Raw genomic sequence first — 288,358 nt, 5'->3', positions numbered from 1 at the left:
GGCAGATGGTGTCGCCGCTGAATGTCAGCAAGGCGAGCCATGGCCGTGTAAGATCTTCTGAAATGGGCCGAGATTTTCCTTGCCTGCCGCAAGATGTCCTGGACCCCAGGGTATTTGACAAGGAATCGCTGCACGACCAAGTTTAAGACGTGTGCCATGCACGGCACGTGCGTGATTTTGCCCTGTTTCAATGCGCTAAGCAGATTGGCACCGTTGTCACACACCACTTTACCAACTGTCAAATTGAGCGGTGTTAGCCACTCATCTGCCTGTGAACGCAAAGCTGAAAGGAGTGCCGGGCCAGTGTGGCTCTTTGCTTCCAGGCACAACAGACGCAGCACGGCATGGCAACGTCTCACCTGGCATGTGGAATAGGTTCTGGGGAGCTTGGGCGGTGCAGTGGAAGAGACGCTAGCAGCGGAAAAGGAGGAGGCAGCTGAGGAGGAGAGGGAGGAGGATGGAGTAGGAGGAGGAGAAGAAGAGTCAGGCCTGCATGCAATCCGTGGCGGTAAAACCAAATCTACACGGGTGCCACGGGTTACATGCTTGACGGCCGTCAGAAGGTTCACCCAGTGGGCAGTAAAACTGATATACCTTCCCTGCCCGTGTTTGCTAGACCACGTGTCTGTGGTCAGATGTATCTTGGCACCGACACTGTGTGCCAGAGATACATTCACTTGCCGCTGAACATGGCCATATAGCTCTGGGATGCCCTTCTCTGAGAAATACTTCCTTCCTGGGACCTTCCATTGTGGTGTTCCAATGGCCACAAATTTGCGAAAGGCCTCCGAGTCCACCAGTTTATATGGCAGTAGTTGGCGGGCTATGAGTTCTGACAAGCCAGCCGCCAACCGTTGGGCAAGAGGGTTATCCGGCGTCATCATTTTTTTACGCTCAAACATTAGGCCCACGGAAGCCTGCCTTTTTGCAGAAAAATGTGAGCTTGGCGTGATGGAAGGTGGAGTGGAGGACAATTGTGAGGAGAGAGGAGAAGGAGAAGTAGAAGACGAGGCTGGACGGTGAGAGCCTGCAGTGTGGCTTTGTGTGTTCCGTTGCTCCCACTGGGCTCGGTGATGGCTGCTCATGTGCCTTCTTAAGGCGGTCGTCCCTAGGTGAGTATTGGGCTTACCGCGACTAACGCGTTGACTGCAAAGATTGCAGATGGCAACGCTATTGTCAGCAGCGGACACGTTAAAAAAAGCCCACACTGCGGAGCCATGTGCCGGTGTCCTGGGAGCGCCAGATGTGACCGTACATGGTCGATGACTCGCTCCTGATACATTTGCAGTCTGCTTTGTCCCTGCTGTGCAATGTAAGTCATTGCTGCTTCTCCTCCCTATCTGCTGGTCCATATCTCCCTCTGAACTCCCCTCCTCTTCCTCTCTTGTGGGCACCCACGTGACATCACTAGACACGTCATCATCAACGTCACCTTCCCCACCGCTATAAGTAGAGTAGGCAGCAACACCGGGGACCAACCTCCTCCTTGGGCTGATCTGGGTACTGGCGTCAGACTGCTGAGTAGCGCTTGTTGCTACCTCCTCTTCCTGATCCAATACCAAGAGTGGCTGCGCATCAGAAATGTCCTCTTGATATGGATCGGAAAATAATTCCAGTGACTCAAGCGGAAGGTATGTGGTGGTGGTGGTGGTGGTCGTGTTGTTGGTGGTAGTGTCTTTGGGGGTGCACATAGCAGAGAGTGAAGAAGAGGGTGCAGATCGAGAGGATGAGGAGGGTGCAGAAGAGTAAGGCTGAGCGAGCCACTCAACCAAGTCTGGTGCATCCTTTAAAGTAATTGAACGCACCTTCTGCAACTTCCCACTTTGGCTCAAGCCTGTTGCTCCTGCCCTACCCCTACCACCCCTGCGGAAGGGCCTGCCTCTTCCTCTGCATGTCATTTTTTAAATGACCCTGTGACAAAACTCTTAGTCCCTATACCGCTGAAGGACTGCTGCAGTATAGGTGAGCGGTCAGCAGTGGTGCACGTCAACCCTATCTATTGTGGACCTATAGCGGTCCTTACAGAACAGCAGACTGTACCGCACTCAAGCCTATGTACCGTAGCACCCTATACCAAGTTACCAGTCCTTATAAGAACTTTTGTGGACCAAGCAGGTTGTGTATTAGTGTTTAGCAGACTGTACGTCAGTCCCTATACCGCTGAAGGACTGCTGCAGTATAGGGCAGCGGTCAGCAGTGGTGCACGTCAACCCTATCTATTGTGGACCGATAGCGGTCCTTACAGAACAGCAGACTGTACCGCACTCAAGCCTATGTACCGTAGCACCCTATACCAAGTTACCAGTCCTTATAAGAACTTTTGTGGACCAAGCAGGTTGTGTGTTAGTGTTTAGCAGACTGTGCGTCAGTCCCTATACCGCTGAAGGACTGCTGCAGTATAGGGCAGCGGTCAGCAGTAGTGCACGGCAACCCTATGTATTGTGGACCGATAGCGGTCCTTACAGAACAGCAGACTGTAACGCACTCAGGCCTATGTACCGTAGCACCCTATACCAAGTTACCAGTCCTTATAAGAACTTTTGTGGACCAAGCAGGTTGTGTGTTAGTGATTAGCAGACTGTACGTCAGTCCCTATACCAATGAAGGACTGCTGCAGTATAGGGCAGCGGTCAGCAGTAGTGCACGGCAACCCTATGTATTGTGGACCGATAGCGGTCCTTACAGAACAGCAGACTGTAACGCACTCAGGCCTATGTACCGTAGCACCCTATACCAAGTTACCAGTCCTTATAAAAACTTTTGTGGACCAAGCAGGTTGTGTGTTAGTGTTTAGCAGACTGTGCGTCAGTCCCTATACCGCTGAAGGACTGCTGCAGTATAGGGCAGCGGTCAGCAGTGGTGCACGTCAACCCTATCTATTGTGGACCGATAGCGGTCCTTACAGAACAGCAGACTGTACCGCACTCAAGCCTATGTACCGTAGCACCCTATACCAAGTTACCAGTCCTTATAAGAACTTTTGTGGAACAAGCAGGTTGTGTGTTAGTGATTAGCAGACTGTACGTCAGTCCCTATACCAATGAAGGACTGCTGCAGTATAGGGCAGCGGTCAGCAGTAGTGCACGGCAACCCTATGTATTGTGGACCGATAGCGGTCCTTACAGAACAGCAGACTGTACTGCACTCAGGCCTATGTACCGTAGCACCCTATACCAAGTTACCAGTCCTTATAAAAACTTTTGTGGACCAAGCAGGTTGTGTGTTAGTGTTTAGCAGACTGTGCGTCAGTCCCTATACCGCTGAAGGACTGCTGCAGTATAGGGCAGCGGTCAGCAGTAGTGCACGGCAACCCTATGTATTGTGGACCGATAGCGGTCCTTACAGAACAGCAGACTGTACTGCACTCAGGCCTATGTACCGTAGCACCCTATACCAAGTTACCAGTCCTTATAAGAACTTTTGTGGACCAAGCAGGTTGTGTGTTAGTGATTAGCAGACTGTACGTCAGTCCCTATACCAATGAAGGACTGCTGCAGTATAGGGCAGCGGTCAGCAGTAGTGCACGGCAACCCTATGTATTGTGGACCGATAGCGGTCCTTACAGAACAGCAGACTGTAACGCACTCAGGCCTATGTACCGTAGCACCCTATACCAAGTTACCAGTCCTTATAAAAACTTTTGTGGACCAAGCAGGTTGTGTGTTAGTGTTTAGCAGACTGTGCGTCAGTCCCTATACCGCTGAAGGACTGCTGCAGTATAGGGCAGCGGTCAGCAGTAGTGCACGGCAACCCTATGTATTGTGGACCGATAGCGGTCCTTACAGAACAGCAGACTGTAACGCACTCAGGCCTATGTACCGTAGCACCCTATACCAAGTTACCAGTCCTTATAAGAACTTTTGTGGACCAAGCAGGTTGTGTGTTAGTGATTAGCAGACTGTACGTCAGTCCCTATACCAATGAAGGACTGCTGCAGTATAGGGCAGCGGTCAGCAGTAGTGCACGGCAACCCTATGTATTGTGGACCGATAGCGGTCCTTACAGAACAGCAGACTGTAACGCACTCAGGCCTATGTACCGTAGCACCCTATACCAAGTTACCAGTCCTTATAAGAACTTTTGTGGAACAAGCAGGTTGTGTGTTAGTGATTAGCAGACTGTACGTCAGTCCCTATACCAATGAAGGACTGCTGCAGTATAGGGCAGCGGTCAGCAGTAGTGCACGGCAACCCTATGTATTGTGGACCGATAGCGGTCCTTACAGAACAGCAGACTGTAACGCACTCAGGCCTATGTACCGTAGCACCCTATACCAAGTTACCAGTCCTTATAAGAACTTTTGTGGACCAAGCAGGTTGTGTGTTAGTGATTAGCAGACTGTACGTCAGTCCCTATACCAATGAAGGACTGCTGCAGTATAGGGCAGCGGTCAGCAGTAGTGCACGGCAACCCTATGTATTGTGGACCGATAGCGGTCCTTACAGAACAGCAGACTGTACTGCACTCAGGCCTATGTACCGTAGCACCCTATACCAAGTTACCAGTCCTTATAAAAACTTTTGTGGACCAAGCAGGTTGTGTGTTAGTGTTTAGCAGACTGTGCGTCAGTCCCTATACCGCTGAAGGACTGCTGCAGTATAGGGCAGCGGTCAGCAGTAGTGCACGGCAACCCTATGTATTGTGGACCGATAGCGGTCCTTACAGAACAGCAGACTGTAACGCACTCAGGCCTATGTACCGTAGCACCCTATACCAAGTTACCAGTCCTTATAAGAACTTTTGTGGACCAAGCAGGTTGTGTGTTAGTGATTAGCAGACTGTACGTCAGTCCCTATACCAATGAAGGACTGCTGCAGTATAGGGCAGCGGTCAGCAGTAGTGCACGGCAACCCTATGTATTGTGGACCGATAGCGGTCCTTACAGAACAGCAGACTGTACCGCACCCAAGCCTATGTACCGTAGCACCCTAGACAGACCAAGTTACCAGTCCTGATAAAGAGCTTTGTGGAACAAGTGAGTTGTGAATGATTAGCAGACTGCAGCAGAAGGGCAGCAGTCAAGTATAATATTCTTTCTATATTTGGAAGAAAGAATATTATACGTGTACAAGCCTATTACCGTACCACTGATACCAGTCCTGAAAAGAACCTTTGTGGAACTAATAGTAACAGCAAGTCTTTAAAATTATCCTCACTGCCTGACACACTGCTTCCTGCCTGTCCCTATACAAATTGGCAAAAAAGAGTAGGCTGGAACGATTAGCTGGAACAGCTCTTTTGTGGACCTGATAGTAACAGCTAATGATGATGATGATGATGATGATGAAGAAAGACTAATCTGGCTGAGCTGTCCCTAAAATAGCAGCATACAGCGCTCTGTCCCTTTATCTAAACTGACAAAAGAAACTCAGGCTGCTGACCTAACACCTATACCAGTCCTGAAAAGAACTTTTGTGTACCAAATAGCTAGCGTTTTCTCTGTCCCTACTCCACACAGGATCCTTTCCCTACAGTGACAGAAGAAAGAATGTAAAATGGCCACCGGATCGGGTGTATTTATAGGTTAGGGGGAATGTCCAAGTGTCCATGAGCTGTCATGTCTCAATTGGTTGTCCTGTAACACATGATAAACGTGTCACGAAAGGTTAAAGTTCTTGTATACATTAAACACGTAAGTCCGCCGGGGCGAACGACGGAAAAAGGCGTTCGAACCCGCGGACGGCGAAAGTCGGAAATTCGCCGCGAAACGACCGCCGGGCGAACCGTTCGGCCATCACTACTGCCTGCTGCCACAATATATATATATATACACTAAAGGAAACATATAGGGTCCATAAACTACGGTATATATCTAAAAATCAATCAATCCTGATATACTGACGGCCTATCTCATTTTTTGAAGCCCAAAAATGCCAGGACAGTACAAATATCTTTATGGGTCTTGCTTTGTGCACTAGTCCAAATCCTTTGGACAGGGGATTATGGTGTGGGGTTGTTTTTCAGGGGTTGGACTTGGCCCCTTAGTTCCAGTGAAGGGAACTCTTAAGGTGCCAGCATACCAAGACATTTTGTACAATTTCATGCTCCCAAATTTGTGAGAACATTTTGGGGATGGCCCCTTCCTCTTCCAACATGACGGTGCACAAATCAAGGTCCATAAAGACATGGATGAGCGAGTTTGGGATGGAGGAACTTGGCTGGCCTGCACAGAGTCCTGATTTCAACTCAATAGAACACCTTTGGAATGAATTAGAACGGAGACTGCAAGCCAGGCCTTCTAGTGGAACATCAGTGCCTGACCTTACAAATGCGCTTCTGGAAGAATGGTCAAACATTCCCATAGACACACTCCTAAACCTTGTGGACAGCCTTCCCAGAAGAGTTGAAGCTGTTATAGATGCAAAGGGTGGGCCAACTCAATATTGAACCCTACAGACTAAAGCCTTGTGCAAACGTTCAGATATGTTGTAAAGGCATTGTCCCAATACTTTTGGTAATATTATATATGTGTGTGTATATTGTATATAAGGTTGTGCTCATAAGTTTACACTGATAAGGTTAAGAACTTCAATCGAGCTCAAGGTTATCTGCTGCTGTTTCTAGTTAAAAAGTGTGTACATGCATGCATTCTAGAAGCAAATACTCTGAGATATGTTCAGCTCGGTTACTTCTTACACTTCTAGTTTATTCCAGGGTGGTGCTAATTTTTTATACACAAAGATACGTCATTGCTATGTTAGTCTAATAGGTACATCTCATTGGTTTAAATATAAGAGAAATGTAGAGAGTTGATGCAGAGGCTTGGTTGAAGCTGGTTCTGTCTTCACTACTGCATTCTTGTGATGCGTGGGTAGCAGGGGATAGGTGCCATCTTCAGCTTCAAGGCAGAGCCTATCTGTATACTATATAATAAGTAAGGAGTTTCATAGAAACATGTATACACATAAGAAAATATACATTTTCTGATTATCATTCCTTCACAGTCTCCCCTAAAATGGCTATTTTCTTCTGTCCCTCATCTAAAGGTCCTACTCACCTAGCCCATTCTCCTCATCAAATCTTTTAGGCTGTATATAGAGACGGGCAGCAACTAGTTCACTACCCCCCTCGATACAGCTGGAGAACTGCAATCAGGTGCGGTCTATCCCTATAACCCTATAGGATTGTGAGATTATGGATGGGGAGTGACTGTAGAGGGGTGAAGGGTTTGTCCTCTTCCATCATAAGGGGTCCTCCTCTTCTTGGTGGAGAAATGTAGGTGTGCTGTTGTCTACAGCCTTGCTAATCAACTTCTCTACGAAAGGTAGAATACACCATACAATCAGGGCTAAAAGAACCAGGATTATTAATACCGTTCCCCTTATCTGGGCGAGCACTCATCCACCCACTCATCCAGCTAAAATATTGATCCCACAGGTCTGTGATACCTGAGTTCTTCTTCAACTCCAATGACAGATCCTCTAATTTCTTTATAGCTAGAGTAACCTTAGCATTTGAACCAGTATTATCAGGAATGAAGAAGTGGGGGCTAATTGGTCAGCAATTCCCTAAAGGGTATCTTTAGTGTAATTCACAAATCTTTGTTGGTTGTAGTATATGTAGTTGATCCAATCTACATTCTTGTTGAAAGTTATTATGGGGATCAAAGACTCGAAACCAGCTTTTACCTGATCTCTGGCTTTGAATTCATCAGGGACCCCCTTGGGACCCCTATAACATCTATGTACACATGAGGGTCAAAGCTTCTGGAGAGAGCTGCTCGCTTCCTCCTCTGACTAGGTGCTGGGTAAGGGTATGTATCAGGAGTATCTTCTTTTAGGATATGGAGGGGCATAATGTCCTTTGCAAGGGCACATTCCCCGTTCCAGGTTCCCTCTAATCTGGACCTGATTTTCAAATTCCCATAGATCCAATACACATCACCAAGTGACTGGACCTGGTTTTATACCTGTCCTCCGCAAAGTCATTCTGCTTATCAGGGGCTTTCCATTTTCATCTTTCTTGTCTAATGCACTCTGTGGTTGCCCAGTCTGGCCCTATGTTCCAACCCACCCCCCAGGAGCCACAATTCTGTTCTCAGTAACTATCTGTGATACACACATATATATCCTTACCGTCAGGGATGTCACTGTACCAATGGCATTGCCATAAAGGGTCAAACGGATAAGGTACTATATCGCAGTAATCAAAAGTCACATGTGTACCTGAAGAGTTATACCAAAATGTAATTATGTTATCATTTTTTTGTGATGGCCCCTCCCCCCCAGACCAAACAGAAAAATGATATGCAGCATGGTCATCATGAAGTGGGCGGGATCTTGCCCTCAGGGGTTGGAGCTTTCTTGCAGTGGGAAGCATGTATTCAGGTGTTCTTCTTGGCCAACTTGACTGAGGTGGCTGTGGTCAGCAAAACTTGGAATGAACCATTATATCTTGGCTCAAGGATCTCCAGGCAGTAGTGTTCCTGTACCTAATTTAGGATATGGAATGAGAGAAAACACCTGGGCATGCATTTGGGTTAATTCTCGTCATAATGCGGTTACATAATTAGTCAATACATCAGATTGCAACTGTAACTGTTGTGGAGAGTAAAAACCAAGTCTGGGAGGCTGAACCAAACAAAATTTCATAAGGGGATAGGGCATATTTCCCCCGGGGAGTGTGTCTGACACTGAACAAGGCAATGGGCAAGCTGCCTGGCCAACTCATGTTAGTCTCTTGGGCCATCTTTAACATACTGCTTTTTAGGGTCCCATTCGTCCTTTCTACATTCCCACTACTTTGAGGTTGGTATGGGGTGTGTAGAGTCAACTGAACCCCCAGTGCTGCCCAAATCTCTTTTGTAAGGGTTGCTGTGAAGGCTGGCCATGATCACTCTCTATGGCCTCTGGGACCCAAAATCGACATACTATCTCACGCAGTAGTTTCTTAGCCATAGTCCTGGCAGTCATGTCCACCTCCACTAGGGCGTATTTGAATCTGCCACCCCTTGGCATTTGGGAGTGATCAATTTGTATCCTCTGGAAGGGCTATAGGGCTTTTGCCAGGTGCTTCTTCTGTGCCTTTTCTGTGCATCCTGGGTTACATTTGGCGCAGATAGTGCATGATCTGCAGAAGTTGTTGGTCAATGGAGTAACTCCATGTGCCTATTGCACCACGACTGGGTACATACTCCTGGGTAGACAAGGCTTCTTGTTGCACTCGAATAGTCCATCTCTGAGAGTTGCTCCTCTCTGTTTCCAGCTTTCCTTCTCATCCGGACTTGCTGCTTCCTGTAATTCTTTCAGATAAACTCTGTCCACTGGGAGAGTCTGTAGGGTAAACACAGGTGGTCTTCTTCTACCACCCTGCTGTCCACTTCGAGTGGACAACCGGCTGTCTGTTTCGTAGCTGAATTGGCTAGATGATTGCCTTGAGCTTCCTTCCAGTTCAGTTTGTTGTGTGCTACTATTTTCATAATAGCCACTTGGGTTGGGAGAAGCAAAGCGCCCGTCAAGTCCTTGATGGCTGAGCTGTGTTTCACAGGTGTTCCTGCAGCCATCAGGAATACTCTGTCCTTCCAGATAACACCAAAATCATGGGCAGCGCTGAAAGCATATCTTGAGTCCGTATAACTCTTTTTCCCTCTGCTAATTTACTTATTTGCTGTAGTAATAATTTATTTGCTGTAGTAAGTACTTGCAGCTCTGCCACCTGTGCAGACATCACCGGTGGTAAGGCTTCAGCTGAACCGTGTTTTCAGTGGTGACCGCATATACTGTGTGGTATAGTATTTGCCTCGTTTATCAGCAAACAAAAATTGTTAGGTCTGGATTCTGAAGGGATATTTCACTCACGGTGGGGAGATGCATGGTTTCCAGCCTCATTAGTTCAAAGCAGTCATGGGGTGACAATTCAGGACTCAACTCCTCCTTCTTTCTCTCCTCGACAAGAGGAAGAAGGGTGGTAGGGTTCAGTGCTTGACAACGTAATAGAGTAATGCTGTCCAGTAGGAGGGAACACAGGAGTCTCAAGTGACTGGCAGTGGACAGGTGTTTCAGCTGGATCTTGGTTGAATATAGTAGCAATGTAATGGGAGCAAGCAGAACGAGGCAGTGTCCGAGGACCAAGTCCGAAGTTTTGTCAAACAAGGCTTGTGCAGCAAAGACAGCTCGTAGACACGATGGGCCTCCTCTTGCTACCGCATCCAGCCTACAAGAATAATATCTTATTGGGCATAGGCGGATGCCGTGTGATTGGTTGAGTACACCTGCAGCATGTCCCAGACATTCGGATACAAAGGGGTTGAACATTTTGTCGTAGTCTGGGACCCCTAGCACCAGGACGCGGGAGATGGCATGCTTGAGGGCCTCAAAGTTGAATATTGCTTCAGGAGACATCTGGAAGGGGTCTGATTGCAGAGTTGTATCAATAGGGAGGCTTCTGGAATCCATGATCTGCAATAGGAAATTAGTCACAAGTTTTGGAAAATTTTGAAAGAAAATTCAAATAAATTTTTGCACAAAGTTGTTGGTTTTGTAGGATATTTTTCACACACAAGGATAAAATGAGAATTACACCCCAAAACACATCCTGCTACTCCTCCTGAGTATGGGGTTATCACATTTGTGAAACTTTTTCAATGCTTGTACTGATTATGTACCAGATATTGCATCTTGTGTATCACAGAAATCAACCAATTGTATCAAAAACTGTGTACTATAATGGTCACCTCTGTAAAGGCCCATACACACGATCAGACTTTTTGACAACAAACATGCAAATTAGCTGTTTTGGAGCAACATCCAACCGTGTGTACGCTCCATCGGACAAACTTTTTTGGGTTTTCTTCAGACTTTTGTTGGCTGTGCGAACGGACAAACTTTCTGGCAACAAAAGTCCAATGGAGCAAAGTCTGATCGTGTGTACAGAAAACCATAGGACTTTTGTACAAAGTACATACAGGCATGCTCAGAACCAATGCAAAAGATCAGGCAACAATACAGAAGATGAGCAAAGGTGACGGTAAAGAGCAGAAAAACCACATGATTTGGTGAAAGTTGGCTGAAAAAGTCCTGCCGTGTGTATGCAATACAAGTTCAGGGCCGACGCCCTTTGTACAAAAATCCAAGGGAAAGTTTGTACAAAGTCCTATCGTGTGTATGAGGCTTTAGAGTGGTCAGGAAATATAACGTAAATCTTAATCCTTTAACCTCTATAGGATTTTGCAGGCAACCAAACCAACAAAAACATAATTTATTTTATTTAAAATGTTTTCATTTAATACACAATTATTTAAAAATACAAATTTCTCTTTTTTTAAAAACCAAAAGCAGCCACAATTGGCTTGAGAAACATTTTGTTAACATATACAGATTGAAGTGGTACTCCCCAAAATCATATGTATTGTGAAGCTTTGATATTCCACAAGTTGCTTGTTTTATAGCATTGTAAACCAACACATTTCGAGATTCATTTAGTCTCTTCCTCAGGGATAGAGAGATGCCAACAAACATCACAAACTCACTTCACTTTCCAATTGGGACAGGGATAATCCCCTACAAGGATCACTAGTATCTATATTGGACAGGGCTATCATATACTATGACTATACTATGACTATAAACTATGCCCACATTCCGCTTTTGCTTCCACCATCTGTTTTTTTACACTGTCTGTCCTTTAAGTAGTTATGCCTGGGAATATTGTTTAGAGTAGCATCACCCATAGCAGTTCCCATTCCTATATGCCAGACAAGCCTAGCCTACTAGTATGTGGCTGCCCCAGAAATGCCATGTTCACTAACCAGAAGGTACAGAAAGTTGAACAAAAGTTCCTGTGATTCCAGTGGTGCAGTTATCCACATTTGGGTGGGGCTTAGGCGTTTGCATGGGGGACAAGGGGAGCCGCGTTTGTTAATGCCTGAACTTCAGGCTGGGAGCTCTGGTCATGTGACAGTCATCATAAAGGCAAGTCTCCCGGGCTTAGAAGCTAGCTGCAACGACACCGGGGACACCACTTCCTAGGTGTGTAGCATTTTGAGGCTGGTACCGCTGAGCTTGTACCAGGCTCCATCAATCCAGCAATGCATGTCACTTTTCTCTCAGTGACCCATCCCATGGTTGCTATGGGATATAGGAGATAGCTCTCTCTCCTTCTTCACCCCCCCCCCCCCGTACTTGCCCTTATTCTCCCGAGATACCTCATAAATCAGACCCGTGACTCCAGGCTGGGTCCCTGGTTGCTCTGCGCCATGGTCCGGTCCCAAAGAATGGGGGACTGTCAAGCACTTAGCCCAGATAAACAGTCACCCCTGCCAGTCACCCATCTCCTGGCAGATTGGTTCCCTTGCATATTGCAAAAATGCCGTAGTCCTTAGCAACAACACATTCAACTTCCTTTGAACAGTACTTTGTGTGTTAGACCCATGTATTGCATCTTCCTCTAGCTCAGTTCCCTTGTTGCCCTATTCTTTTGATGCACTGTGCATGCACCCCTTTAAGAGACTTCAGTCCAGGCAAAAGAAAGTAAACAAACAAGATTCTTTATGGAGGCACTTGTTGATCACAGTACAGTTCTCACAAAGTGATTTCAACACAGTTCTTGTACACAGCTGTTCTAACATCCCATAATACCGTCTACAGAAGGTATTACGGTGACAATGGTGTAGTGGGTTAGCACTCTCACCTTTCTTGTTGGTTGATCTGTAGGGGGTATTAACCTTGCTGACAATAGCAGGAAAATATTAACCCTTACAGCCTGGTTACCCTGGTTACCCCCAGCTCTCGCGTCAATTTGAGGACACAGGAAAACATACCATTGTACCATTGTAACATTTCACACTCGGCTGGCTCAACTAACTGGATGAAATGAGCAAAGCCAGGGGAAATAAGTGCTTAACATGAGCAGACATATAAACCCCTTGTAGGGACCTGTCTACATGCAGAAGATGACTGGGACTGGTGTCTCCTGAGAATGTAGTCAGCAGTATGTACAGATGGGTCAGTTCAGGCAGCAGGCAGAGACATAGTCAATAAACAGGCAAAGAATCAGTTTGGATAAAAGGCAGAAACATGGTTAAGAAACAGGAAAGGATCAGTACAGGCGGTAGGCAGAGGCACTGGTGGAATGCTGTTGCTGGCTGCTATGGCTCTGGTGGCACTGTACTTATGTGGCAGAAGTCAGGGACACTGTTGATGGGTGCACTGGCTCTGGTTAGAGTGGCACTGGTGTGGCTAGCAATCAGGAACAATGTTGCTGGCTACACTGGTCTGGCAACACTGTGACTAGTGTGCACACAAAGAGCCAGGGCGAGGATCAATGAAAAAGTCAAAGTTCATTAAAAATTCCGCTGGAAGTCTTACATTGCAGTCTCTGAAAACCACTTCTCAAGTATCTGCTTTGGGGTAATTTATTTTACTGTGACTAGTGCGTTGATGATCGGGGACATTGTGACTGGTTGGTCACACTGTCTGCATTTGGGGCCTCGCAGGGCACCTGCATGGAAGTTAAATTGAAAGCAGAAACTGTGTGGTTGCAGCTGCTGCATCCCCATAGATAGAGACTGGGCTGCCTGCACAGGGATGCACAGAATTGCATTGCATCGATATGCCCTGTATGAAGGAGGCCTTATGGTGACACTGGGATTGGCATGACAACAATGATCAGGGACAATATGGCAGGCTGTTCTATTACGCCTCATTCATGGAGGGTGTAACAATGTGTACCTGTGCAAAGACTGTGTTTACCCACTTGGGAATTAACAGGTGTTCCTGGCAGGCAGTGCCACTGATGTATATTGGCACACGGTGGCTGCGCGGCCACAACTGCTGTTCCCAATCCAACATCCGTGTAGGTACACATCCCCAAACTCAGACTGTCTGTGTTCAGGCCTTACATATGCACAAATGTCAGACTGGGAGCAATGGCTGTATCAGTTAAACACTTACTGGATTCGGGTCATCGCTCTCACGCTGTCTCTGTCTTCAGCACCACTCCCTTCACTTCCTGCTTTCATGGCAGAAACAGAGCAGCTGAGCCATAGGCTCCTGCTGCTGTCAGTCAAACTCCTGTGAGGAGGGAGCAGGAGTGTGGCTTACTGGACTGTGTGTGTCTACAGACATACACAGCCCAGCTGAGGACCCAATAGGATTGCATACACTTGGTTGCCTCCTTAGCATCCAACTTGCTACAACAGGCACCCAAAGGAGAGAGGAGTCAATAGCTTCGGCAGGAACAGAGAGAAGGGGAGGAAAACAACCTTCAAACAATATTGCACAAAGGTAAGTATAACCTCTTTTTTCATTTAAAGGTTTAGTTTACATTTACCAAAAAACTGCCTATGCAGGTAAGGGTCGCTTTAGATAAAAGCAGACTATGCAACTTTGACCAAAGTTAAGTAATACCCTTGCTGGAGGTGTAGGCCATTTATGTACCTGCTAAAGCCGGATGGAAAAACTTCCAGAGATTACATTATCCTTTTCTGCCTTGTTGCTAGGACATTGCAAAGATTTTCGGAGCCAATTCAAATCCCCTTGCATGTGTTCTCTCTCCCCTGTCACTGTAGCAGAGTAGCCCTAAGGCCACATTCACACCTGAGCGTAGCGTTTTCAGGCAGAAAATTGTGCAATTTTACCGTGATTTTGCGGCGTGTTTTACCGCAATTTTGCTGCGTTGTTTATGGCATTTTGCTGAGATTTTGTGCAGGGCAAAAGGTCAGCAAGAAAAATGCCCAAATCTGCCTATAAAAAAGTTCCAGAACTTGTATGCGCTTCAGGCCGCGTACACACGCGGGGACTGTTCGCCCAACTTTGTCCGCTGAACAGTGTTTCGGCGGACAGTCCGCCCGTGTGTGGGCTTTCAGCGGACAGTTTCAGCGAACAGTCTGCTGAACAAAGTTTTTCGGAAATTCCGAAAAACTGTCCGCTGAAACTTGGTTTCAGCGAACAGTCCCCTCGTGTGTAGGCTTGTTCGTCAAACTAAGTTCCGCGCATGCTCAGAAAGGATTTATACACCGAAAGTTGTAATGCAGTGTATAGGACGTCGTATTTTCCGTCCCGTCGTACGTGCCGTTCACGTCATCGCGCACGGTTTCAGCAAACTGTTCGTTCGTCGTGTGTGGGCAAGTCCGTCCATGCTAATTTTGAGCGGACTGTTTGCTGAAACTGTTTGACGGACAAAGTTGAGCGAACAGTCCCCGCGTGTGTACGCGGCCTCAGACGTTTTTGAGCTTCTGGCTTCAGGCGTTTTGGAGTGGAGATGTGAACTATCTCCATAGAGAATAGAGGCTTCAAGCTACAAAACGCTCAGGTGTGAATGGGGCCTTAGATCAGTGATGCTGAGATAGAAGAGATGGTGGACCACACATGTGCAAGGTTTGAGAGTAGGTGCAATAACATTATTGAACAAGTTGAACGCAATATATTTATAGACAAAGCTGTATACAATCTATTTATAAAACAAGCTTGGTGTAATCTGTTTATAGAACAAGAAGGTGCAATCTAATTATAGAAAAAGCAGGTGCAAACTTTTTTCTTTATCGAACAAGCTGCAATCTATTTATAGGACAACCTGGGTGTAATCTATTTTTAGAACAAGCTGGAGGCAAACTATTTACAGAACAAGAAAGTGCAAACTATTGTTATAACAAGCTGGGTGCAATCTATTTATGGAGGTGGCATCATTCCATCATAAGTTGTTGCTAGGACATTGCTAAGAAACTCCCTGCTGTTTTTGATAAGAAAAAAGCAGACAATCTTCCACCCCATCAAGCATATGACTGTCCAATTGAACTGCTACCAGGAACTGATATTCCATTTGGCCGGATATTCCATCTATCAGAAATCGAGTTGGAGGCCTTACGAGAACATATCAATGAAAACCTTGAAAAAGGGTTCATCTGCCCATCTTCTTCCCCAGCTGGAGCTGGTATATTCTTCGTTAAGAAGAAAGATGGTACTCTCAGACCTTGTGTGGATTATAGAGGTCTTAATAAGATCACCATAAAAAAAATCGTTACCCGCTCCCTCTTGTCCCAGAACTCTTCCAGAGATTCTGAAGTGCTCGGATCTTTACTAAGCTGGATCTACAAGGAGCCTACAATCTTGTTCGAATTCGAGAGGGAGATGAGTGGAAGACAGCTTTCAGATCACGATTTGGTCATTTTGAATACATTGTTATGTCATTCGGACTATGCAACGTTCCAGCTACCTTCTAACACCTGGTAAATTCCATCTTTCGAGAATTCATTGACAACTTTGTCATTGTCTATCTAGACGACATCCTCTTTTTTTCTGCCACATTGGAACTCCACCAAACCCATGTAAAGAAAGTACTTGCAACTCTCAGGGAACACAGACTTTACGCCAAGGCAGAAAAGTGCGACTTTGAGAAAACAGTCATACAGTTTTTGGGACTTGTTATATCCACTGAAGGAATCACAATGGACCCACAAAAGTAAAGGCAATTTTGGAATGGCCAGCCCCTGTAGACAAAAAAGGTGTTTTTGATAAGAAAAAAGCAGACAATCTTCCACCCCATCAAGCGTATGACTGTCCAATTGAACTGCTACCAGGAACTGATATTCCATTTGGCCGGATATTCCATCTATCAGAAATCGAGTTGGAGGCCTTACGAGAACATATCAATGAAAACCTTGAAAAAGGGTTCATCTGCCCATCTTCTTCCCCAGCTGGAGCTGGTATATTCTTCGTTAAGAAGAAAGATGGTACTCTCAGACCTTGTGTGGATTATAGAGGTCTTAATAAGATCACCATAAAAAAAATCGTTACCCGCTCCCTCTTGTCCCAGAACTCTTCCAGAGATTCTGAAGTGCTCGGATCTTTACTAAGCTGGATCTACAAGGAGCCTACAATCTTGTTCGAATTCGAGAGGGAGATGAGTGGAAGACAGCTTTCAGATCACGATTTGGTCATTTTGAATACATTGTTATGTCATTCGGACTATGCAAAGTTCCAGCTACCTTCTAACACCTGGTAAATTCCATCTTTCGAGAATTCCTTGACAACTTTTTTTTTTTTATCAAATTCTGTTTATTCATTTTATGCAAAACATACAAGACATTGGACGCGCCTATGACACATCCACAGGCCAACGGCCAATACTAATTCCTTGAAAACTTTGTCATTGTCTATCTAGACGACATCCTCTTTTTTTCTGCCACATTGGAACTCCACCAAACCCATGTAAAGAAAGTACTTGCAACTCTCAGGGAACACAGACTTTACGCCAAGGCAGAAAAGTGCGACTTTGAGAAAACAGTCATACAGTTTTTGGGACTTGTTATATCCACTGAAGGAATCACAATGGACCCACAAAAGTAAAGGCAATTTTGGAATGGCCAGCCCCTGTAGACAAAAAAGGTGTTCAGCGCCTGGTGGGCTTCGCTAATTGTTATCAGAGGTTCATGAAGGGGTTTTCCACTATCATTTCGCCCATTACCCAGTTGACTCGCCAGCAGTTCCGGTTTCAGTGGTCTCAAGATGGGAAAATAGCCTTTGAAAAATCCATTCACCTCTGCTCCAATACTACAGCACTCAGATCCGGCCTCGCCCTTTGTATTGGAGGTAGATGCCTCGGAGATAACTACAGGAGCAATCTTGTCCCAATGCCAAGAACCTAAGGCTCTCCTGCACCCCTTAGCCTTTGCCTCTCGGAAGATGACTCCTCCAGAGAGGAATTATGATGTGGGCGACCGGGAATTATTGCCCATCAAATTCGCTTTGGAGGAATTTGCTAGAGGAGGCTTCTCACTCTATCATGCTTTTCACGAATCATAAGAATCTGGAGTACCTCAGAACAGTAAAACATCTAAGGACAAGCTCGATGGGTGCTATATTTCTCCAGGTTCAACTTTCATATTTCTTACCGAATAGGCTCCAAGAATGGGAAAGCTGACGCCCTTTCCCGAATGTTTCCAGATGCCCCGAGACAACTGAGCCCAGTAACATTTTATCTGCTTTTTGCTTATCCAACCTGATCAGAAGACAGTAATTAGTCAAGCCTCCAGCCAGTGCACTGAACCTGAAGTCTCCGCCCTGAAGAATCAAGATGGGTTGCTATGGTTTCAGGACAAGATTTTCATTCCTCAACAAGTGAGACTCCAAGTCTTAAGAACCTTCCATGACCACAAGCTTTCAGGTCATTTTGAGGTACAGAAAACAATGGACCTTATACAGCACTGGCTTTTGGTGGCCCAGTTAGAAGCAGGATTGTAAGAATTATGTCAGTTCCTGTACCACGTGCCAAGGCAACAAAGGGTCCAATGCCAGGTCCTGGGGTCTATTACGGCCTTTACCCATTCCAGAACAGCCCTGGAGGAAGATCTCCATGGACTTTATTGTTGACTTACCTCCTTCCGAGGGATTCACTACCACCCTTGTGGACCGCCTCTCAAAGATGGCAGATTTTTTACCAATGGTTGAGACACCCTCTGCCTCAGACACAGCAAATATTTTTATCAAATAGACTGTTAGATTGCATGGGGTTCCCGACAACATTGTTTCCAAACAGAGGAGTACAATTTACTTCCAGATTTTGGAGAGATCTTTGCAAATCCCTGGCATTAGAAGTATCCCTGTCATCAGCATACCACCCACAGAGCAATGGCCGGACAGAAAGGACAAATAAAACCTTGAAGCAATATCTAAGGTGTTCTTTGTACCTGTTTGCCTATAATAATTCCTTGCATACTGCCACCAATCAATGCCCCTTTTGAACAAATTATGAGTTCCATCCCTCCTTTTACCCAAGTCCATACCAGGAGCTTCTGTACCTGTGGTCCAGGATCGGATAAACTTTATCCAGACCAATTACCAGCAACTCCGGAAAGCCATGCAACAGTCCCAATAAAATTATAAAAAAAATACCATGACAAAAAAAGAAGGGACAACCCTGTTTTCAAGGTAGGAGATGAAGTATGGCTGTCTGCTGTAAATCTTAAAATCTCCTGCCCATCACAGAAATTAGGACCAAAATGAATTGGGCCTTTCAAGATCATGAGAATGATAAATCCGATAGCCTTTGAATTATCACTACCTGCCTCTTACAAGTGTCAAGCAGTTTTTCATGTCTCGTTTCTAAAACTGCTGGTCCCAAGTCCCTTTCCCAGAACTACCACCACCTCCAGTTCTGGTAGAAGGCAAGGTGGAGTTTGAAGTGGAAGTCATTATGGACTGCAGAAAAAGAGGGAGGCAAGTACAAAACCTCATCAAATGGAAGGGATATCCCCCAGAAGATTCTGGGGGGATACCCCTTGGCAGTCCTCTACCAATGTGCATGCTCCACGTCTTATACAAACCTTCCACAACAGACATCCAAGAAACATGGCTAGTTTGGGCATCCGGAGGCTGCCCCTTGGGGGAGGGGGCACTGTCAGAGAAATTGTGTTCAGAGAAAAGGCTGTAGAAGTACTGGCAATCTTGCCAGTAGAAGAAATGGGCACCATAGGCGCATCATGTGATAGATGGTTCCCCCTGCTGGCCTAGAAAAGGCTGCCTCTGTCTGACTCAAGTTGCTGGATTGTCTTCAGCTCTTCCCTGTCCCTGTGTTATACTTTCAAGTGATTCCTGTTGTGACCTCGGCTTACCTCCTGACCTGCTCTGATCTCCTTTCCAGTGTTTGACCCCGGGTTGGCTCACAAACATTCCTATATTTTCACCTGCCTGATTACCAGTGTTTGACCCCCAGCTTGGCTCACGGACTTTCTATACTTGCACCTGCCTGATTACCAGTGTTTGATACCCGGCTTGGTTTATCACTCACCTGTGATTGACCTTCAGCTGGCCTCACCACAGCCTCCAATCTGCTCTCCTGTGTTCTACCCTCAGCCAGGCTTTTACTAGTGTCTAGATTACTCCTTGTTGTCTTCTCAAGCAAACTCTCCAAGTGATCATCAGCTCAAACCTTCTCAACCTGCTGGCAACCCATGCTTCTTTGAGCCCTATACCTTCTGTACCACCTTCCGGGGTATACTGTGCTTAGCCACAAGGGGAGCCTCTCTCAGCATCTTGGCCTTGGAAAAGGTACCTGACAGTTGTCGCATTAGGGCTTCTCTGCCACAGAGGTTTCCTGTGTTCTTGTCATCACTCCTGATTGCCTGTCTGAGTACCACTTACCTGGACACTTCTTCAAGCCTTTCTCAGTGGATCTACCTAAATGGCACCCATACTTTTTTGAGCCTTGCAATTCTTGTCCTTACCTCCAAGGATGCTTGGAGCTTAAAGGCACAAAACAATCTCCCTGCGTTTGGGTGCTAGGTCTACAGGTGTGTGATGCAGTCAGCCCTTTAGTATGGAATGTCAAAGGTCTTGCTGCCCTCCTCAGAACAATGGGTGTCATTGGAACTGAAACATAAAAAGAAGGGAGGGTAAAGGAGGGGAGGGTAAAGAAATCAGGAGGAGCAGACAGAAGAGCGGTCAGAAAGCAAGCCATAGTCATATACCGATGGTCAGAAGAGGTAAAGTCCTTTACACAAGCCAGGGTCTGAATAAGGAGTCATGCAGCAGGAATCAAAAGAACACAGGAACAAGGAGCATGGGTCAACTGAAGATCATCCAGCAAGTCACTGCTTCCTTCCCTAAATAGGGCTTTTGGCACCAGTTCTGGAAGTGGGCTTATGTGGGCATGCTCCATTGCATGTACGTGTGTCATCAAGCACCAGTGCATGTGACTATTTACTTCTGTTACTATTTATTTATTTGCCTCATTAGGTGTGTAGCCTGAATTTTCCTTCTTCGGCCTTGATGTGTCAGAGCATGTGGCATTGGAAGGGGTTGTTGCCATCTGGAATTGGGAAACCCGTACATTAGCAGCTCCTTCAGCGGTAAGCATTATACCTGTAAAATGAGTGTACAGGCAAGGTAAGGACTGTTAAAGAAATAGTGGTTCCTTTGTATATTTCACTTAAAAAGCACTTTAAAAATTACTTGAATCGGTACAGATTCAATTGGTACAGATGTGGCTGCACCACTAGCATGTTGGCAAAAAAAAAATCACATTACTAGGCACTTGTTTCTGTGTTTCCTGTCCACAAAAACAAAGAGAGTAGACAAGCTACCTAATAAGGTAGAAGGGGAAAGGGCAAAAGAGTCCAAGTGGTTGAAAAACAGTCATCAAATGACCATGGTTTCAGGCAAGTAAAATTAGCATTTGAATGGTTTTGTTTTTTTCATACCAGCCGTTAGTTGAAGAGGGGAATTGGTCTTTATTATATTTATTTTTTATTACTTTATATTTTTTCAATACACTGCAATACAATGTACAGCTTAAAAAATAATGCTTGTCTAAACAAAATTATGGATATACAAAAAAATAATAATATTGATTTTCAGAGATCACAAAAATTGAGGGTGTTAGGTCACTGGGAATCTTTCAAGTCTTTTGATTTTTATGTGTACTGGTTCCCCCTTCCAATTGGCTCCCAGTAGTCATATGGGCTGCTATGGTTGTTCTGAAGCCTTTGAGAAGGACTGAATGAACACATGAAAGTACATCCATCTGTCACACAATGTAAATGTTGCCACGTGCAATGTCCATGAGGGTGTGTACTACACAATTCAAAGAAGCTTTGTTTAAAACAAAATAATAAAAAGAAGTACCAAAGAACAGATGGTCGAAATGCTGTCTATAATGAAGACGGCTAAAGATCCCCTGGGGCACAGGGCAAGAGTTACCGAAGCTATCAAGCCAGTGTGTTTCTTTCCCTATAGTATTGACAGATTCAGACTTCTATAAAAAAAAATAATGTACTACAATGCCCCAGAAGGAAAAATCCATATTTTTAGAACTCTAAGATTATATGAAATTACAAACAGACAATAATGATTAAAATTTAAACCCCAGCATATTATCTCTGATCAAGAACACAAAGAATTATAAAGAACTCTCACAACTTCCTTTGGATAAAAAGAAAAAACAAGTCCCAAAGATGTTAACTATACAATACACAAGAGCTCAACAAACATCACTTTGCTTCTGTATATTAGATTATTTCATTTGATTGCGCTGTAAAAGCAGAATTTTAATTTCCTAGTAATAAATAAAGGTTACTTAAGAATATAAAAATACCAAATAAATTGTATGGAATTTAGGAACATTATTTCTACAGGTCAAAGACAAACAGAACTCTGTGAGCCTTAAAAAGGCTTCTATTTGCTAGTATTACAGCTGATCCTCCATTGGGCCTCTTGCTAGGTTAAAGTGAAGGGTACAAGAACAAGTACATGCAGCAATCAGGTTTTCAGGTTGTCATTCATCATAAATGAGACCCGTCTTAAACACTGACCTGTATGTAAAGAGGTGCACCAGTTGTTTTTTCTTGTGTGTTTATAAATAAGTCAGCAGCTACAAAATCTGTAGCTGCTGACTTTTAATAAACACACACCCACCTGTCCTAGGATCCAGCGATGTGCTCACCCGAGCTGTCTCTTCTCTCCCCGGCACCAGCATCTCAACTGTGAGCACCTGGCTGTGACAGCTTGCGACTTCACAATTGCGTGTCCATTGCGAATGGAGGAGGACAACTTCCATTCGGATCACCTAGACAAATTGGGAGCAGGTACCTGTGAAAACTAGGTAACTGCACCGCCCCCCTTAAAAAAAAAAAGAAGAAAAATGCATGCCAAATGTGGCAGGGGAGGAGTACTTAAAGTGGAACTTCCCCTAATGGGTGGAGCTCTGCTTTAAGGTTTATAGTTTTATAATACAAAATTATGTAGATCTACTTCTTTTAGAATTAACTCTTTCTTCTTCAGCTTCTGAGCCAAGATCATTTTTCTATATCAGTATGTTACGTTGTATTCCGCCTTACTTTCTAAATGTCTCTTTTGCCGCGTACACACGAGCGGACTGTATGGCCTACTTAGTCCGTCATACAATCCGACGGACAGTCCGTCATACTTTCCACTGAACGGACTTGACCACACACGGATAGCCAAACAGTCCGACGAAAGCTTGCGCGATGACGTACAGCACGTGACCAATTCTCGCATATGCCTTTACTCCGTGAGATCCATGAGAATAATCCTGATGATTTCAGGAATTATCTCAGGATAACAGACCCCGTTTTTCACCGTCTGCTGGCTTTGCTGACCCCTTATATCAGCAGGCAGGATACCTGCATGCGGCAAGCCATCACTCCGGAGCAGAGGCTCATCGCCACGTTGCGCTACTTGGCGACAAGGAGAAGCCTTCAGGACCTCAAGTTCTCTACAGGCATCTCCCCCCAGGCTCTGGGGATCATTATTCCAGAGACCTGTTCTGCCATTATTCGGGTCCTGCAGAAGGAATATATGAAGGTAAGTTTGTTCTTTTAATATTGCATTATATGCATTGTATGTTTGTATTAATTTCATCATGACTTTTAATATCCATGACAGGAATATGCTGTGAATGTCCCCTTTATATGAATGCATGCAATTTTTTTTTTTTTATGTATTTTTTTTTTTTGTGTCATTTTTTTTATAGCTTTTACCTTTTTGTGTCCCACGTGCATATTTGCTTTCACTAACATCCCCAGCATGCAATCCTGGGCCCCTATAAACCCACAGCCGAGACTGTTTTTCTCTAATTCATATTGTCAGCTCCATTGTACTGTTTTACTGCCCCCCACCCTTTGTATACTCTTTGTATACACCCTTTGTGTGTATGTATATATATATATATATATATATATATATATATATATATATATGGATTGTATACTCATTAATTAGTCCCCCACCCCACTCAAATTGGTTGCAGGGATTGTATACTCATTAATTAGTCCCCCACTCAAATTGGTTGCAGGGATTGTATACTCATTAATTAGGCCCCCACCCCACTCAAATTGGTTGCAGGGATTGTATACTCATTAATTAGGCCCCCACCCCACTCAAATTGGTTGCAGGGATTGTATACTCATTAATTAGGCCCCCACCCCACTCAAATTGTTTGCAGGGATTGTATACTCATTAATTAGGCCCCCACCCCACTCAAATTGGTTGCAGGGATTGTATACTCATTAATTAGGCCCCCACCCCACTCACCCACCTAATTTATGTCCCCTGGTCCATCAGAGGGCTGAGTAATCTGTGAATTGGGCCATCTATTTTTTTTGCAGAAAAACATTTTCAATATTTCAGTTTAACTGTTGTTCCAAAATGTTTTTGAGTTTTATTTGTTATGAATTGTTTTGATTTAATGACAAATTTTTTTTTTCCTGTGTTTGACTCCCCAGTTTCCTTCCACGCCGCAGGAATGGCAGACTGTGGCTTCCCAATTCGCTGCCCGTTGGGACTTTCCCAACTGTGGAGGGGCGATCGACGGGAAACATGTAAGGATTGTGCCCCCACCCCATTCGGGGTCCTACTATTGGAATTATAAGGGGTTCCATAGTGTGGTGTTAATGGCGGTGGTGTCAGCACAATGTGACTTTCTGAATGTGGATGTGGGGAAGAACGGCCGGATGTCTGACGAAGGAGTGTTTAGGCAGACCGAGTTCTGCCACCGTCTCATCACTGGTGGCCTGGACTTGCCACCAGATGCCGATAATGTGGAGGGTCTACCTTTTGTTTTTATTGCTGATGAAGCGTTCGGTCTGAGTGACATTTGATGAAACCCTTCCCCCAAAGGACCCTCACCCCGGAGAGGAGTGTTTTTTTTTTTTCAAATAACGTTTTATTCACCATCAGTGAAAACATAGGCATAGAAACAGTACAGTAGTGCAATAAGAGACAATCACATATAGGGCTATACAGAAGTAAATATAGGTATGTGACAGGCAGCAGCGGAGCACAAACATGTGCCATAGAGTCCAGTGTTTCGGGCGATGGAGTGTCACGGGGCGGGGGGCACCAAAAATCAGCCATCCGCCCCATAGCCCCCATGACCCAGTACGTGCTGCCCAGTGGCCTAAACCAAACATAAAATGCATAGCAAGTGAGAATCGCTATAAAAACTATAGAGATGAGAAAGAAAAACAGAGAAAGGGGAAAGAAAAGAAAGAAAAGAAAGAGGAGAAAGTGCCAGAAATCCAGGTCGTCATGCCTCACCCATTTCGCCCCTAGTCTTCCCGCAGTCGCCATCTCTCCCATATTCGGTCGAATTCCTCCAGCCTGTCCCTCAATCTGGCCGTCATCTTCTCCATTAATTCTACGTCCTTAATCCTGGAGTAGAGGGCCTCCATAGATGGGGCCAGTCTACTCTTCCAGTTAAGGGCTATTAGACAACGAGCTGCAGTAAGGATATGCCGCAGAAGCTGCCGAGACGGCTTAGCCATCCGCGGTTGGGACAGGCCAAAAAGATAGAACTTGGGCGTAAACGGGATAGGCACCTCAAATACCCGGCCAAGGAGCTGTTGGGTTGATGTCCAGAATGGGGCTATCAAAGGGCAGGCCCAATATATGTGAAGTAGGGTGCCTCTGTCCTGAAGGCAGCGCCAGCATCGATCAGAGGCAGAGGGGTAGCTTTTGTGGAGCACGGCTGGGGTCTGGTACCAGTGATAGAGAATTTTGTAAAAATTTTCCTTGTAAAGTGTGCACAAGGAGGATTTGGCCGCTTGCCTCCACACCCCCTGCCAAGCTTCGAGGGGGAGTTCCTCTCCCAGCTCTCTTTCCCATCTCAGCATATACTTGTGCTTGCCCTTTGTGGGAAAGTGGTGCGCGTTAAGGATGCGGTATATGTCTGATATCATGCCCCGACGGTTCCGCCCCTCAAGTATGAGCAGTTCAAAGGGGGTGGGCGGGGAAAATTGGAGTCTCGGAGCTATTGTTTGCGCAAAATGTCTGATCTGTAGGTAACTGTAGAACGTCCGGTGGGGGAGGTCGTGTTTAGTCTGCAGGTCCGAGAAAGACAGCAGTTTTCTCGATCTGGGGTCCACTAGGTGTCCCAGATGAAATAGCCCCCGGGACGCCCAGGGCCGAGACATCTGGTGAGTAAGGCCGTCCGGGAGTTTGGGGTTACAAAGAAACGAGGTTAGCAAGGATGCCTCCGAGTGGAGCCTGTGTTCCCGGGAGATTTTCCTCCAGAGCTGATTAAGCTGGACCATCGGCCCCAGTAGGCGATTCGTATAAACCTGTGTGTCCGTGCCCCAGAGGAGGCTATTCGGGTGCATCGGGGCTAACCATAGCCTCTCTATCTCCGACCATTTGTTGTATGACCACTGCGTGTACCATGAAACTATAGCCCGTAATTGCGTTGCTTGGTAGTACCTAACCAGGTCGGGGAACGCCAGACCCCCATCCGAGCGCGAGGCAATCATGACAGAGGCGGGAACCCGATGTTTTTTATAGTTCCATAGGAACTTCAGTAAGTCCCTCTGGAGCATACGGAGGTGCGCGTAGGGGATCGGGATTGGGAGCGTCTGGAATAAGTAAAGAAGCTTTGGGAGGATCACCATTTTAATAGAGGCGAGCCGCCCTAAGAGCGATATTTGGTGAGCCTTCCATTTATGGAGAAGTGCCCTGATCTCCCTATAGAGGGGGGGGGAAGTTGGCCTGGTAGAGGGTGTGAAAGGAGGGGGTAATGAGAACCCCCAGGTATTTTAGAGAGGATTTCTCCCATCTGTAGGGAAACACCGCTCGTAGGTGAGCCTCTTCCGTCGCTGGCATATTAATCGGGAGGGCCACTGATTTGGAGGCATTGATTTTGTATCCCGAGATCTCCCCGTATCGCTGCAGCTCCGCACTCAAGATGGGCAGGGATGTCCTAGGCTGAGTCAGGGTGAGGATGACATCGTCAGCGAATAAAGATATTTTAAATTCCCTATCCCGAACTAAAATGCCCCTGATATCTGGATTGCTTCTAATGGCCTCCGCCAGGGGCTCTACACAGAGAGCAAACAGCAAAGGAGAAAGGGGGCAGCCCTGGCGGGTGCCATTGGCAATAGAGAAGGTTGGAGACGTAGCGTACGGCGTTTTAATTTGCGAGGTGGGGGTGGTATAGAGGTGCTGTATTGCTTGCAGGAAAGGACCCTGAAATCCCATGTGGCGTAAAGTCGTCGTCATGAAAGGCCAGCTCAGACGATCAAATGCCTTTTCTGCGTCTAAACTCAGGGCCAGGGAGGGGAGAGCAGTCTTATTAGCTACATCTATTAGGTCGATGACTTTCCTAGTGTTATCACCCGCCTGTCTGCCAGGTACGAAGCCCACCTGATCCTTATGGATCAGAGCCGGAAGAATCGCGTTAAGGCGATTCGCTAAAATTTTTGTAAAAATTTTCAAATCTGAATTCAATAGAGCAATAGGCCTGTAGCTGGCACAGAGAGTCGGGTCCTTGTCTGGCTTCGGAATGACAGAGATAAAGGAGGCCAGCATCTCAGTTGGGGCCGGGGTGCGCGCTAGGAAGGAGTTGAACAACTTGGTCATATAGGGACTCAGGATAGGTAGGAATGTCTTATAATACTCGTATGGGAATCCGTCAGGGCCTGGGGATTTGTGAGCCGGGAGCGCTTTTACAGTCTCCAGCAGTTCCTCATCTGTAATTTGGGCGTTAAGGTCGTGAAGGTCCGAGTCCTTCAGTCGGGGCAGTGTCAAGTTTTCCAGGTAACTGTTAATGCGGGCAGTCAATGCGGGGGAGGGTGGATTATGGGGTATATCCTGTTTATTATAGAGATCAGTGTAGAAGGCCGCAAATGTGTCCGCGATGGCCTGTGGATGAGACAAAAGGTCCCCTTTATTGGTTTTGATTTGGGAAGGCGTAGAGGCTTGTGTTTGATCAGCCAGTTTCCTAGCCAGCAGGGTATGTGCTTTGTTCCCCTTATCATAATAGAGCTGTCGCAGACGGACAAGCGCCTTCTCCACTGATCCCAGAGCAAGATCCCTTAGAGTCATTCTCGTCTGTACGATTTTCTTAATCAGTGTCAGGGAAGGGGCTCCTTGGAGCTTAGCCTCGAGGGTCTTCAATTGACCTTCAGCCAGCAGCCTGGCGGCCTGTGCGTCTCTCTTCAGTGCCGAGGAGAGGGCAAGGCAGCGACCCCGTATAACGGCTTTGTGGGCTGCCCACAAGGTGGGGGGGGTCACGTCTGGAGTGTCATTTTCAGCAAAGTATAGTTGGAGTGAAGACTCCAGCTCCGCTTTGGACGGGAGATGCTGCAATAGGTAATTATTCAGTCGCCAGTTGCAAGGCTTGCGAAGCGGGACCCCAATGTCTAGCGTCATGGTTATCGGGGCGTGGTCAGACCAGGAAATAGGTAGGATGTGTGCGGAGCTGACAGCCCTCAACGTGTGATTGTTTACGAAAAAGTGGTCAATGCGTGAATGAGTGCGGTGGGGGGCCGAGTAGAACGTATATTGGCGGGCTTGGGGGTGCAGGGTTCGCCAAACGTCAAACAAGGCTCGTCTTCTGGTGATCTGGCGGAACAACTTGGAGTCCCTCAGGACTCTGGGCTGAGGCGCCTGTGGGTTTCCCACATGGCGGTCCTGTGGGACTGACTGAGCAAGGTTGAAGTCCCCCCCTATCACCAGAAGCTCGGAGTGTGTTTTAAAAAGGCGGGACAAAACTCCTGACAGAAAACGGTGCTGGCGTGCATTAGGGGCATAAAGGGCACACAGGGTGAGGGCCTGCGTGTGCCAGGTACCTCGGAGTATGACATAGTGGCCCTTTGGGTCTAGGTATGTCGACGTGCATGTAAAGGGGGAACCCTTCCGGATAAGTATAGCCACCCCCGCCCGCTTGCGTGTACTGAAGGCCTGAAAGGCCTGGGGGAAATGTCTAGAGGCAAACTTAAAGGAATCGCCCTGGTTAAAGTGAGTTTCCTGGACCATCACTATGTCCGCCCCAGATTGCCGGAATTCCCGAAGCGCAAGATGGCGTTTCTTGTTGGAGTTTAACCCATGGACATTGAGCGACAGTATCTTAGCCATAGTCAGGGGGGTGGTCGGGGGTAGTCATACTTAGCTGAGACCGATGAAGTGACGAATGTCCCGGGGAGAGAGGCGACCGTCGGGGAAGGACTGGCGACCAAGACGACTTCTGAGCGATATCCACACAGAGGGCGGGGTAGAGAGAAGACCTGGAAAAGAAAGGAAAGAGAGAAACACAGACAAAGAACATAACCAGCGTTTAGCTGTAACGTATACTAGGTCCGGGTGCCCTACAGGGACACCGAGCCTAAGCGGTTCCAATAGGTCTCCTGGCCCGGAAACACCAAAAAAAAAAAGGGGGGGGGGGGTCCGGGCAGGTAGACGCCAACAGTTAATAGTCTCTGGAGGAACCAAAGGGTGGAATGAACCACGGGGGGGATCAGTAACCTGGGAGTCGAACTGCTCTCGGACTCTTCCTAGGCCAGCCCTAGGTAAAAGACAGTTCCAAGTAGAAACCTTGTAAAGCTCAGGCCCTCGGGGGAGGGAGTGGGGAGCAAACCCTATTTGGGGGGAAAAAAGTGAGAGAGAGCACTCTGGGGAGGACAAAAAAGAGAAAAAAAGGAGGAAAGCGGGTCAAAAATAAGCTGCAGGGAGTTCCCCCGGCGGGGGATTCCATGTCATTTGTGCGTAGGTGATCTGCGATCCGGGTCCGGTCCTCTGTGTCTCTTGGACGAGGGTACCTTCTGCCAGAGCACTGGCGGGGGTGGCGGGGAGGCTATCAAGTCCCAGGCCGGGAGTTTAGGGACCGGTATGCCCAGGGTGTCACAAAAGGAGTCGAGGTCCTCCGGGTAGCGAAGAGAGGCCGATTTCCCTTGATGTCTGGCCGTGAGGCAGAAGGGGAAACCCCATCTGTATGGCATGTTCCTGTCTTGCAAGGTGCGGAGGAGAGGCTGCAGCATCCTACGTTTTTGGAGGGTTATCCAGGAGAGGTCCGGGTACACCTGGATCGGGGCGTTATCAAACATGAGGTTGCGAATTGATCGGGATTTGGACATAATGTCTTCCTTGAGGGGGAAGGAGTGTATCCTGCAAACAACATCTCTTGGTTTGGAAGCAGGGCCTTTAGGACGTAGGGCCCGGTGTGCTCTGTCCATCTCAATATGTTTGGCCGGGTCCTCTCCCAGCATTTCGTTAAATAGCGTTTGCAGGGAAGTCTGTAGGTCCTCGGGTCCATCCGACTCCGGGAGTCCCCGAACACGTATGTTGTTCCTGCGACCTCTATTATCTAGGTCCTCTACATGGCGCTGCATGTCCCGCAGGAGGAGGCGGTGATCCGAGTTCTCCAGTTGGGTGCGGTGTACAGCCATCTTAGTCTCCTGAATTTCTTCCTCCGCCATCTCGACCCTTTCAGCTAGGTGTTTAAGGCCAGCGTGCAGAGTCTGGATTTCAGCTCGGCAGGTGGCTTTCACGTCTGCCACCAGTTGTTTGAAGTCGTCCTTAGTTGGGATAGCGGTCAAATATGCGTGCCAGGGGGGGTGTCCGTCCCCCTGTCGCTCCGTGGGGAAGCAGGGACTCGCAGGACAGTGGGGGGGACGGTGGGGGGAGCCTCCCTGTGGGGGACCCGAGGCCGTGGAGGGGGGCCAGGGGGACAAAGGGTGTCCGTGGTCCGGCCAGGATGTAGCGTGGGGAGAGAGAGTCATAGGGTCCGGAGAGGCCCCTTGGGACCGTGGGGAGCGGGGGTGGGCTACTTGGGCATAAGAAAGGCGGGCAGTGTCCTGGCCTCTGACTGCGCTGGAGTCCCGGGAGCGGGGCTGTCTCTGGGCCTTGGGGGGGGCGAGTGGCCTCAGGGCATCTTGGGGCCCCACATCAGAGAGGGGGAGAGCTGCTGCTACCGCTCGGCTGGGGAGGCCTTGGGGATCTCCTGTGGCTCCTGAAGAAACGGGGGTAAAGGACCCTCTCATCTCTGGGTCCGAGGCCGTTCGCAGCAGACGGGGGAATGCTTCTGAGCATTGTGTGAAGGGCAGATGGGGCTGCAGGATGGCAGTATGAGTCCCTGGAGAGGTGGGGGAGGAGGCGTGGGGGGGATGCTGCTGACTCACCCCTTGTGCTGATGCATCGTGCAGAGGCTCCTGTTGGGCCCTCCGGCCATCCCAGGATCCCGTGTGGTCAGGAGGGTAGAGAGGCTCTGTGTGCCTGCGCTGGGCCTCCAGGCTTGCAGGCTCCACGCCGTCCGTGCGGCCTAGGCCGGATCGCGGCCTGCTCACCCCCGCGGCCTGGATACGGCCGGAATCACACGGGGGGTGTCCCATGTCTTCTATCTCCCATGGGGGGTCCACTGCAGACGGGTGCAGGTGCACCTCTCGGCGTTCGCCCATCAGCGGCGGCGGCGGTGGGAGGTCCCGCGGCATCGCGGTCGGGTCGTCCGGCGCCATCTTGCGGCCTTCGCCCGGCGGGAGCACGGGCGGCTGGAAGTATGACTTCAGGGAGGATGGCGGGCCCGGGGGTGGCTGGGATGATCCCCGGGCAGACGAGGACCTGGTGGCTCGTGATCTCCCCATCGTGCTGTGCTATAAAACCCCCGAGATAGGCCGTTGTAGCGCTGGGCTGGAGGAGAGCTCTCACTCACAGCGTCCTTCCAGCTCGGCTTCCGGTCACGCCCCCCGAGAGGAGTGTTTTTAATTACCGGCTGGCCAGAGCAAGAAGGGTTGTGGAGAATGCCTTTGGTATTATGGCCAGCCGGTTCCGTCTGTTTATGACAGCAATAAACTTGGCAGAGTACAAACTGAACTATGTAATTCTTTGCTGCTGCATTTTGCACAATTTTTTATGCAAACTTTCTGGAAACCAGTACCTGCAACCAATTGGGCATGAGGCCGGACTAATATTACCTGAACTCACAGGGCTGGATCATGCCCATCCTGGCTTAGCCCCCCAAACAGCACGTGAGGTGCGTGACCGGTATGTCACCTATTTTAATGGTAGGATGGCTATTCCAATGCCAGCTGACCAATAAAAATTTCTTTTTGTTTAAATATGTATTGTCTGATCAAATTTTTAAGTTTGGTTCTTGTTTACTTTTCACGGTGCTTGTCTCCTACATTCTCCTAATTCAGGGATATGCAATTGGCCGACCTCCAGCTGGTGCAAAACTACAAGTCAATCATGCCTCTGGGTCTCATGCTTGTGGCTGTCAGTCTTGCTATGCTTCATGGGACTTGTAGTTCTGCAACAGATGGATTTCCACTAATTGCATATTCCTGTCCTAGTGCATTTGTATTGCAAAGTGGTTTTTGCCAATAGTAAAGAAGGCCCTATGTGACAGACAACACAAAATTACTTCCCAAACTGGTATTGAGTATTGAAAGAAGTAGACACACACACACACACTATTTTTTTATTTTTAGTGCACATTCCAACCAGTGCCTCTTTTTTTAAATATTTTTCTTTTTGTTTTGTTTTGTTTTTGTAAACATTTTTTTTTGTAAACATATAAATATATATATATATATCTATATATATAGATATATATATAATAAAATAAAACAAAATACATAAAATCAAATTTTTAACTATTTGCAGAAAACAAGGGGTAAAGCCAAATTTTGAAGATGCACACCAAAAATTGGTAATGTCAACATGTGCTATCTACCATCATGAGTGATCAATGGAGGTGTTTGATGTGTGCAATCCCTTCCTCTCACATACTAGAATGAGGAAGGGTTTGCAAACACAAAATGCGTACATTGCGATCCTCTGATGGCACATAGCACATGTTGACACACCGTGTGCATCTTCAAAATTTGGCCTCTAAAAACAATGTTATAAAAACATTAAAAACTTTTTTACAAGGAAATGAAGAACATGATCTTTCGTTTTAGGGAAAAGGGGCTTAGATTCTCCCTAAAACATCGATCATGTTCTTCATTTCCTGCCCAGTTCTCGTTGCATGTTTTGCATCTTGTTCTGCATTTCATCAATCTTGCCATTCCAGGCCATGATCTGACCAATCAGTCTCTGGGCACTGTCAGAGGAAAATGGCTCCGCAGCTTGCCCTTCCACAACCAGATCATCACCTAAAAACATGTGTAGATAAAAAAATTTGTTAAAATATACAGCCATTAATTGTTTACCTTAAGCTGGGTTGTCAGACACTCACTTTGTGGGGTGCATATCTCCACCACCTCTTCCTCCTCCACATCTAGCCCTGGGCTGGGCTGCTCCATCTCTGACACTGGGCTGGGCTGCTCCATCTCTGACACTGGGCTGGGCTGCTCCATCTCTGACACTGGGCTGGGCTGCTCCAGCTCGGACACTGGGCTGGGCTGCTCCAGCTCGGACACTGGGCTGGGCTGCTCCAGCTCGGACACTGGGCTTGGGCTAACTGCCCAATCAGGCTGGTGAGGTCGGGGGGTCCTGGGCTGCTCCGCCTCTTGTCTGAGTCTTTGTTCCCCTATGAGAATGAAAAAAACAAAAAAAAAGGTATACTTTTAAGCATACTGATATTTGAGTTCAGAAATTGGAATATGAAACATTGGTTTGAAGTGGTGTACAATTATTAGCTGGTTATTACAAGATCCTAGTTTAATACATCATTAAAATGACATTTTTTTAGTTAGGCTGTGTTCAGACTGCTGCGATGTGCGAACGCTGCAAATCTACTGTGGTTTCACGCATCGCATGCCTCCCGGAGGCAGTTCACACTGCCCTATGTGACCTGCTTGGAGTGTCAGTGTAAAGTTTTATTGACACCTCCAAATTATTTCTCATATCACAGTGCAATCTTTAAACTTGGACAGGAATCGGACCACATGGTGTGAACACCCATGTGATCCGATTCTGCTGTGGACTAAAAAAAGGGCCATGTACAAGTTTGGGCCGGATGCAATGTGAATTCAGCCATACTATATGTATGGCTGAAATCACATCACACAGAGATCACATGTGATTTGCACTGCAGTGCGGTGCAAATCACATTCGATCTCGTACATTGCAGCAATGTGAACCTAGCCTTTAACCAAACTGCGATACTTTATATCTTTTGTCCAAGTTTCACAGACGGACACACTCGAATCATCCCCTGGAGTACCTGTGTGTGATTATGTCAAAAAATGTTCTATGATGTCCCAAACTACACTAAATGATTCCCAGTCCAGATGTTGAACCAGCATTTTATCTACCTATCTATCTATCTATCTATCTATCTTTTTTTTTTATTTAGACTACATTACACTGAATAAGTTTATGAAACAGCTGCAGCTATAAAGACATGTACACAAAGATATCCTAAACTGAGTGTGACAATTCAGTTTATCAGTTTATCAGTTTATCAGTATTATATGAACAATACAAAAAAAATTAATAACTAATTAAAATCTAATCCAACACCAGATAAATTTACACCATACACAAATTCATGCTATTTACGTCCACATATACGAACGAGCATATTCGCTCATTACATGAACTATTAACCACACGAACTATCAAATTCGCCAGATTTACAAATATATCGTATACACCTATACGAACGATTATGTCCGACCGTCACGATAAGCGCAGAGTACTCACTTTTTTTCAGGGCCTTTTTGATTCTCCTGTATTGGTCCGGCTCCCTGGATTTGATGTCGGACCATCGTTTCCGGAGCTGATCTTTGGCTCTTCGGACCCCAAATTTGCTTTCCAAAATGCTCACAACTATATTCATGATGCCATTTTTTCTGATATTGGGTTTGGGATACGGGCCATTTTCCCCATCGTAATCCTCCCTTCTCAGTATATCCACCATCTCCACCATCTCTTCAAAGGCCATGTTTGTGGCCTTATACCTCTTCCTTGCTCCGGAAGCATGGGGTTCAGGGCTTTCCTCCGCGCTGCTCACTGAAAATCCGTCCGCCATTTTCATCTATTCAATCTCCCACAGCGGAACGAGGGTAAAAGGGGCAGGGAAATACGGTCACACGGAACGTCAGGGGCGGGCAACGTGGGCGACGCAGGCGGAGCTTGAACGCATGCGCTGTATATAAACCGTTACCGCGAGGCCGTACGTTTGTCCGAACGGAAGCAGCGAGTGATACACGCGACGGTAAGATGGTTATCTTTTTATTTCTAGGGTTTTAGGCCTGCGTTAGGAATGTATATAGTGGGATTTCACCTTGTGGATGGTTAGTTGATTTTTATGTGGGTTGGTGGTTGAGTGGGGTTGGTGTTTTGTGTGGTAGTGTGGGGGTGGGGGTGGGTGTATGGGGGGGTAGTGTGTGTGGGGGTGGGTGTGTGGGGGGGGGTAGTGTGTGTCTGGGGGGGGTAGTGTGTGTGTGGGGGGTAATGTGTGTGGTAGTGTGTGTGGGGGGGGTAGTGTGTGTGTGGGGGGGTAGTGTGTGTGTGGGGGTAGTGTGGGTGTAGTGTGTGTCTCGCCTACATTGTCACAATATAAATAGTGTGCATTTGGTCTGACATTAGTATTTATGTTTATTTTTTTTATTTTTATTTTTTTCAGAAATCAAAATGCAAAAGTACACTCCGGACCCCTTTAAGGAGGAGGCATTCCTCTCAACATTTATAGATATGTTTGAGATGCACAGGAGCCTGTGGGATTCCAAGCACCCACTATATCCAAGCCGTCCTGGCCGGAGGAAGACACTGGGGACAATTTTGACATTTGTGAAAACCCGACTCCCCCAGGCAGACCTTAACTTTGTGAGCTCCAAAATTCAGAGCCTGCGTAACATGTATAGGCGGGAGCGCAACAAGATCCTAGAGTCCCAAACATCAGGAGCAGCAGCAGATCAGATATATGTACCTAAGCTGTGGTATTACGACAGGCTGCGTTTTCTGGATGACACGTCAGAAGCCAGGCAGTCACTTTCCACTCTTCCGTCTACCCTTCCCTGCACCCTTCCCTCCACCTCAGGTGAGCCACCCCAGGAAGATCCAGACCCTTCCTTGCTGGACGAAGTTGATGCGCCCAGCTGGAGCCAGGTATATTTAAGTTTCTAAAGTTAGGATTGCTCAAATATTAATGATGTAAAGTTCAATGTTTGAATTGCTTCCAAATCTAGGATTTCATCACAAATTAAATTAGATATAAGGATACAGTAGTTTCCACAAATGTGGCTCAAATCTTGGTGAACTGATGGAAAAATGATGGTGTCAAAATGATAGCCTTTTGTATTTCAAGACAAATGTATTTGCAAGTGAGAACTGTAAAATTGACAGTGACTGATGATTTCAAAATATAGACATATTTTATTTATATATTTCTTTATTTTTTACACAGGATGAGCTCACCCAGGAGGAGGCCGGGACCAGCCACACGCAGGAGCTAGCTGGGCCCAGCAGGAGTCGGACCGAAAGTCAGATCCCTCCCCTCCGCCTAGCCAGCAAAAGGCCCAGGAGGATGACGCAGACAGAGGAGGAGTCATTGGCGCTTATACGCCAAGCCACCCAAGTGCTGAGTAAACCCCCCAATCCTGAGGAGGCCTACGCTACATATTCGGCAAGCAAGTTGCTTGAAATGGAGAAGGGACAGCGCAACTTGTGTGAAGCGATTTTTTTTTACACTATTCAACGGGGTCTGAAGGGTGAGCTAACACCAACCACCAGACTGTACAACACAGACCCTACTGCTCCTCCTCCTCCTCCTCCTACCACAAGTCCACCACCAGAGGCACAGCCTCCAGCGAAGCGTGGAGGGAAGGCTAGACGGAAGAGTCGGAAGTGACTGCCTGGCTTCAGTCTGCTCTGACAGAAGACGCAGGCTATTGTAGTACCACAGTCTGGGGACATAGATGTCATCTGCTGCTGTTCCTGGTCTGTGGGATTCTAGGACCATGTTGTGCTCCCTATTTTCATGTTACACAGGATCTGAATTTTGGTGGCCACTGACTTGATGTGTGCCTGGGGGACAAAAGGCTTCACAAACTTCAAAATTGTCTCCAGTGTTGCCTCCCTCTTGATTTTGTTTTGTACAGACTAAAAATAAATATTTATTATTTCCAAAAATATTGTAATTTTTTTTTTTTTTTTGGCTTAAAAAAACAGAGTTTATTTGTGAGTAGGCAGGTACATGTCATAAGACTATGGGGGTTATTTACAAAACACACGTTCATGTTAATATAAATATGCTAACTTCAAGTGCAATTTTTAAAGCACTGCAAGTGCACTTGGAAGTGCAGTCGCTGTAAATTTGAGGCTAACATTTGAAATGAGGGGAAGCTCTGCTGATTTTGAACATTCAATCATGTGTAAGCTAAAATGCTGGTTTGGGTATCTATCTATCTATCTATCTATCTATCTATCTATCTATCTATCTATCTATCTATCTATCTATCTATCTCTACTTACATAGTCTGCTTGGCCAAAAAAAACGCAAGTCCATCTTGTTTAAACCCCCCCCCCCACAAAAAAATAATAATAATAATTTTAAACTAACAATAGTAGTTCCAAAAATATATAGTAATAGATAAATTATAAAATTTTATATATATATATATATATATATATATATATATATATAATATTTTTATTTTTTTCTCAAATTGGAATATTAATCATAGGATGAGGATGAATAAAAACATTTGTGATAACTCTGTGTGAATATAAGCAGCAAAGCTACTTCACTTTTCTTGCATTATGAAGAAAAGAAAAGAATGGGCTATATTAAAAAAACACAAAATTAGCAGCATGACGAATATGCTAGCTTCAATACGAACACTAGTTTTACAAGACCGAGAGCTTCCGCCCTGTAAATCCTTTCTGGGCATGCGTCATTCTTAGTCCGTCCGACTAGCCTACTGATGAGCGGATTGTCCGCTGAAACCAAAGTATGACGGACAGAATTTCGAAAAATCCGAAATACTACGAAATAAGTACGCCAGACTGCACGCTGAAAAAGTCAGCTGAAGCCCACACACGAGCGGACTGTCCGCTGAAATGTGTTTCGACGGACTAAGTAGGCCATACAGTCCGCCCGTGTGTACGCGGCTTTTCAGGGACTTTACCCTTTCAAATGTCCCATGCTGTTACTGTTTTTCCTCTGAGCTGCTTGTTGGGAAGATAGAGGAGACAGTTAGACAGAAGAGAAAGTTAGGCTGTTAAGAACCTTCACTCAAAAATTATGTATAAATTTACATTACCCACTAACAGTGTACTTACTTACAACCTAGTTGTACAATGTATGGGATTGTTTTCACATTTTTTACTTTTTTCTGCACATGATTTATGATGATTGTGTAAATTTATGAGCTTTGTTGTTTATACAGTGCACCCAGAAAGTATTCACAGTGTTCCACATTTTTTATTTACAGCAGTGTTTCTCAACTCCAGTCCTCTAGGCGCCCCAACAGGTCATGTTTTCAGGATTTCCCTCAGATGAAACTGTTGTAATAATTACTAATGCAGTGAAACTGATCAAATCACCTGTGAAAAATAATGGAGAGCCTGAAAACATGACCTGCTGGGGCGCCTTGAGGACTGGAGTTTAGAAACACTGTGTTACAGACTTTTTCCAAAATGGAATAAATTCATTATTTTTCTCAAAATTCTACAAACAATACCCCATAATGACAATTGTAAAGTTTGTTTGAAATCTTTGAAAATGTATTAAAAATAAAAAATGAGAAAAATCACATGTTCATAAGTATTCATAGCCTTTGCTCAATACTTTGTTGAAGCACCTTTGGCACCTATTACAGCCTCAAGTCTTTTTGAGTATGATGCTACAAGCTTGGCAGACCTCCAGAGATGTTCAATTGGGTTCAAGTCTGGGCTCTGGCTGGGCCACTCAAGGACATTTACAGAGTTGTCCCATAGGCACTCCTTTGTTATCTTGGCTGTGTGCTTAGGGTCGTTGTCCTGTTGGAAGATGAACCTTTGCTGCAGTCTGAGGTCCAGAGCGCTCTGGAGCAGGTTTTCATCAAGGATGTCCCTGTACATTGCTGCATTCATCTTTCCCTTGATACTGACTAGTCTCTCAGTTCCTGCTACTGAATAACATCCCCACAGCATGATTCTGGCACCACCATTCTTCACTGTAGGGATGGTATAGGCCAAGTGATGAGCGGTTCTTGGTTTACTCCAAACATGACGCTTGCCATTCAGGCCAAACAGTTCAATCTTTGTTTAATCAGACCAGAGAATTTTGTTTCTAATGGTGAGTCCCTCAGGTCCCATTTGGCAAACTCCAGGTGGGCTGTCACGTGCCTTTTACTGAGGAGTGGCTTCCGTCTGGCCACTCTACCATACAGGCCTGATTGGTGAAGTTCTGCAGAGATGGTTTTACTTCTACAAAGTTCTCCTCTCTCCACAGAGAAATGCTGGAGTGACCATTGGGTCCAAAACGTCTGCCATTTACGGATGATGGATGCCACTGTGCTCATTGGGACAGAAAATTTTCTGTACCCTTCCAAAGATCTGTGCCTTAATACAGACAACTCTTTGGACTTCATGGCTTGGTTTGTGCTTATATTTGCACTGTTAACTGTGGGACCTTACATAGACAGCTGTATGCTTTTGAAAATCATGTCCAATGAACTCAATTTAACACAGGTGGACCCAATCAAGTTGTAGAAATATCTCAAGGATGATCAGTGAACACAGGATGCACCTGAGCTCAATTTTGAGATCTCATGGCAAATGTTGTAAATACTTATGTACAGTACATGTGAATTTTTCATTTTTTATGTTTAATAAATTTGCAAAAATTTCAAACAAACTTCTTTCACATTGTCATTATGGGGTATTGTTTGTATAATTTTGAGGAAAATAATTAATTTAATCCATTTTGGAATAAGGCTGTAACATAACAAAATGTAAGGCTGTGAATACTTTCCGGGTTGCACTGTATGCATATTTGAGTCCACATTTGATAATTTTATTAAAGCGGAGTTCCACCCAATATACAACTAGGTCTTAAACTTGGGTATTAAAAGCGAACAGGATTTTGCTTTCCATAAATGGATAATTTAAGTGAATATTCATACTGTTTTTGATTAAAGATTCTCAACACATTTAGTTAACCAGTCTCTTCCTGCGAGCTGGTCACAAACGCTATCTTCTATAAGCTCAATTTACTAAGACTGGTGAGTTATTTAAACCCCATTCTTTCTTTCTTTCTTTAGTTCTTTATTTATTTTTTCACATATTCATTTTCACAAACAAATATTGGTTGTGTAGAATTTTACACATGAAATGGCCCTTATTTATTCATGACTATATTTTATCTCACAAAATATAATTTTTCCACCACCTCATACAGCTCATTTTCCTACCCTCTTCAATAGATAGCTAATAAAAGCTGAATAAAATCACTGATCTTAAACTAGCAACTCTATGCTGAAAAATAATTTTTGTGATTTGACTTTAACAGTCAAAAGATCTAAAACATTATCCTACATTAAACTGTATGTGCAGTAAATTCATCTAAACCATGTGGTTGTGCCTTTACAGTATCTATTTCTGATCTTAAAGTGAAAAAGTAAATAATACAAGGTGGAGCAGGCATTGCGTCTGTTATGCTCTTTTGAACTGAGCCTTTATGTAGAAAAAAGTAAAGAATCTGATTCTGCTATTAATAACAAGAGAGTATTGCAGCTGTTCCAAGCACTTCTGCAAATAATGTGTATACTATACCTGCTCATCTATGACTAACCTTATGTATGGAAAGCAACATCACAATCTGTGCTGACACAAGCCATTTGGATGTGTCTGGAGTACAAATTCAGCCAGGTTTAGCCAACATCCAAACTACATTGGTGAGCAGCTGAATCGGACCTCTGGCAGCAGCAGGAAGTGATGTTTAGTGAGACTATTACTACTGTTCTTAAATGTGACAGTTTAACTTACTTCCATTCCTGGAGGAGGGTAAGGACAAATTGAAGGCATGGAGCAATCTCCCTCTCTCCTTGATAGGTCTTATTAATTTGCTTAAAATTAAAGTCCTCCCAATATTCACCTATCTTTTCTGTAACACAACCCAATGGCTTCCAAATTCATTTTTCACCCAACTTAACCAGCTCTTTATGCCATTTCAGTGGGGTTCTAAACCACCTGAATACAAGTTGTCTACCCTCACCACATGTCCCCTCACAGGGCGGCCTGGCCATGCCTGATTGTTATAAATATTATTTGGCTTCACAAATGGTCACAGTACATTGATGGGTGGAAACTGACTGTACTAATTCTGCCACCTTGTTGGAGGCTGCCATTTTCAGCTCAGTGGAGGCCCTTCAATGTTTGCTATTTAGAGGTCTGAAAGCCCCTTACAAATTAACTCCATCTATGTGCACCACCCTAAAAGCCTGGACAATTTCTCTATGAGTCTAGCCCTCTGAATTCCATATCTCCCCATACTCCTTTATGGCTCAACCCTTGCCTTGCTCATACCTAGGCTTGTGCAATTAGTTTCGTAACGATTCAAAATTCAGCCAAATTTTGCATCTTTTCTAAATTCGGATGTATCCGAATAAAAAAATAAAAAAGGTAAAGCACCATCCACACTATCAGATTTTCTGCTGATTTTTTCCTTCAGATTTACCAAAACCATATAATATGAAGTCAAACCTTAGGAGTTTCAATTTATATGCAATCAGGCAGGTCCTTGCACTACATGGTTTTGGTAAATCTGAAGACAAAAATCAGCAGAAAATCTTATAGTGTGTATGGGGCTATATTCGTTAAAGATTAAGAATCAGCTGATTAATTTTGTGCTGGATGTTGGATTACTGGCAAAGTGCATTCCTGAGAACTGAATGAGAAGGGTGTTGTATTGTATTTGAGCAGAGGAGAAGAGATATTTTCATTGTGTGTGTTAAAAGATTCAATAAGCAAATGACTTTCCAAACTATAAATCATTATCACGAATATATATACATACATAAATATCAAATTTCAACGAATACAAACAAAATTATAGCGCATATAACGAATGAATTCGACATGATTTGAGATTCAGTATAATGAATATCGACAGTCTACAGAAATAACAAATTATCCGAAAATGTATTAACGTAGCATAATGAATATAACAGAACGAAATTATGTATTTTACGAATGACAAGGAACCGAAACTAAACAAAATTTCCGTTGTGCACAAGTCTACTCATTTCTATACTCTTCCAGATCCCTCTGCATGGGCCAAGTTTAAAATTAAAACATTGGAGCATATTGTTGCAAACCATAGATTGTTGACCTTTTCCTCTCTTTGCACTAAATGTAATCTCCCTCCCCAGTATGAGTTTAGATACCTTCAAGTTGCCCAAGCCTTCAATGCTCAATTTCCTGGTCATTAGCTAGTACTCTCCTATTTAGAGCTGGAGTCTATCTTGTGAGTGCCTGCATCGGAGAAGCCCACCTCAGAGCTCTATAGCTATCTTGTAATGCCAGCTTTACCTAAATCGTCTTCATTTAACCACTTCAATACAGGGCTCTATCACGCCCTTCCTGCACAGGCCAATTTTCAGCTTTCAGGATGGGTTCACACCTATGTGAATTGGATGCGGGTTTCCTCGCATCCAGTTGACATGAAAGCAGATTGTCACCGGCTCTCTATCTCTGTTGTGGCTGTGGAGCGGTTTTCACAGGAACGCTGTGCGTCTTTGGCTCAGTTTCAGGGCCGAATTCAGGTAAAAATTTGTCCCTAAAATGGAGAACAGGGACGCACTGGATCCCTGCTGCGAGCCGCATCTGATTTAGGTGTGAACCCAGGCTCAGTGCTCTCACACTTTGAATGACAATTGCACAGTCATGCAACACTGTACCCAATTGACATTTTTATTATTTTTTTTGGTGGTATTTAATTGGCATCCCTGAAATGGGAACTGATTGCCATCCCTGGTGGGCATGGGTTGCCAACCCTGGTGGGCACAGGTTGGCACTAATAATCAATGTACTGATTATCAGCGCAGACTCCCCCTGTCAGGAAAGCCACAAATCGGCTCTCCTCTACTCGTGCCTTGTCAGCGCGAATAGAGGAAAAGCTGATAAAAGCCACTTCCTGGTTACCATGTGATCAGCTGTGATTGGACACCGCTGATCATATGGTAAAGAGTCTACGTCATAGGCTCTTTATGAAGATTGGAGATGGAGTGTGTCACAGCGACATACCACAGTACCGATCATGACACTGTGCGCCCTCGTGGGCGCATGTGAGCAGCTTAACCTGCTGGATGTCACATGACACCCAGTCAGGATAACTGTTTCCTGCTGTGGCCATCATTTACAATATAGGGGGTGGGAAGTGGTTAAGCAGAAGTGGGGAATGGATGTCCCTGAAATGGATGCTGAAGACTGGTCTAAGATAGGGGAATTTCCCTTCACTCATCTGGTGTACGTCAGGGATAAACTGATTAAATTTAAAATGATTCACAGAACTACTTTACCCCATACAGACTCCATAAGATGGATTCTACAATTTCTTCATCTTGCAGGAGATGTTCACAGCCAGTGGGGGATTTCATACATGTATTCTGGTCATGCCTTACAATAGTTGTGTATTGGCAGAAGGCTCTTGATGTCTGTGGTACGCAGATGCCGCATACAGAGGATCGGAAATTCTAACAAATGTTCAATGTGAGCTTGTTGTTGGAAATTCCGACCATGTGTATGCTCCATCGGAACTTTTGCTGTCGCAAGTTCTGACAACTGTTGCTGGCTCTCAAATTTTCCGTCAAAAAATAATTCCAAGCGTGTGTACATAATTCCTACGCATAAATTTCCACGCATGCTCTGAATCAAGTACGAGGTGGAAGCGCTCGGTCTGCTAAAACTAGCATTCGTAATGGAGATAGCACATTCGTCACGCTACAAGGTTTTTAATCTTAATGCAGCACATTCTCTTCTTCTTTATAATGCTAGAATAATGAAGTAGTTTTGCTGTTGACATTCAGACAGTTCTGACAAAATGATTTCTTTATTATTTCTCGTGATCTTCTGAATAATCTTTTTTTTTTTTTTGCCATATCTCCATAATAATGTTTATAATTTTTTTCTAGTGAGCTCCTTTTTTTTTATTTATCAAGATCTCCTGATTTATTTTTTCTAGTGATCTCCATAATATTTTTTTGTTCTTTTGTGTGTCAAATTACCACAACACCACATTATTATCTTTTATTTTTTAACCTCAAACAGGTTGGTTGGTGTTGGTTTCCCTTGTTAATTTAAAATTGTACTTTTGAAATGTACCTGCCTACTCACAAACAAACTGTCCTTTTTGAAGTAAAACACCTAGCCAAGGATTTTTTTATTTTATTTATTTAATAAATTTATTTGGGGTCATAACAAAATAAAGAGGAAGGCAACGCTGGATAAACTATTGAAATTGGCAAAGCCTTTGTACCCCAGGGCAGACTTCAAATATTTGACAGGCAAAATTGGTAGCCTGAGGAGTCCATTTAATAGGGAGCATAATCCAGTCTAGAAAAGATTGTGAGCAGCAGCAGATGACATATGTCCCAAGGCTGTGGTCTTACAACAGCCTGCGTCTTTTGCCAGACCAGACCAAACCCAGGCTATCACTCTCTAATTCCTTGCATGCTTCCTTCCAGGCTGTGGCTGTGGTGTTGGAGTTGTGGCAGGAGGTGCAGGAGGAGTATGGTCCAACTCACATACGTGACTTTTCTTGGGGAGTTCGCCCATCACCCCCTTATTTAGGACCTGAAATATGGGATCCTCGCTGATGATGCGTTGGCTCACCTTTTCATGCATCTTATTGGCCGTCATACCTGCAAAGGCCTCTTGAACACTGGGGGTTGCTGTGAGGACCGCAGTAGCCTACCGAATCAAACCAAGTGCTGACTCCTCCACAGTTCTCCCCTTTCTGGGCCTTTTTGTTGGAAGGCGGAGGGGAGGAACCTGAGATTCGGTCAGGCAACTGGGCATGGCAACCTCCTTGCTGCCACTATCCAAGGCCACCTCCTGGCTGCCACTTTCCAAGGCCTCCTCCTGGTTGAGACTTTCCTGTGTATGAAAATGGGACATCGTTTTAGTTTTTTGGTCATCAATTACACACAATCTTGAGCTCATGACTGTTGCAAATTGAATGTTAACAAATAAAAAAGACTATCCTTCTGACCCCATTTTTCATTCTTGTCCCAATCATTTTTGGCTACTACTGTCTATTGATATGTAAACGACTTTGTTAAATCTGAAATTAGTGATCAATAAGATCTAGTTAACATTATTCATTTTTTGTCAAGAAATATATTGAACAATGCTATACTTGGCTCAAGCTCGGCTCCTCCACATCTTTCTCGGTGGAAGGCCAACAATGTACATCTGAAGCCTCATCTGAGGTGGAAGGAAGAATTGAAGGAAGAGTTGAGAGTAATGGCCTGATTTCAGTCTGGTCTGACAAAAACTGCAGTCTGTTGTAGTACCAGAGCCTGGGGACATAAATGTCATCTGCTGCTGCTCCTGATCACATCCTAGACCTTTTTGCGCTCCCTATTAAATGTGCTCCTCAGGCCACCAATTTTGCACTTCAAATAGTTGATGTCTGCCGTGGGAATCACCAGCTTCACCAATTCCAACAGTTGAACCAGGGCTGCCTTCCTCTTTACTTTGTTATTATAAAATGGGTGTTTCACCTGCCACGGACAAGGCAGCTCTCTGTATTTATCAATGAAGTTGGGGAGGAAATCATGGTCATTGAATTTATCCATATTCTCTGCAAGACACAACACAAGACAAACCCTAATGTCAGGCTAAACTCTCCTAATCTTCTCCCAATATAGGCCTCAATCTATAAGCAGTATAGGCCACTGATTCTCCAAGTTAAAATTGTACCTTCGTTAGTACGATCGGCGCTTATGCTACTCCGCCCTCCACTCACAGATTGTACGTATGACCCACGAATGTTATGTTATGCTTTATATACACTGTTCATGCGTGAAACTCTGCCCCTGACCTTCTTTCTAGTATATTCCCTGCCCCTTCTCTTTCGGCTCGGTGGAGAGCACATAGTGGAGACAGAGCAGGTGCATGCAGAGGAGAGCAGCAATGATGAGGAAACCCAGAGCCAGAAACATCCCGATCCAGGAGGAGATTTAAGGCCTCAAATATGGCCTTTGTTGAGATGCTGGAGATGGTGGACATCTTGAAGAGGGCCGACTATGATGGGAAATATAGACTGTACAGAAACCCAAATGTGAGAAAGGCCAAAATCATGACTAAATTTGTGAAAAGTCTGCAGAAGAATTTTGGGGTACGACGATCCAAGGAGCAACTGAGGAAAAACGCTGGTCAGACCTCAAATTTAGGGAGCAGGATCAATACAGAAGGATCAAGAAAGTGCTGCAAAAAAGTATGCATTTTGTCCTGTGTTCCTATTATTATCATTACTTGCATGCTGCTCCATGTGCTTTTCTTTACTGTTGTACAGTTTAAAATGGCATTTAAAGGGGGTGTGGCCTGACGCAGCATGTAGTAGGACGTGTGTGCCTTGAGCTTTGTCCAATACTCCTATTATAATTGATCATGCACTCCGCATTATACGCAATCCACATTGGAAACCCTCCCTGGGACACCTAATACGCCCCGGAATAAACTCTACAGGTGTTTGGATGAACGGCGGACTGAACGGAGTTGTGATCCTCCATATGGCCACACTTATTCAGGCCGCGGCTTCGGCCTACTCCCGGAGGTCCGCGGCCATCTTGGTACACCCAAATCCCCGGCCTACAGCACATCCTCACCCTGCTGCCTTGTGGATTCAATCTAGAAACCTTCCTGGGGACCCATAACACACGCCACCTTAACCTTACAGGCCCCCAGCCACACGGTGCCCCAAACAGATCGGTGATTCCTCAAGCGGCGGCCGCATCTAAGAAAGTCCACGGCTTTGGCCTACTTCTGGAGGTACACGGCCATCTTGGCAATCCTGAGGCCAGAGCCGATGCTGTTTCCTGCCCTGCGGTCTACTAGGTCTACGCATGCAAGATTGCGGACACACAAAGTGACACCCCAGTCCTCCCAGCTTGTCACCATCAAAATCACGGAAAGCAGCGGCGGCAAAACTTGAGCAGTACCGCTGCCATGACAAAGAGGACATGGCAGAAGATGGTGCCACTGAGAAAGCGGGAGGGGGAGAACAAATGACAGGCGATACTGAGATTTTTCGAAGCGATCACTCGCTGCAGAACTTACAGCACAAATTGCGGAGGTAAAGATGGATATTTCCCTTATAAGGCAGGACTTCCAAAAGCTCAGGGACCGGGTGAAGGGAGCTGAGACCAGGCTGAGCACAGTGGAGGACGCCATTCCACCCCACCCATCCTCAGACCACATACAACAGCAAATACACCAACTCCTCACCAAACAAGATGATATGGAGAACAGGCTGAAAAGATGTAATTTACGGCTCATAGGGCTGGCAGAGGGGATGGAAGGCAAAGACACTACCACATTCTTGGAACAACTCCTAATCAACACCTATGGGAGAGAAGCCTTCTCCCCTATGTTTGCGGTGGAGCGAGTACACCGCATGCCAGCCAGACACCCCCCCCCCTGCACATTTATAGCTTATCTCCTCAACTACAAAGACCAAGATGCAGCTCTGAGAATCACGAGGAAGAAAGGAAGCATCACAGTGGGGAATGTTAAAGTAGCTATTTTCACAGACTTTTCAGCAGAGGTACAACGCCATCGTCAGATCTTTATGGAGGCCAAGCGCAGACTAATGCCGTGTACACACGACTGGACTTTGACAGCAAAGTTCTGACAGAACGAATCCATCAGACAATTCGATCGTGTGTGGGCTTCATTGGGCCTTTTCTGTCGAAAAATCTGGTGGAAATAGAACATGTTTCAAATCTTTCCGCCGGAACTCCGCCGTAACCATTTCCTATCGAGAAAACCGCTCATCTGTATGCAGGTCCAACGGACCAACAATGACGCAAGGGCAGCTATTGGCTACTGGCTATTGAACTTCATTTTTCTAGTCCCATTGTATGTCATTGCGTTAAACGATAGGACTTTGGTGTGATCGTGTGTAGACAAGTCCATTTCAGTGGAACTTTGTCGGAAATCCATCGAAAAGTTTGTCAGAGTTCATTCCGGCAGAAGGTCCGGTCGTGTGTACACGGCATAAGGAACCTACATTACAAATATTCCATGCTCTTCCATGCCCGCCTCAGAATAGAACATGACGGCCATGCAACCTTTTTTGAGGATCCGGAAGAAGTGATTTCCTGGTTGAAGAGCTGTGTTATCCCTGAAAGAGCCGATTAACCAAGTCCCACATATACAGCTATAACCACTATGCTCAAAATCATTTATAGTGCAACTTTTATCCAGAGTCGCATGGTCGCACTGACCCCTGACGCTGCATGAAACTTTAATTGAAACCATCGACTTCTGGATGTGGAACGTCTCGTGCCACACACACGAGCTCCTGCGCGCAACATGGAACTGACTATACACCAACGTGAGTACAAAACGCAAACACTAGACATTTACCATATAGGAGTCCAATTACTCTCCGGAGCTCCGGAGATGCAGAAGTCCTACCACCCACATGCACTGTGCAGCGAGACTTTTCCCCACACACCACTGGGAAACATTATCATGTTAATTGGAGTGTCCTCTGGAGCACGATTGATGCCTTTTACAGAAAGCAAGGGGATCGAAAAACTGTGACCTACCCTGATCTACTGATATGGATAATATCCTTTGACCTACCCAGACCCCAGAGACTCAACCAGTTGTACTAAATCTTCTACGCAACCTGGAGTGTGATATGGTTCCCAATTGGAAGGCACAAGTTAAGGGAATACGCCCACACCAGTTCAGGAAGGTGCAGGGCAGGGAGGGAGGTGAGAGTTAATTCGTTTACAGTTTTGTTGAACTTGATTGTGCATACTAACTTCAGAAAACAGGTAACATTCCGAAAGCTATATCCATGTGAGTGTCCATATATGTTCTGTGATAACATGTTGATACATCCATGTCTGATTGTTGGGAACCTAAGTGGTTCATGCACAGAGGGAAAATTGCCTAACATAACTGTCATTTGATTCTAAAAAGTTATACCCATGGCATTGTTAAAATTTCTTATGTGAAATGTGAAGGGCAAGCGCAAGAAAATTAAGCATGCAGCAGTCTTCACATTCCTCAAGAAACAGCATGCCGATGTGATAGCCTCAGTGGAGACGCATGTTAAGGGGAGCATCCAGATCCGCCCATGGGTTGGATAGGCGTTTCATTCTACCACATCTCATGCCAGGGGAGTCTCAATCTTGATAGCTAAAGCTGTACATTTTGAGTTATGTGAACTATCCACTGATCCACAGGGGCAATAAGTATTTCTCCTAGCTAAACTATACGGTGAACTCCTCCTCATACTGGCTTTCTATATGCCACCTCGGTTTAACATCACCATAATCAAAGAGGGACTGTCATTCATGGCCCACCATCCTGCAATATCTGCAGTATGGCTGGGCGATTTTAATACCACACTAAATCCAACCTTAGACAAGTACCAACTGACTTCACCCACCCCAAACGCTCCCAACAAAACTAGGTTTTATAAGTTCATTTGACCTTTCATTTAACAGACACTTGGCGTCATAAGTTCCCACATACAAAATCGTACTCTTGTTTCTCATCCTCTCATAATTCCAGGTCCCGCATAGACTTTATATTAATTTCTCACAGACTGATACTGCGACTACTAGAGGCTGCATTCTGTCCCAGAATACTTTCAGACCATAGTTCCCACTGGATCACACTAAGCGTCCCCATCACCAAACCACCAAGATCATGGCATTTAAATCCATTTTGGCTCTCATTCCTACCAGAGGATGATGAGCATGTGAATAAGTGAAGACTATACTTTGCGGAGAATGACAGCTCAGCATCACCCTCTGCAGTATGGGACTCCTTTAATCTATTCGCTTGCTCAGCGCTAACTATTGGTATCAATAAAATTAAAGCAGACTCCGCCGCTGCCTTTGATAAGGTGATGGCAGACCTGTTAACTTCTGAGAGAGACTTTGCCACCACCCGACTCCCGCAAATGCAAACCAGCTTAAACTATAAACTAGAGTAGTCACCCAGTTACAATTTCAAAAAGCAAGGCAAAAACTTTTTCTTTAAACAAAAAACATTTGAATATGGGGAAAAAGCAGGCAACTTATTGGCGTACTTGGTGCAGAGTGGAGATAGACTCCCGGTGGTTATCACACTACAGGGCCCTGGAGGACAACAAATAACAGACCCACTTACGGTAACCTCCATGTTTAGAGACTTCTTTGTTGACCTGTACAAAACGACAGCTCCCACTGAGGTGCAATTGATGTCCCTCTTTCTGGAGGGGGTGACTTTTCCGCAGCTGACAAAGGAACATGTAGACCTTCTAGAGGCACCCCTCACTACAGACGAAATCACAACTGCCATAGCCAGTTTCGCCAGGTCTAAATCCCCAGGATCATATTGGCTCCCAATTGAATTCTATTCCCAATTTAGCAAAATACTCACCCCCAAATTATTAGCTTTATACAACCATCTCTTTGAATCTGGTACATTACCTCCATCCATGAAAGATGCAACAATAGTCCTCATCCCCAAACTAGGAAAAGATCCAGGATATCCAGAATCTTATCACTCAATATCCCTATTGCAGATTGTTATCAAAATACCGACCAAAGTATAAGGCTCAATCAGGTCATCTTATCCCTAATACACGTAGACCAGGCAGGCTTCATGCCTGGTCGCAATACCTCGTTTAATCTGAGGAAATTATACATAAATATACAGGCCACACATGAGGAGGTTGGTTCACGAACGGTAGTAACGCTGGACACAGTAAAAGCCTTCGACTCGGTGGAGTGGAGGTATCTCTGGAGATATTTGGAGGGATATGGCTTCGGTCCCAAATATATTAAGTGGGTTCAACTACTATACCAGGCACCCAAGGCCAAAGTGGTTGCCAACAGGTGGCCGTCTTGAATGTTTGACCTCAGTAGAGGCACGAGACAGGGCTGCCCTCTATCCCCTATATGTTATACGCCCTTGCGGCAGAACCCTTTGCGATGTCCATCCAAGCAAATCCAGAGATTAAAGGATTGAGGATGGGTTCCTTATTTGAAAAAATCTGTATGTATGCAGATGACACGTTGTTATATTTAACAGACTCAGGCCCATCTTTACATACCACACTCCACACAATTGAACAATTTAGAATATTTTCAGGACTGAAAATCAATTGGGATAAGTTCCAAATCCTCCCAATCAACAGCTTCCCACCCCCAGAATCCCAAGCAGGACTACCATTACAGAGAGTTGATGTCATTAAAGAGGAAGTAAACCCTGGTGGGTGTTACTTCATCTTTGTTTCCCTGCAAAGGTAAAGCATAATGGGCTACTATTCACCCCTCTTCCTTCCGGGGCCACGAACTCCAGCTCTGTGACTGGCCGGAGTCGCGTGACGTCGGGAGCCACCTTTAACGGCATGACTCGAGCTAGAAACGGCACAGCGTGCCCTTTCTAACTCTGGCGGGGTCTGGGAGATATTTCAAGCGCCTGCAGGTAAGCCTTAATCTAGGCTTACCTGTAGGTTAAAGTAGTTGTAAAGGGTTTACAACCACTTTAAATACCTAGGGATTCATATATCCAGATCCCCTACAGACTACACATCCCTTAACATAGAACCTCTCCTTTCCCTGGTTAAAACTAAAAAAGTATGGGTCTGGTCCAGACTCCCAGTTGGGATCTGGGGTCGCATTAATAAATTTAATTTAAATGGTCCTACTCCCTAAAATATTGTATGTTCTTTGGCATACCCCAGTTTACTTACCCCTGAAACATTTCATATCTCTGGAGGCCTTTCTTAAGCCCTTTGTGTGGGAAACCAACAGACACAAACTAGCGTGGCACACTCTCAAGAACCCAACTGACCTCGGAGGCACGGCTCTCGATGGCTTCAATCTATATTATATTGCATCACAATTGTCACAGCTCTTTCACATAGATAAAATGGATAGTGAGAGATTCCTCACGCTCTTATCTCCAAAATGGGCACAACGCACCAAGGATGCAATATATGCAATAACTTCAGGCTCAGGAGGGACGGAACCTGGGGAAAATAGACAAAGCATGCTATATCTCTATAGGAAAATATGGGACTTAGCCTCTTCCAAACTTGAAATTAAGCAATACAACAACTACACGCCGATATGGCACAACAAGAAACTCCCCAAATGCACTAAAATACATGACACAAACATATGGTTCAAGCAGGTAATATTTTACTTACATCACCTACTAAAAGTCAGATGCCTTAAAACTTTTGATTCACTTAAAGAAGAATTTATAATTCAAAACCGAATGTTTTTTAGATTCCTACAACTCTGCCATGCAGCACAATCACAATTTCCTGACTCTACCACACACCGTACACCCAATGTTATCATGGCAGTAATTAAGAACATAGACCCCCACAAACTAATTTCAGCATTCTATAATATGCTCTCCACCCCCATCTCTACTAAAATAGCATACAATCTGAAACCCAGAGGGGAGAGAGAGGTGAGACCAATAGAGGACGGGGAGTGGGTGGAGGCACTAGAGTCCTGTAAGGCTGTATCCCCTAAACTATCGGATCGACTATCACAACTCTACATTTTACATAGGGCATACCTCACCCCCCTTAGAGTGGCAAGATACAAACACACCCAATCTACAACATGCCTGATGTGTGGGCAAGAGACGGGCCCCAAGATACAAGGCTTGTGGAAGCAAATTGTGACATTTCTACATGATATAATAGGTTCACCCCTAGCATTAGACCCAAAACAATGTCTTCTTGGAATACTACCAGACACGATTGATAAATATGCAAAAACATTTCTTCATGAGATGCTGTTCGCAGCAAAGAAAACTATACCTAAAAAATGGATGGGACAAACACCACCCAAGATAGTAGAATAGAAAATTGAAGGGAACAATACCATGCCATATAAGAGATACATATTTAACAGAGGTTGCTCCAACAAATATAACAAGATATGGGACCGCTGGCTCCAGGAGTCTGATACCTGTGTATAATAAAACCAAATCAGCTTGGAATAAATACTCAGACACATGTCTCAATATGTAGTTTTTATATACTAAATGTATACTCACAGAATGTACCCACATGGCAAAACAATGTACCTGTTATCTTAATTACAGAATGTATATCATTCATTGTATAAGTTACCAAGTTTATATGCAAAGCAAACATAACATGTATGCACCAGTTGATTAATAAAAACCTTTGTTCAACGTAAAAAAAAATGGCGTTTAAAATGGCAAGTTTCCGGTTCTTGGGGACAGTAATCGTTTGTAGTAAACATCGTTCATTTGCCCACTAATACGATCTTTTTGACAGATGCAAGCTAACTACATTTGTTCAGGCCTATTTGTATTAAAATAAGTTTATTACAATGTTGTCTAGATGTGTTTTAACTAGAATGAAAGGCAAACTTGATTCAGTGTAAGGAGAGGGTGGGACACCAGAACACCCTTTTTAGGTTGTCCCACACAGGTGCTCCAGTGGATACTAGGGGTGTCTCCATGTGTGAAACTTTACCAAAAAAAGTAAGTATTCCAGCTTGAAGAAAGGGAAAAAAATCATGTCTTCAGCTTGGAACTCTGCCAAAACAGACAATTGTACGACACTTCTAAGCAATGTTTCATATTACTATTTCTTGCCTCAAATATCTGTGTGCCAAGTATACCTTTTTTTTTTATTCGCATAGAACAAGAGACTCGGGACATCAGAGGACACCAAGAACACCACACCTCCTAAAGAAGGGAAAATCCTCACACCACAACCTGAAGATGTGCATTCCGAGGTACATGAATTGGGTGAAATAGTGACCACAACAGGTGAGTGTCTGAGACCGGTAATCAGATCAGGTAATAGATTTATGCCTACATATTTCTAATACACAGTGTTTTTTTTTGTTTTTTTTTAGGTGATGTGGATGTTGTGGAAGAGGAAACTCATTTCACCACTGCAAGTGCACACGTCCTCATTGGGGAGATCATGGTGTGCAATCGTGATTTAGGAAAGATAAAGGAAAACATCAATGATGTTCAAGGAAAAATGAAGAACATTATTAATGTTTTAGGCAGAATCTAAAACACACAAAAATTGTACCATTTTGTCATGGAATTTGTTCTTTTAAATTAAGTTTTAAAGTAATTAGAAAGCCAAATTTTGAAGATGCACACAGTGTGTCAACACGTGCTATCGGCCATCACGGGATATCAATGTACGTGTTTTGTGGGTGCAACCCCTTCCTCGCAACTCAAGTAGGTGAAAGGAAGGGGTTGCACCCTGAAACATGTCCATTGATCCCCCATGATGGGAGCTAGCACATGTTGACATTAGGTATGGGATCAGGAGAGAAATCCACATTTTGACTCCTAATTTGTGTGCATCTTCAAAATGTGGCTTTTACAGGGGTAACATCACCCCATCTGATGAAGGCAAGATCAACACAGTTTGGGCATACTAATGTCTGATATTGCCTTAAATTTTTCAAAGTTAAACTTTGTAATTCCTGAGTTGTGTATGTTATGGTTTTAAACATGCCTGTTTAATCAAAAAAAGGCTATTTCTAATGTCAACCATAAAAATGTTATACATCAAAGATATTGGTTTGTTCAAAACTAACTTTCAGTGCACTTATAGTGCAAAGTGGATTTGCCTTAAGTAAATACCCACACAGTACTCTAAAATTGGCCCCAATCAGGCCATTTTAGGGACTCCAAACAATTAATTCAAGAAAGGTATGAATATTTTAATCATTAATGCATTACATGCATTAACAACAAAAACAATGTGTGTGTGTGTAGCAGACCCACAACATAATAGGTAGCTTAAGAAGAGATTGTTACATCATGTATCAAAAAAATTAAGTTTGCACTATTGAAGAAAATGGCCAAAAAAGAAAAGCCCATTGGAGAACCTAGGCGACGGCTAAAAGAAACACAAGCAGTAAATCAAATGAAATATCAGTTCAGTTTAAAATAAATATGTATCTTAAAAATGTTTCACACATTTGCTGGCATAACAATGCCCCCCTACCCGCAAAGTACTTCAGATATTTTTGTCTCACTTCGCGGGTGCTATGGGGGGGCAAGCAAGTACGGCCAGCTTCAAGTGTCATCAGGGTTGAAGGATCAGGAAAGCTGGCCTCAGTCCCGACTGAGGTCACATATTTCGTTGCATTTTTTCGTAGATAATTGTGCAGAATGCAGCATGCAAGCACAATATGGTTCCGTTTATATTCCGTCGTATGGATTGGTGTCAGAAATAGGCGGAACCGACTGGCCATTATGCCAAAAGCATTCTCCACCACTCTTCTGGTTCTGACCAGCCGGTAGTTAAAAACCCTCTGGTCCGAGGTGAGGGTCCTCATGGGAAATGGCCTCATCAGATTTTCCCCTAGCCCAAACGCTTCATCAGCGATGAACACAAACGGAAGACCAGCCACTTTGTCTTCTGCAGGTGGAAAGCCCAAACCACCATTCTGGAGCCATCTGTAGAACTGGTGTGGGTGATGACTCCACCATCCGGCTATTCCCCATGTCCACATACAAAACTTTGTATGCCGCCGACCCCACCACCAACAACACAGTACTATTAAACCCAGTTTGACCCAGGAGACAAACATGTCTCCGAAGCCGAACTTGCCCAAAACTGCCCATAGGTATTGCCACTCTATGCTGTCGAATGCTTTATGGGTATCCACCGACAGTAGCGCCTTGTCCCCCGTATTATTTGGTTGGACTTGAAGGTTAAGAAAGAGTTTGTGGAGGTTTATGGCAGTGGATTTTTGGGGGATAAAGCCTGATTGGTCCGGGTGTATTATGGAGGAGATCACCTTATTGAGTCTTAGGGGATTTTGATGTCACTTTGTAGTAGCGATATTGGTCCATATGAGCCCGGGTCTAGTGGGTCCTTCCCCGATTTCAATACAAGGACAATATTCACTCTTCTCATGGATACTGGTAGTCTTAGACTGGTCCTAGCAGAGTTAAGCACTCTAAGAAGGTGGGGAAGGATAGCCCCACCTTATTGCTTATATATTTCAGTCTGGAGGCCGCCATCCCCAGGGGCTTTAGAATTGGGGGAGAGGGCTATTGCCTCTTGTAAGTCATCTATAGTGAACGGGTCATCCAACAGCGCCCTCTGGGAAGCAGAGAGGCATGGCATATCAGTGGTCTGCAGGTATGGCTCTAGTTCTGACGCCGTATACTCGGCTCCGAACCTATAGAGGTCTGAATAGTATTCAACCATTTTTTGCTTGATTAGGTTAGCAGTGTTCACCATTCTCCCCTGTCTGGTGCAAAGAGCACCAATTAATGGGGAGTGGTCAGAGATGCCTCTGCCCAGGTATTGGATGTCCTGTATAAAGTGGGACGTTTGGGCTGTGCAAAGGGACAGATCTATCCTCCATAGGGACATATGTGTCTTTGAAAAACATGAGAATTGTTTCTGCAGTGAGTTATGGTCCCCCCATGGATCCAACCATCCCACCTTGTCAGCAAACTTCCGCAGTGCCATTTGGGCGATTTTGCGGCTGCTCCCTGGGGGCAGGTGCTTGTCCAGGATGGGGCCCATGTAGCAGTTCAGGTCCCCCACCACTATCAGCGGTAGGTCAGGGTGGGTCAGTTGGAAGGCCAGGAGTGTTCTCAATGCCTCTGAGTCAAAGGGGGGTGGGGTATACAGAGGAGCTAAAATACATTTCATTTGGTATACTTTACATTCTAGGATAACATATCCCCCTTCAGTGTCAACAAGTTGGTCATATACCTGAAAGTAGACCGAACTGTGCACTAGTACGCTCATCCCCCTAGAGAAGGAAGTGTGCGTAGAGTGATATCCCCCACCCAGCCATACATAGTTAATACAAGATACCGTTTCGGGAACCAAATCAGTCTCCTGAAGACAATAAATTGCTGGGGCATGTTTCCGGAGAACTGTGGAAACCATGGTGCGTTTTAGTTGGTCCTGGAGACCTCTAATGTTGCAGGACAACATGAGGACAGTAGTCATCTGTAAAGGTGAGAGTCAGAAATAGAATGGTGTGGGGAGGCCTGAGCCTCTCGTTCTCTGGGTGTTGCTAGTTCTTTCTTGGGCACTAATAGAGCAGCTGGGTAGTAACTGACAAGCCTGCATAGCATTGTGGTAATGGTGCGATGAGCGGTGTTGAGGTAGCTAGTTCTGGAACTATAACTACAGATTATTTCAATCTTGAACATGTTGCTCAGACAAAAAGCTTTAGAGTCTTCCTTACAAATGTGACTGGACAAACTTACACCTGCCTACGATTTGCAAGAAAATCTGGCGGCTTGAACTGCATTGAAACATAAGGCAGAAACCCAAACAACAAAATGAGGGTTTCCATGATTGGCATAGCCTGCATCCCTCATGGGGGCCGAATGGTGCTTTCCAATTAAGTTTGCGATAATCGCACAATTCACATTGCTCTCAACGCTGGAAGGAAAGAATGTTGAGGCTCCCAGCTGAGTCATCAGCATCTTATGCAGGAAACCAAATAAAAAAAATGGAGATCATGTTGCTCACCATTCCTTGAAGGGTCTCAAGTATGGCAGTCAGTCTCCCTCCGCTACAGCTCTTCTGATCTGGTGAATGGCATGTTCATTAGCATCTATCCAGGAGGAGGCATCTGTGGCCAATTCAAAAAAGTGTGCTTGACCTCTTGCTGTAATGTGAAGTCGTGCCGGGAACAGCATGGCGTACGGTGCTTGCAGCTGCTGTAGTCATCTCTTTACTTTTGCGAATCTCGCTCTGCGTCTCTGCACTTCCACTGAGTAGTCAGGGTAAAAAGAGATGCGTACCCCATTAAATGTGATATTACCTTTTTCTTTTGCTTTCTCTTGCTTTTCATACGTGGAGTATGATTTCCTTGTCCTTATAGTTGACGACCTTGGCCAGTAGTGTACGGAGTGGATGGCCAGGTGGGAGAGGTCTAGACAGTACTCTGTGGACTCTTTCCACTGAAAAAAGTGAGGTGAAGGCTTCCCTCCCCAAAATGTCTAGCAGCCATTTTTCCACAAATTCTGTGGGGGTCCCTGCCCTCTGTTTTCTCCGGCAACCCCATGATGCACACAATGTTTCTCCTCATGCGATTTTCAAAATTGTAAGATTTGATCTCATTGGCCCTGTCCATTCGAGCTGTATTTTGGGAGTCTCTTTGAAGTGGGGCTATTTTATCCTCTATCATGGCGGATGAAACCCAGTTCCTCCTTCATGCCTCCAAATTGCTCCTGTAATGTGTACACAGAGGCTGTGCAATTGTGCACTGCTCTCAGGATGTCTGCCAGCGTGGGCTGCAGGGGCACCTCCCCCCCCCCCCTTCCTCCATATCCATGTCAGGAGTGCCAGAGTCCCTGGATTCAGCTTGGGTCTGTGAGCTCCGCTCCCCTGCTAGGGCTGCATGCAGTATGGCTGGGGTGGCATCCATGTCTCCCCCCCTGTGTAGATTGCCCCGCCATTTTCTGTGTGTAGTATCTCGTGTCTTTAGGGGGGTCTTTCCCGGTCTGTTTGGGGGTTTTGGGAGGTTTACTCACTTCCTTCAGCTTGTCAGCTTCTCGTGAGGTCCTGGGGAACGGCGGGACGGCTCCATCTTGGATTTTGGACAGGCCTCCGTTCTCCGTCTGTTTACAGGTCAGCATTGCTGTCTGTGAGCCTAGGAAAGGTACCATCTGGGGTGAGTCCTGCAGTTTTTTATGCCAACAGACCGGCGTTTTAGCCAGCCAGGAGAAGGATCTGTGAAGGATTCTGTGCGGGAGCGCTGTGAGACACGTCCTCTCACATGCCGCTCTTGGCCACACCCCACAAAAGTTTATTGATACAAGATTAATAACACATAACAAAATCAGTTACAGGTTAAAAGTATTGGTAACAATCCAATTGTATCACCAAGATAATAATCCCCAACCGGGGAAGATCACAGTGGGATAGTTGATCACGGATAACATCTCAACTAGTTTTGCGGACTAATGCCGCTCCATCAGGAGAATATCTGTAATTTTATTGACAAATGATCAATGACAATATAATTGACCAAACACATAAAAGGTAACAGTGTTTAATACAATATTTCAGTTAAACAATGTATTTATATGTACATATGCTTACCCATATCCCAGCAGGCACAAGGCATCACCAATAAGGGGAATCTACCGGGACTTAGGGGGGACTAACAGAACAATGGGCTGGAATCTGAATGGAATAAGGCAGATGAAATGGGTGAACTATGTACTTGAAGAAAACTGCAGGTGAGGTGATGTTAGGATGTAACTGGGGTGATTAAGTTTCAAGTGAAAGGATCTGACTGTGAAGGTTTGATTAGGTGGAAGACAGTGGGTGATAAGTGGATAAAAGTGTGAAAATGTATTGATTAATTGTGGAAAATTGAAGAACATTATAATTAAAATATAAAAAATATATATGAAAAATATAAAGAAATAAAAGTGAAATTAGGATTTAAGGTTGTGTGTAGTGTGGTGAAGGGAACTGCTGGACGAGATAGGGGGAAAGGGGGGAAGAGAGAGGGTTTTTTTGTTGAAAAGGGAGAAATAGGAGGGGGGAGGACCGGAAAACAAGGGGGAGAGGGTGGGAAGAGTAAGGGGGGGGGGAGAGGGAAGGATTGGGTTGTAGGGAAAAGAAGGAAAGGAAGAGGAAAGGTGGGAGGAGAGGAAGGGGGGGGGGACAAAACAGGGAGCAGGAGGGGGGAGGAATACAATAATCTCATGATCAACACAAGCATTAGCATCCAGATGTCAGGCATAGAAAAAAAGATGAATATCAAAAAACAAAACAAACACATAGTAGTACAATTCATAATATATCATAATTCTATAAAAAAAAATGTGCATAGTATATATCATAAAGTCATGCAATCAGGGGCATTGCTAGGTTTGTGAAAGACTTTGAGCATGCCACAGACTGATGTTCTTTTCCCCTGAGAGACAGTCCGGGGGATACAGGAGTGGGCCTGTGGCTGCAGGTATCACAAAGGTGCTCAGGGGGCACTGGAGCCATAGGATGACATAGGGTGTTTTAGGGTGGGTGAATGACACAACATGCTTTGTGGTCACTGCGTAACATAGGATGCTCCAGGGTCACTGGGTAAGATGTTCTGGGGTCACTGGGTGACACATGATGTTCTGGGGACACTGGGTGAAACACTATACTGCTCTAGAAATACTAGGTGACACAGGACACTCTGAAGTTACTGAGGGATGCAGGAAGCTCTGGTAAATGGCAGTTACAGGGTGTCCCTGGATGCTCTAGGGTCAATAGGGTAAGGCAGGGTGCTCTGGGCTAAATGAAAGTCAATGGGGAGCCTATGGTCACTGGTTGTCACAAGATGCTTTGGGGTCATTGGTTGATACAGGGTGCTGCAGGGTCACTGGGTGCCACGGATGCTCTGGGGTCACTGCATGAATGGCACCAAGCCATGCATCCTTTCGCAATTTAAATCTCTGCACAAAAAGACATCAGATACACAGAATATTTCTTCAGGAGTAAAACCCTTCCAGACAGTTTTGGTGAACATTTTCGCCCCTGACACCCTTTACTCATCAGCACAGTTAGTACTCCAGCTTTTCTCTGCAACTGTGCCACAAGGAGTAAACTGTTCCAAACTCTCTGGGTTGAAAACTGATCCCAGAACAGTATCCTGTACCAATTTTTTGACAGCCTAACAGCTAGGACTACAATGGGTACACTTTTGTCTGTGCAATCTGGTTTGGTTCTTCGAGCTCCCTGTGGGAGTACTCGCTTGTGGGATTACTCGCTTCCTGCCTGCTCAGGGGAATTGCCACAAAGATCCTCTGACTACAGCAATTCAGGACCTCTGCAGCTGAAAGCCTGAGAGCTCACAACACTCTAGCTGGTATCTCATCCCACACCATTATCCCATGACACTTAAGTCCCAGAGCTTGCCTCTCTTCGGTACTGCCTCAAACAGGAACACTTTGCAGGCCCCACACTGTGCTTACCCCATACCTGCATTGTACCAGTCCCGTCCTGGGCATAAACCTTAGTCCTGTATTCAGGTCAATGACTTGCACTAATGATAATCTTCTGCAAAGCTTCACTTCCTCTTCGCTTGGTTTCTTCCAAGGTAGGCAAAAAATGCTTGCAGCTAAAAATTTGCAATCAATTTCACTGGCAGATCAGTGCATGTGGTTATCCAAGCAGGCTGCTCACCATATTTATTCAGTTCTGCTTCCCTGTAAGTAGCCATTAGGCAAGTTGGATACATTCCTTCCAACCAGAGATCAGGTAACCTGATTCTGCCAGCTGCACCAAATCTTTAGAGCTCTCTAGTGGCAGTTGATAAGCCAGTGAGTTCCCATACCAGGGAGCCTACAGTAGACCATGAACGGAAGAGGCTGAGTTACCTTATTTCTTACATCTGGAGGCTGATCACCAATATGCACATTCTGGGGCCTGCCAGGTTAGAGATGGCCACATGGCCCTAAACAACAGCAACCTCACAGTCCATGGGCAGTTTACCTGGTTAACCTATATGTTTTCAGAGACTTAATTTGTACAGAGCTTTAAAATCACAGCCCCTCTCTCTCTCTCTCTGTCTCGCTCTCTCTCTCTCTTACACTCCAGAACAGCTTTGGAATCTTCAATGCTCTGCCTGACACCCTGAGAGCTAAAAGGAAGGATATCAGTATCACCATGCACAGGGCCACACAAGGTTTTAGAGACATCATACACTGCATTAAACTCATGCCAGCTTGCTCAGTAACAAAATGTCTAGTCAAGAAACTTTTATGGTTATTTTGCTGAATGGTTAAAACTGATCTACAGATTAATGGATTCAAAGGGGGTACAAACTTTCAGCATCTTTTCCACTGCATCCAACAATCCCCCTGAGGTATATGGCAAAGACTGACCTACGAGTGTTCAATGAACCATTGGCTACACTCACAGGTATCTGCCTGGTATCAAAATAATTAGGCCCAAGGCAGGGACCAATTGAATGGAGGCACATGGCCTGCTTACCACTATCTATTGGAGCTCTCCATGGTCCTCATTCCCATGCCCCAAACTAGTAGCCCCAGCCCCAATATATATATATCCTGAAGGGGGAAAGTAAGTCAAGCCCAATCTGCCTGGAGACATGGTGGAGCCCCACCCTAAAAAGGATACTTACTTTCTCTTACATTCCCCCCCCCTTCACTTTTTCCATGGCACCTCCTCCCATGCCATGCCTAACCACACATATTTACCAGCGTAAAGATGATTTTTGTGAGCAAATTTTTTACAAGTCGGAATGGAAACTCAATCATCATCACAAGAAGACACAAGGACACAAAGGTATTGTTCCAAATATTGACTGACCCTTGCATTTTGTCCATTCATTTCTGGATGATATCCAACCACTTACAGAGTCCTTTCCATTAGCGGGATGTAAACTGCATCCCATGGTCTGAGATAATGTGGGTTAGTATTTTATAATGTCTGAAGATTTCCTGAATGAAGACAGGCATTGGAACTACTGCAGAGGGCAGTGAGGGAATGGAAAGTGCCAACTTTGATAGGCACTCTATCACTACCCAAAAAAAACTACAGTCATTGGAAAGAAGGTTAGTAAAAAGGTCTATAGAAATGTGGTGCCAAGAGGAATGGGCAGTGGGAGAAGAGAACATGCAGGTGCATGTGGCTTATCTTAAGCACAGCAGTTTGTTGTTTGAACACTGAGCTATGTGTTTCTTTGCAAATTAAAGCCACACCAGTTAGGCAAAATGTCCCCTAGTCACCAGTACTGACCAGAAGAGCTGTCTCCTGATTTTCTCTGACACTTGCATTCCAGGTGAAACACGGCACAAGATCAGGGAAGAGATGAGTGTGGCAGAGCACCCTGAGGAGGGTAGGGATGTGGTGCATGAAGTGTGCCAGAGGGAACTGTGGGTGTGGCCATATTGCAATAAAAATGGAAGGGGTTTAAAGGGGTATGGTAACAAAAACCTAAGACTTCCCACTGAGCACACGGATCACATATGACATAATTCTTTTATACATAAAATATGATTTTTGCCATAAATATCAGTTTCAGTCATGATTAAACCACAGCACATTTATAAAAAAAAGAAAAAGAAATCTTTCATTGTATATGGTTTTCTGTACACAGATCATAGAGCTAATACTTTGTCAGAGCTCACCTTAAAGAAGTGTTTCATTACACAAGTCAGGCACTTCTTAACTATCAGCAACTTCTGAAAAAATGACTACAGTATAGTCAGAAGTGTGTAGTGTAAAATATAGTACAGAAGCCAGCTGTGTTTAACAGAGTTCAAGGGTCAAGAGTATATAATGTATAGAATAGAGGGGTCAGGAGCAGTGATGTAAGTAACTCAGTTAAAATAAACTGAGTTACTTAACGTAGTTACTTTAGAGGGTAATGAGTAATCTAACTGATTACTCTTCCCCTCATGGTAACTCAGTTCCCATTACTTGGGCGGCGTTACCGCAATTACATCTACCACCTGGGAGGCCCGCCGTGGCCGCGCTGCCTGTCCGTTCGTTGCGCCGCAGGGAGGGGGGCTTCCGTCCGCTGAGCTGAGAAGAGGCTGAGACTCAGAGAGACTGTCTGGACTATCCAGAGAGAGAGAATGTAGGGAGGCGGGGCAGACACTGAAAAATTAAGTCAGCTGACCAGCTGACACCAATCGAGTGAAGGGGAGGGTCTCTCTCTCTCTCCCCATGAGGAAAGGCATCCCTGGAGGCATTCAAGTAAGTGACTGTCTGATGATTCGAATTGCAGTGAAATCGATCCATCCCAAGTCCTCCACCACCTCTGCTTCTTACTGATCCCATTCTTACCCACCCACCATCACTTCTACAACAGAGGTGATGGGGGATATGGTAGGGATGACATCAGTGGTGGTGGGAGATGGGATCAGTAAGAGGCAGAGGTGGTGGTGGGAGAGGATGGCACCACCACCGCTGCCACCCCCCCAAGTACCACCACTGCTTGCCACCCCCCAGTACACCACCACTGCCACTCCCTCAAGTACCACCGCTTCCACCCCCCCAAGTACTGTACACCACCACCACTGCCACCCCCCAAGTACCACCGCTGCCACCCCTAAAGTATAACCGCTGCCACCCCCTCAAGTACCACCGCTGCCACCCCTGTCACAGTTACTTTGCTGAGTAACTAATTACTTTTCCAATGTAGTAACCGAGTTACTAACGCAATTACTTTTTGGGAGAAGTAATGTGTAACTTAACTAATTACTTTTTTAAAGTAAGAGGACCAACACTGGTCAGGAGTATGTAACACACACTGTGCAGACATTTAGAGTATGCAATGCCCAGTGTGCTGGGGTCAGGAGTACGTAACACCTCCCTCTCGCACCAAAAACTCCCCCTTACCAATCAAACTTTTCCCCTCAGTACAAATTTCACAAAGTCCACCTCCAACAGTCCCTCTCCCCTCCAAGACACAACAGTCCCCATCAACACTAACATTTCTCCTAACTATGCCTCCAGCAATACCCCCCCTCCCCACTTCCCAGCATATCAAACAACTTCAACCATAAACTTACATCCAGTATAAACATTTCACGTCCTCCTTACCAGTGGACCTAAGAGCGGAGGTAAGTCCTTCCAGAATTTCCCTTACCTGTTCAAAAGACATATCAAGAGCTGATGTGGAGCATATCAGAAAAAACAGGCGTCTGTGACCTTGGGCATGGGTCCCTAGTACCCAGCACTATCGATACCCATACATACAATTAAAGATGGAAATTAATTGTTCATAGGACAAAGAGACAGAACATTACACTGCATAGCATTCTGGATGCAGCGGTAAGCTAATAGCAAAACACAAACTTGTGAAAGGAAAAATAAGGGCTACCCTAAGTCTTTCAACACCCTTCCACTACATGCCTCCTTATTAGACCTCCAATAGAGGCTGAAACTGACTTGAGTGCCCCTCTTTCGTTCCTGTGGGAGCATTTCCTTGCCATTTTTCAATGATTGTATGACTAAATGGTGTTATAGTGAACGTGTAAGCACGGAAATATGGGAACTGTGACTGCTGACTGTTTTTTAAGTTGCTGGCTCCATGACTGTATTGTCATCCTGGTTTCACTAGTTAATGAAACAGTGGTCAGAGCAGAAGTTCAGCATTTTCTGACTTTACTGGCTGCATGCCAACTCTGGGTCTATGGTTGTCTGTGTGGTAAGGCCAAGGTTTAAGATGACAAACCCACATTTTAATACCAAGACAGTTTTGGATATAGTTGCCACAGTCAGGAGTCAGGCTTGAAGTCTAGTAGCTATAGCAGTATAGAGGCTCCCACTGACCAGTTGGATAAGTGCAAGAGTAGGTTACCCTGGAGGACAACACAGGCACACCCAAGGAGCAGATTCTAATCGCTAACTGGTGTTCACCAGAGCTTCTGATGGTGCAGATGGGTTTTGCTACATGTTAGTACCACAGTCCTCAGGATTGCCCCACCAGGAGGTGAGCAAGCCGGGGTCCAGTAGCTGATATAGCAGGCAAGAATCAAGCAGCAGCTTAGTCAGTAAACAAGCCAAAAGTCTGTAACAAGTGGTCGCAATAGGCAGAAACGTAGTTGAGGAACAATCCAAAAGTTGGTAACCAATGGTAGTGGAGATACGGACGGCAGCAAGAGCGTCAAGTGTGGCAGGCGCAGCACTATGAAGTGCCTTATGCGCTGTGGCATTAGAAGAATTTTAATCTCTGACCTTTTAGTCCAAAGAGGACTATCTCTTACTCTATAATTCCTCTAGCACTGTTCTATGGAAGCAGTAGGTTTAAAGAGCATGATATCTTCTTTATTAACTTCAGCTTTTCTTCATATATAACACTGGCAATTTAGCAGCAGGCAGTGCACGTACAAACATGTGTTGAATAAAGTATAACAAACAGCGGTTCAACTGTTCAATCTTGTCATTCTACATAAAATGGTAGATATATTTCTCTCTTCAGTATCTGTACTTTCACTTTAAATACTTTAGACACTTTATGATCTCTCTGAGAGGTATATCTGAGGCTCAAGAAATAGTTTAGTTTGCTTGAACGCTTGCTATGATGTCTGTTTGCTTGCTTGTTTGTCTCTCTCTCTCTCTCTCTCTCTCTCTCTCTCTCTCTCTCTCTCTCTCTCTCTCTCTCTCTCTCTCTCTCTCTCTCTCTCTCTCTCTCTCTCTCTCTCTCTCTCTCTCTCTCTCTCTCTCTCTCTCTCTCTCTCTCTCTCTCTCTCTCTCTCTCTATATATATATATATATATATATATATATATATATATATATATATATATATATTGTAAGGGATCTTCCCGGGGTAGGGTGTGTTTGGACACAGTTCACAGCAGACTTGGAATTTATAAAGCAGATCTTGGCGTTTATTCGTGGTACAAACAGTCCAGCAAACAAAATATACAGCAACACCGTGCTTTCTAAGTACAACAAAAATAAAAGTCCTAGCCCGGCTGGGCGCTTACTAACAGGTTCTGCTCACCTATCTGACACTTACAAACACAGCGTCTTTCACCTGGATATCGCAGGGTGAGTTTTAGCTCCAGCAGTGGCTGTGCTTGCAGCTTCCTTCAACACACAGATTGTTCATTCCCTGGCTGAGAGCAATCACCTGCAGACCCTGCAGTGCCTTTAGCTTCCCAGGCTAATTAGGATCAAAGCTCACCTGATCCCAAACCCAGAACTGGATCGGGGGATGTGGAATGACAGGTCCCTCTACCAAACCTACCTGCCATTCCATATAAACCCAGGCCCGGCAAAATTAAATAACAACTCAGCAGCATATCGCTGCTGAGAAACTGATCCATCCTGGACTTACCATCTCACACTGTGTAGCAACCTAGGTGAGATGTACACCCCCTCGATCACTTCTCCAGTGACATGTCTACATATCCCCCCCCTCTTTTTCAGACCGGAGGGCTGAGCCTTTTGTCCCCACAGACAACTTACCCTTGACAATGCATCAGCATTTGCCTGTAATTTCCCTGGCCTGTGTTCCACAGTGAAATTAAAGTTTTGTAGGGAGAGAAACCATCTAGTCACTCTTGCATTTCTCTCCTTGTTTAACTTCATCCATGTTAGGGGGGCATGGTCTGTCACCAACTTGAATTTCCTGCCTAGCAAGTAATACTTTAACGATTCTAGGGCCCACTTTACTGCTAAACATTCTCGCTCCACAATGGCATAATTTTTCTCGGCCGGGGTTAGTTTTCTACTCAAGTACGTCACTGGATGCTCCTCACCATTCACTACTTGTGAGAGTACTGCACCTAAGCCTGTGTTAGAGGCATCTGTCTGGACCAGAAATTCTCGCCTGAAATCGGGGGTAACTAAGACAGGTGGTTGGCACAAGGCCGACTTAAGGCTTTGGAAAGCCTTCTCGGCCTCTGGGGTCCACGTGACCATTGCTGTCTTTCCGCCCTTTGTCAAGTCAGTTAGTGGAGCAGCAACTGAGGCAAAGTTCGGCACAAATCTACGGTAATACCCCGTAATACCCAGGAAAGCTCTAACCTGTTTCTTTGTCAGGGGTCTAGGCCAATTCTGTATTGCCTCAATTTTATTTAGCTGTGGCTTAATCAACCCTCTCCCAATAATGTAGCCTAGATATTTGGCCTCTTCTAGGGCTAGAGCACACTTCTCGGCATTTATGGTCAACCCCGCATCACTTATGGCATCCAACACGGCCTGTACCTTACAGAGGTGACTTTCCCAATCAGGGCTAAAAATGACCACATCATCGAGGTAGGCAGCTGAGTAATCACGATGTGGTCGCAGAATCAAGTCCATCAACCTCTGGAAAGTTGCAGGCGCTCCATGTAACCCGAATGGCATCACTACATACTGGAATAGCCCATCAGGGGTGGAGAATGCAGTTTTCTCTTTAGCCTCACGAGAAAGTGGAATCTGCCAGTAGCCCTTTGTGAGATCGAGGGTGGTTATGTACCTGGCGTTACCCAACTTCTCAATCAACTCATCTACCCTGGGCATAGGATACGCATCGAACTTGGAGATCTCATTCAACTTTCTGAAATCGTTACAGAACCTCCAAGTTCCATTGGGCTTTGGGATTAGCACAATTGGGCTGGACCATTCACTCTGTGACACCTCAATTACCCCCAGAGCAAGCATACGTTTTACCTCGGCAGATACGGCTTCCCTACGTGCCTCCGGTATCCTATAGGGCTTAAGGTTTACTCTGCTTCTAGGCTCAGTTTCAATGTGATGATGGATGAGGTGTGTACGCCCTGGGAGGTCAGAGAACTTGTTTTTGTTTTTCTGTAAAAATTCCTGAGCCTCCTGTTTCTGTGACACTGATAGAGTATCACCTACCTTGACTGGAGGGATTGGTGGTGACAAATTATTAACAGTATTTGTCGCCACCAAGGATTCCCTGTCTTTCCAGGGCTTGATCAAGTTTATGTGATAAACTTGGAAAGGCTTCCTTCTACCTGGTTGGTGCACCTTGTAGTTCACCTCACTGACCTTTTCAACAATTTCATAGGGACCTTGCCACTTCGCCAAGAATTTACTCTCAACAGTGGGGACTAGTATAAGGACCCTATCGCCTGGGTTGAATGTCCTGATTCTTGCGGACCGGTTGTAAATTCTACTTTGGGCCTCTTGAGCCCTCTGGAGGTGTTCCCTTACCAGGGGCATTACAGTGGCTATACGGTCCTGCATTTGTGCTACATGCTCAATAACACTCTTGTATGGGGTGGACTCATTCTCCCATGTCTCTTTTGCAATGTCTAGTAGACCCCTAGGGTGATGACCATAGACCAACTCGAATGGTGAGAACCCTGTGGACGCTTGGGGCACCTCCCTAATAGCAAACATGAGGTAGGGTAATAAATGATCCCAGTCACGCCCATCTTTTGCCACCACTTTCTTCAACATATGTTTCAAAGTTTTATTAAATCTCTCCACCAATCCGTCCGTCTGGGGGTGGTATACAGAGGTACGGATGTGTGAGATTTTAAATAGTCTGCATAATTCCTTCATTACTTTTGACATAAATGGCGTACCTTGGTCAGTTAGGATTTCTTTGGGGATCCCAGTCCTAGAGAACATATAAAACAACTCACGTGCAATTGTTTTAGATGCAGTGTTTCTTAAGGGTACAGCCTCAGGATAGCGGGTCGCATAATCCAGGACTACCAAAATATACTGGTGTCCTCTAGCTGACTTTACAATGGGACCCACTAAATCCATGGCAATACGCTCAAAAGGCACCTCTATAATAGGGAGCGAAACCAAAGGACTGCGAAAATGTGACACTGGGGCACTAACCTGACATGTGGGGCACGACTCACAGTATTTTTTAATGTCATCATATATGGCCGGCCAAAAAAACCTCTGGAGAACCCTCTCTCGCGTTTTGTCAGTCCCCAAGTGTCCCCCAAGAACATGGTTATGTGCCATGTCAAGCACCTGACGCCGGTACGGCTTAGGTACCAGAAGCTGTTCCACAATCTCATCCTTAACCTTATTGACTCTATAGAAAAGATCATTAGTCACCGAAAAATGTGGAAATCTTTTTTCAGCATCTGGTTCCTGAGGTACCCCGTTCATAACAGCAACCTGCTCTCTCGCATTTTTGAGAGTGGGGTCCTGTAATTGTGCAGCCCCAAAATTATCGCTAGACACCTCTAAGTCTAGTATATTTTGCTCAGTGGGAGGAGCCTCCTCCTCCCCAGCCAGGACCTGCAAAGGAAAACAATCATTTTCATCCTGTACAGTTTTATCATTCACAGTGGACAAGGCAACCACCTTAGAGGTATCCTCACTCCTTTTGGGGATTTTTCTTTTTTCCCAGAGAGCCCAGAATAAAGGAAAATCGCGCCCCAATATTACATTATGCATGAGGTTTTTAACCACACCCACTTCATATTGTACGGTGCCTTGTTCAGTCCCGACTTTAGCCAGCACTATAGGGTACACTTTTGTATCACCATGTATGCACACAACACTCATATGCTTTTTAGACTCTAAGTCCCCAGCCACCAGGCTAGCATGCACCAAGGTTACGAGGCTTCCTGAGTCCATTAACGCTTTAACAGGAAAGTCATTGATTGTGATGTCGCAGATTTGCGGTTCAGTCTCTAGTCCAGGAACTGCAGCACAAGACGGTTCCGAAAATAGCGACTGACGCCGGCTAGCGTCACATTCCATGGGTTCAGAGGTAAGAGGGCAATGGGCCGACACGTGTCCCACCTCATGGCATCTCCAACACTGGATAGGGCCTGGTCTCTTTGGCAAGGAGTCCTTTTCAGAGCCCCTTAGCCACCCGGGACCATCACCAGTCTTTTGTCCCTGAGACACCACTTGAGCCCTTTTCCCTCCATCAGCACCCCTCCACAGTCCCCCAATAGATGGAAGTCTCTTACCAGCTGACGGCACAGATCTGGCGCTCCGGGGAGGTGAAGATTCTGCAGGAACATCACGGAGGTAGTCCTCAGTCGCCTGGAACCTCTCCACAAGGTTGACAAGTTCGTTGGCATTCTTAGGATCACCTTGTCCCACCCAGCGTTGCAGGTCAGTAGGAAGTGCTCGGAGGTAGCGATCCATCACGACCTTCTCTAGGATTTGTGCAGGAGTAGAAGTGTCTGGCTCCAACCACTTTCTTGCCAAATGGATTAGGTCATACATCTGGGACCTCGCTGATTTGTCCAGACTGTAGCTCCAGTTGCGTACCCTCCGGGCACGGACTGCAGTAGTAACTCCTAGTCGGGCAAGTATCTCCTCTTTTAGCCGAGTATAGTCCTTAACCTCTTGCTCACTGAGGTCATAGTAGGCCTTTTGAGGTTCACCTGTTAAATAGGGCGCAATTACCTCTGCCCACTCAGCGGCTGGTAACTTCTCTCGCTCAGCCACGCGCTCAAATACTGTTAGATAGGCTTCAACATCGTCCTCAGCAGTCATCTTTTGCAGCGCTTTCTGCACAGTCCTTCTCCCAAAAAAAATCTCTGGAGCGGCTCCCATCACCACAGGCGCCTCTCGATTTGCTATCAGGTGCTCGATAAGTTGTTGTTGTGCAGCCATGGACTGTTCATGTCGTCTATTGACCTCTGTCTGAGCCTGCTGTTGTGCAGCCATGGACTGTTCATGTCGTCTATTGGCCTCTGTCTGAGCCTGCTGTTGTTGCAAACTCACTTGCATAAACTGCTTCAGCATCTCCTCCATGTTGCTGGACTGTTCTTGGAGTGTAGTTGCAGCTTTCACCCAGGACATCAGCAGCTGTAGCCAAGTCTGTCCACACCGTTGCCCCTAGCAACCGCGTTGCCCGCTACCTCCACCAATTGTAAGGGATCTTCCCGGGGTAGGGTGTGTTTGGACACAGTTCACAGCAGACTTGGAATTTATAAAGCAGATCTTGGCGTTTATTCGTGGTACAAACAGTCCAGCAAACAAAATATACAGCAACACCGTGCTTTCTAAGTACAACAAAAATAAAAGTCCTAGCCCGGCTGGGCGCTTACTAACAGGTTCTGCTCACCTATCTGACACTTACAAACACAGCGTCTTTCACCTGGATATCGCAGGGTGAGTTTTAGCTCCAGCAGTGGCTGTGCTTGCAGCTTCCTTCAACACACAGATTGTTCATTCCCTGGCTGAGAGCAATCACCTGCAGACCCTGCAGTGCCTTTAGCTTCCCAGGCTAATTAGGATCAAAGCTCACCTGATCCCAAACCCAGAACTGGATCGGGGGATGTGGAATGACAGGTCCCTCTACCAAACCTACCTGCCATTCCATATAAACCCAGGCCCGGCAAAATTAAATAACAACTCAGCAGCATATCGCTGCTGAGAAACTGATCCATCCTGGACTTACCATCTCACACTGTGTAGCAACCTAGGTGAGATGTACACCCCCTCGATCACTTCTCCAGTGACATGTCTACAATATATATATATATATAAGTTCTAGCCATGTGCTGGGTAATTTTGCAGACAAAATAATAGGTGTAAGGCTGGCTGTGATTGGCCAAGACTCTTGATCAGTGTGAGATTGGCTGTGAACCTGAACTTCTGATGAGTCACAAAGGTTTAACTCTATGCTTTCTGGTTTCAATTCTGCTGTGTCTTTGAGCTTACCTTTTACTGTCATATAATGAATTTTAAAAGGCATATGTTTCTCGTTTGCTTCTGTGAACACAATATACAACTGTTATATGACATTCGTCTATAATATCACAGTAAATAACTCAGTTTTTATCTCTCACATGTGAGCATATAAACTGTATTAAGGTTATTAGCAGGTCCATCTGTATATGCATTTAAATCACATTAGCAACCTAGGACAGGTTTTAGCTGGCCAGCTACAACAAGAGCAAGAATACTGATGGGAGAGAGCAGAATAATCTGGCATACAGGAGATGCAAAGGCCTGGCTTAAATAGGAAGTTCATGGGTGGAGCAAAAAGTTGAAGCTTCAGCAATAATATGACACAAGGTAGGATTGTCCAGGGGATCAGACAGTATTTCAGGTGGCTCAGCAAGAACAGACATCACTAGACACAGCAGAAGTTTCAGGTTCAGACCTGGGGTCCTGACACTAGTTCTGTCAGGCTTTAGTTTCTGTTTGTGATGTTACTGGGGAAATTTGGCGTCACTTTTGTGTGAGACACCCGAACAAAGATGGAAGTGCAATTGTCATCAGGACAAGATAGTACAGACAAGAATAAAAACATTGTTAAAAATCCTCATTGCAAAGGTTTTCTATGACTTCCTGTCCTGACAATTACTCAAAGTGATATTGAAGGTCATACTTACCTACTCTGTGCTGTGGTTTTGCACAGAGCAGCCCCAATCCTCCTCTTCTCAGGTCCCCTGACAGTGCTCTTGGCTCCCCCCCCCCCTTGACCAGTGCCCTCAATAGCAAGCTGCTTGTTTTGGAGGCACTGGTGCCTGCTCGCTCCTGAGCCCTGGTCTATGCATCCATAAGACACATATAGCCGTGGCTTAGCCTCACCCCCTGCTCTCTTCTCATGGCTGTGATTCACAGCAGTTAGAGCCAAGGGTACCTGCTGCTGTCTCAGACAATCAGGATAGAGAGACCCAGGACAGCTGAGGCACATTGCTGGATAGAGAGGGAGATCAGGTGAGTATTGGGGGGAGCAGCACACAGAAGGTAAAAAACCTTCAGCCTTCAAAACCACTTTAATAATAGGCAACAATAGGGATAATGCCATATTATGTCTGAAATAACAGGATTTTTGACTTACCATAAAGTTCTACTTTGGAGTTCATTAAGGGCCACAGGGTAGATGTAATTCTGAAACTTACAAGGTGTAGTGCTGCCTACCATAGATTGGACAATGAGAAACAAAGCTGTTTGTCAGCAAGGATAACCCCTCACACTTCCATCATGATTCAGCTTATTTGCACAAGCAGCAGTAGGAGTAAACAAAAGAGCAGAAGGACCAGTGTCCCTTGATGAACTCCAGGAATAGGATTTTACAGGAAGTCAAAAATCTTGGAGAACATGTGAGCAGTTGACCAGGTGGTAGACTTGCAAATCTGGGAAACAGATGCCTAATGCGGAACAGACCAAGAGGCATTTACTGATCAGTAGAGTGTGCCTTGACAGGAAAATGCAGAGCCTTGTCCTTAAGCCCATGAGCTTGAATGATGACCTGCCTTGGCCACCTAGAAATGGTGGTAAAAGAGGCAGGCAGTCCCCTAAGGGAACCTTCACAGGAGTGAGGAAAAGAGAGTCAGCCTGAAAAAAGGCATGGCTGAGAGAAACGCAAACAACTTATACCACATCCAAACAACGAAGGGAAACCTCTTTGAAATGGGTCAGGACAGAGAGATGGAAGAACAATGTCCTGGTTAAGATAAAATGGAGAGCCCACCTTAAGAAGAGGATAGACCCTAGACCTCTGTGTTTGTATATGTAGCACTGACCCCTGAAGGAGCTCCTGTGTTTGTTTGGGCCTTACTCTGCTATTAAACCCCCACTGAAATGGCTCAATCCCCTTGACACAGCTGTTGATGTGAAGCTAACAGTAAAGGATAACCCCACAATGTGCAGTATAACAACAATATACCTTTGTTATTACCTTGGTATCCGATGTTCCACCTGCTGCAAAAGGAATAACACTCCACACCAATGATACTTAAACAAGAACGTATGTTTACTGAAACCAGTGTATAATGTAGTAGTAATTACAGTGTTTGTACTATCACACCAACATAGTGTTGCACAATAGCACCATAAACATTTACAACAGTTTGTACATTTACAGTTGTCTATGATGGTCTCTGAGAATGTGTCTCCAATTGGGACTAATGCTCATGGTGAATACGCCTTACTCTGGGCACCTTCCCACTTCCAGCACACTCTGGTAACTACAGGGATGCAGGGTTAATAATGAAATACAACACATTTACTAGGGAGGTCCCCCTACTTTAAATGGATGCAAGGCCTTGCAATGAGAAGTGCAGTCTTTGATCTTCTTTCTTCTGATAGCTATTTGTGTTGTAATATTTGTAATCCAACAGTGGAACAACAAGGGTTAACATAAGGAGAATATTAGAACTGTTCATGTAGTGTGATACACCTGCAACTGCCTCCGGTGTAATTGGTTTTGTATAACACAGTGTCGGTAGTAAAGTGAAGGGTAGGCTTGAGGCCTGCTTAAACTCAGTCTTTTATCAGGTTCTCCTCAGTGGGACTACAGGTCCCTGCAACACTGTGGTAAATGTTTAGGTGTATAAAGGTGTGTCAGAAAAACTGTGGGCAGCAGCCCTCTCACCAAACTGGATCTGAAGAAAGGAACAGCTCCGCTCCGGTGCACTCAGTCTTGCTTCTAGCCGGCCGGCTCTGTCACACCGCTCCACTCCGCAAGATGAACCGAGTCCCTCTGTTGGTCCCTTTGTTGGTTGACAGGTGTCTCTGGATCCCTCCCGATCCAGTCACTCAGTCTCTCCAGCGATCAGACGACAGGCAAAGTCTTTAATTGTTCCGCTCCGCAGTGGCTGTAGGCTGCGCTCTCTGGAGACCTCCTCACAGGTCCTTGTAGGCAGGCCACGCGTCCAGAAGAGAAAGAAAATGGCCGTGCATGTCCTTTTATAGCCTACCCAGCATGCAGTTCAGTCCAGAAGAATCATGGGTAGGTCACCTGACCTTCTGGGTAGGTAGGTCAAAGCAAAAATGTAAACAACAGTCACTTCCTGTTATATTTCTAGTGTTATAGAAAAGAAAATACTAAGAGTCCATTTCTTGTATTGGCCACTAGATGGTGCCAAATACTAAGCTATAACAGTGCTCATAGACTTACATTTCATTATGTTAGTAGGCAAAAATATCAGCGCTACATATAGAACAAGAAGGGGTTCTCTACAAGAGTGAGCCAGTGATTTAGAAACTCAGCCCACACAGAGGTGATGGCAAAAAGAAAGATCACCTTGTATGTGAGTGTAGACAGAATATTTCAAAAGTTCAGAAGACAGTTTTGACAAGCTAACAGAACTATGAAAAATCCTATGGAGTTACCGGTGGACATATAAGGGGGAACTATGAGCTACACCTTGTACAAATTTAAAAAAACAGAGCAGAAACTGGATAGTACAGGTAAAACTACTTAAATGTAATCATGCAAGTACAAAATGTAATAAATAAAAAATGCACTTACAGTACACGGTGACTTGATCAGGACATATCATCAAGAAACTCTTTCAATGGAGTACCAGGTCACACAGGACTAATGCTGTATCACCCTCACACAGAAAACAATCCAGGTGGAAAACTGTGCTGTGAACACTGGGAGAACCTAAGTCCAAAGTCCGGCCCGGTTTTGAATGGCCCGCTTGGTTATTTGGACATATATATCTTTTGTGGCCCCCGACGATCTCCCAGCGCCAGGGCCACAAGAGATGTATATGCTTCAGAAGGGACAAGGTGGAGGCGGGACCGAGCGCCTAACACAGGAGAATTTCCTGTTTACGGGCGGCCTCTGTAATAGGAAGTCCCATCTCTGGCCCTGCCATTGGACGACTGTTCTGTCCATCAAAGGAGGTAGGACTTTCTATTAAAGAGGCTGCTGTGTACACAGGAGATTCTCCTTTGGCGCTCATCAGTGCACTCCTGACAATGGTGCTGCATTCCTGACAATGGTGCTGCTTTCCTGACAATGGTGCTGTGTTCCTGGCAATGGTGCTGCATTCCTGGCAATGGTGAGGCATTCCTGGCTATTGTGAGGCATTCCTGGCTATTGTGAGGCATTCCTGGCTATGGTTGTGCATTCCTGGCTATGATTCATTCCCAGTTATGATGATTCACTCCTGGCTATGATGGCGCATTCCTGGAAATGCTGGGGGCATTCCTGGCTATGGTGGTGCATTCCTTGCTATGGTTTGGGCATTCCTGACAATGGTGATGCATTCCTGGCTATGGTGGGGGCATTACTGGCCATAGTGGGGGCATTCCTGGCTATGGTGGGGGCCTTCCTGGCAATGATGGTGCATTCCTTGCTATGGTGGGGGCATTCCTGGCAATGGTGGTGCATTCCTGGCAATGGTGGGGGCATTCCTGGCTATGGTGAGTGCATTCCTGGCTATAGTGAGCGCGTTCCTGGCTGTGGTGCTGCGTTCCTGGCTATAGTGAGGCTACATTCATGGCAATGGTGGGTCTGCAGATGGTCACTGATTAGGCTGCATTGATGGGCACTGACCATTATTTTGCTTCACAGTTCTTTATTTAAAATTATTATTTTTTTCCTGAAACTTCCCTTTTAAAATGAAGGTGTGTGTTATACGCCAATTAATACGGTATATCCAAATAATACGCCCAAGCTCATCTCTTCACCACACACAGCCACAAAGACAAGAGAATTCTTGTTGGGCAGTGTATTAGTGCTCGAACGAACACACTTAGACAGAATTTCAACGGTTCAAAGAATGTCAGGCAAAATGGTCGGCCCTCGCGCATGCTCACTTCATCAAATCTGGCCCTCTTTGAAAAAAGTTTGAACACCCCTGACCTAAATGAAGTTCACTACAACATGGTCCCAAGGTGGTGCACAAAATGTAAGCAATTACTTCTCTGATAAAGGGACATGTCTCAAAAACATATCAGTGTAGTGGAGATAATTGTTGCCAAGATTACAATCACAGTGCTCTTTTTTTGCACCATCTCTCCCAGTAAAAAAAAGCAAAACTTTTCACCTGGCTTGCTCCCCTCCTGCTGCTGGCCATTGTGCGATCTGGTATTCTTTTGGAAGATTTTCTTGGTGATAGTGTACTTATTTATTACATTTTATTAAAGTCGTTTTTCTGCATGTGATGTACTCTGTTTCTTTTATTTTTTGCATGCATATTTTGTCCTTTGAGATATATGCAGAACCTGCACAGGTTTTCAGAGTTGTCAGGCATCAGTGAAGCACGGTGCATTTGAAGTTTATAAGACCTTGTACAAAGGCTTTCCCTAGGGAATGAGGGTGTTTGAAAGAGAAGGCTAGAGTTAAGATCTGACTCTTGAGAATACTCAAAGTTAAATGATGACCCACAACAGATTGCAGAAAAGCTGAGTCCCACAGAGTATCTCCTGCGATGGAATTCGTTAGCTTCACACCATGCAAAGTTTGCCTTTCAAGTGTAATAAAAAAAAACTTGCGAGAGGTAGATTTCCTAGATTTTAGGAGCATAGGAATAATGGAATTGGATAGACCCTTATTCCTCAGGACCTGGGTTTCATCAGTCATGCGATTAAAGCCAGTGACAGTGAAGTAGATTGGCAAACTTGTCCCAGGGACAGAAGATCCAGGTGATCTAGTAGAGTCCACAGAGTATCTGTCAGATAAAGTCCAAGTACCACATCCTCCTAGGCCAATTCAGTGCAATCAGTATCACCAGAATGCATCTCGAACTCATGAAGCAGATGAGGAAGGAGTTTCAGAGGAGAAAGAATTAAATCAGATTTCAAAGTGATCCCACCGCATCCACAGCCATGGGCAGAAGGCCCGGGACCTGGAGACAAACTTGCTTAATTTTGAAGAGTCTAGAAGCTAGGAGATCCACGTCCAGGGTTCCCCACTTGCGACAGAGGTCGTCTTGAAACACCTCTACATAAAGAGACTATTCCCCTGAACTCAGACGCTCTCGACAGAAGTCCTCCTACCAATTTTCCAAATCTAGTATATTAGGCACTTGTAAAGTGGCCAAAGCAGAGCCCAGTAACTGAAGGCCACATTACAGGCCAGCCTCCATCTTTACTATAGCGGGTTGGGTATGTCCTCCAAGGCTATGCTGAGTACTAGCTGAGATGAAAAAAAAGCCTCTCAAACTCTCCTGTCACAGCCAAAAAAAGCTACTCTGTCAAGTAAATCCCTGATATGTGTTTTGTTTGGTAAAAAAAGAAACTGGACAGTCAATGCAATATGTTACTTTCTTCCAAGTCACTAGCAGAGCCAGCCTCATTGCCTCTCCCTGGCAAGGTACCCCCCCCCCCCAAATTTTGAGGGTATGTCGCCTGGTATGTTTTAAGGGGCATCCTGGTCCTGTCCCCCTTATCCTGGTCTGTCAGGCTGCATGCTCAGATAAGGATGGATTTTTATGGGGAACAACCAGACTTTTTCTGGCACTTTTTGTTCATATGTAACAAATAATATATATTTGTTAATTCTATTGCAAAAAAAAAAAAACACATAGCCCAATTTTTTTTGTAAAACATAAAAGATGACGTTACACCGAGTAAATAGATACCAAACATGTCACACTTTAAAATTGTGCATAATCAATGCAACGGCAACAAACAAAGTCAATTTTACTAGCTATAGGCAACGCTTTAAAAGCCTTTACAGGTTACCACTTTAGATTTACAGAGGATGTTTAGTGCTAGAATTAATGCCCATCATCTGATGTTCGCAGTGATACCTCACATGTGTGGGATGATCACTGTTTGCGTGCGTCACCAACCCACACATTCGCCTTTCCACACGAGCATGGGAAACGGAGGCACTTTAAAAAAAAATTTTTACACTGGTGCTTTCATCCCTACACTGGCAGTCCTATTCATGTCTATTGGGACATAGCGAATGCATGGACAAAGGCGCTGCTGCCAATATGATCTATGCGGGCGCATGGCCCCAAACGCACCCAGGGTGAGTTTAGGTCACATGCATCCACAAAAATGTCAAATTAGGACATATTGTGTCGGTGCAGCCGCTGTGTTCCAATTGACATGAAAGGGACTGCCGCCACAGGGATGCACACAACACCAGTGGCTTCCCAGTGCCGGTAAAACATGGCCCTGCACGGGGCACGGATGTAGTGGCCCTATGTGAATGAGGCCTTTACGAAGCTTGGAACACTAACTAGTTTGTATCACATCAGACTGGCTCTTGTGGTAATATAATCTAAAGGAGATTATACAATCAGATTGTATAGTGTATGATCAGTCTAGGGGCTTGTTTACATGAGCTACGCCCTCTGAAGTGTAAACCATAGCAGATCACTATTAGGAGGGTGTTTGGCAGGTGGTGGGGAGCATTTATGCCTATTTAAAGCTGCAAGGGCAGCAGAAGGGGGTATACATATGCTGTGACTGCAATTATTTCCCCATTACATTCAGAGGTAGGTACCACCTACCAAACACAACCCATTATACTGAGTGGAGCTGCACTACAACCACAACCACATACATTGGACACAGTTCCAGCACAGTGGTGTGGGGTTTTAGAGGTACAGACGCCTGGTACACACAATGAGATGAGATTATCATACGAATAATTGTCTGTTTTTTTCGCATGCTGATCTCATATGAAAATTTAAGAGCTTACCAAAGTTACGAAAAATTCTCGTACAACAAAATAACAATTTGGAAGTGATGTAATATGTTATAGTGTATTTGTATTGTATTTTTGAACGACAACTGGTCAGGCTGCATTTGATGGGCACTGATAAGGCTGCATTTGATGGGCACTGGTGAGGCTGAATTTGATGGGCACTGATGAGGTTACATAGATGGGCACTGATGTGGCTGCATTTAATGAGCATTGATAAGCTGCATTTCATGGGCCCTGGTGAGGCTGCATTGATGGGCACTGGTGAGGCTGCATTTGATGGGCACTGATAAGGCTGCATGTGATGAGTAGGAATGAGCCGAACACCCCCCGGTTCGGTTCGCACCAGTACCTGCGAACAGACAAAGAATTTGTGCGAACGCCGTTAAAGTCTATGGGACACAAATATGAAAAATCAAAAGCGTTAATTTTGAAGGCTTATATGCAAGTTATTGCCATAAAAAGTGTTTGGGGACCCAGGTACTGCCCCATGCGACATGTATCAATCTTTTTTAAAATGGCCGTTTTTTTTTAGGAGCAGCGATTTTAAAAATGCTTAAAGTGAAACAATAAAAATTAAATATTCCTTTAAATATCATGCCTGGGGGGGGGTCCCCTTAGTCTGCCTGTAAAATGGAGCACATTTATCATACGTTTTACGGTGCCACAGCAAAATTACATTTCCAAAAGAAAAAATGGCATTTAAAATTGCTTGCAGCTGTAATGAATTGCCGGCTCCTGGCAATATAGATAAAAATCAATGAAAAAATCGGCTTGGGTTCCTCCCCCCAGTCCATACCAAGCCCTTCGGGGAAGTCCACGGCAAAAAAAAAACAACATTAGGTCCCCCACAAAATCCATACCAGACCCGAAGGGCCTGGTATGGATATAGAGCGGGGTCCCCCACAAAATCCATACCAGACCCTTTGGGTCTGGTATGGATTTTGTGGGGGACCCCACGCTATTTTTTTTCCATGCCAAAATTTAAAAAAAAGGCGTGCGGGGCCCCCCAAAATCCATACTTTCACCGATTTCACCGATTCCACCGATTTGGCCACGCCGCACCAATTTGCAAAAGTAGTACCTGCACTCTTTTGCCAATTTCAGGTGCGCCTTCAATAGACATCTGTACATAAAGCAGCAGCTGAAATCGCGCTGACCTTGCTACTTTGAAATCGCGCAAACTTCAAGTGAAGTAGCACGATTTCAAAGTAGTGTCAATGTAAACCAGGGCTTAATTTAATGGCTACAGTCACCGTCTGCCATGATCTTGGAGCCTATGAAGATAAAATCAGTGACTGTTTCCATTTCTTCTCCTTCTATTTGCCACTAAGTAATGGGACCGGTTGTTTTATAGCAGAAAGTAAAAAATTCTATTGTTTTTATTTTCAAAATTGGAGGTCTTTTGTGGTTTATAGCTCAAAAAATAAAAAACCGCAGTGGTGATCAAATACCACCAAAAGAAAGTTTGTGGGAAAGAAAGGACATATATTTTATTTGGGTACAGCGTCGCATAACCACGCAATTGTCAGTTAGGGCTAGTTTACACTTGCTTCAAAACAAGGCTTTGGACACGCTTTGTTGTTTAAAGCTCTCTGAACACCAGTCAAAGCTCCTGTCACTAAATAAAATGGTTCGCTTACAGTCCTGTTTACACCTTGCTTTTGCTTGGTACTTAGATAGAAGAAGCTTTGATGAAGCTTTGGTGGGGCTTCGAAGAGGCTTTGGCAGGGTTTCAAGCAAGCTTTGCCGTAGACTTCTATGGAGGCTTTGAAGCTACATGGGGTATTTTTGAAGCAAAGCAAAAGCAGGTGTAAACAGAACTGAAAGCTAACCATTTTATTTAGTGACATGGGCTTTGACTAGCATTCAGAGAGCTTTAACAAAGCCTGTCCGAAGCCTTGCTTTGAAGCAAGTGTAAACTAGCCATTAGGGCTCATTTACACCTGCTGCCGCTTCAACAAGACTTCCAACAGGCTTTGTTAAAGCTCTCTGAATGCCAGGCACAGCTCCTGTTTACACCTGCTTTTGCTTTGCTTCAAAACTTATACGTCATGTAGCTTCAGTGGTGCTTCAAAGCTTCTTCAAAGACTCTATAGAAGTCTATGGCAAAACTTGCTTGAAGCCCTACTGAAACCTCATCGAAGCCCCATCAAAGCTCCAACAACGCCTCATTGAAGCCCCCCCCGAAGCTTCATCAAAGCCCACTTAAGCTCCATCGAAAAGTGTAACTTCCGCTCATTTGATTCCCCCCCTCCGGTGCCACAATTGGCACCTTTAAGGGGGGAGGGGGTTGCAAATACCTGTATAATACAGGTATCTGCACCCACTTCCAGGAATAATATCCCGTGGGAGTCGCACCCCTTCCTGAAGCCCCCCGCTGTCTCCTGAGAAACACAGAGGTCCCAAGAGATAGCGGGGACCACTTGATACGTGCAGTGCGACTCACGCATGTGCACTAGGGAATCGGGAAGTGAAGCCGCAATGCTTCACTTCCTGATTCCCTCAATGAGAATGGCGGTGGCAGCAGCCAAGAGCCGAACGATTGCTCGGCTTCGACTGCCGACATCGCTGTACCCTGGGACAGGTAAGTGTCCATTTATTAATTATTTGCAGTATTTGTAGCTGCTGGCTTTTAATAATATCTTTTAGGTGAACTCCCTCTTTAAACTCACTTGGTGCCTTATCTGCATTAAATTAGCCTCAGAACCTGTGTAATTAATATGTGTTCGGGTTTAAAGGGGTGAGGTGGCAACCCTAGTTTTTCACTTGCTTCAAAACAAGGCTTCGTACACACTTTGTTAATGCTCTCTGAACACCAGTCAAAGCTTGTGTCACTAAATAAAATGGTTAGCTTACAGTCCTATTTACACCTTGCATTTTCTTGGTGCTTCAGCGAGGCTTCGATTAGCCTTTGGTGAGGCTTCAAGCGAGCTTTGCCATAGACTTCTATGGAGGCTTTGAAGCACCACTAAAGCTGCATGAGGTATAATTTTTGACGTGAAGCCGAAGCAGGACTGTAAGCTAACCATTTTATTTTGTGACTAGTGTTCAGATAGCTTCAACAAAGCCTTGTTTTGAAGCACGTGTAAACTAGCTGTTAATGTGTGTTGAAGCCGAAGCAAGTGTAAACTAACCGTTAATGTATGTTGAAGCCGAAGCAAGTGTAAACGAGCCCTAAAAGGTGGTATGCAAAAACGACTAGAAAAAGCATTTCATATTTGTAGGAAGGGGCCCTAAACTGCGCTCTTCCCTCATGACAACTGTCAGGTCTTCAGGTTATTCCAGTCAGAGAGTGTCAACTGTCATGTCACCAGCCCGACCAGAGCGGCGTACTCCGCTCTCCTGAAGGCAAGCCGCTCTCTCTGGCGCCCTCTCCGGCCTACCGGCGGCACAGCGCGCAGAGCGGGCTTGCCAACCACGAGCATGGAGGATCAGAGACACAGTCGCTCGGCTTCCCCCTCCCCTTCACTCAGCTCAATGTCGGAACGTTCCGAAGATGACGTCACAGAGCCTCGAATCCCGTGTCGCTCCGCTTCCGAAGGAAAGGAAAAGCAACAAGAAGGAAGAGCAATGGCGACACTGGATCGCAAAGTGCCCAGTCCGGAGGCTTTTCTGGGCAAACCGTGGTCCATCTGGATCGACGCCGCTAAAATCCACTGCTCCGACAGTAAGAACACGGCCCCATCCGCCTGGCCATCCGCTGTGTAGCCGATCCATCAGCCCCCAGCAGCCTGGCTTTCTATAGACACATCTAGATAGCTATTTGGAGGAAATAAAAGTGAGAGGCTGCTCCCTGCTGTCCTCAGTCCTAGTCCTTCCACTGGGAAGGTTCCTCCATAGACACAGGGAGCCTGGCAGTCTACTGAGTGTGTCTATAGAGAAGAGGCCCATCCTTTACTGCTGCCTGTCTATTCCATACACTGGACCTTCCAGGGCTCCCTATACAATCCCTACACTCAGATGGGCACCCCTCATCTCAGCCCCTGGGGGGGGGGGGGGGGGGGGACATGACACACATTACTGTTTACATTTCCTCAGATGTACATCATGACTTTGGCTTCTCTTTTCCTCCACAGATATAGATGTAGAAGAGACTGGAAAAGAGGGTGGAAAAAGCAGGGAGGTTATGAGGCTAAATAAAGAGGGTAAGTGCGATACCGAATGTGTATACCGTCTACGGCCTTCCGTCACATTGTTGGTCTGGGCGGCTGTATGACGCCGCTGTCAGGGGCGCTTGTGTGGATGTTGCGGAGAAAGTGCGTGAGCTACCTGAGTGCTTGTAGAATGAAGCGCAACGTAAACGTTCCAATTTGATTGTATCGTCTCCTTTACATCAATAGTGCGGCGCTTCCCAACCATACGCAAGTGTCTTCAACAGGCCCGTGTATTGGGACGTTCTCTAAGGCTACATTCACACCTGCCATAAGGGCCGCTATGAATAGTAGCAAAAGGAATCGGAGATTTGGTAGGTGCGGCCCCCGGCCTCGTTGGCTATAGCGACAGGTCATGGTGCCCACAGCTACTCCCGGCCTCGTTCGCTATAATGACAGGTCAGGGTGCCCTCAGCTACCACCGGCCTCGTTCGCTATAATGACAGGTCAGGGTGCCCTCAGCTACCACCGGCCTCGTTCGCTATAATGACAGGTCAGGGTGCCCTCAGCTACCACCGGCCTCGTTCGCTATAATGACAGGTCAGGGTGCCCTCAGCTACCACCGGCCTCGTTCGCTATAATGACAGGTCAGGGTGCCCTCAGCTACCACCGGCCTCGTTCGCTATAATGACAGGTCAGGGTGCCCTCAGCTACCACCGGCCTCGTTCGCTATAATGACAGGTCAGGGTGCCCTCAGGTACCACCGGCCTCATTCGGTATAATGACAGGTCGTGGCGCCCTCAGCTACCCCCGGCCTCGTTCACTATAATGACAGGTCGTGGCGCCCTCAGCTACCCCCGGCCTCGTTCACTATAATGACAGGTCGTGGCGCCCTCAGCTACCCCCCGGCCTCGTTCACTATAATGACAGGTCGTGGCGCCCTCAGCTACCCCCCCGGCCTCGTTCACTATAATGACAGGTCGTGGCTCCCTCAGCTACCCCCGGCCTCGTTCACTATAATGACAGGTCATGGTGCCCTCAGCTACCCCCGGCCTCATTCGCTAGCTATAATGACAGGTCATGGCACCCTCATCTACCCCCGGCCTCATTCGCTATAATGACAGGTCATGGCGCCTGTAGCTGCCCCCAGCCTCGTTCTATATAATGACAGGTCAGGGCGCCCTCAGCTACCACCAGCTTCGTTCACTATAATGACAGGTCACAGCGCCCTCAGCTACCCACGCCCTCATTCACTATAATGTGAGGTCACGGCGCCCTCAGCTACCACCGGCCTCGTTTGCTATAATGACAGGTCACGGCGCCCGCAGCTACCTTGGCCTCATTCACTATAATAACAGGTCACGGCGCCCTCAGCTATTGCTGGCCTCATTCGCTATAATAGGTTACGGTGCCCTCAGCTACCACCGGCTTCATTCGTTGTAATGACAGGTCACGGCGCTTACAGCTACCGCCGGCCTCGTTCGCTGTAATGGCAGGTCACAGTGCCTGCAACTACCGCAGTCCTCGTTCACTATAATGACAGGTCGCGGTGCCCACAGCTACCGCCGGCCTCATTCGCTATAATGACAGGCCATGTATTGGGAACTTCTCTAAGACTACATTTACACCGGTCATTAGGGCCTCTATGAATAGTAGCGACAGGAATCAGAGATGAGGTAGGTGTGGCCACCGGCCCCAATCAATATGACAGGTAGCGGTGTCCGCAGCTACTGCCGGCCTCACTCACTATAATGACGGGCCGTGTATTTGGAACGTCTCTAAGGGCACATTCACACCGGGACGGGCATCGGCGGCGAAGTATCGATATTTTAAGAGGCGCTTAACCGTTGTCTTTGTGGAGCTTTTCGGCCGCTAGCGGGGTGCTTTTAACCCCTGGTAACGGGAGAAAATGGATAAAAAGTGCAGATGCCCATTGATTACAATGGGCAGGGTCGCTGTAGGAGCAGTGTATACACCGCTCCTACGGTGCCTCAAAGATGCTACTTGCAGGACTTTTTTGAGCATCCTGCCAGCGCACCACTCCAGTGTGAATGCCCTCAGGATTTCACACTGGAGTGAGAAGAGGGACGTTTTACAGGTGCTATTTTTAGAGCTATAGCGCCTGTAAAGCATCGGTCGTTAGGGTCGCTATGAATAGTAGCGATAGGAATCGGAGATTAGGTAGGTGTGGCCACTGGCCGCATTCACTATAATGGCAGGTTGTGGCACCCACAGCTACCGCCATCCTCATTCACTATAATGGTAGGGCTTGTATTGGGAACTTCTCTAAGGCTACATTAGTCAATAGGGAAACTATGAATAGTAGCGACGGGAATCGGAGATTAGGTAGGTGTGGTCACCGGGCCCTATTCACTATAATGACAGGTCACGGCGCCCGCAGCTATTCGTGACTGTTCTCTCAGCCGGCGATTACTTGCGGTGATCGCTGCTGGGCGCAGAGAGCTGTGAATAGCTGCGATGCTGCTGACCTGTCATTATAGTGAACAGGGCCTTCAGCTGCACCTATCCGGTTAGAGCTGCAGCAGGAGTTTCTGATTCCCTGCTGCTACTATTCGCACCAGTCCAAATTGCCGGGGTGAATGTAGCCTTGGGTCTTTTTCACACAGGCAGGCCGGGTGGGGGTAAAAACAGGCAGTTGTGCCACCTAACTAAAGCCTGCTATACAGCCAAAGCGGGCTACAATGAAAAGCAGGAGTATGCAAACGCCTAGTTCGTTACCTTTAACATCATTATGTATTAATTAAAAATCTCTGAGGAAGGGAGCATGCCTCATGAAACGCGTCAGCTGTCTTACTACAGAGACTTGACATCCCCAATGCTGGAATTGTGATATATATGCTTTGGATCTTCTCATGTGTGTGAGTACATTTTAGGCTTTTTTTTTTTTTTTTTTATAAATACATAATGGTATTAAAGTGGTTGTACACCCCATTATACCACTTTTACCTACAGGTAAGCCTATAATAAGGCTTACCTGTAGGCACTGTGAAAAATCTCCTAAACTTGCACAGTTTAGGAGATATTCGCTGTATCTGCATATGCTGATGTCATCGGCACATGCACACTGTAGAAAGGGTCCACTCATGCCTTTTCTTCAGTAGCCATGCCATGACCGGCAGCTCCCGTGGAAGTGACTAAATCGTGGCACCGGCCAATCACAGCGGCGGAGCCCGCAAACCCGTAAATAATTCTGGGAGACATGTCGCTGGTCACAGCGGTGTGCGGGGACCGTTGCAACAGCTACGATCTAAGGTAGGTATTTCATAATGAGCTAGTATGCAATGCATACTAGCTCATTATGCCTTTGTCTTGCAGGTTTTTTTTTTTACTAGATGTTTGTACCATCTTTTTTATTATAGTGATTTGGAGTTTGCCCACTCAAGGAGAGTAGCAATGTTAGAAACTATATAAAACACCGGAGTGAGCACTGATGTTTGATTTTGAAGCTAGTGGGGGCTGTTCACATACTGTGGCTGTGGAAAATGAAACAAGGCCTGTCAAGTTGACAGGGGGCATCGCCTGTCAAACTCCCCTATTCAAGTCAATGGGGCCGCACTGCAGCAGCAAGCCAAACGCTTCATTCGTGGTTGATGTACATTTAGTCCATTGAAAAGTGCCATTTGGCTGAACAAAGCCATCTTTCTTTCATGAAGCAGTATCGTGTCCTTAAAACCTGACTGACTACTTAGCCACACTTTGAAAAGCAATCCACCGCAGATAACTTTTCAGAGAACAAGTCCTAGGGCTCATTTACATGTATGTTCTCTGAAGAGCCATCTGGGGTAAATTGCTTTTTAGAGAGCAGTGCAGGCACAGTTGACAGGCATTCAGGTGGTCATGCTACCACTTTCTGAATGCCTCCCTGTGTTTTTTTTGTAAAATTTTTTTAAAGCTTAACAACCACAAGCGTACAGTTTGGCTCGCTGTTGGGGTGCAGCCCCATTAACTTCACTCTGGCCAAGGTGAAGTTAATCCTGAAAACATGATCTGTTGGGGGTACTGTAGCTGCTGACCTTTAATAAAAGGACACTTACCTGTCCAGGAATCAAGCGCTGTCCTCACGTGTGCTGGCTTTTTTCCGGTATTCAGGTCCCTGACGTATCCTATTTACTTTGGGAAGCTAGCTGTGATTCCTTACGGCTTCACAGCCGGTTCACCACTGCTCATGCCCAAGTAGTACTAGCCTTCTGGGATCTGTGATGCGTCTCAAGAGGTTGCAAGTGGGGAGGGATGAGAACTTCCACTCTGATCGACTAGGCATCAAAGCTAGGTATCCCCCCCCCCCCCCAATAAAAACATATTCTAAATATGATGGGGGGGGGGGGGAATCAGAACTTTCCCTTTTGAGTGAAGTTCCCCTTTAAGTACTGAACGAATAAGTGATCTAGCACAATGGCCTGCCATATTGGATACAGATTGATTACATAGTTTAGGTACATCCTCATATTACATATTGCTTTGTTAAATCTAAAGTTGGGTGTACAGTCTTTGCACAGTCCAATTATAACATGTATAGTGGTCTTTACACACATTGGTACTGCTTTAAAGTGTACGAATATATACGTTTTTTTTTCCTTTTAATAGGTTCACCGTTTAAAAAATAAAGGAACAATTTTTTTGCAGGTAAAAAAACGTGCTTTTACTTTTTTTTTTTTTTTTTTTTTTTTTTTAGGAGCATGGGAAGCATTGCACCCATGCTCAGCAGATTGCTGTTGCCATGCAGGAGTCCTGCAGACTGTTGGTGTGAGCGCCTGTACATTATACGTGCAAGCAGTTTCACACTGACAGAATCAATAAACTACCAGAGCGCTCAATAGCCACAAAGGATTTTGGTACTTGTAATTCATTCATTCAGAACACTGTGAATGACTGCTGTGGGTGAAGCGCCGCATGTCTGCGCTCTTTTCAAAAAGTAACAGTTGCTACAGGGAACTTCTCTCTGTACTGCTGTCTAACGGAGGCAATGGATCGCCGAGCGGTTGCAGGAGCAGGTACATGTTCCACCTTAAAAATGGGTGGCATATGTAACATGTTCCCGAAGGTGAACTTATCTTACCTAAGTTAATATCATTTAAGCTGGCCTTGCATTGCACACATTTTGGCTGCTTCCTGATGAACCAGTCGAAATGTGTTTAGTTGGTTGCCTTATCGGCCCCCTCCCAGCCATCTATTGATTGAAAAATTAAAGAGCTGGAAATTTGATGGCTGCACAGCGAATGCATCCAATCAGATGTGACTACTGTTCCAGTATTCTAATAGCCCAGCAGGCAAATCTGTTCTGTGTTGTTTAGCATGGATGAAAGAATTTGTTAGATTCTAAGAGTATATGGCCAGCTTTAGGCTGATGTCAGATGGGTGACTCTACCTTCCACTTATGTCTCTGGAATCACTCCCTCGCTGGCCACAAATGCTGCTGAATCTCAATCACTAGTGATGGAAGAGATTCCATAGGGCCAGACAGGTAGCCTCTTGGTGATCTGTCACAAGCGTCGAAATTGCCTGTCTGACACCAGCCTTCATTTGCTAAAACACTGCGTATCATAAACAAACATTATTCCCCCCCCCCCCCAGCTACTTGAGAGATGGTTGGCACCGCCCTCTACAGGAAACTCAAATCAGACTCAGATTAAAAGGCCCTTCCCTCTCCTCTGACCCTTGTGTTTGCAGACCCTCCAGGAGCACACCGTAATGTTTATTTTTCATAGATCTGGTAACTGTGGTTGGTGGACCCCCCTTTCTGTGGTGATATCTAGAACTGGTTGTGGCCATGTCTGGGGTGTTTTTCTATATCTTTTTAGACCAAGAAGGGCCCCGTGTATGTTTTGGGTTACTTGCCTCCCTGGTGGTTTAGCTGCAGCAACTCCCTTCATGTACAGCGTCTAGCTGTGTGGAGAGACCTCTTCCTTGTGTCTTCCCCGCGCTGGGTGTACCAAAATGGCGTTGGAGGACTTCCGGTGACGTGGCAAGGTGGTGCCGGAACCCTGAAGTCATATGACGCACTTCCAGGACCCTGTTTCTTAAGGGATCTCAGCGTGGTACAATGCAGGGGACTCGTTGCTTTGGAAACAGTCTTTCAGACGCAGGGCAGGCTAGGTTAGTCGTGCAGCGGCAGTCAGAGGAGTCTCTCCAGTTGGTCTTCGTTCTCCTCTATGAAACTTGGGGACAGGATTGAGGATGGAGCATCGCTCGAGTTGAGCCAGTGGTAGCATCCGGGTCCAATACTGCCCCAAGGCAAGCCCATGTCTGTGGATAAAGAACTACTGCAGCAGGGAGGTCTGTACAAGCCTTTTTTATGGGTTGACTTCTGTTTTTTTCTAGTTTGACAAACCTGTAAAGAAAAAATGTGGGAACCGTAGAGCCAGGCTTTCTGATAGTTGTAAAAAACTATTTTGTGAAGCTTGTACGGAAGTATAGATCTTTTCCTGTGCATCATTCACTCAAGGACATGATTCTTTCTAAGTGGAAACAACCTGAAAGAAGGTTGTTCCAGTGTAGAGGACATACAAGGTGGTTTCCCTTTCAGTGCAATTTTGAGGAAGTTTTCTTCAAATGTCCTAGATTAGATGTTCCTATGTCACAAGTGTCCAAAAAGTCAGATCTTTCATTTGAGGACTTTGGAGTCCTTAAGGATCAGATGGATAGGTAGGGCGACTCATTATTGCGTAAGGCCTGGGATGTTGCTGCTTTTTATTTAGGGCCAGCTGTAGAGTCCACCCATGTGGCTAGGAATTTAGATGTGTGGGTCCAACGTCTGGATGACCTTCTTTCCTCCGACACCCCCATAGAGGAGATCAGGGATTCTCTTCCCCTTTTTGCCAAGTCAGTTGGCTGATGCAGTGGCAGATTCTGTAAAATCTGTAGCCAGAACTTCATCATTCATTAATTCAGCTAGAATCTTGGAAGATGATCTTACCTCCAAGAATAAACTCTGCGAATACTCTGAGGGAATTCTCTTATTCGGTTCTTCCTTAGAGGAAGTCCTAGCTCTTTCCTCCGAGAAGAGTAAGGGGTTCCCATCTTCTCAAAGGAATAAGCCCCAGTATAAGAGACCTTTTTTTGGCTTCCAAAACAAAGTTAATTTTAAGGCCAATAGGCAACAGGCGAAGAAAAAGTGGTCTTTTAACAAAGCCAAACAAAAAGGGGGTTATTTCTCCCTTTCCGGAAGATCAAAAATTCCAGGGATTTTATTCTCACATCTTTCCGGTAAGGAAGGCCTCCGGCGGGTTTTGGATGGTCATCAATTTAAGTGTCCTGAACAGATTCATAGTCTACAGACGTTTCCGGATTGAAAACATTTATTCTGTAAGGAATCTGTTGTTACCAGGGGTTTTCATGGTAACCCTGGATCTTCAGGATGCTTGTCTTCATGTACCAATCTAGCGGAGTCATCAAAAGTTCCTCGGATTTGCAGTTCTCATTGAGAATGGTCATTGGCAGTTCAAAGCCCTTTTGGTCTTTTGGCAGCACCAAGGATTATCATGAAAATCATGGCCGAAGTTATGGCCTATTATCAAATACAGAGGGTATCGATCTTTCCATATTTAGATGATTTTCTGATCTTTGCCTGAGAGAAAGAGACCCTTGTTCAGGATCTACAATTGATCTTGCAGACCTTTTCAGAAATTGGGGTGCAAGGTCAACCAGCAAAAGTCTTACTTGGTTCCCACCCAGAGCATGCCCTTTTTGAGTTACCTAATAGACACTTGCCCAAAAGATCTTTCTTCTGGAAGAAAAGATTTGAAAGATTCTTCTCTCGGTGTAGAGCTTCAAGTTGCTCCCAAAGGCCACCCTTCGTCAAATCATGCAGTTGTTGGGCTTAATGATTGCAGCCATCCTGGGGGTTCCAAGAGATTTTTTCAATCTGTCCTGGTGGGAGCAGCGGGAACTTCTGCAAGGAAGGACTGGGCACAGAATTTCCGAATAAAAATGATTACAGATGCCAGTCTGTGGGGCAGGGGTGCTCACTCAGGGGACTGACAGGCCCAGGGAGCCTGGTTGCCAGAGGAGGCATGCCGCTTGTCAAATTTCAGAGAACTATTAACAGTGGGAAAGGGTCAATTCAAAGGACCGGTTGATTTTTTTTCAGACAATGCCACGACAGTAGCGTACCTAAACAAGCAAGGGGGCACTCGGATACTCTTCTATTGTTAACCCAGCATTCTGTCCTGGGTAGAGGACAATGTCTCTTCAGTCAGGGCGGTGCACAGTGGGACAGCGAATGTTCTGGTGGACTATATGAGCTGAGTAAACATCAGTGCCAGCAGTTGGGAACTGAATCAAGACACGTTCCAGGAGATCGTGCTAAAGTGGGGTCTTCCCACAGTGAATCTTTTTGCATCCAGTCTCAAAACTACTAGCTTTCTTCTCGCTGGAAAGAGACAAAGTCCTTAGGGACAGATGCATTCTCCTTCCCGATGCATTTCACTCTCTGTCCTATGCCTTCCCTCCATTTCCCCTCTTACCGCTAGTAGTTTGGAAGATTATTCACGACCAAGCAGAAGTTATCTTGATTGCCCCTTGGTGGCCCAGGAGGAGTTGGTTCTCCTTGCTGAGAGCGCTCTCAATAGAACCCCCTGGCCCCTGCTGGAACGGAGGGATCTTCTCTGCCAGGGGCTGGTGCTCCATTCAAACCCTCAGACCTTCCATGTGATGGCCTGAAGGCTAAGCGGCGCATCCTAAAGCTAAAAGGTTGTTTAGAGAGGGTTATTAAGACTATCCTGGACATCCGTAAGTTAGTCACAAGAAAGATCTATGGGAAAGTTTGGAAAACTTTTGTTTCCTGGCAAAAGACCGGAATAGATTCCTTTTCTACTCCCTATATATTAGCTTTTTTACGGAGGGGAGTGGAGAAAGGACTTTGTCAGCACCCTTAGGGTTCTGGTTGCTGCCCTATCTTTGCTTACAGAAAAAAGACTAGCTGAGAACCCTTCGATCAGGAGGTTCCCTTTTGGCCAGATCTAGACGTAAACCCAGGGCTGTTAAACAGATTCCTCCCTGGGATCTGTCGTTAGTATTAAATGCTCTGACTAGGGCTCCTTTTGCATGAGGCTTCTCTGAAATAGATTTCCTTAAAAATGTCCTTTCTTTTGGCTCTAACGTCAGGGAGAAGGATTTCTGATCTATAGTCTCTTTCCTGAGGATTTTAGAGGACAGGGTAGTGATTAGGCCTGATCCTTTGTACTTACCTAAAGTTTCTTCCAGCTTTCACAGGTCCAGTTTTTGTTCCTCTCCCAAGAATGCAGAAGAGGAAAGATTTTGTTTTTTGGATGTGAAAAGTTGTCTTCTGCTTTATCTAGAAGAGTCTAGTGAGTTTAGGAGATACTCTTAGTGTTGTTCAGTAGCCCCAAAAAGGGGACCACAGCATCTAGAAGTTCCATTTCCAGATGGATTAGGGAAGCTATTTGTGAAGCTTACAGAGCGTCAGGTCGCACCCCTCCTTCCAGAATTAGAGCCCATTCAAAGAGATCCATGGCCACATCATGGGCAGAAAGAGTGGGAACATCATGGGAAGATATTTTTAAAGCTTCTGTCTGGTCGTCCTTTCATGCATTTATCAAGCATTACAGAGTGCAGATGCTCTCCAGCCAGGACCTCACCTTTTATAGGAATGTACTTCAGACTGTCGTCCCTTCCTAAGCTATAGCATCTTGCTTATTCTCTCAAGTATCTGTCCTAGAAAATGAGGGGGGAAAACCCCTGTTAGACCTACCGGTAACGGTATTTCCATGACTCTTCCAGGACAGTGTCTATATTCCCACCGTATTCTGTATTCACTGGTCTCCTTTGTTTACCTGGTGGTGGGTTTTTAGTGCGTTTCTGTTATTCCTCTGCCGAGTGCACTTTTGGTGGAGGTTTACTTGATCTTCAAACAACTGAGGGTCGGGAGGGGGGGTCTTTTAAATTGTGTCTGGAAATACCGTTACTGGTAAGTCTAACGGGGGGGGGGGGGGGGGGGTTCACCCTTTGTTGCTTCGTGTACTTCTGCAGTCGTTCCTTAGTGGTCGCTACATGGCATTTTTTTTCAGTGTGGGGTTTCTGTGGTGACAGCAGTGGACTGTGTTCGTGCATTGTTGAAATAACCACTGTAATCTCCATTGGAAGCCCATGTCATAACGACAATGTTGGGACTCAATTGGAAATAGGCTGTTTTTTTGGAAATGTTTTACCCCTAAAATAATTTTCAGGTCTCGGAACTCTTACTAAAACCAGTTCAGTTCGGGTCATTGGGAAACATGCCACTTAGGTTGGTGGCGAGTGGGAAGGATGCCCCTTACAGTGGTGGTCAGAATACCACTACAGACTAGAGCTGCATGATTAATCCTTAAAAAAAAAATCACAATATCAATTCAACCCCCCTCACGATCTTAATCCAGCATTTCCATGATTTATTCATGTACCGTATATACTCGAGTATAGGCCGACCCGAATATAAGCCGAGGCCCCCAATTTACCCCCAAAAAAACTGGCAAACTTATTGACTCGTGTATAAGCCGAGGGTGAGACATGCCTGTCCATCCCTGTGTGTGTGTCCGTCCATCCCTGTGTGTGTGTCCGTCCATCCCTGTGTGTCCGTCCATCCCTGTGTGTCCGTCCATCCATCCCTGTGTGTGTGTGTGTGTGTGTCCATCCATCCATCCATCCCTGTGTGTGTGTGTCTCCATCCATCCATCCATCCATCCCTGTGTGTGTGTGTCTCCATCCATCCATCCCTGTGTGTGTCTCCATCCATCCACCCATCCCTGTGTGTGTCTCCATCCATCCACCCATCCCTGTGTGTGTGTGTGTATCTGTGTGTGTGTGTGTGTGTGTGTGTGTGTCCAGCCTACCTTTGTCCCGAGCCTCCGTCCCGTGCCTTGCCTCCTTGCCTCCGTTCCGTCCCGTGCCGTGCCGTGCCTTGCCGTCGTGCCTTGCCTTGCCTCCGTCCCGTCCCGTGCCGTGCCGTGCCGTGCCTTGCCTTGCCTTGCCTCCGTCCCGTGCCCTCTTCGGCGGCCATTGTAAAATTCAAAAGCTGCGCCTCCTCCTTCGCCTGTGATAGGCGGAACACTGAATTTCCCAGCAGCCTGTGTTCCGCCTATCACTGACATCGTATCATCCTCGTCCGTAGTACGAGGATGATACGATGTCCGTGATAGGCGGAACACAGGCTGCTGGGAAATTCAGTGTTCCGCCTATCACAGGCGAAGGCGGAGCCGGAGGCGCGGCTTTTGAATCGTAGAATGGCCGCTGTCTGTCTGCTCGACACGCTGATCGAGCGGGCAGACAGCGATGACTCGAGTATAAGCCGAGGGGGGCACTTTCAGCCTCAAAAAAGAGGCTGAAAATCTCGGCTTATACTCGAGTATATACGGTAAGTGCAGAGCCGTTCTCTGCTCACTCATAGCTGTCAAAAAAAAAAAAAAGCTAGGAAATGTTTATCAACGTTGTTCGCTGGAAGATGACTATAAACAAAGTATCCTTTGGTTCTTTTAGTTTAAAGGAATGAGCTTTGGTCTGTAAATAAGGTCTGTTTTAACCACTTAAAGCAGAGTTCCACCCAAATGTGGAACATCTGCTTTAAGCACTCCTCGCCCCCTTACATGCCACAAATGTATTTTTTGGGGGAGGGGGAGTGGGTACCTGATTTTGACAGGTACTTCCTGTCCCACTTCCTCCTTCCATTGCCTTGCTGCCACCTCCTCTCCCCCTAGGCGGCCCCTCACTTTCTGAAATCTTCTGGGACACATCACAGGTCCCAGTAGAAAGGTTGCCTGGCCACTAGGAGAGCTCAGCGCGACTTGCGCATGTGCAGTGCACACTCGGTGGTGAAACCGTAAGCTGTCACAGCTGGGTGCCCACACTTGCAATGATGGCACCGCACAGTGGAGCGAGGCTTCAGGCGGTCGCATCGTTGGAACGTGGGACAGGTGAGTGTCTGTTAAGTCGGCAGCTACACTTTTTGTAGCTACTGACTTTTAATAAACTGAAAAACTAGTGGAACTCTGCTTTAAAGACTAAACCTTTTTCTGACGCTTGTTGCTTACAAGTTAAAATCTGTATTTGGTTGCTAGAAAATTATTTAGAACCTCCAAACATTATAAATAGAGATTAAAATGATGGTTGGCGCAATATTTAAAAAAGAAATAAATGGTAAAGTAAGCCCAATTTTTTTTGTATAATGTGAAACATGTTACGCCGCAAGAATCGTGAGAAAATCGTGATCTTTATTCTAAGGAAAAAAGTGTGATTCTCATTTTAGCCAGAATCGTACAGCTCTACTATAGACAGCTAAAAAGATAATTGGTGTCATGCTCCTGGCTTTGCCAAGTGGTGTTGGCTCTGGAACTGCGCAGGCACCGTCAGACGGGAAGTCCATCGGCTACAGATCCAGAAACTGTCAACCTTTGGAACCATGGTTAAAAATGGGCTCACTAAGCTAATTGAAAATTCCCTTGTAAAGTGAATAGCCTATTTGCCTTAAAGTGGTGTAAACCTCAGACATGAAATGTGAACAAAGCATATCCCTCTATAGTGTGTACTTGTCTTAATTAAGAGGACTAATTGTCAGTTCTGTCTGCTGTCTCGTTCCTCTGCTATCAGCATAAATCACTTCTGACATGCTTTCCTGACGCCAGCTTATTGACAGCCTCAGCTCTGTTCCTGTGTGTTATGTGACCGGGGGAGGTTGTCTCTTCCCTCCAATCAGCTTCCAAAGCTCTCCTCAATGTGCTTTGCAGAGTGTAACTTCAGCTCTCTGCCCTCCTTTTTTTCCTGACAAGCTATATAATATCTGGACTTTGAACAGCTGTAGAGAAGAGAGGGCTGCAGATAAACAAGTACAACTTATGTAGGAGGATTTGTTTAATCTCTGCGTATCACCTGAGACCAGTCACTTCACTGGGTATAGGTAAGGGTGTACAACCATTTAAAAAGCATGTGTAAAGGAAGTAGCGCTTACAGTGCTCATAAGTGTGTAAATAGATCAAATATAGTTTAAAACAACTTGTCATAAAACATAATGAATAATGCTAAATAAATCAATCCAAATCCATCACAAACAATGAAGAAAAAAGTCCAATGTGACAAATCGCAAAACACCAGAATGTGTGCTTCTGGGGGTGAGTATCTTCTTGTTCTTTCACCATGAGTGCTCAAAGGATAGATGGAAACTCACCAGAGGTGTATGACCCCTTTTTACATAATGGTCAAAAAGCACATTTGGTTCCACGGCTGTCACCACCCCACTCTGTGTTCCCTCAGGGTAGGGCTAGGATGTGTGAAATGACTCCACAGGAGACACAATTAGAAGGGCTTCATGGTGTAGTGTATTTATTAGGTGTTTAAAAACAAGTAGTAAAAGATTGCACTCACATGCAACTTTGCCTGTGTCCTGGCACTAGGTGTTTACAGAATGTGCAGATGTGGCTTGTTACCTCAGCGCTAGCGTGCGATTCATGCCTTGCTCTGGGTGGTAGGCCAGATGGATTGTCATACTGGGCCCTGGAAGTGACGAATGCCCCACTCTGACATACGTTTCACTGTACTTGGTGTCTTCAGTGCGCTTTTTGACCATCCTGTAAGAAGGGCCAAACACCTCTGGTGAGTTGCCACCTATCTTTGCCCAAATCCCAAACCTTCCACATTCTGGTGTATGGGATTTGTAACATTGGACTTTTTTTCTTTATGGATTTGCATTTATTGATTTGCAATCCAAAGCATTTGTCATTGCTTTGGATTGATTTTTTTTTTTAACATTATTCATTATGGTTTATGACAAGTTGTTGATATATTTACACAAATGTATGAGCACTTCCTTTTACATATGTTTATTAAAGTTTCCAGGTGACAGGTTCACCTCTTAAAGGGGCAGCTACACATTTGTGTGTGTATGTATGTTTATGTATTTGTGTGTGTGTGTGTGTGTGTGTGTGTGTGTGTGTATATATGTGTGTGTATGTATATTTTGACACACAACAATTTTAAAGCCTTTCTTCAAAAAGTGCTCTCTTGTAGTGGGGCTGCTCCCTGCACTGCAAAGTTTAAATGCTTTGTTTAGGTCTAGGTGGCCAAAAAAAGCAGTTTTTGCTTACCTGATCCTCTGTTCCCCTTGCAGTCTGTGCTCTCCTCCACTCTCCTACTCTTTGGCTGCGGACTGTCCATCAGCTTTCTCGCGTCCAGTGCAATGCTAGAGACTCTGCATTGTACCTGATGATGTGAGAGGACCTGCAGACATCGGGTTTCAGCTTTAAGGAAATCAACCTCAGAGCGTTGTCACCCTATAACAGGACGTTCCTAAACAAAAACATCTTGGTAGAATCACCAGGTATTATTTTAATAAAAGCTTCAGATTAAAAAATATAAAATATGACTTTTGAAATGACATTGCCATGGTAAAGCTAATGAGATTTTAGGGCAGATTCACACTGAGGCGCTGGCCGCAATAGTGGTAAAGCGCCGCTAATTTTACCGCCACTTTACTGTCGTTTTAGCTGCGCTAAAAGGGTTAAATGTGCCCTAAAAGCCCCGCTGCCAAATCGCTTTGCAGGTGCTTCGGCAGAGCTAGCCATTGATTTCAATAGCAGGGGCAGTTTAGGAGCACTAAATACAGCACTGCCCCAAAGGTGCTGCTTGCAGGACTTTTTTTTTTTTTTCCTGTCCTACAAGCACACCGCCCCAGCGTGAAAGCCCTCAAGCTTTTACGCTGGGGCTGCAGAAGAGGCAGTTTACGTGTGTTTTTTAGGTGCTATTTTTAGTGCAAAGCGTCTGTAAAATGTCTCAGTGTGAATGTGGCCTTAGTGATTTGGGGTGTACTTTAGGATGGGCAAAGAGCAATGATGATGTGCATCATTATTTAGGGCAATGCAATTGTACATTACTTTTTGCCTTATTAAATCAGCCTGATCCTGTGTGCTTTAGAGCATGGGTTCCCTGACAAGAAGTTGTTTGTAGTTTAGAAAGCATTTTGGGTTCATTTGTTAAAAAATCATTCTGCCGCTATGGAAATGACATGGTCGAGGCCTTGTAACTACTGTAAATAAGGCATGCTCCAGATTCTTACAGTAGTGTCTCAGGGAGCAATGTATATTGTGACGTCTTTGACAGTTGTTCTATCTTGAACGATTGCAACAAGCTACTGCCGTTTTCAGAATTAGTCGTCAGCCATAGATTGTTTTCCCAAGTTTTTACTTTAAAATGTAAACGGTGTGATTTTGGAGAATGCACTTTGTGTCAGTGCTGTCAAATCCTGCACTGCGTATGCACTTACCGTGATCATTTGGTGTAAAAAATGTCAAGAGCTGTCGATGTTCTAAAAAATGGAAACGCTGGCTTTCAGAGTGACACACCAATTTACTCCTATAATAGCCTCTATTTCCAGTCAGGTTCTATTGACTAGTCAGCAATGAAATTATCTTACCTGGAGCCTACAGCCACCTTTTATGAAAAATATATGAAGTTCTGGACACGCATTATGTTTTCCAAAATGTAGATGCGTCTCTCCTCTTCAGTAGTACCGCTCAGTATTATATTCATTCGCATCTCCCTTTAAGCTGCCGCATAGCTATTTAAGTTTGCTCTACCAATTATATGTTGATTATTTTTTTTTTTGTATATTCCACATGGTTTTTCATTGTCACTTGAATGCCAAGCCTTATGTTATTCAGTGGGTTTCCTGTGTCTGTATATAAAATGGCAGTATCGGCACTTTGTACATTTTTGAATTACAAAAAAAATTCTAAAGCCAGGTTTACCATTTAGGTTTAATCTTTTGTGATTTCTCTCTTTTATCATTTAGTATCAATAAATTAAAGAGAACTTCACCCAGCTATGGGAAAACCAAATGTCAGCAGCTACAAGTATTGTAGCTGCTGACTTTTAAAGCAGAACTTCCCCCTCCCAGGGCATGTTACCTCCTATCCTCCGCTGCAGAATTTGGGCCTTTTTTTTTTTTTTAATAAACAATAAAGGCCTGCCACTTTGCCTGTATCTCTTGCTGGGATATGTACGTCTCATAACCCAGGAGGCATAGTCCTTCACTGGGGCTGGGCCAGGCACTGCGTCATGTAGCGAAGAAGTGGATCTCAGCAGGACAGTGCTGGGGGGGTGAGTAACTTAAACATGGGGGGGGGGAACACACACTTGCACTTACTGGCTCAGAAAGTCCAGTGCTGATCACCGACTGCAGGAAGACTGGCCTTAGAGCCTCCTGGGATGTGGAGCAATTGCCGTGAATAGTTGGTCCTGGATGCAGACCGTCCTCATCCAGGGCTGATCTTTCACAGGTAATCGCTCCATTTAATGATTACATGTGAATGGCCACATTTAGCTGTAGGAGTGGCGAGCCTATCATTGCTAAAAAGCTTAATTAAACTCATCGATTTAACAGTTTCTGAGACTTGATGCAGTTTCACAGTGCAATTTCTGTTGTGACAGGTGAGATTCTAATGCGATTTCTGAGGGAATTTAGCATAATTGGAGATAAAATTTGTACCGCAGCTGCACTAAACTCACACGGGACCCTTTTTTTTAACTGGATCAGAAGTGCACCGCATAGATGTGAAGAATGGCTTTCATAGCAAACTTTTTTTTTTTTTTTTTTCTAGCATGGGAATCTATGCCATTTAGATCAGACCAAATCCGCATAGAATTTGCATCAGTGTGAACAGGGATTTAAAGTGGATCTAAACGGTTTAAAAAAGTTTATATTCAAGGCATGCCATGAATGATAACTGTCACATTTGCTTGTGCTCCCAACTAAAATGCCAAGCTGGCCAAATCACTGGAGTCATAACTGCTCACATGTGCAGCACCATGGTAGAGCTGCATGATTAATCCTTAAAAGAAAATCTTTATCGGGATTCAACCCTCCTCACGATCTTAATGCAGCATTTTCCCGATTCATGTTAAACAAGTGCAGAGGCCTTCTCTGCTCAGAGCTGTCAAAAGAAAAGAAAAAAAAAACTCAGCCAGCAAAGGTTTATCAACAGCGATAAAGAGTAACAATGTATCTCTTGGTTCTTTTAGATCAAAGGAATGAACTTTGGTCTGTAAATTAGGTCAGTTTAACCACTTAAAGTGGAGTTCCACTCAAAAGTGCTTCCGCTTGTCTGTCTCAAAAAAATAAAAACCGCAGAGGTGATCAAATACCACCAAAAGAAAGCTCTATTTGTGGGACAAAAGGGACGTCAATTTTGTTTGAGAGCCATGTTGCACGACCCGCGCAAAGCGACGCACAAAAAGTGGTCTGGTCTTTGGACAGTCAAATGGTCCGGGGCTTAAGTGGTTAAAGACTAAACCTTTTGACACTTGTTACAAGTTAAAATCTGTATTTGTTTGCTAGAAAGTTTCTTAGAACCCCTAACGTTATTTATTTAGCCGCACGATTGTGGATAAAATGAGAATTGCTTAGAATAAAGATCACGTATCTTGCTGCAAATCATCTTTCATATTATACAAAAAAATTGTGCTAACTTTACGGTTTATTTTTTTTTTTTTATTTATTGATGTATATTTTTTCCTAAAAAAAAAAAAAAAAAATTGCTTTTGAAACACTGCTGCGCAAATACAGTGTGACATAAAATATTGCAATGGAGATAATTTTATTCTCTAGAGTCTCTGCTAAAATATATTATAATAAATATATTTTAGCAGAGACCCTAGAGAATAAAATGGAGATCATTGCAATATTTTATGTCACACTGTATTTGCGCAGCAGTGTTTCAAAAGCAATTTTTTTTTAGGAAAAAATATACTTCAATAAATAAAAAATAAAAACTAAACCGTAAAGTTAGCCCTATTTTTTTTTTTTTTTGTATAATATGAAAGATGATTTGCCGCGAGATAAGTGATCTTTATTCTAAGCAATTCTCATTTTATCCAGAATCGTGCGGCTCTACGCCATGGTAACTGCAGATTAAACAGTGGCTAAGATGGCAGCTTCATTGGCTGTAAAGGATAGAGGTTTTAGTTTTGCTTTAAAATAATTATCAGGTCTTGGGGAAACCCTGCAAGAACCAATTCAAAGTGGCAGTGTTAAAATGATCATTACCTTTTTGGTGTTTTTTTCGCCCTTACAGACATAAAAAAAAAAAAAAAAATCATTTGTTTTCATGCTGGTGGCTTATCCAAGTAATCATTACTTGGATAAGCCACCAGCATGAAAACAAATGATTTTTTTTTTTCAGTCAAATGGTCCGGGGCCATGGTAACTGCAGATTAAACAGTGGCTAAGATGGCAGCTTCATTGGCTGTAAGAAGCATTGGCCCCAGAAATGGATTGGCATTTGGAAAGGGGAAAACTGACCTGATATGCAGGTATATAAAGGTGCCTACTATGACCCAAAACTAAGAGCCAGCTTTTAAAAAAGACATGGCAGACTGAGCTAAGCTGGCCATAGACTCTTCAAAGCTTGACTGGTTCGAATAGACTAAGTCCGGTTTGAACGTGATGACGTAAGATGGGACTAAACAAGGAAGTTCAATAGCCAGTAGCTGTCCTTGCGTCGTATTTGGTCCATCGGATTAGCATACAGACGAACGGATTTTTTTTGACCGGACTCGAGTCCGTTGGAAAGATTTGAAACCTGTTTTATTTCTAGGTGCGTCTGATTTTATTTATTTTTTTTCCTGAAAAGGATCGGACTAGCCCACACACGATCGGATTGTCCGGACTGATCCCATCGGACCTAGTCTGCCGGAAAGTCCGGTCGTGTGTACCTGGCATAAGTTTTCCTTTTTCACATGCCAGCACGAATTAGGCTCATAGAACATATGTTCTTTTTGAGTCCAAATTCTCCGGTAAACTCACATCCATATGGGTGGTCGCAAGATTATGTCCTAATATTTGGTAGATTTGAAGATTTTTAAAGCTTTGATCACTACGGTAGACCTTTTCGGTATTGTCTATGGAATTTCACACTATTTTTTTTTATTTCAAATTTGTTATTTATATATTTCACTTGACACACGCAAGTGTTGTTTTAACATATTATTTTCTCGCATTTAGTATATAAGTGCGTTGTTCAAATGTGGTAATGTTTTCATATGGTATTTTCTTGGAGTATGTCACAATATTTCACCTATACTCATCCATGATTTAGTTATATAAATCTGGTGAGTTTCAGCGCTGCACTATATGCACTTTTTAATAGAGACAATACTCCTGTGTCTCGTGGCATATCCATATTTCTTGTAAAAGAGAACCAATTGCTCCCAACCTCAGCTCATGACGAGGTCTTTATTGGAGCAACACATGCTTGGCTGCCTGTTGTTTCCCCTCTTTCTGAGCACCGGTTCGGAGCCATGAAGCAGGGCACAATCATGGCATGTGGGTGCCAGTGACCATGTCATGGTGGCAAAGCTGTTTCCAGTGACACCTCAGCATCTTGTTAGCTCTACCTGGCAGACAGCTTAAAGCAAACTGGGAGGCCAATTTCTTACCCTTCCATCCCTGGTACTCACTTTATGGCACACAGTAAGCAGTATCATGATCAGATCAAGATTTTTTTTTTGTTTGTTTTTTTTTTTTAGTCACCATGGCCTTTTCTATATATAAAAATCTGTTTTCAGAATTTTTCATTTTCAGAGTTTTTCTTTCTGTAGCAGTCATGTTTTTTTTTTTTTTTTTTCTTGAGTTTTTGGTTCTTTGATTTTTAGACCTCATGCACACTTGGCTAGGATTGCCCAGCCCTTCAGAACACCTTTTCTCTTGGCAGAAGGAAAGCAGTGTAAAGAGTGCACCTAAAGCTGCGTTTAGGGTTGTCAAGGGTTTGGGCGCTCATTCATTCCATTAACCAAAATATTAATCAGTTTTACCGTACGTTACTGCATCATATTGTGTAGCGTTAATGCACGTGCATTAACACATTGCATAAGGTGTAGGAGGCTTTGCAATAGTTCGTTTTACAAGATTGGGTTGTTGGCCCCATGCCACATTGACATGGATGATCAGGATATATATTGTCTAGGTCATTACTGCAAACCATCCCAGAAAATGTGACCATGCCAGTATCCAATAGTGATACACTCCATTTCCTTGGCTGGCATACAGAACGCTATTTGTATTTGTGAGGAAGGAGAACTGAGGTTTTTGCCTAAGAGGAGGAAGTTGGAATGCCATACATATTGCAACCCTAGTACCTTATTTTGCTGGACCTAACCATTTTACTAAGATCGGATTTGATGTTTTGCAGTGCATGTGAAGTGCGAAAGATCTCTTTCCCAAAACCCATTTGCAAATAACAGGTTTTCTATTGAGATTAATGGACAGTGCACACTGGCTTTTTAGATTTTGAAGAAAAGTCAGCGCTGCACATGAAGTTTAGAGTCCTGTAGTTTAGGTAAGTATGTGCTATTAGCGTAATTTGGGAAAATGTCACATCTGTGGGGCCAGGAAGGGAATTTTCAGCTGGCAGTGCCAACGTGCGTTAAGGTAAAAATCACCCCATAAACTGTCTCTCCTCCAACCCCCCCCCCCCCCCCTTAAACACTTGCCTTTGCCTGTAAGGGATCTAGTGCTTCTCACAGGGACTTGGCCAGCTAATGCTGTGCGGAGGGACCGGGGTGGTTTCAGGGCCGAGCAGTGCTGAGCGTCTAAGGACAAAGGTAGTGTGCCTCAGGAATGAGCCCGCAGGCCCACAGAGAAGAGGAGCCTGGGGGGCCAGCGGGGAACCCTAGGAGAGGAGGTCTAGGGCTGCTCTGTGCAAAACCATAGCAGGCAAGTATAACATATTTGTTAATTTTAATAAGAAAAAAATTTTTTTTGGACATTACAATCACTTAAAGCTGGCCATGCACTAGTAGCATTTAGTTTGAAATGTTTTGTTTTAAGAATGTATAATTTATAATAGTTAATGGAATCAAATTGACTTGTTTTTGACCAGCAGTGATAAGAAAATTAGAAGGATCAGGATTTTCAAGGCTGGGTCAGGATAGAACAGGCCTTTGTAGATATACTTCTAGCAAACATCACTTGGCTAAAGGTTCGTCATTGGAAGTCTATTATCCCAGCTCATCTGCTTATTTGGTCTACTTTCTGGAGTTCCTGATCAGCCACTACAATTTCTGGAATATCCTCGGTACCTGGACCTGTTACTCCCTGTGAGAGGAATCCTGATTTTGCACCGGGTATGACCAGCTCGTTTTTAACATCTACATAGCCAAATGCCTCTCCACTACTCAACCCCCACCCCCCATTATTATTATTTTTTTTTATTATTATTTTTTAGCAAACATTTTTTGGATTGATTTGGCTCGTTTTGCTGAGGCACCCATCCCTCTTTGGTCCTATTTTACAGCTACAGTCACCTCAAGCATGGTCCTTCCTATTTTCAAATTTGCTATTTTTTTCTCAGGCCAACACTGAAACAGGCATTTAAGAGCCTTTTTAACAGCCATTTGCTCTAGGAATTCCCCCTCCAAGACACCCTCATCTGATTTCTGACTTTTACGCAATTTTGTATTACCAAAGTATCCTAGCGAAAGCCCGGCATGCAAAGCGTGGGAATCGGACTTCGAATGCCAATTGGACAATGAGGCATGGGAACGAGTGAATAAAGGCTCCCACAATGTCAATATTCAGGAAAATACATACAAAATCATAACGACAAGGTACCGACACTCCTTCATAAGATTACGCCGTCTGCTTTGGATCGCTGTTGGCGATGCCTTACAAAGGGTGGGATCCTTCCTTCACATATGGTGGTCCTGTCTAGGTATCTCTGTCAACTGGTAAAGCGTTTATGTGCTTGTCCACAGGGTGATGGGTGACTCTTTGGACTCCTATCCAGTCCAATACCTTCTGGACAAAAAAAAAAAAACACTGCAGAATTTTAGGAAGTCACTGGTTCACATGATCAGTGCTGCTATGAAGTGCATGCCAGCTCATTGGTTGGACAGTTGTCCTCTGAGCTTTCAGGAATGGTTCGCTAGATTGAATAGAATGGAAGAGATGGAGGAAATGCTTCTTATACCACAAGACAGAATGTTGTCTTTTTTTTTTACAAAAACAGTTGAGACTCTTGTTTATGGAGCTGTTTATAACTTATAAATTGGACTCTGACAGGTGCTGCCGGTGTGTGAACAAGCGGGTGTGTGAACATGCCGGTGTGTGAACAAGCGGGGAACAGAGTGTGTGGTGCAGAGCTAATGAATGCCCAGGTGTTTACATTGAGAATGCTTGAATTCTCATAATCTATTCCATCTCTGGTCCATAACTCTAGCTAAGTGAACCTTTTGCCCCATGCGGAGCTCTCTACATAGGGGAAGCTTTTCTGTTACCTAGCAAGATTATGGCTCTACCCCCCCCCCCCCCCTTTTTTTTTTAATCTCTTCCTATTCTCTCCCTGCAATTTAATGACATTGGTTAGATGAATCATTGGATTAATGCATCATTGGATTGAGTCCGTTGAAGGGCAAGCATTGAGCAATATCCGGGATTGGGTGCATTCAGCTGAAGAGGGATTTTTCTTTTTCCTGGTTTCAATTTAATTTTCTTTTTCGGTTTGTTGTACTGGTATATAAACATGTATAGTATCCCTTTATGATATGTTATCCCCCCCCCCTTTTTTTTGTATATGTTGTAATGTTACGTCATGTTTTATGACGCGTCTCTATAAATCTACCATTTCTTTCAATAAACATGTTATGGAACAAAAAAAATAAAAACTGCTAGAAGAATAAGGATAGAAAATTTTTCTTGAACACATTTTTTAACAGTGTATGTGACGTTTGCTTACGATAGTCCGTCCATTCCAAAATTTCATTTTAAAACTAAACAGAATTTTAATGTACGTTTTGAATGACCTTCATCAGTCATCGAATGTACTGAGAATTTGTGTATGGCCAGCTTTAGGGTGGACAGTATGCTAGGTTAAAAAAAAAAACAGTACTGGTCTTGTCTACTTCCTTCTCCCTTTTGTATCGCCATGATGTGTTTGTGACTATGCTACACAATCCTGGTGTGTGATTGTTGTCAGATCATGCATGTGTGGCTGACTGTCCATGTATGTTTGTACATACTCTGCTTTTTTTTTTTTTTTATAGAAATATACCTGCTGCTGTTGTGATTTTTATTTTTTGCAAACCCGTGCCGTGCTGCTACAAACAACATGCTGTTTTACTTTCCATGCTAAGTACAATTTGCAAAGATCATTAAAACATAATACAGGTTGTGTAGCTGATGTTGTTTATAATGATAAAATTTCATTATGCATACCTTTTTTTTTATTTGGCTGAACTGTTGTCAAAATAATTTCATTTAGAATCACAATGAAATAGACATAAAATATCGTTTGTTTTTTGTACCATTTGAGGATGCATTCAAATTTTCTACATTGTGCAAAGCCATAAAGCAAACATATTTTGTATATTATTGCACACATTCATTTTCAAGGATCTATTTGAGGTATTGTAAAGCTGCCTTTTAGCTCATTCCCAAGAGGTGATCACAGTAGTTGCTGACTTTAAATACTGTGATGATCACAGTAAAGATCATACTATATGCACATGGCTTTTGTGTTCAGTTGGACTAGGAGCCTTAGATGTCAAAAGATGCTTGCGTTTTTTTGTCCATCCTAGACTTTGTTGTTACCACTTAAGCCCCGGACCTTTTTGCTGGCCAAAGACCAGACCACTTTTTGCAATTCAGCACTGTGCCGTTTTAACTGACAATTGCGCGGTCGTGCGACGTGGCTCCCAAACAAAACTGACATCCTTTTTTTTTTTTTTTTTCCCCCCACAAATAGAGCTTTCTTTTGGTGGTATTTGATCACCCCTGCGGTTTTTATTTTTTGCAATCTAAACAAAAAAAAGAGCGACAATTTTGAAACAAAAATATGCATTATTTTTTACATTTTGCTATAATATCCCCCAAAAATATATATAAAAAAATTTTCCTCAGCTAAGGCCGATACGTATTGTACATATTTTTGGTAAAAAAAAATCGCAATAAGCATTTATTGGTTTGTGCAAAAGTTATAGCGTTTACAAAAAAGGGGATAGTTTTATGACATTTTTATTATTAGTTTTTTACTAGTAATACTCCCATTTGCCTGTCCGTGCCATTCTGCCGATGTTGCAGTGGTTAAACTGCTTTTAATACTACTGTGTAAAAGTGGTAAAAGTGTGTGCAGTGGTTAAACTGCTTTTACTACTACTGTGTAAAATTAAAAAAAATGCACTGATGTGAACTACATCCATAGGAAACCATGTTAAATGGACTGTAGTGTGTTTCTGAAAATGCACTAAAAAATGCATAGGTGTGAACCAGGCCTGACGTAGCTGAAGAAAGTATCAGTGTACTATATGTGCTGTGACATTAACTCACTTGTGTAGTTTTTTTTTTTTATTGGCAACTCTCTGTTAATGAATGATGTGGCTGTATAGGATTAGCCACACACAGACCTGCTAAATTCACATTTGACAGGGGCAGATGGGGAGAGGAACCCTGCAATTCTGTAAGTGGGAGTGGGGGTTGAGGGCTGGCACCATTATTCTTTTGCCTGGAGTGCTACTTTAAGGCCTCATTCACATGGGTAATTATTTGCGTGCCCCATGCAAGGCTCTGTTTTGCCAGCATGGGGATGCATAGACAGGTGCTCTGTGCATCCCCCTATGTTGGCAGTCTTATAGATGTCTATTGGGACATATGGCTGCATGGACACAGCCACTAGATCCCAATGTGACATCTGTGTGGGTGAACAGCCCTGAACGGGTCCAGGGTGCAGTCGTGTGTCCAATAGACATCTATAGGACTTCCAGCATAGGGATGCACAGAACACCTGTGCTGACAAATTACGACCCTGCATGGGGAATGCAAGTATTTTCCCATGTGAACAAGTCTTAACAACACATTTTCTTTTGTTAACTTTTAGATGTTTTTGAAGTTTCGAAGCTAAACAATTTCAAGCATCTCATAGTCCTCTCTAATATGGATTTAGTGAGTTCCTTACATGTAGTAGAGATCACTGACAGTTGCTTTTGTCTTTCAGGAATTGTGGTAGTGAGAGGTCTGCATTGAACCCTCAGGTCTTACAGATACTATGTGGGATAAGCCATGTATATTATGGCGATTGCAACAGCAGGAGGAGTGGAAAGACCCATTTTAAAGGTGGGAGCAGATGTAGGAGCTATGGCAAGGGCATTTCACTAGTGAAATTTCCATGTGGAAGCCAAGAGTCAGTTTAAAGCAGCTCTAATACATAGTGGATGGCAGAAGAGGTAAGTATTGTCATTCTTTACAGTTTTACACCCTTTTCACACCAGGGTGTTTTGCAGGCGCTATAGCGTTAGAAATAGCGCCTGCAATCCGCCCTAAAGAAGCTGCACCATTATGTGTAGTGTGAAAGCCCAGAGGGCTTTCACACTACAGCGGTGCGCTGGCAGGACGTCAGAAAAAAGTCCTGCCAGCAGCTTCTTTGGAGCGGTGAAGGAGCGGTGTGTTTACCGCTCCTCTACTGCTGCTCCCCATTGAAATCAATGGGGCAGCGCTGTATCACCATCGGCAAAACGCCGCTATTGAGGCGTATTGCCGGCGGTTTTAACCCTTTCGTGGCCACTAGCGGGGGTAAAAGCGCCCCGCTAGCGGCCGAAATGCGCCGCAAATCCAGCGGTAAAACGCCAGCAGCGTTTTACCGCCGACGCAATGGGCGGTGTGGTGTGAAATGGGTCTTAGGGTTCATTATCTGACAGGGTTATTTTAACAGCTTCCATTTGTAACTAAAAATGGTCTTTAGCTTGTATAGAATTTTTTTCAATTATTTTTTTTTTTTCATGCACCATTAAAGATTAAAAAAAAGCAATGCTTGGTATCCCTAGACCTAGGGTATACAATAGTCAATCTTCCTAACTAAAAGTGACTTTTTTCCGAAGTTCCCTCTGTTTGGGCTTGTTTATACTAGCATTGGCTGTATAAAGTGTTGGATCACACTTCAGAGGGTATTTGACAGTTATGTCTCCTCCTAACTAGCTGTTTTAACCTCTAAAAACACGCACCACCATGTGCATTACATGCAGTTGTAGAGCAGTCGCACCATGGCCCCTTTCACATGAATGGGTCACATTTAGTGGGCAGTACTGCTTTCTATATCTGATTATGCTTGCCTGACGATCTTGCTGTGCATCAGCATGTGTACACCCCATTCTACTGCTTTTGCAACTTAAGGGGGAGTGGTTGGGGGAGGCAGTAAACATGTGGCTCAGTCGCATGCTTTTACGTCTCGCCAACCATAAGTGTAAGCAAGGCCTAAGCCACATTGAATGGTCAAGCCTGTGTGAGCCAGATACTGTGGCTGCGTATGACTAATCAGTCAATCAGTCGCTGCCTTCCTCTCACACAATTGTAGACTTGGAGTGGAACTAAACCCATTGATTTAACAGTTTCCCCAAACAGTTGCTTTTAAGGCATGCCATGAATGATAACTGTCCCATTTGCTTGTGCTCTCAGCCAAACTGTCAAGCCATCAAATAGTTGGTGTCATAACTGATCACACATGCAGCATCATAACAACTGCAGATCAGACAGCAGCTAAATGCCAACTTTCTTGGCTGTAGAGGATAGGGGGTCTAGTTCTGTTAAGATGCTCTTTAACAGTTATGACCTGGTTAGGCCTTGGGTCAGGGTTGTTTAACCACTTCCACCACCTCCGGAAGATTTACATCCCCCTTCCTGACCTATGCCATTTTTTGTGATGTGGCACTGCGTTATTTTAAAGACTTAAGCCTTTGGACCATTTTGATGGCCAAAGACCAGAGCACTTTTTGCGATTCGGCGCTGCGTAGCTTTAACTGACAATTGCCCGGTCGTGCGACGAGGCTCCCAAAAAAAAATTGACGTCCTTTTTTCCCCACAAATCGAGCTTTCTTTTAGTGGTATTTCATCACCCCTGCGGTTTTTATTTTTTGTGCTACGTATTCTTCTACATATTTTTGGTAAAAAAAATCGCAATAAGCGTTTATTGATTGGTTTGCGCAAAAGTTATAGCGTTTACAAAATGGGGGACCAGCAATCCTTTTTTTTTTTTTTTTTTTTTTTTTTTTTTATCGTGGCTTTGACATTATGGCGGACACATCGGACATTTTTGACACATTTTTGGGACCATTGTCATTTATACAGCAAACCGTTCTATACAAATGTAGTGGTTAAGTACATCCTGGGGAGTGATTCTAATTGTGGGGAGGCGTGGCTACGTGTGGCACATCACTGATCTCTGCTCCCGATCACAGGGAACAGAGGTCAGTGACACTGTCACTAGGCAGAACAGGGAGATGTTTACATTAGCATCTCCTCATTCTTCCTCTCCGTGAGATGATTGCGGGTGTCCTCGCGGACATCAAGTCCGCGGACCCGCGACCAAACTCGCGGAGTATGCTGCACGCCAGCAGGCCGCCTCTTAAAGTGCAATGTACAGGTATGTTGGTTTTGCCTGTACGAGCCCTTCTGCCGACGTATTTCGGCGTGAGGCAGTCGGCAATCGCTTAACTGACAATTGAGTAGCCGTGCAATTCTGTACCCAAATAAAATGTATGTTCTTCTTTTTTTTTTTTTTTTTTTTCACACAAATGGAGCTTTTTTTTTTTTTTTCAGTGATATTTGAACAACGCAGTTTTTATTTTTTGCGCTATAATCAAAAACAGACTGACAATTTTGAAAAAAATAAATAAATTTGTGCGATTAAAACATCCGATTATTTTATTTTTTTAAAAATATAAATTCTTCATCAATGTAGGCCAATATATATTCTGTTACATATTTTTGGTATATATAAGTGCATATTGATTGGCTTGTGCAAAAGTTATAGCATTTACAAACTATGGCATAATTTTGTGGAATTTTATGTTATTATATTATAGCGGGACTGCGATTTTTTTTTTTTTTTTTTTTTTTTTTTTTTTTTTCATCCTGTGAAAGCACCTTTATGTACACCTATGTGTCCATGCACATAGGTGGCTTATTGGAATAGGAGCGTTCACAGGCTGTAAAATCACGGGCGCATTCAGGAGAGGAGCTGAAGAGGGGAAAAACCGTGGAAAGGGTTGAAATGCTAGACACATATAAACATGTACAATGTGCGGCTTTTACCACATTTTTTAAGCAGCTTTTTTTTTCTACCAGGAGAAAAAGTTCTGGCATTCAGAGGGGCTAAACAGATGCCCTGTGTGCATGGGGCCTAAAGAATCAAATGTGCTAGATAGAAGTACACTTGTGTATATATAAAACCAAAATCAAATATATATTACAGCTTACTAGTCATTGGTGTGGTAGCTGCATTTGTTACTTGGTAATCTTGCCAGCAACATACGTCCAGTCACTGGGTGGGTATGTCACCCCCTCCATTGTGTCTATGGAGGGAACTAGGGTTATCACCCTAGGCTTCTTTCCTGATGTGGACTACAAACATGTCCGGAACTCTTCATCTCCATTACATGAGGGTCAAGGTAATTGGTAGTTTACAGAAGGAAGATATCCTGTGTGGCTCACAGAAGGTGACAATAACACTGCATTTCTGGCAAGAACAACAGATATTTTCTGTACTTACTGAAAATGTTCATTGCTTGAAAACAAAAAAAGGAAAAAAAAAGTAATGCGGCCACTGTAAGCTGCAATATAATGTTTTTTTGGGGTTTTTTTTTGTGCTTGAGTTTAGCTATCCTTTAAAAGTTAGGGACTGGTAAGATTTTGCAGTGCTCTGATGTTGATATTAACCAGTTCACGACCACCCTATAGCAGATTTACTGCTACAGGGTGGCCATTTTGTGCAGAATCACGTATAAATACCTGATGCTGCACCTCCCCATAGGGGGCACGCCGCTTCGGCCGTGACTAATCACAGCAGATGCCATTAGCGGGTGCCAGCCAATAGCTCTCCGCCGGCACTCTCTGATCGGCGAGGAGAGACGTAGGATGGAGCTCTGCCTATGTACACAAAGCAGAGCTCCATCCTGTCAGCAGGGATGTGGTGGATTTTGTTTACATGGGAATAAAAACCAGCACATACCTTAATCAAAACACCACACTGTGTACACACAAACACTAGTTAGGCACACATTTAACCCTTTGATCGCCCTAGATGTTTAACACCTTGCTATAAGTTGCTGATCGCCAACATTACTAGTATAAAAATAAATAGAAATATATACTATAGTTTGTAGACGCTATAACTTTTGTGTAAAACAATCATTGAATGCTTTAGTGAGTTTTTTTTTTTTGTGAAAAATATGTAGCAGAATACATATTGCCATGAATTTTATGAATCTGATTTTTATTTAATTTTTTATTGGATATGTTTAATAGCAGAAAGCAAAAAATATTGTTTCTTTTGCAAAATTGTCACTATCTTTTGTTTATAGCGCAAAAAAAATAAAAACGCAGTGGTGATCAAATACCACCAAAAGAAAGCACTTTATCGTACATCGTGGGACTCAGGCTACCCATAATAATGACTATATGGGTTATACACCACCTATTGGTGCATGGACACTGGCAGATAGTCAAACAGGAAGTCCTTCCCTATATAACCCCTCCTACACAGGAAGGACCTCAGTTTTTTCGCCAGTGTATGTAAGGTGGAATGGTCACTGATATGATATATGTGCTCTTGTGCTCTTCGGATCCATTCGAAAAAAGCTATTGGCCAAAATGGATGGTACCCAAGCCTCATTGAAAGGAGAGAAGATTCCTCAAGGTTTTGCCTGCAATGCAGCCTTATGGCGCTGGACCCCGCCTAATGGAGCCCTGTGCAGTGTTTGTTCTGCTCAAGGTGCTTTCCTGCAGGGTGTTCTACAGGTCCAGGGGAGTGGACCCCACATTAACCACTTGACCACTGGGCACTTAAACACCCTTAATAACCAGACCAATTTTCTGCTTTCGGTGCTCTCACATTTTGAATGACAATTACTCAGTCATGCAACACTGGACCTATATGAAATTTTTGTCCTTTTTTTCACACAAAGAGCTTTCTTTTGGTGGTATTTAATCACCGCTCGTTTTTTTTATTTTTTGTGCTATAAAAGAAAAAAGACCGAAACTCTGTAAAAAAATGAATTTTTCTTCGTTTCTGTTATAAAATTTAGCAGATTAGTAATTTTTCTTCATAAATTTTCGCCAAAATTTATACTACTACATATCTTTGGTAAAAATAAGTACAAATTGGTGGATATTATTTGGTCTTTGTGAAAGTTATAGAGTCCACAAGCTATGGTGCCAATGTCTGAAAATTGATTACACCTGAAGTACTGATGGCCTATTTCAATTCTTGAGACCCTAACATGCCAGAAAAGTACAAATACCCCCCAAATGACCTCTTTTTGGAAAGAAGACATTCCAAGGTATTTAGTAAGAGGCATGGTGAGCTTTTTGAAGTTGTCATTTTTTCCCACAATTATTTGCAAAATCAAGATTTTTTTTTTCCTTTTTTTTATTTTTTTTCCACAAAATTGTCATATTATCAGTTTATTTCTCACACACAGCATATGCATACCACAAGTTACACTGCAAAACACATTCTGCTATTACTCCCGAGTATGGTGATACCACATGTGTGAGACTTTTACACAGTGTGGCCACATACAGAGGCCCAACATGCAGGGAGCGCCATCAGGCATTCTGGAGCACCCAGGACAATTCTGACATTTCTCTCCTACATGTAAAAATCATCATGTATTTGCTAGAAAATTACAGAGAACCCCAAACCATTATATGTTTTTTTAGCAAACACCCTGGAGAATACAATGGTGGTCGTTGCAACTTTTTATCTCGCACGGCATTTGCGCAGCAATTTTTCGAATGCTTTTTTTTGGAAAAAAAAAAACTGTTTTGTGCTTAAAAAAAAAAAAAAAACAAACACAGTAAAGTTAGCCCAATTTTTGCATAATGTGAAAGATGAAGTTACGCCGAGTAAATTGATACCCAACATGTCACTCTTCAAAATTGCACACGCTCGTGGAATGGCGCCAAACGTCGCTACTTAAAAATCCCCATAGGCGATACTTTAAATTTTTTTACTGGTTATATGTTTTGAGTTACAGAGGAGATCTAGGGCTAGAATTATTGCTCTCGTTCTAACGTTCGCAGTGATGCCTCACATGTGTGGTTTGAACACTGTTTTCATATGTGGGCGGGACTTGCGTATGCGTTCGCTTCTGCATGCGAGCACATGGGGACAGGGGCGCTTTCAAAAAAAAAAAAAATTTTTATTGTTCATTTTACTTTATTTTAGTTTGACATTTTTTTTTCCCCCAAAAAATTTTTTTTGATCACTTTTATTCCTATTACAAGGAATGTAAACATCCCTTGTAATAGGAATATGGTATGACAGGTCCTCTTTACAGTGAGATATGGGGTCAATAAGACCCCACATCTCACCTCTAAGCTGGGAAGCCTGAAATAAAAAAATAAAAAAATCTGGCTTTGATCGTATTGGCGAGTTGGTAGAAGCACCGGAGGGCGACGGGAGGGGGATGTCTAAGGCTGGGTATGGCTGGGTATCTCCGAGTATGGCTGGGTATCTCCAGGTATGGCAATTTATGGCAGGGTATTGCAGAGTATTGGCTGGAATTGTACTGCAGAGTATTGGCTGGAATTGTACTGCAGAGTATTGGCGGCGTATTGGCGAGTTGGTAGAAGCACCGGAGGGCGACGGGAGGGGATGTCTAAGGCTGGGTATGGCTGGGTATCTCCAGGTATGGCAATTTATGGCAGGGTATTGCAGAGTATTGGCTGGAATTGTACTGCAGAGTATTGGCTGGAATTGTACTGCAGAGTATTGGCTGGAATTGTACTGCAGAGTATTGGCTGGAATTGTACTGCAGAGTATTGGCTGGAATTGTACTGCAGAGTATTGGCTGGAATTGTACTGCAGAGTATTGGCTGGAATTGTACTGCAGAGTATTGGCTGGAATTGTACTGCAGAGTATTGGCGGGGAATTGAGGGGTTAAATTTCAGTGAGCAGCGATGTGGGCACTGCAGATGCAGCCCACAGCGCTGCTGACACCGATCTCTTCCCCCTCCGCTGTACCGATCGGTACAGAGAGGGGGAGGGAGGAACCAGCGTCATAACATGACACCGGTTTGTTTACAAGTGATCACTCCGTCATTTCACGGAGCGATCATGTGGTAAACGCCCGCGATGCGTGATCCGTGATGCGCCGGGTCCTGTAGACCCGGCGGTCACGGATGCTCTCGAGTGTGCGCCCTAGGGGGCGCGCGAGAGCAGAATTCTGGGAGGACGTCATATGACGTCCTCCCAGAGTTAAACAACCGCCCATTAGCCATCATTCGGCTATGGGCCGGTTGTTAAGTGGTTAAGGGTCCCTGAAGGTCTTTTATGACAAAGCTCGCCATGATGGGTGAAGATTGGACTCTTATGTTCGGAGTCCTGCAGCAGGAGTGGTAAGTCTGCATTCTTTGTAAAGAAAAATAGAGAGATCTTACTGTCTCCTCTCCCAGTGGCAATGTGCTGTTTAATCTTGCTGTGTACTTTTTAGTCGTGTGGGCTGCTTTTTCTCCTCCAGTCACTTGAGGGCGCAGGCTCGCTCAGTATGGCCTATTTTTATACAGGCAGGAAGTGGAGGGGCGGCCATGTTGCCATGAGTTTGACAGCTTCAGCAGGGCCTCTTGAAACATAACTCCAGCCCATGGATACTAGTGAAGTGTGAGCACTTGCTATGGGAGAACTGTGCGGCCAGACAAGTCATGATTATATACTGCATACTTGCTGCTTAATGCGGAGTTCTGACATTTTCAGCAGTCACAAATACTGCAGCTGCTGACTTTTAAAATATGGACACTTACCTGTCCAGGGTGCCCACGATGTCAGCACCCGAAGCCGATCTATCCCTCGGCTGCCGGGTGCTGCCTCCACCATCCTCGGTAAGCCTTGGGGCTTCACTTCCTGGTTCCCTACTGTGCATGCGTGACTTGCATTGCGCTATCCCACTGGTCCCTGCTGTTTTCTGGGACCCTTGTGTCTCCAAGAATAGAGTGGAGGGGTGTCGGGAAGTGGCGTAGATACCCACGGATGGCTCAAGTATCTATGCCCGGAACCGGAAAAGTGGAAGTTCCATTTTTGGGTGGAACGCCGCCTTAATCCCAGGGGCCTGTACAACTGTAAGCCGATACACCCCTAGCAGTGCACTTTAAAGTGTTGGGTCTCCAGAATACTGTGCATTTGACACAAAAATAGTATGGGGCCTGGTGCAGTTGAACAGGTGCATACTTCTAAACTTCAGAATAATGTGTATTTGGTCTGCAGGAGCTTACTTTTAGGCTGAAGATGGAAAAGGCTGCATGGGATGCATATGTGCTAAACTAGTATGGCGCCAAGTGCGGTTGGGCAGGTGCAGCATAATATACATGCTTGCAAGCTTGTTGCCTAAGCGCATTTGCCTTGAGGTACATACATATGTGCTTATTGCCTTAAGCTGCATACATAGGTGCATGAATAGCAAGAATACTTGTATACATACATGTTTTCATACCTGGGTACCTGTATACTTGCCTATGGGGTTGTATAGCGGTACACCAACATTGTCTAGGCATGCATCCTTGTGGAACTGTGTATATGTTTGTCTAATACAGTCACTTCATTATGTATCTGTTAGACTAGCTAAATGACTTAGAAGGGTGAGGCAGGTACACGGCCCTCAAGTTCAGTGGTCTGGCAATGTTCACGTCTCTTGTTGGACCAATGGCACCAGGGTGATCTGAGCCACTGTGGCGACTGGTTAGGTAGTTGGATGGGAGACTGCCCAGGTTTGCCTCCTAAGTGAGGGAGGCATCTGTGGTTGCTGTGTTTGAGAGTATCTCAGGCCATAATATTTTAGAGCAGTCTCTGAGGTGGTTCACTCCTTCCTTAGCCGGGTCAGTCTTTGCCTTGCGTTGGGTCTTGGAACAAAAGTTATGGGCTCATTATTGTAAAACAATTAATTAAATGGTAGCAGCTTCAAAACTGAATAGGGACATGAGGTCTATATTTAGACCTCAATCCGTTGGGCATCCTTCTGTTTCAGATAGACTCGGTTTGTTCAGTGATGACCTCTCTGTAAAAGGTAGATTGCGGGGCCCATAATCATCAGGAAATCATCATGTGGTGGGTTGTTTCCAGCCTCTTCAAATATTTCTGTAATTACAGTGGAAAGTCGTCTGTTTTCTTTTTTGTGACCATCCTTCGGCTGGCCACAGCTTCTGAGGTTCACAAAACTCCTAGCTCCGGTGCTGGACGCAGGGGGTGTCACTCCTGGTATACCTCAGTAACCTTTGCTCAGGAAGCAGTTGGTCCAGATTTTTCTTCGATACGTTTTGCAGTAGGAAGCTGTATCTAGGTCGAAGCACATTCCTTATTTACAATCCTACTCCAGGTCTCTCCAGAGATAGCTGCGTGGCATTTTGTTAGTGCAGGTTTCCTGATGGTGTCAACAGTGGTCCATGCCTGGGGATTGGTGCTGAGGCAGCCACTTGTAGTTTCCATTCGAAGCCTGTGTTATAGGGTGACAAAGCAGGAACACATTTGTGAGAGAGGGACAGAGTTTTGTCATCTTATACAGAAAGTGACTGAACAAGGGCCTCCATGGCACGATCACCAGATAACTATCTACATAAATGCACTCCAATGAAGGCTGCATGGCATTTCTCACTGCAGGTTTCCTGATGGCGACAACAGTGGTCCATGCCTGGGGATTGGTGCTGAGATGGCAATTAGTGGTCTTTTATTGGAAGCTTGCGGCATTCCAGGAGCATACTTAGAAGACAGGAATAAAGGATTGTCGCCCTATGACAGGAAGTGCCCTAACAAGGACATTGATGGAAGGAATAACAGATAAATTGAATTAAAGCAGCAGACTTGGTGTTACTAAACCCACAACAGTAAAATCAGTCTGTATATGCAGTAAAACATGCTTGCTGTGGAACCTAAGTGGTTAATCCTCTACATTGTGTAAAAAGGCTGTTTGATCCTGTCTTCTCTGATTCTCCCTTTCCACAGTCCCCAAGCCATCTCCTGAGAGAACAGAGCCTTTGGAGTCACTCTGCACATGCTAAGTTTGGTGTGTATTAATTGCTAGAGAGTTTTTTTTTTTCCTTTTTTCTTGGGAGGGTGCATGTAATCGCCACAGGGCCAATCAACACTGTCCAGACACTACTCCTACAAGCTTTAACCAGACACTGATAGAAGTCACAAGACTGCTATATACTGCTAATGAGAGGGGATTTGGCACTTTATACTTAAATTTCATGTATTGGTCAGTGTACTGTGGGAGACCAGATATAACGAATGTAGGGTCCTGGGTTTAGGAACACATCATTTAGCCTTTTCCTCCCCAGCCGAACTGTCCTTGGCCTGCCACGTTTCATTCATTGGATTTCAGTTCTTTTATTCATGGTGGCTCAGCGTGACATGTGCTTGCTAGATGCATAAGAATGTCCACTCCTCCAATTGACATCTACTGATCGCATATGTATGACTCCTCCCAGGTGTCACCCCACTGTTGTGTCTCTTGAGAGGAGTACTAAGGATGCGTGCTGTGAGGTTTTTAGGTGTATAGCACCCTGCCAGCCCTCCCAGCAGCCAGGATCTGCTTGTATTGCAGAAAGAATTGCCGAGACCCAGTATTGACTTGTTCTAAAATAAGATATGCAATGGAAAGGTTTTATTTTCAATTTTTCATTAGCATTTTAATGAGGGGGGAGCTGGAACCACAGAAGGCAAAATATAAGCAGATTAAACTTCAGCTTTAAATATTTGGGCCATTTCCTGTAATTTTCTTTATAGGCTTCTTTAGTGATTTATGTAACGAGGGTATAAAGTCTCTGTTGAATTCAGTAGAATATGCTATTAGGTTTAGGCATTCCTGTTCCTTAAATGAGGTAGAGGACAAGACAACTCAAGATAATCTGCACAAGATATTTCAGGCTGGAACATAGGTCATGTGTTTGAAATGGGGAAGTTGAGTAATAATTAAAGAATGTCCCAATAGTTGTATACTGCCACGGCTTACTTTGTTTTACTTTCATCTGAGGGTTTCCTAAATGTTTTCTCAATGAGTAGTCGCTACATCGTGCTTCTTGTATGAAGAATAAAGGGAAGGCTTGTGGATTTATCCAACGTTATCATTTATGATAAATTGATTTAGACATCTAAATTCGTACAAATCCGGTGAACAATATTTTGCAGATTCCATTTAAATAAATGGTAATAACCATAGAAATGAGCCCCAAAAAGTAAACTTTGAGCCACAACCTGAAATGTTCAAATCAAGTGGGTCAGGATCTGTCATAAAGATTGTCAAAATACTTGCCGAGTATTGAAGCAATTGCTGAGTACCTGAAAATCACAGGCACCCGCACCCCATGGGAATTTTAGAAAATAGGCAAATAACAAAAGAGATATGGGATTTTAAAGGCGCCACACATGAGTTATTATAAAAATATCCAGGTTTATTAATACATGTTTAAAATGCAATAGTTTGATAAAAGAACATCTTGACCGATGACATGCAGTTATTCCATTTCACTTGACAAGTTTCACTGCAATATAGCTTCTTCAGGAGATAGTTATGGATGCTGCATATATAAACACAAAGAATTTTAAAAATATATATCAAAATAATTAAAAAAAAAAAATATATATATATATATATATATTGTGCACATCGTACAAAAAATGGTAAAAGTGCATTAACTTATTGTATTTTGGGTGATCCTTACATTAATAGGTCATCTGGGGGGGGGGGGGGGGTTGATATAATGCCCCAAAGTAGTTTATAGGAGCATAGAGCACAGTCCTACAGCAACAGGTGCTGATTGACAGGTAGATATCAGCACACCATAGGGGAAGGTACAGGCCAAAGGTGAAAATCTATTATTGTATCTATAGAAGGGTGATCTATGTTCCTATAATCTACTTTGGGGCATTCTATCAACCCCCCAGATAACCTATCAATGTAAGCATCACTAAAAATACAATGTATTGATGTATTGTCACTATTTTTGTAAGATTTGCATAATATTTTTTTGATAAATTTAGATTTTTTTTATTTATTTTATTCATAGTGTTTATATATATATTTAGCAGCTATAACTAGCTCCTGAAGAAGCTCTATTATAGCGAAACATGTAGAGTAAAATGGAATAACTGCATATCATTTGTAAAGATGTTCTTTTATCAAACTATTGAATTTTAAACATGTATTGATAAACTTGGATATTTTTTTTTTTTTAATAACTCGTGTGTGGCGCCTTTAAAAACCCCATATCGCTTTTATCTGCCAAAATACTTGCCAAGTTTATATGTACTTAGAGAGAATTTTTATTTTACCTTGTTTGACTTTTAGGTGAAATACTATGTGTATCTTACCACCTTTACAGGTGATCGGGTGAGATCGTTTCTACAACCTCAGGGGGTGTAGGAATGGTGTGCTGTGATCATGTCCAATGTCTATGGACACAATTACCTGTGTCTGATCATTTTCTTCTGTAAGTAGAACCAGTGACAACAGCATCGAGGAGTCATCTTTACAGAAAAGGTTTCCACTAGGTTTATTTTCTTGGTATATGCGTTCTGTTCAATATCGCAGCACTTATCTCAGCATGCATGTTTTTAAAAGAGTAGTTAGAGAGGGTGGTAATTATTAGAATGCTGCAACTAATAAGTACATTTACCGTATATACTCGAGTATAAGCCGAGATTTTCAGCCTCTTTTTTGAGGCTGAAAGTGCCCCCCTCGGCTTATACTCGAGTCATCGCTGTCTGCCCGCTCGATCAGCGTGTCGAGCAGACAGACAGCGGCCATTCTGATTCAAAAGCCGCGCCTCCGGCTCCCCCTTCGCCTGTGATAGGCGGAACACTGAATTTCCCAGCAGCCTGTGTTCCGCCTATCACGGACTTCGTATCATCCTCGTACTACGGACGAGGATGATACGACGTCTGTGATAGGCGGAACACAGGCTGCTGGGAAATTCAGTGTTCCGCCTATCACAGGCGAAGGCGGCGGCGCAGCTTTTGAATTTTACAATGGCCGCCGACGAACGAAGAGGGCACGGGACGGAGGCAAGGCACAGGACGGCACGGCACGGGACGGGACGGGACGGGACCGGAGGCAAGGCACGGCGGCGAGGCACGGCGGCGAGGCACGGCGGCGAGGCACGGAGGCAAGGAGGCTCGGCACGGGACGGAGGCTCGGGACAAAGGCTCAGGACACAGGTAGGCTGGACACACACACACACACACACACACACACACACACACACACACACACACACACACGGATACACACACACACACAGGGATGGATGGATGGATGGAGACACACACACACAGGGATGGACGGACACACAGGGATGGACGGACACACAGGGATGGACGGACACACAGGGATGGACGGACACACACACAGGGATGGACAGGCATGTCTTACCCTCGGCTTATACACGAGTCAATAAGTTTGCCAGTTTTTTTGGGGGTAAATTGGGGGCCTCGGCTTATATTCGGGTCGGCCTATACTCGAGTATATACGGTATGTAAATCTCAAATTCACAGATCTAACCATTGTGGCTGTAAAGCCCACCACACATATACTACAATCAGACTGTACAATCTTCTTTAGATCTACCAAGAACTGTGTAATGTAAGGGCCTGCATGATTAAATACAAATAAATCGGAAAGTTTAAGCAGGCCTTCATATTACAAACTTTTAGTCAAGCAAAAGGAGATTATACAGTCAGATTGTTCTGTGCATACCATAGTAAGCTTAAAGGCATAATTCACCTTTACCAAAAAACTGCCTTTAACTATGCAGTAGGGAGTGTCTTAGTAATATCCTATCAAAATAGGGAGATGCAGTCTGGGAGTTTTTCCATCAGGCTTCATGAGGTATATAAATGGCATACACTTATAGCGAGGGCATTATTTAAAGTGATTCTAAAGGCCCAAGCTTTTTTAACTTTATGCATGAAGGTAACAAACCTTTTGGGGTGCAGCTCCCCTTATACATACTTGAGCCCCATCTCAATCCAGGGATATGCTTGAGAGCAGCGGTTTTCCCGTCTCTCTCCTCATTAGCTCTCCTCATTAGCCATTGGCTCCCGCTCCTGTCAGTCACAGCTAGCGAGCCAATGAGGAGAGAGCAGGGAACAGGGCCAGGCCATGCTTTGTGTGTGAATGGACACACAGAGCGGGGCATGCGAGGGAGCTTGCTATTGGGGGCACTCGGCGAGGGGACCCAAAAAGAAGAGTATCGGTCTGCTGTGTGCAATAATTTTTTTTTTTAAGTATAAAGTTTTTGTGTTTTTAATTATATCCTTTAGAATCACTTTAACTTTGGTCAAAGCTGCACAGTTTGCTTTTATCTACAGATGCCCCTTATCTGCATAGGCATTTTTTTTTGTAAAGGTGATCCATGCCTTTATGACGAGGGGGGGCAACTTCATCATGCTACTCAGGTATTTTTGGGTTTCAGAGTTACTTGACCGGCTTTTAGGGCTTGTTCACACCAGCGTCCTTGGTAAATACATGGCCTCAAGTGTGCTGTGGGAGAAACTGTGCCAGTGCACCACTTCCAATGCATAATGTTTTTTGGGCCACAACGTGGTATGATTGCATTGCACTGTGGTGTATTTTAGTAACAAAGTACTTCATATCATCATATTTTTTAGCACACACACCATTACAATGCTGAGGTGTAAACTTGCATAAAGGGAAACCAGCTTTTTTTGCCTTGTCAACACACCGGGTGTGAACAAGCCCTAGGTACCTGGGCCTCCTCCCTGGCTCCTGTTTATGAAACTGAGCTTTTGGGAAGGAGGGGGGGGAGAGGGTACCCGATTTTGACAGATACCCGATCCCACGCCTTAAGGCGAGCGGAAGCAGAAGTTCTCCTTCTCTAAGACTTCGGGACCAGTCGCCAAGTGCAGCGCCACTCGCACAGTAGGCACCTGACTGTGAAGCAGAAAGCTGTCGCAGCCCGGTGCCTACAGTGAAGATGCCTGTGCCGCCGAGGGAGGGCATGCGGTGAAAACGGCTGGAGTTAATGCACTGGATTGTGGGACAAGTGACTGTTTTGTTAAGTCAGCATCTATGCTTTTTGTAGCTGCTGACTTTTAATAAGCACAAAAATGACTGGAACTCTGCTTTAAGAGCAACCATCCTGTCGGGTTTTTCTCGTTCAATCATTGCTAGGCTGCTATAGCCCCCCGCAGTAATTGTATTCTGATGGCTGGGAAAACTCCTGCTGTCAATACAATAGCGGTGGTGGAGGGATTCCACCTCAACACTATCTGGGGGGTTGGGGGAATCGGGCAATTTTTCTTTAACTGTGGGTTAAAGGGTAAAAAAATTGCATAATGTATGGCCTACCTAAAGCCTGGTACACACAATGAGATTATTGGACATATGGTCGGCTTTTTTTTTTTTTTTTTGCATGCTAGTCTCCATATCGAAAATGAAGTGGTTACTAAATTTATGAAAATTCTCATGTGGCAGAAAAACAATTATTTTCGGATGAATACTGTACCGATTAAATGAAAATAGTATGATTTGACATCATATGAGAAAAAATGTTGTGCTTGTCCCATCAGATAAATTTGAATGACATGTCCTGATCAGCTCTCAAAAGCTGTATACCAGTGATCAGGTTATCGTACGATTGCTTCAAAAGCAGTTTTTTGTATGATTTTCTGATTGTGTGTACAGGCCTTAAGGCTTAGTTTAGACAGGCACTGCCACCTGTCCTGCTTCTGGGCTTCTTGCAGTTAAAGGGGTTGTAAACCCTTGTGTTTTTTCACCTTAATGCATCCTATGCCCTAGCCACCCCGCCCCCCATTTACTTACTTGAGCCCTGGCACTTCATCTGGCGGGGACGTGCTCTTCCTCTGCCCGAGGTTCTTGGCTCTTGATTGGATAGATTGATAGCAGCGCAGCCATTGGCTCCTACTGCTGTCAATCAAATCCAATGAAGCCGGGGGCGGGGGCGAATCCTACATTCGGCAGCTATGGACCAAAAGTTGGACTCGGAAGTGCACGCGCAAGGTAACTCCCTGGGAGAGCGCTTCTCCTAGGGGGTTATCTGTTGTGGGGAAGAGCCACGAGAGCTGCAAAGGGACCCCGGAAGACAATGTTCGGGGCTACTCTGTGCAAAACGAGCTGCACAGTGGAGGTAAGTATGACATGTTAGTTTTTATTTTTTTTTAAACAAAGCTTTACAACACTTTAACCACTTGCCGACCGCCGCACGACGATATACGTCGGCAGAATGGCACGGGCAGGCATATGGGCGTATATATAAGTCCCTGCCTGCCCGCGGGTGGGGGGCCCGATCGGGCCCCCCCCCGGTGCCTGCGGCGGTCGGTATTCGTTCGGGAGCGATCCCGGACGAGGGGACGGCCATTCATTCATGGCCACCCCCTCTCGATCGCTCCCGGCGAATGAAAATGTCCGGTGACATCACTTCCTCTCCTGTAATGTAAACACAGGAGAGGAAGTGATGTATTCTCTCCTCCGTGTCGGTATTTTTCGTTCCGACACGGAGGAGAGCGGATCGGTGAGTTGCACCAACACTCTACACACACAGTAGAACATGCCAGGCACACTCACACCCCCCCTTTACCCCCCGATCACCCCCCCAATTACCCCTGCCCCCCAGTCACAGTGACACCAATGTCATTTTTTTTTTTTTTTTTGCATTGGTGTCATTTGTGACTGTAATAACTGTTAGGGCAGTTAGGGTTAGCCCCCTTTAGTTCTAATGTACCCCCCTAACCCCCCCAATAAAGGTTTAACCCCGTGATCCCCCCCCCGTCGCCAGTGTCACTAAGGCTGGGTTCACATTGCAGCGGTTTATGAGAACGAATGTGATTCGCACCGCACTGCAGTGCAAATCACATCCGATCTCTGTGCGATTCGAGTTCAGCCATTCGCCGCACCCGCCGCACCCGCCACACCCGCCGCAAATTCGCACGGGACCCTTTTTTTGGCCCGCAGCAGAATCGGATCGCATGGGTGTTCACACCATGCGATCCGAGTTTGCAGATCGCACTGCGATATGCGAACTGATCTGGGGGTGTCAGTAACATTTCACTGACACTCCCAGCAGTTCGCATAGGGCAGTGTGAACTGCCGCCGGGAGGCATGCGATGCGGGAACCCGCCGCGGATTCGCGGAGTTTGCGCATCGCTCCAGTGTGAACCCAGCCTAATAAGCGATCATTTTTCTGATCGCCGTATTAGTGTCACAGGTGACGCTAGTTAGGCAGGTAGGTATTTAGGTTCGCCGCAGCTTTTTATAGCGCCAGGGACCCCCATATACTACCGCATAAAGCCCCCTGATTGCCCCCTAGTTAACCCTTTCACCTGTGATCACCATATAACTGTTACAGGTGACGCTGGTTGGTTAGTTATTTTTTTATAGTTTCAGGGCACCCGCCATTTATTACCTAATAAAGGTTTAACCCCCTGATCACCCGGCGGGTGTCATTTGTGACTAATAACTGTTAGGGCAGTTAGGGTTAGCCCCCTTTAGTTCTAAGGTACCCCCCTAACCCCCCCAATAAAGGTTTAACCCCGTGATCACCCCCCGTCGCCAGTGTCACTAAGGCTGGGTTCACATTGCAGCGGTTTGAGAACGGATGTGATTCGCACCGCACTGCAGTGCAAATCACATCCGATCTCTGTGCGATTCGAGTTCAGCCATTCGCCGCACCCACCGCACCCGCCACACCCGCCGCACCCGCCGCAAATTCGCACGGGACCCTTTTTTTGGCCCGCAGCAGAATCGGATCGCATGGGTGTTCACACCATGCGATCCGAGTTTGCAGATCGCACTGCGATATGCGAACTGATCTGGGGGTGTCAGTAACATTTCACTGACACTCCCAGCAGTTCGCATAGGGCAGTGTGAACTGCCGCCGGGAGGCAATGCGATGCGGGAACCCGCCGCGCATTCGTGGTGTTCCCGCATCGCTCCAGTGTGAACCCAGCCTAATAAGCGATCGTTTTTCTGATCGCTGTATTAGTGTCACAGGTGACGCTAGTTAGGCAGGTAGGTATTTAGGTTCGCCGCAGCTTTTTATAGCGCCAGGGACCCCCATATACTACCGCATAAAGCCCCCTGATTGCCCCCTAGTTAACCCTTTCACCAGTGATCACCATATAACTGTTACAGGTGACGCTGGTTGGTTAGTTATTTTTTTATAGTTTCAGGGCACCCGCCATTTATTACCTAGTCTCACTAGTGTACCCCTAAATTTAGGGGTGTCTACTTTCCAAAATGGGGTCATTTGGGGGGGGTTTGTGCCATCTTGGCATTTTATGGCCTTCAAAACTGTAACGCCCTTAGAAAGCCTGAAGGCGGTGCTTGGTTTTCGGGGCCCCGTACGCGGCTAGGCTCCCAAAAAGTCCCACATATGTGGTATCCCCGTACTCAGGAGAAGCAGCAGAATTTATTTTGGGGTGTCATTTCACATATGCCCATGGCATGTGTGAGCAATATATCATTTAGTGACAACTTTGTGAAAAAAAAAAAAAAAAAAAAAAAGTTTGTAATTTTCCCGCAACTTGTGGCAAAATATAAAATATTCCATGAACTCAACATGCCTCTCAGCAAATAGCTTGGGGTGTCTACTTTCTAAAATGGGGTCATTTGTGGGGGTTTTGTGCCATCTTGGCATTTTATGGCCTTCAAAACTGTAATAGGTAGTGAGAAGTGAACTCAAAAATTTACGCCCTTAGAAAGCCTGAAGGCGGTGCTTGGTTTTCGGGGCCCCGTACGCGGCTAGGCTCCCAAAAAGTCCCACATATGTGGTATCCCCGTACTCAGGAGAAGCAGCAGAATTTATTTTGGGGTGTCATTTCACATACGCCCATAGCATGTGTGAGCAATATATCATTTAGTGACAACTTTGTGTAAAAAAAAAACAAAAATTTTTTTTTTGTCATTATTCAATCGCTTGAGGCAAAAAAATAAAATATTCAATGGGCTCAACATGCCTCTTATCAATTTCCTTAGGGGGTCTACTTTCCAAAATGGGGTCATTTGGGGGGGTTTTGTACTGCCCTGCCATTTTAGCACCTCAAGAAATGAGATAGGCAGTCGTAAACTAAAAGCTGCGTAAATTCCAGAAAACGTACCTTAGTTTGTAGATGTGACAACTTTTGCGCAAACCAATAAATATACAATTATTGACTTTTTTTTTACCAAAGACATGTGGCTGAATACATTTTGGCCTAAATGTATGACTAAAATTGAGTTTATTGGATTTTTCTAATAACAAAAAGTAGAAAATATCATTTTTTTTCAAAATTTGCGGTCTTTTTACGTTTATATCGCAAAAAATAAAAATCGCAGAGGCAATCAAATACCATCAAAAGAAAGCTCTATTTGTGGGAAGAAAAGGACGCAAATTTTGTTTGGGTACAACATTGCATGACCGCGCAATTACCAGTTAAAGCAGCGCAGTGCCAAAGTGTAAAAAGACCTCTGGTCATTTACCAGCAAAATGGTCCGGTCTGAAAGTGGTTAAGTGACTCAGAAAGCATTGCAGCCAAAATGTTAGAAAGTCCAAAAAGAAAACATTATCTCTCTGCGCTCATGAGATCTGACCCATCAGAAATGATTTCTTATAACAACGAGGGTGATAATAATAGTATGTGTGCAAATTGATAAGATATATGAAAAAGTACTTGGTAATGGAGGGGAAGAGATTCCAGGACTGATGCAGCTGAAATGTGAGGGATCCAGCTGGATGGAACGCACTTTGTTGAAATAGCCAGCAGCCTTATGAAACATTAGATTAGGAGAGCAGGATATTCCACAGAAATGGATGAGTGGAGGGATGACAGTGACCACAGCACACTTTCATAAAAGCATGTGTCCATTTATTTCACAATATAGGTAAACACTTACATTCAAGTAAACACAATTCTGCTTGAGCTTGGAACAGAGGAGTGCGGCACAGCCAGTGAACTGGCAGGAGGCTGTCATGCAGAACGTTCCGGACCCACCAAAGGGATGTGAAGACAGTGGCATCTATGGGCTCCTAGGACCAAGATGGCAGGGTACGGGAAAATAAAGGAGTGTAAACAACGTGTTTCAGAGGCCCTGCTTACTTTATCAACTATCTGAAGTACTCGATAAAGGAGACAGGGCCTCTGAAACTCGTTTTAAACGCCTCTTTACTTTCCCATGCCTGCTATTATGGTCCTAGGAGCCTGTAGATGTCACTGTCTGCACATCCTTTTAGTAGGTCCAAAATCTTTTGCATGACAGCTGCCTGCCAGTTCGCTGGCTGTGCCGCACCCACCTCTCCTCTGTTCCAAGCTCAAGCAGAACTGTGTTTGCTTATCTTGTGCAATAAATGGATACATCCTTTTATTAACATGTGCGCTGTGGCCACTTTCAGATTTTCTGCAGTCAAAATGTTAGCCTGAATATCAGAGAAATAACATTTTCAAACAGCGGTCAGCAGTCGCATTTCCCATACTTCTGCTACTTCTGCCCTGATGGATTCACTTTAAATTTGCATACACTAAGGCCATACTTCTCCCCTTTGCTTTTAATACATCAGGATTTAATGAGGTGAAACCTGAAGTCTGAACTTGTGTAATACAAAATAGTTACAGGTCAGCAACTAGCAAAGCTCGAATCAGAATGACAGCCCTGGAACCTTAAAAATCAAGCTGGCAATGTCAATTGCGTTATCCTAGCCGGTTTAATATAATAGGATGTAAAGCTCAATGCTTAGTGTGTTTAAACTTGCAGTAATGTTCATTTGCCTATAGGTGGCACCCTGATTTTGTGTTGTGTGTTTGGCTGTATCAGCCATTAGTTAAGCATGAGGGAACGAGTAGCAAATATCTAACAGCTTTAGAAGGAAATACAAGACTGGCTCAGACTAGCACATCTTATTCAATTAATTGCACATTTGTCAGTCACGGAAAGGATGGTCTGTAATGTCCAGACATTATCACTCTGTTGTGAGCTGTGAGAATGCATTGCTATGGAAGATCTGGTACATACTGAGTATGTTTGTTTACGATGACTTGTGACTTTTTAACTTGCCGAACAGCAGGCGTGTACAAATTGGGTTTTTATTGAGCCACACAATTAAAAGACAAGTCACAAATTACCAATAATCATTTTATTATTTCTGTCTCTGGCCTTGCTCGTCTCTGGTAAGTATTTTCTATCTGTGAACCCTTGTATTCCTATCCATCGGTCCACAGAACAACACATACCTATGCAAATTGGCTTCATTTGAATGATAAGTAGGCTAAGTACATGTAAATGAAATGCATACATCTGCACTCGGAGCACTGGCCTGCTTGTGACTCTCCAGGCCTGAAGTGCTCATGCCTTGCCTGCAGCATTAATAACACCTGCACAATTGGCTAAGATAGCTCTGCTAAGAAGGAGCTCCTTGTATTTACTCCTAATAGGCAAATTGTCCAAGTACTAGACCTCTTCTAGTGTTGCTTCACAATTGCATGATTCAACCGAATGTGATGGAAAAGAGTACATAGTGTATATTTACTGTGAACACAGACCTTCTTGTTATGATTGGAAGAGGGTGCTTGGAATGATAGTGGAGCATCACTTGGCTAACATAATCTAGATTAATAGTGCTAGACTTTCAGCCTGGAGCCACGTGTGGCCCTGGTAATCTTGGAATAACGTAATTTTAATAAAAATTTTATTTATTCACCCCTTTCACAGTTCTCAATATGGGAGGGAATTGAGTACCCCATCATTTCAGAGGCTCCCTTCCCCTCTGTTATGATTAAAGGGATCCTGTGAGGAACGTACTGAATCAGTGGCTATTGCTGACCTGTATTTAAAGTTATTGTTATATTGGCTAACCTAAATTAACCTACCCAATGTATTCATTAACCTAAAACTATCTTGCCTATTTAAAGGGAATATATGTGTGTGTGTGTATATATATATATATATATATATATATATATATATATATATATATATATATATATATATATATATATATATATATATATATATATACACAATTTATATGAAGTATTTTGATTAACAGATTAATAATAAAACTTATACCTTGGTTTTACAGAGCTTTTATGGGTTTTTTATGAGGTTTCTAAAATGAGAGCAAAGCAGGACTGCAGGACTGCCTCTTTTCTATTGAATCTTCATGGAAACATTTTTTTGTATCCCAATTTGAGTTAGAGTTATAGAGCTCTGTAAACATCATGTGTCTTTGGAAAATGTAGCTGGGATTATCCTGGTGGTAATGTAAAAAGCAGACTCAAATATATAAATATCTGTGTGTGTGTGTGTGTGTGTATGTATGTGTATATATATATATATATATATATATATATATATATATATATATATATATATATATATATATATATATATATATATATATGTATGTGTATATATATAAATATATATATATATACACACAATTTTTTTATTTTTTTGCCCATTCAGGGCTCAACTGCCTCCAGATAGCCCAGCCCCTAGCAAGATATACCCACCCTCCAATAACTTAATGTAGCAGGGCTTTTGGGTATAGGGGGAGCATAAGACCTCAACCATATGGCAGTGCTTGGGCCTGAGTGACCAATCTCAATGCCCGAAATACTGTCATGTGGCGAAGGGTGCTTTCTGCTACTGGTGACCTAGGGTGGACTCCTGCCAAAGGGAGTGGGGCTTGGGAGTTTTTGCTATCAGGAGACAGTATCAGTTTGCCCTGAATAGGACACATCATGGAGATACAGGCATCCTACATACTTGGGGATGTTGGATACTAAAAATTCTAATGGTGCCTGTAATTCTGAAAGAGATTGAAGATTCCATTCAACTGAGGCAATTATGGTAAATATTTAACAATATATTTTTTAAAGCGGCTTGTAATTAAAGTTGTTTTATGATAGTAGTTCGTTAAAGATTTAGTAAATATTTATGTTGCATGTCTGAAGTGTAATGGGAAAGATTTTTTTTAATAGAATTTCTGATTTGCCATTTTCTGTAAAGAAAAGGAAAGTATTCCACAAATGATCTCATAAGGTGTGTTTTTTCCAGAACAGCAGTTGGTTTGAGGATGAGCATGTCTAAGTGGGACTTTATGGCATTTAGAAGAAACCAAAGCATGCATCGAGGAATGTTCCACTGCGTATCATCCGGACCAAGGGTCCGATCACATCTATGCATTTAAATGTATGATGATGAATTTACACAGGTTAGCCATTGTTTAATATAGCGCTAGTTCTCCTCTGCGTGGCATGCATTGGCCGAAATTTAAGGGCCCATGGATGACGATAGGGAATTTATTGTAACTGGCACCCCGGAACACTGTACAGTAGCAACCAGTATATGACAATGGACCTCAATGTAGGGAAATGTTGCAATGCATTTGCAGCCCTTCCATAAGGAATGGGCTTCTTTAACACCATTCATGTTAACATGCAATATAACTAGCACTAACGTACAAGAACAGATAAGTCTTCCTTAAAGGAGTTGTAAAGGTGGACGTTTTTTTATCTTAATGCAATCTATGCATTAAGATAAAAAGCCTTCTGTGTGCAGCAGCCCCCTTTAATATTTACCTGAGGAGGTCCCCCACTGTCCAGTGATGTCCACGAGTGTCTCAGTCCGAGATTCTCCCTCCTGATTGGCCTGTGACACAGCAGCTGTGTTATTGGCTGCCGCTGATGTCAATCAAAGTCAGCTAGCCAATTGGGGGGAGAGGGGATGGGGCTGGTTTGGGGCTCTGTGTCTGAATGGACACAGGGAGCTGTGACTCAGATTGGGTGCCCCATAGCAAGCTGCTTGCGGTGGGGGCACTCAACAGGAGAGAGGGGTCAGGAGCACCGAAGAGGGACCCGAGAAGAGTAGGATCCAGACTGCTCTGTGCAAATCCACTGCAACAGAGCAGATAAGTATAACATGTAGGGTTCCACCGATACCACTTTTTTAAGACCGAGTATTTTTTTATTTTCAAGCACTGGCCGATCCCAATTACGGGTGCTTTTTTTTAAATGTTGTGTGATAGGTGGCACTGATAAGGCGTGGACTGTGTCAGTAGTTTTTTTATTTATTTTTTTATTATTTTTTTACAATATATATATATATATATTTTTGTTCTTTATTTACAATGCTTTCTTTTTTGTGGGGAGGGGTAGTGGATGGTGTCACTGTTGTTTTTTTTATTTTTTATTATTTTTACAATTTTACCTTTAAATATTTATTACATTTTTTTTATCAGCCCTGCTGGGGGGGGGGGGGTTGGTGAGATATCAGAGGTCTAAACAGAACCCTGACAATCTCCCCTTTGAGACAGGAAAAGGAACTAAGGACACACATTCCCCAGTCCATTTCTTTGTAGCCTTAGCTGCACTGAAAATTAATGGAGAGGAGACCGAGGCTCCTCTCAATTCATAAGCTGAAGCATCGTAAACACAGGTTTCGATGTTTGTTATGAATGGACAGAGTCAGTGATCACAGATTACAGATTTACAGGTTCCTTCCTCCACTCTCTATCCTGACAATTCTGAAACAGCAGGGGACCGGAAGAGGACATGGGGAGACGGGGAACCCGAGAGAGGGAGGAGAACACCGGAGAGGGGAAGGACCTCCCAGGGACCCAAAGAGGGCGAGAAGGAGGGGGCCACAGGCCACAGGAGAAAGTTGGGGTGTTCGGTGCAGCGCTGGGGGGAGTTAAAAGCACCGATCTCCCTGTATATAACTTTCAATAAAGCACCCGACAATCACGGGAGGGAGAGGCGTAGCGGCTCTCAGAAAAGCTAAGCAGGGAGATTGTTGCTTTTAACTTCCCCCACTACCGCGCTGATCACTTGTGAGGCTGCCTGGCTCCCCTGCTGAGCTCAGCTTGGGGATGCCTGGCCCGATGTAACAGGTATCGGATTATGCATCGGAACATTTGCAAGAGTACCAATGCTCGTGCAAATGCTTGGATGACAAAAATGAGTAAAATGGTGGAAAATAAAGATTTAATGATGCATAAAAACAAGTTTACATACAATTCATGTACACAGAAATGCACTCATAACATGGTGCCAATTTGTAACCTGGCAATAATTGATAATAACATGCTTACAACCATTGATATTCAAGATAAAACAAGAGGGGCCATCATACTCATAGTTGGATACATATGTTGAGATAATAACATCTGCACTGTCAGTAGGCTTAAGAGCGGTTTAAAGCCATGAAGCGCGTCAAGCTACTGGTGTACGAGCTACACAACCACCATGATATGTGTTTATACTTCTAACAATATAGAATCCAGTTGGATAAATTGTCATAAGGCAATTTAACAGTTAATTCGTAGAGGTTTTTAAAAGTTAAATGGATTCACTTGGTAAGAAAATAAACAGATACATGCCTGAAATGGTAATGGTGTCCCCATATGCATATCTTAATTGTACAGTACAGGACACAGGCAACATATTCATACATCATGGGTTATAGGCTTGTACCTTCAGGTGATTGGACAATGAGAAGCTTTCAAACACACACTTTTCTTCTTCCCTGGGAAATCGGCTTTACTCGTTTTTTTTATTTTTTATTTTGTCTTTATTTTCTTAGAATTAGTGTATCTGGGTTGGTGCAACCTCAGTAAAACCATGAGAGTCATACCTGGACCCCACATTGTGGGGATGGGCCTGTAATGTTTTTTGGGCACTGAATCCTGTGTGGGACACTCACCTTGGCACTTGGTACACCACATTGAGTTAGCTGGTGGGTGCAATACTTGTCTAGGGCCTTGGTTTATTGCTATGGAATCTAGTCCTTGAAGACCCCTTTTGGGGTATGCCTGCCATGACAGGCAAAGTCTGAGCTTTATAAGAAATCCAGTGTGGTATACAGGTTTACCCAGTATCTCCGACCATTACTTAAAATCAAGGCTATATTTGAAATGTATTCCCTTCACAATGTATAACCCAAAATTGCAGTGCTAAAATAGCAAATGCAAATTAAATAAACAGTGATAAGTCCATGGGAACATCTAAAATATTAATGTTCAAATCCGTGAGGAAATCCAAAACAAGTTCTTTATGTGCTCAAATATATATATGCAAAACTTATATGCACACAATTTAATAAAGGGTTTGATTTACTAAAACTGAGTACCAAATTTGGTGCAGCTGTACAGGGTAGCCAGTCGGCTTCTAACTTTTGCGGGGGGGTAAAAGCGCCCACTGGCGGCCGAAATGCGCCGCAAATCCAGCGGTAAAACGCCGCTAAAAATAGCAGCGTTTTACCGCCGACGCTATCAGCGGTGTGGTGTGAAAGGGGTCTTTGTGTCTCAGTCGATATGCTTTAAACATTCTGTGCCAATTTCAGATGACTCCTAACTCTAAGAAATCCTGTGATTGTGATTTCAAGTGCCAATCCACAAAACCCCTTGTAAAGGACTCCCCAAGTAAAAAAAAAAAATTGTCATTTAAAAAATTGTCCCTTTAAGAGCTATGAGCAGAAGTGACGTTTTGACATCACTTCCGCCCTGCAATGATATGGAGACGGGTGGGGGCCATCTTCCCCCTACTTGTCTCCATACCCAGCAAGGGAGAAGATCCGATTGCCTCCACCGCTGCCGATGGCTCAGGTAAGCGGCAGAGGGCAACGGAGTGCGGCAGGAGGGTAATCTTGCAGGGAATGCGCTGCAGAGACCATCACTATCGGAAACCGGATGCGGATACCGGGGTTATGGCAGGTAGCCGCTTCCATAACAACGATATTCCACTCCAAAGTTAGGATGTATATCGGCGTGCGGTGGTCCGGAAGTGGTTAAAACAACAATCCTGATTGCGCACTTACCCCCCCATCCCCATCAGAATAGTGCTCCTCCATTCAGCAGATTACACAGGATTGCTCTTAGATCGGACTGCACAGGGTTTCATTACTCGCCCCCTACCCACATTTCCTGCTGCTGGGAGATGAGCAGTCCTTGGGGGAGATAGGGGGCGGGTAATCAAACTAGAGGTGCACAGAAATAAAAATGTTGGTAGAAAAAATTCTGGGTTGCCTTGGCCCGAAACTGAAAATGACAGTTTATATATATTTTTTATTTTATATATATATATATATATATATATATATATATATATATATATATATATATATATATATATATATATATATAAATTAATTTTTTTATATTGTATTATTTTCGACTTTTTAATTAATATTGTGAATTAATATGAATTTGTCAGCCTTCATCTGCACCTTTAGTGCAAGAAAAATGCATCCCTTTAAATTCTATGTATGTCTTCACACTGGTCCATCGCATTTCCATTGTGGGGTTAAAAAGCTTGTTGCATTTTTTGTCAGCTAAAAAAAACGCACAAAAAAAGCACCTCCCTGTTAAAATGCATCAAAAGCACATCAATAACGCACCCATGTTACGTTTTTGATGCGTTTTGTGAGCTGTAAAATTGCATGTGTTTTTCAGTGACATTGCACACAACTGAAATGTGGCGGCGCACAGCCCACCCCAGCACCTCCTAGACCTCTCCATGGGTTGTAAAACCATAATATAAGTATCATTTAAAGCAGAATTCCAATAATAAAAAAAATAAATCACAAATACTGCAGCTACTTACTTTAAATAATTGCAAACTTACCTGTCCCAGGGTCCAGTGATGCAGGGGAACGAAGCCCCGCTGGTCTCACCCTCCTCTCTGCGGCGCCCGGCTGTGGCTTTGCAGCTGGGCATGCACTGTGCATTCGTGAACCGCGCTGCACACTGTGACTGGATGGGCAATCATCTGGGACCTGTGAAGTGTGCCAGATGATTGCCGAGAGGGAGGGGGAGAGGTACTCTTCCAGTGCCGCGGTGCCCGGGAGGAAATGGGACCTGGAAACCTCCAAAAAGAGGGTTTCTGCTCCCCCCCCCCCACCCCCCACAAAAAAAATGCCAAATATGACATGTCAGGGGGTCACCTTCCCTTAAAGCGGAAGTTCCATTTTTGGGTGGAACTCCGCTTTAAAATAATCAGTGTGACATTCGGCAACTCCAGTGATTGGAAGACATTGCTGTAATCCATAGGGTGTTTGATTCCGTTTTGGAAGGAAAGTAAACTTGTATAGGTCTTTGTCCAGAAAATAATTTTTTCTCTGGTCTTGAGTAGGTGTGAAATAACACTATTATGCCTAGTGAGTTGTAGCTGCAGCTTCCAGGTTACTGATATCAGTATTTATATTTTCCTCCTTTATCCAATAATCATTCAAGCTCTCCAAGCTTATTTGGTTTCTGAGACCACATTGTTTCCTGGAATTAAATTCTTGTTCAAGAGCATTAATGGGTCACTGTGTTCAGGCCGACGGCTGAGAGCCAATTGGAAGTAATGTCATTCTGACCAGAGCTGGCAGCCAAGCATTCATTAAACGAAATGTCAAGTGGGATCCGATTCTGAGCTTCATGTATATATGATTGTGCATCTTACAGTTTATGTACTTGTATTCATACCCTGCAGATCTATGTGTATGACCGTATCGTTAGATGCCCATACATATGCAGAGATGTCATCTTAGGTCTCCTGTATTAATGTGTACAAGGCTTTCCTTAACCTTTCTCACATGCTATACATTTGGGCAGCATTCTACAAGAATAGAGGAAGTGATTGTTCAATTGGCACATTTCTGGCTTTCATATGGCTGTTCTGTTGTCATTTTAGTTGGCTCTTGGCTACCTTCCAGACTCATCATATCAGTCAGACTTGACTCTCAGGCCCCTTCACACCTGAGCATTATATTGCATGTTTTTATGCATTTTCCTACATGTAGCAGTGCTCAACATCAAAAATCCTATTTTTTTTTTTTGTTTGGCTGCTCACATCTCTATGCTCAGTTGCTTGAAACGCGAAGCACAAAAAGGTACAAAATGTTTTGTTTTTGGCTCAATAGACTCCTTTAAAGAGGAGGTCCGCCCACTCGTGCAAAAATGAAAAGCCAGCAGCTACAAATACTGCAGCTGTTGGCTTTTAATAATAGAACACTTACCTGTCCTGGAGTCCAGCGATGACGGCACCGTTGCCGGTAAGGGAACCCGGTAGTGAAGCATTATGGCTTCACACTGGGTCCCCACTGCGCAGGCACGAGACACCGCTGCGCTCTCCTACTGGCCTCGCGGCATAGGGAGGAGGAGGGAGCCAAGCTGCTGATGTAATGCGCCGTGGCCCGGTCTCCCAGAAGTGGGTATAGGGTACCTGTCAAAGACAGGTATCCGCTCCCTCCTTCCACTCGAAAGGTGTCAAATGTGGCACCTTTTGGGGGTTGGGGGGAGGAGAAAAATGAGCGGAAGTTCCACTTTTCAGTGAAGCTCCGCTTTAAATGGCCAACATAAGTTTGTTTTTATGTTTTGTTGTTTGTAGCTTAACTGTTAACTGTTCAAACTGGGTTTGAGGGGGGAGGGTGAACCAGACGTACATTGGGCAGACAGGTCAGTTAGGGGTCAGACATTAATGGAGGGTGGAATGGGGATAGATGGGGGGTGGGATATGGCAGGTGACAAGAAATTTCCCATGTTGCAAACAGCCATTGAAAACTATAGTGCAATTTGTACTACTAAAAATAATATGAAAAACACCAGAGCAAAATATAATAATGCATTAAAGTGTTTGTTCACCAATGCCAGAAGTCTGCCAAGCAAAATAGGTGAGTTGGAAGCTGTGGTGCATGAGGAGAGCTATGATGTAATCGGTATTGCTGAAACTTGGCTTCAATCCTCACATGACTGGGCTATTAATATTCCTGGCTATGCACTCTTTCGGAGAGACAGGGTAAAAAGGAAAGGTGGCGGGGTCTGTCTCTATGTGAGAAGTGATCTCAAAGCAAGTGTGAAAGAGGACCTGGTGGATGGAGAGTGTGATGAGTCCGAAGCATTATGGGTGGAACTGCATTTAGATGGGTGTAGTTCAAAGTTAATCATTGGAGTTTGTTATAGACCACCCAATGTGAATGAGGAGGTGGAGACTCAGCTCCTTGCACAGATGGAAAGGGCTGCAAGGGCTGGGACAGTGATAATAATGGGGGATTTTAACTACCCAGAAATTGACTGGAGTAATGGCACTGCTGGGACAGTTAAAGGGCAAAAAATGATAAACCTATTACAGGACAATTTTATGGTCCAGTTTATTGAGGCCCCAACTAGGAATGAAGCTCTGTTGGACCTGGTAATCTCAAACCATGCAGAGCTTATTACTAATGTCCAGATAAAGGAACACCTGGGTAGCAGTGATCATAACATGATTTCCTTTGATGTTAGCGCTAAACAAGAAATACATACGGGTAAGATAAAAACACTTAACTTCAAGAGAGCTAATTTTCCGAGGATGAGGGCTACTCTCCAGGACTTAGACTGGGAGAGAATATTCGCTTCAATGGGCACAGAACAGAAATGGGAATTCTTCAAAAAGACTGTTGGGGACCTCACTGCAAAGTATATTCCCATGGGCAATAAGTTTAAAAGGCTAAAAACAAAACCTATGTGGCTCACGGCCAAAGTTAAAAAAGCTATAAACTGTAAGAGAAGAGCTTTTAAAAAATATAAAAATGAAGGATCACTAGTGTCATTTAAATGTTACAAAGAAATTAACAGAATATGTAAAAAGGAAATCAAGGATGCAAAAATTCAAAACGAACGACAGATTGCAAAAGATAGTAGGACAAACCCCAAAAAATTCTTCAAATATATTAATAGTAAAAAGGTCAAGTCTGAGAATGTAGGCCCTTTACAAAACAATCTAGAGTTGGTGACTGGGGACAAAGAGAAGGCTAATTTATTAAACACTTTCTTCAGCTCTGTGTACACAAAAGAGCATGGGGGAGCGCATGTCCATAATGGGGGTGATAGTGACACAGCCCCAAATGATCCACAATGGCTCAAAAGTGATATGGTCCAGAAATACTTAGACAGAATAAAGGTGGATAAAGCACCTGGCCCTGATGGCATCCACCCACGGATCCTAAAAGAATTGAGCTCTGTAATTTCAGAGCCATTGTATCTAATTTTTAGGGACTCATTAATGACGGGAATAGTCCCACTGGATTGGCGCAGGGCGAACGTGGTGCCTATATTTAAAAAGGGATCAAAGTCTTTACCAAGTAACTATAGACCTGTTAGCTTAACTTCTATAGCTGGGAAGATACTGGAGCGTTTAATAAAAGACCACATTGACGAGTTCTTGCTGAACAAAAACACTTTAAGCAACAGACAACATGGATTCATGAAAGACAGAAGTTGTCAGACAAATCTGATTTCTTTTTATGAGGAGGTAAGTAAAACCTTGGACAGAGGGGTGGCGGTGGACGTGGTATACTTGGATTTTGCAAAAGCATTCGATACAGTTCCCCACACACGGCTCATGTGTAAGGTAAAGTCTACAGGTTTGGAAATATCAGTTTGTAAATGGATAGAAAATTGGCTAGAAGACAGAATTCACAGAGTAGTGGTTAATGACTCTTACTCTGAATGGTCTAAGGTTATCAGTGGTGTACCCCAAGGTTCAGTGCTGGGACCCTTACTTTTTAACATCTTTATAAATGATATTGGGTCTGGGATCAAAAGTAATATTTCTGTCTTTGCAGATGACACCAAGATATGCAGTGGAATAACGTCTTTACAGGATGTCTCCAATTTACAAGCCGACCTCAATACACTGTCTAATTGGGCGACTATGTGGCAGATGAGGTTTAATGTTGATAAATGTAAAGTTATGCACTTGGGGCCTAAGAATATGCATGCATCATACATGCTAGGGGGAGTACAACTGGGGGAATCCATAGTGGAGAAGGATCTGGGGGTTTTGGTAGACCATAAGCTCAATAACAACATGCAATGCCAAGCTGCTGTTTGCAAAGCGAGCAAAGTCCTTTCTTGTATTAAGAGAGGTATGGACTCCAGAGAAAGAGATATAATTTTGCCCCTGTTCAAATCATTAGTAAGACCTCACCTGGAATATGCCGTTCAGTTTTGGGCACCAGTTCTCAAAAAGGATATCGGGGAACTGGAGAAAGTGCAGAGAAGGGCAACCAAACTGATAAGAGGCATGGAGGAACTCAGCTATGAGGAGAGATTAGAGGAACTAAATTTATTCACTCTTGAGAAGAGGAGATTAAGGGGGGATATGATCAACATGTTCAAATACATTAGGGGTCCGTATAGTGAACTTGGTGTTGAGTTGTTCTCTGTACGGTCAACCCAGAGGACACGGGGGCACTCTTTACGTCTAGAGGAAGAGAGATTTCATCTTCAAGTACGGAAAGGTTTCTTCACAGTTAGAGCTGTGAAAATGTGGAATAGACTCCCGCCAGAGGTGGTTCTGGCCAGTTCAGTAGACTGCTTTAAGAAAGGCTTGGATACTTTCCTGATGGTACATAATATAACTAGGTACTAACATAGGTAAAGTTGATCCAGGGAAAATCCGATCGCCTGTTGGGGGATCAGGAAGGAATTTTTTTCCCCTACTGTAGCAAATTGGCGCATGCTCTGCTGTTTTTTTTTTTTCGCCTTCCTCTGGATCAATTGTGGGCATAAAATTGGGTATCTGGATTGTACGATTATTTTTTATTTTATTTATTTGTTTTTAAGGTTGAACTGGATGGACTTGTGTCTTTTTTCAACCTGACTAACTATGTAACTATGTAACTATGTTTTCAGTTCTCTCCTTGTCTCCCCGAAAAAAAAAAAAAATCATGAGATTGTATACACGTGCAAAAACAGGGCATCTGTGCGCACAGAAATGTGCAATAAATGATTCCAAATCACCTGAAAAACACTTGGCTCTGGTGTCGTTAATAGGGGCTCATTGTTGCAGATTGGGCTATTCCTGAGAAGTTATCGCAGGTGGCCCTAATCTGCCAATGTTATGGCAAGTTTAAAGTGTTTGTAAAGCCACTTGTTTGTGAACATACAGTCCCCAGTGTTTAACGACGTGTCCGTGTTCTAAAAAAAATAAAAATGCTGATTTCTACCTTATTTTACAGCTCTTCCTGGTGCTCACGTGACTGCTCTCTCCTCTCCCGGGCTGACAACTACAGCGGGAGGGGCTGAGAACTCCCACTAATAGACGGGGAGAAGAGAGCAGAGATGTCACATGAGCGCTGGAAGGCGCTGTGAAATAAGGTCAAAATCTGCTAATTTTATTTTTTTTCTAAATAAAACACATACATGATTGTATGATTATATTCTAATTCTGATAACAGGAGGGAAGGGGTGAGGAGCAGAGCGGCACGGTCATAAGCTGACAGGCAGGGAGGGAAGGGGGGAGAGAGAGGAGGACAGAGCAAGACTGCGGATGACACGCAAACAGCAGCCAAGATAATCTGTGGTCATTTTACAGAGGGGAGGGCATAGCCAGGCAGGATCAGCCAGGTATTTCAGGCGTTACATGGGGCCAAATGACACATTACAAGCACTGTGCTGCATGACAGGCGTTAAGGGAAAAGGATTTTTTTTTTCTACGGTAACAAAGCTTTAACTATTCATACACATAAAATTGTGTCTTGTAGAGGGCGTGTGACCTGAAAAGTGGCAGAAATACCAATTTGCAAGCATATGATCAGTGCTGTTTTTTTTCTGCATTTGGTTTCCTTGGTAGGAGTTTTCTAGGGGCAATGTTCAGCATGAACGATTACATCTTTGTGTAGGTGACAGTGTGCTCAGATACAGTTCAAGTTGTGTTTTTTTTTTTTTTTTCTGTTTCTATTGAGGGGAAGGAAATGGGTTTTGTCCTCAAAGTTTAAAACAAATATTTCATGCAACAACTTTTAATGACATACTTGCTTCTCCAGTGGTTAAAAAAAATCATTAACTTTTCAACAAGATAGCAGTTATATAATATCAAAGATCGATTATTGTGGTGTAAACTCAGTATGTTGTGGTAAGATTTCTGCGCTATTTGATGTCTGCATTATTGATGTGAATGCCGCTCCAAAGAGCTTGTTTTTACTACACCGGTGGTTCCAAAGGACATGAAGATGGATTTTTAGTTACCCCATCTGTTTTACAGAAGGGAAAAATGTATGTGGTAAAGTGTGTAATATTGGTTTATTAGTGTTCGTACATTTGATGCATTTATTCTATTGTCCTGTGGCAGGATGCTGAGTGATCATGTGCTCAAATTTGAACCTCTTCTATTGTTGAGCTGTACCTTTCTGGCGGTGGCGGTGTGTGATGGGACAATGCAAGGAAACTGCTTGAGTTCAGAGCAGGGGTAGGCAACCTTAACCACTACAATACAGGGCACTTTCGCCCCCTTCCTTCCCAGCCCAATTTTCAGCTTTCATCGCTCTCGCAATTTCAATGACAATTGCGCGGTCATGCTACACTGTACCCAAATGAAATTTTTATAATTTTGTTTGCACAAATAGAGCTATATTTTGGGGGTATTTATTCACGACTCCGTTGTTTATTTTTTGCGATATAAGAGCAAAAAAAAGCGGAAATTTGGAAAAAAAAACTATTTTTTCTTTTTTATATTTTAAAAGAAATCCAATAAAATCGAATTTTGTCATAAATTTAAGCCAAAATGTATTCTGCTACATGTTTTTGGTAAAAAAAATTCTGTTAAGTGTATAATAATTGGTTTGTGTGATCACGAACATATGTACGCAAATGATCATGTACATATGTGTGCAGGTGATCACGTACATATGTGTGCAGATAATCATTGGGACATGTGATTTTAGTGGGACATGTGATTTTAGTGGGACATGTGTTTTTTTATTTGGGGACATGTCTTTTTATTTTTTGGGGACATGTGTGTTTACACTGTATGGTGATGTGTGTTTACACTAGACTAGTGATCAGTGAGTAAAAAGCTGTAAAAACAGCTCATACTCACTGATCACCAGCCAGCTGCAGCGATCTGCTCTCCTCTCCTCAGCAACAACTTCCGTGTGTGGAGAGCCGATTGCCTAGCAACTGGCTGTTTGTTTTGATCACATGACGGCTGTGATTGGACACGGCCGTCATGTGATCAGGAGGGCCATTCACAGAGCCCTCCTGCTGATCCGAGATGCGCCGTGTCCGGGTGACACGAGCGCATCGGGATCTCGCCGCTGTGCGGGAACGTGCGTGCGATCCCCTCCTTCTGAAGGACGTTCCTGAACGTCCAGTCAGAAGGAGGCGGCTCCCACCCGGCCATATATGTGCATTGGCCGGGTGGGAAGTGGTTAAAGAGGTGGAGATCTACCTGAACAACATGGGAGAAGCCAAAAATCACCGGCATAGGGTTACCACCTTACACCTGATTTAAACCTCTAATTGCCACACTACTGTGTCTTAATCGTGTGCATTGCGCGGCAATCATGGGTTTAAATCAGGTGGGTTGAGTTGAGTCCTGCTTTTTACCGCCCCCAATTCATACACCCTTTAGCTGCTGAGGCAGCTGCCAAAGGTGTTTACATGACGCAGCAGGAATTAAACCCCCTGTTGCTTTTGGTGGGTGCTTCTGCCTGCCGATCGCAACTCATTCAATTAAATAGTGCCACTCTGCAAGTGCCCCGCAACTGCCTGCTTTAACCCCTTTTTTGCTGTATTGCACAAGATTGCAGGGCATTTGTGGAGCAGCCTCATTCCCTTGAATGGATCATGCTTGGTAAGTGTTTTTTTTTTTTTTTTTTAAGCCTGCGGTGTGTGATCCCCGTGGCGTTAGTCTCCAGACGGGGACTGAGGTACTCACTGGGTCCCTCCGGCCGAAACCACACGGGGACCCCCCCTTTCTCTGGAAGGTCTGCCGAAACAGACCCACCCAAGTACTCGGTGGGGCTCCCCCGAAGGAAGACCCCATGAGAGAGTGCAAACCAAGCCAGAATGCCATGCCTGCCCTCTCCCAAGACTTTCAGGGTACGCCCGAGGACCCACACCCTACTAATCACACTGTGACAAAACGTGTAACACATTCAACAAAAAAGTGACAAAGGAGGAATAAATTTAAAAGAGAAAAGAAAGTGGGGAAAAGGAAGTGGGAGAGGTGAAAGTGGCCATTGAGCAATGCAATGGCTGACCCTTCGGCCATGCTTGGTAAGTGCTACACCCTCCAAACATGACAGAGCGTACAGCTCCTGTTGTGGCTCCTACGTGTCCCAGTGCAGCTAAAAGGGATGCACGTGGTAAAAACACATCTTAACACTGGGGTTTTACCACTTCCCAAACGACAAATGTAAATGAACCCTTATTGGTCTTGTGCCCCCTATAAGGTTGCTTTCACACCAATATACTGCAGTTTACCTTCACCGCAGGTACAGCGCAGTGCATCTATGACTTTCCTGGGTTAGCTGGACTTTGCCGTAGACTTCTGTTATACCCTGCAGGTGTGGGGCACTTTCTGAAAGCACATCAAAACTCCTGCATTTAGAAAGTGCACTAAACCCACAGCTTATAATAGAAGTCTATGGCTAAGCACAGCAAACCCGCAGGAAAGCTTGCAGGTACAGACTGCACTTCATCAATGGTGTGGGTAAACCGCAGTGTGAAAGCAGCCCTATGCTATTATGCCCAGTATATTGCTTCACACTGACCTGAAGATCTCTTCGTTTACGGTTGCTGGCACCACTCTGGAGACCGCTAGCCGGGATAAGAGGTGGAGGGCAGCTGGTATCGCTCTGTGTGGGACAGGAGCCGGCACTAAAGAGGAGACATTGGCTTATGGGGCTCTTGCTTTCTACTACTACCGCTTTAATTTTACAGGTAGAGCCTCTGCATTGCACTCTGTTGGATTACTCTGCAATAGCGTGCCAGCAAGCCCAGACTGCGACCTACCAGTTACCTGTCCGCGATCTACTGGTTGCTCACTCCCAGTTTAGAGAATATAGCATAACATTTGTGTTTTCAAATTGTTGTGAAATAACCCTTTTTTCAGTGTCTAGTGGTCCTCCTTATAAGGCATGAAAGACCACAATTGTATTCTGATAACCTTAGGTGGTCGATTCATGCTATTATAGTTGTTGGCGCTGTGAAACAATATTTTCTGGTTTTGATACCTGGGCTGCAGAGTGGTTACTAAAGTTTACTTTATAAACCATTGGGGTTACAGGAGTTGGTAAGGTTAGGATTGCACACACTATTATTTTCTTTATATGTATAAGCAGCTCAAGCTGTCAAGCCAATATGACAGGGATGGGACCCACTATAACATTTCTTGGGGTACCTTGGACAGTTACAGCACCACCTTTTTTTTTCTTTTTCTTTTTTCTTTTTTTAAATGGTTCATGCACAAGGCTTTTTGGAACCCTGCCCCCCTCCGGTGTCGCATTTGCCACCTTTCAGGGGGGAGGGGGGTGCAGATACCTGTCTAAGACAGGTATTTGCACCCACTGTCGGGTATAGACTCCAACGGGAGTCTATGCCTCTTCCCGTCCCGCTGCGCTGTCTGCTGGGACACACACGGGTCACAGAAACAGCACGGACCATTTAGATTGCCATGCGCGACAGGGAACTGGGAAGTGAAGCAGCAAGGCTTAATTTCCTGATTCCCATAGCGAAGATGGCGGCGGCATCCGAGTACCAAGGGACGGTTTGGTCTTAGGTGCCGACATCGCTGGACCCTGTGACAGGTGAGTGTCCTTATTTTAAAAGTCAGCAGCTGCAGTATTTGTAGCTGCTGACTTTAAAAAAAAATGCAGGTCTCCCGCTTTAAAACAGCTGAAAACGGTTCACAGGAGTGCAGAACAATCTGAACTCCTGTCCAGAAGAAGTACAGCCAAAATAGTTTTGGCTATAATTCTCCTTTTAATTTTTTTTCTTTTTTAAAGCGGTTACAGGAAACAGGTGAAAATAATCAGTGAACTCCTAAAACTAGCAAATACGCATTGCAAATGTGTGTAAAATCTGAAAATGATCTCATTTGACCTTAAAGCGGTAAAAAAATTTTTTTTAACATATTGCAGCTTACCAATCTTTAAGTGTGGTGGCTGCACATTTTTATTTGTTTTATTTTTGTATTTTTTTCCTTTTACTTTGACTTGATAGTCTGGGCAGTAACACACTTCTTGCCTTAGGATGTATTCACACTAGATGCAATGAGACTTCATTGAGTGGCTATGCCAGGGCAGTCCCACCGCATGACCAGGCAAAATTTAGGGTCTCTGGCATACGTGGTTTACATCACTACATTGCAATGGTGTGCACTGAAAAAAATTACTGTGCACAAACTTACTGGTCAGGACAATAGATGAAAAATGCCTGCAAAATTAAAACAAATGCAGCCAACACATCTAAGAATTGGTAAGCTGCCATATAAATTTGTTTTGTGGCTTAATACAATAATAGCTGCGTCTGGTGTATTTCCATGCATACAAATTCCAGAATTCACCTCACAGGGTCATTGGGAGGCCATGGAGCTCAGGTTGGGTAACTTTGTAATCTGTAATTCCTGCCTCCAATTTATATTCAAGTTTTTAAGGCAGGTTTGAATCTGAAACCAACTTCCAATGGTGGGACACCGAAAGTAAGAGGGGGAGCCAGTAATGCGAGGAACCCTAGAAGAGAAGGTTCGGGCCACGTTGTACAATTCTATTAAACGGGGATCATTGTCTTGCTGAAATGTCCACCTTAGGCCGCGTACACACGGGCGGACTATCCATCCAACGAAGTCCGTCAGACAATATGACAGACAGTCCGTCCTACTTTTGAATGAACGGACTTGACCACACACGACGAACAGACAGTCCGCTGAAAGCTTGCGCGATGACGTGTACAGCACGTACGACGGGACTAGAAATACGACGTCCAATACACTGCAATGCAACCTTCGGCCGTGTAAATCCTTTCTGAGCATGCGCCATACTTAGTCCGTCCAACTTGCCTACTCACGAGCGGACTGTCCGCTGAAACCAAGTTTGGACGGACAATATTACGGAAATTCCGAAAGACTTAGTCCGCCAGACTGTCCGCTGAAAAAGTCCGCTGAAGCCCACACACACGAGCGGATTGTCCGCTGAAACACGTTTCAGCGGACCAAGTCTGTCAGACAGTCCGCCCGTGTGTACGCGGCCTTAGTTTCATCTTCTTCATCCTGGTAGATGACAGCAGATTTTTATCAAGAATGTCTTTTTTTCCATTCATCCTTCCTTCAATGATATGAAGTTTGCCAGTACCGTGTGCTGAAAAACAGCCCTGCCCACACCATGATGTTCCCACCTCTAAACTTCACTAAACTTCACTATTGATATTGGGGTGATGTGCAGTGCCATTTGACCTTCAAACACGGTGTGTATTATGGCATCCAAAGTGTTCAATTTTGGTCTCATCTATATTTAGGCGTGTCTAAATGTTGTCCAGCAAACTTTAAACAAGCTTCAACATGCTTTTTCTCCAGCAGTGGAGTCTTGCGTGGTGAGCGTGCATACAGGCCTTGGCGGTTGAGTGCATTACTTATTGTTTTCTTTGAAACAATTGTACCTGCTAATTCCAGGTCTTTCTGGAGCTCTCCACAAGTGTTCCTTGAACAACTCTTAATTATTTTCGCTCCTCTGTCGGAAATCTTTTGGGAAGCACTTGTTTATGGTGAAAGGATATTCCTTGCACTTCTGGATTATAGCCCCAACAGTACTCACCGGAATATTCAGAAGTTTAGAAATCCTTCTGTAAACAATATCAGTATGTTTTTAAACAATAAATTTGAAGGTCTTGAGAGCGCTCTTTGCTTTTACCTACTATGAGATGTTTCTTGTGTGACACCTTGGTAATGAGACCCCTTTTTATAGGCCATCAGTTGAGACTGAAGCATCTGATATTAATTTGTACTGACGAGGCAGGATTGCTTTCTAATTGCTGATAAATTTCAGCTGGTGTCTTGGCTTTCGATACCTTTTTGCACCTCCCTTTCTTCATGTGCTCAATACTTTTTTCTTGTGTCAGTCCATTTTATTACACATAACTTAGTTCCCTCAATGAACTGTAGCTCACCAGTGCCTGCAGCACTCATGCAGCCCCTGACTGACACGCCCACCATGCTTGACTGTAGGAAAGACACACTTGTCTGTACTCCTCACCTGGTTGCCGCCACACACGCTTGACACCATCTGAACCAAATAAGTTTATCTTGAGCTCATCAGACCACAAGATATGGTTCCAGTAATCCACATCCTTCGTCTGCTTGTCTTTAGCAAACTGTTTGCGGACTTTCTTGTGCATCATCTTTAGAAGAGGCTTCCTTCTGGGATGACAGCCATGCAGACAAATTTGATGCAGTGTGCGGCGTATGGTCTGAGCACTGACATGCTGATTCAACCCCCCCGCCCCTTCAACCTCTGCAGCAATACTGGCAGCACTCATACGTCTATTTCCCAAAGACAACCTCTGGATATGACACTGAGCACATGCACTCAACTTCTTTGGTTGACCATGGTGAGGCCTGTTCTGAGTGGAACCTGTCCTGTTAAACCGCTGCATGGTCTTGTCCATCGTGTTGGAGCTCAGTTTCAGGGTCTTGGTAATCTTCTTATAGACTAGGCCATCTTTATGTAGGGCAACAATTCTTTTTTTAGATCCTTAGACTTCTTTGCCATGAGGTGCCATGTTGAACTTCCAGTGACCAGTATGAGAGAGTGAGAGCAATAACACCAAATTTAACACATCTGCTCAAGTCACATGACACCGGGGAGGGAAAATGGCTAATTGGACCTAATTTGGTAATTTTCACTTAGGGGGGTACTCACTTTTGTTGGCAGCAGTTTAGACATTAATGGCTGTGTGTTATTTTGAGGGGACGGCAAATTGACACTTATACAAGCTGTACACTCACTACTTAACACTGAAAAAATTATACTTTGCTACAATGTAGTCACATGAAAGGATATAATAAAATATTTCCAGAAATGTGAGGGGTGTACTCACTTTTGTCAGATCCTGTGTGTGTGTGTGTATATATATATATATATATATATATATATATATATATATATATATATATATATATATATATATATATATATATCTCTATATATCTATATATATATATATATCTATATATCTATATATATTGTGATCAAATTAAAAATCTGAAAACGTAAATAGTTTGGGAGAAAGCGCGGAAATTTCTCCTATTTCTTGTAAGTGCACAGCTTATTATAACTATTTTGGTAGAAACAATATATGTATAACATATTGACATCTGTGAATATACTGTATTAATTCCATTTTCTTTTCTTTTCCTAGACATGCACTTATTTGGACATTACCCAGCTCATGATGATTTCTATCTAGTCGTATGTAATGTCTGCAATCAGGTAGTGAAGCCCCAAGTATTCCAGTCACATTGCGGTAAGTAAATAAACCTTGCATACAATTCGTATTTTAAGCCTTTATTTCATAAGGATAAGGTCCATCTCATTGTGTGTTTTTTAAATGTAAATTATATTTGCAACCTGCATGCAATTGTAAACCGATACTTCAGTAAAGCACTTATTCTGAAAAGTCTGAGAATTTAAACTTTCCTAGCTGCACCTTGTATTTTTCATGGTGTCATTTGTTGCCTTGTAGTGGAGTAAATCTTCACATTCTTGTGTAATTTCTGTTTGTATTCAAACATGTGGCATGGCACTGCACAGGTATTGCATGACCTCTTTCTGTGGTCTGAGAACTGACGTTTCTTGTGAAGAAATAACATATACCACAATCCCTGGGTCTCTCAGTCTTGTACTCTGCAGGTGAGAGCTAAATAGTAATTGGATCAGACACAGACACAAACAGGCAGACAAATTAACAGAGAGCTCACATATGCTGGAAGAGAGATGTTTTCATCACATTAGCACTCTCGCATTTGTGATGCAACACAGAGGAAATGGATAGGCATCCAATGAACGCCATGTAACCCCAAAAAGGAAGCTGCCTGTCCCTAAGGACAAGGAAGCTGAATTATTTATGGACATAGGGGAATAGAATCGCCATGACACTATAAACAATATGTGAACTAGAGGTCGACCGATATGGGTTTTTCTCTGGCCGATGCTGATATTCAGAAATTGCGGCGGCCGATATATGATGCTGATTTTTTTGGGCCGATATGTTGGGCCGATTTTTTTTCCCCTCCCCCCCATCTCATACAATCCAAGTTAGACACCTTTCACACTGGGGTGTTTTTCAGGCGCTTTTGTGCTAAAAATAGTGCCTGTAAATTGCCTTCAAAACGGCTCCCCTGCAGTCTGTGTGAAAGTGCTTGTGCTTGTGTTGTGCTTTTACAATGAGGAGATGCGCTGGCAGGACGTTAAAAAAAAATCCTGCAAGCAGCATCTTTGGAGTGGTGTATACCGCTCCTCCACCACTCCTGCCCATTGAAATGAATGGGCACCACTGCTGAAGTGCATGCAATGCGATTTGGCAGCAGCGCTTCACAAGCGCATTTAACCCCTTCCTCGGCCACTAGCTAGGTTATAAGTGCCCCGCTAGCAGCCGAATAGCGCCGCTAAAATGACGGTAAAGCCCCGCTAAAACTAGCAGCGTTTTACCGTCGATGCCTGCCCGCTCCAGTGTGAAAGCAGCCTTAAGTAATAAGTGATACAGAAAATTTCTTACATTTAAACATTTATTAAACAAAACAAACCTCCAATCAGTTCACTTGTAGGTATAATTTAGATTAAAAAAAAAAACTATATATTAAATACACAAAAGCAGGTACTCAAAACTTTTGGACGAAAAAAAAGGGCTAACTTTACTGTTTGTTTTTTTTTTTTTTTTTTTAATCTGTGTATTTTTTCTAAAAAAAAATTGCGTTTTGAAAGACCTCTGCACAAATACCGCGTCACATAAAATATTGCAACAACCGCTATTTTATTCCCTAGGGTCTCTGCTAAAAAATATATATATCATTTTTGGGGGTTCCAAGTGATTTTCTAGCAGAAAATACAGGATTTTTACTTGTAAGCAACAAGTGTCAGAAAAGATTTAGTCTTTAAATGGTTAAACTGAGAATTCTACAGGAGTTCAGTCCATTGAAGAAGAAACATTGTATCTCTTTGATCTTTTCTTGGCAGCCTGCCCAGAGAGGAGGAAAGTCACTTAATTTCAAGCAACTTATGGTGACTTCTATTACAGAAGTCTTTTGTAAGTCATGCTATATAATCAGCCTTTTTATCAGCACAATCGGCCAATGCCAATTAATTAAAAAATGCCAAATATCGGCTGATATATCGGTCGACCTCTAATGTGAACCCATCATTATAAGGTAAGCCGAGCAAACACAGAGATGATAACTACACCTAGTTAAAACAACAAAAACATTTGAAAGTGTACAATGCCTTTACTGTAAAGTAACAACACAATCCTGCATTCCCCTAAAGCAGTGTTTCTTGAATTGGCAGATCACTGGTGACTTATGGTGCACTGACTATGATTGTAAGCACATATACTGATGGGGGAGGTAGAGCACATGTGAGGCCTTGCAATTGGCAGTGGTGGTGTTGGCCTGCTGTGTGTATGGCAATTGGATGTCGGACCACCTATCGGGTCTGTGTGAGCCTCCTGTGGACCTCATTCCACTGTGATGCATGGTACCACAGCTCAGGCCCTGAAATGCGTCAGCTGTGTCTAAGCAGACATTTGCTGTACAACCCATTTCTATATAATGTTCCTGTATTTTCCAGTTGTCATATTCTTTTGTTCAGTGGCTATACAGTACTAGGCAAAGGTTTTAGGCGGGTGTAAGGAAATGCTGTAAAGTAAGAATTATATGTTTATTTTGTTTTGTATGTGTACAAGTAACATCTTTTATATGAATGATTGCTTGAGAAACGTGTTTCTTAATGTTTTCTTTAACTGTAAATGGTAAAGCGCCACATACCACTTAATTACATGTTAAAGTACAATGTACACATCTGCTGTCTTCATTCACAAAAAAGTCAACATTTCCTGCGTCGTGCAGTTTTTTACATTTACAAAAATTCCCAGGAAATAGCCTTATGACTCAGGCTAATTAGCTAGAATTAAAGTAAACAGGTTTTGAGAGAACTGTGCGGATAACCTTTGCTGACATCTCACTCTGAAAATATTGCTTGACTGTCCTGATTCAGTAGCTTCATTACCTTGAGGCACTGACCTGAAAAAGTATGCAATTAAAGTGATTGTAAAGTCTCGATTTAAAAAAAAATAAAATAATAAAAAACATGCCATACTTACCTCCTCTGTGCAGTTGGTTTTGCACAAAGCAGCCTGTGTCCCCCTCTTCTCAGATCCCTCTTTGCTGCTCCTGGCCCCTCCCTCCTATTGAGTACCCCCACAGCCAGCAGCTTCCTATGGGAGCACTGGAGCCGAGTCACAGCTCCGTGTGTCCATTCAGACACGGAGCCCTGCTCCCTCTCTACCCTGATTAATTGTCTGACTTTGACAGCTGCGGGAGGCAATGGCACCGATGCTGTGCCTCATCCATTCAGGAAGAGTGTCCCAGACGGCTTAGACATTCCCCATTTTGACAGGGAGAGTAGAGAGAGATCTGCTGTTCCGAGTGATCAGGAACAGCGATCTCTTTTCTCCTCCAGTCAGTATACTGCCCCCACAGTTAGAAACACCTCCCTAGGGAACACATTTAACCCCTAGTGTTAACCCCTTCCCTGCCAGTGACATTTATACAGTGATCAGTGGCTATTTTTAGCTCTGATCACTGTATAAATGTGACTGGTCCCAAAAAAGTGTCTGATCAAATGTGTCTTCCACAATGTCGCAGTCCTGCTAAAAATAGCAGATCGCCGCCATTACTAGTAAAAAATAAATAATAAAAATGCCAAAAATCTATCCCCTATTTTGTAGACCCTATAACTTTTGCGCAAACCAATCAATATACGCTTATTGCGATTCTGGTAAAAAATAAAAAAAATATGTAGAAAAATACATATTGGCCTAAACTGGTGAAGAATTTTTTTTTTTAGGGGGGATATTTATTATAGCAAAAAGTAAAATAATTGTTTTTTTTGTTTTATTTTTTTTCAAAATTGTCTTTTTTTTTGTTTATAGCGCAAAAAATAATAACCGCAGAGGTGATCAAATACCACCAAAAGAAAGCTCTATTTGTGGGAAAAAAAAGAACATAAATTTTGTTTTGGGTACAATGTCACATGACTGCACAATTGTCAGTTTAACTGGTTCCCGACCAGCACACGCCGATGTACGTCGGCAGAATGGCATGGGCAGGCATATTGGCGTACAGGTACGTCCAATCTTCAATGCCGCCCTGCCATCGCAAGCGCGCCGGTGGCGGTGCTCTCGCGTGCCGGTCGGGACCCCCATGAGTCCGGTCGCGGGTCCCGCGGACTCGATCGCCGCGGGCATACCCGCGATCGTCTCACGGGGCGGCTGAACGGAGGAAATGCCGTTGTAAACAGCATTTCCACATTCTGCCTAGCAACTAGTGATGCTGATCTCTGCTCCATGTGATTGAAGCAGAGATCAGTGTTCACTAAATGAAAGCCCAGCCTCCCCACAGTTAGTAACACACCCCTAGGAACACTTAACCCCTTCACTGCCAGTGTCATTTACACAGGAATCACTGCATTTATATACAGTGATTGTTGTATAAATGTGAATAGTCCCAAAAATGTGTCAAAAATGTATGATGTGTCCGCCATAATGTCGCAGTCACAATAAAAATTGCTGATTGCTGCCATTACTAGTAAAAAAATAAATAAAATAAAAATGAATAAAAATGCCATAAAACCATCCCTATTTTGTAAACGCTATAACTTTTGCGCAAACCAATCAATAATCGCTTATTGCGTTTTTGTTTTTTTTTTACCAAAAATATGTAGAAGAATACGTATCTGCCTAAACTGGGGGAAAATTTTTTTTTTTAGATATTTTTGGGGGATATTTATTATAACAAAAAGTAAAAAATGTGTTTTTTTCAAAATTGTCGCTCTATTTTTGTCTATAGCGCAAAAAATAAAAACCACAGGGGTGATCAAATACCACCAAAAGAAAGCTCTATTTATTGGAAAAAAGGACGTCAATTTTGTTTGGGAGCCACGTCGTGCGACCGTGCAATTGTCAGTTAACCACTTCAGCCCCGGACCAATAAACACCTTAAGGACCAGAGGTCTTTTTCCAATTTCGCACTGCGCTGCTTTAACTGGTAATTGCGCGGTCATGCAATATTGCACCCAAACGAAATTTGCGTCCTTTTCTTCCCACAAATAGAGCTTTCTTTTGATGGTATTTGATTGCCTCTGCGATTTTTTTTTTTTGCGATATAAATGGAAAAAGAGCGAAAATTTTGAAAAAAAAAGATATTTTCTTCTTTTTGTTATAAGAAAAATCGAATAAACTAAATTTTAGTCATACATTGAGGGCAAAATTTATTCAGCCACATGTCTTTAGTAAAAAAAATGTCAATAAGCGTATATTTTTTGGTTTGCGCAAAAGTTATAGCGTCTACAAACTAGAGTACATTTTCTGGAATTTACACAGCTTTTAATTTATGACTGCCGATCTCATTTCTTGAGGTGCTAAAATGGCAGGGCAGTACAAATCCCCCCCAAATGACCCCATTTTGGAAAGTAGACACCCCAAGGAAATTGCTGATGGGTATGTTGAGCCCATTGAATATTTATTTTTTTTGTCCTAAGGGATTGAATAATGACAAAAAAAAAAAAAAAAAAATTTTTTTTACAAAAAGTTGTCACTAAATGATATATTGCTCACACATGCCATAGTTATATGTGGAATTGCACCCCAAAATATATTCCGCTACTTCTCCCGAGTATGGGGATACCACATGTGTGGGACTTTTTGGGAGTCTAGTCGCGCACGGCTTCCCGAAAACCAATCACCACCTTCAGGATTTCTAAGGGTGCAAATTTTTGATTTAACTCCTCACTACCTATCACAGTTTCGAAGGCCATAAAATGCCAAAATAGCACAAAACCCCCCCAAATGACCCCATTTTGGAAAGTAGACACCCCAAGCTATTTACTGAGAGGCATGTTGAGTCCATGGAATATTTTATATTTTGCCAAAAGTTGCGGGAAGATTACAAACTTTTTTTTTTTTTGCACAAAGTTGTCACTAAATGATATATTGCTCACACATGCTATGGGCAGAAGTCAAATTACACCCCAAAATAAATTCTGCTGCTTCTCCCGAGTACGGGGATACCACATGTGGGGGACTTTTTGGGAGCCTAGCCACGTACGGGACCCCGAAAACCAAGCACTGCCTTCCGGATTTAAATATAAAATATTACCAAAAAACCTGTTAGCGATGGCAGGGATCAGGCCTGACTCTGCGATCGCTGCAGTTATGTGTTTAGTGTTTTGTAAGTGACAGTGATCGATCGATACTGCACTTGGGTGGGCTGGGCAGAGGGGCAAAACGCAGGTGCTAGCAGGTATCTGGGCTGATCCCGCTAACAATGCGTTTTTTTGGAACCCTAAACTGCTGGGGACGCTAGTATAGATCTGATCAGATCAGATATTGATCTATTCAGATTCTATAGCACTACGGGAGGTGTATGCTTTGCGTGTGGGTGTTAGCGGTACTGGCACTAACCTAGCGCTGCCTGGGGCGACGCAGACCCTGACCCTAAAACCTAATTGATATCACCCGCCGGGTGATCAGGGGGTTAAACCTTTATTGGGTAATAAATGGTGGGTGCCCTGATGCTATAAAAAACAAACTAACCAGAGTCACCCGTAACACTTATACGGTGATCAGTGGTGAAAGGGTTAACTAGGGGCAATCAGGGGGTTCAAATTTTTATTAGGTAGTATATGGGGGGTCCCTGGCGCTATATAAAAACCTGACGGGAAACCTAAATAACTAACTGGCTAACCAGCGTCACCAGTGACACTTATACTGTGATCGCTGGTGAAAGGGGGTGAAAGGGTTAACTAGCAGCAATCAGGGGGTTAAAACCATTATTGGGTAGTATATCGGGGTACCTAGCGCTATAAAAACCTGGCGGTGAACCTAAAAAAATAACTAGATACCTAGCGACACTAGCGACACTGATGCAGCGATCAGAAAAATGATCGCTTAGTGACACTGGCAAAAGGGGGTGAAAGGGTTAACTAGCGGCAATCAGGTGGTTAAAACCATTATTGGGTAGTATATCAGGGTACCTAGCGCTATAAAAACCTGGCGGTGAACCTAAAAAAATAACTAGCTACCTAGCGACACATGCAGCGATCAGAAAAATGATCGCTTAGTGACAATGGCAAAAGGGGGTGAAAGGGTTAACTAGCTGCAATCAGGGGGTTAAAACCATTATTGGGTAGTATATCGGGGTACCTAGCGCTATAAAAACCTGGCGGTGAACCTAAAAAAATAACTAGCTACCTAGCGACACTAGCGACACTGATGCAGCGATCAGAAAAATGATCGCTTAGTGACACTGGCAAAAGGGGGTGAAAGGGTTAACTAGCGGCAATCAGGGGGTTAAAAACATTATTGGGTAGTATATCGGGGTACCTAGCGCTATAAAAACCTGGTGGTGAACCTAAAAAAATAACTAGCTACCTAGCGACACATGCAGCGATCAGAAAAATGATCGCTTAGTGACACTGGCAAAAGGGGGTGAAAGGGTTAACTCTAGGGGCAATCAGGGGGTTAAATCTTTATTGGGGGGTGATAGGGGGCTACCCTGGACCTAACACTAACTGTCCTGACAGTTTTTACTGTCACAACTGACACTGAATGCATTGATCAGTAAAGAAATGATCAATGCAATCAGTGACACTGTGACTGGGGGGGGGAGGGGGGGCGGGGGGCGATCGGGGGGGGGGTTTGTGTGCCTGTGTGTACCTACATGTCAGTGTAGTGTTGGTGCACACTTACTTTTAGTCTTCTCCTCGTAGTCCGGTCAAAAAGACCGCCCCGAGGAGAATGACATCACTTCCTCCTTCCTGTGTAAACAATACACATTGGGAGGAAGCTTCTCATTGGCCAGGAGCGATCCAGAGGGGGTGGCCGAAAACGAACGGCCATCCCCTCATCACGGAGCGCTCCTGGAGGGAACCGGACCGTCGTATCCAACGGGAGGGGGTCCGATTGGACCCCCCACCCGCTGGAAGGCAATCACGTACATCTACGTGATTGTGCCTGCCTGTGCCATTGTGCTGACGTACATTGGCAATACGGCGGTCCTGAAGTGGTTAAAGCGACGCAGTGCCGAATCGCAAAAAGTGGTCTGGTCTTTGACCAGCAAAATGGTCCGGTCTGTAAATGGTTAAGCAACGCAGTGCTGTATCGCAAAAAATTGCCTGGTTATTAAGGGGGCAAATCCTTCCAGTCCTTAAGTGGTTAAGAAGTTCTGACTTCACTTGCTTGCATGCTGGATAGTGTATTAAAGGGCACACAGCGCAGCGCCTCAGTGTGAAAGCACTCGGGCTTTCACATTGGGATTGCAGATGAGGCTTCTTTCAGGCGCTTTACAGGCGCTTTCTTTAACGCTAAAGCGCCTGAAAAATACCCCAGTGTGAAAGGGGTCTTAAGAGAAGCATTGTTACAAATTTGTTACATCTTGCAGCTGTGTATTGAGAGCATTGTTTAAACAAAATGTATTGTATCAGGGCAAAAAGTGGAAATCGTTACTGTGAATAGTGATACCAAAGTCTCGTTTTGTGTTTTTTTTTTTTTTTTTTTTTTTTTTTATACTTGCCTTCTCTGTGCAGTGGTTTTGCACAGAGCAGCCCCGTCCCTCCTCAGTGCTCCTAACCCTTCCCTTCTGTTGAGTGCCCCCACAGCAAGCTAGGGAGACACCCGAGCCAAGCTGCAGCTCCGTGTGTCAATTTAGACACAGAGCCACTGCTCAGCCCGCTCCCTCTCTCTTCTCATTGGCTCACTGACTTTAACAGAAACGGGAGCCAGTGGCACGTTGCTGCTTTCTCAGCCAATGAGGGGGGAAGAGTCCCAGACAGCCGAGTCTCTCATGCAACATCATTGGATTGAGATGAGTCTAAAGTATGAGGCAGGCTGCTGCATGCAGAAGGCTTTTTATCCTAATGCCTAGAATGCATTAAGATAAAAAAACCTTCTGCCTTTACAATCACTATAAAGTGATTTAAGTCACATATACAAATTTCGCTTGCATCCACTTTTTTGGAAGATATTAAAGCACAGTATGCCAGTTTTATTTTTTATTTTTTATCCTTCATTATAATCCTAAATGCCTTTTTTGCACAGCTCTGCTGTGCGGTCAAGTGACCTCCCTCCGCTCTTCTTCCCCGATCTAAGGAGAGCAGCAGGAGTGGCTGAGATTCCCCTCTGACGTATGCCAGCCAACAGAGGGATGTCACTTGACTGCACAGCTATGCAAGCAGGTAGATAGAATTATAATTGAAAAAAAACGAACATACTGTGCTATATGTATTCGTAAAACCGAAAGGATGCAAATTATTTATTTATATATATATATATATATTACTTTACAGGAATAGCCAGAGGGGTGGGGAGGAGATCGGCTCTCACTACACAGACTACTGAGCTGACAGGCAGGAAGAGGGAGAGCCTGACCACACACTGTGATGGCGGAAGGACATAAACTGACCACGGTATCATATATCACCAGCCATGATTACTGTGGTCAGTACATAGAATGGGACAAATCACACAGCACAAGCACTATGCTGTAGATCAGTAATGGTGAACCTTGGCACCCCAGATGTTTTGGAACTACATTTCCTACGATGCTCAACTACACTGCAGAGTGCATCAACATCATGGGAAATATAGTTCCAAAACATCTGAGGTGCCAAGATTCACGATCACTGCTATAGATCATGCTTTAAAGGAACAGGAGCATTTATTTATGTTGGGTTACAACGACTCTAAAGTGTACCTGTGATCAAACTTTTAAGTCCTATACTTATTTCCACATTGTATGTAAAACATTTTTAGCCTACTCCTATTAATCCAAAGGATCTTGAAATTTGTAAATTTACTTTGTAGAGGTCCCCACATTTATTCCTTGAATTCTGTGACATGTATTCACTGTACCCTGTGAGTAGGCACTGCTGTGTAACGGGTGTAATGCCTAAATATATTTTTAGCTGGCATTTATAGGACTATGTGCATTCCAAAATCAAGGCTGCTGCCTAAACTATGATTGATTTTACTGGCCTTGACAGGCAGACAGGTAGGGGGACACATGATTTGACTGCCCTTAAGCTTGTATCGCAACCAGAATTCCCTACACATGTTTTGTCTATTGAGCATGGAGAAGTAGAGTGCAGACCACACCTTACCAGAGACACAAAGGCAGAATGGGACTCTATGCAAAGTCACCCCCTATTCCTTGGATTGACATAGGTTAAGACTGCAGTAGGCACAGAAAAGCTGTCAAATTGACGTGGGCTTTCCTACTTGGTAGTCCTACTTCCAGTGATTTATGCTTTAAGGTGGTCTCAACCTCGAAATCTTGGGTTTTATTGTCCTACATTATGATTCAATGAGTGATTGTGTGGATGACCACCTCCCAGTATTTATAATGTTCTTGTTGCTCTATATCTATGTTTTAATGCAAAACATGTTATTCCTGTCCACTTTTGTTGGTGACCAAATGCTCACCTGTGAGCTTAGAGAAGATCTAACCCAATTGCCAAGATTCTCTGCTGTTCTGCTTCCCCCGTTTATCTACCTTTTCTTGTCTATACAGAGCATGCAAGGATTGTTCGTTGCTCTGCACAGTGCTCTTTTTGCTTTTACACTTCTCAAAATATTAATAAAAAAAAAATTGAGAGGGAAAAGCTGTCATATTTTCACTGTCTTTATGGGCATGGATTCATCGAACACCAACTGCCTACAAGTGCGTCCTCCACTGTGAAGTGATAGGCAGTTGCACAACTTTGTACACCTGCCTATCAATTGTCCTATCTCCCTCGTTTACAGCATGGGTTTTATTTGGGTCCCCTTGATATATACTGAACCCTGCAAGGGTTGCCGCTTTTGGATGATCCATGTTTGCTCTTGGCAATACTTCTTCAAAGGGGTTGAGTGGAGGAGAAAATGGATAATCCAGTGAGGTTTTTTGAGCTTTAGCCAATTCTTTTGATCTCAGAAGAAGAAATGATAGGAAATAGTGATCGAGTCTAGCTGTTGCAGGCAGATTCTGAATGAATGGGTTTGGTTATTGTCATCGCTTGTCTGTTGAAAGCTTTTAAAGAGGAAGTAAACCCTGATGAGTTTACTTCCTCTTTCATTCCCTGCAAAGGTAAAGCACAATGGACTACTATGCATCGCATAGTAGTCCATTATGTGTCACTTACCTGACACAGGAGCCAGCGAAGTCACCGCTGTCCCCTGTAGTTCTGAGGGTCCATCTTCTTGGTGGGTCTCGCTGCTCCGGCGCTGTGATTCGCCGGAGCAGCAATGACGTCACTCCCGCACATGCGCACGGGAGCCGACACTCGCGGCATATCGCCACGATCTGCGGCTTACCCAGTGCGCATGTGCCGTAGACAGCGGTGGCTGTCTTCAGGTAAATATCTCTTAAACCGTATAGGTTTAGGAGATATTTCTTGGACCTACAGGTAAGCCTTAATCTAGGCTTACCTGTAGGTCAAAGTGGTTTGTAAGGGTTTACAACCACTTTATTCCTTAAGCCGGCAATATATGGATTGAAATTTGGCCAGTTCAGTATAGATAGGGATAGGGAAATTGGCTTATTTTTTTCATTCAACCCGCTGGTTGAACAAAAATAAAATTATGTATGGCCAGCCTTTGCTGCTGAACAGTGTGGAGAGGAGAGGGCCTGTGCTTTTTTTTTATTTTTTTTTATTTCACATTCTTGGTTATGCTTAAAAAAAAAAAATGAGCAGAACATAAAAAAACTTCTCAAATCTCTTGTGGAATGCAGAGCGGAGACATAAAGAAGGATCATATGTCTGTGGTTTGAATGGGGGGAGACCCACAAGGTGAGCTAAGGACACTCGTGTGTTTTTTTGAACTTTTACCCAGAATGCCAATGGCAGTTTAGAAAACTGTTTATTCTCAGCAATATATTTCATTCTTTAATAATGTGAATGGTATTGAAGTAATCTGTGCAGACATGATCTAAATTATTTTTTCAAGCCAAGCGAAAGGTTATTTATTTTTTTTCTATTTTGTGCTTTTAAAGTGCAGCTCCAAAATGGTCACAGTAGTAATTGAAATATGGATTATATATAACCTATATTGCAGGATCAGTTCTTACAGCATGCTCAATTAAGGGATCCAAAGGATGCTGAAAATGTTCACATTTAAAAATCAATTGCACTTGCCAATAAAGGTTATCATTTTGAGTATACCTTTTTGCAGTGTAAATGATGTACAACATTTTGACAACCTATAACTTGGTTATAACTAGAGCCAATGTACATAATTTAGTAGTTTAAAACCCGATTCCAAAAGTAGCCATGCAGTGGCACTCCCCACACTTCAAAGGTTAAAGCTGAAAAAAAACTGATTGTTTTAAAGTGGTTGTAAACCCTTACAAACCACTTTGACCTACAGGTAAGCCTAGATTAAGGCTTACCTGTAGGTCCAAGAAATATCTCCTAAACCTATACGGTTTAGGAGATATTTGCCTGAAGACAGGCACCGCTGTCTACGGCGCATGCGCCGTAGACAGCGACGTGCAGGCGCACTGAGCGCGGCATTTCCAACAATGGATCTGCCGCGCGTGTCGGCTCCCGTGCGGGAGTGACGTCATCGCGGCTCCGCCGAATGACAGCGGCGGAGCTGCGAGACGCCACCAGCAAGATGGATGCGGCGGACTACAGGGGACAGCGGCGACTTCGCTGGCTCCTGTGTCAGGTAAGTGACACATAATGGGCTACTATCCGATGCATAGTAGTCCATTATGATTTGCCTTTGCAGGGAATGAAAGAGGAAGTAAACTCATCAGGGTTTACTTCCTCTTTAATATATGGCCTCCCAGGTGGGTTATGCTATAATGTGGTATTATGCACTGCATATTTGCACATTACGGCAGGCTTACCTGTCAAAGCCCTCTAGCACTGCTCTATCATCATTTACATGTACCCCGCTTCTATCTTCACCCAGTCTTCCATCTAGGTTCTGTCTCTTCAGCCACTTGAATGACCAGGCTGCGATAATATCACGCCCCTGATGTGACTGGGGTCACATCACCTTGGCACAGATTGGGTGCTATAAACTTGTGCTGCGCATACACAGTGTACATGACAACTGACAGGCAGAGGGATGTATTTATGACAGAAGAGACTGATGGGCTGTGGAAAAAAAAAAAATACCCCTCAGCAATTTTTAAAAATTAGGAATTTAAAGGATAAGTTCACCTTTTAACAAAAAATAATAAATGCACATCTTTTTGCAGATAAATGTGCATTCATTATTTTTTGTTTCTCAAGCTTCTAAAGCATTGCACCTGCATTTAGCAGATTTCAGGTGCCATGCAGGTCCCCTGCAGATCTGTCAGTGTATCTGTCTGCCCGTACATCACGTACGGACAAGGAGATACAATCTGACATTAAGAGAGAATGAACTATCACAGTGCTCCATAGCACCGTGGTAGTTCATTGAAAATTACAAGCTGAAGCTACAGGGGTAGTTTTCAATTCATAGAACACTTTGAATGAGTGATGAGGGCAGGCAGAACCCCGCTTGGCCACAATTTTTTGAAATTGTGACAGCTGGTGGATGGGAAGAAGATGGTGGGTGGGTCCGGTCCCTGTTCGTCACGTGTTACGAAAGGTGAACTTAATCCCACTTTAACTGCTCATTAACCATTTTAGCTCTGTTGGGATTGATCAAGGGGTTAAATTATTAGTATTATAATACAGGATTTATATAGCGCCAACAGTTCGCGCAGCGCTCTACCACATGAGGGCAGACAGTACACTTACAATACAAATCAATACAGGTGGGACTAGAGGGCCCTGCTCGTTAGAGCTTACAATCTAAAAGAGAGGGTCAAGTTGAAACAAAAAGGTAATAACTGTGGGGGATGAGCTAATGGAGAAAATGAAAATACAGTTGTTAGGTGTGGGTAGGATAGGCTTCTCTGAAGAGAAGGGTTTTCAGGGATCGTCTAAAAGCTAATAAAGTAGGAGAAAAGGCGGACAGATTGGGGTAGGGCATTCCATAGGATTGGAGAGGCTTTGGAAGAGTCCTGGAGGCGAGCATGGGAGGAGGTGATGAGGTAGCTAGAGAGCAGGAGGTCTTGAGAGGAACGAAGAGAACGAGTAGGTTGGTATTTAGAGACTAAGCTAGTGATGTAGCTGGGGACGAAATTGTGAATGGCTTTGTACGTAGTTGTTAGATCGTTCCCTGTGTACAAAGCTCTGTGTTGAATGTCAACAACAGAGCTCTTAGTTGTGAATGTACACGTATGTCAGTTTGCTTACAGCGGCTGCCCCTCCGCAGTACATTGAGGGTCGGTGGGCGGTCGTTAAGTGGTTAAAGCTGAATTCTGGGCATTGCAATTTTTCCATAGTTACATAAACAACTAGTTTCCAGATGCAATTAAGTTGTGTGGCCTTATGCACCTATGTATATGAAGCCTATTTTTGCATTTATTTCTCAATTCGAAAATTAACAGAACATCAGCAGTAATTTGGCCAGAGGTGCCGTGACTTTTCCTTATCACTGGATCTTCTGTAAAGATATTAGGATTTGTACACAATTGAAAACTAGAAGGCCCCTTTCACACTAGGGCGCTTTGCAGGCGCTACAGGGCTAAAAATAGCGCCTGCAGAGCACCCTGAAACAGCCGCTGCTGTCTCTCCAGTGTGAAAGGCCTCGGAGCGGTGCGCTTGCAGGACGGTCAAAAAAGTCCTGCAAGCCACATCTTTGGAGCACTGTAGGAGCGGTGTATTTACCGCCCCTAAAGCGCCACTTCCCATAGAAAACAATGGGACAGCGCTGCAAACCCGCCTGCAAAGCGCTGCTGGGGGCGGTTTTAATCCCATATAGCCCGCTAGCGAGGGGTTAAATCTGCCCCCCTAGCGACCGAATAGCGCCGCTAAAACTATGGTAAAGTGTCGCTAAACATAGCGCCGCTTTACCGCCTGCAATGCCCCAGTGTGAAAGTAGCCTTACAGAATATGCTCACTGCTGTTAAGCATTAATCTTGACACTGTAATAATTTACTAGCATGTCCTTCATAGTCCTAAATGGTCACATGGATCTGATTTCTTGTCACATCAGAATGCATGCATCATTCCTTCTGTTCATTAGAAATAGGGAAGCTGACATCGCTACTTTGTTCTTTAGCCCTGGTTCACATTGATGCAATTTGGCATCTGATGTGACATGTCACATTGCATGCCAAATGGCAGCAATTGACAGCATCAGTCCGAATGGGTGTGACACCACATTTGTGGTGCCGCACCAAATCCCAAAAGTAGTTTCTGTACTACTTTTGGTGATTTCAGCAACCCACACAGATGTCTCTGAAATCTCCTGCGAAATCAGGACTGATATGCGGGAATGAAATCCTGCGAGTTCAACTAAATTTCATTCCTGCTGTCAGTGTGAACCAGGGATTAAAGTGCACGTTTCTGGCTTGTCATTCTTATCCCTGAGTGAAACACTGACCCAGAACAAAAGCACAGCCAGTGAAGTTTTACCCCACCTGATATGCCCATATACTGCATACCTGTCAAATGCAACTGTGTCCTTACAGCTGCTGCGTCCCCATAGAGTAACATAGGCTGCCTGCACACAGCTCCAGGTGGCTGTAGCCGTATAAACAAACGGCTCATTCACTCCCATGTCAGTAATGCCTAGTACACACAATCAGAAAATCGGGTGACAAAAATCGCGATCGTACGATAATCTGATCATTCATACACCGCTTTCAAGAGCCGATCACGACCGTTCATGCAACCAATATCCAAAGGGACAAGCAGGAAAAGGTTTTTCGTATGTTACCAGAATGTATGCTTTTCGTTTAATCAGTACAGTATTCGTCCGAAAAAACCCAGAAGACGAAGAACACGCATGCTCCGAAAGGAAAGACTACAATACACAACACATTACATCACTTCCGAAGTTGTATTCTGTCGTAGGAGAATTTTCGGAACTTTAGTAACCTTTATTTTTGATATGAGACTAGCATGCAACAAAAAAACGGATGATCATTTGTCCAATAATCTCATTGTGTGTATGAGGAATTGGACCGTACATAAGGTTAATGCCCGGTACACTCGATGAGATTATTGGACAAATGATCGTCTGTTTTTTTTTTTTTTTTTTTTTGCATGCTAATCTCATATCGAATCTGATGAGTTTATGAAAGTCACAAAAATTCCTGTACAACAGAAAATTGATTTGGAAGTGATGTCGTGTTGTAATGCATTTGTATTGCATTTTTGAACGATAGCTGTACTGATTAAACGAAAATAGTACGATCTGGCATTGCAGGAATTTTTTTTTTTCGTGCATGTCCTATAGAATAATATCGGAATGAACTGTCATGATCAGCTCTCGAAAGCTCTCTACCAACGGCCCGATTATCGTATGATTGCTTCAAAAGCGGTATTTTCTGTCCAATTTTCTGATCGTGTGTACCGGGCTTAAGGCTAGGCATTTCCTCAACTTCATTTAAAGTGTCCCATTCATGTCTTAGCAGAGCAGTGATATCTAGAGCAGTGCAGACAGGCTACATTTTTCTGCACCGCACATCACTCCAGTGTTGTGGTGTGAATGGGTCACATAGAAAACAGTTTGTTTCTGTGCTGCAGCGATGACCTCTGTTTATACAGTGCGGAAATGGACCAAAAAGTGTGAAGGAGCCCTCAAGGACCTGTGAGGCTTGAGAGGTGGTCTGGATAGTATGGTGCTTGGTATTTACGTCTATACATCTTATCAGTAATCTAGTGGTCAGATAGCTCCTGGTTGTGATGCAGATGAGCTATTTTCAAACCACCACGGCAAGCTTCCTGCTGTCCTCACAATCAAAAATCTCATGTGTAAAAAAAAAAAAAAAGTGACCTTGCTAATTTTAGAACAGTTAAAGCGATATTAAACCCAAAACCAAAAATGTGATCTATTGCAGCTTACCAATCATTAGATATAAGAACAGGGGCTCAGCAGACAGCAACATTTTTAGTTTGGGGGGAGGGGAGCGTTAGGCCTTGTTTACACCTAAGCGGTTTATAGCTCCAATCTCAAACGCTCAACAAACAAAACCCTATTGTATTCAATAGCCTTTATTCACATCTTGAGCATCACTGAGCTTGTAATATTTCCTCCTTACCGCCCCCCCATATGATGTGACCATTACACCCAACACCAGGGTGCTGGGTGTAATCCTTGACTCTGACTTCTCCTTCAGTCCCCACATCCAATCACTGGCTAAATCCTGCCACCTTCACCACCGCAATATCTCCAGAATCCAACCCTTCCTGTCTAATGACACCACAAAGCAACTTGATTATTTCCCGCCTTGACTACTGCAACTCTCTCCTTATTGGCCTACCCTTACACGGGCTATCCCCCCTGCAGTCTATTATGAATGCTGCTGCTAGACTAATACACCTTACTAATTAATCTGTGACTGCTACCCCTCTCTGCCAATCCCTTCACTGGCTTCCCCTACCCCACTGTATAAAATTCAAAATGCTAACTACAACATACAAGGCCATCAGCAACATTAGAGGTCGACCGATATGGGTTTTTCTCTGGCCGATGCCGATATTTAGAAATCACGCCGGCCGATATATGATGCCGATTTTTTTGGGCCGATATGTTAGGCTGATTTTTAGTTATTTTTTTCCCTTCATCTCATAGAATTTAAGTTGGACACCTTTCACACTGGGACGTTTTTCAGGTGATTTTGGGCTAAAAATAGTGCCTGTAAATTGCCTTCAAAATGGCTCCCCTGCAGTCTGTGTGAAAGCCCGAGTGCTTTCACACTGAGGAGATGCGCTGGCAGGACATTAAAAAAAAAAATAAAAATAAAAAAAAAATCCTGCAAGCAGCATCTTTGGAGCGGTGTAAACCGCTCCTCCACCACTCCTGCCCATTGAAATGAATGGGCACCACTGCTGAAGCGCATGCAATACGATTTTGCAGCAGTGCGTCACTGCCCCGCTAGCAGCCGAATAGCGGGGCTAAAATGACTTTAAATCGCTGCTAAAACTAGCAGTGTTTTACCGTCAACGACTGCCCGCTCCAGTGTGAAAGCAGCCTTAATAAGTGATGCAGAAAATTTCTTACACATTTATTAAACAAAACAAACCTCCAATCAGTTCACTTGTATATATAATTTAGATTAAAAAAAAAACCTATATATTAAATACACAAAAACAGGTACTCAAAACTTTTGGAGGAAAAAAAAAAAGGGCTAACTTTACTGTTTTTTATTTTTATTTTTTATTAATCTGTGTATTTTTTCCAAAATAATTGCGTTTGAAAGACCTCTGCGCAAATACCGCGTCACATAAAATATTGCAACAACCGCTATTTTATTCCCTAGGGTCTCTGCTAAAAAAATATATATCATTGTTGGGGCTTCTGTTCTGAGTGATTTTCTAGCAGAAAATACAGGATTTTTACTTGTAAGCAACAAGTGTCAGAAAAGATTTAGTCTTTAAATGGTTAAACTGAGAACTTCTACACAGGGAGTTCAGTCTATTGAAGAAGAAACATTGTATCACTTTGATCTTTTCTTGGCAGCCTGCCCAGAGAGGAGGAAAGTCCTTCACTGATGTCTTCAGGCAACTTACATTGACTTCTATTACAGAAGTCTTTTACAAGTCCCGCTGAACATGTCATCGGCTTTTTTAACGGCACAATCGGCCGATGCCGATTTAATTAAAAAATGCCAAATATCGGCCGATATATCGGTCGACCTCAAAGCAACATCGCCCCCATCTACATCACCAACCTCATCTGCAGATATCGCCCAAATCGTCTCCTCCGCTCCTCCCAGGACCTCCTGCTCTCCAGCTCCCTTGTTACCTCCTCTCATGCGGGACTTCTCCAGTGCCTCTCCCATCCCCCGGAATTCCCTGCCCCGGTATATCCCATTAGCCCCTAACCTGTCCACCTTTAGGAGATCCCTGAAAACATATTCAGGGAAGCCTATCCCACACCCACAACCCCATCAAATCATTCTCTGCATCTATTACCTTTTGTACTGAACCCTTTAGAATGGAAGCTCTACGAGCAGGGCCCTCCTGTACCTTTTGTATTGAACAGTACTGTAATTGTGCTGTCCCCCCTCTATGTTGTAAAGCGCTGCGTAAACTTTTGGCGCTATATAAATCGTGTATAATATAATAATAATAATCTGAGTGTCCAGTCACTTGTAGCAAAACACCTGTCACTCGAAAATAAAAGTACACAAGCAAATTTTCAGGCAGAATTGAGCGTTTTGTCCCCATCGACTTCAGTGGAAATGCCTAAAGAGCATGACGCAAACTGCAGCTCTCTGCCCCTTTTTCAGCAGCACTCCACACCTTTTTGTTGTAAATCACCTGACAAAAGCTTGTATTCTAAGATGGAATAGCAGATTTAGATACACTAACTTATTAAAGGCAAACTCCAGCTCACACTGCAGTTAGGGAAACAGTTTTTTTTTTCTTTTGGGATAAAGGTTTTGCATAAATAAACAATAGAACTAGAAGAGTTTTGCCAAATTTGCCAGAAAATGCGGTCATATTGTATTTTTCGCTCCATAAGACCATAAGACGCACCTAGGTTTTAGAGGAGGAAAACAAGGAAAAAATATTCTGAACCAATATTCTGAACCAATACTAAATATTTACCATTGCCTATGAAATGCAGCCTTACCAGTCCCACAAATGCAGCCTAACCCAACGTCATCACATCCGGCCGACAGAAGACAGGGCAGCCCGAGCGCACTGCATTCGGCTGACGCTTGCGGGGGCTTCTTGGAAGATGTCTGTCCGCTCTCTTGCCTCTCTTCTGGTATTAATATGGGGAGGGGGGCTTTGCCTGGTGTATATTCACTCCATAAGACATACAGACTTCTTTCCCCCATATTGTTGGGGGAAAAGGTGTCTTGTGGAGTGAAAATTACTGTATTTAGGGTTTACTTCCTCTTTAAGTCATGCAATGTATGTCTGAAGACACTTGTAATGCTAGTTTGTGTGCTGTATATGAAAATTTGTCTCTTGATCCAAGATAATATCTGAAATTGTAGGCCATGGAGAACCTGGGATGTCTGGTGGGAAGATATCATCTGTAGCTTCAGCTATTAAAGTTTTTATTTGGATTTAAATTGTTAAAGAAAGACCTATGTGTTAACTTCATCCTTCCCAGGGTATTATGGACATTGTCATTTTTTTCATCTCTTTGTATAGTGTTTGAATTGGAGATCCCATTGAGGCGTATTATTTTACAGTGCGGTAGTCATCTGGTGCATATAGCTGGAGGGTGGATGAGATGATAATCAGGATACATTTAGTTTCTCTCAATGGGCTTAGATCCAGGGAATAATACGGTGTGTTTCACTTTTTTCATTGTATAATTACTGTAGTTTGAACCTGCTGCTTTTAGTTCAAGGAAACTGATATTCCAATCTTTACTTTATGCACTTTATAAAAAATGTTTGTTTTGGTGGAACGAAACCCATCAATTTAACTGTTACTGAACACAGTTACATTCAAAGCATGTCCTGAATAATAACTTTCACAGTTGCTTTTGCTCTCAACTGAACTGTCAAGCCACCAAACGGCTTGTACCATGATTGATCACATGTGCAGCACCATGGTACAGTGACTAAGATGGCATCTTCCTTGGCTGTAAAAGATATGAAGGTTTAGTTCTGCTTTAGGGCTCTTTCACTCGGGCGGTGTGCCTGGTGGACTCTGCTTTGCTCAATGGGACATCGAGTTATTCCCCCTGAGCAGGCGGGTGACAGGTCCATCTCCGCTCACTGTGCAGAGACAGACCTGTCAGTCCCACTTTCCTCTATGGAGATATCGGATGAAAACGGGGCGTCTGTTTTCATCCAATTCCCAAGACGGATGGAAGATGGGGTCCCCATCCATCTGCATTTCACAGACAGAATTGGATCGCAGCAGGAGTCAGCAGACATGTCACCACTGCCATCTACCGCTCCATAGGAGTGAATGGAGTGTCTGATCAGGTCCGCCTGAAAAACTGACAGGCAGACCTGATCGGAAACCCGTGTGAAAGGGGCCTTAATGTATTGTTATTTAAAATTAAACAAACCACCAGAGCATAATTGGTAGATGTCCTTACTAATATCTTGGATCTCTATATTGATTATGGGAATTGTATACAAAATATATACCAGTAATAACTTTGTCCACCAGCCTAATATTAAATGGGTCCCCCTTTTCAAGGCTTGGACACCACTAAACCTCCGAAGGTATGTTGTGCTATCTGGCACCAAGCTGTCAGTAGCAGGACCTTTCACCCCCCTGGCGATATTCCCGAGTCTGGCTCGGGGTGAAAATTCAGTACCATTAGTAGTAACTCCGAGCCAGACTCGGGGTCGCATCGCTGGATCCAGGATTAGTTTACTTACCTTATCCCCTGGATCCAGCCTGCTGTGCGAGCGGCTCGTCCTCCGCTCGATCTATCACGGAGCCAAGCTCCGTTCCCTGCGAGCATTGCGACGCACAGAGACAGAGAACAGCGCCAAATTCAAAAAGTAAAACACACACATTACATACAGAATAATGTAATCTTACAGATTACATTGCTGTATGTAATATTTCACATCCCCTTTGTCCCTAGTGGTCTGCCCAGTGTCCTGCATGTAGTTTTATATTATAAAAACTGTTCTTTGTGCCTGGAAACTGGAGATTGTCCATAGCAACCAAAACTGTCCCTTTACATCACAAGTGGTTTTAGACCAGCTAGAAAACAGCGATAATAAATTAGAATCACTCGCAGAATTGAGCGATAGTAATTTGTGGGGAGATCCGTCATCAAATACTGAAAAGTAATGACAGTGACAATTCTGCAACTGAGCAAATTTCAGTGTTTTTGATTTGATTACATTATTGAATCATTTTTATTATTACTATATTATTATTTGGTAAAATTATTTATAGTTTATTATATTATAATTTATGATTTCATTTTTCTAATTTTATCATACCCGGGATCTACTAGACTCTGATTTGGACAGATTTAAGTTATTTCTAAGAATTACAGACCTACAATATAAAATGCCAAATTTCCATGCAAAATAATTGTACCGCATTCCGCACCTAAAATCTGAAATAATCATACCGCCAGGGAGGTTAACTCCTGTAAGTTGCGAGGTGGGGACTTCATGGATTGGACTTTTTTGTCCAGCACATCCCAGTGTTGGATTGAGATCTGGAGAATTTGGAGGCGAAGTCAAAACCTCAAACTCATTGTAGTGCTCCTCAATCCATTCTTGGACCATTTTTCCAGTGTGGTAGGGCATTATCCTACTGAAAGAGGCCACTGCCATCAGGGAATTCTGTTTCCATGATGGGTGTACTTGGTCAGCAACAGTGTTTAGTAGAGCTGCACGATTAATCATACATAGAATCGCAATCTCGATTGAACCCCCCCCCCCCATCTCCAGCCTGGATTAACTTGATTTTTTGGGGATGTAGCCTGGACCGGAGGAGAAGCCATCAGAATCCAGCGTGGAACGCATGTCACTGATGGCGCTGATATCGGAACTGATGTCAGCAACAGAAACTGATGTCAGTTGTCATCAAAGCAGAGAGCGATGCGCTGCGGTGGATGCCTGTGCATGGGCGGAACCACGCTGTCGCTTAGTCGGAGAGTCGGGAAACACTGCAGTGACTGCGCAGTGCGCACACAGTATGACGGAGACACTTCACAGAAGCAGGCTTTAGGTAATATGAACTTAGCAATGACATATTTTAAGGAATATGGGGTGTGGTGGCGCTACCTTAGGCTAAGGGGTGATTGCTCAGGCCCTTTGTATATAACGGTGGATAGGTGTAAAGTGCAACAGTCAGCAGATGCTAAACTCCACTGATTAGGCTAAAGTGCTTGAAGGCATAAACCATCCTATAATGTGACATATGGTAAAACAATTATGTACAAAAAACACAGTGACTTGACATCTACCTTCACAGATAAATAAAAAAAAAATGTTTTGAGAATCGTGATCTTTATTCCAAGCAAAAGAATTGTGATTCTCATTTTTCCCAGGATTGTGCAGCTCTAGTGTTTAGGTACATGTCATACCAGGCCATCCTCTTCTAATGCTCCATGGTGCGTTTCTGATGGTCACATACCCATTGTAGGTGTGTTTGGCTGTGGCTCAGCATGGGATCCTGACTAATCTGCGGCTATGCAGCCCCATACACCACAAACAGCAGTGTCCATTTTTTCCCGCTTTCAACACTCCAACTTCAGGGACAACATGTTTACTTCTTGCCTAATCTATCCCACTTACTTTCAAATGGCTTTGTAACAAGATCATCAAGGTTATTCACTGACCTGTCAGTCATAGAGTTATGGCTCGTCAGTGTAAATAGTCCTGTTTATGGTTTCATATCAGCATTGTGCAAATGCGTTTACTGTGCGGTAACACCTTGCTGGATAGATTTTACTGTCTAGATGTGATTTTTTTTTTTTTTTTAGCTTTCTTTTCTTTCTTTTGTTAATCTGTTTTTAACTTTCAACAATCAGTATTAACCACTTCCTACCCAAGGTACGTCATATGACGTCGTGGACTTTGGTGATATCTGGATAATGCCTGCAGCTACAGGCATCATTCAGATATTATTTTCTTCCACCACTGATTCTGTGCACTGAAAGAAAAATCATAGTGGCAGTTCAGCCGCTTCTTTCTTACAGGTGGAGGGAGGGGACACCCCCCCTTCCCCTCCGGTGCTTCACCCGACTCAACCGTACGATCGATGCGCTGGAGAATTAATCTGTCTCCGCTGGAAGTTTGCCATAGAGATTTCTGGTGACTAGATGGTCCCCAGTCAGCTCTATGACCCTAGGAGGCCCAGGCATAACAATATGACGTTGCGTCCGGGCCGGTGGAAGTTAACAAAGCCGAGGACGTGGCTGGAAAGGCTGAGAGAGTTTTTTCTTTTTGATCTCAATCTTTACAGCCTAGAGGAGAGATGTGGGGTCTTATTGACCCTGCATCTCTTCATAAAGAGGACCTGTCATGCACTATTCCTATTACAAGGCATGTTTACATTCCTTGTAATAGGAATAAAAGTGATCAAAAAAAAATCTTTTTTAAAAGAAAGTGTAAAAAAATAAAAAAAATAAAAAAAAAGTAATGCGCCCCCCATCCCCGCGTGCTTGTACACAGAATCTAACACAAACGTAAGTCGTGCCCACAGATGTAAACGAATTTCAAATCACACACGTGAGGTATTGTCTCGTGCATTACAGCAAAAGCAACGATTCTAGCACAAGACCTCTTCCTTAACTCTAAACATGTAACCTGTAAAAAAAAAATAAAAAAAATTTTTTTTCAAGCATCGCCTATGAAGATTTTTAAGTACCGAAGATTGGCACCATTCCACAAGTGTGCGCAATTTTAAAGGGTGACATGTTGGTTATCTATTTACTCGACGTAACATCATCTTTCACATTATGCCAAAAATTGGGCTAACTAGTGTTTTTTTATTCATGGAACTGTCCCCCCCCCCCCCCAAAAAAAACAACATAGGGCTTTAATAAACAGCGTAAACTGATGCATTTATTTTGATTACATTTTAATTAGGAAGATCTAGGAAAACTTTAAAAAATTTCACTTACTAGAAAATGTAGTCAAAGCTCTCGAACTAAAAGCAATTTACAGAAGCGCAATATTTATGTTAACATACTGGAATAACATGAAGTCAAAATTGATGTTTTTCTTGCTTCTCTGGTAGTTTATACTGGAATTTTTTGATTCCTGCCATAACGTCTGTATAGGATTTTAAAACACAGACATGAAAGGAGAAGTATAGATTTAACAAAAGTATATATTCACCATCTGTTCCCCGCCAGCTCTAAGCCCAAGAACTGAGTGATCACATGACCACTCTATTCTGACCATCCACCTTTCACTGGAGGGGTGGACGTAGTTGGCTTCAGCTCTCAGTCAAGCGCCAAGAGTTAGCTGCTGATCAGGGATCCGAGGGGATCCTGACAATATGGTCGGGATCCTTCCAGAGCCTGTAGCAGCTCTGTGATATCAGTGGATAGTGGGCTTTAACCAGCTGTTGGCTAATTCTGAGTCAAAAGTAAGGCCATATCTTTTTTTGAAGTAAAAATACAGATAACATTATCCCCTTAAAACTATCGTTAACATAGAAATGCTCGTTGGAGCTGCAGAACACACGGTTTCAATCGCTTATGAGGTCAGTCACATGACGAAAAACATAGGATTTTGGATCATGTGACCCACACATCAAGGGCTTGTAGACTGACCTTTAGGTTGAGATGGCCAATCGGGGGCACCTTTCCTTCAGCTGAAATTATGGGAATCTTTTTTTATAAAGGGTTTTAAGATGTGATTCACACAGATTTTACCCCAACTTCACAGATTATTTATTTTTTATTGATTTCAGTCAAAAAAGAGTGTGAATCTTGGATGAAAGTTGTGTGAATCATGTGAAAACCATGTAGACCCTGATCTGTCCAAATGACAAGGCTATTGGTTCCGACAAGTGCACATTTGCAACTGCAAACCTGTAAAACTTTGTCCTGTCCTAATATTACTGTAACAATTTAATAATAAAATATTTTGCTTTGTGTGCAACAATGTAACATCGAATATAGAATCTGCTTTAACATAAATTGTGCACTTCTGTAAATTGCTTTTAGTTCGAGAGCTTTGACTACATTTTCTAGTAAGTGAATTTTTTTTTTTAAGTTTTCCTAGATCTTCCTAATTAAAATGTAATCAAAATAAATGTGTCAGATTATGCTGTTTATTAAAGCCCTATGTTTACAAATATAGATGTAAATGAATAATATACCCGGCTCCTGTACATATACGTAGGCACTTTGAAGAGATAGCCCCCACCCGTCTCCATACCATAGAAGGGCGGAAGCAACGTCAAAATGTCATTCCTCCCATAACTCTTAAAGGAACATTTTTCTGTTGTCTTTTTTTCAAATGACAATTTATTTTTTTTATTTTTTTTAATTTAAGCCCAAATATGAGATCTGAGGACTTTTTGACTTTTTTTAAAGCGATCTGTCCCGACGAGCTCACGCGCAGAAGTGAATGCATACATGAGTAGCGCCCGCATATGAAAAAGGTGGTCAGACCACACGTGAGGTATCGTCTTGATCGGTAGAGCTAGAGCAATAATACCAGCTCTAGACCTCCTCTGTAATTCAAAACATGCAACCTGTAGAATTTTTTAAAAAGTTTGACACCATGCCAGGAGCGGGCGCAATTTTGGTGACATGTTGGGTATCAATTTACTCATTGTAACATTTAGGGATGCACCAAAATTTCAGCCGTCTAAACGTATCGGCCGAAAATGGGGCGTGGCCTGGGTGGGGGACGGGGCTCCGTCCCCGCCCCTGGTCCTGCCCATCATGGGGGTGTCCTATAGTGCAGGAGAACCACCTCCGCCGCCTGTTTGATCACAGCCGCGGGAACCTCACAGCTTGGATTTCAATAGCTGTGTGTTCCCGGCCGCGCACCGTCACATACAGCCCCTCCCCCTTGTTCGGGCACTTTGATAGACAGATCACCCACAGGATTGGACGGACACACATGGAATGGCAACAGACTGCAACAAAATCTCCATAGGCAGGGCACATGAGTGGCCCTTTTTGGGAGTTTGGGAGTTATTTTTAACAGCCCATAAACTCCCCTCTATGTTATCCTATGTGTCCATGCACACATCAACGTTTTTGGACGTTTATCAGCAGTGGAGTTTATGGGCTGTTGTCTGAATGCCCTAAAATTCGTTCAGGAGCTGTTTTTCTAACCATAAAAAAACACTTTAAAACGTTAAACGCTGATTAACGTTGATAAACGCTCAAAAACGTGGCTCACCAGCATTTAACATTTTCGATCCATTGAAAATGAAGAAATAAATAATTCTAACGTGGAAAACCACTAATAAACGTTATTGCAGAAACGTTAAACCTCGCTGAAAAGCTACTGCTGTTTTTATAATGTTGTTTTAACATCCAGTGTGCATGGAGCCGAACAGTTACCTGTTTAGAGTTACACAGGAGGTCTAGTGCTATAATTTTTGCTCTAGCAATTGCGGCGATACCTAACGTGGTTTGAACATGGTTTACATTTGCTTACACTTACATATGCGCTCGCTTTGCAGCGTGAGCATGGAGGGATGGGGCACCTGTAAGAACGATCAAGTGGCTGAACTGCTGCTATGATTGTTCTTACGGTGCATAGAATCGCTGGCAGCGCCTCAAAGATGCTGCTTGCTTGTTTGAATCACTGTTATTATGACAAGAAATATAAATATCCCCTATGATTGCAATAGGCAGAGACAGGTACTCTCTTTATGGGGAGATCTGGGGTCTTTTAGACCCCAGATCTCTCCTCTGCCCTTAAAATCATCTGATCACACCAAAAACGGTTTGAGCAGATACTTTCCCTATTGAAAAATGATGCTGTTTACATCGGGGAAAACTGGAAAGGATGATTACTCATGGCTGCCAGTTTCCTATACCATAGAGGTGATCAGAGCCGTTCTGGTCTCAGATTGCCTCTATGGTCTCCCAGTGGAACAGGAGAGCCTGAGAAAGCTGTGAAGGCGGTGGCAGGGAGGAGGGTGATGTTCCTTCCCACTTTTTGTAAGGGTAATCCAACAGGTAATTGGCTGCTTGGATTGCTTTTGCAAGAAAGTAGACCATTGTCTCCAAAAAAATGATAGCAGGATGATGCCTGCAGCTATGACCCTTTGGTCGTCAAGTGGATAACTAAAGCAAAAACTTTTTTTTTTTACGTTTTGGATTGAGTGGAGAGGAATTTTTTCCTGTTTTACCATTATCACTGAAAGTGAAAGTAAAAAAAATCCCAAATTTTGAGTGGTCACCAGAACAGAAATAGGGAGGAAGCCAGTTCTCCTGGTGACAACCAGGGCCTCCCTGATTTTGGAGGGATTTCCTTTTTTAGATATGGGGCATGAAGGGAAGGCTTCCCAATGAGACAAAAACCAAACAGGGGTTATAATTCCCCCTTACTCCATCCAAAATGTTGTCTGTAGTTCTACTTTGATTAGCAATAAGTAAAGAAGTTCGCCCCCTCCAAAAAGTGCTACAAATACTGTAGCTGCTGACTTACCTGTCCAGGCATCCAGTGGTGTCCTCACGAGAGCCGAGTCTTGAATCAACTCTCAGGTGCTGGCGCTGCCATCTTGGCTAAGGGAATCCAGTATTGAAGCCTTGTGGTGTCACAGCCGGTTTCCCACTGAGCATGTGCGAATCGCGCTGCATTTTGCCCGAAGTGGGAGCGGGTACCTGTCAAAACCAGGTGCCCGCTCCCCCTCCCAAAAGGTTCCAAATGTGGCAGCGGAGGGGAGGAGGAGGCAGATAAGCGTATCTTCCCCTTTTTGGATGGAGCTCCGCTTTAAATTCATGCATAATCCTTGGAATAAATACAGTGAATGTACCATGCAAATTTCTGTTCTTTTTATTATTGAGCACCAACAGTTTACAAAGTAATATACTATTCCTGAGGGGATCATAAATGTTTAGTATTCTTATACAAGGACGAGTGTTAAGGAGGTGCCTGTCTATTAAAGAGGAAGTAAACCCTCTTTCATTCCCTGCAAAGGCAAAGCATAATGGACTACTATGCATCGCATAGTAGCCCATTATGTGTCACTTAACTGACACAGGAGCCAGCGAAGTCGCCGCTGTCCCCTGTAGTCCGCCGCATCCATCTTGCTGGTGGCGTCTCGCAGCTCCGCCGCTGTCATTCGGCGAAGCCGCGATGACGTCACTCCCGCGCATGCGCACGGGAGTCGACACGCGCGGCAGCTCCATTCTTGGAAATGCCGCGCTCAGTGCGCCTTCACGCCGCTGTCTACGGCGCATGCGCCGTAGACAGCGGTGCCCGTTTTTCGGGCAAATATCTCCTAAACCATATAGGCTTAGGAGATATTGCTTGGACCTACAGGTAAGCCTTAATCTAGGCTTACCTGTAGGTCAAAGTGGTTTGTAAGGGTTTACAACCACTTTAATGCTCACTTTTTCTTTCACTTTCTAAGCCATGAATTAGTAAGTGAGAAACGCAAACGTTCGTGTTCCTTGATATGTATTATATAATGTATATATTCTATAATGTCTTTCTTTAGATCGGAGCTTTGGACCTCTGACATAGAGGCTGTAGTAGTTATCAGCAAATAACATGAAGATCCAGTTATTTAGCAGCAATAAACACAACAGCCCTGTGGGTGGAGAAAGCTGCAGATTTTTTCCCCCCCCCTGTGCTCATGTTGTCCTTGGCATGTGTCCATTTCTCTGAACTTCTGGTACCCGACTGGTAAGACCTGAAACTTGCTGTTTTAACAAGTGCCTGTCGCCAGCACAGTTGATACGCACGAGCAGTGTTGCTACGTCTTCCCCCCAGGAACAGGTCAGTGTTGGCTGTGCTGCAAAGCAATCAGAATCTTTAATCATGCACAGGGAGCTTGTTTGACGGCAGCTGTGTTAATGCTCGGCACTCTGGCTTGCAAAACTACAACATGTTTACAGCCGTCGCACAATCAGATTAAGTTGGCAGCCTCTTCCTTCCTCTCTCTCTGTAAGTGGCTCTCATTTTTGTTTGTTGATCTCCATGAAAAATCTTCTTGTTTGCTTCCTTTTCATGGTCTCTCCCTGTGGACCGCTTCCATGTGGCCTTTTATTTTTATTGTTACTTGGAAATGCAGAGTGCTTGGAGTACGGGCGAGCTGTGTAATCGTATGTGAAGAGGGAAGTGGCTTTTGTCGTTTTTGGTGAATTTCCTCCTCCGACTACTACACATAATAATAGGCTAGGAACTGGCCTGCATAGCATTGTTTGTGTCAATGCACTGATGTGCAGCTTGCACACTTAACTCTTGCAGGTCACTTCTTTCCAAGCTGCTGTATAATGGGAGGATCTGAGTAAACTGATCCCTATCGGCGTGCCGTGGATTTAAACGCGGAATTAATTGACACTTACAGTACTCAAGAGTGTGGCGTTTACTGAAGAGCAGATTCATCCATGCACTGGTGCCTTAAGCTGTGCCAAATTTAGTAGGCCATCGCTCGTTCACGGGCACCGCACACTGGAGCTTGCTGTGGTTCCCTGTTAACTATTTCACCACTGGCGCACACACAACTCGTTAGAGCAATTTCGTCGCCATAAATGTCATAATTTTAACACATTTAACTGAAGTTAGTATTAGATTTCTGTACCTGTGCAATGAATATTTTCTTTTTAAGTGAGCAATCATTTATTACAAGAATCCGTTTCATCAGTATTGAACAACTTAAAGTCCAGTTTTAATATAACCTTAAAATAAACCCGTCGTGAGAAATACGGGAGCTGTCTAGTCTAGTTTTCTGGCCATAAAGGTGAGGGACTCTAAAGCTGGAGAAAAGTCAAAAGTCCTTGTCTGCATGCTTGTTCCATTTTTGTCGCTTAGTGTTCAAGCCATGCGAGTCAACATGACAGCCATGCGACTGGCTGTTCAGAAGGAAATGTCAACAGTGGCAGCATCTGTGTTTCTCTGATGACATCATAGGAAGATACATAGAATGGCCCAGTTATGCTTTTTTTTTTATTTTATTTTTTTTTTTTACTGGAATTGTATATTGTGCCTTTCCACCTTCAATTAAGGACATTTTCCACTACATTATGAATGATTTTTTTTTTTTTTTTTTGACAAAGAGAAGTATGAGATTTGGATTATACTCACATAGGTGGATGCAGCATCTGTCTAGCATCTATATGCTATATCTGTTCCCCGCTGGCTCTGAACTGAGTGATCAAAGACTGCTGATCGCTCATTTCTCCCCCTCTGCTCTGAGCAGATAGCCATCAATCTCTGGCTCTTTGGTGTCCCCTCTCCCCTACAGCGCTCACTGGACCATTGGGATGTGGAGGGGCCACCTCCTCTCCCCCATTAGCTCTAAGCCCAAGAACTGAACGATCGCATGGCCGCTGATCACTCAGGTCTAAATCCGCTTCGGGTTAAGAGCAGTGATGGTCTGGTTCTGACCATCCAAGTATGCGGATGTAGATGGATTCAGCTCTCAGCTGAGAGGCTGAGTCAGCTGCTGATCAGGCATCCGAGTGGATCCTGATAATATGGTCGGGATCTTTTCAGAGCCTTGACTGGCTCTGTGACATCAGCTGACGGTAGGCTTCAGAACTACCTGCATTCCTGTGAGTCATAGAAGTACTGTATAGCCAAAATAGCTTTGGCTATACTTATCCTTTTAATAATTGCAAAAATTTAACATACCTTTCAGTAACATTAAAGGTGAGCATGAATATATTCACAGCTCATTATGTACAGCAACAAATGTCATGGGTCTGCTGCAGGCCAGAGGATGCATTTTCCCAGTCTCCTGTCTCCCTATGTTCAGACTGCAACATTGTAACCTTGTAGGAAATGTAGATCGTTAAAAGCAGCAGCAGGGGCTGATTAGTAAGATGCATGTGACAGTAGAACTATAGACAAAACTCTCCCTCCCCCCATAGATGTAAAAAAAAAATCTGGCGTGGGTTATAACCCTACCTTACTCTAATCCAACATGGGGGGGGGGGGGGGGGGCACGTTGGATTAGAGTAAGGCAGGGTTATAACCCACGCCAGATTTTTTTTTTTTTGCCATCTATGTCCCATTTGAGAGATTTCCCTTCACTTCTTGTCCCATAGTCAAACGGGAAGTGAGAAAAAAAAACGCTGCAAATTAAGGGAATTTCTTAAGGACCCCTAGGTCACTAGAGCCCCCATTGGAAGATTTTACCGCTATTGCTTTTCTGGGGACAATCCAAAATTTGAGATTTTCCTTTACTTTCACTTTCAATGATCATGGTAAACAGGAGCAATAGGTAAACGGGAGTAAATCTCCCGAATGAGGGCAAGGACAGCAATAAAAACTATGTTCAGGTGTAACTAAAGTTTTTTGCTTTTAGTTACACTTGAACACAGCCAAAAGCTAGACCACACAGCAGTTACATGTTTATGACTCTGTCCATGGAGACCCTATGTGATTGATTTCTGAACAAAGATGGTGTGAAAGTCTGGAGTGAAAGTCAGAGGAAGGAATTGTCAGGGAAAGTACAGGGACTTCCTTTAACCAGTTGAGATCCGCGCTATAGCCCAATGACACTACAGCGCGGACCTCCTTTGCCGGGTCGACGTCTATTGACGTCGTCCCGTGCACGAGCGGCCTGCGCGCCCCCGGAGGGGCGCGCGCGGGCGTGCTCTGTGATCGGCGAGTCGCCTGATCACGGATCCGAGCAAGGGGTCGATCCCGACCCCTTACCACATGATCAACTGTCAGCCAATGACAGCTGATCATGTGATACAACGGAGCCGGTAATCGGCTATTAAAAAAGAGCCGATCACTGGCGGCCGTGATCGGGACATTAGTCCCGATCACGGCCAGCCCTGCCAGTGCCCACCTGCCAGTGCCACCTCATCAATAAATAAGTGCCCCCCATCAGTGCCCGCAATCTGCCTCAACAACGGTGCTGCACCCCAGTGCCACATATCCGTGCCCATCAGTGTCATCTACCAGTGCCCATCAGTGCCGCCCATCAGTGCCCAGCAGTGCCCCCTATCAGAGCCACCTATCAGTGCCACTTATCAGTGCCACCCATCCGTGCCACCTTATCTGTGCCGCCTTATCTGTGCCCATCGGTGCTACCTTATCTGTGCCCATCGGTGCCACCTTATCTGTGCCCATCGGTGCCACCTTATCTGTGCCTATTGGTGCCACCTTATCTGTGCCTATCAGTGCCCACCAGTGCAGCCTATCAGTGCCGCCTCATCAGCGCACTTCAATGAAGGAGAAAAATGACCGGTTTGCAAAATTTTATAACAAACTATTAAACATGATTTTTTATTTTTGTTTTATTTTGCATCTTTTTTTGTTTGTTTAGCAAAAAATAAAACTCCCAGCTGTAATTAAATACCACCAAAAGAAAGCTCTATTTGTGGGAAAAAAATGATAAAAATTTCATTTGGGTACAGTGTTGTATGCCCGCGCAATTGTCATTCAAAGTGCATCAGTGCTGAAAGCTGAAAATTGGCCTGGGCAGGAGGGGGGTTTAAGTGCCCAGTAAGCAAGTGGTTAAAGAGTTTTTATGACACAAGTAAATCGTATCTCCAAAATGGGTGATCCCAGTACAACAGCGAGCAGAACAGTGGGCAATCGGACATATTTGTTATGGAATTAGAGCCATACTCTGGGCAAAATATGCCCCTCGTCCAGTCACAAACCCCCACCCATCTCTAACCCATGATGCAAGGTTTTCTTATTTACTTACCTCAACTAAGTACCCGTTGCTGACGTTTCCAGGTGTGAGGGAAAAACTTGCGAAACCAGTGCTGTGGATGAACCTGAGATTGTTGGTCCCCTTTGTTGCCATCACTTCTCTTCTGGATTCTGGGAGAACCTCCCTGCTGGACAGGCAATAGGAAGTGTTCATGTCATGCATAATAGTGACTTGGACACCAGACAATGGACCCAGCAGAAAGTAACAGAGGAGAGAAGGCTTGGGATTGGAGCATCACATGACTGCAGCTTTAAAATAAAGTAAAAAGGGCATTTAGATAAAAAAAAAATTTTTTTTGATTTTATGAATTTATTCTTTGCATTCTCGCTATTAGAGAAGGGTGGGAAGGAGGTGAACTTTATTTCAGAGATGGATTAAAGCATAACTATACTTTCACTGCTTCTCTCAGCAGGCTATGAAAAATACCAATGTGATGTGTCCATTAAATAATACCTCCAGCAGCCTGGCCTTGTCCTGTTCTCTCAGCCATCTTTGCTGTAAACAGTCTTTTTCTGGTCACTTCTAGAGGGTGCTGATTAGAGACCAGAGACTTGCTCTGCATCGATCCGAATGATTTCGGTAGCCTTTTTTGTTTTGTTTTTTTGAGCACATCAGGGAGTACCAGAAGGCTGTAGGCAATATTGTTGGAAATCAGGATTTCTCTTTAGAAAACAGAACGTGTTATGTCTGCATTTTCTCATAGTTGTAATTTAGTTATATGGCATTTATACTTTAGGATTGGCCACATTTGCAAAAGCTTTACATGTCTATTGCTTATTGCACTTAATATAATTAAAAAAAAAGTGATTTTCTATTCAATAACATATTGCCCTTTTACTGTTCGGGTAACATTGATCGCTCTTCTTCTTTTTTTTTTTTTTTTGGTTCCAGTAAATAGGGATGCACCACACCAGTTTTTTAAGAGCATGAGTAAGTACTCGCCGATTTACCTATGCCTATCAACCATAAGTCTTGGTTCACACTGATGCTAATTCTATGCAGATCAGATGCGATCCGAAGATGGTAGATTTGCATGTCATCTAAAAAAACATTGTTTTCAATGAAGGCTGTGCGAATCTGATCCAGTTAAAAAGGGTCCTGTGCGAGTTTAGCGGGGAGCACTGCAAATTTAATCTCCATAGACTTCAATGGGACTGGATTGAAATCGCAGTCCTGTGTTCACACCAATGCAAATCCAGCAGTTTTTTTTCTTGTTCCCTCCTCCTGCTCCTCCCCTCTTCTCCGGTCAATAATGGTTTGTAAAGGAGCAGGACCACCACGTCCTTAACAACTGATGACGCATCAGCTGTCAGCAGTATTCCCCGCTGACAGCTGCAATGTAAACAAAAGCATGCCGGCAATTAAAATTTCATGAAAAAAAAAAGCAGCGTAGGCCCCCAATCCTTACCAGGCCCTTCGGGTCTGGTATGGATTCTAAGTAGAACCTCACTCAAGATTTAAAAAAAGGTGTGGTATAGATTTTGAGGGGAACACCGCAACTAAAAAATTTTTTTTTTTAAATGGTACCCCCCCAAAATCCATACCTGACCCTTATTTAAAAACCAACAAATCACCTGTGCTAAATATAGTCATGAAGTATCACAAATAGTATGACAAAGCAGCTAGCACAATTCTGGCATAGAAAACAATATACCAGTAACATAAATGCAGCGATTGTGCACTAATAATAGTGCAAGTGTTTAAAAAGTAGGTAGGTGTTTTTTGAACACCTGTTTTATGAACTTGGACTGTGTCACGGTGGGAGTACTCGATCTCTACTTCTTGATTCAAGATTCCTTATTTGCACGATTTTGTCACGTTTATTCATTCGTTTTTTCATATATGTCCATTTTATTATTTCTTCTCAAACATTTTTTATTATAGTTCTTCAATATTGGGTTTGATTAATTGTTTTGGTGATCTTCATTGATAGTTTTTAGTTATATGTTAACACTTAACACAAGTGTTATTTATTCACTCTTTAGCGCTGCTACATTTTTCCTATTTAAAAAGTAAAACATCTCATATAAAAGTACATTCAGTGCAGGTCTACACAAAGGGTGCTTAGAAGGGTCCGTCACCAAGAAGAAAGGTTCAGACTGACCCTTACCCCAAATGGTGTACTACTTAATCAAAAGCAGTCAAATGTGCTTGAAAATACTCTGCTCCAACTCACCATGCATGTAAGATGATAGGGTTGCTTAAGAACAGACACGATCCACCTTGGACATGGTCTAACAGCACAATCATCATATGTGGTGGCTTCATTCGTTTTCTTTTTAATGCTTTTTTCTCACTGTTTTCAGTAACACACCGCCTGTATTAGTCCTAATCCACACTAAATAACCTGCCCCAGGATCCAGCACTATCCTCACCCAGGTCAGTTATTCACTGGTGTTTCACGCGCTGGTGCCAGCATTTTAACTATTGTCAGAGGAGGGGGAGATTCTCTTGTTCACATTTCAGCTATTAGTGGGAGTCATCGGTTGTTAAGGATGCGGTGGCCCTGCTCCTTAACCACTTCAGTACCGGGCCTATTCTGGCACTCCTCTCCTACACGTTAAAATCATAATTTGCTAGAAAATTACTCAGAATCCCCAAACATATATATATATATTTTTTAGCAGACACCCTAGGGAATAAAATGGCGGTCATTGTAACTTTTTATCTTGCACAGTATTTGCGCAACAATTTTTCAATTTTTTAAAATTGCGCACACTCATGGAATGACGCCAGACTTCAGTACTTAAAAATCTCCATAGGTGACGCTTTACATTTTTTTACAGGTTACATATTGAGAGTTACAGAGGAGCTAGAGTTGTTGCTTGCGCTCTAACGCACGTGGCGATACCTCATATCTGTAGTTTGAATGGCGTTTACATATGTGGGCGGGACTAACGTGTGCGTTCACTTCTGGGCGTGAGCTACCAGGGACAGGGGCGTTTTAAAAACACATTTTTTTTTTTTACTTTTTTTTTACAACTTTATTTTTGATCACTTTTATTCCTATTACAAGGAATGTAAACATCCCTTGTAATAGGATTTATTCATGACAGGTCCTTTTTTTGGAGAGATGTGTGGTCAATAAGATCTCTCCTCCAGGCTGGAAAGCATGAGATCGTGAAAAAAATGTCACTGATCCCATGCTGACAGCCACGATCGCGGCTTTGTTTACTTCCGGGAACCCGGGCGTGTCGTCATAACGTCACGCCCGGGCCTCCGACGGTAATAGAGATGACTGGTGACCATCTGGTCACCGGAAATCTCTATCGTTGTCATCCGGTGCCGGACGATTCTTTCTCCGGGTCCTCGATGGCACGGGAGAGCCCGGAGAAGCACTGGATGGCGGCAGGAGGGTGGGGATGTCCCATGCTGTCGCCTGTAAGAATGATCAAGCGGTGGAACTGCCGCTATGATCGTTCTTGTGGTGCACAGAATCGCCGGCTGAAAACAAGGATATCTGAATGATGCCGGTGGCTGCTGCCATCCTTCAAATATTCCCACTGAAAGTCCAGGACGTCATATGACGGCCTTGGGCGGGGAGTGGTTAAAGGATAAGTTCACCTTTCATAATATGTTACACCCTGAATATGGATGTAACTTGTTTTGAATGCTCCGGCCCCCACACCATGATTCAAAAAAGATGCGGCTGTTCAGCGCTCCGTTCCGTGTCGCTTATTCATTGGTAAACTACAAGATCCTGCAGCCTTTGCGGTTGTCGGCTTGTCGATTTCAATGAACTACAGTGGAGCTGTGAGTGTTGTGGTAGGTATTGAGTCTTTCTGTCAGAATGAATCGCCTTCCTCATAAAAGGTACGAGCAAGCCGATACACTGACAAATCTGCAGGAGACCTGTATGGCATCAGCGATCTACTGATCACTGGTTCAGTGCTTTATGGCCTCCCAAAATAAAAAATAATTGCACTTTTTTTTTTTTAACCTGAAAAGTATGTACATTTTATTATTTTTTTGTCAAAAGGTGAACCTCTCCTTTACCAGGTTTACATATTCGCCAGCACACCATGGATCGGCAATTTTTGTCCAAAGGGTTTTAATGGAAAGGATCACATCACGAAGGAAAGTGCAACGTTTCGGAGCCGCGCAGGACCCCTTCGTCAGGCATGTGATAAAGTGCAACAGTGTCAAAAACAGAATTTAAATACATTAACCAGCAATCAAAACATGTAAAAGAAGAAAAAATTGGTTACGCCCCCTCCCTGTCACATCAATATGATGTCAGAATCCCTCCAGAAAGTGTCAAAAACTACTCTGTATCAGAGTAACTTACTGTGGGGCTTATTGTAAACCTGTATAAATCTTAATAATCTGTTTATGAGATTATTGCTTAACTACTATTTAGACGTTCCTGTTATGAACTATGTATTGTCATTAGATTGTGTAAATAAGCGATATACTTTTTAATACCTCCCTCTTTTTGCTATATTTGGGTACCGTAATTGTCCCCACCATCATTGATGTCTATAGGGGCAATTTGGGGAGTAGCCCCCGATTCATCTCCCCTTTTCTCTATTACTGTAGGCAGGGGTTCTAACACCTAAAATTCTTTTACACGTTTTGATTTAATGTATTTAAATTCTGTTTTTGACACTGTTGCACTTCATCACAAGCCTGACGAAGGGGTCCTGCGTGGCTCCGAAACGTTGCACTTTCCTTTGTGATGTGATCCTTTCCATTAAAACCTTTTGGACGAAAATTGCCGATCCATGGTGTGCTGGCGAATATGTACACTTGTTTGATGTTTCCAGGACCCAACTGGCAATCGCTGCAGCACCCACCATTTTATGAGCCGTAGAGACCAGGAACGTGTGTGATAGGAATATCGATCTGACTTCTTCTTTACCAATCAGCTTGGGAACAGCTGCGATTTTTTTAAAGTTTGCATTGGAATCGCACCTGACAAACAGAAATCGTGCTATGAATTTTCACCTAAATTGCATTCAGAAATGGATGGAATTTGTACTGCAGCAGTGCACTGCAGACCTGAAGGTATGAGATTTAGTATCGGAGCATTTGCACAAGTACAAGCTTGGTATCGGCACTGATGCTTGTATCAGCGTAAGTTGAAGATGTATGGACCTATTTATAAAGAGGCTGTGCAGATTTAGGTTATGTTCTGCTTGCTTCTCTCCTTCCCTTTATATATATATATATATATATATATATATATATATATATATATATATATATATATATATATATATATATATATATATATATATATATATAAAATATCAGGTTGTTTTTAGTTTACAAGTACTTACAAACTAGAAAGCTACTTGATGGGAAATGACAGAACTGTTGAATTTTCCTTTTTTCTTTTTTTTTTTACATGCTCAGTAACAGCAAATTACTAAGATTCAGATAAAAATAGTTGTGATTTCCAAAAAAAGTGAAATACAAAAGAAAATGAAGTCAGAGTTTTAAGTTATCCCATGCACCTTTTTTTATAATGCTGCCTTAAAGCAGAACTTTAGTAATTTTTTTCATCTTTCCATCTATTAAATCTTCTGCCCTTGTTGATTTAACTTTGGATAGTATTTTTTTTTTCTACCAGTAAATACCTTCTACAACCCACTTCCTGATTCTTGTCTGGACATCATCTCTCACTCTGATGAGAGTTTACCTGGAAGGGAGAGGGGTGAGTCATAAGAGGGCCAATGAGAGCAGCAGAGCTGGAGGTGTGCCTCTGTGTGTCAGTGTAAATCCAGGAAGTGAATAGGCAGCAGCTTCAGCTGCCCACAGTTAAAATGGTTGCAACCAGACTCTGTGGAGAGAGATTTCTGCAGCATATTTGGCAAGTACAGAATCGCAGTATATGTAAAATAATATGCAAAGTGGTTGGAGCGAAGCTTGAGAATGGCAAATATGTTTTTATTACAAATTATGTGAGCAGACTATACTTCTTTAATTCAGAAAATTGGTTTCAAATCTTTATCAGTTGTGAACATTTTTGTTTAAAATGTCCTACATTTAATTTAACATTTTTTATTACAGTTCTAGAAATGGGAGCATAAAGAGGGAGCACATCGGCATTCATAAAAGCCCTTTGGCTGTAGATTGGGAAGTACAATCGAACAAGAATATCATAGAACGCAAATAGTATGGCATTCAGGTTTTTTATTACACTAAAGGCCTGGTGCATGTTAATTGCATTTAAACACTGGAGTGGCTACTTGGTTATTGCGTAACATTGTATGATAATGAATGACTTAATGAAAGTCAGAAAAAGGTTCATCCAATGCAGAGTAAAAGTTACAAGTGATAATTAGAGAGCCTACAAGGATCGAAAGGATTGCAGCTGTCATTGCAGATATGTTTTCGAAGGTACAGGTTTGGCAGCTGCTGTTCTGCTCCTGATTTTATAACCAGTCAGCCAGAATAAGCATGCAGCAAGTGAAATCTGAACAATCTAAGCTTCTGTCCTGTATACTTATGTAGCTTTTTGACTTGCTAGGTGAAGGATGACAGCCGATGAAGACAGGATGACAGCCCTGGGTCCTACACCTTAAAAAAAAAAGAAAAACACAACTCGGCAATAGCAACTTCTTCATTACTTATGTGCACAGGCTACTTTAAATTGCATTTGAGTTTACCATTCATTTTAGGCAAGTACTGGGCTTTTAAAATATCTGCTGAGTGATCAATCATTCACCCTGTTTATTTTATTTATTAGTCAGCATAGTACCCCCTTCCTATTAATAATAGCCTAGAACACCAGGCTTATGGGCTGATTTCCCATGGCTTTGAAACAATCCTATGCTGATAAGGGCCTGAATGCTTTTCAGCACTGCGTCCTTAAATATCCGGATCCTGGTCTAGAGCTCTGGTGGCCAATATGTGGCACCATGTGTTGGGCTGGGTTCACCACCAACTGGGCAAAAGAGAGGCAGTTGGGTGCTAGGCCACGAAAAGCTTGTTGGGCTCCAGCTCTCAACACTGAAATAACTCTGTCTCACAGTATAGTCTATCTCCTGGCCTTGGGGAGTGAGAAGGCAGCATGGGCACACTGCCACTAACCACCAGTGGGGGTGGGGGGGTGTTAATAGCACTGCAACTTGGCATCAATGTGGAATTTACTATTGCGTCAGCTGACCTCATTGCCATGGGTTATTACTGACACCAATTCTGGAGGTTAATGATGTAGTCAGTCACACCAATGTTGGGCATTATTATTGTGGTCTCTAACACCTGTGTTGGGGGGTTAATATTCTTGCGGTCCCTTAGACCAATGCTAGCAGTTATTATTGTGACAGCTAACACCAATGATGGGAGGGTTGTTCTTGCATCCACTGATAACACTGGGAGTTTTGCTAGTTGCCACAGACACCAACGATAGGGCTCATTGTACACAAACTCTCTTTAGGCCCCTTTCACGGATGTCCGACTTGTGACTGCAAAGTTGCATGACAAGTTATACCCCATTATTTCAAATGAGTACCATTCACACCTGTGCGTCTTCAAGTCGCAGTGACTTCAAAGTAGTCCCTGCACTACTTTGGTCTGACTTTGATGCGACTTGAGGTCCATAGATCTCAAGATTACACAGGCATTGCTTCAAGTCATGGCAAAATCGTGTCACTTTCAAGTCGCACAAGTGTGAAGGGAGCCTTAATGTTGTCGTATGCTGCATAAAATGCAGCAGCACCAAAAGCCTTGGTCGGGTTTTGAATAAGCTGCTTAGTTTGATGCAATCCACCTCAACACACAAAAGTGTACTATTATTGTGAGGCCCTCTGTAAGCGTTGGGGGGAGAACATGAGGACCCCTATTACTTTCAAGTTGATGACCACTGGTTCACCTTTAGTAACATGTTACATTACACCTATATTCCAAGAGTAATATGTTACTAATACAGCAGCCTCGCTCGCCCACCTCACCATGGGGGTGTGGGGCTCCATCCAGACAGCCGTGTCATTCATTCATAGAGTTCAGTGAATAAATGAACTACAAGTCCCGTCTGCCACCAAGCCAGGTGGCTTGTAGTTCTCAATGAACACCGATGAGCGCCCTGGTAGTTCATTGACTCTGCCGGCTCTTCAGTAACTGTCTGCACATATGGAGGTATGGGCAGACAGCTGTGCTGTCTGCAGGATCCTGGCATTGCACCTGTGATCCACTGATTGTGTTGCAGACTTCAGTGTAAAAAAATAATGAATGATAATCGAGGTGAATCTTAATGAGTGATGGTGGCATTACACCTGGTAGCAGCCCGAGTGATTCACACCCTGCTGCCCCCTTCCCCTTTCATCTGCCTCTCCCCTTCTTTCTTTCTTCCTTCACTCTTTCTCTTCTTTCTGTTTCTCCACTCTGTTTTTCTTCTTACCTGGAAAAACTGGGCAGTTCTTCATTATGTATATGATCTTACGGTATTACGGTAAGTCTGAAAAATTGTATGGATTGCATTGAGCCATGCCAGCTTAATGTCTCTAGGACAGTGGTTCTCAACTCCTGTACTTTAGACCCAGGTCTACAAGATGACTGAAATACATCACAGGTGATATCATTTGCTGCTCAGTTATTGCACTGGCCTAGTTTGCATCTCCCCAAGGTAATACTTAAAATCTGGCCTGTTAGTGGGTCCTGAGTACCACTGCTCTAGGGGATGACTTCCCATGTTAACCCTGTTAATTCCGGTTCATGTTCTGGATGATACTTGTTATGTCCCCTTGCATCTTGCCAGACAACATTGGCCTTCTTTTTGACTTCCCTGGCATTTATTGAATGTTTTTGTATTTCACTGCTACTGGATCCTTTGTATACTTCCTTTTTTGTACATGTAGGTCTATTTGGAAGCTGCCTTTCTCGCTTAAAAAAATAAAATAAAATAATGAAAGCACTTTTTTTTTTCCCCTGCTAAATCATGTGCATTTATTTACTTTCTACAAAATGTGTTCTTCGCTTTAAAACGCTCGATTGGCACTAAAAGCCTATAGATTGGGGAGGGGGGGGGGGATCATGCTTGCACCTCTCCAGCTTTGGAGATAGTTGAATCAATCAGCCTTGTTTCCATGCATGTAAATATAGGAACTGGGGTGCAGAAAAATAGCGGCACGTGCTCTGGACTGATGAGCCAAAATGTAAAAAAATTGGTCTGTAGCAAAAGGCAGTTTGTTCACGAAGAGCTGGAGCCGTGGTACAATAATGAGTGTCTGCAGGCAACAGTGAAGCATGGTGCCGGTTCCTTGCAAGTTTGGGGCTGCATTTCTACAAATAGAGTTGGAGATTTGGTCTGCATCAATTTTGTCCTCAATACTGAGAAATAAAGGCAGATACTTATCCATCATGCCATACCATCAGGGGGGAGTGTGATTGGCCCCCAATGTATTCTGCAGCAGGACAACAACCCCAAACCTACAGCCAATGTCATTAAGCACTGTCTTCAGTGTAAAGAAGAGCAGGGAGTTCTGGAAGTGATTTGGCTCCCACAGAGCCCTGATCCCAACATCACCAAGTCTGTCTGAAGAGACAGAATTTGAGGCAGCCTACATCCGCAGAAGATTTGTAGTTGGTTATCGAACATATTTGGACAACCTACCTACAGAGTTCCTTTAAAAACTGTGTGCAAGTGTACCTAGAAGAAATGCTGCTGTGTTGAAGACAAAGGGTGGTCACACCAAATACTGATTTGGAATTCTCTTCTGTTCATATTCTTTCCAATTTGTTAATTGATATAAATAGACTATTAACGCTTCTATTTTTTTTTTAAACCATTTTTTCACACCTGCCTAGGACTTTTGCACAGTAAGGTGTGTGTGTGTGTATATTAGAGCTGAAACAACTAATCGATTATGAAATGAATTGATTGCTATTTTCATAATTGATTAATCGGCCAGTAACAAAATGGGGTTAAAGTTAATGAATCTGATGATATTTACCAGATTGACCTTTAATAGTATATACACAATATCTCTCCTCTAATAGTATATACACTATATCTCTCCTCTAATAGTATATACACTATATCTCTCCTCTAATAATACATACACTATCTCTCCTCTAATAGTACATACACTATATCTCTCCTCTAATGGTATATACAGTATCTCTCCTCTAATGGTATATACAGTATATCTCTCCTCTAAAAGTATATACAGTATATAGCCTATAATAGTATATACAGTATAGCTCTCCTCTAATAGTATATACAGTATATATCCTCTAATAGTATATACCCTCTAATAGTATATACAGTATATCTTCAATATTATATATGGTATATCTCCTCTAATAGGATATACAGTATATATCCCCTCTAATATATACAGTACATCTCTTCTGTCATTCTCAGAGTGGATTTGATATTTTGCTCCCTAACCATACAGTTGGTTATTTATAGTCACCACTGCATATAGAGATATTTAAGAATAAATTGCCTTTTTTTAAAACTGTACATATTAACTAAATTATACACCACACTTTTTTTTAAGACTATTAACCGATTAATCGAAACAATAATCAACCAACTAATTGATTATGAAAATAATCGTTAGTTGCAGCCCTACACTGTATGTGTATGTATGTATATGTATATGTATATGTAATATATATATATATATATATATATATATATATATATATATATATATATATATTTATTTATAATAAATATATATATATATATATATATATATATATATGAGAGAGAAACACTCTGTAAAGCCCTACCTCTGTATTGTTAGGATGAAAGAGTACACAGGATTCTCACATATTCAGAGTTAGGGGCTCCAGGGGTGTATGGTTCAGAGTGGCAAAAACTAAGCTTTTGGTTCTCTACGTGTCTTGTAATTCCCAAATCGCGGTCTGGAGCTTGGAGACTTCTGAGATTTGGGTGGGGAGAGGTCTCTAATCCTGTATCTGGGTCTTGCCATGCGGGGGCAGGCTGATGTTTCACCTGTTATAGTCTGGACAGTTAAATTTGGGCTCCTCTCTCCCAAGGAGTCCATGTGGTTGTAAGGAAGAAGCCAAGAAGTGTGCATGTCTTTCGACAGAACAGAGACCCCAAGCCTAATGCCCAGATCAGCAAAGAGCTGGGAGAAGAAAAAGATGGCGCCCTCTTAATGCAGCGTGTTTTGAACAAATTTATTATAGTGGATTAAAAACACTCACATTTGGGCAGATAATTGGGGAAATTTAGAATGACAACTACAATAAGGGTCCTTTCACACGGGGCGGATCAGTTCTGATCCGCCCCGTGGATATCCGTTTGCTCAGCGGGGATCACTCCGCCGATCCCCGCTGAGCAGGGAGATGACAGCTCCGTCTCTGCACACTGCGCAGGGACGGACCTGTCACAGCGCCGCTCTCCCCTATGGGAGATCGGATGACGACGGACCGCAGTGCCCGTCGTCACCCGATCCGCAGACGGATGGAAAAATAGCTTTTTCCTCCGTTACACTTTTTCGGATCGGAGCGGGTCGGATGTCAGCGGACATGTCACCGCTGACATCCGACGCTCCATAGACCTCTATGGAGCACCCGTTCAGGTCCGCCTGAAAAACTGACAGGCGGGCCTGAACGGGACGTCAGTGTGAAAGAGGCCTAAGAGAGATGAGATGGAACAATTAATATATAAAAACAAAAATAAAAAAATTATAAATAGAAATAAAAATAAAGATATATATAATAAAATGTGATTGTATACACATATGTGTATATATAAACATGCATGCACATATATAAAAATAACCACACGTATTATTATTATACACGATTTATATAGCGCCAACAGTTTACGCAGCGCTTTAAGATGTGTAAGGGGGACAACATAATTACAGTACAGTTTAATAAAAAAGGTATGGGAGGGCCCTGCTCGTAGAGCTTACATTCTAAAGTGAGTGGGTGGTACAAAAGGTAATAGCTGCAGAGAATGATTTGATGGGGGTGGCTTGAAGGCAAGCATGGGAGGAGGTACCAAGGGAGCAAGAGAGCAGGAGGTCCTGGGAGGAGCAGAGGGGACGATTTGGGTGATATCTGCGGATGAGGTTGGTGATGTAGATGGGGGCGATGTTGTGAATGGCCTTGTATGTTATGGTTAGCATATTGAATTTTACATGGTGGAGTAGGGGGAGCCAGTGAAGGGATTGGCAGAGAGGAGCAGCAGTCATGGATCAGTTAGGTGTATTAGTCAAGCAGCAGAATTCATAATATACTGAGGGGAGGATAGCCTGCTTAAGGGTAGGCCATTAAGGAGAGAGTTGCAGTAATCAAGGCAGGAAATAAGGAGCGAATAAGTTGCTTTGTGGTGTCATAGGTCAGGAAGGGTATAATTCTGGAGATGTTGTGGAGGTTAAGGCAGCAGGATTTAGCCAGTGATTGGATATGGGGGCTGAAGGAGAGGTCAGAGTCAAGGATTACACCCAGGACCCTGACATGTGGGGAGGGACCAATGGTTTTGGTGTTGATATTAATGGTGAAGTCATGGGGGAGGGGGGACTGTGAAGGAGGAAATATAACAAGCTCAGTTTTAGAAAGATTGAGTTTGAGGAAGTGGTGTGACAGCCATATCGATATGTCATTCAGTAAGTTTGAGATCCGTGAGGAGATCGAGGGGGTGAGTTGAGGAGTGGAGAGATAGAGCTGGGTGTTGGCATAGAGGTGGTATTGAAAGCCATGGGAGGTTATCAGCTGGCTCAGGGAAGAGGTATAGAGTAAGAATAGGAGAAGCCCAAGGACGGAGCCTTGGGGTACCCCAACAGAAAGAGGAAGTAGAGTGGAGGAGATGGAATTGTAAGTGACACTGAAATTGCGCTGAGATAGGCAGGAAGAGAACCAGGATAAAGCAGAATCACAGAGGCCAAGGGAGTGTAATTTGCTGAGAAGGAGCAGGTGGTCAACTGTGTTAAAGGCAGCAGAGAGGTCTAAAAGTATGAGTATGGAGTAGTGCCCATTGGTTTTAGCAGTTAGTAGGTCATTGGTGAGTTTTAGTAGGGCAGTTTCAGTAGAATGTTTTGGGCGGAAGCCAGACTGTAGGGGTTCAAGAAGGTTGTTGTCCGTGAGTACGTATGCGCTTACACACACACACGCTCGAGCACCGTGCATATATATGCCCACTCCAATGTCAGAGTAGTGATGGGGATGCATTTAAACCAAAAAGGGATGCTCTAATAGAATGGGGTGGAGGGAAGGAGGAAAGGGCATGATAAACGGCTTTAGATGGACAATTTTCTAGATCAAGATTATATACAAAAGTTGTACAAAATGACATATATAAATACATAGACATAAAGGCATAATGCAGAACCAATACAGAACCAAAGAACAACAGGGATCAGTATGACTAACAATCGGTGGGTATTATGAATCTATTTGCTAGAATATATATAAAAATATATAAAACTTGTATATATAGACACACCCGTATATAACTTTAAAATGACTAAAAAAAGACAGTCCGAATGGGTGTAGATTTGGGATTATAATAGGATATTGATTTCAATGCCCTCGTTTAAGCCTCTAAGGCTATAAAGTATCTAGTGTATAGATCAGTAATTCTCTCATTCGCACAACCGCTTGTAGCGTTCAGAGGTTGGCAGGGTATGTGGAATAGATTCTATTATTTGTACACGTAATCCAGAAGATGTTTGCTCATGACATTCTTTAAAATGTCTGAGTATACTGTGCTTATCGCTGCCTTTCTCTACAAGGTTGTGTTTGCATAGTGTACGTATGGTGCGACCTATGTAGAGTAGGCCACATGGGCATGTAGAGCAATATAATGTATTCAGAACCGCAAGTAAAGAAGTCCGGGATTATAAAATGCCTTCCTTTTGTGGTGGAAGTCCTTCTGCCTATGGGTGACAGGGGCACATGTAAAGCATAGGGGCTTCTTACACTGATACACCCTTTATTGTTAAAAAAAAAGTTAAGGGAGCACTAGTTTTGAGACAGTTAGATTTAATTTTACTGGGTGCTATTTGGGCTTTTATATTCTTAGCCCATCTATAGGTGACTAATGGTCTTTTGCTTATGTTGACTTTCAAGTGCGGATCTTCACGCAGTATGGACCAGTGCTTGGTGAAGATTTTTTCCATGTTCTTAAATTTGTTGTGGAACTCTGTGACAAATCTTACAGGTTGGACAGTGTCATCAGTATTGGTTTCTCTCATGTCCCTCACATTTTCAGAGATAATGTTGAAATGCATCCTCTACGATATGATCCGGGTAACTCCTATCTTTAAATGTAACTTTTAATACTTGGCCGTGGGTTTCATAGTCCTGTAGACGTGTACAATTGTGTTTCAAGCGGCAAAACTGACTTTTTGGGATATTTTTTATCGAAAAAATGGTGACAGCTATTAAAGTGCAAGTATGAATTCCCTGAGGTAGGTTTAGTGTAGTTCTGGGCACAAATTGTATTCTCGTAGTGGAACACTTCAAGATCTAAAAAGGCTAATTTGTCACGATCTGTGACCGAGGTGAAAGAAAGATCCATAGTGTTATTGTTACAATGTTGGACAAATGATAAGATGGAGGTTTCAGAGCTGTCCCAAATGATAACCACTTCATCTATGTAGCGCCTATAAAAAACGATGTGGGACGCGTATGGATTATTGTGATGTATGTGTTGTAGCTCCCAAAAACCCATAGTTAGGTTTGCGTAGCTGGGGGCAAAATTGGCCCCCATAGCTGTACCTTGTGTTTGAATATAAAATTCCCCGTTGATTTCAAAGTAATTATGTATTGGACAAAATTCTAAAATTTCAAGTAAAAATTGGTTCTGGCGTGGGTTAAGTTGTGGCTCATTATTGAGGAAATGTTTCACGACTTGAAGTCCAATATTGTGAGGGATGGATGTATATAAGGAGACATACAATGAGAGCCAGTGATAAGTGGGCACCCACCAGTAGTACTGTAGTGTGTTCAGAAGATGGATGCTATCTTTAAAGCGGTTCTCCACTCTAAAGTGGAAGTTCCGCTAATCTGATCCCTCCCCACCTCCGGTGCCACAATCGGCACCTTTCAGGGGGAGGGGAGTGCAGTTACCTGGATAATCCAGGTATCTGCACCCACTTCCGGGACAGACCGCCGCAAACCCCCACAGATGCCCCACCCCCCCTGTTGTGTTCTGGGAAACACACAGTTCCCAGGACACAGCGGGGACCAGAAGAGACGCGCAGCGTGACTCACGCATGCGCTGTAGGGAACCGGGCAGTGAAGCTGCAACGCTTCACTTCCCGATTCCCTGACAGAGGATGGCGGCGGGAGCAGCAGAGAGACAAGCGAGCGCTCGTCATCTGCCGCCGACATCGCTGGACCCTGGGACAGGTAAGTGTCAATTTATTAAAAGTCAGCAGCTGCAATATTAGTAGCTGCTGGCTTTTAATTTTTTTTTTTTTTAAGTGCAGAACCACTTTAATGTAGGAAGGTACGTTTTGGACTATACTTTGCAGGAAGTGAGCAATATAAATGGAAAAGTAACTAGTTACGCTTTCCATAATGGCCACTATGGGTCTACCGGGAGGATGTATCAGGTTTTTATGCACCTTTGGTAGATGGTAAAAGTACAGGCTTTTATAAAAGTCGTGTTTTCAGAAATGCGGGCTCAGGTGCTGTAACTATACCGTCTGTTGTTGCTGGTTGCTTGCACTTGAAGTGATGTATTTACAATTACACACCAAGTCATATTGCCAGACTCTCCTCCTCCCCCCCACCTGCACTTCATCCCTGATCTTGTATATACAGCTGTAGCCTGAGTGCGCCGTATTAACTCCTTGTCTGTCAAGAAAGAAAGAGCTGACAGAGGTGCAGTGTTGGTACATGAACACAGGAATGCTGAGTTAGATGGTCTGGAGGACCAAGGCACAAGGCCTGAGCAGTGTTGCTGATAAAGTCAGAAGGCAAGTGGATAAAAACGAGTGGAACTCCGCTTTTAGGGGTGAACAGCAGTAGGAAAGTTTCATTCAAATGTGAACAGACCAACATATGGTACTCAAGCCACTTATTCGTTCATCTCACTGCTCTTTACAATTCGTATCTAGCATTCCATCTGTCCTTTATTTCTCCATCCTTCCATTCTACAGGTGTGAGCTCTTGAAGCACTCTCCCTCTTATCTATCTAAACTGTGAACATATTGAAAATGTGAATTTCTAAATATAGCATTAGTTGTATAAATCTGGCCCTGTTTTTAATAGCTGAGGCCTACAGACTTTGTTAGGGACTAGTTTACATCTTTCAAACTGCTACCTTGGCACATTGTGATGCCCAGGGACAGCACCTTTGACTGGGAAGAGACAAACATTTTGCTATTTTCATCTCTAAAGGGATTTTCCTTTGCCACATGTGTTACTTGTAACAGTAGTAGTGTAACCATGCTGCTATCTCCCATATCTCTTCAAGATGTTGATTTTTTTGTTTTTTTGTTTGTTTTTTTTGTTTTTTTACACTAGCCTTTAATAACAGGAAATAATTCACATTGTGATATAAAAGATTAGAAAGATAATGGCCACAAAGTTTTTGTGTTTGTTTCTGTCGGTATAATTTTTATCTAATCTGCCTTTTTATCTTTTATTTGTAACCCAACTAAAGCCCAGTACACACTAGTTGTTTATCTTTTTTTTCAACTCAGTGGGCTGAACAAAAAAAACGGAGGAGCTTGCGAATAGCTCACTGTACTAACTATGTGATGTCATTGGTTGCGTGCGCTGATCGGATTCTGGTCTACTGTTTTTTTTTTTCCGGCATGCCCACTCGACAGAAGTGACAGAAGAGCCCATATTCAGCCCATGTGTACCAGGCTTAAAGTGAAGGCACAAGGTTTTTGTTTTTTCTTAATGCATTCTGTGCATTAGGATAAAAAGCCTTCTGTGTACAGCAACCCCCCTCATACTTACCTGAGCCCACCTCTATCCAGCACTGTTGAAGAATTGTCTCAGCTGCCTGGGACTCCCCTCGTCATTGGCTGAGACAGCAGCACAGCATCATTGGCTCCCGTTGCTGTCAATCAAAGTCAGCCAGCCAATGAGGAGAGAAAGGGGACTAGGCTGGGTGCCCCCATAGCAATCTGCTTTTTGTAGGAGCACTCATCTGGAGGGAGGAGCGTCAGCGTGGGACCCAAGAAGAGGAAGATCTGGGCTGCCCTTTGCTAATCCACTGCACAGTGCGGGTAAGTATAACATGTTTATTATTTTTAACAGAAAAAAAAGAGACTTTACAATCACTTTAAGCCCGGTACACACTAACAGTTTTTTCGTGAACACAAACTGACCGCGCCGGTCAGAGCCGCTGTATTAAGCATGCCACAGCCTGAATGATGGTCTTTTTTTTTTGTCGTCTACCGCCATTCAGCCTGTGTGTACCCAGCTTTTAAATAGTTGTAAAGGCAGAAGGCTTTTTGATCTTAATGCATTCTAAGATCAAAAGCAGCGGGTGTCAGCAGACATGTCATCGCTGAAGTCCACCGCTCCATAGGAGTGAATGGAGCTTCCAATCCGGTCCGTCCGCCTGAAAAACTGACAGGCGGACTTGATTGGAAAGCTTGTGTGAAAGGGGCCTTAAACAGTTATGTTTTATTTAGTCTGTCATTTTTTTAGTAGTCTGTTATCCACTGTTATAACATTTGTGTGATCGTTGTTTTGCTGTAACAACAGTAGAACACATTGATGTCTGCAAACCCGACATTTATGGTGGGAACATTGTTTGATATGGGTCATTTATCAAACTGAATTTGGAGCTGTCAGCTGCCCAAAGCAACCAGTCACATTATCCTTTTCATTTTTGACATTGCACTGAAGGTATAAAAAGTAAAGCTTGTGATTATAAGTTACACAGACAGCTGTCAGACACTGCGATAAATGAGGTCCAGTATATTTTGCAGTGTTCCTCGCAAGTTCTCATAGTTACTTGTGTAGTTCCCTTCACTGTTTTCATGGTTGATCCTTGTCCGTCGGGTGCTATTTTCAGCATCTCATTTCATCTGAGTTGGAAGAGCCTTCAATTTTTACAGATCAGTTTGTCATTAATGCAAGAGTGACAGGAGGGACCTTATAACTGCAAATAGTTGGCCATAGTTAATAAATCCATTCGGCTCAACCTGTCATCCTATTTACCCACCTCGCAGAGAGCTGTATTATCCGTTCATCATCAAGTACTACGAGTGGCTGACCTCTTAGCGCGTTTCTCTATGTACTTGTCAATCTAAGGTGATATCTGGCTGTGGATTTTGTGTAGTAATGAAGTTCATAGTGTGAAGAACATTTATATCCCAGCTATACTTGCAGTATTATCCACTGTAAATAATTCATACTTTTACAGAGCTTTTATTTGAGGCAGTGCAAAATATAAGTGCACCATGATTTAAATAACAGTTCCTGGCAATTTTACAAAATACCTCAATTCACTCTCGAGTAATTACATGACACGCTGCTTTCTAGCCGAGAACCATGGTTTGCAGCGGGAGTGGCTGATGTCTGATTTATAAGCTAGGAATGCACCAATACTATTTTGTGTACAGATACTTTTTTATTTTTTCGTACTCCCAAATACTTTTTTTATTTTTTTGTGCTATTTTTCATTGTGAAACATGTAAAATATTAATGAACAGAGCAAACAAAAAAAAAAGTTTTAATTAATAATAGTTTAGAAAATAGATGTGTAAAAAAAAAAAAATCAGGAAAATAATTAAATGGAGAAGGAGAATAAAGCGTTAATTAAGCCCGATTTGCGTAAATTGAGGGTTAAGAAGGGGTTAAACAGATGTACATTTAATTAAATTTTTTATTTATTTTTTTCTTGACAGGTTGTTTTAAACTGACTTCATCTGCAAATTGAAGTTCATCCCTTTGATCTGTAAATGGATAAACAGAAATATACAAAAAGAAATGTTTCTTTTTATCTTTCTGTTTCAGTGGCTAAGCCTGTTGTTGATAAACATTGCCCGGTTACTTTTTATTTTATTTTTTGACAGTTCCAATTGCCGGGACTTTGTTTACACTTTAGCTGTCAACAGGGGAACCTCACAGACAGCTGAAGGAGCCATCGGTTGTTAAGAACGTTATGGCCCCATGCCTTACATTTTAGTTGACAGTGGGAGAATCCCGCCGACAGCTGAAAGAACTGAGCCTGAAAGTATCGATTTCAGGTATCGGAGCATTTGCAGAAGTATTGATACGCATACAAATGCTTAGTATTGGTATCAGTGCAACCCTAGTGTAAGCTGGTGGGTAGGAATGGTGGTACTTGTGTGTGCTTTGGGAGGGAGAGAGCTCAGGCTGAAGAGTATTGTTGTGAAGTTCACTAGTGTTTTAACCACTTCCAGCCTATTCACGTCATATGAAGTCATTGACTTTAAGTGGGGATATCTGAATGATGCCTGCAGCTGCAGGCATCATTCAGATATCATCTTTTACAGCCAGTGATTCTGTGCACGGTAAGAACAATCATAGCAGCAGTTAAGCCGCTTGATCATTCTATACATTATTGCGTTATGACGTCAGGTCCAGCTGGTGGAAGTAAACAAAGCCGAGAACTCTGCTGGAAAGAAAGAGTTCTTTTTTTTTTTTTTATCTCAATCTTTCCAGCCTGGAGGAGAGATGTGGGGTCTTATAGATCCCACATCTCTCCATAAAGGGGACCTGTCACGCACCATTCCTATTACAAGGGATGTTTACATTCTTTGCAAAAGGGATAAAATTATCAAAAAAAATTATTTAAAGAGAGTGTAAAAATAAAAAAATTTAGTAAAATAAATAAAACTCCAAAAAACATTTAAAGCGTCCCCATGCCCATCAGCAAAAGATTGTGTAAGTCGCGCCTGCATATGTAAATGGTGTTAAAATCACACATGTGAGGCATTGCCGCGTGCGTTAGAGTGCGAGCAACAATTCTCGCACTAGACCTCCTCTGTAACTCTGAACTAGTAACCTGTAAAGAAATTTAAAGTGTCGCCTCTCTTGGATGAGCATCTTCACTAACACCATATACAAGAATTAGGGCTGGGGAAAAAATCTATTTAAATCTTGAATCGAGTTGAGAGGTCAAATCGATTAAAAATGTCATCAAATTGATTTTTTTAGATTTTTTTTTTTTCACCAGGACCGGCGCTTACACCGCGCCGGTCCTGAGGTGCTGCGGGCAGGAGGTTTTAGGCGAGGCCGCGGCTTTGGCCTAGACCGCGAGGCTGGATGCCGCGGTCTAGGTCGAAGCCGCGCCCTTGCCTAAAAACTCCTGCCCGCAGCTTCTCGGGACCGGCGCGGTGTCCATGAAAAAACAAAACAAACTCAAATTGGAAACAAGTATTTTTTTCTAAAAATCACAGATTTTCTTTTTTTAGAAAATCGCCCAGCTCTAACAAGAGTATGGAAATTTTTTGACATGAACACACGTGCGCACACACATGTTGAACTGGATGGACTAGTGTTGTCTTTATTCAGCCTTACCAACTATCGAACAAATCCTTTTCTTTTTTTTTATACATCGTATAATGGACGCAATGGTCATAACTAATAATTAACACCTTAAAGGCATTTTTGAAGCCATATTTAATCATCATATAAAAGCTGATGTGATGGTCAGTCATTCTGTAGTCTGGGATATCTCTAATAAATTTTCAAGTGAAAACTGAATTCATTCCTAGTAAACTGTTGAAGGCATTACACTTGTGTCAATTTGAGCATGCTGTAAAAATTGCATGTTATATTTTAAATGAATAATAAAAAAAAATTCTTCCAGATAATCTGTGGATAGAATTGGGGTTTCAAATGTTACTTTCTAGAAGTTTGAACCCATAATGCGTGCCAAACAAACTAACACATTCATTGTACAACAGACACTCTCTAGGGCAGTGGTTGTCAAATTGCAAAGTGTGGAGGGCCTCAACTGTGGCCCTTGACACCTCCCAAGGGCCATGAATAATATGTATTTCACAGAATACTATAAGAGACTTCAGACATACTAGAGGAAATGATCAGAGACTGCAGACATGCAACAGGGATGGTTGGTGACGCACTACAGAAGACGGAGACCAGAGATCACTGTTATTATAGCCTCTTTACAAACGAATGCTTCCATTATTATTGAAGGGCTGTATGTGGCCCTGAGGCTGCCAGTTAGGCTCCAGGACTCTAAGCTATCTGCTCCTACCATTGCATGAATACGGGCAATTTGTATTTCCATATGACTAGGTAGCCCTGCTCCACACCCTATTTGTTGGTGCAGGATGGGTAGGGGGAGGCATTGTTTTTAGTATTGGGCTTCTCTAAAACTTTAAAGAGGCTCTTTGGCTGCCTCTCCCCCTGCTTACTGGGTGGTCCGGGAGGCACATTTCTAATACCCACTGTGGGATCCTCTTGTACACTACCACCTCTCAGTCCCATGCTGCCAGGGTACCTTCTGATTATGCTAGTCGCGCACCCCTCCTCCTTTTTGAATGTAGCGTCATGCCTCCTGGGATATATGATGTGCATATCCCAGGAGTCAAAGGGAGGACCTTGCAGGACATTTGCCTAGGCAAATGACGTTCAGGGAGGCAGGGCAAAACTTTATTAATGGATAAAAAAAAAATCCTTTTCCAGCAGTGGAAGGGAGGGGATAGTGAAAAGGAGGGAGGTCTTCCATGAGGTAGTTATGTAGTTATCAATGGTGGCTGGATTACAAGAATACCTACATCATTTTACAAAATAGCTCAATGTAGATTTCACCTGTGAATTAACCTGTTTGGCTGGGGTAGAACTGCGAACCATATTACAAAATTGTATTATCCTTTTACAGAAAGAAGACACGGTTCAATGTGCAAACCTTCCCCATCTCCGACTTCTCCTCCTTCCAACTCCAACAGAACATCACACGTACAGATGAAACCGAAAACCTGTATCAGCGGCCATAACCCTGTCAGCAGTAACTCAAAGCCATTCAAAGCGCCCAAAGACAATCTACTTACCTCCAACAACAAACAACACACAGTGTTCTCTTCTAAAGTGTCAAGAGATAAACCATGGTGAGTATAAAAGAGAACACCAGTCATTAGGTATAGTTCATTATATATGCTTTGTTTCTAGTTGCCCAGAATTTTTCTAATTCAGATTACTGGTGGTTATAATTTGTGTGGTTTTAGTTGGTTATGTCGCTCCAGAAAGAAGTACTTGTGCTATCTGTGCTTGCTAAAACCTTTAGGCAGACCATAGACACCAGGGAACTGTAACACATACAAGCACAAAGCAACCATCTTGCAATGTCTTTTGAACAGTTTCAGGCATAAACAGAAATGCTTGGGTTGCAAATTATTTTGCAGTATACATGCTACAGACAATCTTAACACCAATGACGGCTGGGGGAGGCGTCAAACAAACCCCGCCCCCCACCCGGTGGGTGGTATTTATGCAGTTGGGCTCTTGCAGGCACTGCTGACGGATGCAGAACCAATGACGGTGGCCATCTTCCGGATCTCCCTGGAAATCTTTGCCGGTACCGGCCAATATAATCACTTCTCCTCTTGGCCAATCGTGCTCCTCCCACTTCTTGATTGGCTGGGAGGAGAAGCAGGAAGAAGACAATAGCGGATATTAATTTGCTTTTGTCACACAAGTGGGTGGGACCTCAGGCTCTAATCATGTGCTTAAAAAATAAAAAAAACCCCATTGGAATCCATGCATCTGGCATCCCGCATGTAGATTAGGGGCCAGGCGCATGGATTAGGGGGGCGGCGCCCTGGCTCTTTTTATAGAGTTTCTCAATAGATTACAAAATCACAGTAAAGTTATGAGAAAAACACAAGATTCTGCAAAAACAAAAGGGCAGAGCACATCTGATTGTGTGCATTAAGAAAATCTTACAAAGTACAAAGAATTTATCAAAATATCAGGAGTTCCAAGAATTTAGTCCTGATCCCAGACTTAAAGAGGAAGTAAACATCCCTAGATTGTTTGTACTTATTGGTAAGCCTATATTAAGGCTTACCAATAGGTACAGTAAATTTCTCCTAAACCTGCACCGTTTAGGAGATATATATATATATATATATATATATATATATATATATAATATTGCATACACCCCTGAAGACCTCATAGGCGAATGTGCTCTGAAGGAACGGCTCTCTGGCAGTGTTTACTTCCTCTTTAATCCTCTTTGGGGAATGCAAACTGTTTAAGTGTAGAACTTTCTAGGCTTACGCAGTACTGTGCCTCCTATGTGTTTTGGGCCATCTGCACTTTTGTCAGTCAGATGCAGGGGCAGATACTCCAAAATGCAGTTAAGGGTCATCCAGCAAGCCACATTCTGGAGTTGCTAAAGCCACTGGTGTTGAGCAGCTTGATTGTCTGGTGTTGGAAGGACCTATGACTGGGGATATGCTGATGTGTCCTTGTACCCACAGATTTGTAATTTGCATTTTATTATAATTTTATGTTATCGGTTTAAAAGTGAATTTCTGAATGATCAGCTGTGCTTTACTTTTTTTGTTTTTGTAGTACGTACCTTTCTCTTCCTTGAGATCGTTACAGTGCTACAATACAGTATTAACACAAACATTGGCCAGGTCTAGTCCCTGGCGAGCACATTCCTTTTTTTCTTGCAGTTTCATTTCCACATATAAGATCCACCAATGTATGGATTGAATTTCCATCCTCTAAAACTCCATATATATTTTGATTGCAGTAGGTTGACACATTTTACAGATGCCCACTTCTGCTCACCCACAATTACTGTTGATCTATGGATTGGTACCTAGTTTTTTTAATTTTTACTACTTTCAATTCAGTCAACCAAAAAAATAGAGGACATTTCCCATTATTAGTTTTCAATACCCAAGAAATTGTAGGCTGTAGACATTGGAATCCAGCTAAGGCAATGGAGGTAGATTTAAAAAAAAAATATTTGAATGTGTTAATTATAAAATAATGTTTTTAATTTTACTTGGATTTGTCAAATGCCAGGCATGTATTCCTAAGTGATAGGTTTAGGTGTTGTATAACTTTTATTACCAGCTGAACATGTAAAAGGTAAAATATAGGGGGTTGTCTGTCCATATATTCATGCTTGCAAGGATTTTGTTGATTACAAGTTGACTGCGCTAGTGAGTATTTTAATATATTCTCCACATTGCAGTAGAATTAATGTGATATGACGTATGATTTGGATTCCTGCTAGAATTTGCTCTTTTATTTTGGACTTCTTGTCTAACTCAGTATTTGTAGTAGCCGAGTCCTTATCATCCTTTCAGTTCAAGAGAAGTGACTTTCTTGATGACTAATTACCCACTATCCGCAAGGAGCACTCTTCACAAAAGTGGAAAATTAACTGTGCATAAAGAGAGCTGACTTCCAGATTATAAAATTAAAACGAAAAGATGAACAAAGCTTTGCAGTCTGTGCTGCAAAAAGTGGTCACAAGGATTTGCGTAATAAAGATACAAGGGTCAATGGATGCCTTTTCCAAAGCTTCTATAAGAGGCAGGCTTACAGATAGCCACTTGGCAAACATTTTACACTAAACCATATTTGACCCGCATGTAAAATAAACTATTACTGAGGAATTATGGAGACATTCATTGCTGACTGCCCCACCTAAAATAATTAGTTCCCTGGATATTAAAGAGGGATTCCACCTACAGAAAAAATATTAAAAGCCAGCAGCTATAAATACTACAGCTGCTGACTTTTAATAAATGGACACTCACCTGTCCCAGGGTCCAGCGATGTCACCAGCAGAGATCGATCGATCGGATCTCGGTTGCTGCCGTCACCATTTTCAGTGAGGGAATCAGGAAGTGAAGCGTTGCGGCTTCACTTCCCGGTTCCCTACTGCGCATGAGCGAGTCGCGCAGTGCAATGGGAATGGTCCGCGCTGTCTTTGGGACCCATGTGTGTCCCAGCAGTCAGTGCGCCGGGGCAGGAAACGGCATAGACTCCCGTGGTAGTCTATGCCCGGAAGTGGGTGCAAATACCTCTTAGACAGGTATCTGCACCCCCCTCCCCCTGAAAGGTGCCAACTGTGACACCGGAGGGGGGGATGGTTCCGATGAGAGGAAGTTCCACTTTAGGGTGGAACCCCGCTTTAAGATCCTCTTTTTAAATACTTTGTGATTGACCCATAGTAAGTATGCAGATAGTCCTGATTTCAAATACTTCCCTGTTCTGCATGTACACTATATTACCAAAGGTATTGGGACGCCTGCCTTTACACACACATGAACTTTAGTTGGCCCACTTTTGCAGCTATAACGGCTTCAACTCTTCTGGGAAGGCTGTCCACAAGGTTTAGGAGTGTGTCTATGGGAATGTTTGACCATTCTTCCAGAAGCACATTTTGTGAGGTCAAGCACTGATGTTGGACAAGAAGGCCTGGCTCGCAGTCTCCGCTCTAATTCATCCCAAAGGTGTTCATTCGGTTTGAGGTCAGGACTCTGCAGGCCGGTCAAGTTCCTCCACCCCAAACTCACTCATCCATGTCTTTATGGACCTTGCTTTGGGCACTGGTTCTCAATCATGTTGGAACAGGAAGGGGCCATCCCCAAACTGTTCCCACAAAGTTGGGAGCATGAAATTGTCAAAAATGTCTTGGTATTCTGACTCCTTAAGAGTCCCCGTCAATGGAACCAAGGGGTCAAGCCCAACCCCTGAAAAACAACTCCACATCATAATCCCTCCTCCACCAAAGTATTTGGACCAGTGCACAAAGCAAGGTTCATAAAGACGTGGATGAGCGATTTTGGGATGGAGGAACTTGACTGCACCTCCTGACCTCAACCCAAAAGAACACCTTTGGGATGAATTAGAGCAGAGACTGCGAGCCAGGCCTTCTTATACAACATCAGTGCCTAACCTCACAAATGTGCTTCTGGAAGAATGGTCAAACATTCCCATAGACACACTGCTAAACCCTGTGGACAGCCTTCCCAGAAGAGTTGAAGCTGTTCTAGTTGCAAAGGATGGGCCAACTCAATATTGAACCTCCCAGACTAAGACTGGGATGCCATTAAAGTTCATGTAAAGGCAGGTGTCCCAATAATTTTGACAATTTAGTGTATGTTTCAGGTCTGTAGCACAGAAAGGATTGCAGCCAAAGACTGCAGGTAACAAACATTTTCAAAAAGAGGTTAACAATGGCATCCTACATATTTCTTCAGTACGGGTTTTTTTTTGGGGAAAATAAAGTGTTAGTATGTGTATTATACAGTTTTATTCTTTTTAAAACTTCCCTCAATTGCAATTGAAAAACAGACTTTGGTTGGGTGTCCTTTCCTAAGGCATCATGCATATCCCCAGTGCCTGTTCCCTATGTAAATGTTGTAGTCTCCTTGATGCACAGTGGTGGTTCCCCTACTGAAATTTTTTCCTACAATAAGCAAAGGAATTGCCCGTGTAATAATCTAGTCTCTTCCTTTCGGCATTGTTTAATCTATGTTTATCTGTTTGGTCTTGATGTGGTTGCTCAGATACATGTAAACCCAATTTGTCAATAAGGGAATTGGCACTTCCTACTGTACCAGATCATATTACTGTATGTCTAGAAGAGCCTAACATTAGATGGATTACCTAATCATGTCGGTAATGGGTACTGCCTGCGCCAAATTCCTTGTAACAACAAATAGTCGTATTGGCTTTGTAGAGGACAAGGATGTGGTGCGAAGTGCAGTATCCCATAACAAGCAATCGACCTTCAGATTCTTGAACAAAACAGTAAAATAATGGTACCACTCCCACACCATCTCCTTTAAATTAACAGAGCTGGCGTTTCTTTTTCATACATCATGGGACACAGAGTTGGCTAATATTCATTACCTACTGGGTTATACTTCATCTCCAGGTGAATGGACACTGATAGACCAAAGGTCTTTAGACAGGAAGTGATCCCCTATGTAACCCCTCCCATACAGGAAGTACTTCAGTTTTTTTTTTACCAGTGTCTGCAGGGTGGATGGCACAGTTTAAGCTCTCTGAGCTCCATGTATCTAGTCCCACAAAATAAATCAAGGGATTGACCAATCAGATCCATTTGACACAGGCTTTATATGCTTAGATAAATGGTACCCGAGCCTTGTAAAGAAGACTCAAGATCCTGTGAGGTTTTGCCTGTAATGTGGCCTCCGGGCGCTGGGCCCTGCGAAGTGGAATCCTGGACACCACAGCGCTAAGGCATCCCTGCAGGGTGCTGTGCAGGTCCAGCAGTGGACCCTAAACATGAACAGGGTACCCAGTCCTTGAAGGTCCTCAAATGACAGGAACCCGCCGTGAAGGGTGAAGATTGGGCTCTTAGTGTCTAAGCTGCGCTGCGCCTGGACGGGTAAGTGAAACCCCTTTATTTAACATTGTGGGGTGTTCCAGTGAGCGTGAGTGTGTGCGGTGAACATATGGGGGAGTTTTTGGGATAGCTGTGGGTGTTTGCAGAGTGTACCTTTTTTTGCTTGTATCTGGCTGTTTTTTACCTGTATGATAGCGCACAACAGTGCACCATTTCGCCTTGGTTTGCCATGGCACATGTGCATTCGCATGTGGCACGCATGGGTTTTGCAGCAAATGCGCCGTAGCCTTTATCTAGACTAACTGTATCATCAGTAGTTCCTAATGAACCTAGTCGTATCCCTAGTGTTGTATCCCCTGAAGGAACAGAGGCTTCCGAGCAATCTGAGCTGCTGCGCCTATCTGGGATTGTGCCTATAGTCAATGCTGCTGCTTCACCCTTTATCACTAAGGATGAACTGTCCTCAGCCCTAGCCAGGTTAGAGCACAGGATTGCTGGCATGATTGCCTCCACCCTGCAGGGTGGCAAGAAGCATGACTGATCCCCCTTCCCGGAGTCTCCTAGTCTGAGCAGGAATGGGTTGAGGATGGGGAAGAGCTTAAAGCTCAGGATTCTGTGGATAGCCTGGCGGATGAGTCTGCTTCCAAGCAATCTGGACAAGAAGATATCCAGTTGGTGTCTGCCTCTCAATCACAGAGGCTTTTGATCCTGACTCTTACCTTTAAGTTGCCTCTTGCAGAGGTTACTGAGCCTCCCTGATCCTCTTTTGGGATCCCTGAGGCCTCTTCAGGCCACACAAGCTTTCCCCTTACACAGTCTGTTGGGCTGAAGTATGCGGATTGGGAACATTCTGACAGGATTTTTGTTCCTGCTAAGAGGTTTATGCTTTTATATCCCATTGGTGAAATGTTTGTTAAGAAGTAGAGCATGGCAGCTGTAGATGCAGCAGTCTCTTAAACAAGAACTTGACTTATCTGGTAGATAACGCACAGGGTTTGAAAGTCCCTGTTGACAAAAAATTGGAGTCATCATTAAAGGCTTCCTTTTCTTCGGCCAGTTCAGCCAGCTGTTGCAGCAATTGATATCTGCCAGTCCGTAAGTGATCAGATCAGACGGCTTGATAGGCCTAACCAGGAGGATGATCTGCCTGAAAATGAGGCATATATTTTTCAAGCGCTGTGTTTTGCTGTTGACACCTTAAAGGATTCAATACAGCAGGTTTCTCATTTGACTCGCTTGTCTCTACATATGCATGGACTTTTTTGGATTAAAGTGGACGTAAGCCCACTCTCACTCTTTTTTTTTTTAAACGACTTCCATAGTGTTTTTATATAAGGATATGCATGCCTCCAGCATGTATCCTTACCTGTCATATGTCTACCCTCTGTCTGAGACCCGAAAAACTGCAGATTCTGTGGGTGGGTCTGTTGTCCGGAGCTCGGTGGATAGAGTCGTAATGTCAGCAGACTCCCTGCCCACCTCTACATTCCCCTTGTCAACATGAATTTTCTCCTGTGTATTTCTTACACTGAACTTCTGCTATAATCACTAACATCCAGTCAAAACCCAGAAAAGTTACCACATAACTTCAGCATGCCCAATCATGCTGAGGTGTGGAGCAGTCAATCCTGGGAGAGCTGGAGGAGGGGATGAGAATTAAACATAATGCCTCTCTAAGGCTCCTGCATGAAATATGTAAATCACCTGTCAGTCACTGCAGGGGGGGGAAGAACTGACTGGTATTTCTCTTTGTTTTCATCTCACCGAAAAAAGATATGAGGATTGCTCAGAGCTGGATTAACTCTTCGTGGCAAGACTGGGCACAGATGATACGAAATCCTATACTGTACTGTAAGTTACAAGCCTAAATTGAAAAAAAAAAAAAAAGTAAGTTTGGCTTTGCATCCACTTTAAGAACTGGTCAGCCGAGCTTTCTTGTAAAAAGTTATTGGCAGGTTTCCCCTTTCATTGGGAACATTTATTTGGTGATCATTTGGACAAATATATCCAAAAGATTTACGGAGGGCAGAGTTCACTACTTCCTGTGAAAAAAAAAGCACCAGGCGTCCATCGTTTAAAACCTCAGGGACTACTTCCTCAAATGTCTCGGCGCCAAGACAGTTCCGCTGCCAACAGGGCGCTAGGGCCAGGGGCAAGCCGCAAGTCCAAAATTCTTCTAAACCCAGCACCAAGCCCTCCTTTTGAGGGGACACCCCCCACTCCATCGGGTGGGGGGAAGGCTGTTGCACTTTGCGGACATTTGGAGAAAAGTTCAGGACGAGTGGTTCACCTCAACTATATCTCACGGTTACAAGCTGGAGTTGCAGGGTTTCCCCCTCCAGAGGTTTTTAAGATCCAGTGTTCCCTCGGATCCTCCAAAAATAGACTTATTACTTCAGGCACTACATGGTTGTAGAGGTTACTGTACCTGAAAGGGGCGTTAGGGTTTTACTCAAACCTATTTACGGTTCAAAAACCAAACGGGGACTCAAGGCCCATTTTGAACCTAAGATCCCTGAACCAGCATCTACTGATCCAGTCCTTTGGAATGGAGTCTGTCCCCTCAGTAGTAGCCTCACTCCAGATGGGAGACTTTCTAGCTTCCATCGACATAAAGGACGTGTATTTACACGTACCTATCTTTCAGCCTCATCTGAGGTTCCTGCGATTTGCAGTAGAGGAACGTCATTTTCTGTTTGTGGCTCTACCCTTCAAGCTTTCTACAGCTCCCCGGGTGTTCATAAAGGTCCTAGCACCAGTACTGGGTCTTTTAAGGGCCCAAGGGATCCTGGTGCTTGGGTACCTGGAGGACCTCCTTCTCAGAGATCACTCACTACAGGCTCTAGAACAGAGCATAACATGCACAGTGCGGTATTTGGAAAGCTTAGGCTGGATCATAAATACTGAAAAGTCAACCTTGAGACCAGATCAAAGTCTAAAGTATTTAGGTCTGGTCTTAGATATGGTTCGAGCAAGAGTATTCTTGCCACCCGCAAGGATCTGTGCCCTGAAGGATCAGGTGCGTCAGATAAGGGGCACCAGACAACCCTCCATTCAACTCTGTATGAGTCTTCTAGGGAGGATGGTATCCTCCAAGGTGGTGCCCTATGCCTAGTTCCTTTCCATGCCTCTACAACAAGACACCTTGTTGGCTTGGAAAAGAGAGGGCAAGCCCTGGATTATCCAATGTTCTTATCTCCTCAGGCACGCTTAAGCCTAAACTGGTGGTTGCAGGATCAGAACATGCAAAAGGGAAGATTCTTCCTCCCGGTAACTTGAAGAGTACTGACCACAGATGCCAGTCTCTCAGGCTGGGGAGCAACCCTAGAGGGGCTCTCATCTATGGGGAAATGGTCAAGGACAGAACAGATCTGCCCATCAATGTCCTGGATTTATGGGCAGTAACGGATTTATGGACTGAAACGTAAAGCTCCTCTCTTTAGGTTAAGAGCTCATTCAGCCAGGGGTGTAGGAACTTCCTGGGCTTTTCGCCATCAGGTATCTGTGGCTCAGATTTGTAAGGCTGCTACCTGGTCTTCAGTGCATACGTTCACCAAATTTTATCAAGTGGATGTTTGAACAGCCAAGGATTTGGCTTTCAGCCACAGTGTACTGCAGGCTGCCATATAAGGTCTGATTTAGAGGTTGACTGATATGGGTTTTTCTCTGGCCGATGCCAGTATTTAGAAATCGGGCTGGCCAATGGCTGATATATGATGCCGATTTTTGCGGCCGATCTATTAAGCCAATTTTTCTTTTTTTGGCAGTTGGCACTGGCAGGTGGCACTGGTTGTAACTGGCAGGTTTAACACTGAGCCAATTTATCAGTTGCAGTTACACTATATGTAACTGCAGAATTCAGCGTGATGTCGGGGGTGGGATGGGCCCTGCAGCTATCAAACGGCAGCCAATGATTAGAAATGTCTGCTTTAAAAAGTAAATGTTTTCATGCCTAAGCATCACCACTGGGTGCTGTATAGAGCACGTACTTGGTCATGCTTTCTCAGAGATCACGCTGTGTCAGCAGCGGCAGACTTTTCCTCCGGTGAGCAGCTCAGACCTCTGGTAAGATTTGAGGGGGGGGGGTTCTATTTTCTTTCACTAAACACCCTCCCACCTGGACAAAACTCCCCCTCTCCCTGGAAAGGGGTAAGCGAAACAATCAATTTTTTTTCACCACCCCTGCATGGTGGCTGGTCACCAGGTCTCCTCCTCCCGGGGGGAGGCAATGTGCGGAAGGGCTTAGCGCAGCGTTGGCGTGCAGCAACGCTTAGCATGGGAGAATGTTTTAAAAAGCTCCTTTTTTACTGGCTGCAGCTGTCGGAAGGATACGAGCAAAAAGGGGCGTGCAAGAGGTTGGTGACACAGGCATTTCCTTTGCACATTTTATTAATAGAATCAGGCTGAGCGTTAATAGCAGCCTCAGTGGCTGGACTATTGCTCAAAGCAGTGGATGCGATTTTCTTCTGGTAGTACCTCTGCATTTATGCATCGGGCTATGGTTGGAAGGGGAGGTAGTAATACCCCAAAAGAGGGCTAAAAGGGTTTCCCTCAAGGTCTGAAAGCCTAAAACTCATCTCTACAATGGCATCCTCACCTGAGAGGGGGTGGCTGGTCAGAGTGAGCCATCAAGGGCCATGTAATGTTTTCAACTGTTTACAACACTGCAGCCCCTGTCTATATTTCTAAAAAAGTTTTTTTTCCTCAGCCATGATAGGATTGGAAAAAGGTTAGTGGGTTTATTCACATCCCAGTTTGGAATAAAATGCGATGGGTTCCATTCCATTACACAAGGACCCTCAAACTGAGGATCTGGGGGCAGGAGAAGATATTTTCTCTCGGGGGACCGTGAACAGGCTGATGACTCCTCTTGTGAGGGGTCAAATGCGGAAGGATCAGCTTCATAACCTGAGATTGTGGGTGCAATTTCTTACTGAATTGGTCCGCTTCACATTTTATGCTACCCTTAACTGAGTGTCCACTTCTTGTGTTGGGTTCACTACAGCTTCCTCAAAGCTGTGCATGCCTTTCCTGTCCATTCATTGTTGGGAAAGCTTATGTATTCTGAGTGGGATCACCCAGATAAGCATTTTTTCCCTCCTAAAAAGATTTTCACACTTTATCCTATGAAGGAAAAAACTTACTAAAGGTGGAAGATACCAGCAATTGATGCTGCTATATCTTCTGATTAAGTTTGACTTGTCCAGAAGACAGTGCTCAAATGCTTAGGGATCCAATGGATAAAGAGTTGGAATTCCTATTAAAAAAAACAAAAAACATATATTTTCCTGACAGGTTGAGTTCTCAGCCTGTGCTGTCAGTAATTGGTAAATGTCAATCCTTGAGGGACCGGTTTAAACAGGTGCCCAAAGTTATTCTTGTTCAGCAGGCCCAGGGTCTGGCAAGCTCTTAGTAGCTTTATGTTGGCAATAGACGCTATGAGAGACTCTATCTTTAGGCCTCACGCCTTTCCCTGGCTGGTAGATATGTATAGAATATTATGGTTGAAAAATTGGTCAGCCGCTTCATCATGAAAAATAAAATAAAAATAAACTGGCTGGTTTTCCATTTTTGCGGTGAATTGAGTTTTGTCGGCATTACAAAAACAGCCTTTTTTTCAGCCGATACAACATATTCCCTTGGTCCTTTTTAGACAAGGAATCTATTTTTTCTGGTAACCATATCTGCTGCAAGAAGGGTATCAGAATTGGCTGCTCTTTCTTGTAAAGAACCATATTATTATTGTTCACAAGGATAAAGTAGTATTGCCTCCTCATCCTAACTTTTTACCTTCATCTTTTTCAGAACCCTGTTCTATGGAAGAAAAATCACCACATTTTCTTGATGTGGTGAGAGCAGTCAAAGTCTACTTAAAGGCGGTCAGGCTTCTGCAGGGCTTGCAGCTTCATAAGGGCTGTCAGTTTGAAAGCTGCAGGGCTCATGAATGAACCACAAAGCATCTGTTGGCTTCTTCAAGACCCAATATTGAGAGGGTAGTTGCACTATAATAAATTGTAAAGACTAGCATATATAATATACACAATTCAATCGGATATCTGTATCAAAGACCTTGTGCTCACATGCAGCAGATCTAGGGGTACCCAAACATGCTCAGAGGGAGGGTATAGGGAAATCGGAGCCAAAAAACCATTACACAGGACATGCAGAAGACAGCATAGCAGAATAATGAATCTGAAATGGCACAAAATAGCCACTTAGGGACTAGTCATATAGATAAACATTTCAATCATCATCAAAGGCCATATATATATGTGTGTGTGTGTGTGTGTGTGTGTGTGTGTGTGTGTGTGTACACACACACATACATACACACACACATACATACACACACACATACATACACACACAAACAGGAAACCACTAAAGGTGCCAAGTTATGCTGGAAATGTTTTCTGCATAACTTGGTACCTTTAGTGGTTTCTTGTTAGCCCTACCTCCTCTACTTTTGCTGTAGACACTGCGGGAATTGGTCGATACTGATACTTCCAGGGCTACTCAGAAATTAGTTTTTTACTTTTTTTTTTTAATTGGATACGTTTCATAGCACAAAGTAAAAATATTGGATTATTTTTTCTAAATTGTCAGCCTTTTTTTGTTTATAGCGCAAAAAATAAACCATAGAGGTGATCAAATACCACCAAAAAAAACCTCTATTTGTGGGGAAAAAAAAGACATTAACTATACTTAATATACTTAATGGCCTGGTGAGGAAGGGGGTAAAACCTTCCAGAGCTTCTGTAGTTAAAGTAGAATTGCAGGCATTTTTAAAAAAATGTATAACCCTCCCTTATGCTTTCAGATTTCCCCATGTGTCCCATTGGGGAGATTACCCTCCACTACCTGTCCCATAGTCAAAGCAGGATGTGTGAGGAAATGCCTTGTCATGGGGTTCACCAATACTAATGTTCCCCAGTAAACGGGATACAGAGAGTAAATCTCCCTGGATTGAACTTGAAGTTCTGCCTTTAGTTATACGTTAAGTAATGTGGGTCTGATTAATGAAATCTTTTTAATGCCTTTTGCTGTTTTAATACATTTGTAGATTTCTTTGCGGCAGCTTTCCTTTCTTGCCCATGGATATTATCTATCGTTCTTCTTTTATTTTTTATTTTTTTCTCAAGCTGTGGTTTTCCAGAGTGAGTTTTTACCAACACCTGTATGTTGTGTATGCTTCAACTGCTATGAAGCCCAACTGACTTTTCACTTGAGTTCCTGTATGACCACAAGCTTTGTTATCCTGATTACTTCTCTGAACCATAGAAACCTGCGGTGTTATGATAAAAAATTATACATTCTTTACAGCAAGGAAACCGTCATGTTTGATATCGGTTATGGTTCACCTCGTGCCACAAAGTGTGTTTTGCAGTGCCTTTTCTCATAGGTTTAGACATTATTTTGATGCTTTGTGGTCACCTCTATATAACATAACAATTCTGTTTTCCAGTGGCCCTGTTCCTGTTGTGAGCCTCGAGAAAATCCCAAATCTTGTGAAAACAGATGGTGCCAATGTTAAAATGAATTCAGCCACCACAGCAACTTCTTCAACGTCCTCCCTCACCAAACAGTCTGTGGTACCGAAACCTGTGCCACCTTCACCTGAAAAAATACTGAATGGGAAGGGAATCAATGCTCTAGATAAAAAGCATCAAAATGGTACCAAAAACAGTAATAAGCCTTACAAGAGACTTTCTGGTAAGTGTCTTGATTTATTTATTATATATATATATATATATATATATATATATATATATATATATATATATATATATATATATATATATATATATATATATATATGTATGAGATGAGATAACCTGTGACAGTGGAGAAATTCCCCAGTTTAGTTTGACTAGCAAATGCAAAGTGTTGACAAACTTCTTGGATCAGCAGCAGCTTATGTTCACAAGGTTCAGTCTGATCTTATAGTGTGTGCCTTAGCAAAAAGAAAAAAAATAACATACCTCTACTGCATTGAAATCACATCCGGTGTGGTCAGCCCTGCCCAGATCTACCATGCTGGGCTACACACTTCCTCCTCTCCTTGCCTCTATAAGTCAATGCAGGAGTGACAGCACTGGTTTAAATTTCAGTTCAGCAAGGGCAGAGTTGTCAGCTGTAACAGGAAGTTAAGGGCTCACAGATTTCTGGGAAGATCAACAGGTATTTTTCTGTATATATGTTATTTTTAAAGAGACAAAACCAAATTGCATGTTACAATTAAGGCTGCGCTCAGGTGTTTTTGCAAGACACAAGTGCAGAGCCCGCCAGGCACTGCACAGAGTTAATCACAGGCAGTGAGGTATTCCTCGATCTCCGCAGCCGGGCATTGGGAAAATGTCTCACTGCCTGCAATTAGCTCTGTGCAGTGCCGAGTTCCTGACGGGCTCTGCACGTGCGGGTTGCGAAAACGCCTGAGTTCATCCTTAGTTTCATCATACAATGACCGTATGAGAACGGTTTAAATAATCTTTCCCTCCGTTGTCACTAAGTTAAAGTGATTGTAAACCCTGTCTTGTGAAATAACCTAGCCATTTTAAAATAGAAATGAAAAGTAAAACATTTGTGTATAGATATAAAAAAAAAATATATAAATATCCTTTGTTTCCTTTTTTTTTTTAATTAATGATCACAGTCCCTCTGTTCTCGGCTGCATAAGAGCTTTGGGAGGTGAAACAGCAGTACACTGATCTTTCCAGTCAAAGGTTGTGTAGGGGGGTTGGATATGTCAGGACATCTGATCATTGGAAGAGAGCAGGCTGGGTTCCCAGCATAGCTAGGGCACGGACCACGGTGTGTTCTCCTGCTTACTGTGGTCAGCTTTTAATAGAAAAGCAGAGGGAATGGCAGGAACACCAGGGATTTCACACAAAAGAAGAACTACAAAGAGAACAGGATACTTTCTCCTACAAGTACATGGGACAGCAGGCACATATGGGGAATATAAAATGTTGGTTGTACATATTCTTTAATAGAGGTAATATAGACATCTAGCAACATATGTGAGGGATACCAGGAGAAACCACTAGATGAGGTTTATCATAGAGTTTATAGCAGGTTATAAAACACCTGTAGCCCGCTTTTCCTCTCTTTCTGTTTAGCCTAAACATGAACGGTTTAATGGTATACCCAAACTAGTTTCTGGAATTGATGGCCAGCACAGAATTTTGAAGGAGGGCAAATAGGGATTGATTTACTAAAACTGGCGCAGCTGTGCATATTAGCCAATTTAGCTTCTAACTTCAGCTTGTTCAATAAAGCTTTAACAAAAAAAAAAACCTGGAAGCTGAATTTGTAGCGGACACAAGCAAATGTGACGGCATTCCTGGCATTCCAGGAATGTAACCGTTTTTTGGAAACTGTTAAATCGATGGGTTTTGTTCCACTTTATGATTACTGCTATTCAGGGACTCAGGGCTTCAGCAAAATGGCAGCCTCTGGCAAGAAGAACATGGAGCAATACTGGAGGCACTTTACCGCACGCACTATTTTGATGCCATAATTATGAATGTGGAATGTATGTTCCTTGCTAAAGAACATTATTTTGTATCCAGTTGTTATGGATAAAGTTCCGCTTTAACCCAATCAGTTAAAAAGAAACTGTCTGCTTCCCCGTCAGAAGTTTCCCTCTAATTCTATCCTATGACACCCAGCATATGAGATCACTTCACTGGGGATGCAGACAGATATCAAAACACAACAGAAGTTCCCAGTCTAGCCAATGCTTATAAAAAGTTTTGGCTGGAGCAATGCTTATTTTTTGCTGTTTTATTAATCAAGCAACATTTGTGATTTTACTATGTAAGTAAATTTAAACCATATCTGTTTTCTAGAAAGAGAATTTGACCCAAATAAGCACTGCGGAGTATTAGATCCAGAGACGAAGAAACCATGTACGAGGTCTCTCACATGCAAGGTGGTTATTGGTGCATTATTATATACATGAAAATACATTTTATGTTGGTGATATACATCGTATTTTTCGCTCCATAAGATGCACCTGACCATAAGATGCACCTAGGTTTTAGAGGAGGAAAACAAGAAAAAAATATTCTGAACCAAACCAAATAGTGTAATAAAATATTTACTAGTGCCCATGAAATGCAGCCTGACCTGTGTCAAAGAAATGCAGCCTGACCTGTGTCAAAGAAATGCAGCCTGACCTGTGTCAAAGAAATGCAGCCTGACCTGTGTCAAAGAAATGCAGCCTGACCTGTGTCAAAGAAATGCAGCCTGACCATTTCCATAGATGCAGCCTGACCATTTCCATAGATGCAGCCTGACCATTTCCATAGATGCAGCCTGACCATTTCCATAGATGCAGCCTGACCATTTCCATAGATGCAGCCTGACCAGTGCCATAGATGCAGCCTGACCAGTGCCATAGATGCAGCCTGACCAGTGCCATAGATGCAGCCTGACCAGTGCCATAGATGCAGCCTGACCAGTGCCATAGATGCAGCCTGACCAGTGCCATAGATGCAGCCTGACCAGTGCCATTGCTCGGGCTGCTCTGTCTTCTCAGCAGGTGTCAGGCCGGGAGATCGCCCGGCACTTGTGGGGACCAGGGATGTCTTCCGGGACTAGCATTCCAACGGGGGGGGGGGGGGGCGGTGGCGGTGGCGGCGGGTGGTGCCAGCAGCAGCAGGGGTGGGGGGGGGGGTTGTAGCCTGTCGTATATTCGCACCATAAGACTTAGAGACATTTCCCCCCCCCCATATTTTTGGGGGGAAAAAGTGTGTCTTATGGTCCGAGAAATACGGTAGGTGTAATGTAGATGGAATGCCTCTGAATTTTTTGGTGATAACTGGTGGTTTAAATTTTCTAAAGCAGTTTATAGATTTAGAAGAAATATTTCAATGTTTTTTTTTCTATTACTGTAAAACTTTAAGACCCATCATCTGTAGAGTTATTGTCTGGATCAAACACACCATTGGTGAATTGTATACATTTTACCTGGAGATGCCTTTCTAATATGAGGCAGTCAATCCACAGTAACTAAGATCTAAGCTAGCTTTATCATGACAAGTCTGAGTGTGTGTCATCTGTATGATTTCCTTCAAATTTATGAACTATATAACACTAGAGTCTACTCAAACTATTCAATTTACAGGCAGTCCCTGGGCTACAAACCAGAGGTTCTGTAGGTTTGTTTTGTGGATAGCATAGAGAAGGGTTAACACCCTTGTAATGTTAAGCTTGTTTTGCTATTTGTGCCCCTGTTTAGAAGATTTCACCTCTTTCTGTCCCTGTGACGACTGGATTTAGAAATATTTGGGTTGTCGTGGAAACAAGGATTGGGGGTAAAGCTTCAGTGGAGACACCTTTTTCGCATAATTGCTCTTACAAAAGTGAATTTCCCTTCCTGGGGGTAGATTTCCTCTCCCTTCCTGTTGTCTCCCTCTGTAAGTCAGATGTTTGTAATTGGGGGCTGCCTGTATATCTATTTAGATGGACCCGCACTCTACATATGGTATAGCACTCTGTACATGCAGATTTTTACATGTATAGCCAGCATAACACCCCATTCATATTAAATGCAGCTTTGAAATCATGCTATTTCAGCGCGATGTCAAAGCCGGTGGTCAGTGCGATTTCCTGTGCGGCTTGCCGACATCTGTGCAATTTCATGCACAGATGGCTATGCAAGTCGCAAATTAAAACCACCAAAAAATAGTACAGGAACCTTTTTCAAATTGGTGCAAGTCGGTGTTGCATCGATTTGACCAGATGCATAGATACAAATGGGGTGCAACTGTCAAATTGCATGACAAGTCGAACCGGTGTGAATAGGGGCTAGATGTGATTGATCACTCAGATTTTAAAGTGGAAATAAAATAAGGCTTACCTATAGGTAGTGTAAATATCTCCAAAACCTGCACCGTTTAGGAGATATTTGCTGTATATGCAGACATTGAGATCACTGGAGCATGCGCTCTGAAGGAACGGCCGCCTGTGCCATTCCTTCAGAGCCCTGTGCTGTGAACGGCAGCTCCCGCGCGCATGTGCGGAATGATATTGTCGCAGCTCCAGCCAGTCACGCAGCCAGTGTCTGCAAATCCGGAAGCAAGACGGGTGAAGATTGAAGCGGCTTTCAGCGATGACATTGCTGGAATGCTTCATTTTCAGGTACGTTTCGGGAAACCGGCCGAGATTTGAACAGTGTATGGCCTGCCTTAGTTCTTGATGGGGCACTAATCCTCCCACTGACACCAATGATGGGGGACTAGTCCTCCCACTGACACCAACGACAGGGGACTATTCATCCTACTGACACCAGTGACAGGCACTATTCCTCACACTAAAACCAAAGAGGGTACACTGTTTACTCTCACTGACACTGGGACATTTTCTATTCTTTCTGGCCATCCTAAAGTCTGAACGACAGTAAACTGGCCCTTGTTTTAAAAGGTTTGGAGACCCCCTGCTCTATATCTATTGCCAAAAGTCACAACTGGTACACAATCTTGCAATCGGTTTTGTTGGAAGCAAAAGAAATTAGAAAGAGGGTTTTTTTTTTTATGACAATGATGAATTTTTAACTTTTGCCTTCTGTTTGTCATGCTTTTCTTGTCTTTATATTTATCCAATAGACACATTCCCTTTACCACAGACGAGCAGTCCCAAGTCGTAAGAAACCATTTGACGTGTTATTAGCTGAACATAAAGCTCGATCGAGGGAAAAAGAGGTGACTAAAGATAAAGAACATCCACCGAACGCCCGAGAAACACACCAGAACCAGTCTGCACCAGCACAAGAACAGCCGTCAGGACCATCTGCCAACTCCACACCTGAACCCAAAGTGACATCCCCAGCAAAAGCCAGACCCCCTAACTCTGTCCTACCTAGGTAAGCGCTGCTGACTGTACTTTACCCTTTCTCTGCCAGGCCCTGCGCTCCACTTTTCACCTCAGTTGGCTAGACCATTTTTGCAGTTTTTCACTTTTTTCTTCCATTTTACCCTTGCCGTTTTAAGTTTGTAAAGGACCCACCAGACCATATGTTTTCTGAAACCACAGAAAGTAAAGATGGTGCTTATGATTTTGTAGATCTCATGGGTAGCTGCACAAATGTTTATCAAATCAATATTTTTGATAAAAAACACAATAAAATAGTTATATGATTTTGAAGCCTAATTTTTTATTAAAATAAAGATGCTATACTTACCTGCCATTATACAGAGCAGTCCCTTACCTTCTCTTGTAAACCTCCGTTAGCGCTCTCCGCTTCTTCCTGCGGATTCCCCCATAGCAAGCGTGTGCATGGGGGCACCTATGGCTCCTGCTGCCGCCTGATTCTCCTGTCAGACCAGGAAGTGAAGGGAGAAGACCTGCAGCCAGGACAGCGCTGGGCACTGTTCTTATATATGAATAGATATGAGGCATGCCACATCGGGGCAGGACACGGGAGCACATGGATGCGTTGCTATGTTGGTGGGTTAATTACTTTGTTTACTGCATCATAGGGATGGTTACTGTTTTGACTGAGAGGGGGGACTCTTTCTTATTTGTCCTGTTGCACTCTATATAATATTCATGTATTTGTTACTGCTGTCACTGTTTGCCTTATGAAGGGGCTGCCATAGTTTTTGTTGTGCTGGTGACTCTGCTCTTGATGATTAGAGACCAGATAAGAATGCCTCTATTGAAGGACACTGCTGAGTGAACAATGTATTGGGGACCTATTTTTGGATGTGTAATAACATATATGTGAATTGCAAATGTAATTTTGAATTTTCCATATTTCTAGACCATCTTCTGCAAATAGCCTCAACAGCACGAGTTCTTCAAACCATACTGGCTTTGTGCCAGAGCCTGCTGCAAATTCAGTGGCAGGGGATCTGGCTAGTCGGCTCTCTAGTGACGAAGGTGAAGCTGAAGGTGCAGAAGATACAGAAAAACTAGACTGTTACTACTCTGGGCATCATCCTAAGCCTCTTGCGGTACGTCTCCGGTTTTAGTTTAGCGAGCTCACATATACAAGTTTGGATTTGTCCCTGTAATAGGATAAGGGGGGAACAAGTAATGACTGAAAGTGGTTGTAAACACTTACATGTACCCAGTGAAATCACTGGCCCCAAGTGATGCACAGAGATGAAAGCAATCCTCCTACATAATTTGTATCCGTTTATCTACAGTTGTCTTTCCCCTACAAAGTACAGAATTTACACAGAATCTGTCAGGTCTGAAAAGCGGGGGGTGGAGAGCTGAAAGAGCTGAAGTTACATCAGTGAGGAGAGATGACTGGAGGGAAGGGACACACTCCCCTTTACACAGCACACAGGAACAGACCCGAGATCATCAATCTAAGGCTGTGCCCTCTCCGTCACCTTTATTATATTTGTGTCACGAAAACTTGTCAGAAGAGATTCATGCAGAATGAAGCAGCAGACAGAAATTACATTTAGTGCTCTGAATTGAGACAAGTACACACTATAGAGGGATATACTTTGTTAATATTTAATGTCTGAGGTTTAATACTACTTTAAATGAATCAAATTCGTGCCAAGTTATAATCTAAAAGGTGATTCTAAGTTGGGCATCCCACTTGGATTTAAAAATGAACCCCTTCAAAGCAAGTTTAACCCCCAACTCTTTTGATGCCAAGTAGCGCACTAGCACTCGATACATGCACGTTTTCTCAATATTGACACTATTTTTAATGGTCTCCATCTACTTCAAAAAAGGCCCGAATCTGAGGGTACAAAATCTTTAGAAAAATGAAAATAACAAAACCTGTCTAAAACCAACCACAACAGGTCTGTATAATCTATGATGTCTTTTAAGGCATATAAAGATATACAAATGTCGATTTTTTTTTTTTTTTTTTTAAAACAATTGCATCTTTTACAAATGTTTAATTAGCTTGCAGCCATGGCTAAAAGTTTTGAGAATGACACAAATATACATTTTTACAAAGTCTCTGCTGCCTCAGTTTTTAGGGTAGCAACTTGTATATACTCCAGCATGTTATAAAGAGTGATCAGATGAATTGCGATTAATTGTAAAGTCCTTCTTTGCCATGAAAATGAACTTAATCCAAAAAAAACATTTTCAGTGCATTTGTGAAGAAGGATTTAGTGAGCCCAAGAAAGTCCAGCAAGCGCCAGGACCATCTCCTACAGTTAATTCAGCTGCAGGATGGGGGTACCACCATTGCAGAGATTGCTCAGGAATGGTAGCAGGCAGGTGTGAGTGCATCTGCAGGCATAGTGAAGAGAAGACTTTTGGAGGATGGCCTGGTATCAAGAAGGACAGCAAATAAGTCTCTTCTCTCCAGGAAAAACATCAGGGACAGACTGATATTCTGCAAAAGGTACAGGGATCGGACTGCTGAGGACTGGGGTAAAGCAATTTTCTCTGATGGATCCCTTTTTATGATTGATTGGGGCACCTGGAAAGAACCTCGACGGAAAAGGTAAGTGCTACCATCAGTCCTGTGTCATGCCAACAGTAAAGCATCCTGAGACCATTCATGACTGGTGTTTCTTCTCAGCCAAGGCAGTGGGCTCAATCACAATTTTGTCTAAGAACACAGCCATAAATAAAGAATGGTACAAAAACATCCTCTGAGAGCAACATCTCCCAACCATCCAAGAACAGTTTGGTGAGGAACAATGCCTTTATCAGCATGGAGCACCTTGCCATAAGGCAAAAGGGATAACTAAGTGGCTTGGGGAACAAAACATCAACATTTTGATGTTAATCCCATTGAGAACTTATGGTCAATCCTCAGGAAGGCGGGTGAACAAAAACCCCCCCACAAATTCTGACAAACTCCAAGCTTTCATTAATGGGCTGCCATCCGTCAGGATGTGGCCCAGAACTTGATTGACAGCATGCCAGGGCAAATTGCAGAGGTCTTGAAAATGAAGGGTCAACATGGCAAATATTGACTCTTTTTCAAAAACTTAATGTAATTTTAAATAAAAGCCTTTGCCTCTTGAAATTAAATGTTTATAATTATACTTCAGTATACCATAGTAACGTCTGACAAAAAGATCTAAAAACACTGAAGCCGCAGACTTTGTGAAAATTAATATTTGTGTCATTCTCAAAACTTTTGGCCACGGTTGTACATTTTAGCGAAATCTCCATGCATATACATTATAATGTGCTCACTGATTTTTGAAGATTTTAAGAATATTTCCCACTAAGGGGGACATAATAACGCACGTATGCTGAGGGGATCGTATAGCATAAAATATTTCAGTAATGCCTTATTACATGATTGTAATAGGATCATAAGAGAGGGGGTTTCAGAGAAAGTGAGGAAGGTGTGAGTTGAATTGAAATGCAAGGAGTAAGTTAGAACTGAGTAAAAAAGAAGGGGACACTCCGTCATGGAGGTGTGGCTGATGAGTCCATGTGGCTTGCGGCCCATGTTAGAAAATTAGAAGAGTATCGAAAGCCTGTACCAAGAGGTCCAGGTGAGAGAACTGGTCTTCCTGTGCCAACACTTGTTCGAGGTATCTTATAGAATCCAGTTTGACGGCCCACTCCCCCAGTGTAGGCACATCTCTTGACTTCCAGTGACGTGGGATAACCGCCCTGGCTGCGGTCAGAAAATGCAGCAAGAGACCTCCCTTTTTAACAGATTTTAAGGGTCCAGGTATTGTGGATAATATTTCGGGGGGAAGGCTTAATAGAGGTCACCATCAGGGTACAATACAAACCAAAGATAAGTTGTCAAAATTTCTTGATGGATGGGCATTCCCACCAGATGTGAATCGTACTGCCCTTAGAGGCATGACAATGGCAGCATGTATCCGGTAGTGACGGTTTGAAACGATGACGAACCGATAGACATCTATACCATCTGGGTATGAGTTTGAACTTTTTCTCTTGGTTTTTAGTAGCTAGAGATGTTTTGCAGGTCATGATGAAGCACTTTTGCCAGTCAGAGAGAGAAATAGTGTGTTGAAGGTCTGATTCCCAGACCCATGGGTAGGGCGGAAGATCTGGAGAGGACGCATGCAGAAGGATAGAGTAGAGTTGGGATATGACATGAGTTTGGGGGGGGGGGGGGTCTCCTGAAAGCATAGCATCAAAATCCATTTGCTTGGCAAGGATTTCTGATGTTGAAGGGAAAGAGCGAATATAGGACACTTGGTTAGGTAGAGATATCAAAAAAGGATTGGTTTTTCTTAAAGATGGATCTGCTTGGAGAACTTGGGCGAGTCTCCTGGGGTCCTGTTTGAGCCAGATTCCAAAGCCTGTTGCATGTAAGGCCGGCGGAAAAGCCAGAGACCCAAAAAATGGGGTCCTGGTTCCTGTAGGTTTAGAGAGGCCCAGGGCAGATAAGACACGGTCCCACGTGAGGATTGTCTGGGGAGTAGGGTCACTGGGGATAGAGGAACCCTTGCGGTAGTATAATTATCAATGTGGGAACTTATGTTCCTTGCTAAAGAACATTATTTTTTTTATCAAGTTATGGGTAAAGTTCCACTTGAACTTTAGGTGGAATAAGTTTTCCAGTTAATATTTTCCCCTTAATTAGATCAGTTGGGACTGTCAGTTCATACCATAAACATGCTATGCGTATTATTCTCATGCCTGCCCAGCATAGCCTTTGGGCTCATTCACGCCATATGTAGTGACCTGCATTTTTCTGCACCACATCAATGCAGGTTATTGCAAGGACACAAAAAACTTTTCTGTGTGCCTTTGTTTACATGTACATTGCAATAAAATGTAATCGGTCTGCATTTTAACACAAAACGCACAAATGCATGTAAATATAGGTTTAAAAAAATTGTTTTGGGACCTGTCGATTCACAATGGCTGACATAAAAATGAATGCCAGTTCGCATAGAAATGTAGCATAATGCAACCCAGTGCATATGATGATGCATGTGAGCACACATGCCTTTTTCATTGCGTTGCAGTAAGTTGTTTTTTTTTGCAAACAAAGGATAAACCATGCTCTCACAATTCCCACAAAATAATTATAGTGTCATCAAAACATACAACTAAAGAGTCCATAAGAAAAGTCCAATTAAAGAGCTCAGTGCAAAAAAATTGGGAAAATACCCAGGCATTGAAAATGAAACTAAAAACGTCAGTTTGCTTTCCAAACACCAGTAGTGACGTATCGTGGAAAGAACCCTTTTATTACCTTGCCCTGGGAGACCTTCAGAGCAGCCAGGAGGGCTGGTAGTGCCTGCAAGCAGTGTAGCTGGGAGCAGTTCTACACAAGGAGAGGATACACTTCTGCATGCAATTTGCCTCAAGTAAATGTACTAAGGACTGTGTGTATATAGAGGAAGGAAAACAGTCCAGGATCTTTTGTATAAAGGAAGGAAGCTGTCCCCTGTTCTTGATTCAAGTTGGGCATCCTTTCAATCCCTTCACCCATCCAAGTTGTTACCCCTAAAAAAAAAAAAAAAAAAAAAAAAAAAAAGTAAGCCAAGCGACTTGACTTCTTGTGTCTGCTCTGGATGCAAGCGGGGAACGTGTGTTGTCTGGCTGTGCAGGAGAGCCAGTAACCAGCAGCCCCTGTGGGGGGTAGTGGCACACTAGTAAGAAGTTTCTCACAGCCACCAATCCAAACCACACGGTGAATCCAAACCACACGGTGAAGCGCTGAGAGAGCAAGTTACACCTTAGCAGCTTTTATTCCTACCATCATTCTACTGATGACTTCTGGAGAAGTGTACACCTGTGTTTTTAGCCGATTACCCAGAACTCAAAGTAGGGTTCTGACTTAAAGTGGTTGTAAACCCCATTCATAAAATTTGACCTGGGCTGTAGTGTTTACTCAGCTTTCTCCAAAGTCCTAAGTCCCGTGTCTTTCTGCTACCGCGTTCAGCATAACAACTTCTGACAAGTTCTCGGACACAGGTGATAAAAGCAGCTAGAAATTTGTGTTGGAGGTAACTTAGAGATAAGCAGAGAGCTTGTCTTTTCACAGTACAACTCTGTACGTTTCTTCGTTCCCCTGCCTATGTGGAGGGGGGGATGTGTGCCTTTCCTCCAATCAGTTCACACACAAAGAATATGCTCAGACTCCTATTCCACAGCTGAATCGGGAAGAAAAATTTCTAACACGACGTGCACTTTCTAAAGAGTATTGAAAGCCATCAGGTATATGTGTAAAATTTATGTCGGGAGATTTGTTTCGTCTCTGTGTATCATCTGAAGCTCTTCACTTCACTTCACTGGGTATATGTGAGGGTTTACATCCACTTTAGGACACCATTGCAGACTTTGCTGGATAGCATTAGTGGCCAGACTCACTGATTGATTTCACTGTTGTCTGGAATTGCTAATGCAAAAGTATTCTATTCTTATCAACGTTTTGCTAATATGATGCATGGTGCGAACTTCCATTGTGTATTCTATGTACTGTGAGGGGAAAAAAAGTATTTGATCCCCTGCTGATTTTGTACATTTGCCCATTGACAAATGATCAGTCCATAATTTTAATGGTAGGTTTATTTTAACAGTGCAAGACAGAATAACAAAAATAATCCAGAAAAACTCTTTTCAGAAAAGTTGTAAAGCTCACCAAGCTGCTTGACGATGGTCTTGTAGCCCATTGCAGCCTTGTGTAGGTCTACAATCTTGTCCCTGACATCCTTGGACAGCTCTTTGATCTTGGCTATGGTGGAGAGATTGGAATCTGATTGATTTATTGCTTCTCTGGACAGATGTCTTTTATACAGGTAACAAGCTGAGATTAGAAGCTCTACTTTTAAGAGAGTGCTCCCAATCTCAGCTCATTACCTGTATAGAAAACATGTGGTTGCCAGAAATCTTGCCGATTGATAGGGGATCAAATGGTTCACAAATAAAATGCAAAACCATTTATCACTTTTTTTAAATACGTTTTCTGGATTTTTTTTTGTTGTTTTTCTGTGTCTCACAGTTAAAATAAACCTACCATCAAAATTATAGACTGATCATTTCTTTGTCAGTGGGCTAATGTACAGAATCAGCAGGATATCAAATACTTTTTTCCCTCGCTGTATAACGAGCATACCTACTGATGCTAAACTTTTTTATAGCACAGTTCATGTTTAATGGCTCAACATAAAAATCTAGAACATTCTGAGTAAATGGTGATGATATAGCTCCAAAGTGTATCACCAGTCTCAAATTAACCACTTGCCGACCAGCCGCCGCAGTTTAACTTCGGCAGAATGGCACAGTGGTTGGGCGAAACTACATTCCCTTACGTTGCTTTGCCTTTTGACCACTAGGGGCGCCGCAGCATGTACTCAGATCCGATGCGAGTGCACAATCGCTCGTGACAGAGTGAGAACCGGGATCTGTGTGTAATCACACAAATTCCAGTTCTTTCAGGAGAGTAGAGACAGAGGGTTTGTTCATACGAAGTATGAACACCAATCTCTCATTTCCTCCAGTCAGTCCCATCCCCCCTATAGTTAGAACACACACTAGGAAACATGGTTAACACCTTCATCGCCCCCTAGTGTTAACCCCCTCCCTGTCAGTGACATTTATACAGTAATCAGTGCATTTTTATAGCACTGATTGCTGTATAATTGTCAGTGGTCCCAAAAATGTGTCAATGTCCGAACTGTCTGCTGCAATATCGCAGTCCCGATAAAAATCAGATCGCCGCCATTACTAGTAAAAAAAAATAATAATAAAAATTCCATAAATCTATCCCCTATTTTGTAGATGCTATAACTTTTGTGAAAACCAATCAATATACGCATATTGAAATGTATTTTATTTTTTTACCAAAAATATGTAGAAGAATACATATCGGCCTAAACTGAGGAAAAAATTGTTGTGTTTTTTTTTTAAATTGGATATTTATTATAGAAGAAAGTAAACAATATTGTGGTTTTTTTTTTTTTGGTTTTTTTTTCAAAATTGTTGTTGTTCTTTTGTTTATAGCACAAAAAATAAAAAAAAACGCAGAGGTGATCAAATACCACCAAAAGAAAGCTCTGTTTGTGGGGAAAAAAAGTATACAAAATTTATTTGGGTACAATGTCGCACGACCACACAATTGTCAGTTAAAGCGATGCAGTGCCAAATTGTAAAAAGTGCTCTAGTCAGGAAGGGGGTAAAATCTTCTGGGGCTGAAGTGGTTAAGCAAATCCAGACTAGTAATTCAGATCTGAACCTGAAGTTGCCCTTTCAGGAACAAATTTACTTACGTAATTAAAAAAGATTCTGACGCTTTTTCTGTCAATTTCATGGTTTAGCTGATGGATTATGTAAAAATAGTGTCGCATAAAGCCTTTTTAAGCCATTAAATCTAATTTGCCTTCAAACAAGATGGATAGTTCATTTTGATTCACTCATCCAGTGATGTGGTCCATGTCCATGGAATTTTAATATTGTCTAAAACTTTCCTTGAAATTGTTTAGCAGTAGTAGAACATGGTTAATGGGTGTTTTTATATGTGAATTTTCTTTTTTGTTGTAGATTATTATTTTGTAGATGTCACATTAGGCATAACAATGCTCTTTTTCAATTTTGTTTGTAGTTCTGCTCATTTGGGAGCCGCTTAATGGGACGAGGGTACTATGTGTTTGATAGAAGGTGGGATCGATTTCGGTTTGCATTAAATTCCATGGTGGAAAAACACTTGAATTCACAGATGTGGAAGTAAGTATGCAGATAATTATTTTTTTTGCAATTTCTTTACTTGATGAACAAAAATGTTAATCTAAAGATGCTGATATTCTGTCGTATATGTATCAGTCGTAATTGATCACAAGAAGCAGGAATGGTCCTAGTGTGTGAATGTAAGATGGTCTCTTGAAGAAAACCAAAAACTACGAACAGGTATAAAGTGCAGGCACCAAGAAAGTGTAGTGCTTCTGCTTCACTTGATTACAAGGTTGTTCTGGCAGGCCATTCACTGACTGGTTGGGTAGTGTTGTAGTTTACATGCTACCAAGGGCAGACTGACCCATTGGGCACTGCCTGGGGGCCCGTGAGAGGCTCTGCATCTGTAATACATGCAGGGAAGTGGCTGTACTAATCTCTCTGTGCGCTGCTCCTTACTGGCTCCTCCTTCCCTCCCGTTCACCCCAGGTGCATGTACATCACAACGCCTGGGACGGACTAAAACAGAGGAGGTGCCGACGGGGCAGCATGTGGTTAGAGATATTGCAGGCATCGGGTGAGGTGCTGTGCACTTTTTTTTTTTTTTTTTACTGGATTCTGAAGGCACCATGGCCGCCTTCACGGGAGCTGGCAACAGCCATAACAGACGTAGGGGATCCAGGCCTCAACAAGACCGCAGGAGGCCCCATGATACTCTCCTGGTCCTCCCCCCACGGTGTCCTCCTGTGCCCTCCTCCCCCCACGGTGCCCCCCCTTTGCCCTCCTCCCCCCACGGTGCCCCCCCTGTGCCCTCCTCCCCCCAAGGTGTCCCCCTGTGCCCTTCCCCCCACGGTGTCCCCGTCTCCTCCTCCGACTGTGTCCCCTGTGTGTCCCCCCTCACGGTGCCCCCCTGTGTCCTCCCCCCATGGTGCCCCCCTGTGTCCTCCTCCCCCATGGTGCCCTCTCCTATGGTGCCCCCGCATGGTGCCCCCTGTGCCCTCCTCCCCCCATGTCGTCGCGCCCCCCCCCCACGGGGCCCACCCGTGTAGTCGCCCCCCCCCCCACGGTGCCCACCCGTGTCGTCGCCCCCCCCCCCACGGTGCCCACCCGTGTCGTCGCCCCCCCCCCCACGGTGCCCACCCGTGTCGTTGTCGTCGTGCCCCCCGTGTCGTCCTCTACCCCCCCACGGTGCCCCCCCCGTGTCGTCCTCTACCCCCCCACGGTGCCCCCCCGTGTCGTCCTCTACCCCCCCCACGGTGCCCCCCCGTGTCGTCCTCTACCCCCCACGGTGCCCCCCCGTGTCGTCCTCTACCCCCCCCACGGTGCCCCCCGTGTCGTCCTCTACCCCCCCCCCACGGTGCCCCCCCGTGTCGTCCTCTACCCCCCCCCACGGTGCCCCCCCGTGTCGTCCTCTACCCCCCACGGTGCCCCCCCCGTGTCGTCCTCTACCCCCCCCCCACGGTGCCCCCCATGTCGTCCTCTACCCCCCCATGGTGCCCCCCCATGTCGTCCTCTACCCCCCCCCCCTGTGTCGTCCTCTACCTCCCCATGGTGCCCCCCCGTGTCGTCCTCTACCCCCCCATGGTGCCCCCCCCGTGTCATCCTCTACCCCCCCCATGGTGCCCTCCGTGTCGCCCTCTACCCCCCCACAGTGCCCCCCCCGTGTCGTCCTCCAACCCCCCACGGTGCCCCCCCAGTGTTCCCCTTTGTCCCCCTCCCACAATGTTCCCCCCCGCACGGTGTTCCCCTGTGCCCTCCATTCCCCCATGTTGTCCTTCCGTGCCCTCCACCCCCCCCCCCCCACAGTGGTGTTTGCGAAGTGGCTCCATTCACTTGAATGGGTCATGCTTGGCGGGTTTCACCTGGTAAGTGTGACAGGGTGTGAAAAAGTCACCAAAAAATGGAAAGTTCCAGCTGTAGGTGCTGCGATTTCCAGTGTGAATAAAAGTTTAACTTGTCCAGTGCAAATGCTAAAGGATCCAACAGATAAAAAGTTGGAATTCCTGTTAAAATCCTCTTTTTCTTTAGCAGGTACTGTTGCTCAGCCTGGGGAGATGCAGACTAGAATACTGCAATCACTAAGCAGCAAATGATATCACCTGTGATATATTTAAGTTATCTTGCAAACCTGGCCTGTTAGTGGGCCCTGAGGACAGCGTTGATGACCACTGCTCTAAAGGATTCTATTCACCAGGCGTCTCGCCTTGCACTTTTTCTAGTACACATGCGTAGGACCCTTTGTCTAAAGGGTTGGTCTGCCGAAGCACCCTGCAAAAACCTACTGTCTAGTTTCCCATTTCATGGGGAGCGACTGTTTGGTGATGATTTGGATAAATACATCCAGGCAATTTCCAGTGGAAAAAGTGCTCTTTTGCCAGTCAAAAGAAAGTATAAACGTCCTTCATTTAAACTGACTTTCCTGCACCAAGTGCATCCGCCTCTAGGCAGTGGCGACGGCTTCTACCGCCAGATTCCAGAGGAAAATCGCAGGGTCAGGCCCAGGCTCAAAGGAAGACTTGGAGCCGTAAGACTACAAAGCAGAATACTAAGACGTCTTTATGAAGAGGCGTCTCCACTCACCAAGGTGGGTGGGGGCAGGGGAGACTTCTGCATTTCGCAGAAGTCTGGCAGAGGGTAACTCATGACAGATGGGCTCTCTCCACAGTGACTCTAGGATACAAACTAGAGTTTCGGGAGTTTCCACCATCTCACTTTCTAAGATCAAACGTTCCCAAGGATCCAGGGAAAAGACAATCCCTGTTTCAAGCAATAGACCGATTATTAACTTAAGGGGTAATCATACAGATCCCCACTGAAGAACAATGTTTAGGTTTCTATTCAAACCTGTTTACGGTATCAAAACCAAATGGAGATGTCAGGCCCATTCTGGATCTAAAAAATGTAAATCGGTTCCTAAAAGTTCGCTCATTTCGAATGGAGTCGATCAGGTCAGTGGTCTCCATCCTACAAGGCGGAGAACTTCTGGCGTCCATCGACATCAGGGACGCATATCTGCATGTCCCTATATTTCCCGCTCACCAAAGATTTCTGCAACTCGAAGTGGAACAACGGCACTTTCAGTTTGCAGCCTTACCCTTTGGGCTAGCCACAGCACCATGGGTATTCACAAAAATACTGGCCCCACCTCTAGCCAGGTTGAGGGCACAGGGCATAACAGTGTTAGCGTACCAAGACGATCTATTGTTAATAGACCAGTCAGGGACTCGCTTAAAGCAAAGCGTACGCATTACAACCAGTTACCTGGAAAGTCTTGGTTGGATCCTCAACCTAGAGAAGTCTTCCTTAAAACCAGTAAGAAGGATGGATTACTTAGGCCTGATCATAGATACAGCCCAGAAAAGGGTGTTCTTACCTCCAGCAAAGAGCAGCTCCATACAAGAACTGGTACAGATGGTCAGGTCAAAAGCAAATCCTTCAATTCTCCTTTGCATGAGGTTGTTGGGAAAGATGGTAGCTTCATTCGAAGCAGTCCCCTATGCCCAGTTCCATTCAAGACTGTTGCAAAACAGAATCCACTCTGCTTGGAACAAGAAGATCCAATCTTTGGGCTTGCCAATGCGGCTGTCCCCAAGAGTGTCTCAAAGCCTCAGTTGGTGCTTACAAAGCCAGAATTTGCTGAAGGGGAAATCCTTCAGACCAATAATCTGGAAAGTAGTAACGACAGATGCCAGCCTCTCAGGCTGGGGAGCGGTACTAGAGGAGACGACTGTCCAGGGACAGTGGTCAAAAACTCGAAATAGCCCTGCCCATCAACATCCTAACGATTCGGGCAGTGTATCTGGCTCTGAAAACCTGGACCTCCAGGTTAAAGAATTGTCCAGTCCGGATTCAATCTGACTATGCCTGTGGCCTATATCAATCACCAAGGGGGAGCCAAGAGTCTCTCAGCTCAGAGAGAGGAGAACCATATCCTAACTTGGGCAGAAAGGAATATCCCATCCCTATCTGCAGTTTTCATTCTGGAGTAGAAAATTGGCAGGCGGACTATCTAAGTCCCCAGCAGTTATTCCCAGGGGAATGGTCTCTTCACCCCGAAGTGTTTTGGGCTGTTTGCCAAAGATAGGGGACTCCGGACATAGAGCTTCTAGCATCCAGATTCAACATGAAGTTAGTCAACTTTGTGTCCAGAACAAGGGATCCACTCGCATACAGAACAGATGCGCTGGTAAATGGTTTTCACTGATCTACGCTTTTCCCCTGATTCAGTAACTGCCTCGACGACTTTGCAGGATCAAGCTGGAAAGAAAGCCGGTAATTCTGGTAGCCCCAGCATGGCCCAGAAGGTCATGGTACACAGAGATCATAAAGACGGCAGTGGGAGGGTCCTTGGCCTCTCCCACTAAGGCCAGACCTGCTATCGCAGGGGCCGATATTCCATCCTACTTTATGAACGCTTTCCAGGTCTGTTATCTCAACTTTAATCAATGCAAGGAAACCAGTTTCCAGAACTGTATATTATAGAGTTTCGAAAGCTTACTTTTCCTGGTGTAAATCCAAGGGTTGGCACCCTCGGAGATATATTATAGGCAGAATCCTTGCCTTTCTACAATTGGGCGTAGAGATGAAGTTGGCCTTAAGTACTATTAAGGGCCAAGTCTCAGCCTTATTGGTTTTATTTCAGAGACCACTTGCTATGCATTCTTTAGTCCGGGGTTTTATGCAAGGGTGATGCGGATTAATCCGCCATTTAAACCACTTTTAACCCCTTGGTACTTGAACTTAGTTCTGTAAGTTTTACAAAAACTGCCATTTGAACCATTACAGCATGTCCCCTTAGTCCTTCTGACTAGGAAGCTGATATTTTTTTAACAGAAAAAAATATTTTTTTATTGTACAAGATGACAAAAGGGAAATAATATAGAATGTTTACACGCATTGACAATTACACAGTACATAGTGAAGAGGAGGTGGGTAGACAGAGAAGTCAAATCGTGAACAAGTTATATGCTAACAATCTTGCTGGTGTACAAGGAGAGAGGAGGTAGTCAATCACAATCTCTGCAGTATACTATGAGGAAATAGAAAGGGGGAGGGAGGGAGGCCAGGGGGGGGGGTATAATCATGGACTGAGAAGAACCTCTTATGAGCAGTAGAGTGCTATCCTACAGCATAGGACAAGTCACAGTTAGGGATGTAATTTTGTGATCAGACGTTACTATGCACTTCAAGAGATAGAGCCTTGCGCATCTATCCATTGTGACCAAACTTTGTAAATTTTTGGGGGGCAATTCCTGCTTTCATAGGTCAATTTATATAGTGGAAGCACAGAGTTGAATGTTGCTACCCAGGATCTGAGAATCGGATGTGCTGCTGGCTTCCACTTAAGAAGAATCTCCCTCCTAGCATAGTTTAGGGCATAGAATACAAATAACTTTACATGTCTGGAGGCCACCACATCTTCCATAGAACCCAGTAACGCTAGGGTCGGGTCCTGGCCAAGGGACCAGTCCCCAAATTCATTCAAGGCCCCTACTACCTGTTCCCAGAAAGGGAGGATGAGGGGCCACATGAAAGAACTTATCCAGAGAGGTGCTACATCTATTACAGAGGGGGCTTGCACCCGGACAGATTCTTGCCAATCTCACTGGGGTATATTAGTCCCTATGGAGGAATTTAAGTTAGACAAAACGGTCTTTGGCTGAAATCATTGTGTTAATATATCCACTTAACAGGTCAGGAAGCTGATATTTATGGTTGCTATATCCTCAGCGAGGAGGGTTTCAGAATTGGCTTCTCTTTCTTGTAAAGAGCCGTATTTGATTATTCATGAGGACAGAGTGGTGTTACGCCCTCATCCAGGCTTTTTGCCAAAAGTGGTTTCAGGCTTTCATCTGAATGAAGATATTGTTCTGCCATAGTTTTTCCCAAAACCATGTTCCAGGGAAGAAAAGTCACTACATTGTCTTGATTTAGTGAGAGCAGTGAAAATCTACTTAACTGCTCAGATTCGTAAAACTGATGTCTTATTTATTCTGCTAGAGGGTCCTAAAAAAGGACAGGCAGCATCAAAATCCACTGTTGCTAAGTGGATTCGGCAAGTTATAATTCAAACGTATGATTTAAGGGGTAAGGTTCCCTCTATTCAAGTTAAGGCGCACTCTACCAGAGCGCTTCTTGGGCAGTGCGTCACCAGCCCTCTTTTGCTCAGATCTGCAAGGCCGCAACTTGGTCTTCGGTTCATAAATTCACAAAGTTTTACAAAGTGGATGTAAGAATGAATGAGGATATCTCCTTCGGGCGCATTGTGCTGCAGGCAGCAGTATAAGTCCTCAAGGTCTGGGGGTGCCCTACGGGTTGTGTCTCCCTTCCCTCAAGTAGCATTGCTATGGGACGTTCCACTAAGTAAATACTTAAGGCTCTGTGTCCTATGATGTACGATAAAGAAAATAGGATTTTTAGAACCGCTTCCCTGTAAAATCCTTTTCTTGGAGTACATCATAGGCATCATTAAGGCAATGTTTGGGCCAGGCAATAATGTGCTCATTGTCTGAGCACTGCATCCTGGGAGTAGGTCACATGTCCCCCATGCAGGGTAGCACTGGGTATGTCAGTAGGGTGTCCTAATATTTATAGGTAAAGTTGATGCTTTGCTGGGGGTTTTTTGGTCTACCTCTGGATCAACTGTGGGTATAGAATTGTATATATAAAATTGTATGATCCCTCAAGTAGCATTGCTATGGGACGTCCCACTAAGTAAATACTTAAGGCTCTTGTGTCCTATGATGTACGATAAAGAAATTCGGATTTTTAGAACCGCTTACTTGTAAAATCCTTTTCTTGGAGTACATCATAGGACACAGAGGTCCCGCCCCTCTTCTTTTATGGGTTTTAAGTATATTGCTTATATTGCTTGGTTACAAAAACTGAGGTACTCCTGGAAGGAGGAGGGGTTATAGGGGAGTCAACTTCCTGTATTGGGTGTGCCATTGTCAACACCTGAAGGTAGCTATAACCCACTAAGTAAATACTTAAGGCTCTGTGTCCTATGATGTACTCCAAGAAAAGGATTTTAGTTTGGCAATTTTTTCAGTCAGCAATGTTTGGGCTAGGCAATAATTTGCTCATTGTCAGAGCACTGCATCCTGGGAGTAGGTCACATGTTCTCCATGCAAGGTAGCACTGGGTATGTCAGTAGTGTGTCCTAATATTTATAGGTAAAGTTGATCCAAGGAATGTCCAATTGCCTCTTGGGGGATCAGGAATTACTTTTTTTTCTCCTGCTGGAGCAAATTGAATCGTGCTTTGCTGGGGTTTTTTTTTTTTTTGTCTACCTCTGGATCAACTGTGGGTATAGAATTGTATATATAAAATTGTATGATCCCCCCCACCCCCTTTTTTATTGGTTAAACTAGACAGACTTGTTTTTTTTTTTTTTTTTTTTTTCAACCAGACTAACTATGTAACTATATGTGAAGTGTGTATAATTAAAAGGATCTCCAGGGGACTGTAGCTTTACAAGGGATTAAGGACTGTCAGTGTAAGAAGATAAATAGGTAAGTATAATATTTAATCTTTACAGGCAAATCTTCTTTTTCTACATTTTAATTTTGTGATAGTGTCACTTTAAAATGGAGCTTCACCCAAAAGAGGGCGTTCTGCTTGTCTGCCTTCTCCCCCCACTCCTCTTTAAGTTTTGCTACTTGTTTTTTTGTTTTGTTTTTTTGAGGGGGAGCAGGTACTTGATTTTGACAGGTACACGCTTTCTCTTCAGGGTGGATCACCGCTGACGTTTGTCCCCCAAAGCCCTCTAGGACACATCACAGGTCCCAGAAAGCTGCAGGACCATTCACAAAGCTCAGCTTGCACATTAGCATTGGGAAGCCGGCTGTGAAGCCACAAGCAGTCACAGACGGCTTCCAAAAGTAAACATGCTGGCGTCTGGATCCAAAAGTGTCTGAAGATCCAACTCGGCTGAGGACATCACTGGATTCTTGGATGGGTAAGTGTCCTATTATTAAAAGTTAGCAGCTACAGTATTTGTAGCTGCTTACTTTAAATTTTTTAGCCTTTTTTCCCACAGTTTCACCTCGTGATCCAGCCAGTAACACATCTTCTGTAGTAGAGTGCCCACTGGATGAAGGAGCAACAGAGACCTCTTTGAACAGTAACATTGTCAGTCTGGGTGAAGGGTAGTGTTAGATGTACTAGAAGATTTAGATACATTAACAAATTGAAGCCAAAGCCAGCTAACCCTTTTTAAGCAGTTACAGCAACAGTTTTGTTATGTTGTGAGATAAAGGTTTTACATAAATTAATAAATTCTGACCGTTGTAAGCACCCCTGTTGGTGTTGAATGGATTTTTCAACCCTCTAACTGCTATATCCGCAGGGCAGTATGTTGTGTTGAAAATAAACAGAATTATTGGCTAGATCGCCTAGTGAAAATAAAAGAAGAAAAGCCTAAAATGGAAAACCAATGCAACTAACGCATCTAAAAGTTGGCGAGCTGCAATAAAATAATTGTTTGCTTTTAGGGTTAATACCACTTTAGGTTGGGGTTTTAAAATTTTATTTTAAATAAAATTTGACAAAAAACATTATAGTATCCATATAACTTACAATATAGATATCTATGACAGTGCCACCTTGTTATCCATTGTGGGTAATTGTTATATTGACTATGCATAAATTATTAAGCTGTAAATCTTTTTTTCTTGTTTTCTTCAAAGAAAAATTCCTCCAGCTGCGGATAGTCCAATGCCTTCTCCAGCAGCACATATTGGCAGTCCTTTTCCTGCATCTGTTCTGCAGCCCTTCAGCAGCCCAAGTTCAGTGTACCTACCCTCCCCACCCACTAATTCCAGAACCACCTCCCCTTATATCTTGTCCAGTACACCCTTTGTTTCAACGTCTGACACAAACTTTGTTGCGTCACACACCACAGCATTCCCCCATGTCACAACAACGCTAAATATCATGGACTCCACTTTCAAAGCCCCTTCTGCCATTTCCCCTGTGCCAACCACCAGCCCGTCACACAAACCGTCAAAATCGAAACCAGGCAAATCATCAAAAGCAAAAGACCTGTCTTCACGGAGTGACGAGCCTTCAAGTAACAAAAAGAAAAAGCCTCAGACGCCTTCTTCCACCTCTTCTTCATCATTACCTTTGCAGACGTCATCCTCATCTACGTTTTCAGGGTCCCACAAGAAAAACTGCGTATTGAACTCTAATGCGACAATAAACTCTTATCAGGCGACTTCTTCCTTTAATAGTGTGTCCGTGCACAATGCAAACAATGGAACAAGCCCAATTAGTGCCAAACTGGAATCACCAGGAAGGACTTCTTTATCTGGTAGCTCAACAGACTCCATAAAACACATGAGTATGGTTGTTAGCAGTATTGACTCAAGCCTGTCCGTGTCTTCGCTTGTACATCACCCTGGGGAGCATACACTGGCAGTTCACAATGCAGTATCCTCGCTGCCTCCTCCCTTTGAAAAATCGGAGGGTAAAAAGCGTAAAAACTCAAGTGCAAGCAGTAAGGCCTGCAAAATCACTAAAATGCCTGGTATGAACAGTGTTCATAAAAAGAGCACCACCAACCTTATATCTCCTGTGCCAGATCCACCAAACAGCTCCATGTCAAGACAGGTAAGTTAATAGACATGTTTTTTGAAAGGAAAACCTATCCAAGTTGCACAACTTTATGGTATTTAATGACTGTCACTGACTAACCATATTGAAGAATATTTGACCATTTTCTCCTTCAGCAATAATGTTTAAAAATTTGACTAAACCAGTTGGAAATTCAGTGGTAAATACATAATGATTTAATCATGTCTTTTTATTGCCTGAACACACCACATAATCACATAAAGATTCTCTACATAAGAAGCATTAAATAAGAATAAGCCAGAAAAAACTGACTAACTTTCATTACATTACATTGAATTTACCCTGGTTTACTCTTGATTCAAAAATGTAATTTACGATGATTGAGGGACAATGTCTTGTCTGAGGGACCTTGAAAGTATCTTATATGTTGCATCATTATAATTCAATGATGCTCCTTTAAAAAAATTTTTTTGGAAACTGTTGCCGAATTACCGAGTTATTGTCTAGATCAGTGATGGCGAACCTTGGCACCCCAGATGTTTTGGAACTACATTTCCCATGATGCTTTGGCACTCTGCAGTGTAGTGGAGCATCATGGGAAATGTAGTTCCAAAACATCTGGGGTGCCAAGGTTCGCCATCACTGGTCTAGATCAATGTTTCACAACCTTTTTTTTGTCATGGTGCCCGTTAAAAGTATTTTCAGTTTCGAGGCACCCCAGCTTAGGGCTAGGTTCAAATTACTGAGTGTTGGGGAATGCGCACAAAATTGGGCACATTCCTTACACACAAACATGCTGCTTTTTAGCAGATGCATGGGTGTGCCATTAATTCTTAAAAGCCCCACAACGCATCGGCAAATGCAGCACATTTTAATGTGCACCAAACTGCATAGCGCCAGTTCAATGTGGTGAGATGGAGCATGGATAGATTTTCAGAGGTCTGGCAGTCCTTGCCGCTATTGTGAACAAGCCCTAAAAAAAGCATTTCTCATTGTACAGGATTAAGTGTCAGTAAAAAAAATGGGTACATACATACACACACATCTAAACATGCATATATACACCTACATTCATAAACTCACATACACACACAAGCTCACGTGTGTGAGTGTGTGTGTGTGTGTGTGTATATATATCTAAAATATGTATGTATATGTTGTACAGTATCTCACAAAAGTGAGTTCACCCCTCACATTTTTCTAAATATTTTATTATATATAATATATTTATATGTGAAAACACTGAAGAAATTACTATTTGCTGTAATGTAAAGTAGTGAGTGTATAGTTTGTATAACTGTGTAAATTTGCTGTCTCATCAAAATAACTCAACGCACAGCCATTAATGTACACCCCTAAGTAAAAAAATATGCAAGTTGGGCCCAATTAGCCATTTTTCCTCCCCGCTGTCATGTGACTTGTTAGTGATACAAGGTCTCCTGGGGAGCAGGTGTGATAAATTTGGTGTTTTATCGCTCTCACTCTCATAAGGGTAACTGGAAGTTCAACATGACACCTCATGGCAAAGCATTCTCTGAGGATCTGAAAAAAGAGTTGTTGCTCTACATAAAGATGGCCTAGGCTATAAGAAGATTGCCAACACCCCGAAACTGAGCTGCAGCACGGTGGTCAAGACCATACAGTGGTTTAACAGGACTCAGAACAGGCCTTCCTATGGTTGATCAAAGAAGTTGAGTGCTCGTGCTCAGCATCATATCCAGAAGTTGTCTTTGGGAAATAGATGTACGATTGCTGCCAGCATTGCTGCTGAGGTTGGGGGGGTCAGCCTGTCAGTGCTCAGACCATATGCTGCATCAAATTGGGCTGCATGGCTGTCGTCCCAGATGGAAGCTTCTTCTAAAGATGATGCACAAGAAAGCCCACAAACATTTTGCTGAAGACAAGCCGACTAAGGACGTGAATTACTGGAACCTGTCCTGTGGTCTGATGAGACCAAGATAAACTTATTTGGTTCAGATGGTATCAAGCGTGTGTGGCGGCAACCAGGTGAGGAGTACAAAGACAAGTGAGTCTTGCCTACAGTTAAGCATGGTTTTGGGAGTGTCATGGTCAGGGGCTGCATGAGTGCTGCCGGAACTGGGGAGCTACAGTTCATTGAGGGAACCATGAATGCCAACATGCACTGTGACATAATGAAGCAGAGCATGATCCCCTCCCTTTGGAGACTGGGCCACAGGGCAGTATTCCAACATAATGTCTCCAAATACACCTCCAAGACGACCACTGCCTTGCTAAAGAAGCTGAGGGTAAAGGTGATGGACTGGCCAAGCATGTCTCCAGACCTAAATCCTATTGAGCATCTGTGGGACATCCTCAAATGGAAGGTGGAGTAGCGCAAGGTATCCACCAGCTCCGTGATTTCGTCATGGAGAGGTGGAAGAGGACTCCAGTGGCAACCTGTGAACCTCTGGTGAACTCCATGCCCAAGAGGGTTAAGGCAGTGTTGGAAAATAATGATGGCCACACAAAATATTGACACTTTGAGCCCAATTTGGACATTTTCACTTAGGGGTGTACGCACTTTTGTTGCCAGTGGTTTAGACATTAATGGCTGTGTGTTGAGTTATTTTGAGGGGGACAGCAAATTTACACCGTTATACAAGCTGTACACGCATTACTTTACATTGTAGCAAAGTGTAATTTCTTCAGTGTTGTCACATGAAAAGATATAACAAAATATTTACAAAAATGTGGGAAGGGTGTACTTACTTTTGTGAGATACTTTGTGTGTGTATAATATATACACATACAGTGGATATAAAAAGTCTACACACCCCTGTTAAAATGTCAGGTTTCTGCGATGTAAAAAAAAATGAGACAAAGGTAAATCATTTCATAACTTTTTCCACCTTTAATGTGACCTATAAGGACCCTTTCACACAGGCGGATAGAATTGTTTATAGTTTTCTACCGCAGCTAAAAGCACACAATGCTTTCCTATGGCCCCATTCACACACGTGCGTTTAGCTGCGATTTGGTTACATGCGGTTTTGGTGTGGATGGAAAAAATAGAATTAACTGTGTCCAGGAGTAATTTAACGCAACTATCTGCACATAACCACAGGTAATCGCAGTGTACTATTTCACCTGCGGATAGCGAGAAAAAAAAAATATAGATGCTTTGAAATGCAGAGGGCCAAAATGCATCATGGGTAGATTCAAGGGACCCAAGAAAAAACAATAAATAAAAAAAGGGTTGCTATGGGAAATACTACCGCAGCTAAATTCAACCGCATGTAATCACACTGTACAAATGCAGCTGATCGCAGTGCCTGGAGCCTTGAATTCCACAGAACAAATTATATGCTTTTAACTGCGGCAGAACAGCCGTCCGTGTGAAAGGGGCCTAAACTGTACAACTCAGTTGAGCAGCAAACTGAAATCTTTTAGGTGGAGGGAAGTAAAAAATAAAAAAATAAAATATTGTTGCATAAGTGTGCCCACCCTTAAACTTACATTTTGTTGAAGCACCTTTTGATTTTATTACAGCAATCAGTCTTTTTGGGTATGAGTCTATCAGCATGGCACATCTTGACTTGGCAAGATTTGCCCACTGCAAAAACACTCCAAATCTGTCAGATTGCGGGGGCATCTCCTGTGCACAGCCCTATTCAAATCGCCCCACCGATTTTCACTCGGATTCAGGTCTGGGCCATTCCAAAACGTTAATCAATTTCTGGTGAAGCCATTCCTTTGTTGATTTGGATGTATGCTTTGAGTCGTTGGCATGGTGAAAGATGAAGTTCCTCTGCATTTTCAGCTTTGTGGCAGAAGCCTGAAGGTTTTGTGCCAATAATGACTGGTATTTTGAACTGTTCATAATTCCCTCTACCTTGACTAAGGCCCCTGTACCAGCTGAAGAAAAACAGCCCCAAAGCATGATGCTGTCACCACCATGCTTCACAGTGGGTATGGTGTTCTTTTGGTGATGTGCAGTGTTATTTTTGCACCAAACATATCTTTTAGAATTATGGCCAAAAAGTTCAACCTTGGTTTCATCAAACCATAACACATTTTCCCACATGCTTTTGGGAGACTTCAGATGTGTTTTTGCAAAATTTACCTGGGCTTGGATGTTTTTCTTTGGCAAGATGGAAGCCTTTGTTTACAATCTACCCCATAGCCCAGACATATGAAGAATATGGGAGATTGTTGTCACATGTACCACACAACCAGTACTTGCCAGATATTCCTGCAACTCCTTTAATGTTGCTGTAGGCAGCCTCCCTGACCAGTTTCCTTCTCGTCTTTTCATAAATGTTTGAGGCACGACCAGTTATTGGTAATGCCATTGTTGTCTTCACTGTGTTCCATAGTATATCTAATGTCCTGGAAATTCTTTTGTACCCTTCTCCTGACTGATACCTTTTAACAAAGAGATCCCTCTGATGCTTTGGAAGCTCTTTGCGGACCATGGCATTTGCTGTAGGATGTGACTTAGAAAATCTCAGGAAAAACCTACAAGAACAGCTGTACTTTATTTGGGGTTATTCAGAGGTTCTCTAAATGATGGGAGGTATGCACTGGCACCTATTGAACATGTGTTACAATGTGATTGCCTAATTCTGAACACAGCTACATCCCCAGTTATAAGGGGGTGTGCACACTTATGCAACCACATTTTTTTTATTTTTACCCCCCCCCCCACAATGAAGGTGGAAAAAGTTCTGAAATGATTTTACATCACAGAATCCTGGCATTTTAATAGGGGTGTGTAGACTTTTTATATCCCGTGTTTGTGTGTGTGTGTATATACAGTGGGGACAGAAAGTATTCAGACCTCCATACATTTTTCACTCTTTTTGTTATATTGCAGCCATTTGCTAAAATCATTTAACCACTTCCCGACCAGCGCACAACGATGTACGTCGACAGAATGGCACGGGCAGGCATATTGGCGTACAGGTACGTCCAATATTCGATGCCGCCCTGCCATCGGGAGCGCGCCGCAGGCGGCGCGCTCCTGCGCTGGTCGGGACCCCCGTGAGTCCGGTCCCGGGACCCGCGGACTCGATCACCGCGGGCATCCCCGCGTTCGTCTCACGGAGCGGCCGATTGGAGGAAATGCTGTGTAAACAACATTTTTCCATTCTGCCTAGCAACTAGTGACGCTGATCTCTGCTCCATGTGATTGGAGCAGAGATCAGTGTACACTAAATGAAAGCCCAACCCCCCCCCCACAGTTAGTAACACACCCCTAGGAACACTTAACCCCTACACTGCCACCCACTGGTTAACCCCTTCACTGCCAGTGTCATTTACACAGGAATCACTGCATTTATATAGCAGTGATTACTGTATAAATGACAATGGTCCCAAAAATGTGTCAAAAATGTCCGATGGGTCCCCCACAATGTCGCAGTCACAATAAAAATCGCAGATCGCCGCCATTACTAGTAAAAAAATAAATAATAAAAAATTATTAATAAAAATGCTATAAAACTATCCCTATTTTGTAAACGCTATAACTTTTGCGCAAACCAATCAATAATCGCTTATTGCGATTTTTTTTACCAAAAATATGTAGAAGAATACGTATCGGCCTAAACTGAGGAAAAATAATGTTTTTTTATATATTTTTGGGGGATATTTATTATAACAAAAAGTAAAAAATAATGCGTTTTTTTCAAAATTGTCGCTCTATTTTTGTTTATAGCGCAAAAAATAAAAACCGCAGGGGTGATCAAATACCACCAAAAGAAAGCTCTATTTATGGGAAAAAAAGGACGTCAATTTTGTTTGGGAGCCACGTCGCACGACCGCGCAATTGTCAGTTAAAGCGACGCAGTGCCGAACTGCAAAAAGTGGTCTGGTCTTTGACCAGCAAATTGGTCCGGTCTGAAAGTGGTTAAGTTCATTTTTTTTCCTCCATTAACCACTTGAGGACCGCCGTATTGCCAATGTACGTCAGCACAATGGCACAGGCAGGCACAATCACGTACATCTACGTGATTGCCTTCCAGCGGGTGGGGGGTCCGATCGGACCCCCTCCCGCTGGTTACGGCGGTCCGATTCGGTCCAGGAGCGCTCCGTGATGAGGGGATGGCCGTTGGTTTTCGGCCACCCCCTCTGGATCGCTCCTGGCCAATGAGAAGCTTCCTCCCCTGTGTATTGTTTACACAGGAAGGAGGAAGTGATGTCATTCTCCTCGGGGCGGTCTTTTTGACCGGACTACGAGGAGAAGACAGAAAGTAAGTGTGCACCAACACTACACTGACATGTAGGTACACACAGGCACACAAAACCCCCCCCGATCCCCCCCCCGATCGCCCCCCGATCCCCCCCCGCCCCCCCTCCCCCCCCCAGTCACAGTGTCACTGATTGCATTGATCATTTCTTTACTGATCAATGCATTCAGTGTCAGTTGTGACAATAAAAACTGTCAGGACAGTTAGTGTTAGGTCCAGGGTAGCCCCCTATCACCCCCCCAATAAAGATTTAACCCCCTGATTGCCCCTAGAGTTAACCCTTTCACCCCCTTTTGCCAGTGTCACTAAGCGATCATTTTTCTGATCGCTGCATGTGTCGCTAGGTAGCTAGTTATTTTTTTAGGTTCACCGCCAGGTTTTTATATCGCTAGGTACCCCGATATACTACCCAATAATGGTTTTAACCCCTTGATTGCCGCTAGTTAACCCTTTCACCCCCTTTTGCCAGTGTCACTAAGCGATCGTTTTTCTGATCGCTGCATTAGTGTCGCTACAGTCGCTAGGTAGCTAGTTATTCTTTTAGGTTCACCGCCAGGTTTTTATAGCGCTAGGTACCCCGATATACTACCCAATAATGGTTTTAACCCCCTGATTTCTGCTAGTTAACCCTTTCACCCCCTTTTGCCAGTGTCACTAAGCGATCGTTTTTCTGATCGCTGCATTAGTGTCGCTACAGTCGCTAGGTAGCTAGTTATTTTTTTAGGTTCACCGCCAGGTTTTTATAGCGCTAGGTACCCCGATATACTACCCAATAATGGTTTTAACCCCCTGATTTCTGCTAGTTAACCCTTTCACCCCCTTTCACCAGCGATCACAGTATAAGTGTCACTGGTGACGCTGGTTAGCCAGTTAGTTATTTAGGTTCCCCGTCAGGTTTTTATATAGCGCCAGGGACCCCCATATACTACCTAATAAAAATTTGAACCCCCTGATTGCTCCTAGTTAACCCTTTCACCACTGATCACCGTATAAGTGTTACGGGTGACTCTGGTTAGTTTGTTTTTTATAGCATCAGGGCACCCACCATTTATTACCCAATAAAGGTTTAACCCCCTGATCACCCGGCGGGTGATATCAATTAGGTTTTAGGGTCAGGGTCTGCGTCGCCCCAGGCAGCGCTAGGTTAGTGCCAGTACCGCTAACACCCACACACAAAGCATACACCTCCCGTAGTGGTATAGAATCTGAACAGATCAATATCTGATCTGATCAGATCTATACTAGCGTCCCCAGCAGTTTAGGGTTCCAAAAAAACGCATTGTTAGCGGGATCAGCCCAAATACCTGCTGGCACCTGCGTTTTGCCCCTCTGCCCAGCCCACCCAAGTGCAGTATCGATCGATCACTGTCACTTACAAAACACTAAACACATAACTGCAGCGATCGCAGAGTCAGGCCTGATCCCTGCCATCGCTAACAGGTTTTTTGGTAGCATTTTATATTCAAATCCGGAAGGCAGTGCTTGGTTTTCGGGGTCCCGTACGTGGCTAGGCTCCCAAAAAGTCCCCCACATGTGGTATCCCCGTACTCGGGAGAAGCAGCAGAATTTATTTTGGGGTGTAATTTGACTTCTGCCCATAGCATGTGTGAGCAATATATCATTTAGTGACAACTTTGTGCAAAAAGAAAAAAAGTTTGTAATATTCCCGCAACTTTTGGCAAAATATAAAATATTCCATGGACTCAACATGCCTCTCAGTAAATAGCTTGGGGTGTCTACTTTCCAAAATGGGGTCATTTGGGGGGGGTTTTGTGCTATTTTGGCATTTTATGGACTTCGAAACTGTGATAGGTAGTGAGGAGTTAAATCAAAAATTTGCACCCTTAGAAATCCTGAAGGTGGTGATTGGTTTTCGGGGTGCCGTGCGCGACTAGACTCCCAAAAAGTCCCACACATGTGGTATCCCCGTACTCAGGAGAAGCAGCAGAATGTATTTTGGGGTGTCATTTCACATATGCCCATAGCATGTGTGAGCAATATATCATTTAGTGACAACTTGGTGCAAAAAAAAAAAAAGTTTGTAATATTCCCGCAACTTGTGGCAAAATATAAAATATTCCATGGACTCAACATGCCTCTCAGTAAATAGCTTGGGGTGTCTACTTTCCAAAATGGGGTCATTTTGGGGGGTTTTGTGCTATTTTGGCATTTTATGGCCTTCGAAACTGTGATAGGTAGTGAGGAGTTAAATCAAAAATTTGCACCCTTAGAAATCCTGAAGGTGGTGATTGGTTTTCGGGGTGCCGTGCGCGACTAGACTCCCAAAAAGTCCCACACATGTGGTATCCCCATACTCGGGAGAAGTAGCGGAATATATTTTGGGGTGCAATTCCACATATAACCATGGCATGTGTGAGCAATATATCATTTAGTGACAACTTTTTTTTTTTTGTCATTATTCAATCCCTTAGGACAAAAAAAATAAATATTCAATGGGCTCAACATACCCATCAGCAATTTCCTTGGGGTGTCTACTTTCCAAAATGGGGTCATTTGGGGGGGATTTGTACTGCCCTGCCATTTTAGCACCTCAAGAAATGAGATCGGCAGTCATAAATTAAAAGCTGTGTAAATTCCAGAAAATGTACTCTAGTTTGTAGACGCTATAACTTTTGCGCAAACCAAAAAATATACGCTTATTGACATTTTTTTTACTAAAGACATGTGGCTGAATAAATTTTGCCCTCAATGTATGACTAAAATTTAGTTTATTCGATTTTTCTTATAACAAAAAGAAGAAAATATCTTTTTTTTTTCAAAATTTTCGCTCTTTTTCCATTTATATCGCAAAAAAAAAAAATCGCAGAGGCAATCAAATACCATCAAAAGAAAGCTCTATTTGTGGGAAGAAAAGGACGCAAATTTCGTTTGGGTGCAATATTGCATGACCGCGCAATTACCAGTTAAAGCAGTGCAGTGCGAAATTGCAAAAAGACCTCTGGTCCTTAAGGTATTTATTGGTCCGGAGCTGAAGTGGTTAATGTACACACAGCACCCCATATTGACAGAAAAACACAGAATTATTGACATTTTTGCAGATTTATTAAAAAAGAAAAACTGAAATATCACATGGTCCTAAGTATTCAGACCCTTTGCTCGGTATTTAGTAGAAGCACCCTTTTGATCTAATACAGCCAAGACTCTTTTTGGGAAAGATGCAACAAGTTTTTCACACCTGGATTTGGGGATCCTCTGCCATTCCTCCTTGCAGATCCTCTCTAGTTCTGTCAGGTTGGATCTTAAACGTTGGTGGACAGCCATTTTTAGGTCTCTCCAGAAATGCTCAGTTGGGTTTAAGTCAGGGCTCTGGCTGGTCCATTCAAGAACAGTCACGGAGTTGTTGTGAAGCCACTCCTTTGTTATTTTTTTTTTTTTTTATATAATCTTTATTGAAACAGAAAAGAAAAAGTATACAAACTGGACATGCCAATACAATGAATTAATTGGCATGGATTCTCACAGAATATTAAGGCAAAATCTCAATACAAAACACTCTTCAAGCAGTGATAAGCCATACTTGCTCTTCCAGTTATATGGTGTCCTCCTCCCCGGGGGGAAGAGTAAGCTACCCTGCTTGATTTAGGGTCAACTATGGTGCAATGGCCTAAGTGGGCAAATATCTGTTGCTCCCCCGTGTGGGTGAGCATGCCAGTGAATAACATTTCACTAAGAAGCCTGCCCCCACCCGCCCTCTTGAAAGAGGGGGGTTCCAAGAACCTCAATAAGACCATCTCCGGCCTGTAAACAGCCCGAGGACGGACATGAGGAGGACAGCGTGCCTTTGAGGTCCCCCCTCTCCTACGGCAGGGAGAGGGGATAGTACATATTGCACCAAATAACCCCACTCGCGATGTAATGCTTAATTTTTCTTAGGCAGCTTGGACCAGGTAGTTACAAGCGTATCTTTAACAAACACAAAACGAAACAAGGCTAAAGAGATTGGTGAGATTGGGGGGGGGGGGGGGGGAGAGAAGTAGAAAGAAAAAAGGGGGGAAGGCTCTCCCTCTCCGGCACATGCCATAGCTCCTACGAATAAAGCATTTGTGGTGGCATCCAATCTATGGTCACTCCTTCGTTATTTTAGCTGTGTGCTTAGGGTCATTGTCTTGTTGGAAGGTATACCTTCGGCCCAGTCTAAGGTACTGAGCACTCTGGAGAAGGTTTTTGTCCAGCATATCCCTGTACTTGGCTGCATTCATCTTTCTCTTGATTGCCACCAGTTATCCTGTCCCTGCAGCTGAAAAACACCCCCACAGCATGATGCTGCCACCACCATGCTTCACTGTTGGGACTGTATTGGACATTTGATGAGCAGTGCCTGGTTTTCTCCCCACATACCGCTTAGAATTAAGGCCAAAAAGTTCTATCTTGGTCTCATCAGACCAGGGAATCTTATTTCCCACCATCTTGGAGTCCTTCAGGTGTTTAGCAAACTCCATGCAGACTTTCATGTGTCTTGCACTAAGGAGAGGCTTCCGTCGGGCCACTCTGCTATAAAGCCCCAACTGGTGAAGGGCTGCAGTGATGGTTGACTTTCTACAACTTTCTCCCATCTCCCGACTGCATCTCTGGAGCTCAGCCACAGTGATCTTTGGGTTCTTCTTTACCTCTCTCACCAAGGCTGTTCTCCCCCTTAAGCTCAGTTTGGCCGGACGGCCAGCTCTAGGAAGGGTTCTGGTTGTCCCAAATGTCTTCCATTTAAGGATTATGGAGGCCATGGTGCTCTTAGGAACCTTAAAGAGGAAGTAAACCTTTCATTCCCTGCAAAGGCAAAGCATAACGGACTACTATGCATCGCATAGTAGCCCATTATGTGTCACTTACCCGACACAGGAGCCAGCGAAGTCACCGCTGTCCCCTGTAGTCCGGCGCATCCATCTTTTCAGTGGGGTCTCGCAGCTCCGCCGCTGTCACTCGGTGAAGCCGCGATGACGTCACTCCCGCGCATGCGCACGGGAGCCGACGCGCGGCAGCTCCATTGTTGGAAATGCCACGCTCAGTGCGCCTGCACGCCGCTGTCTACGGCGCATGCGCCGTAGACAGCGGTGCCTGTCTTCGGGCAAATATCTCCTAAACCGTATAGGTTTTGGAGATATTTCTTGGACCTACAGGTAAGCCTTAATCTAGGCTTACCTGCAGGTCAAAGTGGTTTGTAAGGGTTTACAACCACTTTATGTGCAGCAGAATTTTTTTTGTAACCTTGGCCAGATCTGTGCCTTGCCACAATTCTTTCTCTGAGCTCTTCGGGCAGTTCATTTGACCTCATGATTTTCATTTACTCTGACATGCACTGTGAGCTGTAAGATCTTATATAGACAGGTGTGTGGCTTTCCTAATCAAGTCCAATCAGTATAATCAAATGCAGCTGGATGCAAATGAAGGTGTAGAACCATCTCAAGGATGATCAGAAGAAATGTACAGCACCTGAGTTAAATATGAGCGTCACAGCAAAGGGTCTGAATACTTAGGACCATGTGATATTTCAGTTTTTTTCTTTTTTAATAAATCTGCAAAAATGTCAACAATTCTGTGTTTTTCTGTTAATATGGGGTGCTGTGTGTACATTAATGAGGGAAAAAAATTAACTTAAATGATTTTAGCAAATGGCTGCAATATAACAAAGAGTGAAAAATGTAAGGGGGTCTGAATACTTTCCGTCCCCACTGTGTGTGTATATATATATATATATATATATATATATATATAATATGGGTTGTGTGTGTGTGTGTGTGTGTGTGTGTGTGTATATATATACACAACCTTTTTAAAAACTGCAGTGCTGTATCTGCACCCATACTATATTGTTCAAGAGGGATTCCACCAAAAAAATAAATATTAAAAGCCAGCAGCTATAAGTACTACAGCTGCTGACTTTTAATAAATGGACACTCACCTGTCCCGGGTTCCAGCGATGCCGAGGCCGATCGCTCGGCCCTCGGCTGCTGCCGCCACCATTCTAGGTGAGGGAATCAGGAAGTGAAGCGAATCGGCTTCACTTCCCGGTTCCCTACTGCGCATGCGCGAGTTGCGCAGCGCAATAGGAATTCTCCGCGCTGTCACTGGGACCCGTGTGTGTCCCAGCAGACAGCGCGGCATGACAGGAAATGGCGTAGACTCCCACGGGAGTTTATGCCCGGAAGTGGGTGTAAATACCTGTCTTTGATAGGTATCTCCACCCCCCTCCCCCCTGAAAGGTGCCAATTGTGACACCGGAGGGGGGGAGGGATCCGATCAGCAGAGGTTCCACTTTAGGGTGGAACCCCGCTTTAAGTACAGCATGCTCCAACTCAAGCAGGTAATAACTCAAGAACACTCCTACCCCTTCCATTGCTCTGCACCTAGGGTGCTTTCACACCAAGGCGTCGGCAGTAAAGTGGCGCTATTTTTAGCAGAGCTTTACCGTCATTTTAGCTGTGCTATTCGGCCGCTAGCGGGGCGCTTTCAACCCCCGCTAGCAGCCAAAAGATGGTTAAAACTGCCTGCAACATGCCGATGCAGCAGCGCTGCCCCATTGATTTCAATGGGCAGGGGCGCTTTAGGAGCAGTGTATACACCGCTGCAAAGATGCTGCATGCAGGACTTTTTTCTACTGTCCTACAAGCGCACCGCTCCAGTATGAAGGCACTCCGGCTTTCACACTGGAGTAAGGAGAGTTTTTTTTCAGGTGCTATTTTTAGTGCTGTAGTTCCTGTAGAGCACCTCAGTGTGAAAGCAGTCTAACTGTCCTGATCGAGTTCCCACTGTGCCGATGTACAGTTCAGAGGAGCAGTGGTAGCTCAATCTTGACAGCCTTTCCCAACCAGGATGCTGCGGGGCACACCTAACACAAACAGATGGGAGCCCAGGGGGAAAAGTTGGCCTAGATACATGTAAAAAAAATATATATATATTTCATCCATGGAAAATTCCCATGTAATTAAATACAATTTTCTTGTTCATGTTTTGAATATTCTACATTGGTGTTCTCTAATTTACATGTGTCCTGTTGATGTGACTAGATAAGGTGAAATTTCAGTAACATGTTGGATATTGGAAATGGACAGTTTTGCTTGCCTTAGGCTGAGTGGGCATATTATGCCATCTGAAAGTATTCATTACCTGTTGAGACTATTGAAGTAGTTTTTCTGTCTGTTGACAGGGCTGAAATAGATGTCATAGGAACAGGATTATTTGGTAGTCTCTAGGTTTTCAAACAAATAATCAGAATATCTCCTGTGTGGCCAGTTCAAGAGAAACAGCTGGAAAAGTCAGTTCCCAGCAGCAGAAAAGCTACGAGATTTAGGAGATAATTATATTTCAGTGATATTTTCTAAGGCGGCCTTTTCAACCTTTTTATCCTGAAGGAACCCTTGAAAAAAAATTCAGGTTTTGAGGAAGCCGATAAATATGATTATACTTGCAGGTCAAGGTACGTTTGCTTTAAAAATTGTAGAAAGTTTTAAATTAAAAAAAGAAGTTGGAGTACCGTGAGTATTTGCAGAATTTTTTTTTAACTGCTGTATATGACAACATTTTCAATAAGGATCATGAAATGCAATGAATAATAACAGAAAAAATGCTGATAGTGAAAATTGTGATGTCCCCTAACACTAGTGGTGGTGTCCCCTAACAGTAGTGGCCATGTAGAAGAAACCCCTTACTTTGGTGGTCATTGTAGGTGGGAGATCAATTTTCCACTGCCCAAGGAACCCCTTACAACTTCAGGAGGAACCCCGGTTGAGAGAGGCTATTCTAAGGCAAGTGATATTTTGATGTATTTTTAAACCGAATAGGGACCAGCAAGGTCCTATGTCCTTTACAGCCTAAAGAATCAAATTTTTCTGCAACAAGAGCAGCATAGCATATGCTTACGGGTCCCTACTCAGGCTGTCAAGGTCTAATGAGTTGGATTCTGCTGGCTAGTGAGGGTGCAGGCTGAGGAAAGGTCCATCCAGACTCAAAGCATGCTGCAAAAATGGGAAGAGATAGCCTGGCCACTGAACACTTCACCTGGAACGAGTGCTTTGTAGGTGAAAAATATATAAGTGCAGCGCATTAAAACACAGTCCAATATGCTGGTGAACAACAAGTCCCAGAGAGATGAAAATATGACTCCACTGGTAAAGATCAGCAGTATCAAATTAATGGTGACAGACCCTCCACCTTCAATCTAAGTTCTACGCTCACCTCAGAGTATGGATCCCTGAGCTAACAGGTAGTCATGCAAGCAGGTCCCCCACAAATGGTAGGTAGCAAAACAGGTCAGTTTAAACTTCTCCTATAGATCGATAACCTCAGTGGAGGCATCAAACCGTATACATATAAAGAAAGGGGAGATCTACATGCTCCCTGTGCAATCATTTAAAATTTAAGTCCAAATACGGACTACTCAAATGCGTTGGACAATACAAGCATATAGCACAACAGTGTGCTGTTTGTTTCAAAGGATGGTAGCGGGTGATGTCATCCGTGCATGGCTCCTCCCTCAAATGTCAGAACTTCCTCAGCGGGGCAGGCCACAGTATCACCCAGCAGCTTACTTACACAAACGAGCGGCAATGTACAAGGCTCGTAAATAAACATGACTTATCGGCCAGTCTGTGCTCCAGGCATCAAAACGGGCCCTAATAAATCATGTGTGCAAATATATTTATAAAAATACAATCAAGAAAAAGACCTATAAAGAAAATAGTATTTAAAAATACGTTCCCAGTCAGACCCCTGCCCCCTAGTGGGTGATCAGCATATCTAACCAGAACACATGCATGTACTTTTATGTATAAGACTTCATACCATCCTCTAAAACTTCACAAAAAATCGTAAACCTTTATTTAAAATTCATAAACATTATTAAAAATTTCTCATTATTTAAAAAAATTTATCGATCAGAAAAAAGCAGTTTAAGTCGAAATCAACATTTAACCCTTCAGGCATTAAAACTTTAGCCTCTACAATCCAGAATGATTTTCTTTGGCTGATGTGGCAGATATAATTGCCACCCTTCCAATGTCTGTCCACTCTTTCAGTACCCCAAAATTTTAAACGTCTAGGATCACTGTTATGGCATTGTCTATGGGTCCTGAGGCCCTTTTTGATATTAACGTGCTCCCCGATGCAAGCGCTCAGGGGTTGGGAAGTTCGGCCTATATGTTGGAGTCCACTGCAACTGCACTCCAACATATAGACCACTCCACGGGTGCCACACGTAATAAAAGATTTTTGATTTGATAAGTCCTATTAGTGGAAAAAGAGGCAAACTTCTTGCGTTTTATGTTAAATCTGCACTGCTCGCATGCTGGACACTGTCCACAAGCATAAAAACCCGAAAGGAAATAAGATTCTATGTTCCTTAAAAATGGGTGGGTCAATGACTCCTGGGGCTATGACATCCCTAAGAGTGGGGGCTCTTTTGTAAATAAATTGGGGGCGTGGAGGAAGGACTGTTCCTGGTATTTTGTCCTTCCTCAGTACCACCCAATGTTTTGTTTAATATACTCTCGAATTGTTTGTGTTGAATATTAAAATCCAGAAACATTTTAAATTCATATTTAGCATCCTTTTTATTATTAGAATCCGAGATCAAACTGATTCTATCTAGGACACCAACCTTTTCTATCTCATTCTGAATTTGGTCCTTAAGGATAACCCTTTTAGTGGAATTTGTCTGCCAAGATTTGAGATTGGGTTAAAAAGTCAGTATTAGAAGAGCAATTACAACTTGGGCGAATAAGTTGCCCTCTAGGAATATTACAAAGCCAACTTTTATGGTGGCAGCTGTCAAGAGGGATATAACCATTCTGATCAGCTGGCTTAAAGAAATTCCATGTCTTGAATACAGCTCCCTTCCTATAAATCTCTAAATCAAGGAACACCATTTTCTGGGTATCTATGTTCCATGAGAGAGATATGTTTTTAGTGTTGGTATTCAACTTCAGCATAAATGCTTCAAGGCTAGACATGTCACCCTCCCAAATCATGATGAGATCATCAATGTATCGTTTATAGCACTTTAATTGGTTAGTGCGTTCCTGGAAAATACTTTCCTCCTCCCACAAGGCCATAAACAATTTTGCCACGCTAGGGGCAAATTTGGCCCCCATGGCAACGCCCATGTTTGTAGATAGAAATTTCTGTCGTACCAGAAATAATTCTTGGTTGGGCAGAATTCTAAACACTGTAATATGAATTTTCTGTGTCTACTAGAAAGATCAGATTTTAACAGAGACAATTTAACATAAAGAATAGCATCAGAATGGCTAATGATGGTATATAGAGAACTGACCTCTGCAGTAAACAATATACTATTACTCCTGCAGGGAATCTCCTCCAAAATCTGAATAAACTGGTGTCTCTAAGATGAGCCTTGGTCTCTGAGACAATAGGCTTAAGGAAATGATCAATATACTGGCCTATACGTGCCGAAACTGATTCAATGTGCTTACTATAGGTCTCCCCGGGGGATGTATAGCATCTTTATGGACCATCTGCAAAAAAAATATGATTGGAGTCGTACAGGCACTAAGATCTAGATAATTGGCTTCCTTTTTAGTAAGAACATTTAGTTTCAGACCCTTCTGAACTAGAAGAACCAAATCTTCTTTGAACTCAAAGATAGCATCACTTTTCAGTAATCTATATGTATTAGCGTACCCCAATAAACAAACCATTTCCCCCTTATAAAATTCCTTGCTCATCACTACTAAACCTCCCCCCTTATCGGCTGGGTGCATCACCACCTCTTTTTTGGATTCTAAAGAGGTGATGCCCCCCCCCCCCTTTTTTTTTTTTTTTTTATATAAAAGCGGGGTCTCTAATTTTTCTAACTTTCATTGAATCTAGATCACTTAACACCATATTTTTAAACACTTTGGTGTGTTTAGTGTCCACGTTTGGCGGGTTAAACACTGATATTTGTTCCTAAGATTGTAAAGAGTCCCGACTGGAGTTAAAAAAGACCTTTCAGCGGGTTTGAACATTTTTTAATATTAAGTGTCCTAACAATTTTTGTAAATTTACATAAGTCTGGAATTTGTTAAAATTCTAAACTGGAGCGAATTTGAGTCCGTTATCAAGAACTCTGAATTTGTCATCTGATAGATTAGTGCCACTAATATTGTAAATGCCAGTACCTAGTAATACCAGTACCTAGTAATCTTTTTTTATTCTCCTTTCTGCTCTCCTTCCTCGCGTTATCTCCCCCCCCCCCCCCCCCCCATGTTTCCAGTGAGTGTTTGTGTAGGAGGTTCCCTAAAAAAACAAAAAACAAAACTCCCTTGTTCATCTCTATCTGACAATGGGGCTAAGCGATTATTTGTAGGAATGGGGTTCTCGTGATGATAGTACTCATCCCTCCAACCATTATATTGAGGGGTATTTTGATGATAACCTCCCCTAGGGCCAGATGGATAATTGGGTTTACCTCTAGACATCTGACGTTGATAATTTGTATTACCGTAGAAATGCATATCCGAAGGTGGTGAAGGGGTAGTGTGTGCCACCCCTTCCGATACTCCATTGCCTCAAAGTCCTCTTTGTGAATAAAAGGGACGGTTTTGTTGAAAGTTATGGGATGGTGTTCATGGTTTTGGGGCCAATACAGAAGTACTAAGTTGGTTTATAATCCTCACTGGAGGAAGGGATTTTGATACCTGGTCAGTATTGGAGAAGTAAACTGCTGGGTGTCGCTGTGGCCCCGCCCCGCTGAGGAAGTTCTGGCAAACGTAAGGGGGAGGAGCCACGCACGGATGACGTCACCTGCTGCCATTCTTTGAAACAATCAGCACGCTGTTGTGCTATATGCTTGTATTGTCTTCAACTCATGTGAGTAGTATTTTAAATGTTTGCACATTGAGCACTTAGTCCATTGAGCATCCTTAATCCATTTGCCCCAAATGTCAAATTTTCTAGGACAACCTCTATTACAGTATGTGTCCTTATAGAGAGGTATGGCGGAGTTGACCAGATTCATCCAGACTGAGACTGTAGAAGGAGGCTTTTTTTTTTTTTTCCCAGGCCAAAGTTATTGCCTACCTAGCATAAAAAAAACGTAGTCCCAAGAGTGTCCACCATAGGGGCCAGTTCCTCAACCAGGCCCAACAAGCAAACTCAGAATAGAGGGGGGGAAAAGTCTTGACCAGAAACACTTTGTGTAATCCTAACCACCTACTCTCAGTATTGTGCAATAGCTGGGCAAGACCAAAAGATGTGAATGTAATCGCCCCTAGAATGAGAATATCTCCAGAAGTCTGGTAGTGTGTTTTGGACCATTTTGTGCACCCTGTGTGGAGTATGAAAAGCTGGGTGCACTTTTTTTTTTTTTTAATTGGATGAGGCAAGGGAGACAAGTTGTCTAAAAGGGAAATCCCAGATATCCGGCCAGTTGTCCTCATAAAATCTGGTATATCCACCAACCATTTATTACATAGAACTGACAACTCACTGAGTGTAACATAGCAAAAATGATTGTAGAGAACCTACATAGGTTTTGATGAGCAGTCAGTTCGCACCGTCTCCTCAAGAGTTGATATGGAGATGTGCAATGAGGGTTCAGGAAATTGGCTACTAAAGGCATGAGATAATTGCCAATATCTAAACTAGTAGGAGGAAGGGACATTATATTTTGAACAAATAGTAGGAAATGGAAGCATTTTTTCCCTGATCCACTTCCACTGTGTGCTGCAATGCTTTTATATAAAGTTTGGTCCAGGCATGGGAGAGAGTAGAAATTAGTTAGGGTGGGATTAATCCATAAGGGGGTGTTTGTGGAGCATTGCCTGGAGTAGTCTGTCAAGGCTGAAGCCCGACCTCCAAGGCTTAATGGCGGTGAGCCTAGAAGGCGTCAGCGGGTAAGGGGCCTTATGTCCATGATATAGTAGCAATTGAAGAGCATCCGTAGAGGAGAGTACCGCTGCCTCCAGAACTGTCGCAGTGTTAAAGTGAATTTAGGTAACATTTTCATCTTTACAAGGTTTATATGGGCCAAGTAATGAAAGTGGCAAGTTCTCCCATGCCTCAAGTCTCGCCTTAACAGCAAGCGTTGTTAACAAATTTTATTGCATATAGTCCTTAACCGATCAGAAATCACTAAATCACTATACTCAGGTACTTAAATGTGTCTACCCATTGCAGAGGGATATTTATTTCAGTTACTTATATCAGGCGGCGTATTCACTCTGGCTTCTGGGTCAACTGGAATAAGTTGAGATTTCGTCCAGTTCACCCAGAGGCCTGTGACCTCCGAGAAGGTATTAAGAATGTGGAGAGCACCCTGCAGAGAAGGACCTGCGTGATTATTGGGAAAACAGAGCAGATTGTCGGCATACATGGCCACCCTCTCCTCCAGCCAATGCAGAGGCCTTTGATTTGCAGGGAGCTGCGGAGGGCCTCGCTATCAGTTTCCTGGCTAATAGAGTCGGGGCGAGGGGGCAGCTACATGCCCCTATGGAGTGAAAAAGGACCTGATGGGTGACCTCCCAATTTCACTGATGTGGAAGTGTTCTTGTATAAGGTACGCAACCATTGAATGAAGATAGGCAAGAATCCCATACATCTCATGGCTTCCCACAAGTACTCCCATTCCACTGTGTCAAGCGCTTTTTCTGTGTCTAGGGATGCAATTACCCATTTACCTTGGTTGGAGTGAGAGGAGTGGATATTATTGAAGAGTCTATGAATATTTATATCTGTGGATTTACCGGATATAAATCCTGTTTGGTCCGAGTCTATAACCGTAGGGAGAATGCTATCTATTCGTTAAAAGCTTGGTAAGAATTTTGATGTCCAGGTTTAATAAAACTATTGGCATGTAGGAGGCACAGAGTGCTGGATCTTTAGGACTTTTATGGATTAGACAATGTGAGAGTCGCACTCATGGAGGAGGGGAGTGTGTCGCTCACCAGACAACCTGTGTACAAGGTAGCGAACCGAGGAGCCAACTGTGCACAGTGTGCTTTGTAAATTTCAATTGGGTGGGCCATTCGAGCCTGAGGCCCTCCCACGTGGGAAGAAGTTGATGATCAACAGGATTTCCACTGAAGTTATAGGTCCTACTAGAAATTCCCTCAGTCAGAAAGCTAACCCGGAGCTACCATGTCCAAGAGAGGGGTACATAGCGACAGGGTTGTAATTTGGTGGCAGTAAAGAGGTATAGAGACTTCTATAAAAGGACCTAAACTCTTGTAATATGTCATCTAGAGAGATCACTGTGGATCCCCCATTTGTTTTTATCACTGAGACAATGGTAAGGGGGGTGTCATGATGCGCTAACATGGCCAGAAACCTCCCGTTTTTATCACCCTGTGTTGATAGAACTTTAGTCTGATTTTTTTTTTTCTAGAATACACTTTCTGCACTAAATTTCTTTGTCTCTTACCAGATGGGGAAAAGTAGCAGCGTAGCTTTGTCACAGTCTACTACTTCAAGTACATCAAATACTGCACACAACAAGCAAGTAAGTAGCTACCTGATTGGCAATTTGTATTTGAATATTTGGGATACAATTTTCCTGTATTTTAACCAACTGTGATCAGTTTGTGACTAAACTTCATGTGAAAAGATTATATTGTATAGATGCTGTAGTACATTACTAAAGCTATTATGTAGACATTCAGTTGGTGTTATTTCTGCGTGTTCAGAATTTAATAAAAAGAAAAAAATGATGGCTTTTTTTTATGTATCTAGTGACAAGAAGGGGCACAGTTTTGTCATATTTCCACGATGTTAAAGTTATTTGTGAAGTTGGAAAGAATCTAAAAGTCCAATTTAAAAAACTGAAATAATTTGGTTTTGATGTGGGTGGCAGTGGGTCCAGTCACCCCACAGCTTCTTAAATCTTTTAGTTATTCTAGTGGTATGGTTGCTCGGTGTCCTATTGGGGATGTCTTACCACCAGCATGCTCTAGATATTTAACCTACTTTGTGATTCAACTTATCAACCAAACATAACTAAAATATCAGCTTTGGGAGCTGCCAGCCGTAAACTTATTTCTAAAATCATTGCTCTGCCTGTAACCTACCATTTATTTAATGTCGTGGTATAGAATTGATGGTAGTGTAGACCCTGTGTCTGAATTTAATATTTTTTTTTATGTACAAAGTGTATTAATCTATAGCAATCCATTGGAATTTCTCCATGACTGAGTAAACAAATCTGATTGCAATAGATTTGTGCTCTTTAAACCTTACCATTTCTTGCAGTGCCTTTACAGTATGTATGAGGGCTGTACCGAAAGTAATGCAAAAGTGGGCGTAACATTATTATTAACTTAGTTCGTTGAAATTTCACATGCTGATAGAGTAAATCTTCCTCTGTACAAAGGTACTACTCAACAGTCTCCATCATAAACTGTTCATTTGCGCCATCATGAACTCAACTCTTGAATCCTCTTTGGTAAAATTCTGGTGTGCACTGTTCTTCGCCTCCAATTCACCTCGTCTGTATCATCAAAGTTTTGTCCCCAAAGACTGTTCTTTATTGGACCAAACAAGTGAAAGTCAGAGGGAACTAAATCTGGGCTGTATAATGGCTTACTGACTAGATGGATTTGGCTATCGCCCGATTTTTTTTTTTTTGCCAAAGATGTGTGTGGTCACATATTGTCATGATGAATGTGGATCGTTTTCAGATTCTTGTTCAGTATCTTCCTCCTAATGCTTTTCTAAACTTCTTAAGGGCCTCAATGTACCACTTGCTGCTCACAGTAGGGCCACGTTCATCCCAAAAACAGTCACTGTTACTTTCTGTGCTGATCACTGGCTCTTGAACGTCTTAGGAATTAGGGAAGAGGTGTGACACTATTCCATGGACTGATTTGTTTGTTTCTGGATCATAAAGATATGTCCATGTTTCATCCTCTGTTACTAGATTGGCGAGGGGGAAAAAATAAATAAATTGTGTATTCATTGGCTTCAAATGCTTCCATCAGATCAGAGCAGACTTCCACCCTTCTCTACTTCTAATCTGATGTCAACTGCAGAGGTACCCACTTTGCACACACTTTCCAATATCCTAAATCTTCCACCTGCTTCTTTATGGCATTGTGACAACAGTCCAGTTGTGCATCAAGCTAAAACATTATGACTCGCCTGTCAATGCAAATGTATTCGTCCACTCACTGAGGATTCGTGTCAGTGGTCACGGTTGATAGTCTCCTACTGTCTGGTTTGTCTCCAGCACTGATTTTCCCCCTTCTTTAAACAACTTTATCCATCTGTGCGCATTTCTCTTGTCAATGGTGTCATCTCCATAAACATTCTGTAACCCTCTGTGGATGTCAGACAGCCTGCACCCCTCCTTTGTCAAAAATGTAATGAGGGCATGTTGCTTCTGCTTGGAATCCATTTGTCAAGTATTGACTCGAAATACAAATTTCAAAACTTAAGGGAACCATGGCTAAAGTGTTAAACTCACAACAGTAAAATGAGTTTGTGTATGCAGTAAAGCATTCTTGTTATACTTGCTGTGGAACCGAAGGGGCTAATGCTCCTTCACACTGTGTAAAAAGACTGCTTGATCCTGTCTTCTCTGATCCTTCTCTTCTTCCATAGTCCCCAGTCCATCTCCTGATAGCGCAGAGCTTTTGGAATCACTCTGCACATGCTCAGTTTTGTGTGTATTGCTAGAGAGTCTTTTTTTTTTTTCTCTTGGGAGGGTGCATGTAATTGGCACTGTCCAGACAGGGTCAGAGGTCCTGCAGCCTCATGGGACAGTCAAAGTCCAATGAAATCTCCTCCTGCAAGATTTAACCAGACACTGATAGAAGTCAGAAGACTGGTATATACTTCCATATTCTGCGTACTGTGGGATATAGTGAATGGAGGGTCCTGGGTTTAGTAATACTTTTAACTATGCGCTGCCTTCCCTAAATTCTTCCAGTTTGGGAGCTTTGTAATTTTCCTAGCTTGCTTCGTGTGACCTGAGTCTGTGGGGGGGGGGGGGGGGATATACCCTCACTCCTTTTCTTCCTCCCCTCTTTTCTTTTTCTTTTTTTTCTTTTTAGTTAGATTCTTACTTGTAAACAGGCCCCTGAGGTGGATCACCCTCCCTGCTTACACTCGGACATTACTAGAACACAGCTATGAATGGCCTCCTCGATTGTTACTAACAAATACGGATATCTCGGTACTAGTCAGAGGCCTACACAATTGGTCTTGTTGACTATTGTCTACTGTTGGTATATGGTATGTCTTCTGCTTTAAGATCCTACATGGTAATTCTTTTTTATACTTTTTCAAAATGCAATAAATACATTGAGCTAAAAAAAAGAAGAGTTACTATAGAGGAAGAGTAAAGCCGCGTACACATGGGCGGACTGTCTGTCCAACTTAGCCCACCGAAACACATTTCAGCGGACAGTCCGCTCGTGTGTGGGCTTCAGCTGACTTTTTCAGCGTGCAGTCTGGCGGACTAAGTATTTCGGAATTTCCGTAATATTGTCCGTCCAACTTTGGTTTCAGCGGACAGTCCGCTCGTGAGTAGGCTAGTTCGACAGACTAAGTATGGCGCATGCTCAGAAAGGATTTACACGGCGAAAGGTTGCATTGCTGTGTATTGGACGTCCTATTTCTAGTCCCGTCGTACGTGCTGTACACGTCATCGCGCAAGCTTTCGACGGACTGTCTGTTCATAGTGTGTGGTCAAGTCCGTTCATTCGAAAGTAGGACGGACTGTCCGCCGGATTGTCTGACGGACTTAGTTGGCCAGACAGTCCGCCCGTGTGTACGCGGCTTTACTCTACCAACATGTGAAATTGGAACAACCTATGTAAGTTAATAAAAAAAAGTTATCGCTACGTTTGCATTACCTTCGGTACAGCCCTTGTGTATTTATACGGCAAATGTGGCAGAACATCATCTGTTTTTTTTTTCTTTGCTTTATTACATCAAGTGTGCAGGACCTCATTCACAAAACAGATCAAAGATAAGAGAGCTAGGTGATCTTTTTTTTTTCTGAATAGTTTCATGAATGCTAACTTTTACTAGAGTATAAATGAAACAATAGATCCAATGTAAATAGCAAATAGTGCTATTATAACATACTTGCAATGATCCATATTTCTTTGTTTTTAAGAAGACAACGAACCGCACTGGCAGAATAAGAACACTTCCATGACGCTGAAAAAAATTCAGACAAGTACATTGAGGTATCTGCAGCCCTTCATGAGCTCTTCATTGGCAACGAGCAGGGGGCAGTGTGTCGCCTTTCACAACTACATTATGGAGACGTGTTAGTCTAAAGTTTACAGAACCAAACTGGGTGTTTTTGCTTTGCCATTTATGGTTGGGGAATTACTTTTTAAGTAGAAATCATTCTTCTTGGCCACAAGGGTGTTTTAGGAGAAGAGACAGTTCTGCCTAGAGACCTTTGCTTCAAGAAGGATCATCTTCCCCAGCCTTTATGACCATGAAACGGTCATAGCAGCAATGTCTGTACTCCTTTTTTTTTTTTTTTTTTTTCCTTCCCCTTTATTTCACCATTTATAATATGTTACATGAAAGAGAACTGCAGCAAGGAATGGATGGCACTGGGGTGAAATAATCACAGGTTGTTCCCAACTACATCTGTTACTGTTTTCTGGTAGATTACAACCATGAATAGACCAGTTAGAGCCTTGGGTATTGTTTAATGGCCTCTTTTGTGATGGGAGATGAACTGAAGACAGCTGTTCTGCTCAAGGGTTTGTTATGACTGGCAAAGCAGTGAATTAGCAAGACACCCTCCTTCATTTTTAAAGTCTTCCTTTTCCTTTCCTTGACATCAAACTGCAACTTTCCATAGAAAAAACTTCTGGAAGGAAAAAAATAACATCATGAAGTATAAAGGGGGGAATATTACATTTCTATATTAAAAAATATAACTCATTCCTCTATATATGAGCAGGAGTTAAACGCTTCACTTTTGCTGTTTCATTAGAAGGACATGGGCAGCAGAGCATTGTCTTACAGAGCATCTCCCAATTAGATTGCTGTTTTCAGGTGATTAGATGTATGTTGGTATAATCATGCTGTGTCCTGATTAGAGAGACTTCTCAGTTACTGGGTGTACATGGTGAAGAGTGTGGGGACAGTAAGGTCCACTTCTGGTGATGACACTGGAAATTTATGCTGGCATATCCTAGGCCTATTTAGTAATGTGGTGCAGAGATGGCTTGTGGTTGCTCATTGCAACAAACAAAAAGAAGCATTTATTGGTCTAATTATGCAGTAAAAGCTGATCCATTGTATTGTCCTCACTGACAATGTGTCACTGCTGTTTACACCATGTTATTAAATATTGTCCTCTGACTCCAAATGTTGATTCTGGTCCTTAAACCCCTGTTAAGAAGACCAATGAGTATTTCTCATTAAGTAAATTGATATGTATTTTATGTTGTAACATCATTTTGGTTGCTTCCAATCCAGTCTACAAAGTAAAACTGGCCATACTATGTGGATATCAGCCAGTTCCCAATGAACTGCCCAAAATGTAATACATGGCTGGCCACCTTCTGAGAGAACAGCCTTTTATCCTTTCAGATACAGTTGTAGGGGGATTCGTCCATCTGTGCTTTATAATGTAGATGGAGGAATCTGTTTGATTTTTTTCATTTAGCCTGCAGGCAGAACAAAAAAAATCTAGCGGTTTATGACCAGCTTAAAGGATAAATTCACCTTTCCTGAACATGTTACAAGTTACACCCATATTTAGGGTGTAACATGTAACATTTTGAGCATCAGACCCCCCCCCCCCTGTCCTTGTGGCAGTGAGCCGGGGGATCTTCTCCCTGTACTTGTTGCCACAATTCGAAGAGAGCGTGGCCGTGTCATTGATTTACAAGTCCCTGTAAATTAATGAACTACAAGTACCAACAGCGTTTTCGGCTATCGACTTCTAGTTGTCAATGAACTTACCACGGTGCTGTTGAGTGCTGTGATAGGTCATTGATTCTTCCTGTCAGTGGAAAACTGCCTGTATGATATGGCAGACATCTTACACAGTAAGGACAGTGTGCAGGAGTCCTGCATGCTGCATGGCACCAGTGATCTGCTGATTGCAGGTGCAGTGCTTTCCAGGCTCCTAAAAGAAAACATTGTAAATGCACAAAATATTTAGCTACAAAAAAATGTGCATTTATAATTTTTTGGTAAAAGGTGAACTTGTCCTTTAAATGAAAGATCAACATCATCATAACTGCTAGAAACAACGTACCTGGGAGATAAGATTTCAGTTCCTCTGTGCTTTGGTAGCACTTGCTGTATGCATACCTGTAAAATACACCTTCAATATGAAACTATAAATTAGAGATATGTAAAAATGTTGGTGAATAATCTTCCAATTTTTTTTAGCAAATGGATTATATCTTTTGATTCCCTTCCTAATTCGAGGGTGTGCCAGAAGCCTCAATCATGTTGCTTCATTTTTTTTATATTTTTTGCACACTTCAGCCAATACAGTTGGATCAGTCTAATCTCTTTGATTGTAGTAATATGCAAATTAATGCACATAGTGACAGAAGGGACACCGTTGCAATTTGTAATTTTGAAGGTGTGGTCTATAGAATATAGAAGTGCAACTGTTTGTTTGTCCATATATTTGAGATCTCTTTTATTAGAAAATCTGATCCTGTTCTGGACAATGTTTGCATTGCTATTATTGAACTACCTATACATTTTTTTTTTTTTTGCCCACTGTACATCAAATATTTCCTCCTTCACTATGAAGTATTTTGATAGCATTATCATAGTTGATGGAGTAGTTACTTGAAAGTTGCATCAAACAAAAATGTTTCTGTATTTGCAAATCACTCTAGCAAATTAATAACCTACTATTGCTTTGTAGGCTTGGCAACAAAAAACCCTTATCTTCCACAGAATGAAGTGGAGTTGCCCAAATCAGGGGTTCAATATTTTATTTATACTGTAAAACTCCAGTTAAAAATGTGCCATCCAGCAAGTTGCTGCAGTGTTACCCTATGTAATATGTTTATATTGGGCTACTGGACCAAGGATTATACTTTGGGTGTTTTGGTTTCTATTGGCAACTGATTTTATTTTATTAAAGACCTCTCAAGGCTAAACTGTTATGCGTGGACTGATGAAGTAAGGAGGATCTGATTTTGACCTGTACATTAATCTCACTTCCATTTAGCTGATTAATTTGTGAAGAATAGTTGGCAGGGGCGCTTTAGAGACAGCCTGTACCATAATCTCTGTAGATTTCCCCATTTGACTTCTGTGAGGTCAGCACCGAGGGGAAAAAAGAGATTAAGCTATGGGTTGCAGACTCCCAAAGCCATTATGACTGCATTGCAAGGAACAAGATCAGAAACATGGAGGGGAGATAATTTACACAGTTTGCATTTGTTTGTCCCACTTCACCAGCCCCTGTATAATAGTTTAATGTGTGATTTTTCTTTTTTGTTCATTTTTTTTATTTATTTATTTTTTAAATATGAGCCTTACATGAGAAAATTCCAAATTGCAGATGCCAAGACACTGCCAAAGTTTGAAGACTGCAATGTACAAGATCACTTTGATGACCTGCTATCTCCTGTTTCACTGCAAAGTCTGCTTCACCCTTTGTCCAAACCTGTGTGTATGAAAGCTTTGCAAATTTCAATCATACCGAACTCTTTCTGTCTCAACAGTGTTAAAAGTGCACTTAATATGTTGGCTTAATTTACATCATAATGGTGGGCTTGTTTTTCCTATACAGCTTCATACAGTAACTATAATTAATAAAAAGAAGTTATGAATTAGAGCTAAGATTGTTCAGGGGAAAACATTAAGGATACTAAGGACTTTTTTTGTTGTTATTTAGTGTTAATTTTATAATAATTTATGTTTTGCTGAAATGATTGAGACTGAGTAATGCAACTTAGGAAAGTCAGAGCAATGTTTATATTTTTTTTATATGCGTTATGTTGTATATTTCTAAAGATGAAAATAATCTGTACATATCTTGGTTATTTTTGCACAGTTTTTTTTTAAGATTGTAAGGATCTTACATATGGTCATTATTTATTTATTTTTTTTGTTCTTTCTGGTGTGCTGAAATTGAGGATTGAAATTTAAAATCTTGCCTCTTCCTTTTGCTGCTTTACATTACTTCCTTTAATTACCCGTTTCTTCCTAAAACTTGGAACATACTTTTCCTTTGAACTGTAAATCAGTGTCTAGTAGTGAGCCTGTCCCTCCTCTGCCCAAAGGTCCATGCAGGGGAAATGTAAAGGTAATAATATCAATTCCATATAGCACTAATGCCTCAAAGAACCTATGGTTAGAATACAGTCAATGCCAACAGTAAAGCAATACACATAAGCTTGGTTTAATTTGCCATCAGCCATGGAATATTTGATCTGGGAAGTTGTGCCCTCCTACAATCACGTTTGTTTCTGAAATTTTTGCCCACAAGTCAAGCGAATGGTCTCCCTTTTCTGGAATGTTTATTGAGTAAGTAGTAGTTTGCTAAAAAAAATAATAAGATAAAACAGTGCCTTGTACAATGAGGGGTACAACTACACTTGCAAATTCCAACTGATATTTTTGCCAATGTTGCTTTAGACTTCTGGCAAAATGTAGTTTGCCTTACTGCGGATGGTGTATGTATATATATATATATATATATATATATCACCAGGCACCATAGTGTTCATTGCAATATTGCGGTATGCAAATATGGAAGCCAAGGGGTCTTCATCTTAAATAGGGAGTGATCTGCAGCAAGTGGAGGAACATACAAGCTGAGAGCCTTATCAATACAAGCATGCCAGCCACACGATATGAGCAAACTGGGTAGCTGCAGATCAAGTTATACTTTTCAGGGATATTGTGGTTCTTTTGAGTACTCTGTTTCAAATCGCTCGATCTGCAGAGTTGAATACTTATTCAATTCTCTGGGGATTAAGCAATATTGGTGTGCTCTTATTTAGTAGGTCACCTGAAAAGTACAAGGCTTGCTCTGTTTTCCCCCGTTTGCCATAGGTTGATTCATGTACCTATAATATATTATGATGATGATTCATAAGCCTATCAAATTTTGTTTTGTTTTCCAAGTTCTGGATAAAGGATGAAAACTGGAAATTTACCGCTTTCTGTACTTCCTCTGCTTTAGCTTCCAGAAGTTACTCCCCTATAAGTGTATCCCTTTTATGGGTAGAAGATATTTGGAGAGTGAAAATTCCTGTACTTGGAACAATTACAATGAATTGCTCCTGATTAATCAGATAAACTACTGATGCTATAAGTCTAAGTATTAAATGTTTCACCATCTGAATTGGTCTTTACTACCACTTCCTAAGTTGCTTTCTAACAGTAGGGATCAAATTGCCCTGACTACTACAGTGTTGGGTAAAAACTGTGTTTTGTTACATAAAGTAGTATTATAATACGTGCATAGCCCATCAATTAGTGATGTTTTTCTTTAGTCATTTAGAGTTCACATTACTGATGCATTTTACTGCCTTAGTGTCCTGCAACAATACAGGGAAATAACCTGGAAAATGTTTGGTTTTTATAAATATAGTTTCAGTTATGTTCAGTTGTCCATATAAAATTAACCAAAATATAAACTTTGTATTTTATTCTTTACAAATCTTTGATATGGAAATCTGGGATTTCTTGGCACTAATAATTACATTAAAAAGTTGAGTTTATTAACGTCTGTTAAAAAAAAAAAAAGCTGAGTTTATAAAATGTGGTAAAAAGGCCTTTATGTTGTAATCGAATACTAAGGCTTTTTTCTCACACCCATGCACCACAACACGTGATGCAGGTGCCTTGCAATTTGTTACCACACCCATATACAGAGCAACAAAAATGTAACTGCCCTTCAACCCTTCACAACACACAGATATAAATGAACTGCAGTGTTGTCATGCAGTGCAATGATAGTGCAGGAATATTTTTTTCATATGTTGAGGCTCAAAATAAATGGGCTACTGTAATGCACTACTCATTGTAAATGGAGAAAGGCTAACAAAACAATGTTTAAATCTTACCTCCAGTCTACTTTTTCTCCCCGTGGCCTACTTGCCTTGTCACAAATCACAGTGTGAATACATATTTCAGCATTTTTTTCTTTCAGTAAATTTCCACTTGTGAAAAGAGTTGCTGCCCGTATACACCTTTAGTGTCCTGTAATAGTAAAAAGGCTTCCATTTATGTAGGTAGTCTGCTTTCAGAAGATTAGAAATATTTCTGACTCCTTTAAAAACAAACCAATCACTTTTGGGTCCTGTCATCTTGCAATACTCAATGGTATGGGTGTTGAAGATTATGCATGAATTTCTGTGGCTCCGAATCCTGGTAGAGAGAGCTTCAGACCAACAGAAAATGACCTGGCATTGGACTTAAATCACATATGACTGGTTCATAACTCTCCAGAGCTCAATTATTCACCAGAAATTCTATATCCGCCTAACCTTAACCTAACTCCCAAAATGCATGTTTTAAAAAAATAAAAGTATCCAAGGTAAAAGAAGCGTCAAGTTAATGAAACCACTGGTATATTAAAAATTTGAAGTGCCAAGTTGGAATTGCCCTTTTAATGACTCGATTAGTGTTCAATGTTATGAGGGCAAATCCAACTAAAACTGTCACTTCAGATTTTTTATGTACTAAGGGCCCTCCAGTCTGGTCACATGATCTCTCTCATAAACCAATGTTGTGGTATTAAGGTCCAGTTAAATTCAAACTATACTTAAACCTGCTCCAATCCCCATTCTAAGCCTATTCTAACTACCGTTTAAAGGAAAGAGGTCTATACTTACCTATGCTGAGAGCATTCCGGTCACATGATTGGTTCCCAGTGCTGGCTTCAGTGTAGAGGAGGGACAGCCGACAACGGATGTCCCATAGTAAGTCTGAGTGATGTCACCGCATTGGCTCTGTAGCCGTTGTTGGTGATCTCTGCTTTTCACTGAAGCCTACTCTGCTGGAGAGCTCATATGACCAGACCACAGTGCCCTTAGTAGTTTAAAAATCTGAAGTGTCAGTTTTAGTTGGAGTTCCCTTTAATATGACCCAAGCAGTGTTCTCTTTAACTTTAGATTCAGAACATAAAGGGCATAACTTATTGCCACAGAAACCACCATTAAAACCTAAAAAGGCTTTTGCCATCTCTGTAATCGTTCTGCACTTTACATGTATTTCGCAAAAATAATCAGGGTAATGAAAATCAATGTTTTGATATTAAAGTGGAAGTCCAGTCAAATTCTAACTATACTTAAAGCTTCTCCCAATCTCATTTTAAGCCTATTCTAACTACCCTTTAAAAGAAAGAACTCTATACTTGCCTATGCTGAGGACACTCTGGTCCGGTCAAATGATTAGTTCCCAGCACTAGCTTCAGTGTAGAGGAGGGACAGCCAATAACAATTTTTTCATAGTAAGCCTATGGACGACATCACTGCATAGGTTTTGCGCCTGTTGTTGGCAGTCTCTCCATTGAAGCCGGCTGCTGGAGAGATCATGGGACTGGACTGGAGTACCCTTAGTATAGGTAGGTGTAGACATCTTTTGTTTCACAGAGTAGTTATAATAGGCTTAGAATGGGGGTGTTAGCAGGTTTAAAGAGGAAGTAAATGCACTTTTTATTTTTATTTTTTAATGCTGCCTGCAAGGCAAAGGCATAATGAGCTAGTATGCATAGCATACTAGCTCATTATGAATAAATTACCTGAGAACGAAGCCCCCAAAGCGGACCTCCTCCTTTTATCTTCACCGCTGCCATGTATCCCGGAGTGACTTCCGGGTCTTGCTGCTCTGGTGCTGTGATTCGCCGGAGCCACGATGACGTCACTCCCGCACATGCGCACAGGAGCCGACATGAGCGGCATATCGCCGTGATCTGCGGCGCGCTCAGTGCGCCTGCACGCCACTGTCTACGGCGCATGTGCCATAGACAGTGGTGCCTGTCTTTTTGTAAATATCTCCTAAACTGTGTAGGTTTAGGAGATATTTCTTGGACCTACAGGTAAGCCTTAATCTAGGCTTACCTGTAGGTCAAAGTGGTTTGTAAGGGTTTACAACCACTTTAAGTATAGTTAATATTTGGCTGAACGTCTATATTAAATCAGAGTATTCCACATTTTCTTAAAAATTTAAAGTTATACCTTTAGCCCTCCTATTCCCATTTGTGTTGCAGGCCCCTTTTGTAGTAAATAAGGATGGATGTTTTGGTGATGCATTTTTTCCACTTCTTTAGATATTACACTATACATGTACTGTATGTTTTGGACATACTCACCAGATGCTGAAGAGCAGATGTAGAAGAGGTACTGGATTCATGTCTGGACATGGAAGACCATACAATTGTCTTAATTTTGATTTCCTTAAAACTAGCCCTTCTGTTGAATGAGATGCATAGCTTTGGAGGTGAATGTGTTCATAATGTAATGGAATTGAATTACATTCCCAGCAATAGAAGCTTAGAATCTGCCACACTTTGCAGTGTACAAGCCTGTTAGCCATACGAGTGACATGCAGAACTTATTTGCCTTCTTTTCTATCAATATAACAATGTACATAGCAATGATTGATCTTTGTAGAAAACAGTTTATACAGCATATTCTAACGCTGGAGGCTCAGCCCTTAAAAATCTTTTTATTTTTTTTTCTACACCTTTTATTTTGGGTATGCTGTATCAACCATGACACTTGAACAAAACTCTGATAACTATGGGTTTGATCTGTTGTGTCCTGGGGTTGAAAACCTGTTGACAAAGTCATTTGCACCTAATATCATGTGCTTTCCTGCTACAAAATACAGTTTTTCCAGAAGGCTTTTGAAGATAGCATGCCCGAGTCCCTTTTCTGTAAAGAAACAATTTTTCCTACAATGCATACTTATAACACTATTTTAATTTCCCCTTTTCCTTCTCTTTTCTGTAATATTTATATCAATATAATTCATTCCATATTAATAATACTTGAGAAGCGGTGCGTGATGAGAGGAATCTGATCAAATTGTCATCCACTCTTGCTTTAAAGGGGGGCTAACAATTTCTCAGGGTTCCACGACTACTGTGGAAGCCTCAGTTTGGTTTAGTGTAGAAATACTCCATGGTGTTTTATAATCCGAATGCCTTAACCTTTTCATTGTTGGAGGTATTTCAAATGCTCTTCAGAACTGATAAGGTTAAACTTCATTTAGTAATGCTCTACTATTCATGACAACCTTTGGCTCTCAGTGACTGACAAAGCATGCTGGGATGTGTCTTTTTCTCAACAGCTTAGGGCCTGAGGTTGTCCACCTATGGTATAGGGTCAGTTTCCTAAAAGCCTTAAATAGATTGTTTTCCCTTTCTATCCTTCAGATCTAATCCCACTTGGCAAAGTTATAATCATCCTGGTCTCCTTAATAAATTTGTGGCGAAAAGTTCATAGTCATGCAACTTAAAACCACTATTCGAATCATGTGATTTTTATGTTCTAATTGGTTTGACTGAAATAAGTTAGTAATTTAGTTCTTACAAACTAAAGACCAGGGCAAAAATGTTTAATAAAATGCTTCAGCATATTGAGTTACTTTAATTTCATTGTACTTGAAGTGTCCTCAGACTTGTTGATTTATGTAAAGGATTTCACACTGTTCTTTTATTATTATTTTTTTTTAATATTGGAAGATTTTACTAAGGATTTTTATGGACGGTTAAGCTGGACTGGAGCTGTATTTAAAATAAATACATTTAAAAACATGGGGGTATTTTTCAGTGGTGCAAAACTGTAAAAAACAAAACAAAAAAACCCCTCCCAAAATGTTTCAAGTAGGTGTAAATAGTAAATTCTATGATGTAAAGTTTAAAAAAAAAGAAAAAATAGCTTATAAAGATGAACAAATGTATCTGATTGATACTGCCATGGTCATGTGCCTGGCCTGGAGATATTTTCCAGTGAGGGATGTATTGTTATTGTCTTACATTTAATTTTTTTTTTGTTGTTTTTCTTTATTTTTTTGTAACATGGCTTTGTAAATAAAAATAATTTATATGTTTGTAAGAAAACACATTTGTTTTGTAATTTTTGTTTTAATAAATGGATTTTTTTGGCTAAGATACAGATTTGAATGTTATGAATGTTGTCTACACAACCTTTACACACAAGAATTAAAATGGAATGGAAATGTATATGCAATCAAAAATAGGTGGCATGACAACTGTACGTTCCTAAAGCCAGATATATATTAGATGGTTTTATTTTAATATTATCTGATTTGATGTTCAGATATACCACAGAGTATGCGGGTAGAGCAAAAAGCATGAAAAACTGCCATGTTTTAAAGACTGATTCTCTATGGTATGAAATATCTGGAGACTGCAAAACACAATGCCGTAATCATAGTCTATGGTGTGTTCAAAAGTTGTGCATGTGTCTACATGGAAGTTCTTTTGTTGGTTTCTTTTAAACAAAGCTGATCAAATGGGCAATAGCACTTTCATTGCGAAATCAGGAGGCTCATAGAGGATCAATTCAGAACAATATTTATGGAAAAGAGGAGAGTGTAGCCAAAAGTAAGAAGAAAAAGGGAAAGAGAAGAAATGGAGACTAGTTCTTTTAGCTTTAAAAAAAGAAAAAAAGGGTAAGATTAGGGTTTACTGACCTAGTCTATTGCTCGATTTTTCCATTGAGGTGTAATGCATCCAAATGTACCAATGTTTTTAAAATTTTTCCCACTTAACAAGCTCTTTAGCCTGCATCTTTTCCATAAGCATTATATGATTTAATTCTGTTCACCCACAAAGCTAAGGACGGGGGAGATGTATTCTTCCAGTATCTAGAGATTAACTGACTGCAGAAAGAAAAAGCAAACTGGATTTCTGGGATAAAATCTTGTCTGGGAGGATAGATAACAGAGCTATGGTTGGGGAGGGGGTGAGGGGCTCATCATAGATCTCAGTGTAGATCTTCATCTGTAACCAAAAAGGGCGAATACATTTACCCTCCCACCAGATATGCAGGTACGTTCCTCTCCCCGTGTGACAGCACCAGCATATGTCCATGACTGATGGAAATATTTGGTTAATGGCGACCGGATCACAGTACCACCTGGATAGAAGTTTATAGTTTTTCTCCTGAGCGTAATACGAGATAGAGTATTTCTGGGGAAAAAGAAATGTAGTATGCCAATCTCTGGTGGGAACCTCAAGCCCCAGATCTCTGGACCACAATTTAATGAATGTAGGGAGTGTACTGTGGGTGTGAGCCAAAACTGATTTGTAGATCGCTGATAAAGTGGCGGGGTATACAATAGCTGAAGTATGGTATATTTCAAAATCTGAGACCTGCCCCGGCCTCCGATTTAGGATAGCAAAGACGTTTGTGCTTTAGTCTGGATTGGCTGCCGCACCAGAGGAATTGAATTTGCTAGGGGTCGGAGAGTATGGAAAAAGGTAGTACAATTGGTATGGCCTGATATCCTTTAACATATGAATTTGGTCAAACCAAGAAGCATGAATGTCTTGCCATGATTCAATTAACCTTCTAATTTTCATAAGGAGTGGGCTATAGTTAAGGGCGTATAGATCCTGTATGTGTGCCGGGATGGTGGTACCTAGGTAAGTAATGGATTTGGGTTGCCAGCAGAATTGAAAATTTGATTGAAGAGTGGAGAGAGATTTGTTCGGAAGAGAACGGTGATGGACCCCTGTACTCAAGATGAGTCTGTCGGCAGTAAATGCTTCTTCTGTCCGGTACCAGCATGATCCAATGTCAGATCAGTGTTTCTCAACCTTTTACGGTGAAGTACCCCTGCAGGCCTAAACAAATTTCCTAAGTACCCCTCTCTCAAGAAAGTAATTTCTATTGTTTGTGTGTCATGGTTTCTGTGTGTGTGTTTGTGTGTAATGTTAGTATGTGTTTGCAATGATTTCTGTGTCTTTGTGTGATGGTTTTTGTTGTGTGCAATATCATTGTATGTGTGCATACTGCAATGACACACACACACACACACACACACACACACACTGATAGATAAACACACACACAAAATGACACAATCCCAAACTAACACACTTGCAGACACACACATACCAACAAAATTCCAAACTAACACACTGGCAGACACATATAATCCTAAATTAACACACTGGCTGACACACAAACACACAGAATTCCAATTTAACACACGTGTAGACACGCACATAATCCAAAGTTAACACACAGACATATGCAGCCTACCAGTGCAGTGTCCAACTGTGGCCTCATCAGTGCAATGCCCACCAAATGCAGCCTACCAGTGCTGTGCCCACCAAATGCAACCTCATCAGTGCAGTGCCCACCAAATGCAACCTCATCAGTACAGTGCCCACCAAATGCAGCCTCATCTGTGCAATGCCTACCAGTGCCTGGATTACGATCTCCCGTTGTGTCACGGAGCTTGGATTTGAATTGCCTGCCTGGGCGGCCGCTGTAACATGCCAGCTCCTGTGATACACCTCACACTGATTCAATATCCTGGCATTGGATCAGTGTTTTGTCTATCACAAGAGCAGGTCTAAGAGGTGAAACTTTGTCACAGTGGCTGCCCGGGCATTTCATACCCAATTTCCATGACACAGCAGTTGTGTGTCCCCCACACACACAAGGGGAGGACCAGTGGTGTCACTAGGGTTTGTCACCCAGTGTGGTACAACATGGTGTCACCCCCCCTTGACCAACTATACTCCGCCTCAGTGAAGACCCCCCTCCACTAATTTTAGATCCCCCCCACCATCAGTACAAACAACCCCACTCCATCAGTGCAGACCCCCCCTCCATCAGGACAGTCCAACCCCCCTCAGGATACCCCCCCATCAGTGCAGGCCCCCTTAGGATAACCCCCCTCCATCAGTACAGACCCCCCTCAGGATTAACCCCCTCCATCAGTGCAGACCCCTCCCTCAGGATAATCCCCCCCCCTCCAGTGCAGACCCCCCTCAGGAAATTTCCCCCTACATCAATACAGACCCCCTCAGGAAATCCCCTCTCCATCAGTGCAGATCTTCCTCAGGAGATCCCCCCCTTCCATCAATATAGACCCCCCTCAGGAAATCTCCCCTCCATCAGTACAGACCATCCTTAGGAAATCTCCCCCTCCATCAATACAGATCCCCCTACATCAGTGCAGCCCCCACTCAGGAAATCCACCATTCATCACCACAGACCTCCCTCAGAAAATCCCCCCATCAGTGCAGATCCCCCTCAGGAAATCCCCCCTCCATTATAACAGACCACCCCCTCATGCACCTGGGCTGCAGGCAGAGGAGGATTCAGTGTGTGGCTGCCTGGAGATTTGTTTACTCAGACTGACACTGGGCAACTGCGGCGGGCTTGTATATTATGTTCCGGCTGAAGAGCCCTGCCTACAGGACCCTCTGCTGCCCCCCTAGCGACACCACTGAGCCGCCTGTAGAGTTGCTTGCTCAGACTGTCACTCTCCTGAGTGGTGGGCTTGCACATAGGGAATGTAGGCAGCCACAGCAGGAGTGAGAGTGAGGAGTCTCACTTGGCTCTGGGCAACATACCTCTGGGGGCACACGTACCACCGGTTGAGAAACACTGCCTTAGAGCACCCAGTCAGCCATAACTCAATGTAGGGTGAAAACAGACTGTTTATTCAAACATGTGTAACAACAGATATACGCTCAGAACAATCACCCCTCCCTTTGATTCAGGGTGAGGTAAACCTTCCAATTAGCAATAAGGGACACAGATATTCAACATTTTAACAGACCACCTTATCAGCAGGGTGGCTGTTGGAGGGTTTCCTCCCTCCCCTCTCAACCAGTAGCATGACACAGGTGGATTCAAACTTCTCAGCAGTAGATTGTCTTTGGAAGGGGCTGCTGGAGAAATCCCCCCTCCCCTCTCACAGCTAATCCACATAGGAGCAGCCTATTATGGGATGTATGTCTAAGGCAGACACAAAGAATGGAATACAGCCACATCCCAAATGACCCAATAGAGCACACCATAGTATGAGACATATATATATATATATATATATATATATACACACTATGCACACAACATTCCAGTGTGGTTGTACAGTGAGTCTGGTTAGTACAAATCAGACTGGGGTTCTTGGTCACCCTTTGCCCCTAACAGACACAGGGTTACTTGGACATAGGAGGTGCATGGGGAGCTGAAACAATGGTTTCCCAACCTCTCCAAGGGATTCTGCTGGTTTCCACGGGCCCCCCTGACGAAACTGACTCCTCTCATCTCCCCTTTCGGCAGGGAACTAACAGGAGGAGATCCCAGACAGGTTGACTCTGAAGTTAGTAGATCCAGGCCCCAATGCCGGTATCCACACAGTACCCCAAACATAGCATTACTCACCCAGCCAACCTCTAACTCTCAGAGAACATACTCGCCACTGGGATGAAGTGTGGACTGGCCCTTCTCCCTGGAGTCCATTCAGCCGCTGGAAAGAAGACAGGGTGGCTGGGCTCACTTCATCATGCTTTTGGGGATCTGGGTTGACTGCCCAGCATCCCTGGGGTATACAGGTGGATATTGCATCTTTTGTTAGTTGTGGGCAGAGGCCAACAGCACTCTGCTCTGTTACCAGCTCTTCTGCTGAGTTGGCGGCATCATTCTGGGGTGCTGGAAAGGTAAGCCGGCTGATCCATCTCCCTTACCCTCATCTGGCTGCTGGAACGAGATGTCTCTGGTACTGTCTCCCAGGTGCACTGATCTTTGCTGGGGAGGAAGGATTGCTTCCTTCACCCTGGCCAACTGTTGGGAAGTGAGGATAAATAAGAAGGCTGGCCACAGGCGGGCCTGAGTTTGAAGGGGGAGTCGGGGGGTATTTAAACCCACCCTCCTCCTCCTTGCTCCTGTCGGCTTGTTTGTGGTGTTTTGCGGCTTGTTTGTCACTTCCAGCGCGACTCCACGAGGTCTCGGCATCTTCTGCGATTTCCGGTGGCGTTCGGCTGTTTCTGGCAACATTTTGGCTTTTCCCGTCTGCGTTTTGGCTGCTTCCATCAGCAATCGGCTGGTTCCGCCGGCGGTCGGCTTTTCCCCCCGCACTTCGGCTCTTCCCGGCAGGTCCCGGTTCCTCTCGGACATCCTCAGCTCCGCGCTGAGGTTCGGGGCTTATCGCCTCTACACGAAGGTAGTGTAGGGGCATGGGGGGAGGTGGGGATGGTATTGCAAGCCGGAGTAGCGGCTTCTGGTGCGTGGTGGCCATAGGGGGCATGTGGGGGGTGGGGCGATTCTTTAAAAAAATAAGGATATTTAAAAAAAAAGGGAAAGAGGATAATATATTTAATTAAAATATTTGGAATTAAAGAGGACGTATATAATCATATGTAAAAAAAAAAGGGGGGGGGTTGGGGGGGTTTCATGTTTTTATTTCTGATGATTGGTCTTGTCGTGAGTGGGGGGGGGGTGTCCTAGTTACAGGGGCAAGGGGAGCTGCAGGCGCTTCGCTGAGCGCTGTTTTCTCGATCCGCCTGGTCAGGTGGGAGGGGGGGGGGGGTCAGGTTCTTGCGCAGCTTATGTTTGTGGTCTGTTCCGTATAACTTGTATTTTCTCTGCAGGTGGGATTCTTACGTCCGTCAGTTCTCGTTGCTGGGGCGCCTGGTCAAGGTTTCCTCGTTTTCCTGTTAATCAATTTTTTCCCTCGTTGCAGTAAGTGTCGGGGAGGGTGGGTCACCCACGTTTGGGGTTCGAGTGTTTTGTCACGTCAGGGGCTCGCTGGTTACGGGGGTTTCAGTTTCTTCGGGGGGTGGGGTGGGATGAGGTTTTCTCGGTCAGTTTACTTAGGCCAAAGGTTGGTTGGGGGTGGGTTGTCACGCAACTGCAGGGTCACCCACCACGTCTGTGGGTGTCATACGGTTTGAGATGTTCGTTTTTAATTGTCTTGAGCAGTGGCAAGTCTCCTCAGCCGCTTAGTCACGTCAGGGCACGTTCATGTATTGGCGGGTAGGTTTTGTTCATTACCTGACACGTTTTCATGTTCGTAGGTTGGGTCACGTAGTTTCATCTGTTTTACGTTTCATGCTTGTTTTTAAAGTCTCATGGTTTCAGTTCCGTTCGTATTACATTGTAGGGCAGGCATCAGGGGCCAGTCGCAAGCCTTGTTCTGTCTGGGTTGGAGGTGCTCGAAGGTAAGTCAGGTTTTGGGTTGTCGTTCTCTTGGTTTCTCGTTTCCTTGTTTGGTGGGTTATTCGCTGCTACGCCATGTTTCTATCTCATGGTTAGGTTTAGTGGGTGGAGAGGTTAGTTTTTAAGTGGGCTTGGGCAGGTGGCAAGTCTCCTCACCCGTTATTTTAAAGGAGGACTTTCCTCTCACGGTGTAGTTGCTTTGGTTTTCGGGAACCTGTCACGCTTTCAGGTTCAGGAGGCCTGAGTTTTCGTTTTTAATTGGCCTACGGTTCATAGGTTTTCTCGGCCTCTGGCAAGTTAGGGGGTTCAGGTCTTGGGAGGTCGCGTTTGGGGGGGGGGGGGGCTCAGATGATGGTCGGTGGAGGGATCGATAGGTGGTTGTTGTTTTCATGCTTGTTCATTTAGGATATGTTTTTGTTCATTTAGGATATGTCGCAGGCTGCAGATATCGGTGATTTTGCTTCCATTTCCTCTTCCTGGACCTGGACTGTCCCGAGATTGATGGCGGAATTGCGTCTTAGGGGGGATCTCTTACTCTGCTTCAGCCCGCAATGCGGAACTTTTTAGACTATTATTTCCTACCTCTTCAGGTTCTGGCTTGGAGCAGGCCACCCTGCGTACGCTGTCATCTTCCCTTTCTCAGATCCAGGCTACCCTTAGCTCAATGGCGGGCTCTTTTCAGGAATTACGGGCCAGGGTGGAGGTGCTGGAGTCCAATCCTAGTCCGACCCCTGTGAATCTGGCAGCTTCTGGGGTTGCGGCAGGAGCTGAGGTTCCCGTGGTGTCAGGGCCGTCACAGGTGGCTGCAGGTACTAGTTCTGATGTCCCTTCGGTCACCCCGCCCACTTTATCCCGGGGAATCTCAGGGGGGATATTTTGGAGGGCAAGGATGTCAATCTGGCTTCCTTGTTGATTGCTGCTCATGATGTTGCTGACAATAAGTCTTATGCTTGCGGCGATGTGTCAGTTATCATTAAGTCCAGGGACCACAGGTTGAACTGCAAGCTCTCTATACCTGAGTTTGTTCTGGCTTTCAGAATGTTCAGGGACATTGTTTGCTCGATGAGTCCCCACAGGAGGGAGGAGTTGGATCATTACTTGTATGCGGTGGTAGAGTTGGGTCACAAATTTGGGGGAACGGCTTTTTATGACTATCACCGTTCATTTTCCGTTAAAGCTGCAGCCATGTTTTCTCAGAATCGGGTGGTCACTAACTGGAGTAGTGTGGACACTGAGCTCTTTTGCCGTCGTTTTGCCGGTTTGAGGTCTCCTTTCTGCGCCACTTGCCAGTCATCATCTCACAAGGCCTTCTGGTGCCCCAACACTGAGTTCCCTGTTCTCCCGGGCACTTCCAGGGGTTTCCCCAGTGCTCTGCCAGCTCCGGCTCAGACTGCCACTGTTGACAAGCTGGGTCGGCCTGTTCAGTACAAGTCGCAGATTTGTAACAATTTTAATTACGGAGTTTGTAATTACAGGCAATGTCAATTGTTGCATATTTGCTCTGGTTGTTTCAGGGCCCATCCTAAATCAGCCTGCTCTCTCAGGCAGGGCAAGCACAGCTGACTGAGCCGGGTCAATGTGGATCTATTGGAGTTTTGGTTGGTTGCTCACCCTTCTCCTACATCAAGGATTTTTTTGATTGATGGGTTTACGGAAGGTTTCCATATGGGTTTTGTTACTCTGCCTACTAGTACGTTTGAGAGTCCCAATCTCAGGTCTTCTATGGTGGATTTGGGGGCGGTAGACACCTTGCTGCAGTCTGAGCTGGACAAGGGGTTCATCATTGGTCCCTTTCGGGTTTCTCCTTTCCAGCATTGGAGGGTCAATCCTTTGGGGTTGGCCAAGGGGAAGTTTTCTAATAAACTACGTTTAATTTACGATTTGTCTGCCCCTCATTGCTCCACGGTGCCTAGTTTTAACTTCTTAAAGCGGGGGTCCACCCTAAAGTGGACCTTCCGCTCATTGGAATCCTCCCCCCCTCCGGCGCCACAATTGGCACCTTTCAGGGGGGAGGGGGGTGCAGATACCTGTACAGTACAGGTATCTGCACCCACTTCCGGCATGGCTATCTGCGGAAAGGGGCGTAGATTACGCCCCTTTCCGAAAGTCCCCCGCTGCCTGCTGGGAAACACACGGATCCCAGAGGCAGCAGGACCATCCTTATTGCACAGCGCGACTCGCGCATGCGCAGTAGGGAACCGGGAAATGAACCCGAAAGGCTCCAATTCCTGATTCCCATACCCAAGATGGCGGCGGCAGCACCCGAGAGACGATCGAGAGATCGGCTTCGGGTGCCGACATCGCGGGTGCGCTGGGCGGGTAAGTGTCCTTATTTTAAAAGTCAGCAGCTGCAGTATTTGTAGCTGCTGGCTTTTTTTTTTTTTTTTAAACGCCGGGACTCCCGCTTTAATCCCATCGGAGGAATTCTCTTTGAAATATGCTTCAGTAGATCAGGCCATCCAGTGGATCATCGAGGTGGGGAGGGGCGCCTGGCTGTCCAAAGCAGATATTGCGGACGCTTTCAAACTCCTTCCGATCATGCCGTCGCTCTGGAAGTGGCATGGGGTGAAGTGGAGGGGGCTGTACTATTTCGCTACCAAGCTCACCTTTGGTTCGAAAAGCAGTCCTTTGTTGGTTGATGCGTTCGCGCAGGCACTGGTTTGGATTCTCGTTCATGTGGAGGGTTGTCACGAGGTCATCCATTACCTTGATGATTTCCTCCTCACTGAGAGTCCTGGGCCAGCTCCTGTAGATCTGCGTAAGTTGTGCTCTGTTTTCATGGCTCAAAATGTCCCGCTGGTTGTCAAGAAGTTGGAAGGCCCAGCTACGGCATTGACCTTTTTAGGGATCTTGCTGGACTCCAAGGCTTTGCAGGCCAGCCTCCTGGCACACAAGCTTGTTAGGATTAAAGAATGTTCATTCCGGCGGCATCCTTTTCCTCTCCTCAGGTGGGGTCGGATGCAGCTGCCACGGTGGGTTATGCTGCCATTTTTGGCACCTATTGGTTGGCCGGAGGAAATTTTGGCCATCCCAGGGTTCACAGATTCTTCTGCCTTGTTTGAGATCTTCCCCATAGTGGCAGTTAGTGGCAGCGGCCCAGGTGTGGGGTGGGTCTTGGACGGGGCAGACGGTGGTTTTCTCCACGGACAATTTGGCGGCCGTGGAGATTATCAACAAAGGAAGGTCCAGGTCTTTGATCATTATGTCCTTTGTGCACAGGTTAATTTGGTTGTCCTTACAGTACCATTTCCATATACATTGTGAATTCATCAGTGGGGTGGAGAACGTTGCGGCAGATGCTTTGTCACGGCTCAACTTCCCACTATTCTTCCAACAGGTCCCAGATGCAGACGTTTACGCCACACCTTCCCCGCAGCCGTCACTTCTGAGGTTGGACTGAATTCCCATTTGCTGGACGCTGCAGCTTCGATCAATGTGTCATCTGCTAACACCAGGAAGGCGTATGCCTCGGCCTGGAATACTTTCCAGATTTTCCGGTCTCAATTCCCATTTTTCGATGGGTATGATGTACGTTTTCTGCTGGCATTTGTGGCTTACTGCCACTCCCAGTTGAAGTTGTCACATGGCACCATCAAGACTTATTTGGCAGGGGTTCAGCACCACCTGTCCCTGCAGGATCCAAATGGATCATCCATCTTTTCGGCGCATGCTGTTAAGGCCATTCTGAGGGCCGTCCTGAGGAGTAGCCCCCCTTCTTCGGTCAGGAGATTACCGGTCACGGGGCCCATTTTCCGGGGCATGTCAGAGCTACTGGACAGGCTGCCTTTTGGGAGGTTCCTCAGTTTGGTCCTTAAAGCTGCCATCTATTTGGCGTCTTTTGGGTTCCTTAGGCCGGGTGAGTTAACCCGTACTGGCCCGGGTTCACGGGTACTCACTGTAGGTCTTTTAGTTAGGCATTCAGACCATTACAGGTTGCATTTGTCTGCATGTAAAACTCAGCAGTTTGGAGCTGGTACGGATGTGAGGTATTTTAGTACCGGCAGTGCTTGGTTCCCTGTGGCAGTCTTGGATCAACTCGGGGCATTGGTTGCAGGCAAGCCGAGGGATAATCCGTTGCTACCCTTTCCTCACGCTCCCCTCACCATGGCTCAATTCACCGGGCATTGCCGGATGTTATGGTCTAATCTAGGTTTGAACCCGGCAGATCTTTCAGGCCATTCATTCAGGATAGGGGCGGCTTACGTGGCCTCTCGTCAGGGGATTCCGGCCCATGTAATTAAGAAGTTGGGGAGGTGGAACTCTGCATGTTTCACTAGATACATCCCGGATCCGCATATTGAGATGGCTTAGGCTTTCAGACATTTAACTGACTGATGTTAAGTTACGGTTAATAAACTTGTTTGTTAACCACTTGCCGACCGCCGCACAACGATGTACGTCCTATTTTTGAAGAGGGATATCTCGGTAACGGCAGCAGCTGCTGCCACAACCGAGATATCCATCTCTTCAGGCGGCGATCGGCTGTACGATAACGGTGGTCTCCGCGGCGGATTCGCCGTGAGATCACCGCTATCGGCGGCGGGAGAGGTGCCACCCCCCCTCCCGCACCTTCCGCCGCTTACCGGAGCCGTCGGTAGCGGCGGAGGCGATCGGGTCCTTCCATCTGCTGGGCATAGAGACAAGTGAGGCTAAGATGGCCCCCACTCGTCTCTATACCATAGGAGGGCGGAAGCGACGTCAAAACGTCACTTCCGCCCATACCTCTTAAAGGTATATTTTTTCTTTAAATGGCAGATTTTCTTTTTTTTTTTTGCATTTTAGCCCAAATATGAGATCTGAGGACTTTTTGACCCCAGATCTCATATTTAAGAGGACCTGTCATGCTTTTTTCTATTACAAGGGATGTTTACATTCCTTGTAATAGGAATAAAAGTGATCCATTTTATTTATTTTTTTTAAAACAGTGTAAAAATAAATAAAATCAATTAAAATAAATAAGAAAAACAAATTTTTTTTTTAAAAACACCCCGTTATGACGAGCTTGCGCACAGAAGCGAGCGCATATGTGAGTAGCGCCCGCATATTAAAACTGTGGTCAAACCACACATGTGAGGTATCACCGCGATCGGTAGAGCGAGAGCCATAATTCTAGCCCTAGACCTCCTCTGTAACGCAAAAAATGCAACCTGTAGAATTTTTTAAATGTCACTTATGGAGATTTTTGAGGCTAAAAGTTTGACGCCATTCCACGAGCGGGCGCAATTTTGAAGCGTGACATGTTGGGTATCAATTTACTCGGCATACCATTATCTTTCACAGTATAAAAAAATTGGGCTAATTTTACTGTTGTCTTATTTTTTTATTCAAAAAAGTGAATTTTTTCCAAAAAAAGTGCGCTTGTAAGACCGCTGCGCAAATACGGTGTGAAAAAAAGTATTTCAATGACCGCCATTTTATTCTCTAGGGTGTTAGAAAAAAAACAATATAAAATGTTTGGGGGTTCTAAGTAATTTTCTAGCAAAAAAACTGTTTTAAACATGGAAACACCAAGTCTGAAAAAGAGGCCTGGTCCTTAAGTGGTTAAACTACCCTATTGTCTTCTTTTTGCCCCCTTTAGGTATACTGACCACGTGACCTTTTGGCACACCCCAGGTCTTTTCCCTTGTGCTCTTTCATATCATTCTCTCATGATTTTTCGTTGAGACTCCTAGTACAAATAAGAAGGCCGGCCGGAGGCAGGCCTGAGTTTGTAGGAGGAGTCGGGGGGTATTTAAACCCACCCTCCTCCTCCTTGCTCCTGTCGGCTTGTTCGGTGTTTCCCACCCTCCCGTCCCGCTTTTATTATTATTTTTTTCCTTTCCATTTCATATTTGGGTATGCCCCCTTTAGGTATACTGACCACGTGACCTTTTGGCACACCCCAGGTCTTTTTCCTTGTGCTCTTTCATATCATTCTCTTGTGATTTTTCGTTGACTCCTAGTAGAAACACCTCTCTCTTCTCTCCCTGGATCTTAATCCGCTACTGGGGAGTGACCGCCACCTTCTCACCCTGGGCTTCCGGAACTGCCACAGGTGTGGGACAGAGTTTCTGGTAACTCCACAGATGCTACTGGCAGAAAATCCCATGTCCCTGCCAGTATGATGGAAGAAAGGCTGAAGCTGCTGTTGGCCCTGATGCCAGCTCTTCTGCTAGAGGCTCACCAGGTTGTTCTTCTTCAGCAGGGAAGTCTATTAAATCCCCAGTTTCTGGAACTGGTGTCTGGGGATAGACTTTCACCATCTCCTGTCCGTAGAACGAAGATGTTGCCAGTGCTAGGCAGAGGCTAGCAGAGCTCTGCCCTGTTGTTAGCACTTCACTTTGAATTTCAGTAAATGTTACCTTCTTCAATGAAAAGCCAATTAAGTTCATACTTTCTGTGATCTGTGGCTGGGGATTGAGGACAGCATCCTCTGGTTGCTGGACAGACACATTCCTCCATCCAACCTGGTCTTGTGCAGAAACCGCTTCATGCAGATGAGTTAAAACTTGATGCATCCGCCATAAAAGCTCCTCTTCCATAGCTTGAGGTGGAGGTGAGCAAAGCACACTGTTACTCTGCCCCACTGCAGACACTTCAGCTGTGATTTCAGGACTGTCGGCTGGTACTTCTGCATAGTTCCAAGCAATAGGAGCCCCACCCCGCTGCTGAGCCTAGAGCACTTCCGAGACATTCCATCTTCGCTCTGTACTCTGTTATTGCCTCCAAACGCCACTCCAGATCACTCCCAAAGTCGGGGTCCTTGAATAGCCTCCAGTACAACAGTCCCAGGCCACTGTAGTCA

General features: G+C 43.6%; 1 protein-coding gene across 3 annotated transcripts; it reads left to right on the top strand.

Moving 5' to 3' along the window:
• Nucleotides 1–82,956: 82,956 nt before the first annotated feature.
• On the top strand, nucleotides 82,957–275,537 carry ATXN7L1 (ataxin 7 like 1). 3 transcript variants are annotated; one of them, XM_077472254.1, is made up of 13 exons: nucleotides 82,957–83,237; nucleotides 83,647–83,715; nucleotides 149,805–149,909; nucleotides 204,699–204,924; nucleotides 217,633–217,880; nucleotides 220,019–220,101; nucleotides 222,779–223,035; nucleotides 223,936–224,128; nucleotides 231,655–231,776; nucleotides 240,410–241,334; nucleotides 261,882–261,956; nucleotides 265,575–265,647; nucleotides 268,968–275,537. In XM_077472254.1, the coding sequence occupies exons 1-12, from the start codon at nucleotides 82,994–82,996 to the stop codon at nucleotides 265,614–265,616; spliced, it is 2,589 nt and encodes an 862-aa protein (XP_077328380.1). In that variant the 5' UTR covers nucleotides 82,957–82,993; the 3' UTR covers nucleotides 265,617–265,647; nucleotides 268,968–275,537. The 3 variants fall into 3 exon arrangements, with proteins under 3 accessions (XP_077328380.1, XP_077328379.1, XP_077328381.1); XM_077472253.1 differs by having other exon boundaries at nucleotides 265,575–275,537; XM_077472255.1 differs by lacking the exons at nucleotides 82,957–83,237; nucleotides 83,647–83,715; nucleotides 149,805–149,909 and adding an exon at nucleotides 178,943–179,073 and having other exon boundaries at nucleotides 265,575–275,537.
• Nucleotides 275,538–288,358: the final 12,821 nt, after the last annotated feature.

The sequence above is a fragment of the Lithobates pipiens genome, unplaced genomic scaffold (assembly GCF_037356315.1).
Source record: "Lithobates pipiens isolate NorthernLeopardFrog02 unplaced genomic scaffold, aLitPip1_a1.2 Scaffold_8, whole genome shotgun sequence".
In the NCBI taxonomy this organism is placed as follows: domain Eukaryota; kingdom Metazoa; phylum Chordata; class Amphibia; order Anura; family Ranidae; genus Lithobates; species Lithobates pipiens.
The sequence above is the reverse complement of the archived record's forward strand: the minus strand, read 5'-3'. Positions and strand labels throughout refer to the sequence as shown.

Excerpts from the sequence above, each read along its gene's own strand:
- ATXN7L1 (XM_077472254.1), top strand. The coding sequence starts at position 82,994 with ATGGAGGATCAGAGACACAGTCGCTCGGCTTCCCCCTCCCCTTCACTC. Across the intron at positions 83,238-83,646 it reads TAAAATCCACTGCTCCGACA|ATATAGATGTAGAAGAGACT; the intron begins GTAAGAACACGG and ends TTTCCTCCACAG. Across the intron at positions 224,129-231,654 it reads ATCATCCTAAGCCTCTTGCG|TTCTGCTCATTTGGGAGCCG; the intron begins GTACGTCTCCGG and ends TTTTGTTTGTAG.